Source organism: Homo sapiens, chromosome 1 (assembly GCF_000001405.40).
Source record: "Homo sapiens chromosome 1, GRCh38.p14 Primary Assembly".
NCBI classification, from domain to species: Eukaryota; Metazoa; Chordata; class Mammalia; order Primates; family Hominidae; genus Homo; species Homo sapiens.
In genome coordinates, this window is record NC_000001.11 from 147,056,094 (window position 1) to 147,299,886 (window position 243,793).

At 40.9% G+C, this 243,793-nt stretch overlaps 3 protein-coding genes, 2 non-coding genes and 7 pseudogenes across 66 annotated transcripts, besides 12 other annotated features; 6 read left to right on the forward strand and 6 right to left on the reverse strand.

Moving 5' to 3' along the window:
• The first annotated feature begins 17,131 nt into the window (after positions 1-17,131).
• Positions 17,132-17,203, forward strand: TRH-GTG1-2 (tRNA-His (anticodon GTG) 1-2). Its single transcript has one exon. It is a non-coding gene; the product is annotated as a tRNA-His (tRNA).
• Positions 20,739-20,939: a silencer, noted in NCBI's record as "peak400 fragment used in MPRA reporter construct". NCBI's record gives its function as "represses an SCP1 promoter by STARR-seq MPRAs in K562 erythroleukemia cells {active_cell/tissue: K562}" and the evidence as "EXISTENCE:reporter gene assay evidence [ECO:0000049][PMID:32103011]".
• Positions 22,430-23,136: an enhancer, noted in NCBI's record as "H3K4me1 hESC enhancer chr1:146550071-146550778 (GRCh37/hg19 assembly coordinates)". NCBI's record gives its function as "activates a minimal SCP1, AML or CMV promoter by ChIP-STARR-seq in naive H9 embryonic stem cells {active_cell/tissue: H9 hESC(naive)}" and the evidence as "EXISTENCE:reporter gene assay evidence [ECO:0000049][PMID:30033119]".
• TRE-TTC14-1 (tRNA-Glu (anticodon TTC) 14-1) lies at positions 22,537-22,608 on the forward strand (annotated as a pseudogene).
• RNU1-151P (RNA, U1 small nuclear 151, pseudogene) lies at positions 23,653-23,777 on the forward strand (annotated as a pseudogene).
• Positions 24,551-25,256: an enhancer, noted in NCBI's record as "H3K4me1 hESC enhancer chr1:146552193-146552898 (GRCh37/hg19 assembly coordinates)". NCBI's record gives its function as "activates a minimal SCP1, AML or CMV promoter by ChIP-STARR-seq in naive H9 embryonic stem cells {active_cell/tissue: H9 hESC(naive)}" and the evidence as "EXISTENCE:reporter gene assay evidence [ECO:0000049][PMID:30033119]".
• On the reverse strand, positions 25,941-27,557 carry SSBL4P (small RNA binding exonuclease protection factor La like 4, pseudogene; annotated as a pseudogene).
• On the reverse strand, positions 28,523-28,663 carry RNVU1-8 (RNA, variant U1 small nuclear 8). The gene has a single exon (NR_121645.1). It is a non-coding gene; the product is annotated as an RNA, variant U1 small nuclear 8 (small nuclear RNA).
• Positions 28,618-29,221: an enhancer, noted in NCBI's record as "NANOG-H3K27ac-H3K4me1 hESC enhancer chr1:146556258-146556861 (GRCh37/hg19 assembly coordinates)". NCBI's record gives its function as "activates a minimal SCP1, AML or CMV promoter by ChIP-STARR-seq in naive and primed H9 embryonic stem cells {active_cell/tissue: H9 hESC(naive and primed)}" and the evidence as "EXISTENCE:reporter gene assay evidence [ECO:0000049][PMID:30033119]".
• Positions 28,968-29,167: an enhancer, noted in NCBI's record as "active region_1631". NCBI's record gives its function as "activates an Ori minimal core promoter by ATAC-STARR-seq in GM12878 lymphoblastoid cells {active_cell/tissue: GM12878}" and the evidence as "EXISTENCE:reporter gene assay evidence [ECO:0000049][PMID:35858748]".
• On the reverse strand, positions 43,389-58,253 carry NBPF13P (NBPF member 13, pseudogene; annotated as a pseudogene). The gene is made up of 6 exons (NR_103466.1): positions 58,127-58,253; positions 57,349-57,519; positions 54,703-54,754; positions 53,769-53,941; positions 45,363-45,576; positions 43,389-43,800 (listed from the first exon to the last, which is right to left on the reverse strand). The product of NR_103466.1 is annotated as an NBPF member 13, pseudogene (transcript).
• A 40,759-nt stretch (positions 58,254-99,012) lies between these two features.
• On the reverse strand, positions 99,013-116,377 carry PRKAB2 (protein kinase AMP-activated non-catalytic subunit beta 2). Of its 7 annotated transcripts, XM_011509729.3 has the most exons (9): positions 116,336-116,377; positions 115,896-116,074; positions 111,674-111,840; positions 110,753-110,846; positions 110,405-110,525; positions 106,347-106,480; positions 105,619-105,687; positions 104,704-104,740; positions 99,013-103,549 (listed from the first exon to the last, which is right to left on the reverse strand). In XM_011509729.3, exons 2-9 carry the CDS (start codon positions 116,049-116,051, stop codon positions 103,530-103,532), a joined length of 798 nt encoding a protein of 265 aa, XP_011508031.1. In that variant the 5' UTR covers positions 116,052-116,074; positions 116,336-116,377; the 3' UTR covers positions 99,013-103,529. The 7 variants fall into 7 exon arrangements, 5 of the variants coding, with proteins under 5 accessions (XP_011508031.1, XP_047280500.1, NP_005390.1 ...); XM_047424544.1 differs by lacking the exon at positions 111,674-111,840; NM_005399.5 differs by lacking the exon at positions 104,704-104,740.
• Positions 105,455-106,654: an enhancer, noted in NCBI's record as "P300/CBP strongly-dependent group 1 enhancer chr1:146633127-146634326 (GRCh37/hg19 assembly coordinates)". NCBI's record gives its function as "activates an origin of replication core promoter dependent on BRD2, BRD4, P300/CBP, MED14 and CDK7 cofactors, with strong dependence on P300/CBP, by STARR-seq in HCT116 cells {active_cell/tissue: HCT116}" and the evidence as "EXISTENCE:reporter gene assay evidence [ECO:0000049][PMID:35650434]".
• Positions 116,037-116,306: a silencer, noted in NCBI's record as "silent region_1277". NCBI's record gives its function as "represses an Ori minimal core promoter by ATAC-STARR-seq in GM12878 lymphoblastoid cells {active_cell/tissue: GM12878}" and the evidence as "EXISTENCE:reporter gene assay evidence [ECO:0000049][PMID:35858748]".
• Positions 116,477-116,706: a silencer, noted in NCBI's record as "silent region_1278". NCBI's record gives its function as "represses an Ori minimal core promoter by ATAC-STARR-seq in GM12878 lymphoblastoid cells {active_cell/tissue: GM12878}" and the evidence as "EXISTENCE:reporter gene assay evidence [ECO:0000049][PMID:35858748]".
• Positions 116,654-239,669, forward strand: CHD1L (chromodomain helicase DNA binding protein 1 like). 39 transcript variants are annotated; one of them, NM_001348451.2, is made up of 24 exons: positions 116,654-117,466; positions 118,331-118,492; positions 196,530-196,642; positions 198,777-198,883; positions 199,720-199,834; positions 200,438-200,469; positions 203,744-203,825; positions 208,329-208,491; positions 209,839-209,994; positions 211,333-211,425; positions 212,689-212,785; positions 214,839-214,912; positions 216,078-216,188; positions 219,261-219,375; positions 220,011-220,164; positions 223,933-224,098; positions 228,258-228,406; positions 229,231-229,394; positions 230,205-230,407; positions 231,542-231,640; positions 235,389-235,459; positions 237,515-237,629; positions 238,316-238,424; positions 239,338-239,669. In NM_001348451.2, exons 3-24 carry the CDS (start codon positions 196,619-196,621, stop codon positions 239,414-239,416), a joined length of 2,478 nt encoding a protein of 825 aa, NP_001335380.1. In that variant the 5' UTR covers positions 116,654-117,466; positions 118,331-118,492; positions 196,530-196,618; the 3' UTR covers positions 239,417-239,669. The 39 variants fall into 39 exon arrangements, 23 of the variants coding, with proteins under 23 accessions (NP_001335380.1, NP_004275.4, NP_001335391.1 ...); NR_145686.2 differs by lacking the exons at positions 116,654-117,466; positions 118,331-118,492; positions 214,839-214,912 and adding exons at positions 186,591-186,737; positions 216,354-216,537; NR_145694.2 differs by lacking the exons at positions 116,654-117,466; positions 118,331-118,492; positions 214,839-214,912 and adding exons at positions 186,591-186,737; positions 216,354-216,537 and having other exon boundaries at positions 208,336-208,491.
• Positions 121,758-123,856, forward strand: PDIA3P1 (protein disulfide isomerase family A member 3 pseudogene 1; annotated as a pseudogene). Its single transcript, NR_002305.1, is given in 1 exon segment — positions 121,758-123,856. The product of NR_002305.1 is annotated as a protein disulfide isomerase family A member 3 pseudogene 1 (transcript).
• FMO5 (flavin containing dimethylaniline monoxygenase 5) lies at positions 128,212-171,191 on the reverse strand. Of its 16 annotated transcripts, none has more exons than NM_001144829.3 (9): positions 169,184-169,246; positions 168,802-168,973; positions 159,661-159,849; positions 157,215-157,377; positions 156,300-156,442; positions 152,759-152,958; positions 145,059-145,411; positions 134,084-134,156; positions 128,212-128,537 (listed from the first exon to the last, which is right to left on the reverse strand). In NM_001144829.3, the coding sequence occupies exons 2-9, from the start codon at positions 168,934-168,936 to the stop codon at positions 128,399-128,401; spliced, it is 1,395 nt and encodes a 464-aa protein (NP_001138301.1). In that variant the 5' UTR covers positions 168,937-168,973; positions 169,184-169,246; the 3' UTR covers positions 128,212-128,398. The 16 variants fall into 16 exon arrangements, with proteins under 16 accessions (NP_001138301.1, XP_005273004.1, XP_005273005.1 ...); XM_005272947.6 differs by lacking the exons at positions 128,212-128,537; positions 169,184-169,246 and adding exons at positions 130,168-131,152; positions 169,636-171,191; XM_005272948.6 differs by lacking the exons at positions 128,212-128,537; positions 169,184-169,246 and adding exons at positions 130,168-131,152; positions 169,481-169,535.
• CCT8P1 (chaperonin containing TCP1 subunit 8 pseudogene 1) lies at positions 147,031-148,891 on the reverse strand (annotated as a pseudogene).
• On the forward strand, positions 167,440-168,311 carry RPL7AP15 (ribosomal protein L7a pseudogene 15; annotated as a pseudogene).
• Positions 182,076-182,220: an enhancer, noted in NCBI's record as "145 bp enhancer 9 fragment used in the MPRA reporter construct; PK_construct_2155". NCBI's record gives its function as "activates an SV40 promoter by MPRA in HepG2 cells {active_cell/tissue: HepG2}" and the evidence as "EXISTENCE:reporter gene assay evidence [ECO:0000049][PMID:23512712]".
• Positions 182,142-182,155: a transcriptional cis regulatory region, noted in NCBI's record as "HNF4 motif; enhancer activity is reduced when this motif is scrambled". NCBI's record gives its function as "necessary for full MPRA enhancer 9 activity {active_cell/tissue: HepG2}" and the evidence as "EXISTENCE:site-directed mutagenesis evidence [ECO:0005528][PMID:23512712]".
• Positions 186,423-187,042: a silencer, noted in NCBI's record as "silent region_1279". NCBI's record gives its function as "represses an Ori minimal core promoter by ATAC-STARR-seq in GM12878 lymphoblastoid cells {active_cell/tissue: GM12878}" and the evidence as "EXISTENCE:reporter gene assay evidence [ECO:0000049][PMID:35858748]".
• Positions 236,665-237,862: an enhancer, noted in NCBI's record as "BRD4-independent group 4 enhancer chr1:146764440-146765639 (GRCh37/hg19 assembly coordinates)". NCBI's record gives its function as "activates an origin of replication core promoter dependent on BRD2, P300/CBP, MED14 and CDK7 cofactors, and independent of BRD4, by STARR-seq in HCT116 cells {active_cell/tissue: HCT116}" and the evidence as "EXISTENCE:reporter gene assay evidence [ECO:0000049][PMID:35650434]".

Consider the following 243,793-nt stretch of genomic DNA (forward strand, 5'->3'; position numbering starts at 1 on the left):
AAACTGTGGTCTAAGGCCAGGTGCAACAGCTCACACCTATAATCCCAGCACTTTGGGAAGCCAAGGCAGGATGATTGCTTGAGCCCAGGAGTTCAAGACCAGCCTGCGCAACACAGCGAGACCCCCACCTCTAAATAAATAAATAAATAAAACTGTGGTCTAGGTAATAAATAGAAGGAAAGAAACTAACAGAGTTGACTGTAAAATATATAAATATACATGCATCTATAGTCTGCAAATGCTTCCTATTTGCAGACTATAAATGCACTATGTGATACTTTTCTGATCTGTGCATTAATCCTTACTTGGCTTTCCTGCTCCCCGGTGCGCATAGACCAAAGCAGGCCTTGAATCTCCATTTCATCTTCTACCACTTCTTTGTTTTGATCACTTAGAAGGTCCTGCAGCATCCTTTCCTTTCGCTGTAGACGCTGGCACAGCTCCTCTGCTATCTCACTCTGCCCTGGTCCAAGTTTGCAGAGCAATGTTGCACTAAGATCCTAATGCAGAAAGGACACTGTAAGTTTCTGGAGGAAAGAACTGCCTCTACTAAATATCAAAGGGCTTATAAGAATCTATCATAGAAGAAGGAGTGTGAGATACTTGAGAATAAGTATCATGTTTTACTCATTTTTGTTTTACCAGATCTAGCACAAGCCTGGAACACAGAAGTCTCTAAATACATGTCCCAGGAATGAATACAAACAATACAGAAAACTGTCTTTAGTGGCCACTTACATACATATTGTTTTCTGAAATAAGTCTTTTTCCTATTTGTTCAGGGCATGTAACAATTAATGTTAGATGAGGATAAATGGACACTCAGTTCATTTATTTGTTTTCTCCCCAGTGTAACTTTATAGGGATAAGCATAAAATGATAAGCTGAAAGGAATACTAAACACTATGTTTGCTATCATAGTGATGGTTTCTATTTCTGTACTAACCGACGGCACACGGTGGAGGAAACGGAGGAGCTATACTGCCTAGGTTGATACTGGATCTGCTACTTATTAGCTATGTTAGCTTGGGCAAGTTACTTAGCTTTAGACATCTGTTTCCTCCTCTATAAAACAGGGATAATAGAATGTGCCCATGAACTTGTGGGGATTCAATGAGTTAATATCCATTAAGATCTTAAAACAGTACCTGACCCAGCATGAACACTGTAACTAATAAAGGTTAGCTATCATATTAAAGATGCAATTTTTAGGTCTCATTAATTCTCACATAACTTCTTTGAGAAAGTTAATTGCCAACTTAAGCTTCTAGATGTGGGGGAAAAAAAATCCCAGTGAAAGTAAATTACTTGCCCAGGCACAGAATCACTTGTACCTGGAGAATCGCTTGTACCTGGGAGGCGGAGGTTGCAGTGAGCTGAGATCACACCATTGCACTCCAGCCTGGGCAACAAGAGCGAAACTCCATCCCAAAAAATAAAATAAAATAAAAGAATATCAAGCAGCCAAAGAAGCAAGGAAACATGATACATAATGAAGAATCTAATAATCTAGTTGAAATTGACACACATGTTGGAAATAGCAGAAAAGGACATTAGAGCAGTTATAACTGTATTTTAATTAAATGGAGAGATTGAAGATTTTTTAAATATAAGATTCTGTAGATAAAAACTATGATTTACAGTCTGAAATGGAAGAAGGCACTGGATTAAACATTGCAGAAGAGAAGATTATTGAGCTAGAAGGAATAGAAGTTGAAACTAACATAAATGAAACCCACAGTAACAAATGACTGGAAAACATAAAAGGACTATCAGCATAAAAACTGTAAACACCCTAGTATAGGGCTAAATGGAATCCCTGAAGGGTGTGTAGTGGAGAAGAGAGACAAAAATATTTAAAACATACCGGATGAAAGATTAAAGAGCTTCATGGAAACCATAAACTTCAAATATTACAGAAATATGATTATTCTAAGAACAAGAAACATGAAGAAAACTTAACCAGGAACATCTTAATCAAATCCATCAAAACCAGTGATAAAGAGGAAGTTTTAAAAGTAATAAAAGGGGAAAGAACATGTTACATACAGAGGACTAAATATAAGGATGGCATAAGATTTCTCATAGGAAACTTGACAAACAAGAAGTTTGCAATAGTTTTAAAGTAATTAAAAAAAGAAAAACTGTTGCCTACAATTCTACACCTGGCCAAATTATCTTTCAAAAATAAACATGAGAAAAAATATTTTTGAAAAGAAAACAAAATTATCTCAATTTGCAGATGATGTGATCCTATATATGGAAAATCCCAAATAATACAAATGCAAACACACATACATGCACATAGACACCAGACACACACACACACACACACACACACACACACACACACTCTGCTAGAGTTAGTAAGCTAATTCAGCAAACTTTCAGCAAACAATCACTTGTGTTAGCAATGAACAATCTGAGAAGAAAATTGACACAACGATTACATTTATAATAGCACTGGTAAGAATAATATGCCTGGGAATAAATTTGTTCAAGAAGGTGCAGTACTTGTACACAGACAACTACAGAACATTGCTCATGGAGATTAAGAAGGACCTAAATAAATGGAAAGACATATTTTGTCCATGGGTTGGAAGTTGTAACATGGTTAAGATAAAAATACAACTCAAAGCCATCCACAGATTCAATACAATCCTATCAAAAAGTGGCCTTTTTTACAAGAATGGCTAAGAAGAACTTCATATTCCTAAAAAATAGTGTGTCCCCTCAAAACAAAAGCAATCTTGAAACGCAAGGAGGAACATTTTCTATTCCAAAGGTCTTTAACTGCTCTCAGCAATACTTGGTAGTCTTCAATATACAGGCTTTCACATTTTTTTTCTTTTGTTTCTAGGCAGGATCTCACTCTTTCACCCAGCCTGGAGTACAGTGGCATGATCACAGCTCACTGCAGCATGGAATTCTCAGGCCTATGACATCCTAGAGCCTCATCCACTGAGTTCCTGGGACTACAGACTCACACCACCACACCTGGATAATTTTTCTGATTTTCAGTAGAGATGAGGGCTCACTATGTTGCCTAGGCTAGTTTCAAGCATCTGAGCTCAAGCGACTCTCCTGCCACGGCCTTCCAAAGTGTTGGTATTTGAAGCTGAGCCTGGCTGGCTTTCACATGTTTTCTATGTAGTTGATATTTCTTGATACTATTGTGAGCCTGGCTGGCTTTTACATCTTTGCTATGTAGTGAAACCCTGTCTCTACCAAAAAGACAAAAAGAAAGAGAGAGAGAAAGAAAGAAAGAAAGAAAGAAAGAAAGAAAGAAAGAAAGAAAGAAAGAAAGAAAGAGAAAGAAAGAAAAGAAAATTAAAGAAGAGAAAATCTCTGAACTAAACTTATTCCTCAAACTCTGACCTTACAAATCTTATGTGCCCATCTCTTCTGCCTAGAGGAAGAGGGGGGCATGAGGCAGAAGAGAGGTGCATGTGGGATTGTTGGGCCTAGATGGATTGAATGGTTTCAATTTCTGCTTTTGTGTCTCATGAAAGCAGTTCATTTTGGTTGTCATCTTCTCCAGGTTCTGAAGACGAGGCATTGATTGGCATCAATGTTCAAGATTTAGCAAGAGTAGGTGCCTTTTTTCAGACCCAGGAGTCAAAGCCCTGTAAGCTAAAAGCACAGGGATCAGTTAATAGGATGTTGGTACTGCAGGAAGTCCTATTTCTCTCTAACATGTCACAAATGAAAACACTGTGATTTGGTGTCCAGTAGTTACTGCCTGAAGCACTTCAAACCATTGTATTAAAGCGGTTAGGATACTCCTTGCATGTACCTAATTGCCAGCATTCTAATCACAGAACCATGACCAAAAGCATCAAAAATGTGACAGGGCCTATGCCAAACTTATCAAAGTAAGACAATTGACATTTCTCTCTATCATTTAACAAAATGGTAAATGCAAAGAACAGTTTTGGAAATTTACTATGGGGATAAATAATCTCCTTTTCTTTAAACACCATACAACAAAACAAGGACAAAGTGAGAATAAACACACAGTAATTTTTTCAGCTATGTTATTTATTTATTTATTTAGAGACAAAGTTTCCCTCTGTTGTCCAGGCTGTAGTGCAGTAGCAGGATCTTGGCTCACTGCAACTTCTACCCCCACCTACCAGGTTCAAGTGATTCTCATGCTTCAGCCTCCCAAGTAGCTGGGATTACAGGTGTGCACCACCAACCCCAGCAAATTTTTGTATTTTTAGTAGAGACAGCGTTTGGTAGTGTTGGCCAGGCTGGTCTCAAAATCCTGGCTTCAGGTGATCTACCCACCTTGGCCGCCCAAAATGCTGGGATTACAGGCATGAGCCACCACACCGGGCCCTCTTTTCAGCTATTTTAAAAGAGCATAACCACATATTTCCAAGATTGGTTTCTACTGATTACTGATTAGGTCACTTTCACCACTAAAATCTTCAAACCAGTGCAATATTTGTACATGTTTTGTTTTCAAGTACACACATGAAGGCCTAACAGTGATACAAGGCTTGGGTTCAAAAATCACTAGAAAGTCTCACATCATTTTTTTCATCACCACTTAATCCAAGTGAATGTCGCTTAATTTTAATAATGGTAAAAACAACTAGATTGAGAGAAATCCCAATTCATATAATTTCCTAAAGGACAAGGCCAATCTGTCCCGAACATGGAAACTTTGTACCCATATCAGAGCTTTTCTTCATTAAAGGAAAGGATCTGCAACCAATTCAAATGATTGGTCAAAACCAACTGAAGTTACTGATTGCATTGAATGTGTACCAAACCTCAGGCCATGGGTGCCTGAGTCCTAGTGTTCCTGTGACATCCCTTTGGGGTGGTGGAACTCTACCTTTCAATGATGGGAAGTCTTGGGAAAGAGCAACTCTCCTCTCCTTGTCTAGTATAGGTAGCTTTTGTGTCAAACTCTACTCAGCAGGTGACCTATACCTGGGACCAAGGGTAAGAAGGGTTCCTTCCTCCAACATCAGTGGCAGATGCCTTTTGTTTCATGTGAGAGAAGCAACCAGGTTTTGTGCCTGTACTTTGGTGGTGGCCAATCATGACCTATATGCCTATACCACTGAGGGAAGCTCAAGAAATTCTCTTTTGCCTCCCTCTCTCTCTCTCTCTCTCTCTCTCCCCCTCTCCCTCTCCCTCTCCCTCACCCTCTCCCTCTCCCTCTCCCTCTCCCTCTCCCTCTCCCTCTCCCTCTCCCTCTTTGTACAGTCTCCCTCTGATGCTGAGCTGAGGCTGGACTACTGCCGCCATCTCGACTCACTGCAACCTCCCTGCCTGATTCTCCTGCCTCAGCCTGCCAAGTGCCTGGGATTGCAGGTGCGCACCGCCACGCCTGACTGGTTTTCGTATTTTTTGGTGGAGATGGGGTTTAGCCGTGTTGGCCGGGCTGGTCTCCAGCTCCTGACCGCGAGTGATCTGCCAGCCTCAGCCTCCCGAGTTGCCGGGATTGCAAATGGAGTCTTGCTCACTCAGTGCTCAATGTTGCCCAGGCTGGAGTGCAGTGGCGTGATCTCGGCTCGCTACAACCTCCACCTCCCAGCCGCCTGCCTTGGCCTCTCAAAGTGCCGAGATTGCAGCCTCTGCCCGGCCGCCACCCCGTCTAGGAAGTCAGGAGCGTCTCTGCCTGGCCGCCCATCGTCTGGGATGTGAGGAGCCCCTCTGCCCGGCCGCCCACTCTGGGAAGTGAGGAGCGCCTCTTCCCGGCTGTCATCCCCTCTAGGAAGTGAGGAGCGTCACTGCCCGGCCGCCCATCATCTGGGATGTGGGGAGCGCCTCTGCCCTGCCGCCCCGTCTGAGATGTGAAGAGTGCCTCTGCCTGGCTGCAACCCCATCTGGGAACTGAGGAGTGTCTCTGCCCTGCAGCCACCCCGTCTGGGAGGTGAGGAGCGTCTCTGACCGGCCGCCCCATCTGAGAAGTGAGGAGCCCCTCCGCCCGGCAGCCACCCCGTCTGAGAAGTGAGGAGCCCCTCCACCTGGCAGCTGCCCCGTCTGGGAAGTGAGGAGTGTCTCCGCCCTGCCAGCCGCCCCGTCCGGGAGGTGGGGGGCAGCCCCCGCCCGGCCAGCTGTGGCGTCTGGGAGGTGGGGGGCACCTCTGCCTGGCCGCCCCGTCTGGGAAGTGAGGAGCCCCTCTGCCCCACCGCCACCCCATCTGGGAGGTGTACCCAATAACTCATTGAGAAAGGGCCATGATGACGATGGCGGTTTTGTCGAATAGAAAAGGGGGAAATGTGGGGAAAAGAAAGAGAGATCAGATTGTCACTGTGTCTGTGTAGAAAGAAGTAGACATAGGAGACTCCATTTTGTTCTGTACTAAGAAAAATTCTTCTGCCTTGGGATCCTGTTGATCTGTGACCTTACCCCCAACCCCATGCTCTCTGAAACATGTGCTGTGTCCACTAAGGGTTAAATGGATTAAGGGAGGTGCAAGATGTGCTTTATTAAACAGATGCTTGAAGGCAGCATGCTCCTTAAGAGTCATCACCACTCCCTAATCTCAAGTACCCAGGGACACAAACACTGTGGAAGGCGGCAGGGCCCTCTGCCTAGGAAAACCAGAGACCTTTGTTCACATGTTTATCTGCTGACCTTCCCTCCACTATTGTCCTATGACCCTGCCAAATCCCCCTCTCCGAGAAACACCCAAGAATGATCAATAAATACTAAAAAAATTAAAGAAAAAAAAGAAAGAATGAACATATCCTTAACAGGGGCTTGATTAAAATAAGAAATAAAAGGATGTATCTCTATAATGAAAATAAATAAATAAATAAATAAAATAAATAAAAAGACATGACAACTAAAAACCCTCTCAATTACCTTCTCTCCTCCTTTCCCTTCCTTCCTTCCTTCGTTCTTCTCTCCCTCCCTCTTTCCATTCTTCTCCATTTACAAAAAAATAAAAAAATAAAAAATAAAAAAAATAAAAACATTATCTTCAAAAAACAAAACAAAACAAAAAAAGAAATTCTCTTTCCCTGCGACATGTTTCTTGTTAGCACTCAGGAAATGTGGGAGGAAAAAACTTGGCAAATGGGCAAAAACATGCTACATATCTGGGACTCACATAGATTCTGTCACAATAGTTCACACTTGACCTTTAAGAAATGATGAAAACTTCAGTGATTTTCTCCAATCAACATTTATGGCTGCCATATTTTTCTTCCATTATCTGGAAGGAAACTGCTTCATTTGTTTGTCCTTCTTTGGTGGGGGTTCTCATGCTTTGGACTTCAGTTGATCTAGTGGCCTTCAAACTTCACCTCTCTGGTGGGATCAAAACAAATATGATTTTGCAGACCAGACAGCTTTCTCTTGTCATTAGAGTGGAACAACTGTCTCTTTCAGCTTTCTATGTCGTAAACAACTGTAGAATCTATTTTATAAATTCTTTATCTTCTCTATTTCTAGACTAATTTCTCTTCAGGATAGTACACAAATTCTGTTAGCTGATCACTTTTTTTGAGGCTATGAGATAGAAATAATGAGCACCTTGAAGATCCCTGCAAAGGAGCATATTCATTTGGTGCTCAAGGGAAACCTGGGCCCAGACCCGTACTGAAACTCATAACTGTCACCCACAGCTCTAGTTAAATTTTTTTTTTTTTTTTTTTGAGATGGAGTCTCACTCTGTCACCCAGGCTGGAGTACAGTGGTGTGATCTAGGCTCACTGCAAGCTCCACCACCTGGGTTCACGCTAGCTCTAGTTAAATTTTTACAATGAGGCTACCTCTTCTCAATAAGCATACTAGTCTTAAAACAAGTTTGAGATAGGGACTATCTTAAAATAGGCTTCCCGGAGGCTGGAGCCAAGATAGCCAAATAGGAACAGCTCCGGTTTACAGCTCCCAGCGTGAGCGTCACAGAAGATGGGTGATTTCTGCATTTCCATCTGAGGTATTGGGTTCAACTCACTAGGGAGTGCCAGACAGTGGGTGTAGGACAGTGAGTGCAGCACACTGTGAACGAGGTGGAGCAGGGCGAGGCACTGCCTCATTTGGGAAGTGCAAGGGGTCAGGGAGATCACTTTCCTAGTCAAAGAAAGGGGTGACAGACGGCACCTGGAAAATCGGGTCACTCCCACCCTAATACTGAGCTTTTCCAATGGGCTTAAAAAATGGCACACCAGGAGATTGTATCCTGCACCTGGCTCAGAGGGTCCTACACCCACAGAGTCTCACTGATTGCTAGCACAGCAGTCTGAGATCAAACTGCAATGCAGCAACAAGGCTGGGGGAGGGGCGCCTGCCATTGCCCAGGCTTGATTAGGTAAACAAAGCAACTGGGAAGCTTGAACTGGATGGAGCCCACCACAGCTCAAGGAGGCCTGCCTGCCTCTGTAGGCTCCACCTCTGGGGGCAGGGCACAGACAAACATAAAGACAGCAGTAACTCCTGCAGACTTAAATGTCCCTGTCTGACAGCTTTGAAGAGAGTAGTGGTTCTCCCAGCACACAGCTGGAGATCTGAGAATGGGCAGACTGCCTCCTCAAGTGGGTCCCTGACCCCCGAGCAGCCTAACTGGGAGGCACCCCCCAGTAGGGGCAGACTGACACCTCACACGGCCAGGTACTCCTCTGAGAAAAAACTTCCAGAGGAATGATCAGGCAGCAGCATTTGTGGTTCACCAAGATCCACTGTTCTACAGCCACCGCTGTTCTGCAGCCACCGCTGCTGATACCCAGGCAAACAGGGTCTGGAGTGGACCTCTAGCAAACTCCAACAGACCTGCAGCTGAGGGTCATGTCTGTTAGAAGGAAAACTAACAAACGGAAAGGACATCCACACCAAAAACCCTTCTGTATGTCACCATAATCAAAGACCAAAAGTAGATAAAACCACAAAGATGGGGAAAAAACAGAACAGAAAAACTGGAAACTCTAAAAAGCAGAGTGCCTCTCCTCCTCCAAAGGAATGCACCTCCTCACCAGCAACAGAACAAAGCTGGATGGAGAATGACTTTGACGAGTCGAGAGAAGGCTCCAAATGATCAAACTACTCTGAACTACAGGAGGAAATTCAAACCAATGGCAAACAAGTTTAAAACTGTGAAAAAAAATTAGACGAATGGATAACTAGAATAACCAATGCAGATAAGTCCTTAAAGGAGCTGATGGAGCTGAAAGCCAAGGCTCCAGAACTACATGAAGAATGCAGAAGCCCCAGGAGCTAATGTGATCAACTGGAAGAAAGGGTATCAGCGACGCAAGATGAAATGAATGAAATGAAGTGAGAAGGGAAGTTTAGAGAAAAAAGAATAAAAAGAAATGAACAAAGCCTCCCAGAAATATGGGACTATGTGAAAAGACCAAATCTATGTCTGATTGGTGTACCTAAAAGTGACGGGGAGAATGGAAACATTTTGGAAAACACTCTGCAGGATATTATCCAGGAGAACTTCCCCAATCTAGCAAGGCAGGCCAACATTCAGATTCAGGAAATACAGAGAATGCCACAAAGATACTCCTCGAGAAGGGCAACTCCAAGACACATAATTGTCAGATTCACCAAAGTTGAAATGAAGGAAAAAATGTTAAGGGCAGCCAGAGAGAAAGGTCAGGTTACCCACAAAGGGAAGCCCGTCAGACTAACGGCGGATCTCTCGGGAGAAACTCTACAAGCCAAAGAGAGTGGGAGCCAATATTCAACATTCTTCAAGAAAATAATTTTCAACCCAGAATTTCATATCCAGCCAAACTAAGCTTCATAAGTGAAGGAGACATAAAATACTTTACAGACAAGCAAATGCTGAGAGATTTTGTCACCACCAGGCCTGCCCTAAAAGAGCTCCTGAAGGAAGCACTAAACATGGAAAGGAACAACCAGTACCAGCCACTGCAAAAACATGGCAAAATGTAAAGACCATCAAGGCTAGGAAGAAACTGCATCAACTAACGAGCAAAATAACGAGCTAACATCATAATCACCAGACAAAATTCACATGTAACAATATTAACTTTAAATGTAAATGGGCTAAATGCTACAATTAAAAGACACAAACTGGCAAATTGGATAAAGAGTGAAGACCCCTCAGTGTGCTGTATTCAGGAACCCCTTCTCACATGCAGAGACACACATAGGCTCAAAATAAAGGGATGGAGGAAGATCTACCAAGCAAATGGAAAACAAAAAAAGGCAGGGGTTGCAATCCTAGTCTCTGATAAAACAGACTTTAAACCAACAAAGATCAAAAGAGACAAAGAAGACCATTAAATAATGGTAAAGGGATTAATTCAACAAGAAGACCTAACTATCCTAAATATATATGCACCCAATACAGGAGCACCCAGATTCATAAAGAAAGTCCATAGTGACCTACAAAGAGACTTAGACTCCCACACAATAAAATAGGAGACTTTAACACCCCACTGTCAACATTAGACAGATCAATGAGACAGAAAGTTAACAAGGATACCCGGGAATTGAACTCAGCTCTGCACCAAGCAGACCTAATAGACATCTACAGAACTCTCCACCCCAAATCAACAGAATATACATTTTTTTAGCACCACACCACACCTATTCCAAAATTGACCACATAGTAGGAAGTAAAGCTCTCCTCAGCAAATGTAAAAGAAGAGAAATTATAACAAACTGTTTCTCAGACCACAGTGCAATCAAACTATAACTCAGGATTAAGAAACCCACTCAAAACCGCTCAACTACATGGAAACTGAACAACCTGCTCCTGAATGACTACTGGGTACTTAACAAAATGAAGGCAGAAATAAAGATGTTCTTTGAAACCAACGAGAACAAAGACACAACATACCAGAATCTCTGGGACACATTCAAAGCAGTGTGTAGAGGGAAATTTATAGCACTAAATGCCCACAAGAGAAAGCAGGAAAGATCCAAAATTGACACCCTAACATCACAATTAAAAGAACTAGAAAAGCAAGAGCAAACACATTCAAAAGCTAGCAGAAGGCAAGAAATAACTAAAATCAGAGCAGAACTGAAGGAAATTGAGACACAAAAAACCCTTCAAAAAATTAATGAATCCAGGAGCTGGTTTTTTGAAAAGATCAACAAAATCGATAGACTGCTAGCAAGACTAGTAAAGAAGAAAAGAGAGAGGAATCAAATAGATGCAATAAAAAATGATAAAGGGGATATCACCACCAATCCCACAGAAATACAAACTACCATCAGAGAATACTACAAACACCTCTATGCAAATAAACTAGAAAATCTAGAAGAAATGGATAAATTCCTCAACACATACACCCTCCCAAGACTAAACCAGGAAGAAGTTGAATCTCTGAATAGACCAATAACAGGATCTGAAATTGTGGCAATAATCAATAGCTTACCAACCAAAAAAAGTCCAGGACCAGATGGATTCACAGCCGAATTCTACCAGAGGTACAAGGAGGAACTGGTACCATTCCTTCTGAAACTATTCCAATCAACAGAAAAAGAGGGAATCCTCCCTAACTCATTTTATGAGGCCAGCATCATCCTGATACGAAGGCCTGGCAGAGACACAACAAAAATAGAGAATTTTAGACCAATATCCTTGATGAACATTGATGAAAAAATCCTCAATAAAATACTGGCAAACTGAATCCAGCAGCACATCAAAAAGCTTATCCACCATGATCAAGCGGGCTTCATCCCTGGGATGCAATGCTGGTTCAACATACGCAAATCAATAAATGTAATCCAGCATATAAACAGAGCCAAAGACAAAAACCACATGATTATCTCAATAGATGCAGAAAAAGCCTTTGACAAAATTCAACAACCCTTCATGCTAAAAACTCTCAATAAATTAGGTATTGATGGGACGTATCTCAAAATAATAAGAGCTATCTATGACAAACCCACAGCCAATATCATACTGAATGGGCAAAAACTGGAAGTATTCCCTTTGAAAACTGGCACAAGACAGGGATGTCCTCTGTCACCACTGCTATTCAACATAGTGTTGGAAGTTCTGGCCAGGGCAATTAGGCAGGAGAAGGAAATAAAGGGTATTCAATTAGGAAAAGAGGAAGTCAAATTGTCCCTGTTTGCACATGACATGATTGTATATCTAGAAAACCCCATTGTCTCAGCCCAAAATCTCCTTAAGCTGATAAGCAACTTCAGCAAAGTCTTAGGATACAAAATCAATGTACAAAAATCACAAGCATTCTTATACACCAATAACAGACAAACAGAGACCCAAATCATGAGTGAACTCCCATTCACAATTGCTTCAAAGAGAATAAAATACCTAGGAATCCAACTTACAAGGGATGTGAAGGACCTCTTCAAGGAGAACTACAAACCATTGCTCAAGGAAATAAAAGAGGATACAAACAAATGGAAGAACATTCCATGCTCATGGGTAGGAAGAATCAATATCGTGAAAATGGCCATACTGCCCAAGGTAATTTATAGATTCAATGTCATCCCCATCAAGCTACCAATGGCTTTCTTCACAGAATTGGGAAAAACTACTTTAAAGTTCACATGGAACCAAAAAAGAGCCTGCATTGCCAAGTCAATCCTAAGCAAAAAGAACAAAGCCAGAGGCGTCACGCTACCTGACTTCAAACTATACTACAAGGCTACAGTAACCAAAACAGAATGGTACTGGTACCAAAACAGACATATAGATCAATGGAACAGAACAGAGCCCTCAGAAATAATGCCGCATATCTACAACCATCTGATCTTTGACAAACCTGAGAAAAACAAGAAATGGGGAAAGGATTCCCTATTTAATAAATGGTGCTGGGAAAACTGGCTAGCCATATGTACAAAGCTGAAACTGGATCCCTTCCTTACACCTTATACAAAAGTTAACTCAAGATGGATTAAAGACTTACATGTTAGACCTAAAACCATAAAAAACCTAGAAGAAAACCTAGGCAATACCATTCAGGACATAGGCATGGGCAAGGACTTCATGTCTAAAACACCAAAAGCCATGGCAACAAAAGCCAAAATTGACAAATGGGATTTAATTAAGCTAAAGAGCTTCTGCACAGCAAAAGAAACTACCATCAGAGTGAACAGGAAACCTACAGAATGGGAGAAAATTTTTGCAAACTACTCATCTGACAAAGGGCTAATATCCAGAATCTACAATGAACTCAAACAAATTTACAAGAAAAAAACAACCCCATCAAAAAGTGGGTGAAGGATATGAACAGACACTTCTCAAAAGAAGACATTTATGCAGCCGAAAAACACATGAAAAAATGCTCATCATCACTGGCCATCAGAGAAATGCAAATCAAAATCACAATGAGATACCATCTCACACCAGTTAGGATGGCGATCATTAAAAAGTCAGGAAACAACAGGTGCTGGAGAGGAAGTGGAGAAATAGAATCACTTTTACACTGTTGATGGGACTGTAAACTAGTTCAACCATTGTGGAAGTCAGTGTGGCGATTCCTCAGGGATCTAGAACTAGAAATACCATTTGACCCAGCCATCCCATTACTGGGTATATACCCAAAGGATTATAAATCATGCTGCTATAAAGACACATGCACACGTATGTTTATTGTGGCACTATTCACAATAGCAAAGACTTGGAACCAACCCAAATGTCCAACAATGATAGACTGGATTAAGAAAGTGTGGCATATATACACCATGAAATACTATGCAGCCATAAAAAGTGAAGAGTTCATGTCCTTTGTAGGGACATGTATGAAACTGGAAACCATCATTCTCAGCAAACTATCGCAAGGACAAAAAACCAAACACCACATGTTCTCACTCATAGGTGGGAATTGAACAATGGGAACACATGGACACAGGAAGGGGAACATCACGCTTCGGGGACTGTTGTGAGGTGGGGGGAAGCAGGAGGGATAGCATTAGGAGATATATGTAATGCTAAATGACGAGTTAATGGGTGCAGCACACCAACATGGCACACATATACATATGTAACAAACCTGCACATTGTGCACATGTACCCTAAAATTTAAAATATAATAATAATAAAATTAAAAAAAATAGGCTTCCCAAGAGGCTAAGATTTGCTGCAACTCCAGTTTGTGGTCAAATGCAGACCAGCAGAGTACAGACGGCATTGTTGGCCCAGGAGAAGGCAACAATACAGGGAGATGCCACATTTTTTATCAACCTCCTAACAATTATCTCAATGAATATTCAAATTGGTGATTGAAGTACTTGTTTCTCCAAGCAGGTGATAGGCAAAATTGGAAAAGTTGCCTTGCTTGTATAAATAATTGTGTGCTCAGATTGAATTTGAGGGTATACAGGTGCAGCCTCCAGTGGAAAATATTCTAAGAACAGGATGTGGGTAGAGGATGCAATTATGGAACTTCATATCTTCACCACCTTTCTCTTCTTTCTTCCTATTTTGACTAGTCTTGTAATCCTAGCCTCATGCATCAATATACATACAACTAAGAGAGGCAATATCAATGCAAAAGACACAATATCTATACAACGAAATTAGATGGTGCCTATTGCTAAAGGTACTTTAACTTCACATCATATAGCCCAATTAGGTGAATGCCGCCCACCTACCAAAGGTATTAGTCAGCTCAGGCTGCCACAGAAAGATAACAAAGTTTTCGTGGCTTAACAATAGACATTTTCTCAAAGTTCTGGAGGCCAGAAGTTCTTCTTGAGTCTTTTGTGAGGTTGGATGTGCTAGCAGGGTTGGTTTCTGGGGAGGCCTCTCTTCCTGGCTTGCAGAAAGCCACTTTCTTGCTGTGTCCTCCCATAGTCTTTCCTCTGTGCCTGCGTGGAGAAAGAGATTCTTTGATGCCCTTCCTCCTCCTATATGGACACCATTCCCACCAGATTAGGGGCCCACTTGTATGACCTCATTAACATTAATTACCACATTAAAAACCCTATCTCAAAATACAGTCAACTTGGCGGTTAAGTTTTCAACATATGAACTCACAGGGAAACACTTCAGTCTATAACATCAAGCAATACAGATGATCCTAAGATCCTCTACCTATTAAGTCCTGTGACATTTGCCTGGTGGTGCAGCCAGAAATAAGTTGTTACCAAGGCTGCTATTATTGCTAATTCTATGATTAGGAAAGCACACCTGAACTGGTTTGCCTGCCATATAGGAAAGAGTGCAGATCAAACAGGTATGAAATAAAAATAGGGGAAAATGGTAGCAAACAAAACAGTGCTCTTAAGTGAGTCATGAATCTAGGAAGGACTGAAATCATGCAATTTCAAGGAAATCCTATTGTCTTTATTGGGAGAAATGACTTGCCAAATTTCCTAAACTAGGGAGAAAAGGGTGGTGTGGATTAAGGTCCACACCTGACAGTTCAAGATAACTTGAGTTCTTGGCTAATCAGCTATATGGGGTGAGAGACAGATCAGCAGTCAAAGAAAACTCTAAGATTTCTGGATTGAGTGTACGTAAGGATGGAGTTTCCATCAACTGAGGTGAGAAAACTGCAGGTGCTGTAGGTTGCAGGAGGAAGAAGAGAGATCAGTACCAGGCCTCAAAGCCTAGCTTGAAAGAGGTTTCCATTCCCCCATCTCCGTTTCTGCATCTCTTTGAGTCTTTTGTGAGGTTGGATGCAGAGGTGTTGGTGTTTGGCCACTTCTCCCCCTGGACATCTCTCTTCTCACCTCCTTTGACAGCCACATCTATGGTCTTGTCCTGATGACATCTCCCAGCACGATGTCGTTTTGCAAAGGTGATCTCAAAATCAGCTCTGAGCTGAAGCCAGGGTGAGGTCACCCACTCCTTGATTTGTGTGGCCTTGGTGGGCCCCAGGAGCACTTCACTACTTCTCAGGGGAGTAGGTCTTTTGTATGGAACTCTTCATCTGAGGGAAGCAGGGAGAAAATGTCCTGTGGGGAGGGAAGGGAGGGCTGTACCAGAGAGCCTAGGTGGGCAGATCTAGGCTCTCAATGCAAAGAACATTTACAACCTGAGAGGTTCTACTCAGTTACTATTGTTAATTTAGGATCTCATCAACGAAAATGGTATAGAAATTTGTTTTCTCATTGGTTACATGTGCACCTACATAATACCCTCGGTTTTGCCTCTTGGCTTAAAAGCCTACAATATTTAATAGATCTCTCTAGCCCTTTACAGAAAAATGTTTACTGAACTCTGCAGAGAACAATCCCGCATGCTTTACAGAAAGGGACACTCAGGAATCTCCTTTGCTAATTTTTTTGTGTTAGATGATTTTCCTGGCAAACAATAAATTCCCTTTCTTGGCTTGTAATGATTAATCTCTGGTTGGTTGTCACCTGCAATGAAACAATACATATGGGAACCTCAAAGTAGAAAAATCCTAGAAGAAAACCTAAGAAATACCATTCTTACTTTTTTTTTTTTTTTTGAGAGAGAGAGAGAGCGAACGGGTTCGAACCACTGACCTCCAAACTTGGAAGCAAGCACACCACCCGACTGCGACACACGAATGGACAGTCAACTGTCGCTCCCGCCTCACCATGCAGAGCACGCGCCCATCCAACACTAGGCAGAGCCACCGCCTTTTGTAGAACAATTGTGCAGGCTCCAAAGCCTCAGAAAACCGGAGAGGCGCATCTTGCTGGCTACGGTTGAAACCCGTGCATTGGGTGATTCCAAAGCTGGAAGGGCAGCGGAATGGCCTTAGCCCCGTCCTGCCCTTCGCAGGCGTCAGAGCCAGCGTCCCGGGAAACGCCCGGGTCCGCGACTTCCCAAAGGAAGCAGAACGCCCCGTGGACTCTAGTGATGGCTCTTTCCGTTCTTGGCTCCGCCTTCACCCGACTTTCTACGCCGCTTGGGCTCCCCTAGCTCAACTCGGCTTCGGTCGGTGCGGCGGGAGAGAGAAAGGGTGAAAAGCAGAAATACAGAGAGGCGGGAGAGAAGCAGAGGAGGTGCGGACCAGGACAGAGAGACCTCCTGAGAAAGGCTGGTGCAGGGAGACCGAGGCTGGTGCAGGGAGGCCCAGGCTGCAGTGGAGGAGATGAGAATTATTCTCAACCTGTATTAGGATTGGGAGGGAGGGAGGGAGGCGAAAGCAAAGCGGGCATGAAAGGGAGAAAAACGTGAACCCCCTGTGGCTGTCTGGGAACAAAGCCGCCTAATAATGGAAACCTATTGACGTCAAAACTGCTAGAGCAAGGTCAAGCATCACCGCTTGCCTTGTGGCCCGCCGTGATCGTATAGTGGTTAGTACTCTGCGTTGTGGCCGCAGCAACCTCGGTTCGAATCCGAGTCACGGCAAAGTTGCTCGTCTGGGTAGTCAGCTGATCCGTTTTGCTCCCCGCAACCAGGCGCGTCAGGGTAAGGCAGAAATGTATTCAGCTACAGTCTCTTCCAATAACTTTAGGGTTCCGTTTCAATTTCTAAATCTATGGCATATCAAATTCATCTCCTGACCAGAGCAAGCTTAGCATCTGCTAATGTCTTGATCCCCAGAAAACTTCTCTATAGTGTAAACACACTGGCAAGAGTTACTTCTCTGCTCTTCGACAGCTAGGGGCCCTGCGCCTCCCTCCATTTCTTCCCTACTCCTCTCTCCCTTGGTCTCTTTCTCTGTCCTTCTCTCTCTCCTCTGGTGCAGCTGAGAGTCCCAGAGACACCTGAAACAGAGAAGTGGGCAGGTCCAGTCTAATCTATGTCCAAGAACCCAGGTTCTGTTTTGGAAATCTACGTCGGCCCTTGCCTGACCTTGGTTAACTATCTTAAATTTTATGTGCCTCAACAATTTTCTATGGAAGGTTGGGCCACTTTGAGAACTCTGCCTTACACTGCTGTTGTCAGACATGCCTGGATTTAGTGACTATTCAATCAATAACATAATCACTAGAATTATAAAAATCATTGTCATTGTCTTCTGCCTTATTTGTGAACAATCACTCTCCTGATTGTTTTCACTTTACCTTTGCTTCTAGAACTTCATGCAGATGGAATCATGGTGCATCTACTCTGTTCTACATGCTTCTTTCTCTCTGCATAATGTCTCTGGCTCTATCCATTGCTTAGTGGAAGCAGAAGTTCATTCCTCTTTCATTGCTGAGTAGTATTCCATTACAGGGAAATAGCACAGGTTGTTTGCCATTCCCACCCCATCCCTACCCTGATAATGAGTGTTTGGGTATTGGCTATTCTGAATAAACCGGTATTGGCTATTCTGAATAAGCCTGCTTTGAACATTCTTCCCACAACAGATTTTGAGGGCATCTGTTTTCGTGTCCCTTGGGGAAAACCTAGGTGCCGAATTGCGGGTACCAAAGAGTGGGATATGTTCAAGTTCATAAAAACTGCAAAAACTTGTCCCAAAGTAGTTGTGCCATTTTACATTTCCACCAATGACGTGTGAGAGTTGTGGTTGTTCTTCATCTTCTCCAAGATTGGGTGTTTCCTCTCCTTATAAATTTAGCCATGCTACTGGGAGTTATAGTGGTGTCTCGATGTGGTTTTAATTTCAATTTTCCTGATAGCTAATCATATTGAGCGCTCTTTTATGTGCTTTGTTGACCATGTGTGTACCTTTTATTTTAAAGTATCTGTTCAAGTCTTTTACCCATCTAGCACATTTGGGTTTTTTTTTTTTTTTTTTTAATTACCAGTTAGGAAGATCTCACCACAGAGTTTGGAGGTCAGATAGGTTTTGTGACTATTTTCTCCTCATCTGAGGCTGGCTTGTTTCTTCATTTTCTTTATGGCGTCTTTTGATGAGAAGATATGGCTAATGTTCATGAAATCGAATTTATCAAGTCTTTCCCTTTTACATGTGTTCTTCGGTGCCCTGTTTAATAAATCTCATCTACCAACAAGTCACAAGTATCCTCGAAATGCTTTATACCTTTAACTTTTAAGTTTTGGTCTATAATGTTCCTTAAGTTACTTTCGAGTGTAGTGTGAGGAAGAAATAACCTTGTTGGTCTCCCTCTTCCCCCATATGAAAGTCCATTAGTTGAAACTATTTCCTTTGCCCCATTGAACTGCTTTTATTGAAAACCTATGGTCGGGCATGGTGCTTACACCTATAATCCCAGCACAGTGAGAGGCTGAGGCTGGTGAGTCACTTGAGCCCAGGAGTTGGAGATCAGTCGGGACAACATGGCGAAACCTCATGTCTACTAAAACGCGCCTGTAGTATGAGCTACCTAGGAGGCTGAGGCAGGAGGATCACTTCAGCCTGGGAAGCACAGTGAGACCCTTTCTCAGAAAACAAAACAAAATTAACAAACAAACAAAAAACCTATGGACCATATAGCTGTGGGTGAGTTTTGGGTCTCCCAAGGCAGTCTGTTGATGTATTTGTGTCTCCCAATGCCGCATGCACACGGCCTTGTCTGTAACAGCTTAGAGTGAGTCTGAAATTCAGGTTGTGCAAGTCCTCTGGTTTTGTTCTTTTTCACACAGCATAATAACCTTTGAAATAGGTCATAACTCATGTAACCATCACATAGATCAAGGTATGCTGTCACTTCATCTCTCTCATTTCAGTATGGGACACATGTCCTCGCTCACCTATGCTGATTGCCCTCCTGGGGCCAAGGATCCTCTCCTCTACCCTCTGAAGAGAATAAATCTCCAGTTGTCTGCAGGGAGGATGAACATGCAAAAAGTCCACAACACTCAGCACAGAGTCCAGATTTTGGTGGTGGGGTTGATGGGGAGGAAGCTCACATTTCAGGCCTTTCAAAATTGTAGGAAAAGTTTTCTTTATTTCTAACTGTGAAATGTACAAAGCTTTGGGTCATTCATAATTTCTTCTTCTTCTAGAAAGATCACAGGACACCTAATGTTTGTGTCCCCCCAAAATGCCTTGGTTGAAACTCTAACCTTCCTCCACCCACACCTGGAAAGTGTTAAAATTAGGAGGAGGGGCCTTTGGGAGGTAATTAGATCCAGAGAGTGGAGTCCTCCTGAGTGGGATTAGTGCCCCTATAAAAGGGACACTAGAGAGCTCTCTCCCCCTCTTTCAGCCACCCGCAGATACAATGGGAAGATGGCAGTCTATGACCAGGAAGAGGTTCCTCACCATAACCCTACCATGCTGGCACCTTGATCTTAGACTTCCAAACTCCAGAACTGTGAGAAATGTCTGCTGTGGATGAGCCACCCAGTTTATGGTACATTGTTATAGAAGCTCCAACTAAAACATAGATGGAGTCCCATGGAGGGTGTCTAATTTTTGATGCTGGTTGTTGAGTTCTTCGAGTGGGGTGTTGCAAATTAGAAACTGAGGGAGAGCTGACCTTTCCTGCATATGAAAGAAGAGAGTGGAAAGGAAGGGATACAGAATGGGGAAGAATAAGCTGGTACCAAAAAACTGATTTCAGGGTCTGGCACTTGAATGTCTGATTTTGGAGAAAGAGAAGACACTGGTAGGTGTAGCCAGAGAAGAAGACTTTCAGTAGAAACAGCAGATATTTAAAAGCCATTCGATTACGTCTTTCGCTTGTTTGTGTGTAGACCCTCTTTTCATATCTTTGTAAGTGTGGCACAGGTGAACTGGATGCATTTGTCCAATGTGTTTTTGGAATGCATGTGTAAATAAAAATGACTGTGTCATACTTCAAATATTTATCCTGGAACCTCCTAGACTCCCCTTAGGTTCTGCCAACAGGACATTGAAATAACAGGCCCGTCGTGGGGATTAATTTTCATTGTACATTATAGGAAGAGGGAGGAGGAGGAAGAATGGGACAGTCTCAACAACAGTTGCTATAGTCTTACCGAATATATGCTTCTCAACAGATCAGCCCTTAATTCAAATAAGAGCAGTTGGAACGACAAAAGGTGTTCAGTTGTACCCTTGGAATCCACAGAAATCCTGGGTAGGGAAGCTCGAGTACCACCAACTGGAAAGACAGGGATGCCTAGTAGCTGATTCGGGGCCCATTGTCGTAGGCTTTGTCCACTTTGCAAACTGGAGACAGGGACTCGACTCACCTTCTCCAGCCACTGGAGGACCGGGAGGACCTTCAGAGGAGGTGAGGTCGACTTCATGGTAACTTTAGATCCTGAAACCTCACAGGATTTTTCTTCTCTTCCCTTTGATCTCTCTTCCGCTAACCCAACGGGACAGGACTCGCCGCCTTTCTTTCCGGTCAGAAAGGAGTCCCTTCCGGACAGGACCGAAATGAGCAGCTTGTTTTCCCTACCTGTCCTTTTGGGCCTGGGCTTCTTGGGAGCTTAGGCTGACCGGAGACCTACCTCGGGGCGAGTGGGACCAGCAGGAGCCGGGAAGGGCGCGCGCACCGGGGTGGAGGTTGGGCGCCGGGGGTCGGGAACCACAGTCACACCCTCCTCTTCCCCGCGCGCCTCCCACCTGCCCCCTACGATGCCGAACGAAGTGGCCCCTAAGGCTTCTCTACAGGCCAAACCGAAAGAGGCCTGATGCTCCAGGAGGGGCGAGAGGATCCTCGGTGAGCGAACCCAGCCTTCTACCTGGCTGGCCCTGGTCAACAGGCTCAGAAGAGGCCGATTTGGAGGACAGAACAGAAGGAAAGACCTAAAGGTAGAAACTCATGATGTCGAGATGTTAAAAGCCTCAAATCCTAAGGTCCGACTGTGCCGGGGAGGGAGGGGGTCTTGAGCTGGATCGACCCCTGAGTCTTCATCTGGAGAGTCCTCTGCACAAGCTCAGAGAGCAGGACTAGGCGCACGAATTCTAGACAAGGGGCAACTTCGTCCTCACACGCCTCCCCCATCCCCGCTGGGACATTAGGCCACGACTGGGGGAAGCGGGGAGGGAGAATGTTAACCCCCTGTCATCTATCTAGTCAGCGGAGGCGAGGGATGCGGCTAAACACCTTACAATCCACCGAAGGGCCCCTCCCCCACCCCGTAATACCCATTCCGCGGAGGTGGAGAAACTCGCGTGTAGATCAATGCCCACGCACTTGGCCGATGGGAAATCACGAATTGGTGACCAGTTCGATCTTGGCCCTGAGGAAAAAACTCAAACGTCAGCGGGAACCCTTGGAGCTTTGCCCAGAGCATACGGAAGGGTGGCGTTGCAGTATAGCCTAAGATGGGAAAATGGCAGGTATTGCAGGTTGCAGGGAGACCAGCAGGGAGATCGGAGACCAGTTCAGGGCCCCGGAGCCTTCGTGGAAAGAGTTTCCCATCCAGCCCGTCTTGGTTTCCGCATATGTCTGAGTCCTTTATGATGTCGGGGATGCCAAGGTCTGAGTCTTTTATGATATTCGGGGTGCCCCGATCTCACCCTGGGAGCCTCCTCGCTCCTGCCTGCTCCTGGTTACCCAGTGCGCGGCTCTGGCCCGGTGACCCGCTACTGTCTCTCCATGCGCTGCCGCTTCACAAAGGCGCATCTCTAGGTCGGTGGTCAGGTTCTGCCCGGACGCTGCAACTGGCTCCGGGACTTGTGTCCTTGGTGAGCCTAGCGGAGTGCTGGGTGCGTCGCCTGCGTGCTCCTCTTTTGGAGAAAGGAGGGAGGGAACGGCCTTGTGAGACGACTCCAGGAGCGACCAGCGACCTCCACAAGTCCCAAGTCTTCCCAGCGCACAGGGAAACTGTCACTTACAGGGAAACTGTCGCTTCAGTGGCAAGAAGGTTGAAAAAGCCCCTCCTGTGCCTCCCTGGTGGTCTGGTGGCTAGAATTTAGCGCTTTCACCGCCGCAGCTCGGGTTGGATTACCAGTCAGGGAATTGTTTTGCACTGACTGCCTTCCCGCAGGAATCTTCCTTTACGCCGCTGTAAGCGGGCCTTCTCCAAGGGCCAGACGCAGAACAGTCTCCGCAGCGAGGTGCAAACCCTGGCGAAGGAGGGCAACTCCTGGTGGGCCACCTCTCATGACACAGCGCTCTTATTTATCTCCGTGTCTGTCATTCGCACAAGCGGCTTTAGAGAGCGACTGAGCGTCTCGCTCAGGTGTACACCGCTGTGCAGAGATGCCAGCCCTCCTGGAACTGCACCCAAGAAGCCCACCGTCTTTGCCGCCTCTGCCGTCCCGGAGGCGCCGATCGGGCTGAGCTGCGAATAACTAAGAGAGAGGCCAAGGCAAGTCGTGGCGTTTGTGCGTGCCACAAATTATCAGCTGACAGGGGACGGTCAGTGGAGCCTCCTCACCTCCGTTCGCGGGTAACGTGCTTCTTAGGCCTTCAGAAGAAGCGACTGGAGGCGATGCCCGCGAGGTTGGAAGTGGGGTGAGCGGCGGGTGAGGCCCTCCAGGACCGCTCGTTTGTAGACTGAGCGGTAAAGGGAGGCGATGTTTGCTGACCCAACAAAGACAGCACGTGGAGCAGGCACAAATGGAAAACTGTGGCCGGTGAACAGAAGGCAGGTGTGAAAATCACTAGGTCGTCAAAGCGATGGTACCGCAGTCAAATCCCGCAATGTCTGTCTACACTCTACCAAGCAATTGCGCACGTTTCCCCTTTTCCATTCAGTATTCCCAAGAGGGGTTCGGAGGAACCCCGCGTCCACTGTAAGCTCAGGGGGGAGCCGGAGCCAGGGAGGTGAAGTGCACAGACTGGACAGAGGCGGCGGGCAGAACCGCGGGGGTGAGAGGGCGCGGTGGCTGCGGAGCGGGAGCCGCTGTTGAAAGGAGGCCTGGGTTGTCCTGTGGGTGACTGTTGGTGGAATCTTTCGCGGAAAGCGTTTTGGAAGAATGGCGCGACGAGCGAGCAGAGGGGAAGGTGGTGACCCTGAGCGCTCGGCTAGGGGAGAGGAGGCTGTGCTGTTTCTCCTCTTCCCTTACCTGGCGGGGGACAGACCGTGGTCAGGAAGGGGGTTCTCCCTGGTTGAGGCTAGTCCACCGCACTCTGGCTGCGCTCACCCCTGCGATTTCCCCACACGCGGGGCCCTAGTCTGCGGTGGTGTTCGTGCTACCCCGGGGCTGGGTTCGCGCACGCTCCTGACCTGCCTTGGCTCACGGCCAACGCGGATATCGCCGCCAGAGACCCTTCGCCGCCCTCCCAGGGCTCCTGAGGGCGCTTCCTTGGTGTTCTCACTGAAGCTCTCGAACAGACAGATGTGAGCTCTCTGTCTTTTACACGCTGAATTTGGCTATTGGCAAAAAAGCCCTGACCCAGAGCTTGGGTCTCCTTCCGACCTGCACACGACTCCCCGACTCCCGCCTCCAAGCGCGGCTCTTGGCTCGCTGGCGGGCAGCGTCCACAGAGTGTGGAACCGCCGCAGCCGCAGCTCCCGCCCGCTGGCGGGCAGACACTAGCAGGAGAAAGGACACAAGGCCTGCGTGGTGGGAAAGCATGGGAGACCTCGCTTTCCCACCGGACGAGAAGGTCTCCCTGCAGTCTTTGGACACCAGATGGATGGAGGCACCCCTTCTAGGAACAAGGCGGCTGCTCCTGAGGCCTGGCTTCGCACAGTGGCTCCTGGGTCCCGCGCGCCCTCTCCCTTCCCGCGGTAGCAAGAGCTGCTTTACACATCTCAGCCGGCTTCCTCTTTCTCCCCAGCTGTCCTTGGGACAGCAAGGCCCCCAGCCCGTAGGAAAGACCTAGCCTCCTCTCCAGCACTTGTAGAGGGAGTCGGATGCACGTCTCTTAACCACAGGAAGACAGAGACCCTGAGGCGGGAGCTTCCCTTGCTGCTTCTCTTGGCACAGCGGGTCCAGGGGGCTGGTTCAGGGCCCAGGACTCCTCGCTCCTCCTGGAGGGCCTGGGTCGCGTGGCCTAGGAGCTGGCCACATGGGCATCTCCAGCACTGCTCCTCAGGGAACGGGAGGCATTATCCTGCAGGACCCACTCTTACCCATGAGAGACACCGGGAAATGCTCCTGCGGAAGCTGGAGCTCTGCGCGCTTGACCACTTCGGGGTGAAGCTTCCGTCCGCCCATCCTTCCTTCGAGGGGCCTTGGGGAGAGGAGAAATGCTCCAGGACGATGCCCTTTGCAGTGTCTCAACCGAGACCAGAGGAAAGGAGGGTGCGTCTTCCTGGAAGAAGGTGGCCGAAGGCCTGCGGTCGCCGGGAGGCTTGCGGAGCAGGAGCGCCCTCTCTCCGCCCGAGCTATCCGGTGGCTTCCTGCATCCCACCTGGCGGACTCCTCTTCCTCTCTCTCCTTCTACTCCGGCTCTTCTATCCTGGTGTTCCCTGAATGCCTATCTTCCGTCTGTGCCACGGAACTTCTCACACCCGCTACAAGTTACTCATTTCCTTGGTTGTTCTGAACTTTAAATAAGGTAATGTATGTTACCTTATGCATTTTTCACTGTTAAAAATAGACAATACTGATGATTCAGATGATGCTACTGATGAAACTAATAACAGAAGACAATTATTGAGCATTTATGGCACTCTTACATACATGGGATATTGAATATTTTATGCTAAAGAATTTGAGGAAATATTTATGCTAAAGGAATTTGAGAAAACAACAGAAGCAGGAAGGTCACTGTCACCCTCCCCCTGCGCTTCTTCCCTGAAGCCTATCATAAGACTCTCATGTGAGAGGTGCCCTCTCTGTACCCAGAGGAAAGGTGCATCCTTGAGTCTGAAGACACAGGGACACAGAGAAGAGCCTGAACACAGAGACCTGGCTACGTTATCTCCAGTTTGTTACTGTTAGATCATACATTTTTTTGTCTTATCATACTTCTCCATGAGTATGCACTCTTCATAAAACATACTGTTTAAAAAAAAACCAACAACAACTGAGATTTAGCTCTTTCCACAGGTCTTCGTTTCCTTTGAAGGCACTCCTGTCATGTAAAACTTACATTAAATAAATACATATGCTCTTCTCTTGTTAGTCTGTCATATATATTATACACTTATAAAAGTATATATATACTTATATGTAGTTTATATATATTATATATAAGTATATATATACTTTTATAAAATTGAGCTTAGACTCTATTTTACAAATATTCCATTTAATAGTGCATGAATTTAACTGAAGACAAAGAGACAGAAACAGAAATCAAGGAATTCCTGAACTCTCAATCACAGAGAGACACCTTTCTAAGGCTAAACATACACTAAATTAAGAAGACATTAAGATTTGGAGGGTTTTTTTCTCTTTTCATGTAGTATATATTTTATTAGTTTGTACTAATATATTATCATATTACAAAGGCAATTTAGTGGAAGAATCTTCCTTCTGATATTTGAATCATCTGAAAGAACACAAAAAGAACTATGCATTCAAAAAAATTCTCATTTGGATAACAAAAAAAAGACAAGTTAAACAACAAAAAAATTTTTCCTTTCTCACAGGTGGACATTGAAGTGAACCTAATTCGGTTTTCCTTTTAAAAGCCCCCCATAAACAAAAGTAGTTTAAAACCTATTTAAAATGAATAAAAGATTGGTTTACTAAACTACTCGTCTCCAGCACCATTTTCTCTTTTCTGTTGTTTGGACACAGGTTCTTCTTTGTCTGTTTCTTCTCCTGATCTTTTCATAGGTCCAGTTGCACCATTTTCATCATGTTCATCATCATTAGCAAATTTCATTTTCTTGCCCTGAAACTGTACTTTTTCTTTACCAGACCTAGGATGGGCAGCTTTATTACCCTTTCCTTTTCCTTTAAATCTGTGTCCTTTTGACTTCCATATGTTTAGGGATTCTTGTTGGTCTTCTGTTATTTTTTTCAGTGCTTCTCTTTCCACCTCTCCTTCTAGTACTTCCCAAGTCACTTCTTTGCTCTGTAATTGTAGATTACCATTATTTACATCTTTGGCTTTACCCAACGCTTCCTTGTCTTTTTCTTTAAATAGAATTATCCCCTCTTTTGCTCCTCTGATGAAGTCTATCCATTTTATTTCACCATGACTTGAGAAAAGGATGTGTAAATCTTCTCTACAGGTCTGATCATCTAAATCACCTGAAAACTTCAGCAAGCATCCAATCTTCTCTTCTAGAGATTTCATTTCAGCATCTTCTTCTAACTTTTGATTTGCTTCTTGCTCTTGTTTAGCTCTTAATTTAGCTTCCACTTTATTTTGTTTTCTTTCTTCTTCTTTCTTTTTTTTTATTAATATTATTTTTTTGGCAAAGTAATCATCTTTGAAAAGTATTAGCAGGCCTGTGTCTGTACTTCTGGCCAGGGGTCTCTACAAACTTCTTAGCAGATTCAATGCTATCAAACACAACAAAAACTGATCCCTTAAATATTTTATGCAATGTTCTTCTCATCTGAATATTTAGTACTTGATCTTTATCTTCTAATCATTCTTTTATGTCATCAAGAGTTGCATCAGTTCGGAAGCCTTTAATATAAACAGATCTGTTTCTTTACATCATTTTTATACTCATCAGTCACTTCAGGTAGGGGTTTGCTTGAAGACCTTCTGATTTTAGTTTTATCTTCACTGATTTTCATGAGTTCTGCCTTGGATTTGCTCAATGCTTCCACAATTACATTAAAGTCTGTTGTTAGATGGTTCAACCTGTTGAATTTTATCATTATCTCCAAAGATACCCAGCCTTCGTCCAGTTTTATCTGTTCCCTTAAAAACTTGTCTCCTGGCAAATTGAAGTCTCCAAAATAATACTCAATTTGATGACAGATTTTGGCCTCCAGGGCAGCCATCTTTTCATTATCATCATTTTCAGCCATTGTGGCTATCTTTAAAGTTCCAGTCCCATAGAGCCGTGCCACAGGCTCACAAACAGCAACAGCAATGACTCCTGGAGTGGTTTTCTTATTACTTTTTACAATTAAGTTGATCGAAGTGTGAGTTGACTAGGTACAATGCATCCATTTCAAGTTTGATGACAGGTCTATTATTCTAAAAGGTCCTCTTTTGCGCTTTGAAGTCAGTCCCCGCTTTCCCTGACCCCAGCAATCAATGATGTAGTTTCTGTCAGTCACTATACAGGTAAGTTTTACCTGTTCTAGAAATTCACCTTGATGGCGCCGCATAGGATGCACTCTTTTCATCACTCAGCATAATGTTTTTGAGATTATCCATGCTATCTCATGTTTTGTAATGTGTCCCATTTTATTGCTGGGTAGTTCGGGTAGTTGGAGTAGATCGCAGCGCATTCTGCTGACAGGTCAGACTGCGGTTCCGACCTGCGGGCCTCGGTGAATATGCGCAAGGGCACCTGGGCGCGGGCAGAGCCGTTCCCATCCACAAAATAAGCATGTTATGTCTACAACCGAAGGGGGTCACAGAGCCCCAAAGGCCCTGCTTTCATCGCAAAGAACTGAGCCCGTCGGCGTACAGTTTCTACCTGGCTCTATGAGGTGAGAACACATTCCCCGCCAGCACAGAAATCCTATAAACTCCTGTGGGGCAGCGGTTAGAAGCAGAGGCTGTTAAAGGTAACTCTAGAGGCTGCGGAAAAACACGAAGATTTTCACAGAGCGTGAGAACCCAGGAGACTGGAGACCACGGGCCAATCTCTGCTAAAAGCAGCCCCACGTAGAAAGGAAAGCGCTCTGGGGCCATCGCGCTAGTTAGCTTATGTTAAACAATCTCACCTCGGCTGACCTTATAATTTCTCCGGCGGCAAGGACAACAACCAACGCGTTACTTTCTATTTCATAGCCTCCTAACTACAAGGAAAAACACTTCGGATGCCGTCCAGGATATAACACGATAGACTGCATGCAGTCTATCTTTCCACACCGCAAAAAAAAAAAAAAAACGGGGGAAAAGAGCGAACGCAGTCTCCCACTACCACAAATTATGCAGTCGAGCTTCCCACATTTGGGGAAGTTGCACGAATTAGCTTCGCCCTGCGAAAACCACCTTCGTAAACACGATTTTTCTTCTGCTAGGTAAATGTGAGTCTGCACGCTTCCGCCCCGCCACAGCCTCATACGCCTCACCCTTTACACGCACGGTCACTTGCCCCGCGCACCCTCGAGGCCTCCTAGCCCTGATACACAGCTAGGACTCTCAGGTCCGACCAGCGGTCCTGGACTCCCTCCCACAGCACGGGAACTCCTTCGTGGCGAAGCCGCCGGTGACGAAGCAGCAGCCCCTGCGCTGCCTCATCTACATAGAAGTCGCCCTATCCCTGATGTCACTGACAGCGCCTTCCCCGTCCCAGTCAGCTTTTCCATCCCACCCTCCGCCACTCAGCCGAACAACATGCTGCCACAGCCTGCGGGAGAAGTGACGTTTGCCTCTCCTTCTTTTTCCTCCCTTCCGCGCCGCTGGTCTCCCCCAAGGAAGAGGGTTTTGATTTTTGTTTTGTTTTGTTTTTTGTTTTGAACCGGAGTCTCGCCCTGTCGCCCAGGCTGGAGTGCAGTAGCACGATCTCCGCTCACTACAACCTCCCTTCCCGGGTTGAGACGGTTTTTCTGCCTCAGGCTTCCGAGTAGCTGAGATTACAGCCCGGCTAATTTTTGTATTTTTAGTAGAGACGGGGTTTCACCACTTTGGCCAAGCTGATCTCGAACTCCTGACCTCAGGTGATCCGCCCGCCCCGGCCTCCGCAAGTGCTGGGATTACAGGCGTGAGCCACCACGCCCGGCCAGAAACGGGTTCTTAGCCTGTGTTGCTGAGGACCTCTTTGGCGGGCAGCTGGAGCCTGTGCACCCTTCTTCAAACAATGGCTTTTAATACACTGACTAGAACGTTTGGGATTACAAAAGAAACCAGTTCTTTTCACATCGTTATTCTTGTGATGTAGCATTCTACTTGAAATTGGAAGCCGTTCAATATCAGAGAGAAACCATATCTATGAAACTAGAGAGGTTGCTCAGATGACTGCAAACCAGCCATCCTTAGTTGTTTTACCACTAGTAGTGTTATAAAGATGGTTGTCCAATTTCGTGAATCTTGTAGGGTTTTTGCAAATACAGCAATGTACAAAAATATGCTGCCTCAGCAGAGCACACTGGACACTCAGGCATCATGCTGGAGTTTGTCATCTCTTCCACAGCCTTCTCTAGACCTTAGCACTTACCTCATGTTAGCACTTCATATTGTGCAAAGACAGAAACAAAGTCACCCAAATTTGGCAAAAAATATTTGGGGGAAATTTTATTGGAGGTGCTTAACTGATTAATTTTAATCTGTAGAATACAACCCCAAACTCTGACAATACTCCACAGATTCCAAAACTATCAGGCGAGTTTTTTCCTGCCCATTACTTTCATATAAACTGAATCATAAAGTGTGTAGTGGGTTTTGAGGGAGTGTAACCACCTGATGGGTTCACCTTGTCTGCTGCCTAGACACAGCCAATTTATCAAGACAGGGGAATTGCAATAAAGAAAGTTATTTATGCAGAGCCAACTGTGTGGGAGACCAGAGATTTATTATTACTCAGTCTTCCCAAGCATTCTGGGACAGGAGTTTTCAAGGATAATTTGGTGGGTGGGGGCCAGTGAGTTGGGAGTTCTGATTGGTCAGGTGGGAGATGAACTCATAGGGAGCTAAAGCATCCTCTTGAGCTGGGTCAGTTCCTGGGTGGGAGCCACAAGACCAGATGAGCTGGAGTAAGGTGGTATTGCATTGTGGTTTTGATTTGCATTACCCTGATTGATAGTTAGTGATGTTGAGCATGTTTTTTCACATGTTTGTTGGCCACTTGTACATATCTTCTTTTGAGAATTGTCTATTCATGTTCTTAGCCCACTTTTTGATGGAATTATTTGTGTTCTTCTTGCAGATTTGTTTGAGTTGCTTGTAGATTTCTAAAATTCAAATGCAACCAAAAAAGAGGCCACATAGCCAAAGCAAGATTAAGCAAAAACAACAAATCTGGAGGCATCACATTATCTGACTTCAAACTATATTATAAGGTCATAGTCACCAAAACAGCATGGTACTGGTATAAATATAGGCACATAGACCAATGAAACAGAATAGAGAACCCAGAAATGAAGCCAAATACTTACAGCAACTGATTATCCGCAAAGCAAACAAAAACATAAAATGGGGAAAATATACTCTATTCAACAAATAGTACTGGGAAAATTGGCAAGCCATATGTAGAAGAATGAAACTGGATTCTCATCTCTCACCTTATACAAAAATCAACTCAAGATAGTCAAAGACTTAAATCTAAGACCTGAAATTATAAAAATTATAAAATTATAAAAATTCTAGACGATAACATTGGAAAAACCCTTCTAGACATTGGCTTAGGCAAAGACTTCATGACCAAGAACCCAAAAGCAAATGCAACAAAAACGTAGATAAGTAGATGGGACTTAACTAAATTTAAAAGCTTCTACCCAGTAAAAGAAATCATCAGCAGAGTAAACAGAAACCCCACAGAGTTTGAGAAAATCTTCACAAACTCTGCATCCCACAAAGGATTGTGGAATTTGTGACATAAAAATAAAATTCTTGGCTGGGCATGGTGGCTCAGGCCTGTAGTCCCAGCAATTTGGGAGGCCAAGGTGGGCAGATCTCTTGAGACAAGAAGTTCCAGACCAGCTTGGCCAACATGGTGAAACCCTGTCTCTACCAGAAATACAAAAATTAACTGGGCATGGTGGTGCATGCCTGTAATCCCAGCTATTCAGGAGGCTGAGGCAAAAGAATCGATCAAACCCAGGAGGCAGAGGTTGCAGTGAGCTAAGAATGCGCCACTGCACTCCAGCCTGGGCGACAGAGCAAGACTCTGTCTCAAAAAAATTAAAAAATATTTAAAATAAAATTCTTGTAACCATAGCACACAGTCCAGGAGGGGAGATAGAGAGATATAATACTCTAAGGCTCTTACTCCATCTTTCTTTCTTTGTTTTTTTGAAACAGGGTCTTGCTCTGTCTCCTAGGCTGCAGCATAGTGACATGAATGTAGCTCACTGCAGCCTTGACCTCCTGGGCTCCAGTGATCCTCCCATCTCAGCCTCCCAAGTATCTGGTGGTAACACCTGGATAATTTTCAAATTTTTTGTAGTGATAGGGTCTCACCATGTTGTCCAGGCTGCTGTTGAACTCCTAGGCTCAAGCAACCCTCCTGCCTCACCTCCCAAAGTGCTGGGATTACAGGTCTGAGCCACTGTGCCCAGCCTAATTTTATATTTGAAGTGGCATAATATAACTACAAGGTAGACAGTGTTAACTAGAAAATATATAATATAATCCCTAAAGCAACCACTAAAATAACAAAACAGCAATGGGTAATAAACAAATAAGTTGAAATGGAATAATAAAAATACTAGTTTAATACAAAAGATGGCAGAAAAATAAAAAACAAAATGGACAAATTGAAAATTAAGAGGAAGGTAAAACTCAAACCTAGCCCTTTCAATAATTATATTAGATGTAAAGGGTCTAAAAACACCAATTAAAATGCAGAGATTGTCACATTGGATAAAAACAAGATTAACCATGTGCTGCTTAGAAGAAATGCACTGTATAAATGAAAATACAAATGTGTAAAAGTAAAAAGATGGAAAAAAATATACTATGCTAAACATAGTCAAAAGGAAAAAGAAACTGCTATATGAATATCAGATGAAGTAGATTTCAGAGCAAACCATATTTCCAGGGATAAATAGGGTGATTTCATAATAATAAAGGAATTAATTTGTCAAGAAGACATAATAATCACCCCCTCACCATGACAGAACTTGAAAGTACATAATGCAAAAACTAATAGAACTGAAGGAAAAATAGATAATTCACCATATTGTCAGAGTTTCCAATGCCCCTCTCTTATTAATTGATACAACAGACAGAAAATTAACAAGGTTATGGCAGACATCAAGAACACAATTAACCAACTTGACCTGAATAATGTTTGCAGAACACGGCACCCAAAAAGAACATAAGATATATTTTACTCAAATGCACATGCACCATTGACCAAGACAGACTATATTTTGGGCCACAAAACAAGGCTCAAAAGATTTAAAAGAATTCAAGTCATAAAGATGTGTTCTTTGATAACAATGGAATTTAGTTGGAAATCAACAGAAGAAAGACTTTTGCAAAATTCCAACAAATATTTGGAAAATGAGGAAAATACTTATAAATTACCCATGGATCAAAGACTAAATCAACAGCAAAATTAGAAATTTTTCTGAAAAGAATGAAAGTGAAAACACAATATATCAAAATGAGGAAGGGGGATTATAGCGTTGAAGGTCTATATTAAAAATGAAAAATAAAAAATCAGCGTATAGGGCTCCAGTGATGGAAGCCCCAAAATCTCACAAGTCACCACAAAAGAACTTACTCATGTAACCAAATACCACCTGTTCCCCCAGAACCTCTGGAAATAAAATAAAAAATAAAACAAAATAAAATTGCCAAAAAAATTTAAAAAATGCTTTCAAATCAGTGACCTCAGCTTTACTTTAAGAAACTACAAAAGAACAAATTAATTTCCAACTAGGAAGAAAGTAAATTACAAAGGTAAAAATTAAAATCAATGACATAGTTTTGGGGGTAGGGAGTATGTTGTCATTCCATAATATTAGCATATAAATTCACGGTAGTTCTTCTCTGTGGCGCCTTCTGTTAACCGAAAGGTTGCTGGTTTGAGCTCACTTAGGAACAGAACCTACTCATAACCTATAAAGACTTTTGATCAGCTTTTATGTTTCAAGCAGCCACTTCATCCTGCAGCCCTCACTTCCTCCTCATGATTTCCTCCTTTCATCACCCAGGGTGTTCATGAAACTTCTCCCAGCAAACTCGTTTTCCCAGATCTTTACATGGTGCCACTGCTCACCTTGCACTCCCTGGAATGCAAAGGGTACCTTCACTCACCGCATCGACGCTCTAGATTCCAGGGGAACTGCCAGGGTCAGAGGCTGAAGGCACAGGCACTGAATCCCTTCCTCAAGCATGTGACATCAGAAGTCACCTTCTAAGTAACCATTTGCTCTCATTCCAGATTGTTGCATCTCAATATGCAATGTTCATCACAGGATCAGAGGACACCACAACCCTTTGATTTAGGGCTGTCTTGTCCTTACCTTTTTCTTTTCAACTAAATTTAAGTACAAAAATTTTACCATTGTAAATATGTGATTCAACTGTATGGAGTTTCTCAACGTGTACCATAATCCACTTTTAGAACATGTCCTTTACCTTCCCAAATTTTTCCACTGCCACTGTAGCAAATCCTACTCCCTCCTCTAACCTCATCCAACAATTTATGTTTTCTGTCTACAAATTTATCTTTTTCATATAAATGGCATGAAACAATATGTAGTCTTTTGTGACTAACTTGTTTCACTTAGCATAATGCTTTAAGATTCATCCATACTGTAGCAGGTGTCAGATTTTTTCCTTCTTATTGCTAAATAGAATTACATTGTACAGATAATGCCACATTTTATTTATCCATCTACCACTGGTGGACATTTCAGTAGGAGCTAGTTTTTGCTATTATGAATAATACTGCCAAGAACATTTCCAAAGAAGTTTTCTGTGCACCTGTATTTTCATTTATCTTGGATAGATTTCTAGGTGTGGAATAGCTGAGTAGTATGGCAAGCTTCTGTTTAACTTTTTAAAACACTGTCAAACTGGATTCCAAAGTGGTTGTATCCTTTTACATTCTTCCCAGCAATATATGAGGGTTCCATTTTCTCCACCTTCTCAGTAACAGTTGATGTTCTCTGTATTTTTTTTAACATAGCCACATTAGTGGGTGTAAAGTGGTATCTTATTGTTGTTTTAATTTGCGTTTCCATGCAAATCAACACTACAATGCAATACCACCTTACTTCTGCAAGAGTGGCCATAATCAAAAAATCAAAAAACAATAGATGTTGGCGTGGATGCAGTGAAAAGGGAACACTTCCACACTGCTGGTGGGAATGTAAACTAGTGCAACCACTATGGAAAACAGTGTGGAGATTCCCTGAAGAGCTAATAGTAGAACTACCTTTTTTTTTTTTTTTTTTTGGAGACGGAGTTTCGCTCTGTTGTTCAAGATGGAGTGCAGTGGCGCGATCTCCGCTCACTGCAAGCTCCGCCTCCCGGGTTCACGTCATTCTCCCGCCTCAGCCTCCCGAGTAGCTGGGACTACAGGCGCCCACCACCAAGCCCGGCAAATTTTTTGTATTTTTAGTAGAGATGGGGTTTCACCATATTAGCCGGGATAGTCTCCATCTCCTGACCTCATGATCCGCCGTCTCGGCCTCCCAAAGTGCTGGGATTACAGGCGTGAGCCACCGCACGCAGCCAGAACTACCATTTGATCCAGCAATCCTACTACAGGGTGTCTACCCAGAGGAAAAGAAGTCATTCTATGAAAAAGATATTTGCTCACACGTGTTTATAGCAGCACAATTCACAATTGCAAAAATGGGGAACCAACCCAAATGCCATAAATCAACAAGTGGATAAAGAAACTGTGGTTTAAGAAAAAAAAAAATATAGATAGATAGATAGATAGATAGATAGATATATGATGGAATACTACTCAGCCATAAGAAGGAATGAATTAATGGCATTCACAGCAACCTGGAGGGGATTGGAGACTATTATTCTAAGTGAAGTAACTCAGGAATGAAAAACAAAACATCGTATGTTCTGACTCATAAGTGGGAGCTAACCTATGAGGAGGCAAAAGCATAAGGATGACACAATGGACTTTGGGGACTCAGGGGGAAAGGGTGGAAAGGGGGGAGGGATAAAAGACTAAAATTTGGATTTAGAATATACTGCTCAGGAGATAGGTGCATCAAAATCTCACCAATCAGCTGGGAACGGTGGCTCACTCCTGTAATGCCAGCACTTTGGGAGGCCAAGGCCGGCAGATCACCTGAGGTCAGGAGTTTGAGACCAGCCTGGCCAATATGGCAAAACCTTGTCTCTACTAAAAATATAAAAATTAGCCAGGCATGGTGGCACGTGCCTGTAGTCCCAGCTACTTGGGAGGCTGAGGCAGCAGAATCACTTGAACCCAGTAGGTAGAGGTTGCAGTGAGCCAAAATTGCACCACTGTAATCAAGTCAGGTCTTGAACTCCTGACCTCAGGTGATCTGTCCACCTCAGCCTCCCAAAGTGCTGGGAATACAGGTGTGAGCCACTGCCCCTGGCTGCTAGGTTGCCCAAACTGGTCTTCAACTCCTGAGCTCAGATGATCCACCCACCTCGGCCTTCCAAAGTGCTGGCATTGCAAGCATGAGTCACCGCACCTGGTCAATTGTGTTGCTTTATGTTAAGTTGAAAAACTTCTTTAGGTATTGTGAATAGAATTGTTTTTTATTACATATTTAATTACAAATATTTGCTCCTAGTCTGTGGCTTATATATTTTTCTCTAAATAGTGTCTTTTGAAGCACAGAATTTTTAAATTGTAATAAAATCCAACTAATATTTTTCTCTTATGGCTTATGTTTTTTCTGTAGTGTCTTAGGACTCTTTGCTTAACTCAAAGTCACAAAGATTTTCTCCTATGGGTTTCTCTTGAAATTATATATTTTAGGTCTATCATTTAGGTCTGTGATCCATTTTGAGTTGATTGCTGTGTATGTGTGATCTTAGGCAAAGTCCCCTGGGGGAGTTTTGTCCAGATATTGGCAAGGAACTTGGTGGTAAGTGAAGTTTAAGAGTTATCATCCCCTAGCCCAGGAAACAGATTTCATACTCCTGCACCTGTTAGTGATTGGCTAAGTGCCTTGGGAGAGATGAATGGGATGTGTGGGTCCCTTACTCCCAGATATGTCCCATTCTTTGGGACCTGGGTATAAAGTGGCTCCAGTTCCCCAAGGATAGTTCTTCTCAGAAGAATCTTTGGAAGAAAAACACAGCAGCAAAAGCAGGGAAGGATTATACAGATGGGCTAATAGGGATCTCAGGTGATCTAGGTTGAGCTCCTACAGGGTCTCCTCCTAGGGTGGATAGAAAGGAGGATGGGCATCTCAATAACTCAGTAAACACACATCTTGGGAGTCCAGAGCAGATTGGAGGCGTTGCACAGGTTTGTAAACATTTTTACAAACATGAAAACAGTGGAGTTGTGTTTATGTGTGTGTTTGTTTTGCTGTGGCTGAGATAAGGTGTCTGGATCTGAAATTTAGACATACTCCCCACAAGGGAAGGACAGGGAAACTACCTAGCCTCCTGCAACAACAAGAGAGATTCTGAGCTCGGGCAGAATCCAAAGGGTGGGCTGGCATTATCTAAGCTCAAGCCAGGGACCCTACACTTTTATGATTTGTTGGATCTCCTATTTTTTGGTTACAGCTAGACCAGCAGCCAACTGCTAACACCCTGAGTATAGAAATAGACTAAGAAACATATTATTTGGACATACCACATTATCACCCTCACTATTAGTGGTGGTCCCACTGTAAATGGGAATGTGCATCTGAAATACTTAATTAACTTGAAATGGATTAAAACTTTGTAAATAAAAAAAATAAAAATCAATGTAAATTTAAAAAAATAAAAAAGTCTCCATTATTTTAGGAGGGTTATTTACCAAGATTAAGGATATGCCCAGAAAAGAACAGAGATCCACAGGAAAAACCGTGGCCCACTTTTTACCCAAAGAGGGTCTGGGGACCTCAATATTTAGTGGGAAAATGGCAGGTAGTGGGGAAAGAGGAAGACATTTTTTAAAGGGTGTGGGTAGATACGAGGCAAGTTGTTGCATCTGGTTGCAATTCTTTTGAGTCTTTGATCAGCTGTTTACATGTGGGGGGTGGGTGTAAATACTCAATCACTTAGTATTTGTCTCGCTCAGTGAATCTGCATTTTTACATAGGATAATGTAAACATAGGACAGAGAAAGCAATTACATATGTGTTTGTCCAGGTGAGCAAGGGGATGACTGAGTGTTTTCCTTTGTCCTGTACCTATGAAGAGAAGCTATCAATTTACATTGTCAGGTTGAAATTTAACAGGACTGTTTTAGGGTAAAGATCTTGGGGCCCACAAGGAATGTCGCTGTGATCAAATTGTGAGAAAGTTATGTAGCTTTATATTTGTATTCTATTCTATTCCACTTATTATTTTTATTATTTTTATTTTACCTATTCTATTTAGGAATAAAATGGGAGGCAGGTTTGCATGACCCAGTTCCCAGCTTCACTTTTTCTTTTAGCATAGTGAGTTTGGAGTGTTGAGATTTCTTTTCCTCTCACAACTTTTTTTTTTTTTAAGATGGAGCCTCACTCTGTCACCAGACTGGGTTGCAGTGGTGTGATCTCGGCTCACTGCAACCTCTGCCTCCCAGGTTCAAGTGATTCTCCTGCCTCAGGCTCCTGAGTAGTTGGGAATACAGGCTTGGGCCACCAGGCCCAGCAAATTCTTGTATTTTTAGTAGAGACAGGTTTCACCATGTTGGCCAGGCTAGTCTCAAACTCCTTACCTCAGGTGATCCAACCCCTTCGGCCTCCCTAAATTCTGGGATTACAGGCATGAGCCACCACGCCCAGCCTCCTTTCAAAACTTCAGTGTAAGATGTGAAACATTAACATTCCTAGAAGAAATCATAGAGAAAAAGGTCTTTGACATTGGTCTTGGAAATGATTTTTTTGCATATGGCACCAAAAGTACAGGAAATAAAAGCAGAACTAGGCAAGTGGGATTGCATTAAACTAAGCTTCTAAACAGCAAAGGAAACAATAAAAAAAAAAAAAGAAAAGAAAAGGCAACCTGTGGAATGGGAGAAAATATTTGCACCCATCAATAGGGTAAGGAGTTAATATCCAAAATATATACAGAAATCACAAAATTCAATAGCCAAAACAATAAATAACCTGATTAAAATATGGGCAAAGGATCTGAATAGACATTTGTCCAAGGAACACATACAAAATAGCCAACAGGTGTATGAAAAGGTGCTCAACATCAGTAATCCTCAGGGAAACGCAGATCAAAACCACAATGAGATAGCACCTCACAGCCATCAGGGTGGTTATTATCAGAAAAACAAGTAAGTGTTAGCAAGGATGTGGAGAAACGGGAACTCTTGTATATTGTTGGTGGGAATGTAAATTGGTGCAGCCATTATAGAAAACACTGTGGAGACTCCTCAAAACATTACAAACAGAACTACCAAACAACCCAGCAATCCAACTTCTGGGTATATAATCGAAGGAAATGAAGTCAGTATCTCAAAGAGCTATTTGCACCCCCGTGTTTATCACAGCATTCTTCACAGTAGTCAAGACATGAAAACAGCCTAAGTGTCTACCGATAGTGAATGAAGGGTCACCTCAGAACTTACACCCACTAGGAGGGCATGTCGAAAGCAGGCTCACTTGGCCACTTTTACAACTTACTTCTGACCAGAAAGGCACCACCTTGGCTGCCCAGTGGATAACTGCCTGGGAGCAGGGAGACTCCCTGTCCTTGCTCACTTCCCCATTTACCTAATAAAAATATCCACTTTTTGCTCCAAAGGAGAGGTTTTGTGCTTCTCCCCCAAGCTACCTTTGGAAATAAATTCACTTTTTTTGTAGCGGGCCTCACACTTAATTGGACTCTACATGTGGTGAGCAACTGACCTGCTTTTGGTTACAGAATGAGTTTTAGAGATCTAATGTACAGCGTGAGAACTATTGTTAATGCTGTATTGTATACTTGAAGTTTGCTGAAACAGTAGATCAAAAGTGTTCTCACTACACTAAAAAAGGAACTATGTGAGAAGGTGGATATGCTAATTAGCCTGACTGTAGCCATTAGTTCATTATGTATATGTATATCAAACCATCATGTTGTAGACTTTAATAGTATAGCATTTTAATAAAAATTTTTAAAAGATTCCTTTAAACAAACATTAACAATACCATCGAAAAATATGAACTACATAGCAAAAGAGGTGAACACCTGTACACTGAAGACTATGAAATATTGCAGAGAGCAATACAAGATCTTTGGAGGCCAGGTGTGGTGGCTCAGGCCTGTAATCCCAGCACTTTAGGAGGCCAAGGTGAGTGGATCACTTGAAGTCAGGAGTTCGAGACCAGACTGGCAAATGTGGTGAAACCCATTAGTCTCCACTAAAAATGCAAAGAATTAGCCCGGAGTGCTGGTGGATGCCTGTGGTCCCAGCAACTCAGGAGTCTGAGGCAAGGGAGTCATTTTAACCTGGGAGACGGAGGTTACAATGAACAGAGATCATACCACTGCACTCCAGTGTGGATGACAGAGTAAGACTCCATTTCAAAAACAAATTTAAAAAATTAAAATAAAAAAGATCTTTGGAATATAAGTTATTTATCGTATTTTTCAAGATTCCTTTTGCTATTTGCAGATACTTGCAATTTCTTCCAAATAAAAAGTTCTGTTTTTTTAATTTCTGAAAAAACAGGCCACTGGAATTTGAATAACATTACACTGAATCTGTAGATTGTTTTGAGTTTCATTTCCATCTTAACCATGTTAAATCTTCCAACAATGGACACAGGATGTCTTTCCATTTTTTTAGTTCTTCTTTAATCTCTTTAAGCAATGTTAGGTAGTTTTCAGTGTACAAGTATTTCACCTTCTTAAATTTATTCCTAGATGTGTTATTCTTATGGGTGCTATTATAAATGAAGTATATTAATTTTCCTTCAAAATTTTTTTCATTGCTAAAGCAACTGGTTTTTGTCCATTTATCTTGTGTGCTACAAGTTTGCCGAATTAGTTTATTAACTCCCGTAGTGTGTGTGTGTGTGTGTGTGTGTGTGTGTGTGTGTGTATTATTTGGTATTTTCTCTATATAGGATCATGTCATCTACAAATTGAGATAATTTGTTTTCTTTCCAAACCATTTTTGCTCATCTTCTTTTTTTTTTTTTTGAGATGCAGTCTCACTCTGTTGTCCAGGCTGGAGGGCAGTGGCCTGATCTCAGCTCACTGCAACCTCCAACTCCCAGTTTCAAGCAATTCTTCTGCCTCAGCCTCCAGAGTTGCTGAGACTACAGGTGCCCACCACCACACCCAATTAATTTTTATATTTTTAGTAGAGACAGTGTTTCACCATATTGGCCAGGCTGGTCTCGAACTCCTGACCTCGTGATCCGCCTGCCTCGGCCTCCCAAAGTGCTGTGATTACAGCTGTGAGCCACTGTACCCAGCCTCATCTTCATTTTTGAAAAAGATTTTCAGTGGGTATAGAATTCTAGGTTGACTTTTTTTTCAGTACTTAAAAGTATTGCAAACTTCTTGTTTGTAATATTTCTGATGAGAAATCAGATGCCATCCTTACATTTAGTCCTCAGTATATAACATATTTGTTCCCCTTTTAGCCCTCTTAGGATTTTCTCTTCATTACTGGTTTTGATCAATTTGAGTATGGTGTTCCTTAGTGTAGTTTTCTTCATGTTTCTTGTCCTTAGGATACATTATGTTTCTGGGATATTTGCAGTTTATGGTGTTCATGAAGCTTAGAAAGCTTCCATCCAGTGTGTTTTAAATATTTTTCTATCCCTGTTACCCACTCCATTCCCCTCAGGGATTCCATTTACCCCTACAGTAGGGTGTTTAAGCCTCCCATTGATGGGCTTTTTATGTTTTCAATTCATTTTTCCCTGCATGTTTCATTTGTGTTAGTTTCTTCTACTACTCCTTCTAGTTCATTAATCTTTTCTTCTGCAATGTTTAATCAAGTGTATTTTTTTTAAACTTCAGACTGTAAATCGCAGTTTTCACTTATGGAATTTGATATTAAAAAATATCTCCCAATTCTTCACTTAATTAAAATTATAATAACTGCTGTAATGTCCTTGTCTGCTATTTCTAACATGTGTGTCATTTTCAACTGAATTATTTCATTCTTCGTTGTGTCTCATGTTTTCCTGTCACTTGCCTGCTTGAGATTCTGGGATTTGATGCCACACATTTGATGTCAATGCCCAAATGTGCCCAGTGGCACAACACGGCCTCAGTGTCCATGCACACCCAAACTTGTGCAGCAGGAGAGGCAGGAGAGCAGAGGCGAGTGTGCCACACATGGGGTAGGGAGTACCCCACTTGTGCTTGGGGCTTTCCTCTGCCTCATTGAAAAAATAAGTGTTCCTTTTCTTTTCCATAAGACCTGCCCTATTTCAAGCCCTGTCCCTCCAATGATAGGACAGTCCTCTCTCCAGTCTCATGCCTGCCAATGGGCGGACAATGGTTCAAAACAATTCAGGGGAGAAAGCATTGTCCTGTTAACAAATTCTGCTGAAAAAATGGACATCCATAGGCAAAAATAGAAAAAAATCCACAACCGATGTTGGCAAGGTTGCATAGAAAAAGGAATGCTTTTACACTGTTGGTGGGAGTGTAAGTCAGTCTAACCATTGGGAAAGACACTGTGGCTACTCCTCAAAGACCTACAGGCAGAAATACCATTTGACCAGTAATTCCACTACTGGGCATATACCCAAAGGAATATAAGTCATTCTGTTATAAAGATACATGCTGGCATATGTCCACTGCAGCACTATGTGTACAGGATGGAACATGAAGGCAGACTAGGAGCATGACCACTGAAGCACAGCATCACAGGGAGACGGTTAGGCCTCCAGATAACTGCGGGCGAGCCTGACTGATGTCAGGCCCTCCACAAGAGGTGGAGGAGTAGAATCTTTGCTAAACTCCCCAGGGGAAAGGGAGACTCCCTTACCCAGTCCACTAAGTAGTGGGTGTTTTTCCTTGACACTGAGGCTACCGCTAGACCACGGTCCACATGGCAATGGGCGTCTTCCCAGATGCTGGCATTACCACTAGACCAAGGAGCCCTCTGGTGGCCCTGTCCGGGCATAACAGAAGGCTGGCCCTCTTGTCTTCTGGTCACTTCTCACTGTGTCCCCTCAGCTCCTATCTCTGTATGGCCTAGTTTTTCCTAGGTTATGATTATAGAGCGAGGATTATTATAATATTGGAATAAAGAGTAATTGCTACAAACTAATGATTAATGATATTCATATATAATCATGTCTATGATCTAGATCTAGTATAACTCTTGTTGTTTTATATATTTTATTATACTGGAACAGCTCATGCCCTCAGTCTCTTGCCTCGGCACCTGGATGGCTTGCCGCCCACGAAATATAATAACTGACACAGGCAGGGGTGATTAATTGATGATAAAATGTTCAGAGGAAGATCGTTAGAATACAAGATATTTATACTTTTTCAAACCACTTTCCAAATGAATTATAAATAAGGAGTCTTTACAAGTGAAAGATCTCCTAGGCCCCTCCTTAACCAACTGACCAGTCCTGGTATCATGATACTGGTGATGGACAAACTGGACCTTCTCTGCCTGCAGATGGGCTGAGGTAGGAAACTCACCGCATTGACTCTGCAGTGTTCCCAGCAAAATGTTTAGGCTGAATTTAATCATAAGGACATTTTCAGACAAATTCAGAATGTAGACCATGATCTAGACAGCTGACCTGTCCTCTACAAACAAATCCATGTCACCACCATCAGTGACAACAATAAAAAGATGAGATGCTTTGGGTTCAAAATGACCAAAGAAGTGTAGCTACATTATCTTTTCAATCTTTTTCAACCCAAAATGTCTCTTCTCTTTTTTGTTGTGTGATTCATGGTGACGTGGACTGTGTGAAGGAGATAGGTCAGTTGTCCTGCTCAGTGTTCTACATTCTGCAGTTGTCTGGTGATTACCTCCTACGAAACTCAGGCTAAGTGCTTTCAGCAAGAACGTGGCATTGTTCTTATTCTGCACTGGCAAAGTCCCGGGTGACATGCTGTCTCCTGCCAGCGGCTCCTGACTCCTGTTCTCTACGGGATAGGAATTGAGAGGAGCAGGGCTAAGGCCTCTCAATGCTGTTTGTTCATCTGGGCATCAGTCTCCTTAGGTACTGATCATAGTTGATCACAATTGGAGGGGGAAGGGCTGTGGCTTCTCAAATCAAAGGAGGCTGGTGGGTTAAAATCATCAACAGCATTTCATGGTCTTAAGTTCACTTCTCATCAAAGGATCCCTGTGGTGTTGTGTTTGATCTTGAACTTGCTTTGCTGTTTTAGTCTTTTCCATCAAGTGAAAAAACTACTTTGATGACATCCTTTCATCCTTTTCATTCTTCCAGCAGTATTTGGTATCTTTAGGGGAGAGAGAGACAAAAATCAAATGAGAATCTTTGTCTGGTCCTGTCTGGCTGAGTCTGGAGGGACTGCTAAGTGATGATAACCCAGGGGCAAACTGAGCTCCTGCTGGGAGGACCAGCTGCAGGGTAAGCCTCAGGCTGGCTGAAGTGGCAGGTGCCATCCACAAGTGAGAAGAAAATACCCCAGAACTTCCAGTCAGCCTGGGGTGCAGAATGTAGGGACCTCATCTATGCCCTACTAGCAACTGGTAACATCAGTACCTTTCTTCCTGATTAGCTCTGTTTGGAGCAAAGTGATTGCTTTTCACATCTCCCAGTGAGGATGTGCTTAGCATCAACCATGCATGCCCAGAAACAGAGGGCTGCAGAAGGAGAGGACCCTTTGCAGAGAAACCCACCCCCTTACAACTCCATGTCCCAGTCTTTTAAGGGAGCAGTGGGAAGGCCATGGGAAGAACCCTGGATGTGAGAAGCAGCAGAGGCCTCAGACCACATCCACATCCAGTTCTGCCTTTCACAACAGAGGAGCAGTGATGCCACAGGGCTAAGATTGAACTAAGGCCACATGAGTTGCTATTGACCACCTGGGAACTACAGCCCAGCCTCAGACCCTTTCAATAGTGTTTGGAAGAAGGGAGAGAAAAGGCTCCAATCTGGACTCTCAACAGTCATGAGAGGCTGTTGGGTCACCTTGGCTAGGACAGGAATAAAGTTTTACAATGAAATATGATTTCACTGCTGCTTGTTTGGTTGGTTACAAATAAAAAATGAAAAAAAGAGAAATATAGAAGGCTGGGCAAGGTGGCTCATGTCTGTAATCCCAGCATTTTGGGAGGCTGAGACAGGTGGATCACAAGGTCAGGAGATCAAGACTATCCTGGCTAACACAGTGAAACCCCGTCTCTACAAAAAATGCAAAAATTAGCCAGGCATGGTGGCAGGCACTTGTAGTCCCAGCTACTCAGGAGGCTGAGGCAGGATAATGGCATGAACCTGGGAGGCGGAGCTTGCAGTGAGCCAAGATGGCGCCACTGCACTCCAGCCTGGGTGACAGAGCAAGACTCCGTCTCAAAAAAAAACAAAAACAAAAACAAAAAACAAAATATATATATATATATATATAAAATCATAAGTATTCTTTCCAAGGGGCTCAGGAAAGAAAGAAAAACAAGAGAGTCTACTTGCAGTTAGCAAAGAGAGAGCAGGGATTGTAACCATGGCCCAACTTATTTTCTCTAATTCCCTGAAGTTGATTCCACACCTGGTTACATCTTAAGACATTTAGAAATATTCTCAATATCTAGACAAACAAAACTTTGAAGTGAGAGGGACGCCCAAGATGGTAGCAATGGGAACAGAGCAGAGTTCAGAGAGCAAAGAGCAGATGGGAATGGAAGGTCCTGGGAGGGTGGCAGCTCATGGGACACAGAGGTAAAACCAGACAGACATGATGGCAGCTGCTGGAGAGAATGAATAGGGAAGAGAAAAGCAATGGGAGAATGAGCTGTCATCATAGACACAGGAGTGAGTGCAGCTAAGAGCCATAGATGTGATTACCTTTTTACACTAGGCTTGCAGGCCAGGGAATCTGCATGCCAGTCTCCACTTGCTGAACAGCAGTTTTCTTTTGATCATATTCGGTTTTAGGACACTTGAGGCATGAATGTGGCCAATGACTTGATGCCCATGTGTGTTGTCAGCTGAGCTTTCAAGAGCATCCCCTTCCAGCTGGGGAGGGTTCTTCATTCAAGGGAAGGCTCTAAACCCAGCTCTGAAAATGAAACCACACCCAACAGTGTTCACTGTCATCCATGATCCTACTGTGACTTTCTCTTCCTCCCAAGAGGATCATCAGAGAAGGAAAGTGGCCTTGGACAAGAAAGTCCAAGGGGTAAAGGGAAGCCAAGAAAGACATTTTGGTATTTTCTGCATTGTTGATTTTTCATGCATCACCCAATAATGACAAGATTGCCAGGAGGCAAAGGTGATCTCAATTGACAAACATATTCAAGAAACTTAGGATTAATAAACACAAATAGCTTCTAGGTAGATAAGGCAAAGGCAAGGAAGTCACACTGGATACAGGCTGTGTTTTGGGAGGGAGAAGATTCTAAAAATCAAGCAAAATCAACATTAAATGCACATATGAGAGAAAAGAATTGGGAAGACTAAACATGGGATATTGATGAAATGATCATACAGATATATATATAGCATATATACACATTTAATTAAAAATACATGCCAAATATGCATAATGTACATGACAAATGACATAAATGCATGTATTTATATATAAAAATCTATTGGAAGAAAGTATTACATAGGGATGTGGAGGATGTTGAATTAGCATTATAATCACTAACATTATAATCTGGTCCATTGAAATTGGAAAAAAATTCAGAAAAATAAGATGAATGACAAAGGGAAGACATGGTGAGAAACAAATGCCCTATTAGACAGCAGGGAGAAGTCACCAGTAAAGGAGAATGAAACAAAAGGCATTCACTCTGTCCTCTTGCCTGGAGCCTGGTTAGTGCTCTGGACTCCTGGGAAACCCAGCAGGTGAGAGTGTTGGAGCCAGGTGGGTGAGTCCTGACTGGGGGTGTGGGAATCCATGGAGAAGCAAAAGAGACATCAGTGGAAGAAATCAGTTTAAATACTTAAAGTTATCAGGGCACATGTCAGGGACTACACATCCCCCGACACTCACTGAGCATCTTCCATGTGTCCTCTCCACGACCCAGATGGTGCTCTTTATCTCACATGTCCCTCCCTCCTCCTGAGGACGCAGGTCTCCTTATTCCTCAGCTGGGGACATCACTTGACAGATGAGCAACAGGCAGCCCCAGGGGCTCCAGGAGGAGATATTGAGTGGGACGGAGAGTAAGGATGAACACGACCCAGGGTTTTAAGGAAATCTGAGCAGAAGTGGAACCCTGGGAGAAGGAAACTGAGGACATGGCCATGGACGTGAGTGGAGATGATGAACTAAATGGAGTTTCATAAAACAGACAGATTTGTACACTTTCCATGAGAAGGTTGCCCTTTCATTCTTTTATTTCAAAACAAGGGGGAAAAAAAACAGAGCAAGAAGCTGGGTATGTCAGGAGACTGACTTGTGGGCCCAGGATTTGCACTTTTACTGAATGTGCCTAATAGGTTGTTACTGAAAGTGCTTGATAGGGGAAAATTGACTTAAAAAGGGATGCTGACAAAGAGGAAGAAAACTGGCAAAAGAGACTTTCGAAGAAAACACAGGAAGAGGGGTCCCTAGAGAGTAGAGACCCTAACAGTTACTCTCCCTAAGATGAAACAGTGCATGTGAAGTCACTTCCTGTAGGGAGACCCCCTGAAACTATTGCTATGGAATAAAAGATGAAATGCTCCTGATTATTGTAAACACAACATTGCATGCAGGATTGTGTAAAGACAATGCCAGGTTGGGCGCCAGAATGAGCCAACAGCGCATGATGTGCTTCCCCCTGCAGAGACCCTATGAACGGACGTGCAGTCAGGGAGGTTTCACATCACCAAGATTCCTATCCCAGAAAAGCAGATGTTCATAGCTCTGGGAATGGAATGCAACCCTTGTGGAGAGCCTATAAATGGACACATGGGGGGTGCCTGTTCATATGGATAAGATAGGGCTATAAACACTCTCATCTTGCCACGGCTCTTCTAGGCCTCTTTAGGGTTAAGGCATACTCCCTTCTGAGGATTTCTGGTCTAACTGGTTATCTAGCTTCACGTCCTGTTTCTATGGATTGTTTGTAACCAGCTTTTGCTGCAACTGTTACTGCTGCTTAATATCTTGCTAATCATAGGTTATGGAAAGACTGTGCTTCTGTTTTAAGGCTCTGTTAGAAATTACTGATGCACACACTATACTGTAAATTCTTATCTCTGTATACTGTACTTCTGCATACAGATGTTATGTTAAAAAATTACTTCATCCACATGTGACCATCTCACTCATAATCAGATGATCCTAAATCCCTCACTAACCTACTCCCGCCCTCACTAAAGTTAATAATAAATGCTGGTATATCCCGTGCATTGGCAGCATCATGGGACCAGAAGGTGGTGACACCCCTGGATCCAGCTTTCACTACCTTGTGTGTGTCTATTATTTCTCAACCTGCCGATCTGCCTGGGAACAAAGAAAGAACCCTGTTGCATTGTGGGCTGCTGGCCAGATCCCACAATACTTCCTAAGTGCTAATTTACCAGAAAGATAACAGAATTAGATAACATCTATTCATAGATTTATTGAGCAATTTTTATTGAATTAGCCCTTTGGAAATTCTCATAATTAATGTTATCAACAATAATTGAATGTTAATATTATTTTTCAGGTCTCACAGATGACGGAACTGAGATGTAAATACCAACACCACAAATGACTTCGCCAAGGTCAATAATGAGTAAGGGTTAAACCCAGGACCTGAGAGCAGATTTGATCCTAAACCCCAGGCTCTTGCTCACCTCACTGGGTTGGAACATTGTGGATTTCTGCTTGACTCAGAGGGAGCACGAAGAGACCCCATTGCCTCCTCCCCTCACAGCACCATGACTACCAACACCTGGATTAGAGCTTCCTAGTGCCCTTTCCTTCCCTACCTTGGAAGGGCCATTGGTTCCCAGGATCACCGTTGGCTGTGAAGCTGCAGGTGGTGGAGGAAACGCCCCACCTGGCTAAGCCATAGCCACAGTCAAACCCTTGATCCAGTTGCAGTCACAGACAACTGGGCACCAGGGTTCTTGGCTCCAGCTGTGCCTGTGAAGCCTCCACCTCTGACAGGTGGTGGCTCAAGTCTCCACTCCAAGGCCCGTGAGGACAGGCCACCTGGGTGGGAGCTGAAAGGAGAAGGGGCTTCAGTAGGAACGCTCTCACTTTTCCCTTTCTTAATCATGCCCAGAACACCCATCTCTGACATCTCCGCCTCTGAGGTAAGCCACCCAGTGGCCCAGGCCACAAAGACAGACATCATGTAAATGGGGTGATGTCACCTTCCTGTCTGTGCCTGGGGATGCTGAGATGGAAGGTACCCAGGCTGGATGTCCCTGAAGTGAAAACCCCCCACTTCAGCCCAGAGGGCTTTGGATTGGCTAACAAGGCCATGCCAAATATTCTGTTATTATTAATCTCTATCCTGCAGCCTAGAAAGAATGTTCTGGAGAATCTTCAGAGCATAGGAAATGCTATTTTTCTCAACACACAGGAGTATAAGAATAGGGGAGGACTTAGAGCCTCCAGGCTTTGGGAAGGAACCATAGAAAAGGGTTTTGGGACACTGTAGACTAGCAGTCTCCAAACTTTTTGCCCCAGGGATTGGTTTTGTGGAAGACAATTTTTCCTTGGACCAGGGGTGGGGGATGTGAAAAGAGGGAAGGATCATTTCGGAATGAAACTGTTCCACCTCAGATCATCAGGCATTAATTAGATTCTCGTAAGGAGCGCGCAACCTAGATCCCGTTCATGCACAGTTCACAATAGGGTTTGTGCTTCTATGAGAATCTAATGCCACCGCTGATCTGACAGGAGGCAGAGCTCAGGCTGGAATATGCTTGCTTGCTGGCCACTCATATCCTGCTGCACAGCCTGGTGCCTAACAGACCAGGGACAGGTAGCTGACCACAGCCCCGGGGGCTTGGGGCCCCCTGCAATAGACCAAATACTCCATAAGGTGAACTTTTTAGAGTTCTGAAACATTTTGAATTTCCGTTGCCTATAATTGTTTTACCACCTGCCCACACATATACATCTTGTTGCCATATAGTGGGTGTCCGCAGTCATAAGCAATGTTGTAGAGGGACCAGTCCCTTCACCGACACTTAGGGGCCACAGGTATTACCGATCAGCATGTGTGGTTCTGTAGGGAGGCAACACCAAGCACAATCCTCATCTTACCCACTCCTCCAGTGGGGTCCGGGCAGCACCCCCTCATAAAAATTATTGCTATTTCCACAGGAAGAGGAAATCACACTCTCAGAAAGTGGACTAAGGAAAGACTTCCAGTGGCCTCACGCCAGTCCAGATCGGTCTCAGAAGAGGGACGGGGCCCGCAGGGCCTGATCCACATTGCTGCAGGGCTCCTCTCTCTCTCTCCTCCCCTCTGCACATCCTCATTCTCACCAAGGTTTCTCTAAGTTTTCCTTAAAATGCCTTCCGTGTATCTGTTCTTCATCTTCCTGAGAGCACAGTGTATCAGACTTGAAGGGGTGGCCTGCCCCTCCACACCTGTGGGCGTTTCTCATCAGGTGGGACAAGAGACTGAGAAAAGAAAAAGACACAGAGACAAAGTATAGAAAAGTGGGCCCAGGGAACCAGCGCTCAGCATACAGAGGACCCACGCCAGCACTGTTCTCTGAGTTCCCTCAGTATTTATTGATCATTATCTCTACCATCTCGGAGAGGGGGATGTGGCAAGACAATAGGGTAATAGTGGGGAGAGGGTCAGAAGGAAAATATGTAAACAAAGGTCTCTGTGTCATAAACAAAGTTAAGAAAATGTGTTGTGCCTTGATGTGCACGTATACAAACATCTCGGTGCATTAATGAGCAGTATTGCCACTAGCATGTCTCACCTCCAGCCCTAAGGCGGTTTTCTCCTATCTCTGTAAATAGATCATACAATCGGGTTTTACACCGAGACATTCCATTGCCCAGGGACGAGCAGGAGACAGATGCCTTCCTCTTATCTCAACTGCAAAGAGGCCTTCCTCTTTTACTAATCCTCCTTAGCACAGACCCTTTATGGGTGTCGGGCTGGGGGAAGATCAGGTCTTTCCCTTCCCATGAGGCCATATCTCAGGCTATCACATGGGGAGAAACCTTGGACAATACCTGGTTTTCCTAGGCAGAGGTCCCTGCGGCCTTCCGCAGTGTATTGTGTCCCTGGATACTTGAGATTAGGGAGTGGTGATAGTTTTAACAAGCATGCTGCCTTCAAGCACTTTTTTAACAAAGCACATCCTGCATAGCCCTAAATCCATTAAACCTGGAGTCAACACAGCACATGTCTCTGTGAGCACAGGGTTGGGGCTAGTGTTACAGATTAACAGCATCTCAAGGCAGAAGAATTTTTCTTAGTACAGAACAAAATGGAGACTCTTACATCTAATTCTTTCTACGTAGACACAGTAACAGTCTGAGCTCTCTTTCTTTTCCCCACAGACTCATCATTGATGCCTGGCTTCATACACCCCCACAACTGCTTTCTCTAATTCTGCCATCTTCACACTAGGAATTGTCTCAGCAATTTTATTGCCCAGAAGTCCTGTTCTTTCCACATTCTTACTCTGTTTCTGAAAACTCTCTCAGTACTGCCCACTGGGTGACTCTCCCCGCTCACCCTGCCTTTGTGCTCCTTCTAACTTCTGTCCCATGATCCTATCCAGCATCACCTCCCACCACTCCCTCATACAGTGTCTTCCCTGGAGTCAGGTTGGCCCCTCTCTGGTGCAGCCCTGCATGGGGTGCCTTCCAGCTTCTGGGTCTTTGTCCCCGAGCCCTTCACGCCACCTCATGTGGCCTCCTTAGTTGCTCAGGGCACAGTTTACTGTTCATTAAACATCACTTAGGACACTCAATGCAACTTCATGGTAGTTTATGTTGGGCAGATGGGGAAACAACTCAAAACAACAAATCTGGTTGGGGAAGCCTGGTCAAACCCAGGCTTCCCATTCTTGTCCTCTGCAAGTGCCATTTAGAATCAATGTTTGGGAATGTTTTTAACTCTAAATACTTAATTTTGTTAAGTCCTTTTATCCCTGTTTCTCAGAATACTAAGTCTTCTTAAGCTTATACTTTTAATATTCTTTGCATTTTCAGAAGGAAACAAAAAACAACTCAAACTTCTGAAATACTGTACGTATTATTAGTTGAGCAGGTGGGGAAAAGTCCTCAATAAGTGATCAAGTTATGATTTAGTTTGATTCTACTGTAACTTTCCCTGAAGCGAGAGGATAGGTGGAGCACATCGATTCTGGCACCAAGGCTAGGATCACAGCTGTGCATGGTACAGACTCTTCATAGGTTATCATCAGAACCCACACACAGGATGTCTTCTGGTGTAATTGAGACAGTGCATTCATGCATCTCAGCCTGTCTGCATGGATGAACGTGGCCTCTCCTGGCCCATGTTTCATGATGCCCTGGCAGAGCTGGCCCATATCACAGACATCTCACTTCTGAGACATGTATCTGAGCATTTCCCTTCCTCCTCATGGGAGCCTGGACCTGGTGGGGGTGTTCCTGAGGCAGAGCCCAGTAACTTTATAAGGGCTCCAAGACTGCCATGTTGAGAGCAGAAACCCAAGTGATACAAGGTAGGAACAGACTGCATCTTTCATTCCCTGAGACATTTTCCAGCAAGCACCTTCTGGAGCTGTAGGTCCCCCTGGAGGGACTGAAGGAGCCACTGGTTCTGCTCAAAGACAAAGTGCACTAAGCTATTTATCACTGGGTTATGTGCGTGAGGGGCTACAGGAGTTCTTTGTACCAGACCAGCAAATTTTCTGTTTCAGTTTGAAATAATTTCCAACAAATTTGCTACAAAGGGAAAAACCTTGAGCACTCATCCTAGCTCAGTCTCTGAGAGATCCAACCACAGAGAAATGACAGCAACTGCACCATGGAGTGGTGCCCGTGTTCTCACTGTGACTACTCGGGGCATCCTGGGCAAGTGAAGGGACCTTGCTGAGCCTCAGCATCCTCAGCTCTAACACGGAGATGCCACTGCCCACTTGGGAGTGCCCCTTGGGCACTGCATAGGTTATAGCAAGGATAGAGCTTGCTTGGCCAAGGGCAAGGTGTACAACAGGTGGAAGCGTAATGTGTATTTTACTTCATTTTATGAATTGCTGTGATCCTGCAAAAGCCTTTGCTTGTTTGAAACTGAAGGAGAAATGAAACACAGGAAAGAGGATGGTTCCAGCAGGAAGGTGCTTACTGACCAAAATAGAATGGAAGACCAAAGTTTCAGTCACTACTTTCATTACAACATATTCAGATGGGGGACATCACAGAGTTACTTGCTCTTCCTACAAGAGTCAACGGGTAAAACTCGTAACAATTCACGTGAAATTCTCAGAATAATGGTACAAAAAAACAGAATGAGTGAGAACAAAATAAAATTTTTTTTCCCTTACACACCCTATGAAACAGCCACCTCAAGGGTCACTTGCTCACAGGAGGGGTTTGCTGGAGATCATGGGGATGAGAACCACTGTGCTTTCTTCATCAGTTAGGCCAGCACCTGATCAGGGAAACTAGTTGTTGATGGTTCACATGAGAATATAGCACTGAGATGACACATGATTGAAACTACAAACCCACACATGAAAGAAACCACCGGGGCTCTACAGAGGATGCAAGCCATGGCCATACATGGAGGAAGGGACACTAACTGCCTCAGTGGAGGGAAGCCACCTCAGAGGAGGTAGTAGAGAATCTGGCTTGAAACACAGGAATCATGAAACAGCCCTCCAAAATAATGGGGGGAAAATGCCAGCATAGGTGGATGGCCAGAGAAGAGAGAAGGGCGCTGCTCAGGATATGTGATGAGAAGGGTGCTGCTCAACATAATGTCTGAAAAGAGAGATGCCCTATCTTAAGGAATGAAGTCTGTTATATAAAATTCTCCAGGTGAGCTGTTGTGGCCAAGAGTTTGCAATGATCCCTCATCATTCCCCTCTCTGGCCTGTTTTGATACCTACAGCCTGCTCTTGTGAGAAGGGGTTGGGTGACAGAGGAATCACCTGGCACAAGAGAAAGGGGTTCCACCCATCGAATGAGCATAAAACTGGATCCAAGAACCAGATTCAAAACACTCTGAATTTACAGGGCCTGGCTGCAGAGATGATCCATCTCACCTGCACAAGTTACAGGAAACAGAACATATAGAGGCCACCTAGGAGAATAGTAGAGCTTTGTGACCTTCAGGCTGGAGTACTCACAGGCTACATCGAGAGCAAAGCAGGTGAGCTGATCCTCCAATGAGTACAACGTGCTGTTGTAAGGTTGCTGGCAGTCAGACAGGTCATGGGGGAGTGAAGGAGTCAAGTAAACTTCATCCAGGGAGTCCTGTGGGACGTCCTGTTCCTCCACCTCTGGCAGATCCGGGCTCAGCCTGGTGGGTGAAGAACACAGAAGATAAACATTAGAGGGAACAGAAACTACAGTGCCCAATTGATTCTACAGAGAGTCTGACAGGAGAAGCCAGAGGAAGCAAAAAACAGTCCCCTCAGGCAGAGAATGATCCTTCTCTGTCTCCAGCAGGAGACAGAGCAGCAGGTGCTCAGTGCTCTGGGTAGGCAGTGAGCTGGAAAGGAAGGAGATGGAATGATCCCTCTACCAAAGAGCTATGACACGGCACATGCAGCAGACCCTTGTGTCTTCATAGACTGATAGAGTTACTGTGACCTCAACACCTCTTGTTCTCAAAATTTTGGCATGATATGAATTATGTGTATTCACATTCCTGCTCTCAGATATTTGCCAATATAATGGCAAAGACCCAGACATTGGATGAGCATCTCAAGTTCACTTTAAGCCAAAAAGGCAGAAAAGGAAACTGCAGAAAATGTGATTGATCAGTTCAACAAAGTCAATTGAATAAAGATTAGTACAATTTTGAAGGAATCAATAAGAGAAACAAATACAAATATAGGTGTAAAATGAAAAGAGGCAACTTTATTAATATTGTACCAATAATATTAATATTGACTAATAATCCTGCTTAATAATTATTCCACACTGATAATCTTAACATTACTAATATGGCGATTTCATAGTTGGCTGAATGAATGGACAGGTATGTTCTGTTATCCCTGTATCTGGCATCTCCAGATATCAAAAATAAATTAAATGTCTGCAATTGCTCAAAGTTACCTGGGGCATTGTGGGTCTTGGTCTTCTTCTTCTTCTTGATTTTTTTCAATGTCTGCAACAAAGTCAGACAGGGACAGACACATTAAGTCTATTCCCCTATTCATGCAACAATCCACTGTCCAATCCTAAAACAGGAACATCTGTCTCCTGAGCATGAGAAGAGGACACTGTGAGAGATATATTCCAGGAGGCCTGAGGGTCAGACATGATACAGATTCCTTGGTTTTTGTCTCTGAACCTAAGGGTGAAATGTCCCCTGTTCTGGTAGATCATTATCCCAGTATCATCTGTCCTGAGTTTGTGCAACAGTTATGCAATATTTTCCCTATCAATTCAAAGCAAACACCCAAAATAATTTCTGGAAAAAAAGACTGCAGTATTCAGTCCTGTCTCATCAAATACCCAGCTTGTTCACAAAGGCGAGGATTTTAGACACTGAAATTACAATGAGGGAGAAAATTAACAAACCCTAGAGTCAAAAATAACTCTTTGGTTCTTTAAAAAAAACATTGGTTATTCATGGCATCAAAAACGTGACAGGGCTCAGTCTTGCTTCCAAAACCAAAACAAAAGGTAACAGACAGATCAGCTAAAACAAGCAGACATTGAAGATACAAAGAATGAGGTTAGGTTAATTAAAACCAGGGTAACACCTTTGCATGAGCTGTACACAAAGATGACGTTGACCTTGAGCAGGTATTGAAGCTCAGAGACATGCCTGCAAAATGAAATCCCTGAGGAACTTTGTAGCTACCCAGAGATATGTGGCTCAAATTAAAATGTCTGATAGATTACTCCCGGCATGTGCTGCATAGTTATGTGAACGTGTCACAACTAACTTGGGTCTAATGTCTTCAGACTGAGCACAGGTTGCCACTGGCATGGTCTGAGAATAGGAATAGAGCCATGCCCACTGACCCATCCTATGTCTGGGCTTCCAACTGGAACTAGGGTTTCATTCAAACCTACAGGCGCCTATAGGTCCTGCCTGTGGCAACGACATCTCTCAGCTCAGTAAGGGCTGCTCAGTGCAGGAATATGACCCCTATCCAGAAGACCAGGTGGAGCCTTATCACCTTCATAGTAAGGAACCTACTGTCCACGTAAAGAGCCAAGCCAACATGCTATTCCTCCAATGAGTAAAAGGCACTTCTGTAGGACTGGCATGAGTCACGCAGTTCAACTGGAAGGAGTTGAATAACATCTATCCAGTGAGTCCTGCAAGACTTCAGGCCCTTCCCCTTCCAGCAGCTCACTGCTGAGCCTGGAAAAGTGGGAAAAATTAAAGAGTAAGCCAAAGAAAATCAGACACCACAGAGCCCCAGCTAGATTTCATGAGTAGCATAAGGTAGTAGTTATAAAAAGAAAAGGATACATCCATTAATGAGGTAACAAATTATTGGCTATATCTTGGGACAGAACAGGGCCAAATGGAAAAGGATGAAAGAGAAAGACAGACAGAGAGACAGAGAGAGAGACAGAAAGAGAGAGAGAGAGAAAGAGCTTAGTGAATTGTCCAGGTGACACACTGATGAGGGAGTAATAGGACACTCCGAGTTAGTGCCCTCAGGACACACAGTGTACAGTGATCATGAAAAGAATGGGCTCAATAATTTTCCATAAAATGTGCTTAAGTTTCCATGCAGTTGCCATGAGAATACAGCTTTTGAAGTATGGTCCACCTACGGTAGGTTAGTAAATGATAAGGGGAGGAAGAAATGGAAACCTAAATATCTATTGCAATGAAAACCAACAGCAATGTTAGTAGGAATAATTCAGGCTTCGTTGAAAAGATGTAATCGATATTGTCAGCCTGCTCTGTTTTCTCTGAACCAGGAGTCTCAAAGTGTCAACAGAGAAGTAGCTGTTCACAATTGCTCAAAGTTACCCGGGGCCTGGTGGGCCTTGGTCTTCTTCCTCTTCTTGGTCCTTTTTAATTCCTGCAATACATTCAGACAGGGACAGACAAAATAAGCCAATTCACCTACACCCATAACAGCCCACTGTCTAATCCCCACACAGGGATCTCAGGCTCCTCAGCATGAGAACAGGACAATGTGAGAGATATACTTCAGGAGGCCTGAAAGCTGGTCATGATATTCTTTGATTTGCATCTCAGAACCAAGGGTGAAATATCCCCATTCTGGTAGATCGTTATCCCAAAATCATTTATCCCAAGTTGTGGAAACAGTTATGCCTTATTGTTCCCATCGATTCAAAGAAAATGTCCCAGATGATTTCTAGGAGGAAAACTGCAGTATTCAGCCCTGTATCATCAAATACCCAGCTCATTCATGAATGCAAGAATTTTAGACACTGAAATTAGAATGAAGGAGGAAACCTACAAACCCTTGAGTCCAAATCATAGTTCTGTGAATTTTTTACATCTGCCTGGGTCCAATGTGTTGAGAGTGGGCTCAGGTTGCCACAGGCATGGCTGGAGACTAGGAATAGAACCATGTTCACTGGCCCATCCTATGTCTGGGCTTCCAAGTGTAGCTAGAGTTTCATTACAACCTACATGCACCTATAGGTCCTCCCTGTGGCAATGACATCTCGGGTCAGTAAGGGCCACTTGGAGCAGGAATATGACCCCTATCCAGAAGACCAGGTGGAGCCCTATCACCTTCATAGTAAGGTACTCACTGTCCCCATCAAGAGCCAAGCCAACATGCTGTTCCTCCAATGAGTAAAAGTACTTCTGTAGGGCTGGCATGAGTCAGGCAGTTCAAGATAACTGGTAGGAGTCGAATAATATCTATCCAGTGAGTCCTGCAAGACTTCAGGCTCTTCCACTTCCAACAGCTCCCTGCTGAGCTTGAAGAAGTAGGAAAAACTAAGGGTAAGTGAGGGAAAATGAGAAACCACAGAGCCCCAGCTAGATTTCATGGGGCATAAAGAAGTGGTTAAAAAAGAAAAGGGATAGATCCATTAATGAGGTAACAAATTATTGCCTTTATATTGGAATAGGCCATGGCTGGGTAGTAAATGATGAAAGAGAAATACAGACAGAAAGAAAGAGAGACAGACAAAGAGAACTTAGTGAATTGTCCAGGTGACACACTGATGAGGGAGTTAAAGGACACTCTGAGTTGGTGCCCTGAGGACACACAGCAAACAGTGAGCATGAATAGAGTGGGCTCAATAATTTTCCATAAAATGTGCTCAAGTTTCTGTGCAGTCGCCATGAGAATACAGCTTTTGAGGTATGGCCAACCTTCACTAGGTTAGAAAATGATAAGGGTAGGAAGAAATGGAAACCTAAACATTTACTGCAATGAAAAGCAACAGCAATATTAGTAGGAGTAATTCAGGCTTGGCTGACAAGAATGAAATCATTATTTTCAGCATGTTCTGTTTTCCCTGGACTTGGCATCTCCAGGTGTCAACACCAAATTAACTGCCCACAATTTCTCAGACTCACCTGGGACATGTTGCCTCTCGATCGTCCTTTTTCACTTGATCACACTGAGGTCCTGCAAATAAATTCAGATGGGGCCTCTTACATTAAGCAGTTCTTCCTTGCACACAGAAACATTCCTCTGTCCAATCCTAACACAGGGACTTCAGTCTTCTCAGTGTGAGAACAGGAGACTTTGAGAGAAATATTCCAGTAGGCCTGAGGTCAAGTCTTGAGAAAACTGGCTTGGGTTCTTTCATGAGCCTTGGGCAAAATTCCCCTGTTTTGGAATGTTATCTTCCCTATGTGCTCTGTCCTAGGTCTGTGTACACAAATGAGCAATATTTTCCCCAATAAATTGTAGGCAAATAGTTCTAACACCTCGTAGGAGAGATACTTCAATATTAAGCTTTCTCTCATCAAATACCCAGAATTTGATAGTTTATGAGATTGTGGACACTGAGATTTGTTGGATGGGTGCAATGTACCAGCTCTTGAGTCAGAATGAGTCTTGGTGCTACACAGAAGCATCAGCTATTATGGCTTTTGTGAGTGAAAAGTCAACTGTTTATCTAGAAAACATACCAGCAAGATGATGGACAGATGAGCTAAAACAAGCCAACTTAGAAGACACAGAAAATGGAGATAAATTCAGTGAAACCTGGGTCACATCTTCCACTGAGAGGTAGACAAGGGTGACACTGGCCTTGGGCAGGTAAAGAACCACACAGACATGCTTTGGGAACAAAACTCATAAGGAATTTTGTAGCTGGCAAGAGACATTTAATTCAGATGAGCTGATCTGACAGACAACTCCTGGGCATGTGCTGCACAGTTTGGTGTGAGTTTGCCACACCTGCCTTGAGTTCAATGTCGTGACAGTCAGTCCAGGTTGGCATGGGCATGGCCTGAGACTAGGAAGAGAGCAAAGCTCACTGACCCACCCCATGCCTGTGCTTCAGACTCGACTCCAGAGTGATTGAAATCTACATTGATATATAGGTTCAGCCCGCAGTGATGGCAACTCTCAGTCCAACCAGGGGCACAAGGCCCAAAGATTACGGGGTCTACCTGGGATGCTAACTGGAGCTTTATCACCTTCACAATGGAGTACTCACTACCTATGTCAAGAGCCAAGCCAACTTGCTGTTCCTCTAATGAGTGAAAGGTGCTCCTGTAAGACTGGTACAAGGCAGATATGTCAGGAGGAATTAATAGAGTCGAATAACCTTCATCCTAGGACTCCTGAGGGGCTTCCTCCTCTTCAGTCTCCTGCAGATTCCTGATGAGCCAGGCAGGACAGGGATGACAGAAGATTTAACCAACAGAGATTAGACAACAAGGCCTTTCAGCTGATCCAATGGGAAACAGAATCGAGTGGTCACAAAAAGCAAAGGCATTTTTCCTTCAAGAGAAAAAAAGCTATCCTTCTAAATGCAGGGTAGAGGGTGACTGCTCTGGGGACAGAGCAAAAATGTGCAGGTCATGCTCAGTGCATTTGCCACAGATGAGCCACTGCAGGGCACCCAGACTCTCCGTGTAAACTACCATCATGACTTGCAACACAGAGAACTAACACAGGGCTTCAACCACTTTGCATAAATTGGGTTGAATTTTACATGCAGCATTCAAGTGAACAGAGCTCTTGAGGCAGTGCAGACACACAGATCTTGTGTATTAAGGGCCCCCTTTTCCCAATATTTTGATATATATGTTTATTTTTGAATTTCTTTTCTTGTGCAAATACTAGCAAAGATACTAACAACAAATGGGCAGAAAGCATATATACATCTCTCCCTGGATTTAAACACATGGGAGAGAACAGGCAATACCAAGAAATCCCTGTTTGGTTAGTTCACCTGGCTCATCTGATTGCAGGTTCCTATCTTGAGAGGACTACAAAATTAAAACCAACACAAGTGCCATGAATAACCCACAACAGTGTTAATAAGGACAATTTGTGGTGGGGTTAATGGAAGAAATTGTTCTATTCATCATTTCCTCATTTTCCCTGGATCTGCAGTCTCCAAGCATCACTATTGAACTAATAGCTCACAATTACACAGCGTTACCTGGGAGACGCTGGCCCTTTTTCTTCCTCTTCCTCGTGATTACTTTGATTTTCTGTAAATAAATTCAGAGAAGCAGGTCACATTCAGCAAATCACACTTCACATATGACCAAATAAGTGTCCAGTCATAGCACAAGGACATAAATATTCTCAGTGCGAGAATATGGATTCTGACAGGAATGTTATAGATTAAGTCTTGTGTGAAGTAGATGAGCCTGCTTTCCAGACCCACAGGCCAAAATCTCCCTCTATGTGTAGACCGTAATGCCACATTCCCTGCCTGAGTCTATGCAAGTTAAACAAAATTTTTTCCCAAAAAATCTCCAAAACTTGGTCAAGCTACTTTCTGAGAGTGTTGCTGCAATACTGACTTATCTCACCAGATAATATGGTCATTGAATGTTTAAAGGCATCTATGCATGAGACTAGACTGTTGGATAAATTCTAACAACTCTGTCTTAAAAAATAATCTGCAATTTGGGAGGCCAAGGTGGGTGGATCACTTGAGGCCAGGAGTTCGAGACCAGCCTGGCCAACATGGTGAAACCTTGTCAGTACTAAAAATATAAAAAATAGCCAGGCATGGTGGTGTGCACCAGTGGTCCCAGCTACTCAGGAGGCTGAGGCAGGAAAATCGCTTGAACCCAGGAGGCAGAGATTGCAGTAAGCCGAGACTGTGCCACTGCACTCCAGCCTGGGTGACAGAGTGAGACTCTGTCTCAAAAAATATATATATATGTGATGCTACGAAGAAACATTGGACATTGATGGAGTGGAGAACTCAGGGCCCAACCTTGCTCTGTGGAAACATATCAGCAAGGTAAAGAATAAATGTTTCCATCCTGGTTTCAAGGTGACTGTGCAGCTAAGCAAGCTGACTTAAAGGAGATCAAGACTGAAGCTGAGAGCAGTGAAACTCGGGGAACAATATCTCCAAATACAAAGGCAAGGCTGCCAGTTTCCTTAAAAAGGCATAAAAACTCCATGGACTTTGTTCAGGGACAGATGACATAATGACAGGTGATGAGAGATATTGGATCTAAGCTAGGAGGCTTGATAGATACCTCCTGCACACCTCCTGGACAAAGGTAACTATGAGTTTGTCCCAATTGCCTGGGGTCCATGACACTGGGAACAGGGAGACAGAGGCATGATATGGGCTGAGGAGGAGAGGAAAACTCCCTAAACCTCCTGATATCTGTGTTTAGTACCCCATCCTAATTTCTAATTCAAACCAATTTGTTTGTATAGAGCTCTTTTTCAGAGTTGATCTTCCTCAGCCTAGACAGAGGTATGAGGGACAGGGAATATAGAGTCTACCTGGGAGAATGTGTAGAGCATCCTCCCATTCATCATGAGAGGATTCACTGTCTACAACCAGCCCAGAGTCAAATTTGTCTGCCTCAAATGTGATTTTGGTGTTCCTGTGTGGCTGGTTGGAGTCCTAAGTGCCGTGGCTATTTGAACAAGTGACGGCACATTCCTCCAGTGAGTCCTCAGGGACTTCCTTTTCTTCAGCCTTCTGCACCTCCCTGATGAGTCAGGTGGGATAGAGATGGCAAAATATTAAACAGAGAGGGATTGGACACCAGGGAGTCCTAGCCAGTTTTGACAGAGGCATAAGAGAATTGTCCCCAAAAGCAAAGGGGTGGCTCCCTCTAAGAGGGAACAGGCACTCCTCCTCTCTCTGCAAGAGATTGTGGATGCCATGGGAGCCAAAGAGGAAGAGAGCAGCTGGTGTTCATTGCACTGGGAAGATAGGAGCTGAAGAAGATGGAGGCTCAACTGTCTCTATGTGTGCAGATGTGACACTCAGCATGCATGGAGAACCATAACAGCTGCTACATCGTGTGCCAAAGTTGGGTTGAATTTAAATACTGTGGCCAAAGGAATACAGGCTCTTGAGCCACTGTAGGCTCCAGAAATGGTGTGCCTTCTAGGTCTTTTTTTTTTTTAATATTGTGAAATGTACAATTTTTTTCTAGGTACTTCTCTTGATGTTTATATTTTCTAGAAACTTCCTAAATAATTCCTCTGTTTGTTACCTCTTTACTATTTTTTTGAGACACATTCTCGCTCTGTTGCCCAGGCTGGTGTGCAGTGGCACAATCTTGGCTCACTGCAAACTCCACCTCCCGGATTCAAGCGATTCTCCTGCCTCAGCCTCCCAAGTAGCTGGGATTACAAGTACCCACCACCACACCTGGTTAATTTTTGTATTTTTAGTAGAGACGAAATTTTGCCATGTTGGCCAGGCTGGTCTCGAACTGCTGACCTCAGGTGATCCACCCACATTGGCCTCCCAAAGTGCTGGGATTACAGGTGTGAGCCACCATGCCTGGCCCACCTCTTTGCTATTTATCTTTCTTAACAAGAACCTGAAGACAATCATGTAGAAAGCAGCTTTGCATCTCCTCCTGGTTTTCATTACAGGAGAGAACAGTTCTCTGTGAATGCAGGAAATCCCTAGGGCTGGTGGGTTTATCGAGGGTCATGCTTACAAGGACCATGAAGACAATGGACTAGGGCTATTTCCTTGTTGGGTGAGCGCATGAAATGAGCACACTCTGCAGCTTTCTTTACCCTCCATCTGGAATCTGTGACTACCTTCAACTCACTTGTATTCTTTCTAAGACCTTTTCCATGGTTTATCCACCCACTACCTGCCTGATTATTCAGTGTTACCTGGGGGCAGGTGATTCTCATCCTTTATGAATCTCTTCATCTTTATCATTTTCATTATCACCTTCATCATTCTCTGCAAACAAATATAGAAGTGTCCATTTAGATATTCCTCACTTCACACACTGCAAGTACAGCAAGCCCTATGTGCACAGAGACATTAACATCTATGTATGGGTCAGCATTGTGCTGAAAGCTCTCATGTTTTATCTTTAACAAAATTCCCTGGTATGGTTTCCTGATCCATCAGGCAATGAATTTCTGATCTGGAGGGCCACCATCAAGCTGTGGCCAAATATTGAAAAGACCTTTTGCTCCCCGTATCACTGGAGGCTTGTCCAGCATCTTTCTGGACTTTGGCAGCTGTCTTCCCCATCCTGCCACAGATCTGATTCCCAGGCACAGGATCGGTGTCCTGTCACAACTCTCACATTTAGAATATATTTCTTTCTCTTACGGGAGGACAAACAGCCTTGTCCCACCTTTCTCCATGCATTGGGAGACTTCACAAGCCCTCCAAGTTGGCTTCTGCTGTGTTATTCAGGGACATTCTCTCCATGGGGAGTGCTCCAGTCTGAAGCACTTCCTACCACCAAATGCCCCCACATCAAGTGCCTTCTCCAACACCACACGGTGAGGGGCTTCATCTTATTTTGAAATGTAATCATAAGTGTTCCCATATTTGAATGCTGTATCTACCATTGAAGAGACATTTTGACCCCTGTAGAGATTTAGACAAAGAAATCCAGAAAGGATAAATCAATCACTCACCCAAGGTTACTAAGGACATTGCTGAAGATACAGCCTGGGAAACTTCATTCTTAATCCAGGACTCTTTTTACTCTAACAAGTTGCCTCCTGTCACAGCCTCCTTCCTATCCTTTAAAACTGAATGGATATGGCCTCTTGCTCCAAAGAACGTGACTATCAAGGAGGAGGAGACATTTGCAATACTGTGACCTCTAACCCCATGGACTTCTTGTCTCTGTTCCTACCCAGGAAATCCTGGTCATGTCATGGCCACATATGTTTAATGGAAAGAAACACCACCTATGTAACTGTCATTGTGGAGGTATGGAGGTGTAGAGTCTCTCACAAGCCTGGGGTTTTGTGTCATCAGGGCCTGTGGTCTCCTTATCTGGGCTGAGCTTGTGGACAAGGTGCTCAGCCAGCCTGCTCTCAGAGGTCCTGCCCCTGGGAGTTGTCAGAATCATCAGGAGTGAGGAGGGCCTTGAGATGCTGATTCAGTAAGAGGAAGGCATCTCTCCCTTCCCGTAACTTGTCCTGTAACTGGGCCGGCTCTCGGGCCTGGGAGTGAACAGAGACTTTATATTGCCTAAGGTGGGATAGTAGAGAAAATTTAGTAGTGGAAAGAGATGAGTGATCAGTTCTAATATCGAAACAAAGGAGCCCTCCACGCAGAAAGTCAGCACATATTAAAGGAAATGCCTGTTGCAAAGAGAAAGAAAAATGTATTTTTTTAAAAAAACAGGTCTTCCCCACTGCGATAGAGAGAGAGAGCTCCAGGAAGATTTTTCAACATTCCATTCATCTTTTTCTTCTGTAACCAAATCAGTTCCAAAAGGATTTTCCTTCAATTTCTCATTTTGCCTGTGGACATTTTCATGTTCAAATACACATCGTGCATTATTCAGTGACTGGACACAAAGCCGTGCACAGAAATGTGGCCAGGTACAACTGGAAACATGAAAGAATAAAAGAATGACAGTGTCAAGAAGGCAATAGTGGTTGAAGAAATGAGAAGCCCAAGTCAGTTAGGAGTTGATTCTGACTAAGAGTAAATGCAGTGGTGATCGCACAGCATCTTGAGTATACTGAATGCTGCTGGGTAGTTCACTTTCCTTTGGTTAATTTTGTGTTATGCAAATTTCACCTCAACAATTACTTGTTAGAAAAAGAGAAAACGAGGCTCTGAGAAATAACTGCAACCCATAAATTACTATTATTGTTCTCTGTTTTATAAATATTTGTGTGACATGTGTCTGCCATGGCAATTCCTGCCCTTCCCCTGGCTCGGCTTAGCTCTTACTTCTCCCCCGCTGAGCTGCTGCACAGAGATTCACACTCCTGCCCACCTGCCTGCCCCCAATGGGGCCCCCTCACCTGAGCTTTCCAGCTTGCCTGAGCTTCTCTGCCAGCTTCTCCTCCTTGAACTGCAGCTCATCCCTCAGCCTAGATTTTATGAGGTCTTTGCACTCTTCACACTCTGAGAAAAGACAGACACACCTGCCTCAGTGGAAGGCTGGACATGCTGTTGCAGTCACTGCCTACAGGGCAGGAGCCAGGTCCATCCCAAGGACAAAACTGTCCCCAGTACCAGGCTCTAGGCAGGGATTGCACATCTTTACTCTTCAGTCTCCTCACTTCCTGGCATCTGATACTCCCCAACTTAGAGATAGGAAAAAAGCTCAGGGGCCCACCAAGCAACTTGACAAGATGATTCACCTGGAATGAGGTAGGGTCAGAATTCACAGCCCCTGAGGTCTGACTCTGAATCATGGGACACTTTCCCAAGCCTTGCAGCCTCTCCTGCACTGGGGCATAAAGTAGTGATTTTCTGTACAGCTGGGAAGGCTTCTAGGACTATGGGACTGTGAAAGGAAAATATCTTGGGCCTCCAAAATCACTAAGGAAAACTCAAGCTGGGAACTGCTTAAGGCAAACCTGCCTCCCATTCTATTCAATCACTCCTCTGCTCACTGAGATAGATGTATATCTGATTTGACTACTTTGGAAAGGCTAATCAGATACTCAAAATAATGTAACCATTTGTGTGTCACCCATCTGTGACCTGGAAGCTCCCTCCCATGGAAGCTCCCTCTCCACTTTGAGTTTTCCTGCCTTTCCTTCAAGATTTCCTGTCTTTCCAGACTGAACCAATTTACTTCTTACATATATTGGTTGATGTCTCATGTCTCCCTAAATGTATAAAACTAAGCCGTGCCCCAACCACCTTGGGTACATGTCGTCAGGACCTCCTGAGGCTGTGTCCTTGTGCGTCCTCAACCTTGGCAAAATAAACCTTCTAAATCAACTGAGACCTGTCTCAGATTTGTTGGGTTCACATTTTGGTAACCACCACGGGGGGATTCTGAGTGGAGATGCCCCTGACCTTTGACAAATCTCCTGTCAGTGCTTGGTACCAGCATGAGCTAACTTTATGGCTCAAGCCAATAGGATAATTTGCTGAGATCTGACAGCACCCCCTCCAGAGAATCCCTGATCTCCCCAAATTTGGTTGAGATCTTAAGTTTATTTTACTGTACAACTCTTCTTTTTTTGGAGTTTTACTTGCTTTCAACAGGAAGGCAAATTTTCCTGCTTCCATGACAATGGAATGCAGGTAACTCCTTTATGAAGTTTGAGCTTGCTTCTTCCAACAGGGAAGATGAGTTGTTTTCTCTTCTTCTAGGATGGTAGAGAGCAGTCTACAGACTGAGACCAATCACTAGTTAAGAAACTAGTTTGGGATTGTATCTTGCAAATTCCTTTTAAACGACTAAAATAAGCATTTAACAACCAGCTGGTGTTAATTTCTGCTTACACTTAGAGTACTCAGAAATCATATAATTTGGATCTTCCTGCCTTTGCTTCAAGTTGTCCCGCCTTTCCAGACTGAACAAATGCACTTCTTACATATATTAATTGATGTCTCATGACCACCTTGGGCACATGTCGTCAGGACTTCCTGAGGCTGTGTCCCACGTGCGTCCTCAACCTTGGCAAAATAAACTTTCTAAATTAACTGAGACCTGTCACAGATTTTGTGTGTTCACAGGACTGATTTCTTTTTTAACTGGGAATTTTAAGCACCAATATGTGCAAGATTTTAAAAATCATATCTGGATATAATTGCATAAAATATGAGGCATAAGACCATAAGGTCATGAAGGAAATATGCCCAAATACTAATCAAGTTCCTGTTAAGTTAGAAACCGTAGAATGAAGAACTAATAGTGTTTACTCTGTGCCAACAACTGTTCCAGGAGGTTTACAAGCAATAGGTTGTATAATTCATTGTAGCAATTTACCAAGGTAGGTATTATTATAATACCCATGAACAGATGAGGAAACTAAGGCACAGAGAAGATGAGCAACTTGGATGGAGCCCAGGAAACTAGCCCAGGGTCCCTGCTTTACACACTGCTACCTCCACACAGTCTTGGGGGCTCTCTTTTTTCCTCTTTAGAAATAAGAGCCTCAGCCAGGTGTGGTGGCTCATGCCTGTAATCCCAGCACTTTGAGAGGCCGAGGCGGGCGGATCACCTGAGGTCAGAAGTCCGAGACCAGCCTGACCAACATGGAGAAACCCCATTTCTATTAAAAATACAAAAATTAGCTGGGTGTGGTGGTGCATGCCTGTAATCTCAGCTACTTGGGAGGCTGAGGCAGGAGAATCACTTGAACCCAGGAGGCAGAGGTTGTGGTGAGTCGAGATCGGGCCATTGCACTCCAGCCTGGGCAACAAGAAAGAGTGAAACTCTGTCTCAAAAAAAAAAAGAGAGAGAAATAACAACCTGTGCCCCAGGAAGCAAGACTTCCCTGTCACCAGGGTATTCCCTGCTCTTGATGCTGTCACTTATGGATACCACAATTTCTATTAGGTGCAGACTCCTCTTTAAGCTCCTTGGAGTTGGTACTGTGTGCTATCACCACGTTTCCACCAGGGTCCTCAGCATGGAACTTTGCCTATCAGGCCTCAACAGCCTGAACTGAATGGAAATTCATTAGTCCCAGATATGTAGAGCCACAGATTAGATGCTACTTGTCTGCAGGATCTTATATGGTACAGAGAGAATTCTTGTAAACATGATTTAGCCTCTTGCTGAGAAAAACAGGTGGTTCTGTTCCTATGTCAGAAATCAATAACTGGTATTTTAACTCTAGTCCCACCCCACACCAAATTGCAAACATGGAAAAGTTGCTGAATACTTTGTGCCTCTGTTTTCCATCTTTTAAAAAATGAGGTTAAAATATCCTCTTCTGTTTTCCTAGAAGCATGGAAAGGATAAAATTAATTTTGATTAAGAGAGCATTTCATCTCTCAGGGAGAAGATGGGCGATCATTCATCATTTTTGGTATAGTGAGCCTATAGAATTTACTGTACTTCTTCAGCTGGTTGGCCAGGGAGTAGGCAATAGTTTGAGTTATAAGAAATTTCTCTTTGAGGTCTCAGAACTGCTGTTTGCTCTATGCCAGCTGCGAGCGCAATTCTTGGTTGATTTCTAGGATGTTCATCTCTGCCCTCTCACTCAACAAAAGGCTGGCAGATACAGCCATGCTGACATTTATGCCAGAAGAGGTTGAGCCAGGGACTAAGGAGAAGAAACCCAAACACATAATGGGTTGAAGACTAGTGAAATCAAATAGGTTTAATCAGGACTGAGGGATGACAGTAACTGGAATTGTTACCGCTGAGAAAAACTTGATCACTCCCCACAGCACTTTAGAGTCCTTAACCACAAAAACAGAGTTTGAGATGCCAGATATCTGAGCCAAAGTCACTGCCTGTAGCTCAGGCTCTGATAAGAGTGAGGCAGCTAGTGGCCAGCGTGCCAGGTAATGGCCTGCAGTTGCAATAACAAAATTAGAAGGTGGGAGTGTCATGGAATCTTAGGAACCCTGCATTACAATTGCCCAGGGTTTGCTGAAATACAACACCTCCTGGTCTTACCTGAGGGTCACCATTGAGGGGGACCATTCGTTCAGCAGTCATTCTCAGTATTTGTGTACTTTTGTGACAATGCCACAGATCCATCTCTTTCCCAATACAACTAAGCATATCCTCATTGTTCGCTTCTTGTGTGTACAAGGCAGAAACAGTTTCCCAACAGGTTATATTTTCCTTTTTTTCTTTTTTTTATTATTATTATACTTTAAGTTTTAGGGTACATGTGCACAATGTGTAGGTTAGTTATGTATGTATACATGTGCCACGCTGGTGTGCTGCACCCGTTAACTCATCATTTAGCATTAGGTATATCTCATAATGCTATCCCTCTCCCCTCCCCCCACCCCACAACAGTCCCCAGAGTGTGATGTTCCCCTTCCTGTGTCCATGTGTTCTCATTGTTCAATTCCCACCTATGAGTGAGAATATGCAGTGTTTGGTTTTTTGTCCTTGCAATACTTTACTGAGAATGATGATTTCCAATTTCATCCATGTCCCTACAAAGGACATGAACTCATCATTTTTTATGGCTGCATAGTATTCCATGGTGTATATGTGCCACATTTTCTTAATCCAGTCTATCATTGTTGGACATTTGGGTTGGTTCCAAGTCTTTTCTATGGTGAATAGTGCCGCAATAAACATATGTGTGCATGTGTCTTTATAGAAGCATGATTTATAATCCTTTGGGTATATACCCAGTAATGGGATGGCTGGGTCAAATGGTATTTCTAGTTCTAGATCCCTGAGGAATCGCCACACTGACTTCCACAATGGTTGAACTAGTTTACAGTCCCACCAACAGTGTAAAAGTGTTCCTATTTTTCCACATCCTCTCCAGCACCTGTTGTTTCCTTTTTAATGATTGCAATTCTAAATGGTGTGAGATGATATCTCATTGCAGTTTTGATTTGCATTTCTCTGATGGCCAGTGATGGTGAGCATTTTTTCATGTGTCTTTTGGCTGCATAAATGTCTTCTTTTGAGAAGTGTCTGTTCATGTCCTTTGCCCACTTTTTGATGGGGTTGTTTGTTTTTTTCTTGTAAATTTGTTTGAGTTCATTGTAGATTCTGGATATTAGCCCTTTGTCAGATGAGTAGGTTGCAAAAATTTTCTCCCATTTTGTAGGTTTTCTGTTCACTCTGATGGTAGTTTCTTTTGCTGTGCAGAAGCTCTTTAGTTTAATTAGATCCCGTTTGTCAATTTTGGCTTTTGTTGCCGTTGCTTTTGGTGTTTTAGACATGAAATCCTTGCCCATGCCTATGTCCTGAATGGTAATTCCTAGGTTTCCTTCTAGGGTTTTTATGGTTTTAGGTCTAACATGTAAGTCTTTAATCCATCTTGAATTAATTTTTGTATAAGGTGTAAGGAAGGGATCCAGTTTCAGCTTTCTACATATGGCTAGCCAGTTTTCCCAGCACCATTTATTAAATAGGGAATCCTTTCCCCATTGCTTGTTTTTCTCAGGTTTGTCAAAGATCAGATAGTTGTAGATATGTGGCATTATTTCTGAGGGCTCTGTTCTGTTCCATTGATCTATATCTCTGTTTTGGTACCAGTACCATGCTGTTTTGGTTACTGTAGCCTTGTAGTATAGTTTGAAGTCAGGTGGCGTGATGCCTCCAGCTTTGTTCTTTTGGCTTAGGATTGACTTGGCGATGTGGGCTCTTTTTTGGTTCCATATGAACTTTAAAGTAGTTTTTTCCAATTCTGTGAAGAAAGTCATTGGTAGCTTGATGGGGATGGCATTGAATCCATAAATTACCTTGGGCAGTAAGGCCATTTTCATGATACTGATTCTTCCTACCCATGAGCATGGAATGTTCTTCCATTTCTTTGTATCCTCCTTTATTTCATTGAGCAGTGGTTTGTAGTTGTCCTTGAAGAGGTCCTTCACATCCCTTGTAAGTTGGATTCCTAGGTATTTTATTATCTTTTAGTAATTGTGAATGGGAGTTCACTAATGATTTGGCTCTCTGTTTGTCTGTTATTGGTGTATAAGAATGCTTGTGATTTTTGTACATTGATTTTGTATCCTGAGACTTTGCTGAAGTTGCTTATCAGCTTAAGGAGATTTTGGGCTGAGACAATGGGGTTTTCTAGATATACAATCATGTCATGTGCAAACAGGGACAATTTGACTTCCTCTTTTCCTAATCGAATACCCTTTATTTCCTTCTCCTGCCTAATTGCCCTGGCCAGAACTTCCAACACTGTGTTGAATAGGAGTGGTGAGAGAGGGCATCCCTATCTTGTGCCAGTTTTCAAAGGGAAAGCTTCCAGTTTTTGCCCATTCAGTATGATATTGGCTGTGGGTTTGTCATAGATAGCTCTTATTATTTTGAGATACGTCCCATCAATACCTAATTTATTGAGAGTTTTTAGCATGAAGGGTTGTTGAATTTTGTCAAAGGCCTTTTCTGCATCTATTGAGATAATCATGTGGTTTTTGTCTTTGGTTCTGTTTATATACTGGATTACATTTATTGATTTGAGTATGTTGAACTAGCCTTGCATCCCAGGGATGAAGCCCACTTGATTATGGTGGATAAGCTTTTTGATGTGCTGCTGGATTCGTTTTGCCAGTATTTTATTGAGGATTTTTGCATCAATGTTCATCAAGGATATTGGTCTAAAATTCTCTTTTTTGGTTGTGTCTCTGCCCGGCTTTGGTATCAGGATGATGCTGGCCTCATAAAATGAGTTAGGGAGGATTCCCTCTTTTTCTATTGATTGGAATAGTTTCAGAAGGAATGGTACCAGCTCCTCCTTGTACCTCTGGTAGAATTTGGCTGTGAATCCATCTGGTCCTGGACTCTTTTTGGTTGGTAAGCTATTGATTATTGCCACAGTTTCAGAGACTGTTATTGGTCTATTCAGAGATTCAACTTCTTCCTGGTTTAGTCTTGGGAGGTTGTATGTGTCGAGGAATTTATCCATTTCTTCTCGATTTTCTAGTTTATTTGCGTAGAGGTGTTTGTAGTATTCTCTGATGGTAGTTTGTATTTCTGTGGGATGGGTGGTGATATCCCCTTTATCATTTTTTATTGCATCTATTTGATTTTTCTCTCTTTTCTTCTTTATTAGTCTTGCTAGCGGTCTATCAATTTTGTTGATCCTTTCAAAAAACCAGCTCTTGGATTCATTAATTTTTTGAAGGGTTTTTTGTGTCTCAATTTCCTTCAGTTCTGCTCTGATTTTAGTTATTCAACAGGTTATATTTTCTTAATGGTAGTCATGAAGTCACCACACTTTCTCTTTCAGTTAAAACAGAGCTGAAGGCTTTTCCACAAGTGAAAGATATCAAACTGTTAGACCGCCATGATATTCTCAGCGTCGTCTGCAGCTTTTTCTTTATCCACTAAAAAGTGAATGAATAATTCATTTTTTAAAAATGTTTTCTTTCCCATCTCAGTATTCTTCTTGCTGCATCTCATTGTTAGGTTGATTTCTTTTCTCTTACTGGATGAGAATTTTGACTTTTCATTGCACTTAAGACAAGTTTGACACCACTATCTTCAAAGCTTTTCTTCTATGTGTGGGTTGATTTGTTTTCTAATGTCAGTGAGCACTACCTTTTATACTTGTCACTTATCGATGTCATTCTAGTCCCACAAGAGCTCTTTTCAAGGTATCAAGTAATATACATATATCACGTGTGACCATCTATCTTGGGAAGTTTTGTAAACCTGATACTATTTTGTTGCTTTCATTCAGTTTTCCCATATAATAAAAAGAACAGGGCCGTGAGCAGTTCTTATGGAACACTGACATATATATATTTTCTGAGTTTGTCTAACACCATTGAAGTGTGGTTGCATTCCACTAACAGAACATGGCAAGATCAAGGGGGCAAGACACGGTCAGGGGTGGTTTGTGATCCTCAGTGTTTCTGTGCAGTAGAAGGTGAGTTTTAGATGAGAGGGATGAGTAGGGGAGAGTGATCCCAAGCCACCTCCTCACTTTCTCAGCTTTTATCCCCACCTAGGTTTTGTGAGCCTGGGACTGGGGAGATAGTCCCACAGCCCAGGTCTCCTAGGTTTGGCTGCTGGACTTGTGTGATTTGAGGGTGCAATGAGCATGACCCTGGGCTACTCAGCATTCATGTGGAAGTGAAGGATGGAGGACTGGGTCAATCTCATTTGAAAGCATGCCTCTCAGCAGCCCCCACCATCCTCCAACTACACTGTGTAAGGACATTGCTTTGAAATGTATCAATGTAAATAAATTTATTTTCTGGTGTCTGTGAGACCTGACATTATATGGCAAGAAAAAAATTGTAAAATTTCTTTATTTTAAAAATGGTGAAGGTCGGGTGCAATGGCTTACGCCTGTAATCCCAGCACTTTGGGAGGCTGAGGTGGTGGATCACCTGAGGTCAGTAGTTCGAGACCAGCCTGACCAACATGGAGAAACCCTGTCTCTACTAAAAAAAAATACAAAATAAGCCGGGCATGGTGGTACATGACTGTAATCCCAGCTACTCGGGAGGATGAGGCAGGAGAATTGCTTGAACCCGGGAGGCGGAGGTTGCAGTGAGCTGAGATCACACCACTGCACTTCAGCCTAGGCAACAAGAGTGAAACTCCATCTCAAAAAAAAAAAAATGGTGAAACTGGAGGTCACAAAGTTACATGACTGACTTGAGGTCACACAGGGATGAGTTGTGAGCACTGCCAATAAAAGCAATCACAATAATTATTCAGTAGTTATTCATAGAATCCATATAATTCAGTAAATATTTATATAATTATTCAGTAATTATTCATTGACCAATTTGTACCAGGCATTTTGCTCAAAACTGTGCACATATATAGACATTGTATTTTCACCATAATCCTTAAAGTAATGTTGTTATTTATAAAAAACAGATAAGAGACCTGAAGAAGAGGGATAACAAATTATTTATTTGACCAGATTTCCATTTTTTTTTTTTTGTTTCTGTGATTCTGAAAGAATGAACAGAATGAGTCAAGGGAAGAATATTTATTATGCATCATTTTCCAAACAGAGGTGTGCCCTCCTAGAGTATTGGGACCAAAATTCAGAAGTGTCTGAAGTGTGAGACTTGGGTCTTCCCTTGACTGTGTTTAATTTACTCTTCTATTGAATACCTATGAGTCTCACTAAGATTTTTGCCTTTTTATAACCACAATATATGTTTTATGAAGGGGATTTTACTATTAGATCTATTTAGAAAGAATAAATATAAGTTATTGTTCAGGTTTTATGCACTGGACTTAGTATTTTTCAGATTTCCGTTTTGAGATTAAATTCTCATGTAAAAAGAAAAATAACTGTTATTACTTATAAAGAACAAATTAGTTATTGGTTTGAGTTTTTGAAAATGAAACACAAACTTCTGATTTTATCTTTGTTTATCCCCATCAGGCGCCACCCATTGTCTCTCAGAATGACCTGGCCTTGCTCCTGCACTTAGCCGTGCAGTGCTGAACCATCTCCATGCACTGTCCAATTCACTCAGTGATTTGGGCTCCTCCCAAGGCTCCCTGAAATGGGTACAGGTCTCAGGATGTCGGACACATTTTAGTTGCAAAAGCAACCCATACTGTAGAGTGGACAGCTGTGTTCTTACTTCCCCAAAGTTGGCAGAGATGTCCTAGGACATGAAGGAATGCTTTCCCTTTTTAGAAGATCTTTCCTTCATGTCTCAATGCCTCTGGACAACTGTCCTGAATGTGAAAGAAATTGCTAAATTTCTGATCTTTTGTTAGATAGCTAGAATAGATTTATAAGACTTCCTTACTTTCCCATGTCTGCTGAAATTTGAATTCTTAGCCATATGATTCCTTTTCTTGTAAGCTGAGCAGCTTAGGAAAGATTGGCCATGTTGCTGTGCAAAAAGAGGTAAACTTAATTTCTACTCAAAGCATGCTTGAATTTGAAACTAGGGCTTCCACTCTTCCAAAGCTGGACTGTCACTGCCTCGGGCATGTGTCCCAAAGGGCTCCTGTCTCTGCTGTACTCAGGATAAAGTTTAAGTGGAGCTCAGCAAGCCAGATCTCCTTTACTTCTAGGTTCCCCTAACAGTTTCTCCTCTGCTTTAGAGACTGCATTGAAAATATTCTTGTTCTGCTGTTGTGTTTTGGCTTTGGAATGATGTGATGCAGCTCAATGGGTCCTACCCCCAAGTTGATCAGAGTAAGAAACAGCTGGGAAAGTTGGTGCAAATACAAGTTCATTCTCCTCCTGGCACAAATTTTGATTCTATGGTCTCAGATGGGCCTGGAATGTGTTTGTTAACATTATTCGGATGTGCAGTCAGTTTGGGGACCCACTGATACCATTGACCTTACAGTTTACAGGATGATTATTTCTGTTTTGCTGATGAAAAAACCAAGGCACAGAGAGTCTGTAACTTGCCCAAGTTCCCTTTGCTGTAAGCCCTGGAGCCAGATCTCAAGTGGAGCAGCCTCTTCCCCATCCCCTTCCCACATTTTCCAATTCAGTCATGTCAGTTCTTTCCAAGTATGTGTTTCTCTTCCCTATACCTTATTTCTACAAACAACAGTAAGAACAACAACACCTTTTTGAATTTAATTTGTTTCATTCCATCACAGCATGCTGTCAGCATCATATTCTGGTCACTTACTTTTAATGCAAGATGCTTGAGATAGGCTCTCGTTCTGTCACCCAGGCTGGAGTGCAGTGCTGATTATAGCCAACTGCAACCTCAGACTCCTAGGATCAAGTGATCATCTTGCGTCAGCTTTCCAAGGAGCTGGAACTGTAGGCACACATCACCATTCCTGGCTAATTTTTTTTTTTTTATTTTTTATAGAGAGGAAATCTTGCTATGTTGCTCAGAGTGGTCTAGAACTCCTGGCCTCAAGTGATCCTTTCACCTAGGCCTCCAAAAGTGCTGGGACTACAAGAGTAAGCCACTGAGCCTGGCCCTGAGATGATTTTTTTTTTTTTTTCATGAAAATACAGGGCATGGAGGTGTGGAAAGACACCTTGCTTTATTATTGTTGTTATTATTATTTGTAAAGTATAATTCATAAATCACAAAATTCACCATTTTTAAGCATACCATTCAGTGTCTTTTACTATATTCCAAAGGTTTTGCAACCATCACCACCATCTAATTTTAGAATATTTTCATAATGCCAAAAAGCATGCCTGTACTTACTGCCAGTCACTCTCAAATTCTCCCTGTTGTGCAGTCCCTGACAACCACTAATCTACTTTATCTCCCTATGGATATACTTGTTATGGACATTTCCTATATATGGAATAATACAACGTGGCCTTTTGCACATGCATCTTTTACTTAGCACAATATTCTCAAGGTTCATTTTTGTTATAGCTTACATCAGTACTTCAATCCTTTCTATGGCCAAATAATATTCCATTATACAGTTATACCACATTTTGTTTATCTGTCCATCAACTGATGATCAGTTGGGATGTTTCCACTTTTTAACTATTATGAATAATGCTGCTGTAAATTTTTTGTACATGTTTTTGAGTGAACATCTGTTTGTAATTTGTTTGGTTATATAACTATGAGTGCAATTGCTGCATCATAAGTCACTTGTTTAAGTATTCGAGGAACTGACAGACTCTTTTCCAACCTCAGTGGCTATACCATTTTACATTTCCACTAGTAATACATGAGAATTCCATTTTCTCCATAACTTTTCAAACACATGTTGTCTTTTTTTTTTTAAGTAACACTAGTGGGTGTGAAGTGGTATCTCACTTTGGTTTAAATTTACATTTTCCTAATGATGAAAAAATTGAACATATTTGCAGGAGCTTGTGGGCCCTTCATATGTACCCTTTAGAGAAATGTCGATTGAATCCTTTTTTCTCATTGTTAAATTTGGTTGTCTTTTATTGCTGTTTTATGAATTATTTATATACTCTAGATACTAGACCCTTGTCAGATATATGACTAGCAAATAGTTCCCCATTATGTGAATCATCTTTTCACTTAAATGACAGAGTCCTTTGAAGCATGAAAGTTTTTTTATTTTAATAAAATCCATTTATTTATCTATTTTCAGGTTGCTTGTCCCTATTTAACAAATGTCTAATCCAGAGTCACAAAGATTTATACCTATGTTTTCTTCAAGACATCACTTTTGGAATGAGAACTTTCCCGGGTTTTAGTGGAGGATGGACATTGTTTATTTATGCCTCCCGTTCATTACAATATTTTTCCTGATCGGTATTCATATGCCCACTGCCCCTCCATGGAGCATCCCATGGCCTGTAACAGAGCTCTGAGGACTGGTATCCTTCCACTAATTTTGATGCTGGCGAGAGCTCTGGTCATATATTTCAGCTTGAATTTAACCCAACCCAGTTGCATCTATAGCTCAGGGCCATTAGAGTTGAAGTCAAGAGCCACTCTGAGAATGCTTGGCAGCCCGTGCTACTCTAAGACTGCAGTGGACTTTCTCAGTTCATTCCAGACAGAAGAGACCACAGGGGTTGGACCCAGTCAAGACTTTCACCTCTGGTGTTAGAAAGTAGACCTGCTTCAGGGTTTGGGGAAGGTTATTTAATACGAACTAGATCCTCTCTAATTATTTATACTGCATGTGTGACTTCTTTCTAGAAACAACGGAAGAATATGTTAGAACATTTTGTCTATTCTTTGTCAATTGTTGTTTGACTACAAATTTTAAAGTAGATAAAGGAAAGCTCAGTGTAACTATATTCTTAACACTTAATTAGGGTTCATGTCCACTGCAATGTGATCATATTTAATTCTATAAACTATCTAGTTACTTAGATATTATCTGGTTCCTGATGAGAAAATAAACTCAGACAGATTAGAAAATTTCTCTAGGTCACAAATCTAGTAAGAAGAGGAATAAGAATTAGAAGCCAGTTCCTTTTGGCCTTCAAAGCTAACCTTGTACCATTAGATCAAACTGAATGACAGTACTTTTACAGGAATTGGTCTCAGAATTTGTGGTTCTACATTGATTTTCCCAAGGAAACAGTGTGTCATTTTAATATTATTTTAAACTTTTAAATTTCAAACCTTTTTTAAAATTATACATTTTTTGTTTGTTCTGTTCCATTGATTTTGGTTTCTTCTCAATGGATCCCTATTATTTATATGCTGAATATTTGTTACCTATCTTCTGTCACTTTTCACTTTTTTTGAGTGTTTGTCATCTCTCCCTTTGCTTTATATTAACAGTTCTTCACTGAGGTGTAATTTGCATAGAGTAAAATTCAAAAAACATAAGGGCACACTTAATAAATTTTAATGTAATTATGCATTGTATAATAACACCCAGATCAAGATAGAGAACATTTTCCCCCATGTCAAAAAGTTCTGATGTGCTTTTGTCAGTCAATACTCATCCCCCAAATGAAGAATACAATCTGAATTTTGTCACTGTCTTTGTCCCTTTGTGTTGCTGGAGAGGAATACCAGAGGCTGCATAATTTATAAAGAAAAGAGGTGCATTTCACCCATAGTTCTGCAGGCTGCACAAAAAGCATGACACCAACATCTTCTCTTAATGAGGGCGTAAGACTGCTTCCACTCATGGCAGAAGGTGAAAGGGAACCAGTGTGTGCAGAGATTATATGGTGAGAGAGGAAGAAAAAGAGAGAGAGGAAAGGTGCAAGGCTCTTTTTTAATAACCAGCTCTTGCAAGAACTAAGAGAATGAGAGTTCACTCACTACCTTCTCCCAGGAAGGGGAGTAATCTATTCATGATGGATCCACTCCCATGACCCAAACACCTCCCATTAAGCCCCACCTCCAACACTGGGGATCAAATTTTAACATGAGATTTGGAGGGGACCAATATCTAAACTATAATAGCCACCATAGATGAATTTTTTTTTTATTCTTGTGCTTGATAAAAATGGAATCATTTAATATGTTCTCTTGTTTTGACTTCTCTTACTCAGGTGGTTATATATGCTACTAATTTGTTTGATTGTGCCTTTCTCTCATTTTATATTGTTTTGGCCAAGTAATATCCTATTTATTGTAGGATTATCACACAATTTGATATCATTTTTCTTTTTTCTTTTCTTTTCTTTTTTTTTTTTTTTTTTTGAGACAGAGTCTCGCCCTGTCGCCCAGGCTGGAGAACAATGGCGCGATCTCGGCTCACTGCAACCTCCGCCTCCCAGATTCAAGGGATTCTCCTGCCTCAGCCTCCCAAGTAGCTGGGATTACAGGCACGTGCCTCCACGCCCAGCTAATTTTTATATTTTTACTAGAGACGGGGTTTCACCATGTTGGCCAGGCTGGTCTCGAATTCCTAACCTCATGATCCACCCGCCTCGGCCTCCCAAAGTGCTGGGATTACAGGGGTGAGCCACCGTGCCCGGCTTGATATCATTTTTCTAATGGTAGACAGGTTTACTTGTTGACTATTATGCTTAAGTAACTATGAATATTCTCGTACAATTCTTTCTGTGAAGACACATACACATTTCTCCTGAGTATGTATAGCTAGGGATGGAATTGTTTGGTGAAAGGTTAAAAACTGACACAAAGTTTTGGGAAGTAGTTGTATTATTTTACATTTCTATGAAAAATATAAGCCATTTCCTGTTGCTGTACATTCTAACCCACTTAATATTTTCAGTCTTTTTAATTTTGGCCAATCTACCAGATGTGTAGTGATATCCTATTTTGGTTTTCACATGCCTATTGGTCATTTAGATATATTTTTATGTAAAGGGTCTTTTCAAATTTTTCTGCTCATTGATATACTGGGTTGTTTGTCATTTTCTTTGTGATCTATAGTTCTTTATATATTTTGAATGAGTCCATTTCAAATGAATGAGTCCATATATGTGTATATACACATACATATACATATACATATACATATGTTGCAAATAATTAGTCCTGGTTTACAGATAGCTTTTAACTTGTTAAACAATAACCTGTAATAAGCAGAAGCTTTTTAAAAATAAAGTACAATTTAATTTATTTCTCACTGTGATGAGTGCTACAGTATCTGGTATAAGAAATATTTTCCTATGTCAAGTTCATGAAAATATTTTCTATTTTTCTTTTACAAGACTTCTAATTTTAACTTTCACATCTTAAGTTAAATTTAATGTATTGTGGAAAGTGGTTGTTAATATTAAATTTTTAAAACAACAAATATTATTTTACTCAAGAACTTTTTTATTGAAAAGTCTTTCATTTCCTCAATTAAGGGCATTAGCGTACTTGTTTTTAAAAAATTTAAATAACTGTACATATGTGGGCATATTGTTTGAAACTGCATTCTTTTACTTTGATATATTTATGTATACTTACACCAGTAGTATAATTTTTAAGTCATTGTAGCTTTAAAATGAGTTTTAAAATATAGCAGAGTAAGTCCTCCAATTTATTGCCGCTTTAAGACTGGCTTGCCTGTTCTAGATTCTTTGATTTTTAAATACATTTTGAAATTAGCTTTTAAATTTCTCTAAAAACTACTATTAAAGTTATTAATCAGAATTATGTTGATGTAATATCCTAACAAAATGGAGTCTTCCAATCCATGAACATAATATATATATATATATATTTTAGCCTTCTTTGATTTCTCTCACCAATACCCTTTAGAGGCTTTGTATCTGCTTCAATGTATGTATTCTTAAGAATGTAATGATTTTGGATACTAATTTCTATTGTGTTTTATTGAATTTCATTTTCTAGCTGCTAATAGCTAGTAAGGAAAAAATAAGATTATGAAGTCCACTTTATAAAGGTATAATTTAGGTACAACAGTCTGCACCACTTTAAAATGTGTAATTCAATGCATGTTTACAAATGTATACACCAATGGAAATACTGCCACAATCAATATTTAGGAATTTCCCTATGCCCCAAAGTTTCTTGTACCCCTTTGAAGTTCATCAGTCTTTCAACTCTCAGCCCCAAGGAGCCACTGTCACTTTAGGTAAGTTTGCGTTTTTAACCATTTTCTATAAATGAAATTATACCTGTGTTCTTTTGTGTCTGCCTTCTTTCATGCATCATCTTAATTTTAAAATTTATCCAAATGAGTATCTGCATCAATAAATAATTCCTTGTAATTGCTGAGTAGTATTCTTTTGTGTGGCTACACCATGTTTGTTTATACATTCACTTGTTATTGGACATTTGTGTCATCCCATGTTTGAGCTATTATTAATAAAGTATAATGAGCATCCACATACAGAATATAGTGCAGACATAGTGTGTAAATTCCTAGGAATGGAATGACTGTCCAACTGATTTGTATATGTTTAACCTTATAAGAAACTGTTAGCCAGATTTTGAAAGGACCTGACCGATATGTAGTATTTTAAATGTTTTGAATTTTAGCCATTCTCATGGATACATAATGGTATCTCATCATTGTATTGATTGATCTTTCTGATGACTAAAGAGTTGAGTATCTTTTCATGTGCTAATTGACCATTCATGTATCTTCTTTTCTGAAGTATTTATTCAAGTCTTTTGAGAAACTGTTTTATAGTGCTGTTTATCTTATCAAACTGCATTTTTTATATATATATATATATATACCCCAAAAAATCCTTTGTTGGTGGTAAATATGATATCTCCTATATTGTGGCTTCTTTTTATGTTCTATTAATGTTCCATATTTTGGACATAAAGATAAATAATCTTCAAAAAGGTGATTTTACATGTACACATATAAATTCATGTCTAAGAATAATTTATTAGACATATGTAAGGATCTATTTCTGGATTCTCTCTTCTCTTCCATTGATGTATGTTCTATTTTTTTTTAACAATACACATGATCTTGATTTCCATAGCTGTATAGTAATTCTGGAAATATGTAGTGAATTCATTCACCATTGTGTTTTTATAATATTGCTCTTTTATTATTCTTGATCATTGACATTTCCATACAAATGGTAGTCAGCTTGTAAATTTCTACCAAAATGCCTGTTGGAATTTTTATTAGAATTACATTGATCTGGAGATCAGTTTGGGAAAAACTGACTTTTAAACTATAACAAGTCTTTCGATTCCTGACAAGGTTTATCTCCCCACTAATTTAGTTCTTTTATAATTTCTCAAAGCAATGTTTGGTAGTTTTTAGAGTACCAGCCTTACATAAATTTTGTTGACTTTATTTCTAAGCACATCATGTATTTAGAAGTTACTTTAAATGAAATTGTATTTTTATTTCATTTTCCGAATGCCCATTGCTGATATACAGAAATACAACATACTATATTTATATTGAACTTATGTTTGGCAATACCTTGACAAAATAGCTTAGTTTTTGTAGATTTTTGTAGATTTCTAGGATTGTTTACATACACAATCATTATCTGCGAATAAAGACAGCTTCAATTCTTTCATTTCAGTCTTTTCAATGCCTTTATTTTATTAATTTTTTTTTACTTTATTGATTTGGTTAAGATCTCTAGTATAATGCTGGATTGAAAGAGTAACAGAAGATATTCTACCTTTTTTCTCTGATTTAATAGAAAAGCATTTGACCATATGCCATTCAATATAATGTCACCTGTAGCTTTTTCGAATTTGCCCTTAGTGGGGTTGGAAGTGTTGCCTTCTGTTCTTATTATGCTGAGAGTTTTAAGGGGTTTGTATTTTTTAATCATGAAAAAGTTCTCAATTTTACCAAATACTTTTTCTGTGTATGTCAAGGTAATCATATGATTTTTCTCTTTTGTCCTGATAATATAGAGAATTATATTGGGTATTGAGATATAACTTACATGAAAGAAACTATGCATAATTAAAGTGTATCATTTTAAATGGTTGAATAGAATATACATCTGCAATCATGATAGTGGATATAGGTCGGGCACAGTGGCTTACACCTGTAATCCTGGCACTTTGGGAGGCCAAGGCAGGCAGATTGCTTCAGGTCTGGATTTTGAGACCAGCCTGGGAAACATGGTGAAACCGCATTTCTAAAAAAAAAAAAAAAAAAAAAATACAAAAACTAGCCAGCCCTGTAGTCTCAGCTACTTGGGAGGCTGAGTTGGGAGGATGGCTTGAGCCCAGGAGACAGAAATTGCAGTGAGCCAAGATTGTGCCACTGCACTCCAGTCTGGATGACAGAACCAGACCCTGTCTCAAAACAAACAAACAAACAACACAAAACAAAAAAAACCATAGAGGATAGATCTACCACTTCCAAAGTTTTCTTGTGTCCCTAGTAATTCCTTCTTCACCTTTCTCTCCCCACCTCAGGCAACCACTGGTTGTCTTTCTGTCATAGTAGATCAATTTAAATTTTCTAAAGTTTTTTATAAATAGAATCATATAGAATGTACATTTTTCTGGTTTGATTTTTTCATTCAGAATAATTATTTTGAGATGTAGACATGTTGTCAGGTGTATCAATAGATCGCTCTGCTATACTGCTGAGTAATATCCCACGTGACAGATACATCACAATTTATTTTATTCATTCACCTGTTCGTGGATTTGGATGGCTTCTGGTGTTAAGACTAAAGCTTCTATCAACAAATTTGTATGGACATATCCTTTCCTTTGATTTGGATGTAATAGCAGTATCATATTGTTGGTACAGGTTTACTATTTTAAGAAGCTGCCAAACTGCTTTATAATGTGCTTGTAAAATTTCACATTCTCATCAGCAATGCATGAAGTTTTAATTCCCATACATCTTTGCCAGTATATGGAATGGTGAATTTTTTAACTTTAGTCATTTTACTTGGTATTCAGTGGTTTAAATTTGCATTTACCTAGTTACTAACGATGTTGAATACCTTGTCATGTTGTTATGTGCCTTTCATATTTTTTTTTTGCCAAAGTATCTTTACATACCTTTTATTCATTTGAAAATTTGATTTTTTTGTCTCCTTTTTAATAATCTTTGAGAGTTCCCTTAGTGTTGTAGACAGGAGTTCTTTATCAGATATGTAATGTCCAAATATATTTTCCTTGTGTCTTGCCTTTTCATTCTCTTACCAACGCTGTTTTTTTTCTTTTTTTTCTTTTTTTGGAGACAGAGTCTCACTCTGTTGCCCAGGCTGGAGTGCAGGGGCATGATCTTGGCTCACTGAAACCTCTGCCTCCCGGGTTCAAGCGATTCTCCTGTCTCAGCCTCCCAAGTAGCTGGGATTACAGGCGCCTGCCACCATGCCTGGCTAATTTTTGTATTTTTAGTAGAGACAGTTGTTTCACCATGTTTGCCAGGCTGGCCTCAAATGCCTGACCTCATGTGATCCACCCGCCTTGGCCTCCCAAAGTGCTGGGATTACAGGTGTGGGCCACCATGTCCAGCCACAAATGTCTTTTGAAGAGCATTTTTCTAAAAGTGTTGTTGAAGTTAAATTTATTAATTTGTTCTTTTACCAGTTCTTAGGGGGAATTCTTCTAGCTTTTGCCCATTCAGTATGATGTTGGCTGTGGGTTTGTCATAGATGGCTCTTATTATGTTGAGGTATATTTCTTTGGTGTCTAGTTTGCTGAGAGTTTTAACATGAAGGAATGTTGAATTTTATCAAAAGCCTTTTCTTTATCTATTGAGATAATCACGTTGTTTTTTATTTTAGTTCCATTTATGTGATAAATCAAATTACATGTTGAACCAAGCTTGCATCCCAGGAATGAAGGCTACATGATCATGGTGGATTTGCTTTTGGATGTGCTGCTGGATTGGATTTGCTAGTATTGTGTTGAGGATTTTTGTGTTCATGTTCATCAGGCATATTGGCCTGAAGTTTTTTTTGTGTGTGTTGTGTGTCTTGGTCAATTTGGTATCAGAATGATGCTGGCCTCATAAAATGAGTTAGGTTGGGGTCCTTCCTCCTTGACTTTTTGAATAATTTCAGTAGGATTGTTATCAGCTCTTCTCTATATGTCTGGTAGAATTCAGCTATGAATCTATCTGGTCCTGGCCTTTTTCTGGTGGTAGGTTTTTTATTACTAATTCAATTTCAGAGCTCTTTATGGTCTATTCCTGGGTTTTATTTTATTTTTTCTGATTTAATCTTGGGATTATATGTTTCCATGAATTTACTCATTTATTCTAGTTTTTCTTACTGCTTTCATTGAGTTTTGTATGTATTTTCACATTTCAATTTTATTCAGTTCAGCTCTGATTTTGGTTTTCTTTTCTTCTACTAGCTTTGGGGTTGGTTTGCTTTTTTTTTTTTCCTAATTCCCCTTGGTGTAATGTCGCTTTGTTAATTTTCTTTCTTTTTTCTCTATTCTTTACAGCACAGAGTTGTTGATCCATAGTTTGTTAGTTTGAGATCTTTCTAACTTCTCCAAAAATGCCTGCTCTCACCACTGCTATTCAACATGGTATTGGAAGTCCCAGCCAGAGCAATCAGGCAAAAGAAAGAAATAAGAGGCATTGAAATACAAACAGAGGAAGCCAAACTATCTCTCTTTTCTGATGATATAATTCTATATCTAAAAAATCCCATAGTCTCTGTCCAAAGGCTCCTAGAACTGATAAACAACTCCAGTAAAGTTTCAGGATATAAAATCAATGTACAAAATTGAGTAGTATTTTTATACACCAATAACATCCAAGCTGAGGGCCAAAACAAGAATGCAGTCCCATTCACAATAGCCATGAAAAGAATAATATTTCTAAGAATATAGCTAACCAGGGAGGTGAAAGATCTCTACAACAAGAATTACAAAACATTTCTGAAAGAAATCAGAGACAAGACAAATAGAAAAACATTCCATGCTCCTAAGCAAATTAATGCAGGAACAGAAAACCAAATACCACATATTCTCACTTATAAGTGGACATGGGACTGCAGATATCTCCACTAGGTGTTCATCTCATTTCCTTTGGATATATACTCAGAAGAGGGATTGCTGGGTTATATTTTTAACTTCTTGGGAAACTGCCATACTGTTTTCCATAAGGACTGTACCAGTTTACATTTCCACCACCAGTATACAAGTGTTTCCTTTTCTACCCACCCTTGCCAACACTTCTCCCTCGTCTTTCATACCATCACCAACCTAATAAGTGTGAGGTAAAATCTCATCGTGGATTTTATTTGCATTTCCCTTATGATTAGTGATATTGAACAACTTTTCATATACATGTTGGCCATTTGTATGCCCTCTTTGGAGAAATATCTATTCAGGTCCTTTGTACATTTTTTAGTCAAGTTATTTATTTGTGATTGAATTCTATATGTTCTTTTTATTTTGGATATAAACCCTTTGACAGATATATGGCTTGCAAATATTTTCTCCAAATGAGTAGGCTGCCTTTTCATGTTGTTGATTTTTTTTTTTTTTTTTTTTTTTTTGCTGTGCAGAAGCTATTTGGTTTGATGTAGTCCCATTTGTTTATTTGTTTATTTTTGCTTTTGATGTCCTATCAAAAGAATTATTGCCAAGACCAATGTCAAGGAGCTTTTCCCCTATGTTTTCTTCTAGAAATTTTATGATTTCACATTCTACACATAAGTCTTTAATCCATTTTGAGTTGATTTTTGTGTATTTGTATGTGTCCAATTTCATTGTTTTGCATGTGGATATCCAGTTTTCCAAGCACCATTTGTTTAAGAGACTATCCTTTCCCCATTTTGTGTTCTTGGGGACATGGTCAAAAAGTAGTAGACTGTATGTACCTGGGTTTATTTCTGGGCTATCTATTCTGTTTCTGGTCTATGTGTCTGTTTTAATGCCAGTCCCATAGAGTTTTGATTACTATAGCTTTGTAATATAATTTGAAACTACATAGTATGAAAGCTTCAACTCTGCTTTTCTTTCTCAGGACTGCTGTGTCTATTCTGGGCTTTTGATGATTACATACAAATTTAGAGGTTTTCTCTATTCTGCGAAAAATGCTATTGGAATTTTGATAGGGATTGCTTTGAATTTGTAGACCACATTAGGGCAGTACAGGCATTTTAACAATATTTATTCTTCCATACCATATCTTTCCATTTATTCATATCTTCAATTTCTTTCAACAATGTTTTATAGTTTTCAGTGTGTAGGTCTTTTGCCACCTTGGTTAAACTTATTGCTGATTTTATTCTTTTTGATATTATCATAAATAGTATTTTTAGATGTTTTATTGAATAGGTCATTATTGGTATACGGAAATCCAACTGCTTTTTATTAGTTAATTTTATATCCTATGACTTTACTGAATTCATTTATTAGTTCTAACGGTTTTTTGTGGAGTCTTTAGAAGTTTCTACATATAGGATCATATTATCTGCAAATAGGAATAATTTCATTTCTTTTTTTCTGATTTGAATGCCTTTTAATTGCTTTTTCTTTCCTGGTTGCTCTTGTTAGTACTTCCAGTATCATGTTGAATAGAAATGGTGAGAGTGGGCGTCCTTGACTTGGACTGGATCTTAGAAGAAAAGCTTTCAGTTTTTCTTGATTGATTATCATGTTAGCTGTGGGCTTCTCATAAGTGGCCTTCATAATGTTGAAGAAATTTTTATCTATGCCTTATTTGTTGAGAGTTTTTATCATTAAACAATGTTGAGCTTTGTCAACTGCTTTCTCTGTATCTACTGAGGTGAACACGTGGTTTCCATCTTTCATTCTGTATCACATTGACTTGCATATATTAAACCAAACTTCAACCACAGGAATAAATCCCACTTTGTTAAGACATATACTCTTTTTGATGTGTTGTTGAATTTGGGTTCCTAGTATTTTATTAAGGATTTTTTTATCTGTGTTCATCAGCGATATTGGCCTGTAGTTTTCTTTTCTTTTGGTGTCTTTAGCTTTGGTATCAGGATGATGCTGGCCTCATAAAGTGATTTTGGAAGTATTCTCTCTATTTAGATCTTTGAGAAGAGTTTAAGAAGAACCACCAATAATTATTTTTTGAATGTTGAGTAGATTTCAGCTGTGAAGCCCTTTTGTCCTGAGTCCTGGTCCTGGCATTTCTTTTTTTTTGGGAGGTTTATAGCTATTGCTTCTATCCTTTTATTTGTTATTGGTCTGTTCAGGCTTTCTATTATTTATTGATGGAATATGGGTAGGTTGTATGTTTCTATGATTTTATCCGTTTTCTCTAGATTATCCAATTTGTTGGTATATAGTTCTTCATAATAGTTCTTTATGATTCTTTTTATTTCTGAGGCATTTGTTGAAATGCCCCCATTTTCATTTTTGAAGCTATTTATTTAACTCTTCCCTCTTTTTTTTAGTCTAGTTAAAAGTTTGTCAATTTTGTTTATTTTTTCAAAAAATTAACTCAATTTTGTCAACTTTTCTATAGTTTTTCTATTCTTTAATTGATTTTCTTCTGCTTTGATTTTTATTATTTTCTTCCTTTTGCTAATTTCATTTTGTTCTTTTCTTAGTTCCTTGAAGTGTAATGTTAGGTTATTTATTTGAGACCTTTTTTAATGTAGGCATTTATTTTTTATTATGATTTTATTTTATTTTATTTTTTGAGTCAGGGTCTCACTCTGTTGTGCAGGCTGGAGTGCAGTGGCATAATCTTGGCTCACTGCAATCTCCCCCTCTTGGGTTAAAGCAATTCTCGTGCCTCAGCCTCCCTGAGTAGCTGAAATTATAGGCACATGCTACCATGTCTGGCTAATTTTTGTATATTTTGGTAGAAACGGGCTTTCACTATGTTGTTCAGGCTGGTCTTGAACTCCTGACCTCAAGTGACGCACCCATCTCAGCCTCCCAAAGTACTGGGATTACAGGCATGAGCCATCACACCCTGCCATTGCAGGCATTTATCATTATAAACTTGTCTCTTGAGCTGCTTTTGCTGTTTTCAAAGGTTCTATTATGTTTGTTTTCTTTTTTGTTTGTCTCATGATATTTTTAAATTTCCCTTTTGATTTGTTCTTTGACCCATGAGCTGTTCAAAAGTACATGATTTAATTTCCCTGTGTATGTGAATTTTCCAATAATCCTTCTGTAGGTTTTTAGTTTTATAAAATTGTGATCAGAAGAAATATTTGATGTAATTTCAATCATCATAAGTGTGTCTATGATCTACATTTTATTATTTTTTTATTAATATACAGAAGTTGTACATATTTTGGGGATATATGTGATAATTTGATAAATATATACAATGTATAATGATCGAATCAGTGTAATTAAGATATCACCTCAAACCTTTATCTTTTCTTTGTGTTATAAATATTCCAATTCTTCTCTTCCAGCTATTTTGAAATATACAATAAATTAACTTTAACTGTGGTCTCCCTACTACACTATTGAATACTAGAATTTATTTCTTCTATCTAACTGTATTTTTGTACTCATTAACCAACTCCCATCATCTCTCCATTCTCCTTCCCAGCCTCTGGTACACACTAATTTTTATGGAATGACACATGGATCTGATTTTTTACTTATTTTTATATGCATGTGGATTATCATATTCATTTGTTTAAAAAAATCCTTGACCATTTGTTGAAAGATTATACATTTTTAATATATATTTTTCTTTTTCATGTTTGTCAAAAATCTGTTCTCTATATATGTATTATTTTCAGACTGTATATTTTGTTCCTATTTTATCAATCTATTTTATTGATTATATCCGAATACCACTCTGTTTTGATTACTATAATAGTTTTTCAAATCAGGTAGAGCTAGCCCTCCAAGTTTGTTCATTGTACAGGCATTTTGGTTAGGCTAGTTCATATTAATTTTAAAATCAGCTGATCAATTTCCACCAGAGATGCTTGCTGAGATTTTGAGTGGAATTGCATTGAATTTATAGTTCAAATTGGGGAAAACTAACATCTCAACAATATTTAGTCTCCTGACCCATGAACAAATAATGTCTCTCTAGTTTTTAGGTATTCATTATGTTCTCTGTGCAACGTTTTGTAATTTTCAATCAGATTTATCCCTATGTGTTTTATATGTTTGATACTATTGTAACTGGTATTGCTTTTTACATTTCAATTGTGCATTGGAATTACACAAAATAGAATTGATTTTTGTCTATTGATCTTGTATCCTGCTAGAAACAAATGTTTTTCAGATTCAAGTTACATTTGGCAGTGACAATATTTTTAGGGTCTTGTGTATTTACCAGGTGAAAAGAATCTTTTTTATTTCACTTGGAGCTTTATCATCAGCCCAAGGAAGAGGAACCCATATCAAGTTCTGAGGCTGGGCAGAGTTTGTACCTTGTGGACCAATGCACGTGAAATGTTCTGCATGTTTACCAATAAGTTTTCCTTAAGAGTACCTATGCAGTTGATGGGGCTTCCCATGTGCATGTCTGTCTGCAATGTTACATTTGTAAAATTTAGAAGCCAATGTTATCCCTTATTTTCAAATTTAGTATTCAATAATCTATCCCAGAGTTACGTAGTGTCAGAGACTTTGGGATGATCTTCAGTGATATATCCATCAAGTTATCATGAGTAGGTACCTGATCCTGACTAGTCTTATTTCTGATGTGATCTATTATAAAATGAGACCAGATCTTTAAAATAACTAATAATAATGGGCTTGAGAGGGTTTCTTTGTGAAATACTCAGCCTTAGGAGACAGTAGATCCTACTCCACATGCGAAGTAGGATCTACTCCCTTCAGTATGTGAGCATCAAGACCCTGATTCTGCAGTGGAGTCTGCAGTCTCCTGCTGTATCAGCCTCATTCCCTCAAGGGAGAATGAATGGCCTTCAGTTTGTTATGTCACAATTGACACGTGTAGCACATTTGAGTACCTCTTTAGTTATTGACCTAGATTTATGTCCAATCATGTCAAGCTTGCTCACCTGGGTGAATCACAAGGTCACATTCCCAGTGGGTCATTTGACTGTGTCACAAAAAAAAAAAAACCAAAAAAAAAAACCATTCATTTGTCATTACGTATCTCTCCTAAAGTTCAACTTTGATAGGCTAAAACATGGCCCACAAACAGCTTTAAGGGTGGTTTCTTAAATGTTTGTCTGTGGTTTACTAAAGTCCTATTACTCAAATGAATTTATCTTTTACTCCAGTTTTTTGTTTCTCCATGTTCTGCCTCTATGACAGAACCCAAAAGTCAGTATAAACATAAATTTATTCCCACTGATTTATAACCAATCAACAGTATGTATGTGACATACTGTACATTGGGTTGCCAGCCTTCTTCCTTCTTTTACCTGTTTCCTATTGGATGGTAAGATAATATGGGTGGGGTTTGATGGCTCAAGTTTGTAATTCCAGAACTTTGGGAGGCTGAGGTGGGAGGGTCACTGGAGTCCAGGAGTTCAAGACCAGCCTGGGCAACATAGTAAGACTTCATCTTCTTTTTTAAAAAATAAATGTTGTAATGTTATTTGCCACTTTTATTAACATCCCTGGACTACAGTTCTACCACTTGTTTAAAGCATACATTATTATTATAAGATGTGCTTAAATCTGCATATTTGTAAGCATCATTAATATTATTAATAGTTAAAATCTATAGTAGTGAATTATTTGGTTAGGTCAGAGACTAAAGTCTGAAAATTAGAAATTCACTATTTCTTTCAGGTGTATGTGTGCTGTTGTGCTAATCCCTCACCTCTGTCGGAAAAGTCATTGTGGGCCCAAGCCAGTAAGTAAACTGTCTGTGAAAGAATGAATGAAGATCCTAAAATAAATATGTGGTGCCCACTGAGTGGAAAATTTTGCAAAAGTTGTTTTTCTACAATGGTGTAATGTTTCTCTGAGCCAGCTCATCTGTTCCTTCAAAGGCCCCAAATTATTATTTTTTTTATCATCTTATGTCATTGTCATTAACTCCATTCTGCCCTTGCCTATGTCATCTACCATGCTATCTGTTTCACTGCATGGCACTAGAGACAGAGCCATTTTTCCAACTTTAAGTTTACTAAAAGACTCGCATCTCTGAAAGAAAATGGAAGTCAGTGGTTCTCTTTGATTTTGGTATTTAAAGCCATCATTAGGGTCAAGTGGAAATATGTTTTCTCCAGAAGTTATTAGGGGCTGTTCAATGCAGTAACTTTTCACTTCTTACGCTACAGTTGATCCCATCTGTGATAGTTAATACTGAGTGTCAACTTGATTGGACTGAAGGACTAAAAATATTGATCCTGGGTGTGTCTGTGTGGGTGTTGCCAAAAGAGATTAATGTTTGAGTCAGTGGGCTGGGAACGGCAGACCCACCCTTAATCTGGTGGGCACAATCTAATCAGCTTCCAGCGAACTAAAGCAGGCAGAAAAACGTGAAAAGGACAGAGACGGGCCTAGCCTCCATCTTTCTCCCATGCTGGATGCTTCCTGCCCTCAAACATTGAACCCCAAGTTCTTCAGTTTTGGGACTCGGACTGGCTCTCCTTGCTCCTCAGCTTGCAGACAACTTATTGTGGGACCTTGTGATTGTGTAAGTTAATACTTAATAAACTCCTATATATATACATATATATATAAAATAAACTATATATACACACACATATACATATATATATATATATATATATATATATACACACATATCCTATTTGTTCTGTCCCTCTAAGAGAACCCTGACTAATACAGATTTTGCTACCAGGGGTGGTTCTAGAGGAACAGAATATTAAGGATGGAGTTTTTCATTGGTTTTGGGGTTTCTGGAGTTGGCTGCTTAATATTATTGGACCCAAAATGCTAAGGACTCTACTTCTAATAGTATGGAAAACATTGATAGTCTTCTGTGCAAACAGTTTAGAGAGTTATGCAAAATAGATGCATTTGACACTCATGATTCACTGCTCATGAGAGGCAAGGAGTTTAGTGACTCTATACATAATACCTTTGACCATATGTGAAGAACTAAGGAACATAATGAAGCTGGTTAGTTGCTCATAAGTTCAGTGGACAAAGTGATGAAAGAAAAGGATGAACTCAGGGATTCTGTCTCCCAGCCTCAGAAGCAGACACTGCACCTCAAATCTGCTAACACTGCCCTGAGTGAGAGTCTTATATCCTGTAGATAAAAAGCTGAAATTGTGGAAAAACAGACACAAGCTTGCATCATGCGATTGGCTGACCTGCAATGAAAGATGAGTGCACAGCCTAGCCAGGTGTCTACCGTTAAAGTGAGGGCATTGACTGGAAAAGAATGGAACCCTGCAACTTGAAATGGGGACGCGTTACTCCTAGGGAGCACAATGCCAAGAGGAGAAAAATGTGGCCATAAGCCTCTGCCCCACACCCCAGAGCCCAAGAAACAACTGTTGGATTAGCAGGAATAAAAAGTGCTTGAAGAAGTGTTAGAGACTTACCTTTAACAGTTCTTTTTAGGACCAGGAGAGGTTAAGGAAAAAGGACCATTTCATCTACCGAAATAGTAATAATTATATTCTTCTGCACATTCAGTTTACAAAGGGTTTTACATATATTATCTCATGAATATTTATTGAGTAATTAATTTTTTGGACACCATGATAAGCACTGGAGGTACACAGGTCAGTGAATAAGATTTCCTTTAAGACCTCAAACTTGTAGAAAATAAGTGCTCAAAAATATACTTTTATCAGAATGTGGGAATTGTTCTAACCTCTGGATATTATAGCAAGGTAGGGACAGGGCACATAGGATGAGACATTTTTTCCTAATCAGAGGCTGGAACATTGAGAATTCTCAAAGGCAATCCCATTCTCATCACATTCTCATCCCATTCTCATCCACAGGAGGATGTCTCAGAGAAGAAAGGATGGCATAAGGCAGGGTCTTCTCTAAGGAAGAGTCTTTGCTACAACCTTAGAGAGTGTAGAGAATCTCCCAGAGGATTACTGGGATAATATAGGGAGCTAAAAGGAATTCAAATTGGAAAGAAAGAAGTAAAATTACTTCTGTTCATAGGTGACATAATCTGAAATGTAGAAAAACACTAAAGATTTCACAAAAAACTATTAGAACTAATAAATGACTTTAGCAAAGTAGCAGGACACAAAATAGCACACAAAAATAATTTATGTTTCTATACCCTAACAATTATCAAAGGAGAAAATTAAGAAAATAATTTTATTTACAACAGCATCAAAAAATATACATAGGAATTAGCCAAGAAAGTGAAAGACTTGTACAATGAAAACTATAAAATATTGCAGAAAAATATTAAAGAATGCATGAAAAAGTGGAAAGATGTCCCATATTCATGGATTGGAAGACTTAATATTGCTAAGATGTCAATACTACCCAAAGTGATATACAGATTCAGTGCAACCTCTAGTCCAAAATTCCAACAACTTTTTTTTTTGCAAAAATAGAAAAATCCACCTTACATTCATATGGAATCTTAAGGGGCCCTGAATAGACAAAACGATATTGAAAAAGAACAAGCTGGGTATGGTGGCTCATGTCTGTAATCCCAGCACTTTGGAAGGCTGAGGCAGGAGGACTGCTTGAGATCAAGAGTTCAAGACCAGTCTGAGCAACATAGCAAAAACTTGTCTCTACAAAAATTTTTTAAAAAGAACAAAGTTGGAAGACTCATATTTCCTGACTTCAAAATTTAATACAAAGCTCAAGTAATCAAAACAGTGTGGTACTAACACAAAGACATATAGATCAATGGAATAGAATAAAAAGCCCAGAAATAAATCCTGTATATATGATCAAATGATTTCTGACAAGGGTGCCAAGACCATTCAATGGGGAAAAGACAGTTTTTTCAACAAATGGTTCTGGGGAAGCTGGATATCTACATGCAAAAGAATGAAAGTGGACCCTTGTTAGGCTGCCCCTTTCCTGGTCCACATGGGCTAAAGAGAGCAGACAACTAACTCACTGTGTCATTTTTTGAAGCCTGAAGTTTCTGCCCTTTTCTCTTCATCTTTCAGAGTCTCCTTATGTTTATTGTATAGAAAATGTCCAGGGTTTTATTTCTACTTACTGGTAGGAATAGGGAAAAGCATGCCTATTCCATCTTCCCAGAAATGAAAGTCACTCTGCCAGCCTTTTCGTTTTTGTTAGAAAAAAGGGCTCACTCTGTCACCCAGGCTGCAGTGCACTGCATCATTGCTCACTGCAACCTCCAACTCCTGAGCTCAAGCAACAGCAATGCCCTTGCCCCAGCCTCCCGAGTAGGTAAGAATACAGGTGCGTACCACCACAGCTGGCTAATTTTTTTTTTGGAGATGGGGTCTTGCTATATTGCCCAGGCTGGTCTCAAAGTCCTGGCCTCAAGCAATCTCCCTCCCTCAACTTCCCAAAGTGCTGGGATTACAGGCATGAGCCATCATGCCTGGCCTCAGCTTTTTAATGTAAGTTCTTATTTCACCTTCACTTTTTGAAACGTATTTTCACTGGGTAAATAATTCCAGGTTGTAGGGGTTTTTTTTCTTTCAGTACTTAAAAGATGTTGCTCCACTGTGTTCTAGCTTATAATTGTTTTGATGATAAATCTGCTATCACCCTTATCTTTCTTCCTTTGTACATAACTAGTTGTTTCTCCTCTGGCTGCTTTTACAATTTTTCTAACGGGTTTTGAGAGATTTTATTATGATTTGCCTTCATTTAGTTGTTTTATTTTCTTATTTCTTGTGCTTGGGGTTAATTGAGCTACTTAGATCTGTGGCTTTATAGGTTCCATCAAATTTCGGGAAATTTGGGTCACTATTTCTACTAATATTTGTCCTATTCCTCTCGTACCTCTTTTGGGTATTCCAGTTGTCTTGGTCCATTTCTGCTTCTATAACAAAATATCACAGCCTATGCAATTTTGAAATAATAGAAATTTATTTTGTGCAGTTCTGGAGGCTGGGAAGCCCTAGATCAAGGCACCGGCACTGGTGTCTAGTGAGAGTGGCTCTTCACTTTCAAGATGGTTGCTTGTTGCTGTGTTCTTACATGGTAGAAGGCAGAGGGCAAAAAAGGCCAAAACTCTGTGTGAAGCCTCTTTTATAAATGCCTTAATCCCATTCACATGGGAGGACCCCTCAAGACCTAATCTCTTCCTAAAAGGCCCCAATTAATACCACCACAATGGAGATTAAGTTTCACCATGAATTTTGGAGGGGACACACATAGTACCAATTATTATGCCACTTGAAGTTTTTCCACAATTCACTGATGTGTTGTTCATTTTTAAGCCCTTTTTCAGTTTTATTTTGTGTAGTTTCTATTCTTACGTCTTTCAAGTATAATCTTTCTTTGCAATGTCTAATCTAATGTTCAGCCTATCCAGTTTACTTTTCTTCTCATGATTTGTAGTTTTAATCTATAAAGTTCAATTTGGGTCTTTCAGACGTGATAAAACACACTTACATATTTATATATATATATAAACATGTTTGCTTTTTTCTCCAGCTTTTGAACTTATAAACTTATTATTGTTTCAACTGTCTGCTATTTCTACCCTCATGTAACAGTTCTGAGTCAATTTCAATTGATGGATTTTTTTTTTTCTCATAATGGTTTGATTTTTCTATTTTTTTGAGTGCCTCAGTTTTTTTCCGATGTCGGATATGATAAACTTTTTCTTGTTTGGTGCTGAACATTTTTGTTTTCCTATAAATATTCTTGAGCTTTGTTCTAGGATGCAGGTAAGTTACTTGGAAACAACTTGATCCTATGGCTCTTGATTTAAGATATTAGATCAGACCATAGACATGTTGTATTCATTTCCTATCACTGCTGTTGACAAATTTCAACAAACTTAGTGACTTAAAACAACACAAATTTATTGTCTTACACTTCTGTATTTCCACATCCAAATGGGTCAGTAACGCAACAACAAAAAACCAAATACCACATGTTCTCACTCATAGGTGGGAATTGAACAATGAGAACACATGGACACAGGAAGGGGAACATCACACTCTGGGGACTGTTGTGGGGTGGGGGGAGGGGGGAGGGATAGCATTAGGAGATATACCTAATGCTAAATGACGAGTTAATGGGTGCAGCACACCAACATGGCACATGTATACATATGTAACAAACCTGCACGTTGTGCACATGTACCCTAAGACTTAAAGTATGATGATAATAAAATTAAAAAAAAAAGACTACTGAACTAAAATAAAGCCATTGTGTTTCTTCCTGGAGGCTCTGAGAGAGAATCCATTTCCTTGCTCCTAAGGCTACCACATTCCTGGGTTTATAGTTCTCTTTTCTCATCTTCAAAAGCCAGCAACAGCAAGTCAAGTTCTTTTCATGTCCTATCACTCTGACTTCCCTCTTGCACTTATTAGATTGGGCCTAACTAAATAATCCAGGGTAATATTTGCATCTCAAGGTCAGCTGATTAGCAAACTTGATTCCATCTGCAATCTTAGTTTCCCTTCAGCATGTAACCTGGGCAACTAAAGGGCTCACCTCATTTGTTTCCCATATTTTAGGGATCCAGTGCTTGGTATTTAATGTCATTTGACCCCATCAAACACCCTGTGTCTGGGCAAAGGTCAGTCCTAACTCCACGTGCAGAGTAAGCAAATGGGCCCAGGGGATAAAATGGCTAGTAATCTCAGTTCACCTTGGATAGTTCCGCTTTTCCTCCTGAACTTTAGTTCATCTAGTGCTGGTTACTATCACAATGTTCAGCTCCATCTAAAAATAAAATGCCATGCCTTGGCTCAAAATCCCCTCTGAGCTCAGACTGGCTCTTCATCTGGTAGATTTCCGGACTGTCATATTCCTTTATGTCATCCCTAGGTATTCTAACTCTAGATTGATCACTCTACCAGATGACCAACAGAACACAGCTGTGCTAATTGGGAGAGACAAAGAAACACCATCTTCAGGTTGGCACAAATGTTTCCAAACATCTATAATATTCTCAGCCTATCCTCTAACCCCCAGAAATATTTTCCAAGATCCTGTTGCATCCAACACCCATTCCACTACCCAATCGCTATATCTAACTTGTAAGTGATCCACAACTATTGTAATCAATAACAGAGATTTCCCCCCCACCCCTCAAAAAAAATAAGTTAGAGTTGTAGGTTATAGTTTAGAGTATCAGCTGGTCTGAAGTCAGAGTCCACCCCTCAACACCATCCAGGTATACAGGTCTGTAGTAATCTCCATAACTCTTTCAGGTGTTCGATATCCTTACCTGATATTCTCATCATAAGCTGTCACTAGCAAGAGGGCTTTGGAAGATGTAGTAAGTGGAAATTAGCTCAGGAGTCGTTGAGAAGTCTGTGAAACCCTACTTTGTGTTTAAAATATCGCCCGGCATACAGACCTTAAACCTTCTAACTTCTGACACAGAACTCTGCCTTTCTACTTAGGAAGTTCTTGAGAGACAGGAGCCTCCTTCAGAACACAGCTAAGTGCTGAGAGAATGCTAACTGCCAGGAGAGAACAGAGTGGTTCATCTTCAGTCAATGTACGTGCCCTGGAGCCAAGAAATGGGTTACAGAAAGGGACGTGGTACTCCAGACCTGCATATGTGATTCTGGATGAACAGTGACCACAGAGGACAGAGGAGTAGGGAGAGGAAGAGACTCATGATGTACCCAAATCACCTGTGTCATGGTTAATTGTCAAGGCAGGGGAGAAGGGGGTCTTTGGAAGAGATACTACAAAAGACTCCAAGCCAAACGAGCCAGAAATAAATGCTTTAGAAAGCACATCAGTGCAAGTTTGGGCCCCGATGAAATTCTGGTGCCATTTTGTTTTCAGTGACTGGGGTACATGATGTTTAGAAGACCATTCTTCCAGAGGCTGAGTTCATACCATATCCCACTTTTTACCTCTAGCCTGGAGGCAATCTCTGGACTTGCTATTGAGGTTTGAGGTGAACTGTTCTAGTTGATTTCTGTCACAGGTCTTCCTTTCATGTCCTGCTGTCTTGCATTTCCACTCCCTCAGTAACTCCCCTATTCTTCTCACACTCCACATTGTCAGTCCCTTTTCTTCCTTAGTTCAACTCAGTTGACTCTTTAGAGCAGCAAAAATACAACAGCTTGGTTGTTTTAGGAAAAAAAGTCCAGAGGCCAGCTATGTAGAAACCTTGTGAAATGACGGAATGGAAAACAGAAATTATATTTTAATCATGTCCCTGAACAAGGCCATCTCAGGTGAATGATCTGCTGTCAGAATAAAGTATATAATGTTTTCATATATACTGAAGCATATAATCTGACAGAGAAAGAGAAGTAGGAAGGGTCCAGGATAGCAGTCCTCAATCCTAGATGTCTATTAGCATTATCTGGGGGAACTTAAAAAATACAGATGCCTGGACCCCATACCAGAGATTTCCATTTAACTAGGGTGGAAATGGATTGACCACCAATGTTTATAGAGTCTCCATAGGTGTTATGAATGTGCAGCCAGGGATGAGAATCATTGGTCTAAGAGCTCAGCTAATCCAGTACAGGATGATAGCTAAATGTGCAGCCAGCAGAGAAAATGCTGAAAATCAAATCATGAAGTCTGCATTCCTATAATGTTGGCATAGCCTGAAACAAAAAGAAGAGAAAAAGTAGGACATCATTTGTGTCCCCTACCCCATGACTTCTTTCAAATGTGTTTTCTTGCAGTTTACATTCTTTAGGCCCTGAGACACCAAGGCAAACAGACCTTGATAATATAATCAGTCATCAATCAATAACTCAGATATTATTGCTGTATAATACTTTTATTAAAGTTTTATGGAAAAAACCCACAACATTTCTGTATGTATCATATCATATAATTTCCAGGTGTGTCAGAGTCCAGTGACAAATTACGTTTGAAGAACAGCTTTAAAATCCACTCTTGTCTGCCACTCCTTTATGAAATATTGAAAAGCAGCTCTGTACCTCAGCATTAAAGGTTACAAAAAGCACCATTAAAAAGAGGACTCACATATTTAATTCCCTTCAAAGTAGTCTTATCTCTCCTTTCTGACAGACACAGAGCTGCACTCATTCGAAATGCTGCCGTGTAATACCAACCAACATGCTCCAATGTACCAAAATTCAAACAAGTCTCATTTATGAGACCCGTGTAGTGATTAGGACTAACCAACAACAGTGAGCTTTGGCTGTCCTAAAACCACAAGCTGGGTTAGGTAAGTGTTTTGTACAGGGGAACAGAAAAGAAGTAAGATCATCAATACCTAATATATGACTTAATGTAGGTATCCCTTGACCATTTAACCTGACACCTACAAAATCCATAGTGTTTAGTATTTCACACCAATCTTACTGCAAAAGTGCTGTGCTACATACAATCAATTCAAGTTAACTCCAACTAATATTGGAACTAATAAAAAATTAATTTGTAACAAAGCTTATTCACTTCAAAGCACAACTGAGAAAAGCAAATCCAGACAAAGCCCAAACTAGAATCCTAGAGCGATTCCATTGCTAAGAATTGGACTCTACAAGTAATAGACTTGAGTTTTTCTCTTTTTTCCCTTCTTTCTTATAATTTAAATTTGGCTTTTTACTCTAAAAGTTTGGGTTCATTGCAGAAATCACAGTCCTTCCATATCCAATTGTGATTGGCACTTAAGGAGAGACAAATGCTTAGATCCAAAGAGTTTTGAAAGACCCTAATGGCTACCCCTCCCAGGTCCTGCATTCCATGGGTAACTGGAGTCAGCAGCCCCTGGTAGAAGACAGCAAGAACTGGGCTTTAAGGGGAATCACAATAATGCAGGAATACACTGTACATCTGCTATTAAGCCCATGCCCCAAATCACTAGAACGTGAGAATGTAGAAATCTCTGAGAACACAATGTATTTCAAACACACACAGAGACTATTGCATATCATTTTTAGTTGAGGTCAAAATTATTAAAGCCCTATTTCCCCAATTAAAAGCAAGGAGTTCTATTAGTATGTCTTCTTCATTTATATCCCAGATTAATATAAACCCAGTCTAGAGGTATCACTTCTTTCCAAACTTAACTTCATTTCAGCAGCATACATGGAATATTGACACTTTTCAAAGTTTTTATCCCAGACCCATTAGATCTACAAGATACTAGAAAGAATTAGAGCAAAGTGAGTGGGCCTGGGTTTGTAGGATCCTCACAAACTTCTCTTGGATTCTTCTTTTACAAAGTTTCTCTACCATACAAACATACGTTTTAAAAGCCAACACTATTGAGGTTAGGTATGCCCTTCAGGGGTGTTGCCTAGAATGGTTAAATCCCATTCAGCTTAAAGGAGGCTAATAATCATGGTGTGGAATTTCTCCATACCAGCAGCATGGCTAACGTATGTGTTTTAGGTAATGTCTGACACTCTGGTAAAGTCTGCCTGACACATGAGCTTAAAGCAGAATGGAAAGGAAAGAGGAGAGAATTGGAACAAGATGAAAAGAGAAGATGGTTATACACTGCTAATTCTGTACAGTGAGATCCAAGGACACCACCATGTGGTGTCTGATTTAATTTCTTTTTAAAAGAGATCATTTTCAGTTGTAAGTTACTCAACCCTTTATTCTATTATTACTTCTCAGCTCAGTCACTCTTCTCTTCCCCACAATTCCGAAACTATGTTGAAGTTCTTTAAAGGTCGGCCCTCCTGAAGAACTATTTTCTTATTCTGCCTACTTTGACTCTGTAAAATTCCCAAAAGCAAAATAAAGGCTAAAAAAATTTTTTTTGCCTTTACTCATTTTCAAAATCTGTCAAACTCTCCTCAGCATTAAATTAATTATCCCTTTAACTAATCAATATACAATGATAAATGAGTAGTACTTTGGGTTACTTCCTTCTCTTCCTCCCTCTCTTCCAAATAGACTGAGATAAGGCTTCTCAGAACCATGGGATGTATCAGCAGTATAGAAAAGGGACAGTGCTGAATGAGTCAGCACCCAGTGCCTCCTACCCATTCCCTTCTATACCAGCTGGTAGGCTCCCATTTCACATCTGGGCTGAGAGTTACCTCAGAACTTGGGAAACTGACACTCTCTGCACATTTCCAGAGAGAAAGATCTGAAGATCACTAGCATCAAAACCTACTGTCACAGGGGGCTGACGCATTTCACAAAAGCCTCAGGCCTGAAAGAAATCGAAGAGATCTCTTTTCCTGCCCCACTCTACTGAAACACCTGTGTGGAGTAAAAATTTTCATACATGAACACATACATATTACATTTCAATACTGTTGACAAGAAATATAACAAACTTCATGTAATAACCAAGATTTTGAATCTTCCTAAGTGGCCCACTTATTTAATGAGTATTGGATAAAAACAAAATTCTAGTACAACTGAAGGCTGTAAATCCTGAGAGTTGGTTATAATAGGATCTGGCCTGGATTTTTAAATGGCACACCATTCAAAAAGTGGTTGGGAACATAAAAGGTTCTCCACAAAAGCCTTTTGCTGCAGAAGGTGGCCTTGGATGGCTAAAGTAGTATTTACTCTTAGCAATTAACCACCAAAGCATTTAGTTATTTGCATCCCAGCAAAACAACAATCCCACACTTTACTCCATCACACCTGGAATCCAAGAGGTCTACAAGTCCAAAGACAACTGTGTTATCAGCTTTGCATGGGAAAGACAGGAGGTAGCTAAACTGACCTGTAGGTGCCCTTTCAGTGTGGCTAGGGTCATCTGAGCAGTCAGGGAGTCTCTCATTCATCAACAGTTTAGCCTCCTTTAGTGTTGATTATTTGACTTATCTGCAAAATGGAAGAGCCCCAGCTACTTGGGAAAAAATGTTTTATCTCTGAACCCCAAAAGTGGATTGAATACTTTTCAGTCCACAAATGGAATTCAGTGACCCCACTTAATCATCAAACACCTTTAAAAAGAAGAGGCAGGAGAACAAAATGATTTTGTTAACATTTGGTGCAAAGAATGATACTTTTCATGGTTGGGAATACTAGGAATACTCTCTTGCTTCTTGGCCTAACAAATCTTTAAAATGAGGAACCCCTTTAGGTGCATCAAATGAGTTAAATGAACTTGAGCAGTTTATCTAGAGCAGTGTTTAGTGTAGTGATGTGTACAGGGTTGGCCATATTAATCTAAGAATGTGGAAGGCTAGACTAGAGAAGAAAATCTCTTTGAAGAAGCATTTATCAAAAGCCTGAAATTCTCCAATGCGGTCTCTTAAGACCAATGAAAAGGCATTTTTTAATTAAAAAAAAAATGCAGGCACATAAAAATCTTTCAAGGATGAAAGACATGAAAATACTCCCGGGTTCCACTCCTGCCTTCAGAACTGTTTACTGAGAAAGAAAAGACAGAAGCAGGGCCAGGCAAAGTGGGAAAACTTTCGGGAATTTGCCAATACAGCCTGAGCCTTGGCACCAAACTAAAACAAAAATGTAGGTGTTCTGCATTCTGCCTTTCTTATAATGCTGAAACATATTTTCTTTAGAAGTTAAAACAAACACGACAAAGTGGCCTGGGCCTGTGCTGGGCTAAAAAGGAGACCTTCTGATAGCCCTAGTGTCTGGGGTGGGTCAGGTGCCACAAAACTTTTCAAAGTCACTTACCCAATAAGTTTTGTGTTAGAGAGGGGTCAGGTATGGGATCTGAAGGAGGCTATTAAAGGAAGAATGTGAAATGAGAGGAATAAGGGTTCTTGTGGGGCATCTGGTATCATATAAACAACACAGATTGTGCCACATACTCTGGGAATATAGAGAACCCATGCAAGAAAAACTGCCCTTGCAATGAGGCAGCTGTTAAGTAGGGCAGCGGTCTAGCACAAGCCCATTCCTTGGAGAGCCAAGGTAGCAGTGATAGAATCTCCACCCAACAAGGATCCTAAGAGTTTGCTGTTCTTTCATTTTAGGAAAAATCTTCCTATATAGTTATTCCTGCAGCGCCCCCAAACAGGTCTTGGTGAAAACCCACAGGCAGAAACAATACTTCTAGCTGGGGCTAGGAGGCTTCCATTTACCTTCTTCTCATATGTATATTTTTTTTTCTTAAAATAAATTCCGTGAACTCATAAAGCTCTCATCTGCAATCAAATGCAAAAGCAGAGCATCCTACTCAGAGGCTCTGAAACACACATATCAGCCTCAAAGCAAATCAGCCTTCCAGTCTCAGGTAAGACTGGTTCAGTCCAGAAATGCAAGGGAGATGCTTCTCCTGAATCCTTAGAGGCAAGAAGGGATCCCTTCAAATGGGCTTGTATAGCAGAGTAGTAACATACTTCTTCTTGTAGCGATGGGTTGCGCTAAGGACCATCACACTGTCCTGCAAGGAAAAGAAACATACGCAGCTAATTCATTACTTCAGACAGTAGGTAGCTCTTCCCAGTCATCAGTCCTTCACAGTCACTCACTTTTAACAGAGATAGTTTGATATAAGAGCAGGAGGTCAAATAAGTTTTAGTTCCAATTCTGACTCCTATCATCATTCTACTTGTGGCCTTGGGTAATCTACTTAGTGTGTCCAAGTCTTTTTATCTCATCATTACAAAAGATAACACCTACCATTAAGGTTGCTCTGATGATTACATGAGAATATCTGACACAGTTTCTGACACATAAAAGGGCTGAAGAAATAATAGTCTCCTACCTTGCTCCCTTCCCTACTTTAAATTCTAATGTTGGGCCTAAAACTAGCAAGAAAAACAAAAAAGAACAAAATATTCTGGCATCCATTTCTAGAAGAAAGTCTTAAAGACAATGAGGAAAAAAAGAAACAATCCTTCTGAAAAACTATTTCCAAGTCCCAAAGCAGGTCTAATTTTCATTTAAAACCAGGGATGACTTCCAAAAGATCTCTCTGATTTAGAGGGAACCTAGGAATCCCTCTCTATCCTTGAACAAAGTAGATGTCAAAATCCTCTTCAGAAAGACACCCAATCCAATGGATCAATTCCAAACTGCCTAAACAATATGAGAGAATCAGGAATGGGTCAGAACCAAGCTAAGCCACAATAATCAAACACCTTCACCTGAGTCAGAACCAGTAAGAAGACAGCAAGAGGTACCATTTCCCAGGCTGTGTTGTAGACTACAGATGTACCACAGGAGGAGATGGCAAGCCTAGGCAAATTAAATGACATCCAAGGAGCAGTTACAGGAGGCAAAATCCATCAGATCCCAAAGAACCCAAGCAAATCCGATTAAGAACAAGTGTATCCTTCTACCTTCCCCCGTACTGTATTATCCACCATGAATGCTTCTCGGGTTAACACTCCAGAGTCATGCTGACACAAAGCCTAAATACGACAGAAGCAAGGCAGGTAAACAATTCACTTTTACACTTCCACAGGTTTTGTGGAAATGAGGAATACCTGAGAAAAACCTACTTGGAAAGACCTGGCATAATGATAATATAGGAAAGAATATGAAGTCAGCATAGGAGGACTGGACCTCAGCAGTCCTGTCTCTGGTACTTACTGGCAATTTGACCTTCTCTGAGCCTTAGTTTCTTTATCTATAAAACAGGAGTTAAAAATACTTACAACGTTATTATAAAAATTAAATTCAATAATATATTTTTAAGTGTTATATTGTACCACATAGTTTGTTAGCTATATCAGTGATTTCCCGAATCCAGCTATATATCCAAGTAAAAGCAGCTTAAAAAAATTATAGGGCCCATCCTAGATGCACTTATTCAGAATCTCTAGGAATGGAGCTGCTGAATCTGTATTTTTACAATCTTCTCCAGGAGACTCTAATGATAATCAGCCTGGTTTGATAACTGCAGAGCTATATAACTTTATTCCAATAGCCAAACCACAAAGACATAACAAGACAGAACAGAATGGCTATTTCCAACCCAGACTCTAAAGCAGCAGAAAAACCAAGGAGGACTCTAGAGTTGACGGGACAGGGCAAATCTGGTCACATCTCTCCTTTAACTAGTGTATAGGAGAGATGCAAGCACCTGAGTATATATGAATGAGGCACCTGAAAGTAGCTCAATTCCACCTTCAAAAAATGAAAGCCTTAATATCACATTCAAGCATTCTTTGAACTGGAAGCTAAACCTGCTTTTTCTGCAGAAGAAATCCTATGCTATGAACACAAACTTAAGTAAACAGTTAGTGTAAAGATTCTAGTCACCCAAAAAATAACTGGGCAGCAAAAAAGTCCTATCAGAGGGCAATTCAGCCAGCCAGAACACAGAGACTGAGATTTTAAAACAAACAACCTAGTAGTTAAAAAAAAGAGAGTTCTTCTATAATTTGATCATTACTGCCAGCTTCAGCTTCAATGAAATAGCAGAGAAAGTAACCACTGAGAACGTATGTTACCCTTGACCTCTCATTCCAGGGAGCTCTGTGAAGAGCCAGGGCCACCACTTACCTTAATGGACAATGCATAGAGATGGTTCAGCATAACATGGTTGGGCTCAGGGAGTAAGGCTGGGTCACACTAAGAGAAAGAGAAAAAAATTACTAAAAAAATTACTAAATGAAATTAATGCACAGACAAACCAAACAGCTTACTCTTCCTCAGAGCTCTTTGAGAAATTTAAACTAGAATGCGCTATCTCTTTTCAATAATGCACCCACTCTAGTATGTATCAATAATACAATCCTATTACAGAAAATTAGAAAAATTATCAGTCCAGGGCAGAAATCTCATGCCTCAGCATCTACTAATCTTCCTTAAGAGAGCTAAAACAAAAATCTTGCCCACAACACACAAGGAAGAGTTGTGTTACAAGGCAAAAACAATCATAGTAGGAATCAAGTAGATTGAATAGAGACATGAATTATATACAAAAAAGCTTTCATAGTTCTTTTGTACACCCCCAAATGATAACTACTCCTTTATGTTGTGCTCAAAAGAAGTCCATAGCTCTGATCCTGATTTTATTAGGATGAGGAGACAACTATGAATTTTTATATCAGTACCTGAAAAAGCTGTGACTCACCACTGGAAAAAGGAAATCTGTAATGTTATTGGTATGTGTATGACTTATAATCTCAACACACCTCTGTAGTAATCCTAACCTCTAGGATTACTGAACTTTGGTCCAAATGGTCCTAGACACCCCCAGATGCCCCAGTAATACTCAGGATACTCACAGAAATATTAGTGTCTTTGTTAAGAATAACTTGAAGTAGATGAGGAGGAAGGATGGGTGGGGATTTGAATCTTTCCTCAGATCGAAACGCATACATTTCTTGACCATAAGGCCCTGGGGGTGAGCTGGAAAGGTCTGAAAGATATTTATACAAATATGAGAAAGAGTTGGAGAATTAGCAAGAATGCATGGAAAAAGCTATCAATACATGGCAGCTAACATTAAATATGGTAGAAGTCCTGGATCACAAACTTGTGACCTGTGGGATCTACAGCTGTAAGGTAACCAGAGGAAAAATCTGAGTCCCCTGGACATAAACCATGAAGCTCCTCAACATAGCAACATGATTTGGGAGACAGACAAAGATATAAAGACTCAAAGACCCAGGCTCAGGGAAGAGCTACTACATGTATCAGCTGTAGGACCTTGGAAGAATCCCTCCACAATGGTCAGTTTCTTTATAAAATAAAAATAATCTTTGCCCTATTTCATGATGTTTTTAAGGAAATCAAATTAGATAATGGATGTAAAGATGCCTTGTAACTTTCAAACAATGGGAAAAGATTAGATTTTTTCTTTTTTCCAGCCAAACAACAAGGTTATAAACTCCTAAGACTACCAATACAACAATGATTGCAACAATAAGGACAAAATGTATGTAACTGTCATTAGGGAAATGCAAATCAAAACCACAATAAGCTACCATTTCATACTCACTAGGACAGCTAAAATCAAACAGACAGACAGTAATAAGTGTCAACAAAGGAATGGAGAAATTGGAACGCTCACACTATTCCCACTGCTAGAGGGAATGTAAAGTAGTCCAGCCACTTTGGAAAACAGTTTGGCAGTTCCTCAAATAGTTAAACATAAAGTTACCACATGACCCAGCATTATACACTGGGTATATACCCAAAAGAAATGAAAACATATGTCTACACAAAAACTTGTACACCAGTGTTCATAATAGCATTATTTATAATAGCCAAAAAGTGGAAACAATCAAGATGTCTATCAACTACTGAATGGATAAACAAACAGTATGTCCACACAATGGGCTCTTATTCAGCCATAAAAAAGAGCGAAGTACTGATACATGGTTAGAACATGGATGAACCCTGAAAACATTATGCTAAGTGAAAGACGCCAGTCACAAAAGACCACATATTGTAGGATTCCACTGATATGAAATGTCCAGAACAGGCAAATCCTTAAGACAGCAAGACTTGTGGTTGCCAGGGACGGAGGGGAGGAGGGAATGGGATGTGACTGCTAATGGGTACAGGGTTTATTCTGCGGGTGATAAAAATGCTCTGGAATTAGATAGTTGTGATAATCACATAACTCTGAATATACTAAAAATTACTGAGTTGTACAATTTAAGAGTTAATTTTATGATGTATAAATTACATCTCAAAAAAATGAAAAAAAGTATGCAGACAAGAATACAATATACAAAAATGAAGAGAAATATATTATAATATATTTTATTTAAATGTTATTGTTTCTTTTTTGAGAGAGGGTCTTGCTCTGTGTCACCGAGTCTGGAGTGCAGTGGCTTGATCACGGCTCACTACAGCCTTGACCTCCTGGGCTCAAGTGATCCTCCCACCTCAGCCTTCAGAGTAGTTGGTACTAAAGGCACATGCTACCATGCCCAGCTAATTTTTTGATTTTTTTTGTAGAGACAGGGTCTCACTATGTTGCCCAGGCTGGTCTCAAACTCCTGGACTCAAGTGATCCTCCCACTTCGGCCTCCCAAAGTGCTAGGATTACAGGTGTGAGCCACCAAATTCATTGTAAGAACTAAGTTCCAGTGTTCCGTTGCACAGTAGAGTGAATATAGGTAACAATAATGTAACAAAATAAAATAGCTAGAAGAAAGGATTTTGAATGTTATCACCACGAAGAAACGACAAATGTTTGAGATGAATATGCTAATTGCCCTGACTCGATCATTACACATATAAAATGTATTGAAACATCACATTGTATCTCATAAATATGTACAATTGTTATGTGTCAATTAAAAATAAAAAATACATATAAGGCAAAAGAAAAAAGCAGAAGTAATACTCTGATATTAAATAATATCTTTAAAACATATGGAACTTGAAACCTTACAAAGTATTATGCTTTGTTATTTCGTCACATGATCCACAAAATACCCTTGGGAAGTGCACAGAATAGTTTTTATTGCCTTTTCACCAGAAAAAAATAAATACAAATTGGTTATTTGCCTAAAGTTACATACATGGATAGACAGTAAATGAGTGCAGACTAAAATCCATTATCTGTAGATTCCTAGTAAAAAATGGATTATAAGCGTTACCTCAATAGATTGGGAAATTAGGAGAAAGGGAAATATCAAAAGTATGCAAGTCTTCTCTCTATATAATTATGATACATGTCTATTTATTGGTTACTTTGCCAGAATTATATAATGCAAAAATTAGTCACAAGTATCCTCATAATCTAATTCAGCATTTTAAAACCCTTTTAAATTACTGTCCCACCAGTCAAAAATAATGCCCAATTTAACCTTCTGAGCTTATATGATGAAAACAACATTTTCAAAAGTTTCCTCAACAGATGATTACACTATTAATAATAGTCTCGCTCTGTCGCCCAGGCTGGAGTGCAGTGGCGAGATCTCAGCTCACTGCAAGCTCCGCCTCCCGGGTTCACGTCATTCTCCTGCCTCAGCCTCCCGAGTAGCTGGGACTACAGGCGCCTGCCACCACACCCAGCTAATTTTTCGTATTTTTTAGTAGAGATGAGGTTTCACCGTGTTAGCCAGGATGGTCTTGATCTCCTGACCTCGTCATCCACCCGCCTCGGTCTCCCAAAGTGCTGGGATTACAGGCCTGAGCCAGTGTGCCCAGCCAATAATTTCTTTTAAAAACAGCAAAGCCACCCTTCTCCCCTGAAATTCAAATATGTTCCACTTAAGGTATTGTGCCTCCTCAGCTGAGAATCACTGAAAGTTTAAGTCCCTGGTTTTACTGTGAAGAAACTCAGAACGAAAAAGGTTGAGAGATTTGTTCATGATGGCAAAACTAGTTAGTAGCAGAGGCAGGCTTTGAACTCACAGGAGAGAAGTGTGCTCACTGGGAATACTGTGCACAATTCTTTAGATAGTTCTTATTGTAAAGTAACAAAATGGTAACTACAAGTGTGGTTAGCAAAATATTCTCTGATACTATAGCAATTGTAAGCAGAGATGAAGGCCTTGGCTCAAATAATATTAGAGGAAATAAAAGTGTAAAGATATTTTCCGCTACCATAGACTTTTTTTTTTTTAACCAAAAATTTACAAAATTTCAATTACCTACAACAGAATTGTCAGGGGGCAGGGGGGTGGTTGTCTTGTTTTTGAGGCAGTATCTCACTCTGCTGCCCAGGCTGGAGTGAGGAGGCTCAAACATGCTTCACAGCAGCCTCGACCTCCTGGGCTCAAGCAATCCTCACGCCTCAGCCTCCCAAATTGTTGGGACCACAGGCATGTGCCATTACGCTCGGCTAATTTTTAAAAATTTTTTGTAGAGATGGGTCTTGCCATATTGCCCAGGCTGTTGGTTTTTTAAACCATTTTTTTCCCCACATTTTTTGGACCTCATAAAATCATGAAACTGCTAACTGAGGTCTCAAACTGGCAGGATTAAGATGGGGCAAACCAAACAAACTACACACATGTATCGCCTCTGCTGGGTAATATCATCAAAGGTCAGTGGAAAACTTGAAATATTACTAGAAACAGCTTTTCAAACTATAGGCTGTAGCCCATTAGTGATTATAAAAGATAACATGGAAAATAGAGTGTATCCCATGTAATAAGGTAAACATTGTATCATGAGACTTGTGTTACAATGTGTGTGTTTGTGTTTGCTGCAAATAAGAGACCTAAATGTTTACAGGAGAAAAATCTCTGTCTCTCTCTCTCCTCCCCCCAACCCCCTGCTCTCTCTCTCCCTCTATATGTATATACACACATAAACAACTTTTAGGAAGGAACTACAAGAAAGACACAGCAAGAGAGAGTAAATAATACAAAATTACCTCTACAAGATGTCTCAGAACTTTCCATAGAATCTAACTTTAAAGCATCGAACACCTCAAAATCAGATTTCTTGACATGGATCAAATTGTTAATTGTGCCAAGCTGACTGGTAACCACAGGCTGAAACAGTGAATAGAAAAAATTATTGAATCTCTCTTTCAAATCCATCTCTTCCATCCAACCTTCCTCTTTTACTAAAATTTACACGATTGTTCTCAGCACCTCCACGTTTTATCAAGAGAGAAATCCTCCAGTGTAGGGGAGCAGCTGCCCATCAGTCTTGACAGAAATGACAGCTAAAATGAGACTGCTAAGTCAATGGTTACCCTTGGAGATCAAGGCCTTACCTCTGATGGATCATGAACCCACTGTCCATCCACAAAGAACTTGTATTGGTGCTCTCCCTCAGGGAGGTCCAGGATGGCAACAAAGTCATTATGGCTACAGAAGAAAAAAGAAAGGCAAACAGGCCAAGTTCCTTTTAGAAGACTGAATCTAAAAAACAAGTGGCAATCATAGTATCATATGAATAATTTCCCAGATTCCTAAGCCATTGTATCCCCTGGTGTAAAAAACAACGTATAAACCCATTCTCCTTTTCTGTATCATCTTGGACATGTATTTACCAGCTCCTCCCAACAACGTTAGTTCTTAACCAATATCTGGAAAAGAATAATAAAAACATTAATCCCCTCAAATGGTTCACCTTAGTATAACTTACTTTGCTTCAGTAGAACAAGTTCCTCACCAGTGCAAATAAGATAGGTAGGTTTAGGATACAGAAGTGCCTCAAGGTACTCTTTCCCTGTTTTGGTGAACCTTTTCTAGAGAATGAACTACCATACAAAGGGCCATTCTGACAACCAGTTAAATCACTCATTATTGCTTTGGAAGCAACAAATAACATGACTACCTAAAAATTCAAAATGTGTTTTGCTTTAGTGCAGAAGTCAGAGCAACAAGACTCAGACAGTTACAAAAGACTTCCCACAAGCATAGACAGGACTTGTATGACATAGTCCTAAAGAATGTAGCCATAAAGCTATTATGAATCCCTCTGAGGCAATGAAATTCTAAAGGGTAAAACATCTCTGACTCACTATGAGGTTAAAAAAAAATCCCACAGATATACTAAGTGGCCGCAGAAAAGGGCATGTTCTAGAGACAGTCCTTAGTAGGTGGAGAAAAGTCCAGCTGGGTCTCTCTTCTGAGAAAAGAAATCAGGTCTCTATTCCTGGACCCTTAGATTCAACCAAGACACTTGTCACCTCTTAATCAGTGGAATCTTGGTGCTCCAATTGTTGAAGGACCCAGAGATGAAGACCTCCTTGCCTCCTTCAGACCAGCGGATAACAGTGGGCCGGGCCTGCTGTGTGGGCTTTACGGAGTCCTCCAAATCCTGCTGCCATGATACAAACTCTTTGTCCCCAGGGAGCTGTAAGAAGGAGTAGGTCATCCCTAGAATAAACTGTGACCCAAGAATTCTAAAAAGGTCACTCTCCTCCCTAGGATAGAGAAGGGTGCTAGGCTTTGGCTAAGGATATAAACCCCAAAATTAGCAACTAAATCAGAGTTTGAACAAATTATAGAAAAAGAACTCATCTAGGACCAAAAATGGTCAAATGGCCTATGCTCAAGCACTGCCTAAATCATAGCCTAACTTTTGAGTCTACCTGTGTCACTTACCCTTCCAGAGCCTTAGACTCTCCCTTAAAAAAAAAAGAAAAAAATAACTCCCTACCACTAGTTTAACTCATAGGCAGGCAATTATGATATGCTTCTGAGTCTTTCTTCAGAGGAAAAAAAAATGAAAACAAAGTATGGTTCTGTAAAAGATAATTAAGTCAGCCATATATTTTTATAGGCAAATATGAATAGCTCTCAATTACCAGTTGTAATGGAAGTCAGAGATATCAAAATTCATAAGTAATTCATAAACTGTATTTCAGCTAAGAAGTAAAAAGAAGAAACATTAAAAATTCAAAAACTAGATCACTGATTTCTTAAAACTTGAGAAGTGGCTATGAAATCTTACTTATTCCCCTATCCCAGGCTTATACTAATTATTTCAGGAGTAGGAATAAAAATTCTAGAACCTCAAGAAGCAAGAGATCAAAAATACAATTTCCTTTATCAAAAGTAGCTCTCTTATCAAATGAGGTTTATGGGATTGTAAAAACAGTAACTCCTGTTTCTTTTCATTACTATCCTTTGGACCAAGAGTTGGCAGACAGCCAGTAAGCCAGATGCTTTTATCAAGTGTTATTTGAAAACAGCTCTGCCCATTTGTTTACCTATTATTTTACTGATTGATTGATTGAGAAAGGACCTTGCTCTGTCACCCAGGCTGGAATGCAGTGAGTGGTGTAATCATAGCTCACTGCAGCCTCGAACTCCTGGGCTCAAGCCATCTTCCCACCTCAGCTTCCAGAGAAGCTGAGACTAGAGGTGTGAACCAACATACCTGCCTTGCTTACCTATATTGTCTATAGCTGCTTACAGGCTACAGTGGCAGAATTGCGTAGCTATAACAGAGACTGTATGGTCTACAAAGTCTAAACTATTTACTATCTGGCCCTTTACAGAAAGATTGCTGACCCCTATTTTAGACTGGTTTAAGTGACTTTGGTAAATAAGACTGTATAGTATTAAGCCTAAATATTACTAAATTGAATAATGTGGGTTTTTTTTTAAAAAAAGGACTAGCTTATTCATTTGGGCTTTCTTTTCAAAATGGTTGACATAGCTTCCCTCCATACATTCTCTTGATATTCCTCAAAACTACAGTATAGCATATCAGTAGCAGGATAATCCAAAGTAAATAGAGAAAGAGAATTGAAAGGACTTTCACATAAGGAATTGACTTAAGAGAAAACTACATATTCTCAGAACAATGCACTCTTGACTAACTGGCTGCGTTAGAATTACAAGAATTTGACATATGCCTAAGAATAACCCTCAGATTCGGATGTAAGATCTGGGAACCTATTTTTAAAAAGCTTTCTAGATAACACTGTGATTATGTTAAAATAAAGGAAAAAAAGCTTCCCAGATATACCGTGATTATGTTAAAATAACAAAGAAAAAACCCTCATCTTTAGAGGTACATCCTAAAATGTTACAGATAAAATAATACTTGATATAATATCTGGGAATTTGCTTCAAAATAACTAGTGGGAGAATAGTGGACTGGGGTATAGATGTTATATGTTCATTCAAGATATGATCATTGTTCAAACTGGGTGGCATGTATATAGATGTCATTATACTGTTTCCCCCTACTTTGAAAGTGTTTCAAATTTTCCAAAAACTATTTAAAGAAATCTGAGGTGATTCTAATGTGCAAACAGGATTGAGAACCACTGAACTAGTCCACTGAAAAAGGCAGGCATTCAAAGCAAAGTAGGCCCCCCTGCCACTGTTTCTGTCAGTTACTTTTATGACAGGATTTTCAGTTTAGAATTTGAAAGCTACAAACTATTAATATGCCTAGCTTTGGAGGAAAGCCCTTCCACTTATGACATGACATTTCTGTAGTAGGAATGAATGCAACTGACTAGCAGAAAGATTGTTTACTCCAAGTTACTCAGCAAAACTACCAGGAAAAGAGGCAAAACGACAATCAGAACTACAGTTTGATGTTTAAGTAAAATGTTGAGTTTAGAAGTAAAGAGGCTACATTGAGAACTATAAAATTTTAGACTTAAATGAGACCTTAGGAATTATCTGATTTTCAGACAATCTGAAAATTATATGAATAATTTTCTTAATTCACAAATGCCAAGACTGAGGTGAGAGATAAGAATAATACAAAATAGGCCCCAATTCAGACAGAGCAACCTGGCTTTTAATCAGGACACCAATTACTGCAGTCACAGTTCGACAAATACACTGTATTTAAATCCTGAGTCATCAACATAGGAAAAGGGTAAAAATATAATGAGGCGGATCACCTTTCGAAAGCTTTGAAGAAGTAAATTCAGATGGCTTGTAGATAGCCCAAATAAGAATGGAGAATTGGAGAATAAACCCCAATAAGTGCTCCTTTTAATCACTCTCACTTCTCTGTGATTATGGTTGGTTTTTTTGTTTTTTTGTTTTTTTGTTTTGAGAGTCTGTCACCCAGGCTGGAGTGCAGTGGTTTGATCTAAACTCACTGCAACCACCGCCTCCCGGGTTCAAGCGATTCTCCTGCCTCAGCCTCCCGAGTAGCTGGGACTACAGGCATGCACCAGCATGCCCGGCTACTTTTTCTGTATTTTTAGTAGAGACGGGGTTTCACCATGTTGGTCAGGCTGGTCTCGAACACCTGACCTCAAATGATCCAACCGCCTCGGCCTCCCAAAGTGCTGGGATTACAGGCGTGAGCCTCTGCGCCAGGCTGTGATGATGTTATCAATTGAGATCCAAAGAAATAAATCATGGAATCCAAATTCCATGTGCTACCAATATGGCAAACAATACTCTATTCACTCTCTAAAGCCCCAGTTCCCTGGGAAGTGATGAAATGATAGGAAACATCAAACACACCCGAATCTCCTCAAGCCCTCCATTTTTCTATCTCATCCAGTCAGTCTACCTGGAGGAATTACTTGTATTTCATGCTGACAGCTCTGAAAGCCATTAGAAACATTAGAATGGTAATCGCTGCTATCAGCTCCATCTGTCCTTTCTTACAGAGTGAAAACAAGTTGTTCTCTTCCTGAAAGTCCTTGGAATTGAGAGCAAGGTCTTCAGGGCAGCTGTGGGTTGTCGTTTTTTTAGCCACGCAACATTTTGAAGTACTACTGAGGAGTAAACAAGTCGTGGAATCATTGGCTCTTCCACCTACGGAGCAGCAGCGGGGCGTGAAAGAGGCACAGCCTCAGCCACCACAACTATAAAGTATGGGACAAAAATTAAGCAGTCAACTAAATGATGTCCTTAATTGATCCCCAAGACTAGGAGAAAGTATTCAATAAGCAAGTAGTTGCTGCTTACAGCCGTGCCAAAAGGGAAGAGGATCACAACTGTAGAGCTGCTAGAAGAGCAAAAATGATACTGATACATAGAAATTTTCAGAAAAAGAATTTCATTTAGCCACCTCAGGGCAAAGGTGAGAAACTACCACCTATGGTCAGCAACTCGTGCAACCTACCCTCTGAAGTTGTCCACCAGGGATTACAAACTACAAATTCAGCAACGCTATGGAAGAGAGCCATTCGTGCTCGGAGGATCGGGGATGGGGGGATGTCTATTGTCCCCATCCTAAAAATGTGGCCAACAGATTAGTCAGAACACCAGGAAAGCAAGAACTCCGCCTCTTTATCCTATTTTGAGGCGGCACTTCAAGAGGAATTATCATCCAACACCTCTGTCCCCGATAAATCCCTTTAATTCAAAAAACCATAGCCCGGTTCGGCGCGGTAGAAAAGAACCAAGAAAGGGAAGAGGAGCCCAGAAATCAACCCGCTGCAGTACTGACACCAACTGCGGGCATGGGACGCTTACCTTGGAGTCAGGGAGGCTGAACACGCTGGGGTCGTCCGTACTCCCCACCATGATCTTGTGCTCCTTCCCCGGGGCATGGCCGCCTGCGCCCTCGGAGCGTGCAGCCTTGGCGCCGTGGCGCTCCCCGGACACCCGGTCGCTGGTGGTGTTTCCCATGGCTGCAGCTCGTCGGGGACCACCTACCGCGGGGAACGACACCGGGCTGGGAACACCTCAGCCGCCGCGTCAGGGGCGCCCCCCGGCCCCGCCCCTGCGCCTCGGGACAGGGCAAGGGATTCCCCGCCCCAGGGAAGCCGAGCCCTGGAGCCCTCTCCCTCCTGGCCTGCGGGAACGCCTGCAAATACCCCGGTGCCCTCACTGGCCCTAGCTCAGGAAACCCGCTATCGGGACCTCCCCCGCGTCCCCGCGCTCACTGCCAGGGGCGCCCCCACTCCAGTCACCTCGGGCGATGCGCTCCCTCCTCCAAGGGCCACTGATGTGATGGCTGTTCTGCAGATCAGGCCACCAATAAAGTTATTGAAATTGAAGCCGCACCCCTCGCTGGCGACCAGCGATTCCTCCTAAAATGGCTACAAGGCCGGCGGCGCGGAGTCCGCCCAGTGCGCGTTCCCTGCGGCCTGCAGCCTCGGCGCCCGGGACCCGCCGGCCTCTCTAGCCGCCGCCGCCGCCGCCTCGATGGTGGGCAGTCGCACGCAGCCTCCAGCGCCAGGAGGGGGCGCCAGGCAGGGCCTGTCCCGCCTGGGGAGACTGCGCCCGGGATAATAGGAGCGCTTGGCCTCTGAGACTACCCGGCAGAAGGGACGTCCCCAAATGACACTCGGAGGCCGCCTCCCTGGGCTCCGGTGCTCGGTGCCGGGAGGAGCGGCACGGCTTTCTACCCCGCCTCAGGTGCGCCAGCACGTTTTCTGGGCAGCATCTGTGTGTTAGGCGACCGGAGAGGTGGGTTCCTTATAGGGAATAAGAAAACTGAAACTGACTTCCAACTGCAGGCAGAAGGAAGCAGTGGTCATTGCTGGAGGTTAAAACTGTTCTGACCGGGCGCAGTGGCTCACGCCTGTATTCCCAGCACTTTGGGAGGCTGAGGCGAGCAGATCACGAAGTCAGGAGATCAAGACCATCCTGGCCAACAAGGTGAAACCCCGGCTCTACTAAAAATACAAAAATTAGCTGGGCGTGGTGGCGCGCGCCGGAAGTCCCAGCTACTTGGGAGGATGAGGCAGAAGAATCGCTTGAACCCGGGAGGCGGAGGTTGCGGTGAGCCGAGATCGCGCCATTGCACTCCAGCCTGGCGACTCAGCGATACTCCGTCCCCCTCTCCCCGCCCCAAGAAAAATCTGTTCAGTGGGGAGCGACAAGGAAGGAGCTTTCAGCCCGACTGGGGTCGCAGGGAAGAATTCAAGATGGCGTGTTTAGGAGCTCTAGCTCCTTGACAAATTAGTAAAATGTTAGTCTTAGGAGAAGAACGAAAAGGCTCTCCTAGGCTAAGAAACAGCATACACAGTGAGAAACCTCAGAAGAAATAAAATTCAAGGAAGATAGCAACAACGAAAACATCAGAAGGAACACTAAAGGTATAAAAAGGGCAAAGACAGCCCTAGGGTTGGGAGGGATCCAGGTTTTTTATGAAAATTAGTGGAATCCCTAAGGTACTTACCTTTGTATTATAAGTATTTGCATGTCTCCTTCTAGAAACGTTTATCACTCTGTGTTACACAGACCAGCAGTGTTGGCGTCAACTGGGAGCCTGTTAGAAATGCAGAATCAGGCCCCATCCCCAGGGTTCTGAATCTGCATTTTAACAAGATCACATTAAAGTGTGTGAGAAGCAATGCTTTGACAGCTGGCAGAGAGCAGATCCAGATTTGATACCTTTTCATATTCTGCATGTACCTTATACAGAGTAGGCTTTTGCATTTGCGGAATGAAGGATACAGGAATACTGTTTACTGTAATCCATTTCTAACCAGATATGCCACTTAGGCTTAAACACGGCCAATGATGGGGAACCCCAAGTTACATAGGCCACCCTTTCTGAGTGAGCAGCTCTATTTGCTGAAACGTTCATTTTTATATTATGAAGTTGACATCCCACTTAAGTACAACAAATTCACTACTCCCCTATTCTTTGCTCTGCCTCTTATAAACTCATTCTTTGGCTCATAAACCAAAGACAGTTTACAGGAAGAAAAAAAAAAGGTACGATTTTACTGCAACTTCTTGCTCACCCCTCCAAAATCTTTATGTCTGAGTACATGCTTTTTGGTTATCCCTACTTTTCTCCCTCCACCCCTCAATTCCTTACCATAGGACACTGAAGCAAGGCCCTTGAAGATACATAATACATTAAACCTTGACTTGTGTAGTATTCAGTTTTCTGACCCCAAGGTGGTTTCACCATGCCAAATAATATGTCCTTGGTATGTATTTCCTTGCAGTAGTCAAATCAGCCTAGCAGAAACAAAGTACGTTAACCAATGGAAAACTGACGGAGAGAAATAAACTGTTTTTGCACAGCTAAATGGAAATGACTTTTGAATTATCTGCTTTGGAAGATTATCCATGACACTGTTCTGCCCTGCTCTGCTCTAACAACATTTGTAAGTCACTCAACAGTTAATAATAAAAGTCAGTTTTGAATATTGCAGGTTTTAGACACAGAACAAATGTAATGTGACACTGTAGGAAGAATGAATTCTCCTTAGTCCCAAATTCCTTTTTTTTTTCTTAGATTCGGGAATAAGTAAAGATACAAGATCCTCTTAACCAGTATCAGTATAATTGTTCCCTTTAGATTTATTGCTGTCACCCCAATGCTCTTCTTTCTTTCTAGAGGAAAGGAAAAGAAGGAGGTAATAGGAAAAGTAATGGGTTGTCCTGATGTTACTGTGTCTAGGATGTCATTGCCACTGGTCTCCTCAGATCAATCATTCTGCCTAATAAACAGAAAAATAACATGGGCAGCCTCACATGCAAGCCTTTACACACACTGCTAAAGAGACCTCGCTTCCTCTGAGAAGTGAGGATGTGAGAATGAAGGATTGATTTTACAGAACTGGATGACAGGTTAAATTGGGCATCTGGAGGTTTATATTCCCATCTCCACTCACCAAGTTTCATCCTCCATTTATGACCAAGGATAGGTATAACATCTGATCTTGATGGTTACTGTTTCAAAAAACAATCTGATCTTTTTTATAAAGTTAAACATTTACTTAATCATGCAGCATACTAATTCCCACTCCTGGGTATTTATCCGAGTGACATAAAAACAAGTTCACACAAAACCTGTAAACACATATATGTCTTTATTCATATAATAGAAAAAACACAAACCCTAAAATGGAAAAAACATAATGTCCTTCACCTGGTGATATGGTTTGGTTCTGTGTCCCCACCCAAATCTCATCTCAAATTGTAATACCCACGTGTTGAAGGAAGGACCTATAACCTTCACGTGTCAAGGGAGGGAAGTGATTGGATGATGGGGGCGGTTTCCCCCATGCTGTTCTTGTGATGGTGCATGAATTCTCACCAGAGATGATGGTTTTAAAAGTGTTTGGCAGTTCTTCCTTCATTCACACACACTCACTGTCTCTCCCCTGTGCCACATAAGATGAGCTTGCTTCCCTTCTACCATAACTGTAAGTTTCTGAAGTCCTCCCCAGCCATGCAGAACTATAAGTAAATTAAACCTCTTTTCTTTATAAATTACCTAGTCTCAGGTATGTCTTTATAGCAGTGTGAAAATAGGCTAATACATCTGGTGAATCAATAATTAAAATGTAGCATAGCTATAAATGGAATACTACTCAGTAATAAAAGAATAACTCGATACATACAATAATATTGATGAATCTCAAATGCATTATGGGAAGTAAAAGAAGCCAGGCTCCACTTATGTGACATTCTGGAAAAAGGAAGACTATACGGTCAGAAAACAGATCAGTGTTTGCCAGGACTTGGGGGTGGGGGGTGGGGAGTGATTGACTACAAAAGGGCATGAAGAAATTTTGAAGGGGAGGTATGGAACAGGTCTGTATCTTGACTGCAGTGGAGTTATTGATACTTACCAAACTGTACAATAAAAAGTAAATTTTTATTGTATGAAAATTATGCCTAAATTAAAAACTATTAATAAAATCAGCATTAGCAAAATATATGAGTTTATACACAAGAGACTACTCAACCATTGGGTAAACTAATTATTTTTAAACAAATACCATTGATTTTAATCTTTTTATAGTTTTTATACAGGCAGAGAAATAATAGTGATTCTGCTCACCTAAAGGAAGATAGACCCAATTCAAAGGTACAGAATTTTCCCCAAATAGTATCATAATTTTTCCTTTCAGATTCCAAAGGATTTGCATGTAAATTCTATCATGTGATCCTCAGAACCACCCTATGAGGGTAAGCAGAACAGATGATCCATGATATTCCATTTTATAAATGAGGTGCAGGTTAAATATTTAGCCAGTATTTCTTGATAAGTATAGTCCATTTATTTCAACAAACCTTGATTGAGGGCCCCAATACTTGTTGAGCTTTTGCTGAGCCACCCCTGCTCTAGAGGAGCACATGCTCTGGAAATCTCTAAGGAAACTACTACAACTCTAAATAGATATGGTGTATAGTGATACTGTGACTAAATATTCACTGCAAATTTCCTCTAAAATTATAGATATACATTACTGGAATAATTAGTATCTCAACATCTTCATTAACTATGAATCTACTATGTATATATCATCACCATGTGAGTATTAATTTGGTACAAATAGGCTGCCAACTCTAAAATTATTTGATGTAGGGCAAGTACTTTTATCTTTTTAGCCATAAATTTTCTCATCTGTAAAATGAGAGGAGTAGGCATGTGATCATTAAATCCTGGGTTACGGTAGGAGGCATCAATATGAAATGTTTAGCTTAATATAGATACAGATGGGTAAATATAGAAATACTTAAAAATGCATGTGGATTCATGTTTAATACATTAGTATACACACATATATTTCCAAGTTCTGTCCTCCGAAGGCCTAGAAGCAATGACAAGCAGAAGCAAGGAGCACACCCAGCATCCAGTTTTTTGTTTCTAATACTGTTCTCCAACAAAGGGAACCAGAGCCCTTGAGAAAAATGCCTAATTCTAGGACTGGGGCAGGGGATATACAAGATGAGTCTGAAACATCTTATAGTGCCAGAAAATAAACAAGTGCTTTAAAAAGACACAAAAAACTGATGGTATATCAAAGTGACATAGGAGCCAACTAAAAGAGCTCCCAATAGCTAAAGCTAGAATAATTCAAAAAATAAGTAATTCAGCATTGGATTTAACCCAAATTATAAAATAAGATCCATGAGTTCATACTGATACAAGTAAATGATTGAAGAAACAAATAATTGGGAGATAATTCTCATATTGAAAAATTCCAAAAAATTTATGTACTCTACCCTCGAGAAGATGGAACATAATTCTCCACCCCATAAGCATGAGTCAAGCCTAGTAAATGTTTTTCAAAGAGCGCAGTATGGAAAGGAGGAAGAACACTACCTCAACCAGCTGATCAAGGCTAACATCTCTAGTATGTCATTAGTGGCATGTAACCTTGATATGATATGATGAGAATAGCATTTGATCTTTGATCTGTTTCCTCCCCGAAACTCATTGCCCCAGCCTAATCATGAAGAAATATCAGACAATCTCAAATTAAGTACAAAATAACCAGTACTCTTCAGAACTATCAAGGCCACCAAAAACAAGGAAAGTATAAGAAACTGTCACAGTCTAGAAGAGCCTGGTGATGACTAAATGTAATGTGATATCCTGGATGGGATCCCAGGACAGAAAAAGAACATTAGGTTAAACTAAATCAAACTTGAGTATGAAACTTCTTTTTTTTTAAGTGCCTAAGTCCTGAATGACAACAAAAGACTGAAGAACTGACAACGATTAGAGGACACTAAGGAGACTTAACAACTAAATGCAAAATGGGACCCTGAATCTGATCCTGGAACACAAAAACTAAATTAGTAGAAAAGTGGTAAAATAGGTGGTCGCGCGCCCGACCGCCGCAGTCCCAGTCGAGCCGCGACCCTTCCGGCTGCCCCCACCCCACCTCGCCGCCATGTGCCTCCGCCGCCCAGCGCTGTTCCCGGGCGTGGCGCTGCTTCTCGCCGCGGCCCGCCTCGCGGCTGCCTCCGACGTGCTAGGACTCAGGGACGACAACTTGGAGAGTCGCATCTCCGACACGGGCTCTGCGGGCCTCATGCTCGTCGAGTTCTTCGCCCCCTGGTGTGGACACTGCAAGAGACTTGCTCCTGAGTATGAAGCTGCAGCTACCAGATTAAAAGGAATAGTCCCATTAGCAAAGGCTGATTGCACTGCCAACACTAACACCTGTAATAAATATGGAGTCAGTGGATATCCAACCCTGAATATGTTTAGAGATGGTGAAGAAGCAGGTGCTTATGATGGACCTAGGACTGCTGATGGAATTGTCAGCCACCTGAAGAAGCAGGCAGGCCCAGCTTCAGTGCCTCTCAGGACTGAGGAAGAATTTAAGAAATTCATTAGTGATAAAGATGCCTCTATAGTAGGTTTTTTCGATGATTCATTCAGTGAAGCTCACTCCGAGTTCCTAAAAGCAGCCAGCAACTTGAGGGATAACTACCGATTTGCACATACGAATGTTGAGTCTCTGGTGAACGAGTATGATGATAACGGAGATGGTATCATCTTATTTCGTCCTTCACATCTCACTAACAAGTTGGAGGACAAGACTGTGGCATATACAGTGCAAAAAATGACCAGTGGCAAAATTAAAAAGTTTATCCAGGAAAACATTTTTGGTATCTGCCCTCACATGACAGAAGACAATAAAGATTTGATACAGGGCAAGGACTTACTTATTGCTTACTATGATGTGGACTATGAAAAGAATGCTAAAGGTTCCAACTACTGGAGAAACAGGGTAATGATGGTGGCAAAGAAATTCCTGGATGCTGGGCACAAACTCAACTTTGCTGTAGCTAGCCGCAAAACCTTTAGCCATGAACTTTCTGATTTTGGCTTGGAGAGCACTGCTGGAGAGATTCCTGTTGTTGCTATCAGAACTGCTAAAGGAGAGAAGTTTGTCATGCAGGAGGATTTCTCGCGTGATGGGAATGCTCTGGAGAGGTTCCTGCAGGATTACTTTGATGGCAATCTGAAGAGATACCTGAAGTCTGAACCTATCCCAGAGAGCAATGATGGGCCTGTGAAGGTAGTGGTAGCAGAGAATTTTGATGAAATAGTGAATAATGAAAATAAAGATGTGCTGATTGAATTTTATGCCCCTTGGTGTGGTCACTGTAAGAACCTGGAGCCCAAGTATAAAGAACTTGGCGAGAAGCTCAGCAAAGACCTGAATATCGTCATAGCCAAGATGGATGCCACAGCCAATGATGTGCCTTCTCCATATGAAGTCAGAGTTTTCCTACCATATACTTCTCTCCAGCCAACAAGAAGCTAAATCCAAAGAAATATGAAGGTGGCCATGAATTAAGTGATTTTATTAGCTATCTACAACGAGAAGCTACAAACCCCCCTGTAATTCAAGAAGAAAAACCCAAGAAGAAGAAGGCACAGGAGGATCTCTAAAGCAGTAGGCAAACACCACTTTGTAAAAGGACTCTTCCACCAGAGATGGGAAAACCACTGGGGAGGACTAGGACCCATATGGGAATTATTACGTCTCAGGGCCGAGAGGACAGAATGGATATAATCTGAATCCTGTTAAATTTTCTCTAAGCCATTTCTTAGCTGCACTGTTATGGAAATACCAGGACCAGTTTATGTTTGTGGTTTTGGGAAAAATTATTGGTGTTGGGGGAAATGTTGTGGGAGTCGGGTTGAGTTGGGGGTATTTTCTAATTTTTTTGTGCATTTGGAACAGTGACAATAAATAAGACCCCTTTAAACTGTAAAAAAAAAAAAAATAGGAATGCGGTCCATGGTTTACTTAATCGTATAATATCAGTGTTCATTTTCTTATTTTGATAATTGTCATAATGTTGTGTGAAATATTCTCTTTAGGGAGCCTGGGAAAGAATATATAAGAACTCTACTATTTTTGTAACTTTTGTGGAGGACTGCAATCATTTCTAAATAAATAGTCTTAAAAATAACTAAAGTAATAAAAATAATAAAGTACATGAGGAAGTCCAGTGTCATGTTGTATAGTCAGAAGATTCTTCAAATGAGAGAATTTGCACCCAGGGAAATAGAGAAAAAAGACTCTGAAAAGAACTTTTTTTGTTTGTTTGGTTTTTGTGTTTTTTTTTGAGACAGAGTCTTGCTCTGTTGCCAGGCTGGAGTTCATTGGCGCGATCTCAGCTCACTGCAACTTCCACCTCCCAGGTTCAAGCAATTCTCCTGCCTCAGCCTCCTGAGTAGCTGGGACCACAGGTGTGTGCCACCACGCCTAGTCAATCTTTGTACTTTTTAGTAGAGATGGGGTTTCGCCATTCCGGCCAGGATGGTTTCGATCTCTTGACCTCGTGATCCACCCGCCTTGGCCTCCCAGAGTGCTGGGACTACAGGCATGAGCCACTGCGTCCGGCCTGAAAAGAGCCTTAAAATAAGTTTATTTAAAATTCTCAGAGAAAGGAAGATGCCAGTTTGAACACACCCCAGCTCCATGCCATTTCTCACCCCTACCCACCCAATTTTCACAAGTCAGAAGCTATTGGTACTAGCAGATAATAGAGTACAATAAAGGCCTAAGGATCAGTGAGCGGCCTGACAGAACAGATACAGGTCCACCTCTCCTTTTGACTAAATCAAACTTTACCATACATCAAAATTATCTAGAGGGTCAAATATGCAGATTGCTGGTCTGTGTACCCAGAGTTTCTGATTCTGTAAGTCTGGAGTGGGGCCTGAGGACTTGTGTCAAGTACAAGGCTGATGTTTCTGCCTCAAGGGCCACATTTTGAGAAACGCGGCCTAGACAAGGGTCTAGAGACGAGTATTCAAGATCCCCAGTAAACGGCATTGTGCAGAAAGGAGTTTGCTGACTCTTAGAACCGTAATAATGCTTCGCCATACCTAAAAAATAAACAATTAAAATCAACTAGGATGTGTGGGAACAAGTCTCTCATACAGAATTCCAAATAATTTATGTAGCTATTGCCCCCTCAAGGAATTAGAGCACAACTCCATGCTTGTGACTGCTTTAGCTTGCAAGTTTGGCCCATGGGTGGGATTTGGGAACTTGGATTTTGGGAGGTTTCTTACCACCTTAACTGATAAGAGTGGCTCACTTTTTTAAAACTGTTTGTACAAACAATGTGATTTATGCTGAACACTTGCTTTTCTTCTGGGAGTCTGGAATTCTGATATGTGCTAAGCAGAGGGTGCCTATGTGACTAGCCCCAACTAAAAACCTCATCACAGAGTGAAGATATGTGAAAGTCTTTCGATTGTTTCCATTTTCTTAGAGGAAAAAAAGAGAAGATGATTAGCTGACTGTGAGGAAAGGAGACAACATATTTGAGGTTTGCGGAGATAGGTTATATGCAGTAATCAACTAGAAAGGTGGGACAGAGAATTGTCTAGAAAAATGAAGTATGATTGGCAGTAGCACTGAAGGTCTACCTATGTTCAGTGGTTATGAATTTCAGAAAAGGCAAGTCACCATACTAGTATTTTTCTCTTGTCATGTTTAGCTGTTTTGATGCAGGCAGATAACCAAAATGAAGTTTAGCTAAGCAAGTATGGAGGAGAGCAACAAAGTAATTGAGAGTGCGTGGTAGGGTGTGATTATAATGTTGGGCCATGCATTTTAAATGAGGTGGGCTGGGAAATGAAGACAGCAGGTTGATGGGCAGCCCAGTGGAGTCAAAGAACTGCTGGAGTTGGAGTACCAGAGTGAATGAACTGAAAAGGTAGGAGAGAGTTTTAGAGAGTGGGATGCTTGAAATTGAGACTTTAGTGGTGTTGCGGTTATTCATGACAATGTCTTAGATATGTCCATGTGGGTATAGGTAGTTGAGATGAGGCAGATTATAAAATCACTGGAGTAAGAAGATCACATAACTAAAAGGCCAGATAGCAGAGTGTTAGAGATCTACCTCAACATTCATTCTCTCTTCCTTCTTAATAACAGAACCTTGATTTTTTTCCTGAGGTATTGCCTCTCTGTATAAAGACACATTTTGTAGTCTCCCTAGTAGCTAGATAAGTAACTAAGTTCTTCCAATAAGACTAAGTGAAAATGTTATGTGGAACTTTTGTAAAGTCTCCTTAAAAGAAAAGGGGTGTGCCATTGTTACATTTCTCCTTCCTTCTGTGTAGAATGTCCATATAATGGCTATAGCTACAGTGGGCCATCTTGGACCATGAAGTATAAGGTCCACATGCTGAAGATAGTGGAGCAAAAAGAGAAGCTGAAGAACTGTTATATCATCTCAGGACTATCTACTTCCAGACTTTTTTAATATAAGAGGAAAATAAACTTAAATCTTATTTAAGTCATTGTTATTTGAGGTTTTTCTGTTAAATGTAGCTGAAGCTAATCCTGACTAAGACATTGGATTGGTGAAAGTATTACCTACATCAGTGTTAAAACCAACTACAGGAGTAGTTTTATATTATAGCGAGGCAGAGAGCTTGGTGCTAAAATCTTTACTGAATGAAGGGGAGTCAACAATTCTGCTAATAATTTCAATCAGAAGTTATGGGTGCGTCAAAGGAGCTGGGGAATTTGGGAAAGCAAGGCAGAACAGCAGTGAAATGAGGGTCAAGGATGACATATATATACCCTACCTTCTTTCTTGTACCAAGATCTTGGCTTGTTATGTCTTATGTTTGATTGAGGAAATGAATTATAGACGAGGACATATCACTTGTGTTTTAAACCACAACTAAACATTAAAGATAACATACCAGGCCGGGCGTGGTGGCTCACACCTGTAATCCCAGCACTTTGGGAGGCCGAGGTGGGTGGATCATGAGGTCAGGAGATCGAGACCATCCTGGCTAACACGATAAAACCCCGTCTCTACTAAAAATACAAAGATTAGCCAGGCGTGGTGGCGGACACCTGTAGTCCCAGCTACATGGGATGCTGAGGCAGGAGAATGGCGTGAAGCCGGGAAGCAGAGCTTGCAGTGAGCCGAGATGGCGTCACTGCACTCCAGCCTGGGCGACAGAGCGAGACTCTGTCTCAAAAAAAAAGATAACATACTGATTCAGATCAATGACTCAGAACAGTTTTTGGAAGAACATGCTTGTCCTGCAGACATTTCAAAATGTTAATCACCCTTTAATCTCCTTTGTCACTTTTTCTAAAAGAATTATTCACTGTTTGATTTAATCCTTTAAAAGTCATCTATTTACCTCCCATATTGAATGTATTCATTTAATTAATTAATTCTTAACTTACTGAGGTCTTACTATGTTTCAGCCACTACATTAGGCACTAGGAACACACAGATTAAGTACAAAATGTATTCCTTCGAGGAGTTTACTAGTTCAAGGAGGAAACAGGTGAGAGAACCAAATATTGTTATATATTATGATAAGGCTATTCATAAAATGTAATTGAGAAGAACACTAGTTGTAATGAGAGCACAGAGGAAGGTGACCTATTTGATACTGAGGGTCAGGAAGATATTCCCTGAAGAGAAAACAGATGACCTGAATCTGGACGATGGTATAGGTGTTAGCCAGCTGGGCCAGTGGAGAATTTATCAAGAGGAAAGTACAGCACAAGAATGTGTATAAAAGCATGGAAAAACTTGGCACTCTTAGAAATTCCATTAGGCAATCTGGAGGTTGTTTAAATGCTGTATTACTCCTAACAAAAGTAACAGGCCCAGTATTAAGTAAAATAATCTTATTTATGAATGTACATGACATCAACATATCATAAATTTGCTAGTGGGGTCTGCTGGGTTAATGTGCACAGCTTCAATAAAGAACATATCTAAGTGATTTTAAGAAGTTGTGTATTTTGACTTTATATCACCATTTTACATTCTCTATAATTATAGTCTATACTTACTCAGCAAAGGAAGCAAAACTGCTGAATTAAGTTACATTATGCATTATTAAAGCAACTTAATTTGTGGAGAAATCATAGAAAAACACAGTAATTTGAATGACTTGTACTAGCCAGTATTCCTCCTCTGAGAAAATTCTGCCAGACCATAGCTCTGGGTCAAATCCTGAGCCAAAAAATAATAATAATAACTCCACATTTCTTTTTATTTTTAAATTTTATAAGAGTTTTAGATTTAAGAAAAGTTGCAAAAATAGTACAGCATTCTCATGTACCCCACATCCAATTTCCTTTATTGTTGACATTTTACATTCCTCTGGTACATTTGTCACAACTAATAAACCAATATTGATACATTATTAACCAAAATGCATACTTTATTAATATTCCCTTAATTTTTACTTAAAGTTCTTTTTCTGTTGCAGGAGTCCATCCAGGATACTACATTACATTTAGATGTTATGTCTCCTTAGGCCCCTTTATTCCGGGACAATTTCTCAGACTTTCTTTGTTGATGATCTTGACAGTTTTGAGGTAGTCAGGTATTTGTAGAATATTCTTCAACTTGGGTTTGTCTGATGTTTTTCTCATGGTTAGACTGCATTATGGTTTTTGAGAGGAATACAACAGAGAGGTAAAGTGGCCTTCTCATCACTTCATCTCAAAGGTACATACTATCAGTGTGACTTATTACTGTTAGTGTTAATCTTGATAACCTAGCCGAGATAGTGTTTATCAGATTTCTCCACTACAAAGTTATTTTCCCCCTTTCCATATGTAATTTTTGGAAGGAAGTCACTATTCAGCTCACACTAGAGAAGTAGGAAGTTCTGCTCCATATCCTTGAGGGCAGAGTTCATAAATTATTTGGAATTCTTCTTCATGGGAGATTCATCTATTCTACCCCATTTATTAATGTATTCAATTTTCTGGCACTACAAGAATATATATATATTTTTGTAATCGACTTTAAAATAATTAGGAAAATGATAGAACATTTTAATATAAGAACAAGATATGGTAAATTGATGAATATTATTAGACATTATCAGTAACAAGAGCTTTGTATCTTAAGTTGTTTTGAGTTCAATTTCTTGTTCACATCTTTTAGCTTGGTTGAGCTAAAAAATCATTAACCATTGATTTTTTTTTGTAACCTTGCATATAATATGTACAATGAGAGAATCAATTAATTTAGAATTACATACTCCTAATTTAAAAAAGAAACTGGTGTACTTATTGCTGATAACTAGGAATTATATTATCAAAGGGCTGTTAATTCAACAAATTTACATGCTAAAAGAGAAATTTATATGTTAAAAGAAATTAAAAGGAAGCAAGAGACATTCAATTTGCTTTTGATATGCAGATTTAAAAATACTAGGTCCATTTTAATAGATGATAAATCTCCAGTATCACAAGGATTAGGGAAAGCAAAAGACCTGAAAAGTAATACCAGTTCTCAGTTCTCTAACTCTCAAAAGGCATTCCACAGGTAAATTCGGTGAAAGGGCCGGCAATTGTTCAAATGTTTAAATAAGAAGAAGTTGTAGTTCTCACATTTCCAGTTCTCTTACAGGTGTGTGTATTTGGAAAGATAATACTCTCTAATGTTGGTCTTTTCCATTGTTCAGGTTTATCCTGTTGTTAAGTAATAAGCAGCAATCCAAATACAAACATATTGTACAACAGCTATTAATGAACATCACCTGAGTTCAGTGTGCCTGACAGCTGACACTTAGTTAATTTCTCCATGAAACAAGAACAGTGAAACTTCCACAGATGAGAAAACAGAATCATCAGTGGCACTGGGATGTAAACCCAAGTACCTGCTTTGCATTTCATTTGCTCTGTTTTTCAGAACTACACTTTACGACATGAGAAAAACTGGTATAAGCAGAATGTTCCTACATTTAGTTAATATCAGTTCTAATTTAATACATAAATGACTTGTTCAAATACTTACTTAGACTCCATGTAAGGGAGGAGAAAAGGGGAGAAAATTAGAGTGGGGGAAGATGAATCAAATCACATTTGTAGACCACACTACAACAATTGGAAGCTACTTATCATATTTCCTAAGATAAAGTTTTGTTGGATCCTAATATGGGAAGGATTTAAAAGAGATTTAAAAAGGTAGGACAGCTAATTTAAAATCCCAAAATTCTCAACCAAGTTGATCTCATTGGCAGATGGTAGATGATCTGAATGACTGTGAGCCTAGAAAGTTGAAAGTAATTTCTTTATTGAGAAAATAAAGACATGGTTCCTAAGGAAAAGGGCTAAAAATGACCATGTTTCAAGTACACTAGTGAATAGCAAGTGAAACAAAATGTCTTAAGCATCTATATGTCTTATCTTAGATACATACAACTATTGTAGGAACATTATTTCTCTTATCTCTCAGGAAACATATTTAGTTATAATATGAAAAAAAACTAAAATTGAGCTTCTAATAGAAAATCAAACCCTATCAGAAGAAGAGTTACGTGGAGTAAGCGATTTTATACCGATGCTGACTTACTCTCCCTACCATAAAATTTGATAAACAACAAACATTTATTAAGCACCTACCACATGTCAAGAACTCTGCTAAAGACATACAAAGATGACTAAAAGAGTACCTGAGCTCCCAGTCTAGGGATTACCACAAGGAAGAGTGACGGATCATGAGTGGAAGGGAGATGAGTTAATACAAATGGAAAACAGGTTTCATTGTAGGAAAAAGGAAAGTGAATTAATGCTTTCGAAAGAGACATTAAAGTAGATTTCTGGGCAATATGAAACTGAGAGTCAATCTCGTCAGATTCTGAAGGCATCTGTAGATAAGCTTCCCAATGAAAAACAGGGCAGTGACAATAGGACAACTAGAAGTAAGCTATAATTATAGCAAAGAAGGCAAGAGCTAGCATAAACTTGCCTATTGTCATTGTTGAAGTCATAGAACTACTCCTTTCAACTACTCTTGTCATCAGAGGCTTCCTGATGCGATCATCTGTGGTGAGGATAGCTTTTCGAGCCCCATCCCACTTTCCAGGGCCCTGTACACGATAGTGGATTGGAGTGCAGGGTCCCAGTAATAAGTGTAATGCCAGCTTGGGGTCAGTGAAGGCCAGAGACAGCAGATTGGGCCTGACCCCCACCAAATCAGCAAGCTCTTCCATGGTATCTATGTAGTCTCCCTGAATGGTATGGCGTTGGCTCTCCACATACCTAAAGTAGAAAAGACAGAAACCATGGCCTGTCAATAATTCAATCAGTCAGTCAATCAATTACTGCCTTCTGAGTGCCTGCTATTGGCTCAATATCAGACTAGGAGCTGTGGAATATAGAGAAGAAAGATAAAACATTGGTCACTGTCCTTAAGGATCTTAGGACTTACAAAAGGAGATAAGACAGATAAACATGAAGCGAGACTTCTGAGTGGTTTCAGACTGCCAAATAGAAATGTGGAGAGGGGATAGTTAAAAGAGAGCTGTAATCGTTAGGTTCTTGAAGGATGTGAAAGATACAGATAAGATGAGGGGCAGGTATAGCACATCTAGATACAAAGGACTCTGATGTTATGAGAAAGAGAAAACCCATCACAAAAATTCTCAAGTATGGCATCCTCTATTATTTGATGAGGGCAGTGGTGACAGGGTCCACAGGGCAGGACTTCCCAGGGCCAATGTTAATTTGGAATCCTGAAAGGATGAGGGAGAATGATTTATTCCACAAGAGGAAGTAGCCCTCCAAATGGAGACAAATGAAATTATTACACCAAGTGCAGATTTAAAGATTTAAAAGGGCTTTTTAAAGGGGAAAATGTGGTTGATTAACAGTGATATCTGTGTGGTGGAGTGGGATTTGGTGAGCTAATGAGTGACTTTCACTTTTTACTTTCTGTAATGAAAAGAAAGAACTGTAGGACAGAGAGGAAGAGAAAAGCCAAGTCAAGCCAATTGAGATTGAAGAATCCAAGAACAGGGACAGGAAAAAAATGATAGAAAATAAATTTGAGGTAGAACTGGTGAGATGGAATTTCAGAGGACCTGATAGAGGGTCAAGTAGGAATTTATTGAAATGGGACTAGATTTAGGAGAGAAAAAGGTAAAACAGTAAAGAATTTGAGAGCTTTCCCTTATGAACAATATGTTGGCTCAAGAGTTTGTAGACATGCATTTATTTATCCTATAATAGTAGGTCAAGATCTATACTATTCATGAGGTTGGGCGTGGTGTTTCATGCCTGTAATCCTAGCACTTTGGGAGGCCGAGGCAGGCGGATCACTTTGAGCTCAGGAGTTCGAGATCAGCCTGGGCAACATGGCGAAACCCCATCTCTACAGAAAACACAAAAATTAGCTGGGCGTTGTTAGTATGCCTGTAGTCCCAGCTACTCAGGAGGCTGAGGCGGGAGAATTGCTTGACTCCAGGAAGTGGAGGTTGCAGTGAGCCAAGATCACACCACTTCACTCCAGCCTGGGTAACAGAGTGAGACCCCATATCAAAAAAAAAAAAAAAAAAAAAAGAGCTATAGTATTCATGAAGGTTTCACAAAAGAGGTTCACTAGCTCCTGCCTTGATTATGCAGATTAAATAAACTCATATAAAACAATGTATACACATAGTCGGCCTTTAATAAAGGTTACATGTATACATATGTAAAAAACCTGCACGTTGTACACATGTACCCTAGAACTTAAATATAAAATAAATAAATAAATAAATATTTACTATTTCAGAAGTTAAAAAAAAAAAAGGTTACATTATATCCTTGGGTTACTGACTACTCAGGTTCAGGAGGTGGTTAGACAAAAATAAGTCAAAGGAAAGAGAGGAGGAAAGTTAAAATAAGATACTTTAGAGCCAGAAAAGAAAGCACTGCAAGAAGGAAGAAATGTTTAAAAGCACCAAACTCAGTAGTGAGAAGAAGGAAAATGAAGTTGGTCACAGGTGACCTTTAAGAGAGCAGTTTCCGGCCAGGTACGGTGGCTCATGCCTGTAATCCCAGCACTTTGGGAGGCTGAGGCGGGCAGATCACAAGGTCAGGAGTTTGAGACCAGCCTGGCCAACATGGAGAAATCCCATCTCTACTAAAAATACAAAAATGAGCTGGGTTTGGTGGTGTGCACCTGTAGTCCTAGCTACTCAGGAGGCTGAGGCAGGAGAATCGCTTGAACCCAGGAGGCAGAGGTTGCAGTGAGCGAAGATCGTGCCACTTACTCCAGCCTGAGTGACAGAGTGAGACTCCGTCTAAAAAAAAAAAAAGGCAGTTTAAGGAGTAAGGATGGAAGTTAACAATGCAGAAGGCTTAGGGAGGCAGCAAAAGGTGAGAATTTAGAAAATTTAGTGCAGAGGTTTGGCAGTGAAAGGAAGGAGGAAAATAGGAGAGCACCTGGAAGTTGTAACGGAATTAAATAAAAACTTACTTTCTCCTCCTCCCACACAAAGGAAAGTTATGCAAGTATCATCAGTTGAAGATAACCACCTCTTTAGGCCTGGAATGATTGTGTCTCTCAGTTTTCCACAGAAATTTAGAGACTTACCATCAATTTCCACTTTGTCCAAATAAAAAACACCCAGCGATTGAGCTTAAGTTCTGAAATTCAGACTGCTAAATGATTGTGTTCATCAAAACACTAAGCAGCTGGCTGTTACCATGTTCCCAACTCACAGTGACTATTCATACCATGAGCCACTGTGACTTGAGTGTGCTGTCACATGAGCATTGCCAGCAAAGCGGCCACTGCAGACTTGTAAATCTACCTACAGATTTGTAATTCACCCATAGCTACCTCTCATTCATTTACTGTCACTCTTCCTTCCTCTGGCAAGTCTACTAGCACTTCAAGTAATCCTCACAAAAATAATATACCTTCTGCCTTCTGATTTTATTTCCATATGCATTTTCCTATGTGACTTTTTTTAGGCATTAAACATATGATTTTAGACACCTAAAACTTTTCTCTCTTTTCTTACCCATATTTAGACTACTAGTGCTATTTCTCCATTCTATTGTCACAAATTATTTTTCCTTTTTTCTTCATAATAGAATCTAAATCCTTAAGCTAACATGAGGCAGTTAAATACAGTACAATATTTCTTTTATTAAGAAATAAGTAGAAATGTAACCATATATCTTCCTGGGAGAGTTTCTTACCTTTTGTCAATTTCCTCTTGAGCTTTAGATATTTCTGCCATCATTTCACTCTGTGAGGGCAATGTCTTTAGACCTAAAAACAAAAATTAACATTTTAACTGTAAAATTACCTCAGAAGGAACAATAATCCTATAAACAATTACTATGCTATGGAGAATTCAAAGAAATACAGGGTAAGTTTCCTGTACTCAAGGAGGTTACAATTCACTTGATCACCTTACCACCACCACAATATAATATTAACATCTGCAGCTTACTCTACTTATTCTTCTTTGTCTTTGGAAGGGATTTCCCCTACTCTGACTTCCAACCAATACCTGCCTCCTCCCTAATGTAGTCTTTCAGTTGGGAAATGAAATATGGACATGAGAAAATGGACTTAAAGGTATATGGAAAATTAGTTACAAAGTTAAAGGGCAGGGGAGTGGGAAAACACAGCTGCACCTGTATTCTTGATAACAAAGGGACCTTATATCAACAGAAAGAGAATGAAGTAAAAATAAATTTTTTGTTTTTATTATTATACCTTAAGTTTTAGGGTACATGTGCACAATGTGCAGGTTTGTTACATACGTATACATGTGCCATGCTGGTGTGCAGCACCCATTAACTCGTCATTTAGCATTAGGTATATCTCGTAATGCTATCCCTCCCCACTACCCCCACCCCACAACAGTCCCTGGAGTGTGATGTTCCCCTTCCTGTGTCCATCTGTTCTGATTGTTCAATTCCCACCTATGAGTGAGAACATGCGGTGTTTGGTTTTTTCTCCTTGTGATAGTTTGCTGAGAATGATGGTTTCCAGTTTAATCCATGTCCCTACAAAGGACATGAACTCTTCATTTTTTATGGCTGCATAATATTCCATGGTGTATATGTGCCACATTTTCTTAATCCAGTCTATCGTTGTTGGACATTTGGCTTGGTTCCAAGACTTTGCTATTGTGAATAGTGCCGCAATAAACATACGTGTGCATGTGTCTTTATAGCAGCATGATTTATAATCCTTTGGGTATATACCCAGTAATGGGATGGTTGGGTCAAATGGTACTTCCAGTTCTAGATTCCTGAGGAATCGCCACAGTGACTTCCACAATGGTTGAACTAGTTTACAGTCCCACCAACAGTGTAAAAGTGTTCCTATTTCTCCACATCCTCTCCAGCACCTGTTGTTTCCTGACTTTTTAATGATCGCCATTCTAACTGGTGTGAGATGGTATCCCATTGTGGTTTTGATTTGCATTTCTCTGATGGCCAGCGATGATGAGAATTTTTTCATGTATTTTTTGGCTGCATAAATGTCTTCTTTTGAGAAGTGTCTGTTCATATCCTTTGCCCACTTTTTGATGGGGTTGTTTGTTTTTTTCTTATAAACTTGTTTGAGTTCATTGTAGATTCTGGATATTAGCCCTTTGTCAGATGAGTAGGTTGTGAAAATTTTTTCCCATTTTCTTGGTTGCCTGTTCACTCTGATGGTAGTTTCTTTAGTCCATCTTGAATTGATTTTTGTATAAGGTGTAAGGAAGGGATCCAGTTTCAGCTTTCTACATATGGCTAGCCAGTTTTCCCAGCACCATTTATTAAATAGGGAATCCTTTCCCCATTTCTTGTTTTTGTCAGGTTTGTCAAAGATCAGATGGTTGTAGACATGCGGCATTATTTCTGAGGGCTCTGTCCTGTTCCATTGATCTATATCTCCCTTTTGGTACCAGTACCATGCTGTTTTGGTTACTGTAGCCTTGTAGTATAGTTTGAAGTCAGGTAGCGTGATGCCTCCAGCTTTGTTCTTTTGGCTTAGGATTGACTTGGTGATGCGGGCTCTTTTTTGGTTCCATATGAACTTTAAAATAGTTTTTTCCAATTCTGTGAAGAAAGTCATTGGTCACTTGATGCGGATGGCATTTAATCTATAAATTACCTTGGGCAGTATGGCCATTTTCACGATATTGATTCTTCCTACCCATGAGCATGGAATGTTCTTCCATTTCTTTGTATCCTCTTTTATTTCATTGAGCAGTGGTTTGTATTTCTCCTTGAAGAGGTCCTTCACATCCCTTGTAAGTTGGATTCCTAGGTATTTTATTCTCTTTGAAGCAATTGTGAATGGGAGTTCACTCATGATTTGGCTCTCTGTTTGTCTGTTGTTGGTGTATAAGACTGCTTGTGATTTTTGTACATTGATTTTGTATCCTGAGACTTTGCTGAAGTTGCTCATCAGCTTAAGGAGATTTTGGGCTGAGACAATGGGGTTTTCTAGATATACAATCATGTCGTCTGCAAACAGGGACAATTTGACTTCCTCTTTTCCTAATCGAATACCCTTTATTTCCTTCTCCTGCCTAATTGCCCTGGCCAGAATATCCAACACTCTGTTGAATAGGAGTGGTGAGAGAGGGCATCCCTATCTTGTGCCAGTTTTCAAAGGGAATGCTTCCAGTTTTTGCCCATTCAGTATGATATTGGCTGTGGGTTTGTCATAGGTAGCTCTTATTATTTTCAGATACATCCCATCGATACCTAATTTATTGAGAGTTTTTAGCATGAAGTGTTGTTGAATTCTGTCAAAGGCCTTTTCTGCATCTATTGAGATAATCATGTGGTTTTTGTCATTGGTTCTGTTTATATGCTGGATTACATTTATTGATTTGTGTATGTTGAACCAGCCTTGCATCCCAGGGATGAAGCCCACTTGATCATGGCAGATAAGCTTTTTGATGAGCTGCTGGATTCAGTTTGCCAGTATTTTATTGAGGATTTTTGCATCAATGTTCATCAAGGATATTGGTCTAAAATTCTTTTTTGTTGTGTCTCTGCCAGGCTTTGGTATCAGGATGATGCTGGCCTCATAAAATGAGTTAGGGAAGATTCCTTCTTTTTCTATTGATTGGAATAGTTTCAGAAGGAATGGTACCAGCTCCTCTTTGTACCTCTGGTAGAATTCGGCTGTGAATCCATCTGGTCCTGGACTCTTTTTGGTTGGTAAGCTATTGATTATTGCCACAATTTCAGAGCCTGTTATTGGTCTATTCAGAGATTCAGCTTCTTCCTGGTTTAGTCTTGGGAGGGTGTATGTGTTGAGGAATTTATCCGTTTCTTCTAGATTTTCTAGTTTATTTGTGTAGAGGTGTTTATAGTATTCTCTGATGGTAGTTTGTATTTCTGTGGGATCGGTGGTGATATCCCCTTTATCATTTTTACTGCATCTATTTGATTCTTCTCTTTTCTTCTTTATTAGTCTTGCTAGCAGTTTATCAATTTTGTTGATCCTTTCAAAAAACCAGCTCCTGGATTCATTAATTTTTTGAAGGGTTTTTTGTGACTTAATTTCCTTCAGTTCTGCTCTGATTTTAGTTATTTCTTGCCTTCTTCTAGCTTTTGAATGTGTTTGCTCTTGCTTTTCTAGTTCTTTTAATTGTGATGTTAGGGTGTCAATTTTGGATCTTTCCTGCTTTCTCTTGTGGGCATTTAGTGCTATAAATTTCCCTCTACACACTGCTTTAAATGTGTTCCAGAGATTCTGGTATGTTGTGTCTTTGTTCCCATTGGTTTCAAAGAACATCTTTATTTCTGCTTTCGTTTCGTTATGTACCCAGTAGTCATTCAGGAGCAGGTTGTTCAGTTTCCATGTAGTTGAGTGGTTTTGAGTGAGTTTTTTAGTCCTGAGTTCTAGTTTCATTGCACTGTGGTCTGAGAGACAGTTTGTTATAATTTCTGTTCTTTTACATTTGCTGAGGAGTGCTTTACTTCCAACTATGTGATCAATTTTGCAATAGGTGTGGTGTGGTGCTGAAAAAAATGTATATTCCGTTGATTTGGGGTGGAGAGTTCTGTAGATGTCTATTAGGTCTGCTTGGTGCAGAGCTGAGTTCAATTCCTGGGTATCCTTGTTAACCTTCTGTCTCGTTGATCTGTCTAATGTTGACAGTGGGGTGTTAAAGTCTCCCATTATTATTGCGTGGGAGTCTAAGTCTCTTTGTAGGTCACTAAGGACTTGCTTTATGAATCTGGGTGCTCCTGCATTGGGTGCATATATATTTAGGATAGTTAGGTCTTCTTGTTGAATTGATCCCTTTACCATTATTTAATGGCCTTCTTTGTCTCTTTAGATCTTTGCTGGTTTAAAGTCTGTTTTATCAGAGACTAGGATTGCAACCCCTGCCTTTTTTTGTTTTCGATTTGCTTGGTAGATCTTCCTCCATCCCTTTATTTTGAGCCTATGTGTGTCTCTGCACATGAGATGGGTTTCCTGAATACAGCACACTGTTGGGTCTTGACTCTTTATCCAATTTGCCAGTCTGTGTATTTTAATTGGAGCATTTAGCCCATTTACATTTAAAGTTAATATTGTTATGTGTGAATTTGGTTCTGTGATTATGATGTTAGCTGGTTATTTTGCTTGTTAGTTGATGCAGTTTCTTCCTAGCCTTGACAGTCTTTACATTTTGGCATGTTTTTGCAGTGGCTGGTACCGGTTGTTCCTTTCCATGTTTAGTGCTTCCTTCAGGAGCTCTTTTAGAGCAGGCCTGGTGGTCACAAAATCTCTCAGCATTTGCTTGTCTGTAAAGTATTTTATGTCTCCTTCACTTATGAAGCTTAGTTTGGCTGGATATGAAATTCTGGGTTGAAAATTCTTTTCTTTAAGAATGTTGAATATTGGCCCCCACTCTCTTCTGGCTTGTAGAGTTACTGCCGAGAGATCTGCTGTTAGTCTGATGGGCTTCCCTTTGTGGGTAACCCGACCTTTCTCTCTGGCTGCCCTTAACATTTTTTCCTTCATTTCAACTTTGGTGAATCTGACAATTATGTGTCTTGGAGTTGCTCTTCTTGAGGAGTATCTTTGTGGCGTTCTCTGTATTTCCTGAATCTGAATGTTGGCCTGCCTTGCTAGATTGGGGAAGTTCTCCTGGATAATATCCTGCAGAGTGTTTTCCAACTTGGTTCCATTCTCCCCGTCACTTTCAGGTTCACCAATCCGACGTAGATTTGGTCTTTTCACATAGTCCCATATTCCTTGGATGCTTTGTTCGTTTCTTTTTATTCTTTTTTCTCTAAACTTCCCTTCTCACTTCATTTCATTCCTTTCATCTTCCATCACTGATATCCTACCAAACCCAAATAATTTTTTTTTGTAGTTTTAGTAGAGACGAGGTTTCACCATATTGGTCAGGCTGGTCTCGAACTCCTGACCTCAGATGATCCACCCGTCTCTGCATCCCAAGGTGCTGGGATTACAGGCATGAGCCACCATGCCCAGCCAAAATAAATCTTAATCACATTTTATGCCTAAAGTCCTGTGGAAGATAAGCTTCATTTTCTAAACATGTTTCTTTGATAAGAGTAGGGGTTAAGGCCAAGGGGAACTCATAATACCTAATATTAACTGATAAATTTAAGTAAGATGCACAAACAGTTCCAGTTGTAGGAATTATACACCAAGGACAGGGCTAGACTAAGGCTTAATAGTATTTAAGCCAGTATGAACAATGCTAAGCTTAAACAATTAGTTGTATGCCCCTATAACTAGGGACTATGCCATGTAGAAGATTTTGGCCACATCCAGTCCTAAGGTGTCACTCCATAAAATTGTGGAATATGGAATTTCAGAATGGCAATATATTTTACCTGATACAAGCATTCTTTCTACAAGTACTCTAACCTAGTGGTTATCTCATTCCTCTTTAAACATCACTGGTGATGGGTATCTATAATAATTATATCTGAGGTGATTATATAATTATTTGACTGCTCTGGCTGCTGGAACATTATTGTTTTTATTGACCCCAAGATCTGACTCTTTGCATTTGCACCACTGGACCAAGCTCTGCTTTCTGGAGCCACAGAGTTTAATGTTAATACATGACAGCTCTTGAAACATTTGGAAATGATTGTCATAACTCCTTTAAGTCTTCTCATTATCAGGCTAAACAGTACATGTTTCCCATATAATGGTTTTCACATTCTCTGCCATCTTGGTTGCCCTTCACTAAGCATACTCTAATAACTATCCTGGTGTATCCCTCTTAAAATATGGAACTCAGAAGTTCATCACTCTCAAATAGCCTTCTGTTGTTTTCCATGTGTTTTTACATTTTAGCCATGGGAATTATTATTTATCATCATAAATCAATTAGGAAACACTGAAATGCTTCATTTAAGCTTAATCATAGGTCTCTTCGGATACTCAAAATAAGCGTTTTGAGAGTCAATTTCCAAATTACTTCTACACAACCACAAGTTTTACTTCTATTAGCTAGAAACATGAAGGAGGAGGTATATTTCTTGATTGTGGGAGACACCCAATTCATAAAAGAAAGAAAAAAACAACAAAAAACCCTATCTATTACCCTATCTGTCTATATATAGATAGATAAAGAGGTATATACATCTTAGTCTAGAGCTCATGGGGTGAAAAAATTTAAAAAAATTAAAAAATTTTAAAAAGATGTATACATCTTTTTACGTGTATACTCTGTGGTACAGTTATGTCTTAATTCATAAATTTTGTTTTTGCAGTGTTTCCTTATTTAGACACATTAGCTTTACCATATTTCTTATCTCCCTCCATGTCTTTGCTCCCTGTCTTAGTTTCCCAATTCCAATGAATGGCCTCAACACCTGAACAGATTCTTTTCTGTCTCTCTTCTCCAACATGCTTTCTGTCACCAAATTCTTCAGATTTGCCTGTGAAATTTCATTTAAGTCTGGCTCCTCCAATTCCTTTAGAGTGTCATTACCTTGGTTTAAAGCTCTCATGCTGTCTTACTGAGACTTTTACCACAGGCTCGTACTGACCTATTTCCCATTTCACTCCTCTCTAACATATCTTCTAAACTGGAGATCTGATTTGACTCCTCTTCCAGTTAAAATCCTTCAGTGGTTCTCCAACTTGTACCTTAAATGCAAACTCTTGATATTGCCTGTGAATATTTCTAGTTTCATTTTCCTTCATTCCTATAACACTTTACCAGCATTCTGAACTACTTGCAGTTCCCAGAACTCTATTTGTTCTGTCACTTTCATCTAACTTTGCATAAACAGTAGTGATTATTTCCCCTCTATGGTCAATATTTCCTTGTCCTTTTAGTAAATTCCTATGTAGTTGTAGGGAGAATTGGGTACTTATTGCCCACTGCTCTCATGGCAGCTCTTCTGCATTGCTACTGGAGCACTTGTTTAGGATATAGTTAAATATCTGCTGAATGAACAAATCATTAAGCGTCTGTTTACTTGTCTGTCTTTGATATGGTTTGGCTGTGTCCCCACCCAAATCTTATCTTGAATTTTGGGTCCCACAATCCCCATGTGTCATGGGAGGGGCCTGGTGGGAGGTGATTTAATCATGGGGTGGTTACTCTCATACTGCTCATGCTGTTCTCATGATACTGAGTGAGTTCTCACGAGATCTGATGGTTTTATACGGGGCTTTCCCTTTCACTCAGCACTCATTCTCTCTCCTGCCACCCTGTGAAGAAGTTCCTTCTGCCATGATTGTAAGTTTCCTGAGGCCTCCCCAGCCATGCAGAACTGTGAGTGAATTAAACCTCTTTCCTTTAGAAACTACTCAGCCTCAGGCAGTTCTTTATAGCAGCATGAGAATGGGCTAACACAGTCTTCCTTGCTTGGCTCTGCATTCCAGAAAGATAGGGATTTTCTGTATGGTCATATTTGCTTCTCCAGCCCCTAGCAGAAGGCCTGGTACATACTAAAAGGTCAGTATATGTTATCTGAAGAATGTTGAAGAACAGTGAGGAACTGAAGTTCAGAGATCTTCCAAGGGTTCCAAGACAAGGTGGGAAGGAAGAGAGTCTGAATTAGAGTTCTGTGGTGGTAGGCCTTCAGTCTGCTGTCAGCCTAAAGCAGGTTGTATCTGTGTAATCCTGACTTGCTCCTGCATATTTCAGTGTATAGCTAATGTTATGAGAGAAAAGAGATCTGGCTCCCATTCTGCAATTTCAGTCCAGTTCAGGCTTTTAACATAACTGGAAATTGGCTAAGGTAGCCCATAAGCTGAGATCCTCAAATAAGAAGTTTCTACATCAGAATTTAGAATTTAATTTACCTCAAGGCTAAACTGACATTTCTTAGAATAGATGTTTATTAGATACCTCTTATGTGCTAGGCAGTGGTCTAGGCTTGCAATACAAAGGCAAATAAACATGAGTCCTTTACTTAAGGAGCTATCACTATATTACAAAGGGAGGGAAGAAATATGCATAGACTTTTCCTATAGAAATAAAAAGTAAAAGGAGGGCATATCAAGAAGAAAGCACAGTGGAAGCAAAAGCACAGGGTACAAGGGTACCTGCTGTGTTTGCTGCTTAGTGGGTACGTCATCCAGTGCATCTAGAGTATTGTAGGAAGTATGGTAAAGACTAGTGAAAGATGGGCCTGAGGCCGGGTACAGTGACTCATGCCTGTAATCCCAGCACTTTGGGAGGCTGAGGCAGGCGGATCACGAGGTCAAGAGATGGAGACCATCCTGGCTAACATGGTGAAACCCCGTCTGTATTAAAAACACAAAAAAACTAGCCGGGCATGGTGGCGGGCGCCTGTAGTCCCAGCTACTGGGGAGGCTGAGGCAGTAGAATGGCCTGAACCCAGAAGGTGGAACTTGCAGTGGGCCGAGATAGCGCCACTGCACTCCAGCCTGGGCGACAGAGCGAGACTGCATCTCAAAAAAAAAAAAAAAAAAAAAAAAAGAAAGAAAGATGGGCCTGAAATTGGAGGTTGTATCCAATTTGTGGAGGAACTTTAATGCCAGCCTATGACATAATGACTTCTTGTGATCCAGAGATTTGGTGTAACTTGATATAGTTTTGAAGGAAAGAAAGTTGCTGAGTGAAAATAAAACACTTGCAAGGGCTGCAAAAGACGCAATCAAAACAGAAACTATGTTTCATTTCAGTCAAGGCAAGGAAGTAAATTCAGTGTTCTAGAAAAGAGTAGAATATTTTCTTGACAAGAGAACAATAATTCCAGAGAACAGAAGAAGAAGGAAAATGGGGCTTGGTAGGGAACAGACAAGGAAGGAGGCAGGCTTTGTTGGGCAGACATGAAAAAAATGGGAAAAACAAGCTAATCCAAAGGGTTTAAAATTGGCATAGTGAAGGGATAATTCAGGGAAGAGAAAGGCAAGAATGTGGGAGGCAGACAGATTGGCCATGGACAGAATAAAAAACCCAGAGTTCCTGTTGGAAGTCTGGTAAAGTTAGAGAATTCTGAAGATTTCTTCCTTCCAGGTGTTAGAAAAAAGCTGGAGGAATTAGCACTAGGCTTCTGCTAGCATAGGAAGCTGGGCTTTTTGTACATTTTCCCTAAGATCCCATAATCTCATAACCATAATGCAGACTCTTGCAAATACTCATTTTCTCTATTTCCTCTCAAGAATTCACTTGGTCTTGGAAAAGAGTCCCAGTTGCTTAAAGTATACTAAGATGCTGTGGCCTGTTTTAATGAACTGTTCTCCGCTTATGTAATTGACCCAATTAAAAGATCACTTTAATATGACTAGAATTAGGCCAACTTAATGGGCTATTTGCGTTTGACTACTTGTATAGTTCTCTCAGGTAGTACATAATCTGCTGGATAGGACTGGAAGTAATAGAAATTTGGGGAAATTTAGAAAGGTTGTTGAACTATCAACTGTAATACCATTGGTTCTTTTTTTCTCTGCAACTGTGAAGATTTTCACTAGTGAAAACAAAAAAGGTGTAATTCCAACAGGAACTCTGAGTAGTTTTAATTAAATGCTAGTAACAATAGCAAATTTTGTTATAACAACCATAGAATCAGTGAATTTCTTCTTTAGAAGGACCCTTAAACATCATCTTGTTTCTCTCTATCCTGAGGCTTGAATCTACTCCATACCTTCCCCCTCTCCTGCCCCGGCCCAGTGAGCATTCAGTCATTTGGCATCCTTTTCCTTTTCTGCTTAGAATTTCAGAGGCAGCTGGTTCCATCATGAAATGGCATTGGCTGATAGGAAAAAGGTTTTGGATTTTTTTCTTAATGGTAAGCTGATGTGTAACCCTCAAGATTTCACTCCTTGATTCTGGTTTGACCCTTTGAAGCTATACTGAGTAAATCTAATCCTTCTTCCATGTGCCTTCCCTTCAGATATTTGAAGGAAATTCTCATATCTCTCCTGAAGTTTATCTTCTCCAGGCTAAATCTCTCTCCGGCTTTTTCAGTTGTACTTCAGATGGCATGTTTTCAAATCCCTTAAAAAATTTTTCTCTCTCTCCTTATTAAACGCACTCCAGCTTCACTTTTAAAATGTATCATTAGGTGTGGTCTGGCCAGTTTAGAGAACAACAGTTGTAATGTTCTAGAACATTATAGTTTTTTAATGATGCTAGATTTAATTATTTCTTTGGAAGCTATATCATTCTACTGACTCATATGAAACCTATTCCCCTTTTTTTTTCATATATTCCTAGCCAAAACTGAAAGAGGGGACATAAAAGGAGAAAAGTGAGAATTTGGGGGATTGAATATCCTACAATATTGACTAGTCTGCAACCAGGTCTTAATTTTCGGCCGAAATAAAGTCATACTATTTCTATATTTTATTTTTATCTATAATGAAAGAAGATAAAACTATTTTACTTCAGAAATATATGCCAGTTGCCTAAAATCTAGATGAGTAAATTCTAATTTGGAGTACACATTGGAATTACTGGGGAATATTTTTCTCAAAGATGTTATGACTGCCCCACCCCAGACTAACTAAATAAGCATCAGCAAGGATGGTGTCAAAGCATGCATAGCTTGGAAAAATTTCCCAGGTATGATGTATGTCCATGGTTATAAATTGCTACTTTAGATTCACTCAAAAATATATTTTTCTGTACTAACTTTGTGCTAGGCACTGTTGTAATCATACATGCTATCTCTAGCTATTTAAAAACAAGTACCTAAACAGAGGTAAACATATCACCAAGTAATTAAGTAGTCTATTTGCATGGTCACTTACCTTTAAATACCTGAGTGGCCCAGCGTCCTTGGAGCTCTGAAATGGGCATAATGGCTCCTAAGGGCTGAATCAAGCCTATGATTGCAAGAGTTGGCCTTTCCAGGTTAGGAGGGAAGACCTTTTTATACAGGGATATCTTGTTTTTGACCACTTTGACGGAATCTTCCAGAAATGGAAAGTCAAAGCTATAGCCTGTGGCAAAGATAACAGCATCAATGTCATCCTCCCTGGAGCCATCCTCAAATATGGCAGCTGTCTCCGTGAATTCCTTCACATTTCCTTTCACTTTCACCAAGCCAGAAATGATACGATTTGGCAGGTCATCATTTAAGGTTGGATGCTGACTCAGAGCTCTGTGAGTCGTGACAAAGATCAAGTGGAGAAATGAGAGAAAGAGAAATCAGTACCACATAAGTAAAATTTTGCTTTGGTGGAGGTAAACAGGATGCCAATAATCTTCCCCTTGGTCTATGCATGAAGTTTGGAAAAGGTCTAATTTATACTAGGTTGGCACAGATCAAGATCAGATCTGAAGTTGGACCCTGGATGCACTGAAAGGGAGAGTGTTGGAGGAGTGAAGGAAGAGTGTTGTTTGAGGAGTGCATATATGATTTCTCAAGTAACAATAATATTCTGTGTGTGATATGATAAGGCCACAGGTCAATAGTTTGTATTCTCATACCAAGAAGTCTGACAGAACTAAGCTGTCAACATTCTGTTCAGTCTCATTTCCAGTTTCAAAGGCTCAAGAGCTAAGTTTAGGCCACTGTTTTCCAAACTGTATGATAAATTACATGTATGTAGCAATTTACAGTTTATAAGTTGCTTTTACATGCATTAACTTGACTCTCACAAAACTCTATGAAGGAAGCAGAATAGGTGTCATTATCCAGGTTTTATAAATGAGGGAATTGAGGCCTAGAAAAGTTATGTGACTTGTCCAATGATACACAGCCTAGGATTTTAGAATTTATCTCAAAGTTGTTTTCAGTGAATTATCTTGGTATACTTCGGGCTTGTTATTGTTTCCTAGGGACAGCGTAGGATACGGATACTGGAAACATTGGGTTGGTGCAAAAGTAATTGCTTATTTTTTTGCCATTACTTTTAATAATAATAAGGCTGGTTTCTAGTATCGTGGAGCTTTCTAAAAAGCAGTTCTTTTTTTTTTTTTTTTTTTTTTTGAGACAGAGTCTCTACTTCTTTTGCCGAAGCTGGAGTGCAGTGGCATGATCTTGGCTCACTGCAACCTCCACCTCCCAGGTTCAAGTGATTCTGCTGTCTCAGCCTCCCGAGTAGCTTGGACTACAGGCACCTGCCACCATGCCTGGCTAATTTTTGTATTTTTAGTAGAGACAGGGTTTCACCATGTTGGCCAAGCTGGTCTCGAACTCCTGACCTCGTGATCCTCCCACTTCAGCCTCCCAAAGTGCTGGGATTACAGGCGTGAGCCACAGCACCTGGCCTAAAAAGTAGTCTTAATGCCTGAATACTATATTAACTCATCTTCAGACAGAGCTGTCCTGGCCTCAGGAATTTTATATGTTTAAATTACCACTACTGGTTTGTTGCATTTAGTTATGCTTTGACACTAGGTCGATTGTGTTCTGCATTCCAACCTCATGATTTCATCTTTTTCTCCAAACCTACTCCTTTTCACCAGCAGTACCACCATCCATCCATATAGTTGCCCAACCCACAAAACCATGAGTTATATATCTGGTCACCAAGCCTTTTCCCTTTCTCCTCTTAACATCCCCAAGATAGTTTTATCTACTCCTTGTTATCTCAACCAGATGATACAATTGTCTTTAGGACCTCCTGTCTCATCCCACTCCCACACCATTTTCAAAATGGTCTTTCTAAAATGTAGGTATGATTATGTTACTCACTTGCCTAAATCTTTGAATGGCTTTGGACTGTCTTCATTCCATACTTTTTATTTAGTAGACCAAAGGTTTCCTTTTTTTTTTTTGACAGTAACAATATGTTTATTATAACATCCAGCCAAGAATACAAACACAAAATACCTCTTAATGTAAGGAGAATAAGAAAACATCACGCGATTCTTAGAATACTACTACAAATACAGCCTTCACCTACAGTAAAAATTAAGCCAATTTCAATCATTTTGGTCATCATCCCAGTCTTTCTTCCCACTTGGAGGCTTGGGCCCACCATCTGGTTTTGCCATGATTACCTGACCCACTCTAAGTACAGTGACTGCAGCATTAGCAGCGAGTTTGATAGACCAGTGTTTTCCCAGGTAAGTATCTAGAACACCAGCTTCCAACATGTCCGTTACAGCAGGGACTACAGCCTCAGTATCTAATCCAACATTTTTATTTCCTTCTTGAGGTACTGCATAAAGTTTAGAGATTACTTCATTGGCCTTAACTCCAGAGTTTTCTCCAGAGTATTTCTGCCAGTGCACGGGGAATAGCTTCAAACGCCTCAGCAAACTTCTTAATAGCGTACTGTTCAAGTCCAGGACATGTCTCTCCATATGATGTGATCTGTTTGGCTAATTCAATTTCTGTTGCTCCACCTCTGGGTACAAGACGTTTATCCCTTGTAAGAACTTTGAAAGTATTAACACCATCATCTACTGCCCTTTCTATGTCATCCATCAGATTGTCTGTAGAGCCCCGAAGTACTATGGTAGAAATGATGCCATCTTCCTTTTCATGCTTAAAAACCACCACCTGAGTATCTCCAACTTCTGAGAGGTAAACACTGTCTCAGTGTCCCATTTCTTCAAGGACAGGAGGTGTCAATCTAGGAAGAGCTGTAGCACCAACTGTTTTACAGAGTCTTCGGACATCCCATTTTGAGTTTAGCTTCACTAACATCATATTATATTTGTTTGCATAATGAAGAGCCATGTCTGCCACTTTGCCACCTGTTACTACAACATTTGCACCAGTATCAGCAATAGCTTTGACTTATGCATCCATGAGATTTTCTTCTCCCTTACTTAAATTCATCAATTCTTCATCAGTCTTTATCAACACTGTTCCCTTAGTTTCTGTTATCATGCCATCAAAAGGACAAGAGTACACTGCTATTTTTGCATCTTTGACAGATGTACATCACCTTCTGTTTCCTTCTTAAAAACCATGCCATGCAATACTGAAGAGGAAGTGATACCACAGCCCAGAATTTTACAAACTCTGATGTTATCAACTTTGAAATGGCCAGAATCAGGAAAAATAGATACGCATGCCTGAACAATAAGCTTGGCCAGAAATACTTCATTACCATATTGTTTACACATTACAGAGGTACGAAGTAGAGATGAGACTTCATCAACATCTCGAAGGTTTTTTGCAGAACAACGTACCAAATTAGGAAGAATCTCATGAGCTTTTCTGCAAGCTATTTCATAACCTTCTATGACCTCTGAAACTGACAGGCCAATCCTCAGAAGTTCTTCAGCTAATTCCAGGAGAGCTCCGGCAAATACCAGAACAATGTTTGTGCCATCTCCAACTTCTTGCTCTTGCATATGAGAAGCCATTACAGTCATTTTTGCAGCAGGATGCTGTACTTCTAGTTCTCTTAAAATAGTCGCTGCATCATTTGTCACAAACAACTTCTCCAAGTGGTTGATAACCATTTTTTTCATTCCATTTCGTCCATATGCTGTACGAGTGGTTTGGGCAAGCTCCTTGCAAGCTTGTATGTTTCTATACACAGCCTCTTCTAATTCTGAAAAGTGTTTCGCTCCCTCCTTGAGCATCTGGGCGAAGCCCGGAGCCTTGGGAACTTGAAGCGCCATGGCCAGCCTGCAGGAAGCCGTTCACGTGACCGCTCAGAAGACCGCGGAGGAACCAAAGGTTTTCATGCCTGATGAACCTGGAGATACATTCAGTCACTCTTCCATCTTTGCTATATAGTCCAGCCATACCAGACTACATGCAAGTCCTGGAGCATAATGTATTTTTTGCTGTTCCAAGACTTTGTCTTTATAATTAGAATGCTATACCCTTGCTCTATTTGTTTGGCTATCTCCTATTATTCAACAAAGCCTCAATTTATTTTGCAACCACCAAAAACATGCATGCTAAAATAATTAGGTGAAAGGTTTTTAGGAAACACAGTTTCCAAATGTCACCCCACTGATTAACTTCAACGGGAAAAAATATCTTTATAGTGGAGAAACTTGATGGTATCTATACCACCTTATCTAAGTGGTCAAATTTAGCATTATTACTGTGAGATAAACTGACATAATGTGGTTCTTGATGTGACCCACTAAGATCAACATGTCCTATGTAGTATATGTGTCAAAAACATTTAACCTGAATATAATAAAGGAAAAAAATTATGCAAGTCTAAATTTAGAGACTCTCTACAAAACAATGCCTTGGGTTCTTAAAAAGAAAGCCCATGTCAAAGAGAGAATTATTTCTTATATAGACCAATGGAACAGAACAGAGCCCTCAGAAATAATACCACATATCTACAACTATTTGATCTTTGACAAACCTGACAAAAACAAGAAATGGGGAAAGGATTCCCTATTTAACAAATGGTGCTGGGAAAACTGGCTAGCCATATGTACAAAGCTGAAACTTGATCCCTTCCTTACACCTTATACAAAAATTAATTCAAAATGGATTAAAGACTTAAATGTTAGACCTAAAACCATAAAAACCCTAGAAGAAAACCTAGGCAATACCATTCAGGACATAGGCATGGGCAAGGACTTCATGTCTAAAACACCAAAAGCCATGGCAACAAAAGCCAAAATTGACAAATGGGATCTAATTAAACTAAAGAGCTTCTGCACAGCAAAAGAAACTACCATCAAAGTGAACAGGCAACCTATAAAATGGGAGAAAATTTTTGCAATCTACTCATCTGACAAAGGGCTAATATCCAGAATCTACAAAGAACTCATACAAATTTACAAGAAAAAAACAAACAACCCCATCAAAAAGTGGGTGAAGGATATGAACAGACACTTCTCAAAAGAAGACATTTATGCAGCCAACAGACACATGAAAAAATGCTCATCATCACTGGCCATCAGAGAAATGCAAATCAAAACCACAATGAGTTACCATCTCACACCAGTTAGAATGGCGATCATTAAAAAGTCAGGAAACAACAGGTGCTGGAGAGGATGTGGAGAAATAGGAACACTTTTACACTGTTGGTGGGACTGTAAACTAGTTCAACCATTGTGGAAGACAGTGTGGCGATTCCTCAAAAAGAACTAGAAATACCATTTGACCCAACCATCCCATTACTGGGTATATACCCAAAGGATTATAAATCATGATGCTATAAAGACACATGCACACGTATGTTTATTGCGGCACTATTCACAATAGCAAGGACTTGGAACCAACCCAAATGTCCAACAATGATAGACTGGATTAAGAAAATGTGGCACATATACACCATGGAATACTATGCAGCCATAAAAAATGATGAGTTCATGTCCTTTGTAGAGACATGGATGAAGCTAGAAACCATCATTCTCAGCAAACTATCGCAAGGACAAAAAACCAAACACTGCATGTTCTCACTCATAGGTGGGAACTGAACAATGAGAACACTTGGACACAGGAAGGGGAACATCACACACCAGGGCCTGTTGTGGGGTGGGAAGAGTGGGGAAGCATAGCATTAGGAGATATATCTGATGTAAATGACAAGTTAATGGATGTAAATGACAAGTTAATGGGTGCAGCACACCAACATGGCACATATATACATATATAACAAACCTGCACGTTGTGCACATGTACCCTAGAACTTAAAGTATAATAAAAATATATATATATAAAAAGAGAGATTAAAGAGACATGACAACTAAATGTAATGGTGTGATTGATTACCTGACAGGATACTAGATTTAAAAAGATTTTTTTAAAGCTATAAAAAATACTATTAGGGCAACTGGGGATATTGCCAATGTATTAATGTATTTTATCAATGTTAAATTTCCCACGTGTGATAATTATATGATGGTTATGTAGGAGAATGCCCTTTTTCTTATACAATATACACTGAAGTATTTAAAGTGTCTTAATGACTGCAACGTACTCAAATGGTTTCAGAAAAAAATGTACTTGTGTATGTATGCTCTATATGTATGGACCTATCTACAGAGATGGGGAAAGGAAGCAAATATAGCAAACTTAACAGGTGAATCCAGGTGAAGGATATATGGGTGCTCATTGTACTTATTATTTTGCAACTTTTCTGTAGATCTGAACATTTTCAAAAATAAAAAGTTGGAGGGAAAATAAATTTAAAATCAGCCTCTAGAAATGTTTTCCCTCCCTGGTTCTCTGAGGACCCCATCCTTTGTACTTTCATAACACTGTATGTATTTCTTCATTATAATCTGTCCTCTTTCTTCTCATTAGAGTATTTAAGGTAAGATCTATTTTTTGAGTCTGCCATTTATTATTTCTGTTGCCCTCGGGAAAATTACTTAGTTTCTCTACATCTCAGTTTTTATATTTGTAAAATGTAGATCAAAAATTGTGGAGGCCAAAGCAACTCCATCTTAGAAGTTAATCTACCATATTGACTTCTGATCAACCCTGGTTCCGGGAATACCTCTGAGATTTCCAGTTAATCTGTTGTTTAATAGTATGTACTTACTGTAAATCCCACCCTTAGGGCAAACTCCTACCCATTCGCTCTGAAGTATGTGTGCCCCTCCCCTGTGGTATATCATCCCTGGGTCAGGAGGTAATGGTATGGGGATCTACCATCTTGTCTCACCACTGCCTGAGACAGACATGGCTTCTGTTCATAAGTCCCTATGAAATGTTTCTAAGAAACTGAATCTGTCAGCTTCTTTCTTCAGCCTCTCAGCTTCCTCAGCCTTTGGGGTAGGTTTGCATAGACCTCCTCACTGTGAAACAAAAATAGTACCAACTTATAGGGCTATTGTCAGGATTAAGTGAGATACTGCATGTAACTCATTTAGCACTGTGCTTATCTTATAGAAAGTCCTCAGAAAGGTGAGTGTTATTTCTATTACTATTACTATTATGTCTTCTCTCTGTATTTCATGCCCATGTATGATGCCTGGCTCATAACAGGTACTCAATGAGTAAATGACGCACTGTCCTCAGCTATCATTTTGTTGTTGGGTATCATGCAAAAAGAACTGATACCTGGGGGAATGAGAAAAGGGTTACTGCCAAAGAGAATTCTAGATTAAAAACCCACAGACCAATAGATCTTGGACATCTGTGGGTACAAGTTAGAAATCTGATTTCAGATTCTATGAGTCTATAGGCTTTCTTTTCTTTTCTTTTCTTTTTTTTTTTTTCTTTTTGAGACAGAGTCTGTTGCCCAGGCTGGAGTGCAGTGGTGCAATCTCAGCTCACTGCAACCTCTGCCTCCAGGGCTCAGGTGATTCTCCTGCCTCAGCCTCCTGAATAGCTGGGACTACAGACAGGTGCCACCACACCTGGCTAATTTTGTGTTTTTAGTAGAGATGGGGTTTCACCGTGTTGGCCAGGATGGTCTCAAACTCCTGAGCTCAGGTGATCCACCCGCCTCCGCCTCCCAGAGTGCTGGGATTACAGGCGTGAGCCACCATGCCCAGCCACTGTGGGTTTTCTTAATGTATGGGTAGAGGTGGCTTTACTATTAGCCAGTGTGAAGAGTCCTTATTCTTGTGCTTTGGCCACTATCCCTGCACTCCCATCCTGGGAACATACCTGTGTTTAGGCTTCAGGCCAAACATTTCATGGTCAAACCTTTGGTTTATCTTTTTTTCCAAATATTTGTTTGCTAATGATTGGCCACAGATCTTCCATATAAAATGTGTAAGTCGAGAAGAGAACAACACATCAGCAGGATATCCGTAGTCCCCTACACGATTCAGGATCCAAGCCCCTCTCCTGGTGCTGAGGAAAACCTGGGGCATGGAAGAAATTGTTTGCTTTTGTCACTCAGATTCGTAAACCTTCAAAAGCACCCCCATTTTCTTCAAGAATCATTTCAGGCCCGGCGCGGTGGCTCACGCCTGTAATCCCAGCACTTTGGGAGGCCAAGGCGGGCGGATCACGAGGTCAGGAGATCGAGACCATCCTGGCTAACACAGTGAAACCCCGTCTCTACTGAAAAACCCCGTCTCTACTAAAAATACAAAAAATTAGCCAGGCGTGGTTGCAGGTGCCTGTAGTCCCAGCTACTCGGGAGGCTGAGGCAGGAGAATGGCGTCAACCTGGGAGGCGGAGCTTGCAGTGAGCCAAGATCGCACCACTGCACTCCAGCCTGGGCAACAGAGTGAGACTCCGTCTCAAAAAAAAAAAAAAAAAGAGTTCAAACTCATTAGTCTGGCTTTTTAGCCCCTGCACAATCTTTGTGGGTTTTTATGTTTGTTTCCTGCCATTTTCCTTCCCAAACACTAAACTTAGAATTAAATTGGTGTATCTACTGTCCAAGAATATGTTTTGCTCTAATACACCGTTGTATTTCTGTTTAGTGCTATTATGCCTGCCTGAAATGCCTTCTTTCCTCTTAACTCTGCGAAGCCTGTTCATTTTTAAGACCCAGATCAAGACTGCCTCCTCCATGAAGAAACCGCTGACTATTCAGGCTGACAATTTTCTCTCCATCCTCTGAATTTCTCTAGCACTTATCACCTGTAGAACTCATTAAAAATCATGTACTGGTAAAGTTGAAAGCAGCTGGAGACCATTTAATCTAAAACCCTCATTCTTTTGCCATTGACATTGTTGGCATTATTACAAAAACCCCTGCTATTTATCATTTTTATTGATATTAAACTTTCTACACTCCTAATTTCTGTCTCTTCAAATGTGTTTTCTCAAGGATAGGAGATAAAGCCTACACATCCACAGCAGATTATCATCACTTCCATTTATTGGGATTTGTGACCTTTAAGTCATTGTGCTAGGTCCTTCATCTATATTACAACAACCTCTTGAGGAAAGTATTATTACACCCATGTTATAGATGAGGGGCATGGAAAGGATGAATAACTTGCCTGAGATCACAGAGCTAGTAAGTGGCAGAGGTGAATTTCCAACCCAGGTCTGACTAACTCCAAAGCCTGTGCTTAAGAAATGTTTGATTGATTATTTAATGGAGAAAAATAAGATTGCTAGTGGAACAACAGGAAGCTAGTCAGTCTTTCTGTGTCCTCCTCTGGCTAAAGTTCATGTTCAGAACTGATAAAGATTTGATATGCAGTTACCTGGCAAAAGAATCACTTTTCCTACACTATGAAACTCTCTGGAGATGGCTTCCAGATTTTAAGTTATATACGCACATTGCTTCATAGTCTTTTTGTCTAAAATGACCTGTCTACAGAGGGATAATTGTTTACTTCACAAATCTTATCTCGCCTAAAGTGACTGTAAGCACTCTGATAATTATGTACTTCCACAGTCACAGTTGAAAGAGCATATATGGTCTTAGAAACTGAACAATTTTGTGTGCTGGCTATATAACTTCTGCTGAGTAATGAAAACGCTCAGAGCCCTAATGAAAAGATTTCCTATTTATGAAATAGTAATAATAATAATACATATATCACAAGGCTGTTGTGATAATTAAGCAGTGTTTTTGTAAAAGGTGTGGTATATAGTAAACACTTGATAAGTGCTTAATGGCTGTCATATTTCTTATTTCAGTTTTCCATCTATACCTTGTTTTAAGCAAATAACATTTACAAATCAGATTTATAAGGAAAATTGTTTAATCAGTGTAATCTTATATGAAATTAATATTGAAAAAAAGGAATGTTTTCTCTTTACAAAAGCATCTACAAGAATTATACGAAAAACTTCCATGATATACTGAAATATATAGGTCCATTTAAAGTTTTTGATTTATAAACAAATCATCATGAATACAATTTACAAGTAAAGTAAAAAGTTAGAACTCAGCAATTGAGTTTCTTCAGCTTGGATTAGTGGTGTGACAGTATTGCCTCTGCTATGCAGACATAGTTTTCCTTTGCATTTTCCCAGGCTTTCTCACAGACACAGCCACCTTATCTGTACCCACACAGAAATGCTTTGTTATGTGGCAACCTGCAATTCCCCAGAGCAGGTAAGGCCAAGCTCCCTTAGAACTGCCCATTTGACAAGCCAATGATATTAAAGATGGCTCTCGCCATGGGTCCCCACTCCACATTTTGCACATTCCTCTACCATAACACCCACATACGTTTTAACCCTTGTTTATATAATTATTTTAATTATTTTTAATCCTTGTTTATATGATTATTTCCTGATAAATGTCTGTTGAATTAATTTATGAAGTATCATATGAAATAATTTTTGTGGTTATAGATGAGGATAGCAATGAGAAGAAGTGTTTTTCAAACAAAGTTGCTGAGTAAGAGTCATTTAACAGAATTGTAGCACTAAGCTTCTAATTAAAATAAAACAATTTAAAACATCTTTATAGAGAAGCATGGCTTAATTAAAGTTACTAAAGAACAACCAAGACATTTACCTATTGCCAATAGAGTTTGATTCAACACAGACATTAATAACAAAATACAATATTGGCATGTCTTTTTCCAGGAATTTATAGTGAAGACACTTGCTTCTCAGTTCAAAGTCTGCTATACAAAAACCAAAACAAACAAAACAAAAAGCCAAGGAGATATAATTGCTTTAGAATGAATGTTATCTGAGTTACCTAACTGTATGCAAAGGCCAGGGCAAGCTGCTTGCATGTGCTACAGTTTGGACGCTATACGGATACCCACATTGTCTTTGGGAAGATAAAATTGATACTTTTTTCCATTTGGGGAGTGTAAAGGAAAATTCAAGCACCATCCTATGAGTGAAAAGTTTCCAATGATCACGCGTGCTTTCCTTTATGTAAGAACATAGCACTTCTGCTGGCCAATTGAAGATCCTCGCTCTCAATACTGCTTTCTAACAACCTCTCCCAGCAATTACTTTGTCTTTATCAAAGCCAGAGGCACACTCTGAGAAGATGCCTGATTAGGATAATGAGCCCAGACTTTAGCTGATCCAGTTCCTTGGTGTGAGGCTAGTTGCACAATGGAACTCTAACTGGTAGCCTTAACTCCTCTATTAGCACCAATCACCATGTTGCCAACTGAGGTAATGAAACGAAGCCCTATATTTGCCACTGGCACTGAAGGGCTATGTGCAGGTATCCCTATTCTCTGTTGGGTCCACCTGCAGCTTCCTTGGAGAAACTGAAGCTAGAGTTAAGCAACGTAAATAATAATTGAGTGATTCAAACCTGCTTGGCTGTTTGGCTAATCTCTACAGCCAGATCCCCTCCAGAATTCCCAATGCCAATTATAATGACTCTCTTTCCAGTGAATCCCTCTGGGTTCTTATAGTCTCGACTGTGGAAGTACTGCCCTTTGAACTTCTCAATTCCTGCAAGAGAAGGGAAAATAATTATTGGGTAATGGTTTACATGATAGATATCATTTGTCAAGTCATTTGTTTTTTTTGCAGACTTAAGTTTAAGCATATATTCTCCAAGTGTTCTCTTTACTCAGCTACTTTCTTGCCTTTCTCAGTATTTTTGCCTATTTTCTTTTCCCATAGCCTCAGAGTAGTACCTTGTGATTTCCTTGTCATATGTACTTTGCTTAACTCAGGATGTGTTTGTATTTTGGATTTAGAGATATAAATATAAACTGCCTCAGAAAACCTCCATTCTCTTTTATCTTTTCATCCCCTTAAATACCTACTCGCATTTCACTTACAGCACATATATTCTTATATACTTTAGAGTATAGAGTGCTTTTTTTTTTAAAATGAAAATCCAGGCCAAAGACTGAAATTCTTCAAGCTTTCATTCCTTCCTTAGAAACTCAATATTTGTGTTTACTGCTGAAAAATTCCTTATTCTACCTAATGCTCCTCAAGAACTCCACATTCTTCCCTTTGATACTCCAGTCATTTGATACAATGACTAAAGTCATTGTAAAACTAAATAGACTGCAAATTTTGCTCTAATCTCCAAAATTACAAAAATGGCAGTAATACAAGTTACCCCAACATCCTTCTGGGGAACAAGAATAATTAGGATAAGTCTTACTTCATTCCAAAGTAGGAATTACTCAGACCACAATCCTCCCATTCCTCAGGGGTCAGGTCACAGGCATGGGTCAAGGGTCTTCCTTCCTGGTAAGCTGCTCACCAGGGAAGCTTTCCAGAGGTAGATGAGCATTGGTGTGATGGCCAGTGCAAACCATGACTCCATCAAAGACATTCATCTCCTTTTTCCCTTCAGATTCAGTGACCACTTCCCATTGGCCTGAAGTGGCAAAATCAGGCTGCTTCTTCACACTGCACACAGTGGTCTGAAAAGAAAAGTGATAACCACAGGGGACATCCCTGACATGACTCTCCTTGCATAGTGTTACACAAAGGGCTGATATCACAGACACTATCACATAATAGGACCCATGCAGGGATATTTGATTTTCATACTCCACAAATAAGAACTGTTTGGGGCTGTAGTCAGAATGAGAAAATTTCCACAAGACAGAAAAAAATAACATAGTGTTGGCAGGCTAATGTACCCTCCTCTTCTAGAAAAGTGCAAGTCACCAGGTCTCTTGGTCCAGGTCCTAAGGCACTGTAACACCTGAGTAAAGCCTGGGCTTCTCCTGTGCTTTTATGACACTCCATGCACTAAATGCCTATTCTTCTCCTGACCCCTATATGTCCTGAGACCTTCTGATGTCTTCTTACCCTAGGTTCTCTTCTCCTGGCTACCTTTAAATAAGTGACTGAGCTATAGGGCTCCTTTTCCTGGTAGGGTAGAAAAACACCTCAGTGGCTCTCATTTTATATAAATGAATCTCCCTTTGGCTCCCATAAATACCCATTTTACAAAGAACTATAAAGAAAGAGGCTGTGAAACAGGATAGTGTTATGATTTTTAGCTTTATAAAAAATAATAAATATGGGTTACCCTACTTAGGTTAAGGAAACACTATGTGCTTCTACGGGCCCATGACCATAATGTCTTCATGGACTAATAGAGACACCATCCCGGCCGGGTGCGGTGGCTCACGCATGTAATCCCAGCACTTTGGGAGGCTGAGCCAGGTGAATCACCCGAGGTCAGGAGTTCAAAACTCACCTGGCCAACATGGCGAAACCCCGTCTCTACTACAAATACAAAAATTAGTGGGTGTGGTGGCACATGCTTGTAATCCCAGCTACTCGGGAGGCTGAGGCGGGAGAATTGCTTGAACTTGGGAGGTGGAGGTTGCAGTGAGCCGAGATCGTGTCACTGTACTCCAGCCTGGGCAACAGAGCAAGACTCTGTCTGAAAAAAAACAAAAAACAAAAAAAAAAAGAGAGACAAACCACCCCTGCATGCACTAGCAATCCAGCACTATTTATAGTTCCTCTATCATGTTCTTTTACACAGGCTGGTGCCTCTGCCGAGATCACCCTTTTATTCCTTATTTGGTAGACTCCTACTCATCCTTCAAGACTCAGCTTTAAGAAAACTTTATCTTCTTTAAGAAAACTTCCCTGGAACCTGATATTTCATGTCCTGATGGGTTCAACATCTTTCCTCCGAGCTGCAACGTATAGATCTCTAGCATTTGTCCCCATGTAACTCTCTATTTTTATTAATTATATTTATAATAAAATTTTTCTTCATTTTTATCCCCTTAACTAGACTATAAAGTTACTGATTTTTCTTTTTTGTCTTTGCATATTCAATGCTTAGTATGGTAGCAAACTTGTTCAATAAGTATTGTTTAAATAAATGAAGAGAAGCACCACTGGAATGTAAATGACTTACTTTAGAAGTTCACTAGATGTTTTCATTTTCTTATTGTCATTAAGCAGAAAAAGGCATGACTTAGCAGGATGATCAGAAGGCAGAAGGTTTGGGCTTTTTGCCAGCTGTCAGAAATATCTGACCATAAAATTCTTTTATGGTCATGATCAGAAATTATAGAAAAGTCCTAGAATACTTTAGAGCAGGAAGGAACCACAGAAGTGATCTGGTACAATCATCTTGTTTTACAAACAAGAAAATTTTTAAAAATTGAAATTGAGGAAATTGCTTGTCTAACATCTAAGTTAGTTAGTGGTAGGGCAAGCACCAGAATTCAGGTTTTTATTCTGCAATTCCATGTTCTCCCCTCTACACCAGAGTTAACTACCCAAGAGCTATACTTTACTGGGTTTTTATGATGTTCATGTAAACAAATATATTGGAAAGTACTTCAGAAAGTACAAAAGGGCTAAGCAGTAATGGACAAGTTGTGGAACCAGAGAGTTTTAAAGTTCCCATACCTATCAGTTCCCTTCTGTAATGGGGAAAACATTTCCCTTCATCTGTTTATTGCAATCAAATAATGTGAAATGAAGGTAATGAAAACACTCTGCCAGCTGGCTTCCTGTATCTGCAGCCAAAATATATGAAAGAGAGACTGTCCCTTGAATATTTTTGAGGAGCAAAGGAGGACAAAGAATGGAGTTTTTGCCTGGGTAGGATAAATACATGTGCAAATCAAGCCAATCTTTAGAAGTAAACATTGGTAACTGAAACCACGTTATTCATTTACTTGGCAAACAACTTCAAACACAAAGATACCCACACAATTTTCTACCTTAAATCGAATATACTTTAGAAGGTCAAATTCTTTGGCATACATCCTGAAATACTCCAGGACCTGGGCATTATGCATGAAGTTGGGATAATGATCTGGGATTGGATAGTCACTGAAGCACATCATCTCTTTAGAAGTATTGATGATCACTGATTTGTAAATACTGGCCCTTCCTTCTTCAGGATTTTCCTGCAATAAATAGAAAGTATTCATAGCAACTTGAGGATCATCTTCATGTTTTATAATAGCCAATAGACATCTGAAAAAGTTTTCTGAAAGAAGTGTCAATTAAATCACACACACACCTTCCAGTATTTGTGCCCTTATGTAGTCCCTTCCCCTTGAATCTCAGTTATCTTTATGACTTGCTTTTGACCAACAGCATACAGTTGAAATGACACTGAATGGCTTCCAAGACCAAGTCATAAGTAGCCTTGCGGATTCTGCCTGGGTCTCAGAAAGCTCGCTCTGGTAGAAGCTAGCAGCCATATGAGAAATCCAACTACCATGAGACCACCATAGCTTGAGGAAGTCCAGCCTCACCACATGAAGAGAATGTCTGGGACAGAAAATATATGGCCAGTCCCCAAAAATTCTACCTATTCTATTCTATCCCAGCTGAAGTTCTAAACATGTGAACAGAAAGTTACTAACACTGAGTAATAGTCTTTTAAATGAGTAACAATGAGGCAAAATGGGAAGATACACAGGAAAGAGTGTAACAGTTTCCATATACTGGAAAGAGTATAACATCTCCAGCGTTTTCTGGAGAGCAGTGTTAAAATGTATATGAAACTCCTTGCAATTTACCTAGCCTTTTAAAAAAATATTCAGCATCGCTTAGGAAGATTTATGTTAAAGGATGTTAATACCAGCATTATTCATAATACAAAAATGAGACAAGCTAAATGCCCAAAAAAACAACTGAAATTTGAGAACCACTGCTCTAGATCCTTACTACCAAAGTATGGTCTGTAGACTAGCAGCTGGGGCTTCCCTTGAGAGATTGTGTTAGAAATGCAGACTCTCAGGCCCCACCTCAGACCTACTGAATCAGAACCTGCATCTTAGCAAAATCTTCATGTGATTCAGAATTCAGATGCTCATGCAAACTGAGATGCACTGCATTAAATGACATTAATCCTCAATTCAGTGTTCTTTCCCCTACAACAAACTTCTTTGCATCCTCAAAAACTTCCTATTGAGGCCGGGCGTGGTGGCTCATGCCTGTAATCCCAGCACTTTGGGAGGCTGAGGTGGGTAGATCATCTGAGGTCGGGAGTTCAAGACCAGCCTGACCAACATGGAGAAACCCTGTCTCTACTAAAAATACAAAATTAGCCGGGCGTGGTGGCGCATGCCTGTAATCCCAGCTAGTCGGGGGGCTGAGGCAGGAGAATCGCTTGAACCCGGGAGGCGGAGGTTGCGGTGACAGAGATAGCGCCATTGCACTCCAGCCTGGGCAACAAGAGCAAAACTCCGTCTACAAAAAAAAGAAAAAGAAAAAGAAAAAAAAACTTCCTATTAACTATCTTATAGCATTGTTGTGGTGATCACATAAAGTAATGCAATGATGCAATCTACCCAGCCTGTCACCGAGATTTCACAAATGAGGAGTTTTCAAATTTTTAGATTTTCAAAAATTGTTTTGACTATGGAAAATCACCTTAATCAATTTGGATCTCCTCCTCCCTTTTTATTCTAGAAATGAACAGATATTGAGATATTGAGTATTATGAAACATTAAATAGCCACAAAGGAGAGTGTTTGTTGTTTGTTGGCTTTGTCCACCTTTAGGATTGTTTTTCTCCCATTTTTATTGCTTAATTATTCAATCTAGGAATCCTAAATTGATCATTCCCATTTCTCTGACCTATAATCCAACATCTCATTTCTTTAACTGCTAATAACATTTTCATAAGACTCCTTTGAAGTCTCTTCTTCTAATCTAGCCTACCTGTTTCAACCAAAGTGTTCTCTCTAAGGTGTGGCTGGACTAAATCTCTGCCCTAATTAAAATTTTAGATGTTTTCCCATTTCCTGCAGAATAAAGTTCCTATTTCTCAGCTTAGGATTCAAAGACCTCCATAATGTTTTGTAGTGTATTCCTTATCTCTCCAACTAGATTGTAAGCCCCTTGAATTGTACTCATGGTTTTCCCCACAGCATCCACAATGATAAATAGCACTCAATAAATGTTTAATGGATGCATATCAAATTGTATTGAGAAAGGGATATACAGAATAAGATGTAAGTTTCACAAAATGCATAAGAAAACTAATAAAATACATCAACATTTATCTCAAAAAGACTTCAATAAGATATATGTATCTCCCAAAATTTTGTCCCAAGAAAAATTTCAAAATAATATAAAGTCAAATGCATAGATATATTTTTGTATAACTTAAATAGCAATTAATTAGTAACAATGTTAAATGTTCCCAAAATAGATGAATGGTTTAGTAAATTATAGTATCTCAACATGCAGAATTTTTTTTTTTGAGATGGAGTCTCACTCTGTCGCCAGGCTGGAGTGCAGTAGCACGATCTCAGCTCCCTGCAACCTCTGCCTCCTGGGTTCAAGCAATTTTCCTGCCTCAGCCTCCCGAGTAGCTGGGCCTACAGGCACGCGCCACTATGCCTGGCTAATTTTTTTTGTGTTTTTAGTAGAGACGGGTTTCACCATGTTAGCCAGGCTGGACTCGATCTCCTGACCTCGTGATCCGCCCGCCTCAGCCTCCCAAAGTGCTGGGATTACAGGCGTGAGCCACCGCGCCCAGCCTCAACATGCAGAATTTACCTTCCACACCACTCCATGGGTATCCTGATAAATACAAAGTAGATCCTGCCACTCCACTGCTTAATAGTTTCTCTTGATTCCATATGGAAAACAAAATTCCTTATTTTGAAATTTAGCACATTTCACAATCTAGCCCGGTTTATCTTTTAATCTTCATCCAGTGTTGTCCTTATTTAATCTCAAATTTCTAAGTTATTAAATTGTTCCTGAAACACTCTAGGCTCTTGCACAACTTTAAACCTTCGTAAATATTACTATTTCTTCATCTGGAAAATTTCCTGTCCTTCAAGAGTTACATCAAATGTCACTTCCTTCAACAAGACTTTTCTAATTTCTCCAGAGAATTAGATTCCGCTATTCATCCTCCAAGCTCCCAAAACTCTCTGTTCATATTTCTATAAAGATAACTTAAACACACTATATTATCAGGCATTTGTTTCCATGACTGTGAGAAACCCGAGAGTAGCCATATCCTTCTTTAAATCTCTATTATCAGGACCTGGTGTGTACTGGATGTGCAATAAATGCTTTGAAATGAATTAGTTAATGAATTATGGAAATTGAATTTGGAGACACCAAAAACTATGATTTTGAAGTCTGTGCAGGAACATTAAAAATGGCGTATGATATAATGAAGTACAAAGGGAACTGTAAAATTAAATTTACATTCTAATCACCAAATATGTAATATTATGTCTATCTATGGGTATATAATTATACTTGTATAATCGCTCCCTGTTAGACATGTCTCTTTTGAGTATACTTCATTTATTTGAAATAGAAAAAAATGTGAAAATACAGAAAACCAGTCGACTTATTAAGGCAGTAGGATTGCTTTCTTTTTCTTTTATTTTTGTTAAAATGTTGTTTGTACAACACCCATTCATGATGAAAACTCTCAGCAAACTAGGAATGGAGAGAAACTTCCTCAATTTGATAAAGAACATCTACAAAATACCTATAACCAACATCATACTTAACAGTGAGAAATTAGACACTTTTCCCCTAAGACTGGGAACAAGGTAAGGATGTCCTCTCTCACCACTCCTATGGAACATTGCACTAGAAGTCTTAGCTAGTACAATAATAGAAGAAAGAAAAGTAAAGGATATTCGGATTGGGAAGGAATAAAGATAACTTTTTATTTGCAGATGACCTGACCGTCTATGTAGAAAATCCCAAAGGATTAAAAAAAAAAAGTAAGAAAAAAAGAAAAAAACTCCTAGAGTCAACAAGTGAGTACAGCAGGGTTGCAGGATACATGGTTAACATACAAATGTTAATTGCTTTTTTTTTTTTTTTTGAGACAGAGTCTCGCTCTATTGCCCAGGCTAGAGTGCAGTGGCACAATCTCGGCTCACCACAACCCCTGCCTCCCGGGTGCAAGCAATTCTCCTGCCTCAGCCTCCGGAGTAACTGGGACTACAGGCGCATGCCACCCTGCCCAGCTAATTTTTTGTATTTTTAGTAGAGATGGGGTTTCACTATGTTGGCCAGGCTGGTCTCGATCTCCTGACCTCGTGATCCACCCACCTCGGCCTCCCAAAGTGCTGGGATTACAGGCATGAGCCATCGCACCCAGTCATTTGCTTTTTTATATACTAGAATGAACAACTGGAATTTGAAATTTTAAAAACTCCATCTATAGTAATACCCCTGAAATTACATACGTAGGTATAAACATAACAAAATATGTATAGGATTTATAAGCATGAATTAGAAAACACAGATGAAGAAAGTCTAAGATTTAAATAAATGGAGAGATATTCTGATTCATAGACTAGAAGATTAAATATTGTTAAGATGTCAGTTCTTTCCAACTTGACCTATAGATACAATGCAATCTCAATCAACATCCCAGCAAGCTATTTTAGAATCCAAGCTAACACATGGATTCTAAAGTTCATATGGAAAGACAGAAGGCCTAGAATAGAAGACTTTGTCCTTAATAGTGGGCTGTGCATAGTGACTTTGTTCCAAAGAGTATAGTATGGCAATGGAGAAAAAAGGAGCAACTTTACAGTGTGGCAAAAACTGACAAACGCTATTTCAAGCCAGGACATCAAGGTTAACATCAATAGTGATATTATCTAGGGTTTTTATAGTTTTAGATTTTACATTTAACTTTTTAACGCATGTTGAGTTGATTTTCATATATGGCAAAAGGAAGGGATCCAGTGTCAATCTTCTGCATATGGCTAGCAGTTATACCAGCCCCATACAATTTATCCTTGTAACAAACTTTCATATGTACCCCCGAACCTAAAATAAAAGTTGGAAAATGAAAAATAGAAAAGTGGAACAAACTTACACTTCAACAAAGATATATTGTGGCATATATTGAATGCTAATTTCTTACTTATAATAACATAAAATGAGTTTTAAGTTTCCAAAAAAAAAAAAAAACAGTGGGTATAATGTGGATAGTATGTACCCTTGATGGGAGGTGAGGAGAATGGCACCTTATAATATTCCTCCCCAAAAGTCATAACCCCAATTTAACCATGAGAAAAAAATAAGATAAATCCCAACTGAGGGATATTCTACAGCATACCTGGCCCCAAAACTATCAAGGGCATCAAAAACAAGGAAAGTCTAAGAAATTTCATAGCCAAAAAGAGCCTAAGGAGATATGACTATTAAATGTAATGCAGTATCCTGGATGGGATCCTGGAACAGCAAAAGGCCATTAGGAAAAACTGAGTAAATCTGAATAAAGTATGGACTTCAGTTAATAATAATGTATCAATATTGGTTCATTCATTATTTAAAAACGTATCATACTAATGTAAAATGGGGTAACTGGACATGAGGTGTACTGTAATTCTCTGTATTATCTTCCTAATAAATTTTGTAAGTCTAAAACTGTTCTAAAATTAAAAGCTTATTTAAACATGTTTGTACATAAGTGTATATATTTTTTAATTAAGGTAAATTAATGAATGGCAAGGTCATTTTGGAATTAAGATGTTTGCTGTATGGAGAGCAGGTGAGGCATGTTCCTAACTTCTGAATTTCATTTCATTTATTCATTCAAGAGATATTTAGAAAGTCCCTCTGTAATAAAATACTTTATGAGGTACTGATAAATGCAAGTCTGTATGTGTATTCCAAAAGTTCAACGTTTACAAAGAGTAGAGCCATCCTATCCACAGCAGGTCTGTTGGGATCACTGAGTGAAATGAATGACAGATCTCACCTCTTTGAGGTACTCCTATATTTCAACTCTTTTTCAAATCACTAACCACAACAAGTGTTATCCTGTGTCAACAACATCCTTCAAATCCTTCGAAACACCTGATTGGAACTTAGGTAAGGTTTACCACTGTGCCAATCCACTGCTTTCCAAAAGAGTGAGCACAGAGCAGTATTGGGTTAGTGAGTAGAAGAAAAAGAAGCTTCTGCTCCTGCATTTTACAATTTTCTACCATTGATGAATAAATCTTCTCTCTACAAACTCTATACACTGATTATATTTCCTACCTAGGCACAAGGCTCACACATTTGAGCAGGAAGTCTGTGTAAGAAAAGAGAGGCTAGGCACGGTGGCTCATGCCTGTAATCCCCACACCTTGGGAGGCCGAGGTGAGCAGATCACTTGAGGTGAGGAGTTCGAGAATAGCCTGGCCAACATGGTGAAACCCCATCTTTACTAAAAATACAAGAATTAGCAAGGCGTAGTAGTGCGTGTATAATTTCAGCTACTTGAGAGGCTAAGGCATGAGAATCACTTGAACCCAGGAGGCAGAGGTTGCAGTGAGCTGAGATCACGCCACTATACTCCAGCCTGGGTAACAGAGTGAGACTCTGCCTAAAAAGAAAAGAGAGAGAGAGCAGGGGATGGAAGTTGGGGAAATTGGAACTGATGGGATTGGAAGAAGTAATAAGGACAGAAGAAAGGAGAAAAATTTAAATGGGAGGAATGAGGACAGTTTGGGGCTTCTGTTCCTGTCAGATTTTCAAAATCCCATGGAATAGAAACTCTCTTTGAACTGTTGTCTGCACATTGGAATCATCTGGGGAGCTTTAAAAAATGGAGATAGTAGAATACATGCTTGGCTCTAGAAATATAACGGTGAACCACACAGGTGTGGTCTGTTGGAACAGAAGTCAGAGCGTTATGATGAAACACAGCTTATTTATTTTCAAGGAAGCAGTTTACAAAGTGTTAAAATTTTGCCAAGTGGATAATCAGAAGAAAAACCTCCACGTTAAGTCTTTAGCAGAGAATAAGTTTAAACCACATTGGAGATAAAAACCAGAAACTTGATAATCAGACAAGATGATGGATGCCCTCCCAACCTCCTCCCATCCTCAATTGATTTCATGCCTTTTCAGTAACTGCCAAAACTGGCTAAGATGCTTAGTAAAGACACCACATGTGTGAGTCCCATCCTAGGCCTACTGAATAATAACCAACATGTAACACTATGTTCCTGGCACTGTTGTAAGTGATTGGCATAATTATCCATTCACTTACTCCTGACAATAACTCTATAAAGTGGATACTATTATTATCCACTTCTTAAAGATGAAGAAACACAGGTACAGAGAAGCTTAATGATGTGCCCAAAGTCACACTGCTAGTAGGTGACAGAAATAAGGTTTGAGCCTAAGACTGCATTCTTAACCTCCATACCATATTGTGGCTGGATTTTAAGAGCAGAATTTTCTGCTGTTTACTAAAAACAACAGGCTTTTAGCCCATGTCCAAGACTGATGATGATACACGTATGCAGGTCAGCTAAGGGGATCCACTCCAGATCTGAATAAGGATGATTGTCACATAAAATTAGTCCCCAAAACAGAGTCAGGGTGCAAAAGGATTGTATTTCGGTTCAACTAAGAAATGCTATAAAGCCACTTTTATGTAGCTGGCCAACAATGTGTTAGTTTTTATGAAATATGAAACGTAAAACTTATCTAGGGCACCTCAATACTATTAAATGTTCAGAAAACTAGCTTAAAAGCAAACCCGTTCTCCTCTAGCCACCCAAGATGCCAATAGGAAAGAAGGCTAAGGGAAAGAAGGCGGCCCCCGCCCCTGCTATCAGTGAAGAAGCAGGAAGACAAAAAAGTTGTGAATCCTCTGTTTGAGAAAAAGCCTAAGAATTTTGGCATTGGACAGGACATACAGCCCCAAAGAGACCTCACCCTCTTTGTCAGATGGCCCCCCTATATCAGGTTGCAGCAGCAAAGAGCTATCCTTTTATAAGCTGCTGAAAGCACTTCCTGCCATTAACCAGTTCACCCAGGCTTCGCACTGCCAAACAGCTACTGACTGCTTACGCGGGCCCACAAGCACAGACCAGAGACAAAACAAGAGAAGAAGCAGAGACTGTTGTCCTGGACTGAGAAGAAAGCTGCTAGCAAAGGGGATACCCCCATCGAGACACCACCCGTCTTTCCAGCAGGGGTTAACACAATCACCACCTTGGTGGAGAACAAGAAGACTCAGCTGGTGGTGATTGCACACGATGCGGATCCCATCGAGCTGGTTGTCTTCCTGCCTGCCCTGTGTCCCAAAATGGGGGTCCCTTACTGCATTATCAAGGGTGAGGTAAGATTGGGATGTCTAGTCCACAGGAAGACCTGCACGACGTTGCCTTCACACAGGTTCACTAGGAAGACAAAGGAGGTGTGGCTAAGTTGGTGGCAGTTTTCAGAACCAATTACATGGACAGATATGATGAGATTCGCTGCCAATGGGGAGGCAATGTCCTGGGTCCTAAATCTGTGGGTTTGAATCACCAAAGTGGAAAAGGGAAAGGTGAAAGAAGTTGCCACTAAACTGGGTTAAATGTACACTGCTGAATTTTCTGTAAATAAAAAGAATAAAAATTCTCCTTCAAAAAATGTAAAAATAAAAGCAAACCCAGCAAATCCAATGCATGTCAGTTTGGAGATCAATAAAGGTGGCTGGTATTCTTTGGAATATAATAAGTTTAACTATCTTTTTTTAATTTTTTTCCTTGAGACGGAGTCTTGCTCTGTCACCCAGGCTGGAGTGCAGTGGGGCGATCTCGGCTCACTGCAAGCTCTGCCTCCCAAGTTCACCCCATCCTCCTGCCTTAGCCTCCCGAGTAGCTGGGACTACATGCACCCGCCACCACGCCCGGCTAATTTTTTTGCATTTTTAGTAGAGACGAGGTTTCACCGTGTTAGCCAGGATGGTCTCGATCGCCTGACCTCGTGATCCGCCCGCCTCGGCCTCCCAAAGTGCTAGGATTACAGGCGTGTGCCAACCGCGCCCGGCCACCTGACACTGTTAAGATAAACTGTCGTATGCACCTAGTTGCAGGGAGGGTTTCAAGTATTAAGGGACTAGGAGATGTATGTACCTGGAACCTCCAGAGCCCTCCGATGTCATCAGTCCTTTCAAAGCAGACAGGTTCCAAGCCTTCTTCTACGCAGCACTTGATGGAAGAGAGCCCGCTCACTCCTCCCCCAATCACAGCAATTCTTTTCTTAGTCATGGTCTCCCGAGATCTTCACCTGTTAGTGTCGCCTGTCCTAAAGAAAGGATGACAAAAGACAAAAAGCACACATCGGTTAACATTTTTCAAGGAAGACCTTGGCCGTGGCATTCGAATAAATTCTGTACAAGAGGTGTCTTGAGGAGGACAGATTCGACGGTCCTCTTCACCAGAGGAAATCTTTCTGCTGGCATGGGGGAGCCCTGCGCCTGCAAGACCCAGAGCTGAGAGTGCTCTGCTGCGGTACCGGATCTCACCGCCTTTCCTGAAGCGCTCAACAGATCCTTCAGCTGCGATCTGGAGGAGACTCAACAGGCGGCTGTTGTCAAATTACTATAAACCAACAACGGACAAACAGCGAGAGCCAACGGGGAGGGGCTGTAGCACTCCACCTCCTTTCAGGGACCACTCCCCCGCCCACTCAGCGGCACCCATTCTCCCTCCCTCGATGGGAATAAAACGTGGGCTGAAGCTGCTTTGGGCGAAAAAGTTAATCCTACAACTTCTCTATATTTCAGCTGCTGTTGCCAGCACTCTCAATTACTTTCTCTGAAACCCCTAGCCCCGTCTGTGCTCGCTTCTGCATCCACTTTTAACTTCCTGGTTTTTGCCTTAAAGTGACAAACACTTCCTAGTGAAGGGAAAACTGTCAACAACCCCAAAGCCAGTTCTACTCCAAATGCTTAAATGAACACCTACCTTTCAGGTGATCTGTTCAAACAGATTGTAGCAGGATGAGCCACAGACAAAACTCCTCAGACACCGAATTAAAGAAGGAAGAGGTTTTTATTCGGCCGGGAGCGTCGGCAGACTCGCGTCTTAAGAGCCGAGCTCCCCGAAAAAGAAATTTTTGGCCTTTTTAAAGGCTTACAACTTTAAGGGGTCCACGTGAAAGGGTCGTGATACATCAAACAAGAGTGGGAAACGTGACTGGGGGCTACAATGCTTTTTTCATACAGTGTCAGGAATTCACAGATAACACAAGTAGTTTAGGTCAGGGGTTGATGTTATTATTATTACTTTTTTTAACTCCTAGGGCCGGGTGGTGGTGCCAAGGTTGTCTGGCAATTTATCTTACTTTTTTTTTTTTCCAACTTTTTGCTTTTTCTCTCCTCCTGTCTTGTGAACGAGGCAAGGTGGTGGGAGGAGGGCAGCAGTAGTAGCAGTGGTCTCCTTCCTTAAGATGATCCTGCCCCCACTTCCGCCCCCGGCTCACCTATACCTCTCTCCTCCCCTCCTCACAATCTGGATCTAAGAATCTACACTTCTGGAAGAAATTTACTTTTAAATCCCCATGCACTGAGCTGAGTGCTGGAGTATAGTGAGGAATGTATTGTTTCCTACTCAGAGGGGCTTACAGATTAGTGGAGGAGACCAAAACATAAACAGGTAATTTTAACGAAATAAAAGTATTTTTAATAGTGCTTTCACACAGTTATATTAGTAACCAAAAATACAAAATATCCACTTCTAAAATGTAACTTTTCAAATATAAAGTCATGTAGAACCACCAATATAACAGATACAAGATTTCAGGCACTGGGTTAGAACAAGGGCCCATCCAGACAAGGGTTCTATTTGACAGATGTGAGGGGTTGTAAGAGGCATGGATTGTGGCTCATGCCTTGGATCCTTGCTCTCCTTCTACCACTCCCTGAGTCAATTTTGCTCTTCCAATCTGCACCTGCTAATCTTGGACTTTTTCATGAGAGGCAACTGATATTTTGTTTGTGCCATTGAATTTTTTGTTGTATTTATAGCAACTTAGCAGACTCTAATTAACATTAATGTGTTTTGGAACTGTCGAACTTTTTTTTTTTTGAAACAGGGTCTCACTCTGGCACTTGGGCTGGAGTGCAGTGGTGCAATCATGGCTCACTGCAGCCTCTATCTCCTGGGCTCAATCTACCCTCCCACCTCAGCCTTCTGAGTAGGGACTACAGCTGTGTGCCACCACACCTGGTAATTTTTGTATTTTTTGTAGAAATGAGGTTTCACTATGTTGCTCAAGCTGGTCTTGAACTCCTGGGCTCAAGTGATCCACCTGCCTTGGCCTCCCAAAGTGCTGGGATTACAGGCATGAGCCAACAAGGCCAGCCTGTAAAATATTTTAAAGACTAATATCTTTCACAAAAGCATTCAACTATAAATGTGAATTTATACTAAAATAGTATCTTTTAAAAATAAAATTCTGAAGACAGTGTTTCAACACAACCATTTTATATGCTAGAAGTTAACTTAAAATGAATTACTTGTAAATTGGATAATTTTGAATGCACTAGAAGAAATGCCTAAAGGAAAACATGAATACTTTTATAAACTGAGTATTAATTTCCTCCTACTGAATCAGTTTTACAAATAATGCAAGAATTACTTTTAAAATGTAGTTAACAATGTAATTTTATTTTAATGTCCCCCTACTTCAATTGTGTCTTATAATTAATTGCTTTTGAATATAGCAAATATGTTTTGTGTTGTATTAAAATTACTTATACAATGTTTTAAACCTTGACTCAAATGTTCTCTCTCTTGCCTAGCTGACAATTTGCAAGTAAGTCAATTTCTTCATTGAAAAATAACTTGATACATCCAAATTAATATACAGACTCAACTCAGTTACTCATGCTATTACTAGACAGCAATATTATGAGTGAGAAATAAGAACAACTAATTCCAAGATAACATATGAGGCTTTTGAAGGAGTGTATGTGTATGGATGCACATGCATGTGGAACTGGGTTTGCAGAGTTTCTGCAAAGGTCCAACCCAGAAAGAGCTTTCAAACAATACAGTCTCACCTCTACTCAGATGCTACCCTGTTTTCTAATTCTTTCTATTACGTTTGCATTTTGCCCATATTCATTCAGCAAACAGTCTCTTTTGGAGGCCCCCTTTGTTTTGAGATGGAGCCTCACTCTGTCGCCCAGGCTGGAGTGCAAGTGGTGCGATCTTGGCTCACTGCAAGCTCCATGGAGGCCACTTTTTTTTTTTTATCATACTTTAAGTTTTAGGGTACATGTGCACAACGTGCAGGTTAGTTACATATGCATACATGTGCCATGTTGGTGTGCAGCACCCATTAACTCATCATTTAATATTAGGTATATCTCCTAATGCTATCCCTTCCCCAGCCCCCCACCCCACAACAGGCCCCAGTGTGTCATGTTCCCCTTCCTGTCTCCATGTGTTCTCATTGTTCAATTCCCACCTATGACTGAGAACATGCGGTGTTTGGTTTTTTGTCCTTGCAACAGTTTGCTGAGAATGATGGTTTCCAGCTTTATCCATGTCCCTACAAAGGACATGAACTCATCATTTTTTATGGCTACATAGTATTCCATGGTGTATATGTGCCACATTTTCTTAATCCAGTCTATCATTGTTGGACATTTGGCTTGGTTTCAAGTCTTTGCTACTGTGAATACTACCACAATAAACTTACATGTGTATATGTCTTCATAGCAGCATGATTTATAATCCTTTGGGTATATACCCAGTAATGGGATGGTTGGGTCAAATGGTATTTCTAGTTCTAGATCCCTGAGGAATCGCCACACTGACTTCCACAATGGTTGAACTAGTTTACAGTCCCACCAACAGTGTAAAAGTGTTCCTATTTCTCCACATCCTCTCCAGCACCTGTTGTTTCCTGACTTTTTAATGATCCCCATTCTAACTGGTGTGAGATGGTATCTCATTGTGGTTTTGATTTGTATTTCTCTGGTGGCCAGTGATGATGAGCATTTTTTCATGTGTTTTTGGCTGCATAAACATCTTCTTTTGAGAAGTGTCTCTTCATTTCCTTTGCCCACTTTTTGATGGGGTTGTTTGTTTTTTTCTTGTAAATTTGTTTGAGTTCATTGTAGATTCTGGATATTAGCCCTTTGTCAGATGAGTAGATTGCAAAAATTTTCTCCCATTCGGTAGGTTGCCTGTTCACTCTGATGGTAGTTTCTTTTGCTGTGCAGAAGCTCCTTAGTGTAATTAGATCCCATTTGCCAATTTTGGCTTTTGTTGCCATTGCTTTTGGTGTTTTAGACATGAAGTCCTTGCCCATGACTATGTCCTGAATGGTATTGCCTAGGTTTTCTTCTAGGGTTTTTATGGTTTTAGGTCTAACATGTAAGTCTTTAATCCATCTTGAATTAATTTTTTATAAGGTGTAAGGAAGGGATCCAGTTTCAGCTTTCTACATACAGCTAGCCCGTTTTCCCAGCACCATTTATTAAATAGGGAATCCTTTCCCTATTTCTTGTTTTTGTGAGGTTTGTCAAAGATCAGATGGTTGTAGATATGCGGCATTATTTCTGAGGGCTCTGTTCTGTTCCATTGATCTATATCTCTGTTTTGGTACCAGTACCATGCTGTTTTGGTTACTGTAGCCTTGTAGTATAGTTTGAAGTCAGGTAGCGTGATGCCTCCGGCTTTGTTCTTTTGGCTTAGGATTGACTTGGCGATGCGGGCTCTTTTTTGGTTCCATATGAACTTTAAAGTAGTTTTTTCCAGTTCTGTGAAGAAAGTCATTGGTTGCTTGATGGGGATGGCATTTAATCTATAAATTACCTTGGGCAGTATGGCCATTTTCATGATATTGATTCTTCCTACCCATGAGCATGGAATGTTCTTCCATTTCTTTGTATCCTCTTTTATTTCATTGAGCAGTGGTTTGTAGTTCTCCTTGAGGAGGTACTTCACATCCCTTGTAAGTTGGATTCCTAGGTATTTTATTCTCTTTGAAGCAATTGTGAATGGGAGTTCACTCATGATTTGGCTCTCTGTTTGTCTGTTATTGGTGTATAAGAATGCTTGTGATTTTTGTGCATTGATTTTGTATCCTGAGACTTTGCTGAAGTTGCTCATCAGTTTAAGGAGATTTTGGGCTGAGACAATGGGGTTTTCTAGATATACAATCATGTCTTCTGCCAACAGGGACAATTTGACTTCCTCTTTTCCTAATTGAATACCCTTTATTTCCTTCTCCTGCCTCATTGCCCTGGCCAGAACTTCCAACAATATGTTGAATAGGAGTGGTGAGAGAGGGCATCCCTGTCTTGTGCCAGTTTTCAAAGGGAATGCTTCCAGTTTTTGCCCATTCAGTGCGATATTGGCTGTGGTTTTGTCATAAATAGCTCTTATTATTTTGAGATATGTCCCATCAGTACTTAATTTATTGAGAGTTTTTAGCATGAAGGGCTGTTGATGTGTCAAAGGCCTTTTCTGCATCTATTGAGATAATCATGTGGTTTTTGTCTTTGGTTCTGTTTGTATGCTGGATTACATTAATTGATTTGCATATGTTGAACCAGCCTTGCATCCCAGGGATAAAGCCCACTTGATCATGGTGGATAAGCTTTTTGATGTGCTGCTGGATTCAGTTTGCCAGTATTTTATTGAGGATTTTTGTGTCGATGTTCATGAGGGCTATTGGTCTAGAATTCTCTTTTTTTCTTGTGTCTCTGCCAGGCTTTGGGTATCAGGATGATCCTGGACTCATAAAATGAGTTAGGGAGGATTCCTTCTGTTTCTATTGATTGGAATAGTTTCAGAAGGAATGGTCCCAGCTCCTCCTTGTACCTCTGGTAGAATTCGGCTGTGAATCCATCTGGTCCTGGACTTTTTTTGGTTGGTAAGCTATTAATTATTGCCTCAATTTCAGAGCCTGTTATCGGTCTATTCAGAGATTCAACTTCTTCCCGGTTTAGTCTTGGGAGGGTGTATGTGTTGAGGAATTTATCCATTTCTTCTAGATTTTCTAGTTTATTTGTGTAGAGGTGTTTATAGTATTCTCTGATGGTAGTTTGTATTTCTGTGGGATTGGTGGTGATATCCCCTTTATCATTTTTATTGCATCTATTTGATTCTTCTCTTTTCTTCTTTATTAGTCTTGCTAGCAGTCTATCAATTTTGTTTATCTTTTCAAAAAAAAAGCTCCTGGATTCATTGATTTTTTGAAGGGTTTTTTGTGTCTCTATTTCCTTCAGTTCTGCTCTGATTTTGGTTATTTCTTGCCTTCTGCTAGCTTTTGAATGTGTTCGCTCTTGCTTCTCTAGTTCTTTTAATTGTGACGTTAGGGTGTCAATTTTAGATCTTTCCTGCTTTCTCTTGTGGGCATTTAGTGCTATAAATTTCCCTCTACACACTGCTTTCAGTGTGTCCCAGAGATTCTGGTACACTGTGTCTTTGTTCTCGTTGGTTTCAAAGAACCTCTTTATCTCTACCTTCATTTCGTTATGTACCCAGTAGTCACTCAGGAACAGGTTGTTCAGTTTCCATGTAGTGGAGCGGTTTTGAGTGAGTTCCTTAATCCTGAGTTCTAGTTTGATTGCACTGTGGTCTGAGAGACAGTTTGTTATAATTTCTGTTCTTTTACATTTGCTGAGGAGTGCTTTGCTTCCAACTATGTGATCAATTTTGGAATAGGTGTGGTGTGGTGCTGAAAAGAATGTATATTCTGTTGATTTGGGGTGGAGAGTTCTGTAGATGTGTATTAAGTCCACCTGGTGCAGAGCTGAGTTCAATTCCTGTATATCCTTGTTAATTTTGTGTCACATTGATCTGTCTAATGTTGACAGTGGGGTGTTAAAGTCTCCCATTATTATTGTGTGGGAGCTAAGTCTCTTTGTAGGTCTCTAAGGACTTGCTTTATGAATCTGGGTGCTCCTGTATCAGTGAGACTCTGTGGGTGTAGGACCCTCGGAGCCAGGCATGGGATATAATCTCCTGGTGTGCCGTTCGCTAAGACCATTGGAAAAGCGCAGTATTAGGGTGGGAGTGACCCAATTTTCCAGGTGCTGTCTGTCGCCCCTTTCTTTGACTAGCAAAGGGAATTCCCTGACCTCCTGTGCTTCCCGGGTGAGGCGATGCCTCGCCCTGCTTCAGTTCATGGTCAGTGCACTGCACCCACTGTCCTGCACCCACTTTCTGACACTCCCCAGTGAGATGAACCCAGTACCTCAGTTGGAAATGCAAAAATCACCTGTCTTCTGCTTCGCTCATGCTGGGAGCTGTAAACTAGAGCTGTTCCTATTCAGCCATCTTGGCTCCACCCCCCAGAGGCCACTTTTAAATGGCATCTTTGTAAGATAGAATAGGCTTGAATCTTGAGGGAGGGCTGCAAAGGAAAGGTGGCTGACAAGCATTGGACTGTGACATGAGTGAGAAATATACTTTTTGCTGAATTAAAATGTGGAGAGCTATTTGTTCAGTAGTAAACCTTAATAAGTCAATCCTGACTAGTCCAAGAGTCATTTCTAGCACAGTGTCTGTTGGGAAAAAGCTGAGTGTTGGGAAGAAAGCTGAGGCAGGGCTTGCATGTCTGACATAATGTCCTCTGGAATGTGTGTAGACTTGCTGGATCCTTGCTTCTAGCCCTCCAAGCTCCTAGAGCGGTTGTATTCCCATTATCTCAAGTAGCAGAACATGTTCCATATAAATGCTAAACCTCAACCTCTCCCTCTCCCTCTCCCTCTCCCCATGGTCTCCCTCTCCCTCTCTTTCCATGGTCTCCCTGTGATGCCGAGCCGAAGCTGGACTGTACTGCTGCCATCTTGGCTCACTGCAACCTCCCTGCCTGATTCTCCTGCCTCAGCCTGCCGAGTGCCTGCGATTGCAGGCACGCGCCGCCACGCCTGACTGGTTTTCGTATTTTTTTGGTGGAGATGGGGTTTCGCTGTGTTGGCCGGGCTGGTCTCCAGCTCCTAACCGTGAGTGATATGCCAGCCTCGGCCTCTGGAGGTGCCGGGATTGCAGATGGTGTCTGGTTCACTCAGTGCTCAATGGTGCCCAGGCTGGAGTGCAGTGGCGTGATCTCGGCTCGCTACAACCTCCACCTCCCAGCCGCCTGCCTTGGCCTCCCAAAGTGCCGAAAGTGCAGCCTCTGCCTGGCCGCCACCCCATCTGGGAAGTGAGGAGCATCTCTGCCTGGCCACCCATCGTCTGGGACATGAGGAGCCCCTCTGCCTGGCTGCCCAGTCTGGAAAGTGAGGAGCGCCTCTTCCCGGCCGCCATCCCATCTAGGAAGTGAGGAGCGTCTCTGCCCGGCCGCCCATCGTCTGAGATGTGGGGAGTGCCTCTGCCCCGCCGCCCCATCTGGGATGTGAGGAGCGCCTCTGCCCGGCTGCGACCCCGTCTGGGAGGTGAAGAACGTCTCTGCCCAGCCGCCCCGTCTGAGAAGTGAGGAGACCCTCCGCCTGGCAACTGCCCCATCTGAGAAGTGAGGAGCCCCTCCGCCCGGCAGCCGCCCCGTCTGGGAAGTGAGGAGCGTCTCCGCCCAGCAGCCACCCCATCCAGGAGGGAGGTGGGGATCAGCCCCTGCCAGGCCAGCCGCCCCGTCCGGGAGGGAGGTGGGGGGTCAGCCCCCCGCCCGGCCAGCCGCCCCGTCCGGGAGGGAGGTGGGGGGTCAGCCCCCCCGCCCGGCCAGCCGCCCCGTCCGGGAGGGAGGTGGGGGGGGTCAGCCCCCCGCCCGGCCAGCCGCCCCATCCGGGAGGTGAGGGGCGCCTCTGCCCGGCCGCCCCTACTGGGAAGTGAGAAGCCCCTCTGCCCGGCCACCACCCCGTCTGGGAGGTGCACCCAACATGCTCATTGAGAACAGGCCATGATGACAATGGCGGTTGTGGAATAGAAAGGGGGGAAAGGTGGGGAAAAGATTGAGAAATCGGATGGTTGCCGTGTCTGTGTAGAAAGAAGTAGACATGGGAGACTTTTCATTTTGTTCTGTACTAAGAAAAATTCTTCTGCCTTGGGATCCTGTTGATCTGTGACCTTACCCCCAACCCTGTGCTCTCTGAAACATGTGCTGTGTCCACTCAGGGTTAAATGGGTTAAGGGCGGTGCAAGATGTGCTTTGTTAAACAGAAGCTTGAAGGCAGCATGCTCGTTAAGAGTCATCACCACTCCCTAATCTCAAGTACCCAGGGACACAAACACTGCGGAAGGCGGCAGGGCCCTCTGCCTAGGAAAACCAGAGACCTTTGTTCACTTGTTTATCTGCTGACCTTCCCTCTACTATTGTCCTATGACCCTGCCAAATCCCCCTCTGCGAGAAACACCCAAGAATGATCAATAAAAAAAATAAATAAATAAATGCTAAACCGTCACAGCTGTAGATCATGAGCCTGCTCTTTTGACCCCCACATTCTCACCACCTGATTCTCTGTTGGATTACCAATAAACAGCGTGGGCTCCCAGAGCTCGGAGCCTTCGCAGCCTCCACAATTGTGATGGCCCCCTGCTCCCACTTTACTTCTCAAACTGTGGTTTTCTCAATCCTTTGACTCTACCGGACTTTGTCACCCCCAGGATCTGGTGTTGGGTCTGATCACCCCAACAGCATCCATTCTATGCCTGCTATGTGCTAGGTACTTTGTTACCCAGAGAGGAGGAAGAGAAAGTGCATATCTAAAAAAGATGAGGAGATAAATCACAGCCATCATGGTAGGCTGAAAACATCGTCCCCAAAGACATCCATGTCCTAAGCCGCAGAACCTGTGGATGTTATAACACATGTAAAGTGCCCACACGTGGCCTGGCATGTAGTTGGAGTTCAAGTATTAGTCAGCATTAATTGTAAAAAATTATTTTGTTTTCTAACTTAAAAATGTTTTTACTAATTTATTTTGAATGGACAAATAACAATTGTCTATATTTATGGAGTAATAGTGAAAAATTTGAAATGACTTCATAAACGTTCATCAAGATGGGGAAGGACTATATTACATATTATATTTAATGAGATGAATTTATACTGACATGAAAAAATTATGAAAGATTTTAACCAGCATGGCCCTTATTTCATTTGTATAGTTTCCATGGCAGAGGGTAGGAATAATTTGGGCAAGCACATTTAAAGCTTCAACTTATATACTAGGGTAAATCACATCCACTCATATTCCACTGTCCAAGGCAAATCACAGGGGTTCTTCCTATTAGGAAGCACTGCAAGTCACATGACTAAGGGCATAAATGTATAACCATCTTGTGGGGAGAAAGTGGATAGTTAGGAACAGTAATACAATCTATCAAAGCTGGTTAGAGCCCACCATGGAGTAGATATCCCACACTGTGTGTGTGTGTGTGTGTGTGTGTGTGTGTGTGTATGTGTGTGTGTATTTCTGTTTACTTTTATGACCCATATCTGTGGGCCACACATATGGGGAAAACACTATGCCTGTAGACACCCCAAGCAAATGAGATTACCATGGAACCTCAATAATGAGGGATAACTTCCAATTTCTTAATTCTCCACTGATGAGATGTGGATACTTGAGTGATCCCCAGGCTCATTCCCAAGTGAAGATTTTCAGTCCTTCGTAATACCTTGGACATTCAAATTTGTATTTAGTTTCTTGTGAAAAAATTTTCATTTAATTTTTACAACAGCATTATAGGATAGCTACTATTATCCTCATAATTCACTATGCATTATGGGCCTTTCAGAAGCACTCTGATTGTTAAAACCCTCTAATTAGGAAGCCTAATTAGACATGCCATTTTTGAGCAATTTGAGGGGATAGAGGTGGGGAACCCCCTTGCATCAAAGTTATAACTGTGCCTCAGGGATAGATACATGTGCAACAGAACCCAGAATAGGTATGCTCATTTTTCAAAACTAAAACCCAGGCTTTATAGGGTTAGGGTAAAAAAAATGGCTTTGGATTCTTGTCAATCAGAGGAAGAAGAAGGTCATAGAGAGTTCTTAGGGTCATAATTTTACATTGCCTAAAAATATTTTAGAGTAGGGTGAATCATGAGAAACATTTTGGCTTCCTATGGTATATTATTGAGACAACCTGTCCCCTACATGGAAATATTGTCACGGGATTCTTGGGGTGTTGCTTTGTGAGACAGAAACCTCTGTGGCCATTGGTACTTTTGCACAAGTTTTGCTCAAGCCTATTGGGCTTGTTTGGTCCATTCAGCCTGGCAGGCTGCACATGGCTCATGCTACCAGCCTGGATCCCATGCCAGCCAAGGGCCAGCCAGATGCAGAGCAGAGAGGGGTGTGTGAGCAAATATGAGGTCCAGCCACTATGCACAGCCAGGCATGCCAGCTGTGGCAAGGCAGGCAGCTCCAGGTGCCAGTATGGGCACTGACTCCCTGTGAGGCTCCAGCTGGACCAGGGGTGCCACAAGCAGATTTCATGGCTGGCACTGGAGAATGCAGTGGTGCCTGGAAGCTTGGAGATGCCAAGAGCTAAAGAGCCCCAAAGAGGGTGTCACAGCCCTGGCTCAGTGAGCTCCTAGGTCTGGGCTTCCCAAAGGGCTGCAGCTCCTCTCTCCTTCTCTCTTCTCTCCTTCTTGTTGCCCACAATGTGGCAAGCAATGGGCATGTTTCAGCCCTGTTTGTGTTACAACTCTTTTAGCTCCACCATTTGGCGGGTCCTGAGTTCTTGTCCTGCGTCCAAGTAGAATGATGTAAGTTGACAAGTGGAGGGTAAGCAAGGTGAAGAGAAACTTTATTGAGTGACAGAACAGCTCAGAGGAGACCCACATTGGATAGTTCCTCTCCACAGGCAGGTTGTCCCATTGAGTGTTCAGTTCTCAGCAGAGAGGAGACCCTGGAGTGGGTAGCTCCTCTCTGCAGTTGGTTGTCCCAATGTCTGCTTAGCTCTCACAGAGAGGAGACCCTGGAGTAAGCAGCTCCTCTCCACAGCTGGCAGGTCATCATTGTCAACTCAGCTCTTAGCAGAGAGTAGACCCTGGGGTGGGTAGCTCCTCTCTGCGGCTGGTTATCCCACTGTCTCAAGTCTGGCTGAGTCTGGGGCTTTTACAGGCCTCAGAGGAGAGGAAGTGTGCGCCAACTGGTCCATAGGCACCCAGATAAAACACAAGTTCTCACTCTGGTTTTTGGGACCAGCAGCCCAGCCTCCAGGCTTCAGGCCCTCCCCAGCTTGAGGGTAGGTCTTCACCGGTGACCTGCTCCCTTCCACCCAGGAGACTGCCTCCTGCTGGCATTCACAGCACCCAAACTGTTTGTGCAAAGGGGCACCTGCAGGCAAGCACAGAGGCTGAGCTGCCCCAGCACCCCCTTGGCCTCCCTCCCATGCTGGCACCCAAAGTCCTGAGGGGGCCAAAGCCATGTGTCAGTGCTGCCTGGAGTGGGTGCACACCTGGCCAGGCTGCAATAGCACCCAGCCTCAGCTCCAACCTTGCTCTGGGAATGGAGTGGGTGCTGGGAGCAGAAAGAGGCCAGGCAATGGGAGGAGACACTTCTTAGCCTGCAGGAATGGGGTGGGAGGTCTTACAGGGCCCCCAAGAGTGCAGAGATGCCCAGGTCTGCAGCTGTGGTTTGAGCAGCTATAGCTGCACCCAGGAGGGTGGGGCTCCTGCCTGCTCCAGGAACCCAAGAGCACAGGGAGGCCGAGTTGGTGGACATGACTCAGGCAGCTGCAGCTGTGCCTGAGAGGGTAGGGCTCCTGCCTGCTTTTAGCCCCAAAGAGCACAGGGATGCCCAGGTCTGCAGCTGCAGCTGGGCAGCCACAGCTGTACCTGGGGAGCAGGAAGCTCCTGCCCTGCCAACTCAGAAGGAGGCAGGGCCTCCACCTGTTCCTGGTTCCCCCAGCTCCATGGAGCTGGCAGCCCTGGTGTGCCACCCCCATTGCAAGTGGCATCATGACAGCAGCTGCTCTAGATAGGCCGTCACTGCCATCAATATGTCACAAAAGTTAAATTTCCAGTTTGGCAAACTCAAAAGCCTTCAGGGACTAGCTGGGCAGATTGCATAAACGTTACACTGCTGGTTGGAGAACATAAAGAATGAAATTCTGGGTGACCAATGTGATGGCATGGCATGACAGTCAAAAGGCATCCAGTTAAAAAGGAAAACACTGTCCTTTCAAGCAAAAAGACCGTGGGCAAATTTTGATGCCTACAATTTCTAAACTATGTTCTCAAAGATTAACTTGATAATATTACTATTTTACAACCTTACCTTTGATAGTAAAAGGGAGTGGCAATTCTCTGAGGTGACTGGGCAAGAGTCCTGTGAAACCAACTTACTTTTTTTCTATACTTCTATACTGTGGTATATTTTCCCTGGCTTTCTGGGTTCTAAATTTATTACATGTTATTTCATGACAAAGAGGTATACTGGCATCAAAAGTCAAAACACAGTTTTTCATTTCTTGCAAGAAAGAAAACCCAAGTTAAGTGTTTTTCATCCCAGCACAAAAATCTTCCACCCATGGGCACGGACCTAATTCTAACCTAAGCTCAAAGTTCCAAGTTCATTTACTCAAGAGGTCTGAATAAATGTTTACTTTGGTCACAGCTTTTATCCAATTTCCGTATCTGACTCACTAGGTGCTTCTAACTGGTGCCCTGATGTTACCTAACAGAGCAAGGATACAACAAACAGCAAACATAATTTGTTTCTTAATCTGTGCTTAATCCATGCTTGTTTTGGTAATGTCTGCACATGCTAAGTCCCACTGACAGTGTTAGTTGGTTAGCATTAATCTTATGGAGTTGCTGTTGCCAAAGGACATATCCTTTCTGTGGAGGAATAAAACAATTAACAAAAACAGCATGATTGTATAACCTGAACAATGAATGAAAAATGAGTTGAGGCTAAATTTTATTCTGGGAGTTAATCACGACTCACAGAAAACACTGGACCAGCTTCCTAAACTTTCTGTGCCTTGGTTTGCCCATCTGTGAAATGCACTCTCTGTACTTCAAAGTTATAACAATCATATGCCCTAGATTTTAAAATTGTTCCACAGGCACCTCATTCAAACATTCAACAATATTTATTGAGGGCATACTATTGTAATGCCTAACCTTGTTTTTACTAACCCTGTTTTTAGATTCTCTCTTTCCTTTAATCACCTAGCCTTGTTTCCACCTGAATTGACTGTCCCTTAGCTAAGAGAGCCAGACAGACTTCATCTTGGCTCTTTCACTGGCAGCCCCTTCCTCAAAGACATAACTTGTGCAAGCTGACTCCCAGAACATCCAAGAATTCAATTAACTGATAAAATACTGTGGCGAGCAATATCCGCAGTTCCCAGGAATTCGTCCAATTGATAACGCCCAAAGCCCCACGTCTATCAGTTTGTAAGAGTCTTAAAGCCCCTGCACCTAGAACTGTTTACTTTCTGGTAATCATTTATCCTTTTAACTTTCTGCCTACTTTACTTCTGGAAAATTGTTTTAACTAGACCCCCCCTCCCCTTTCTAAACCAAAGTATAAAAGAAAATCTAGCCCCTTCTTCAGGGCCAAGAGAACTTTGAGCGTTAGCCATCTCTCAGCCGCTGGCTAAATAAACAGACTCTTAATTCGTCTCAAAGTGTGGCGTTCTCTCTAACTCGCTCAAGTACAACACTATGTGCCCAGCACTGTTTGTACAAATCCAACACATCCCACCAGTTGCTCGGGCCACATCCCTGAACCCAACCTTTGCTTCTTCATTTCTCCCAGATGCTCAATCAGTGAATCCTATAGGCTCTATCTTTTCAATAGATCTAGTAGCAGACCACTACTCACCACTCCACTATCACCATGCTGGCCCCAAAACTATCAACTCTTGCCCAGACTACTGCAATAGTTTCCAAACTGCCTCCTTCCTTCCATCCTGATCATCTACAGATCTCTTCATACAGTATTCAGAGCAAAACTTTTCTATGTGTCACCTCACTGGCAGACCTGGAGTCTCTCAGCTACCTTTCTTAGCTGTATTTTAGGTACCAGACTTAGTATACCAACAGTCTACCTGGCTTATAGCTAGGACTCTATCATCTGGTATTCTGTTACAACAAATGTACTTTAAGTTAAAAATAATAAACAGGCTTATATTTAAGTGGCAAGTGCTTGATATGGCTGCTTTAGCAGATAAGTCTACTGGTAGAATCTAGAGGAGAGGAAATAAGTCATACATGGAGACCAAGATGCAAAAACCACTCATGAGCAGCCACATAGGACAGAGGTCCCTCTGGAGAAGCCACCAAAGGATATAAATCTCTCTTCAGGTTTGTTTTGAGAAAACACCCAAGCAGGAAAGCTGCTGTACAAAATTACTATTGCCCCATTATGCGATTGTGTTTTACTTTTGTCTTAGCATTAATCCTACCTTGTGGGGAAAAGAAAGAGAGCTCAGACTGCTACTGTGTCTGTGTAGAAAGAAGTAGAAATAAGAGACTCCATTTTGGTCTGTTCTAAGAAAAATTCTTCTGCCTTGAGATGCTGTTAATCTGTAACCCTACCCCCAACCCTGTGCTCCCTGAAACATGGGCTGTGTCCACTCAAGGTTAAATGGATTCAGGGCTGTGCAGGATGTGCTTTGTTAAACAAATGCTTGAAGGCAGCATGCTTGTTAAGAGTCCACTCCCTAATCTCAAGTACCCAGAGACACAATACACTGCGGAAGGCCGCAGGGACCTCTGCCTAGGAAAGCCAGTTATTGTCCAAGGTTTCTCCCCATGTGATAGCCTGAAATATGGCCTTGTGGGAAGGGAAAGACCTGACCGTCCCCCAGCCTGACACCCATAAAGGGTCTGTGCTGAGGAGGATTAGTAAAAGAGAAAGGAAGGCCTCTTTGCAGTTGAGATAAGAGGAAGGCATCTGTCTCCTGCTCATCCCTGGGCAATGGAATGTCTCGGTGTAAAACCCGATTGTATATTCCATTGACTGAGATAGGAGAAAACCACCTTAGGCCTGGAGGTGGGACATGTGGGCAGCAATACTGCTCTTTAAGGCATTGAGATGTTTATGTGTATGCACATCAAAAGCACAGGACTTTTTTCTTTACCTTGTTTATGATGCAGAGACATTTGTTCACATGTTTTCATGCTGACCGTCTCTCCACTATTACCCTATTGTCCTGCCACATCCCACTCTCTGAGAAATGCCCGATAATGATCAATAAATACTAAGGGAACTGAGGCTGGTGCCAGCGCAGGTCCTCTGTATGCTGAGCGCCGGTTCCCTGGGCCCACTTTTCTTTCTCTATACTTTGTCTCTGTGTCTCTTTTTTTTCTTAAGTCTCTCATTCCACCCGACGAGAAATACCCACAAGTGTGGAGGGGCAGGCCACCCCTTCACTACCTGATTTTTATTTATTGCTTGTCTCCTCCTTTTAAAATGTAAGATCCAGGAGATAAGTGGCCTCTATCTTCAGTACCATAGAGTGCTTGGCACATAGTATGTAATTCAGTCAGTGTCAGGCCTCTGAGCCCAAGCTAAGCCATCATATCCCCTGTGACCTGCACGTACACATCCAGATGGCTGGTTCCTGCCTTAACTGATGACATTCCACCACAAAAGAAGTTTAAATGGCCCGTCTTTGCCTTAAGTAATGACATTACCTTGTGAAAGTCCTTTTCCTGGTTCATCCTGGCTCAAAAAGCTCCCCTACCGAGCACCTTGTGACCTCTCACTCCTGCCCGCCACAGAACAAACCCCCTTTGACTGTAATTTTCCTTTACCTACCCAAATCTTATAAAACGACCCCACCCCTATCTCCCTTCGCTGACTCTTTTCGGACTCAGCCCACCTGCACCCAGGTGAAATAAACAGCTTTATTGCTCACACAAAGCCTGTTTGGTGGTCTCTTCACACGGACGCGCATGAAAGTCAGTATTTATGAATGACTCAAGACACAAAAATAGCTTCATAAAACAGTGCTTTGCTTGAGTTTTTATGAATAAACCAATCTGAAGTCATCCCTTTTCTAGCTCAGAACAAATTTCTCCCTTTTATTTTAGAGGAAGATGAGAATGGAGGGTACAAATTTAACATGAGTTTACTGAAGAAGGAAGCACCAAGATTAACCTAAATGAGAATACTATTCTAATGACATTAGCCAGAGAATAATATCGTTCCTGTTCCAGTACTGCCAATTACCATTACAAGTCCCAATATCTTCATTTACAATGTGGGGACAATTATAACACCTAATTATTGGTTATTGTGAAGGTTAAATAAGAAAATATACTTAAAGCCCTTAGGACACCACCCAGAACTTCATCAATAAATGCAGCTATTTTGTTATTATCATATTTATATTAGTGGTATACTACATCATAAATCCACTCAAAGCTGATGCTGAGTCACGGTGACCCCTAACTGAACACATTGCCTCAATCTGCTCCCCATAATGCACTTGAGATACCCACTGCCACAATGACGTCTTTGGTGATTTTAATTTACTACTATTCAGAGGTTCCCAATTTTGGCCTACAGGTCACAGGCAGTAAGAAAGGGATTTCAGGGACTAAATCAATTTATCACTAGGTAAACCGAACAAGAACAGTTTGATCTTATCGTGAATCACTGGAGGGCACGGAACAAGTCTTACTTCTAGAACCCCCAGGGCCCAGCGGAGTGTCTGACACATGATAGTCGATGTTGATTAAATAATAAATGAATGATGAACACATGCCACCTCCTTGACGGGCAGTTCAGGCAATCAGACGTCCTGTGCGTGATCAGACGCCTAGCGCTTCAGAAGCACGACTGGTGAGAACTGGGCAGCCCTTCCACGCTCCGCACTGCAAGAACTGCCTGTCCGGAAGGGTGACTGCACCAGCTCCGCTCCGGATATCTTGGCAGGACGCGCCCTCTGGCGGCGCCTCGCTCGTAGGTGGGCCCCAGCGCGCAGTCGCGCGCCCCCGCGCGTTGGGAAGTTGGGAGGGAGGTGCGCGCTTGGCCGCGCGGGGCGGGGCCTCTACCGGCCCGATGGAGCGCGCGGGCGCTACTAGCCGCGGGGGCCAAGCCCCTGGCTTCTTACTGCGGCTTCATACTGAGGGCCGAGCCGAGGCGGCGCGGGTGCAGGAGCAGGACTTACGGCAGTGGGGGCTGACAGGTGAGCGGGCTCCGGGCGGACTTCGGCCAGGCGGGCCAACCTATTGGGACTGCCTCTTGCGGGCCGGGGGCGCAGCGGGTGGGCCGCCCGGTGGGCAGTTTACCCGCTCGCGCCAGGGCCTTCCTTCGCTCCTGCCGTGGGCGGAGAGAAACTGCGCCCGGGCTTGGTGGCCACGGCCCCCGCCTGCGCGGCGCGCGGGGCCGGCGGACGCCAGATGAATGAGGTCGCGGGCCCGGTAGCCAGGCCTGGCCCCTGGCCTGTGGAGGGGAAACGTGGTGAGATCAGCGCCACCTGCAGGCCTCCGCTGAAGAGTTGGACGGCCTGGTGCACCAAGGATGTAGGTTTCCAGTTGCTGTTCCGGTGGGTTTGGGTCCCGGCCTGGGGAGTTTATTGGTTGCTTCTGTAAAACGATCAACTCATCTCCCAGCTTCAGCTTCTCCGTTTACTGTGCGCGCGCAGTTATTGGAGAATTCGCCACGGATTAATTCTCCGGATCGAGTTACGTGCGGTAGTGAGCGGACAAACTCAAGCAAAGCACTGTTTATGAAGCTATTTTTGTGTCTTGAGTCATTCATAAATACTGACTGAACCACGTACTATATGCCAACTTAGCTTGTCCGCTCACCACCGCACGTAACTCGATTTATTGACACTAGCCCTTACGGAGAGTCTGCAAAGCGCGAACCTTGCATGCCCCCCAGCCCTGCCGCTGCATGGCTGACCGTACTTCCTGCAGCTCCGAGACCCCGCTCTCCTCCTGGGTCTGCGCTGACTCGCCGCTGAACCGCCCCAGCCTCGTTTTCCTTACTTATAAGTTGGGAACGTAGTGTGTGCTTTGACTGTATTGACAGAATCATGCATCAGTAATAATACAGTCGTTTATTCATTACTTATTGAATGCTACTGGGAGCGTATTCTTAGGCATTGGCTACAAAGATGAGCAAAACAAATAGGGACCCTTCCTACCTAGAGTTTTAGACTAGTGAGAGTGCATTTAAAAGTATAAACTAATTTATTTAAGTGCTCAGTACCACGAAAGAGTAAGGTTTGTCATTCTAGGAATGAAACAAAAGGTGCAATTCTGTGTTCAGCTTAGAAGACTGAAAGATGAAGTTGAATGGAGAGGACGCTGACATGAAAGAGAAAGACCTCTCTCCTTGATTCCCTGAGTCTGTAAGAATGTGTGGCTGTAAGGAGTATGTATCCAGTTTTAAGTATGAGCTTGTAGACTGGTCTTTTTATGTTTGACTTTATCTTAACGAAAGTTTATGTTTGTGGGTTTGCCTATTTCCTTGCAAGTGTTGGGAATGGTTCTTTAAGAACTTGTGTGAGAGAGGGCTCAGAAAAGTGTGCCAGTTGATACTTAGCTGTGGATAATATGCCAGGAGAAACGTACATATGGGCAAGTGTTTTAGTGAAAATGAGGAGACAAGAGGTTGCAAGTTTGAGTGGATGGAATGGAGTGAGTAAATTCAGAATTAAGTAGGCAAATGTGGCAACTTGGATAAATTGGTAGTGGAGAAGGAAAATAGAAAAGCAGAGTCAAAGGAATGGCTACTGAATATTATAACTTGTAATTTCTATTTCTGTTTACCAGAATAAACTAGTGTTATGAGAAACTATTCTTCATGAGTTGGTTAAAAAAATTCTTACTACTTTTTTTTCGTTTGGTTACAGAAGTAGTACGTATTTTCAGTAAAACATTCAGGGAAATAGCCTATGCATAAAGAAAATAAATATTAATCTCCATAATCTCCTTACTGTTAACATGTTCTCTATCCTGTATAATTTCTTTTACTTTCTGGTGGAGGGGGAAGGTGAAAAATGGAGTTTCATGTACATTTTTTTGGGAAATCATAACTTTTTTTCCTTATCATTCAGTCTTCTTCAACATCATTCTTAATGGTTACAGTTTTTCAGTATATGGATGTACCATAGTTTAGACAGTCCCTCTTCTTGGTATTTAGGTTCTTTTTTTTGCTATTGTAAGTAACATAAATATCCTTGTAACCAAATATTTATTATAGGTATGGACGTTTAATTCCTGAAAGGTACCATTTCTAGAATAAAGAGTATGCAAAATTTTTGCTTATTTCTCTATACTCTCAGCAACACTGGTATTTTCTAATTTGAGAAGTTAATATGCTATCGTATTGTTTAATTTAATGTTTATTTGGTTACCAATATTGATGGACATTTGGATATTCATCTTTGGATCATGAAGTTACCTTAGGACCTTTTTGTTTCTGGAATATGCAGACCTATTACTTCTTGCTGTTTTGCTTGCTTTTTCACTACTTGTCATCTCCCTGACAGAAGGGCAAAAGAATCTACATCTGGAGGTTAAAAAGCTAAAGACTACCTTTCCCAGACCCCACTGTAGTTTGGTTGTAAACGTGACTTGGCTTTAGCCAGGCACGTGACTGGGAGATTTGGAAGGGGAAAGTGAGGGGAAGGACACAGAGGGGTTTGGATTTTCCGCTTCCCACTTAGCTACTACCTCATGGGTCTGTGGGAGGGTACAGAGCATTCATTTTGTTATCATGGATTGTGGCTGCGTTGATAGGTCCCTGGGGCTGACAGTACCGTGGCCTCCTGGTTGGTTCCTGGCTTCCAGGTCGTGGAGGTAGATACTTCCTTGGTGTGTCCATACTGTGGTGCTTGATTTAGCAGTTGTACCCAGAAGATCAGCCTAGATGTTACTCCTCCAGGCCTTTCGACAATTTTGTGGTGATCTAATTCCCTGTATTACATTCCTTTCTGCCTAACCTACCAAGGGTAATTTCTGGTTTTTGCTGTTGACTCCTAAGTGTTAAGTATTGTTATCTTTGTGGATATAATTACATATTATTTTTGAAAATTCAACTTTTTTTTTTTTTGAGATAAGGTCTCACTCTGTTGCCCAGGCTGGAGTGCAGTGGCCCATTGCAGCCTCGACCTGGGCTTCAGTGATCCTCCCACCTCAGCCTTCTGAGTAGCTGGGACTACAGGCATGAGTCACCAGTTTTAAGAAATAATACGGAAGGATCCCATGTAACCTTTACCCAGTTTCCCCTCGTGGTCATATCTTGCAATGTGGCACATTATCACATTGTGTACACTTGCAATGATGGTACACTATCACAACAGGATATTGACATTGGTACAGTCAAGATCCAGAACATTTTCCATCTCCACAAGGATCCCTCAACTTGCACTTTGATAGCTACACTCACCTCCCTTCTACCTCACCAATTCCTTAACCCCTGGCAACCACTAATCTGTTCTCCATTTCTATAATTTTGTCACTTTGAAAATGATAGGTGAGTAAAATCATACAATATGTAGCCTTTGGGGACTGGCTTTTTTTCACTCAGAGTAATTCTCTGGAGATTCATCCAGGTCGTTGCACGTATCAGTAGTTTCTTTTTATTGCTGAGTAGTACTCCACAGCACAGTATACCACAGTTTGTTTCACCACTCACCCACTGAAGGATATCTGAGTTGTTCATAGTTTGTGGCTATTGCCAAAAAAGAAAAGAAAGATATTGTAAACATTTGTATACAGATTTTGTATGAAAATAAATCTTCATTTCTCTGTAATAAATGCCTAGGAGTGCTGTGAGTGGGTCATATGGTAGTTGCATGTTTAGTTTTTAAAGAAGCTGCCAAACTGTTTCCAGAGTAGCTGTACTATTTTACATTCCCACCAGCAATGTATGACTGAGTTTGGATTCTTTGCATCCTTGCCAGCATTTGATATTGCTACTTTTTTATATTGACTATTCTAATGTATGTGAAATGCTATCTCATTGTGGCTTAGATATGAATTTCCCTATTGGCTAATGAAATATGTAACCTCTTTGATAAAATGTCTTTTTCTGTCTTTTGCCCATTTTAAAATAGGATCCTTTGTTGTTGTTGTTTTTTCACTGTTGAGTTTTGACATACTCTAGTCTTTATATAATCTAGATACTAATATTTTCTCAGATATATGTCTTACAAAAGTTTTAAATTTTGGCTAAAATTTATCAGTTTATCAATTTTTTCTCTTATGGATAGTTTTCTTGTTGTTTGGTGTCAAATATAAGAACTCATTGGCTATTCCCAGATCCTAAAGAGTTTTTTCCTAAAAGTTTTACAGCTTCTTATTTAAGTCCATGATCTACTTTGAGTTAATTTTTGTTGCACAAATTTTGATATGTTGTATTTTCATTTTTATTTAGTTCAGTGTATTTATTTCCCTGGAGACTTCCTCTTTTGATGGACTGTTTAGAAAGAAGTGTGTTGTCTAGTTTCCAAGTGTTGAGAGATTTGCCTCTAATGTTTCTGTCCATGAATTCTAATTTTATTACATTGTGGTCAGAGAACATACTCTGTACAATTTCAGTTCTTTTAAATGTGTTGGGGTTTTCTGGCCCTGCTTTAGTTTGGATATGGATTATCTGTCCCCACCAAATATCATGTTGAAATTTGATCCCCAGTGTTGGAGGTGGGGCCTAATGAAAGGTGTTTAGGTCATGGGGGCAAATCCTTCCTGAATAGATTAATGCTCTCCCTGAGCAGGGAGCAGAGAGAGTGACTGACTTCTTACTTACTAGCTTCCAGAAAGCTGGTTGTTAAAAAGAGCCTGGCATCCCCCACGCCTTTCTTCCTCTCTCACCATGTGATCTCTGTACATGCCACCCCCACTTCCCCTTCTGCCATTAGTGGAAACAGTCTGAAGCCCTCACCTGAAGCAGATGTTGGTGCCATGCTTCTTGTACAATCTGTAGAACCATGAGCCAAATAAACCTCTTTTTATTTTTAAATTATCCAACCTCGAGTATTCCATAGCAACACTAAATGGACTAAGACAGGCCCTGAATATGTTGTATGGTCCATGGCACTTGAAAACAATGTGTATTCTCCTGTCTTTGGGTATCAGCAGAGCTGCATTCCTTTCTGGAGGCTCTAGGGGAGAATATATTTCCCAGCATCCAGAGGCTGCCCACATCACTTGACTCCTGGCCCCTTTCCTCCAACTTCAAAGCCAGAAACATTGCATCTCTTTGATCCTTCTCTAGCCAGCTTCCTCTCTAACCACAGCTGTTAAAGTTTCTCCGAATGATGCATGTGATTAGATTGTATGTCCATTGCGTTATCCAGGCCCACCTGGATAATTCAGGGTACTCTTCCATCTCAAGCCCCTTAACCTTGATTATGTGTTCAGAATGCCTTTTGCCATATAAGGTCACATACTCACTGATGCCAGGATCAGGGCTTGGACATCTTTGTGAGGGCCACTATTTTGTCTACCACTTCTTCCTTTTACTTTTCACTTATTTAATTATTTTTGGGTTGAATTTCTTGTAGACAATTTATAATTGGGTTATGTTTAAAATCCACTCTGGAAGTCTTATTTTTTTTTTCTTTGAGACGGAGTTTCGCTCTTGTTGCCCAGGCTGGAGTGCAATGGCACGATCTCAGCTCACCGCAACCTCCTGCCTCCCAGGTTCAAGTGATTCTCCCACCTCAGCTTCCTGAGTAGCTGGGATTACAGGCATGAGCCACCATACCCGGCTAATTTTGTATTTTTAATAGAGACGGGGTTTCTCCATGTTGGTCAGGCTGGTCTTGAACTCCCTACCTCAGGAGATCCTCCCGCCTCAGCCTCCCAAAGTGCTGGGATTACAGGTGTGAGCCACTGTGCCCAGCCAAGTCTTTGTCTTTTAATTGGTATACTTACACCATTTATATTTCAAGTAATTATTACTATGTTTGAGCTTAACTCTGCCATCTTATTTTTATTGTTTTTAGTTTATCTCTGTTTCTTTTTCTTGCCTTCCTGTGAATTATTTGAACATTTTTTAGAATTTTATTTTTGTTTATTTACAGTGTTTTTTAGTTTATCTCTTTGTGTAGCTTTTTAGTGGTCGTTACGGGTATTGTATGTAAATGTACGTATGTGTGTATAAAATCACAGACTACTGATATTGTCATTTTACTTATTTGAGTAAAGTATGGAAACATTACTTCCCTTTATATAAACATTACTTCCCTGTATATCTATCTTCCCTTTGTATTTATAGCTTTACTTTTTGTTTATAATTGTCTTAAATATTTCCTTTAGAACCACATCAGACACTGTTATAATCTTTGCTTCAGCGGTCAAACATAATTTTAAAAACTCAAGAAAAGGAAAACCTATTGTATTTACACGTTTTTGAATGCTGCATTCTCACCTTGATGTTCCAAGGTTCCATCTTTTATCATTTCCTTTTTTTCCAAGGGCTTCCTTTAGCCATTCTTTGAGGGTAGGTTTGTTGATGATAAATTCTCTTTGTTTTCCTTCATCTGAGAATTTCCTCTTCATTCCTGAATACCATTTTTCTTGATTACAGGAGTCTGGATTGACAGTTCTTTTCTTTCGATATTTGAAACATGTTGTGGCATTTCTTTCTGGCCTTTAAGATTTCTGACAAGAAATCTGCTTGCATTTGAATAGTTTTTCCTCTTTAAGTAAGGTGTTGTTTGTTTTTTTTCTGGCTGCATTTAAGATATTTTCTTTGTCTTTTGTTTTCAGCATTTTAATAATTACATATCTTGGTGTGTATTTTTTTTTTTTTTTTTTTTGAGATAGAGTCTCTCTCTGTTGCCAGGCTGGAGCGCAGTGGCGCTATCTCAGCTCACTGCAACCTCCGCCTCCTGGGTTCAAGCAATTTTCGTGCCTCAGCCTCCCGAGTAGCTGGGACTACAGGCACCCGCCACCACGCCCAGCTAATTTTTGTATTTTTAGTAGAGATGGGGTTTCACCATGTTGGCCAGGATGGTCTCAATCTCTTGACCTCGTGATCCGCCTGCCTCGGCCTCCCAAAGTGCTGGGATTACAGGCGTGAGCCACCGCGCCCGGCAATGTTTTGTTATGTTTGCGGTTTACTCAGTTTCTTGAAACTGTAGCTCTTTAGCCAGATTTGGGAAGTTTTCAGCTATTATTTATTTAAGTACTTTTTCAGCCCTATCCTCCTTCACCTGTTTTTATTGGACAACATTGAACAAATGTTAGATCTTTTGTGGTAGTCCTGAAGGTCCCGGAGGGTCATTTGTTTTCAGTCTGCTTTCTCTCTCTTCTGATTGTAATCTCTCTATAACTTCTATTCTGTAGAGTTCACTGATTCTTTCCTCACTTCCTTCCATTCTGCTGTTGATCCCATCAACAGCATCAGTAGCCTTTTATTTTGGTTATATTATTTTTCAGTTTTTAAAATTTCCCTTTGGTCTTTATATCTTTTATTTCTTTGCTGAAATTTCTGTTTCTTACCTGAGGTTTCCTGTTTTTTTCAGTTGTTCAAGTGCATTCATAACTACTTGTTGAAGCATTTTATCATTACTGCTTTAAGGTCTTTGTCAGATAATTCTACCGTCTGTGTCATCTGGGTGTTGGCACCTATTGATTATCTTTTTTCGTTCAGTTTGAAATCTTCCCAGTTCTTGATATAATGAATGATTTTTATAAGAATTGGAGCCAGGCATTTTTTTTAAATCATGTTTAAACCTCCTGTTTGACTGTCTTTGTCTGATGCTGCTCTGGCAGGGGAAGAGGGTCTGCTGCCTTGTTAGTGCCAGGTGGGGATAGAAGTCCAGGCTCCCCCTTCAGCCTCTGTCCACATCTGGGGATTGGGAAGGGGCTCCTCCATCCTGCTGGGTGAGGGTGGGAGTTGTGGCTCCCTCCTGAGTCTCTACTGATCCTGCAGGGGAAAGCTAAGGGGTAGGGCCTCGTTATTGGTTGGTGGGGATAAAAATCCCAGCTCCCTACTTGGCCTTCTCTTATACCATCCTGGCTGGGGTGCTGGGGCACTCGTTGTAGCTGTAGGTAGAAGTCTATGCTTTCCACTTAGCCTTTGCTGGTGGGACCACAGGTTTATTCCTGTGGTGTTTACTAGAATAGAGCAGTTATTATATAAAAGTTTCCTGTCTTGCTAGGCTGCCATTTTCTAGCTGGAGCAGGCTTGTGAGGGGTGGGGGTGGTATGGTTTGGCTGTGTCCCCAACCACATCTCACCCTGAATTGTAATAATCTCCACGTGTCAAGGGTGGTGCCAGGTGGAGATAATTGAATCATGGGGTCAGTTCCCCCATATTATTCTCATGGTAGTGAATAAATCTCACAAGATCTGATGGTTTTATAAATGGGAGTTCCCTGCACAAGCTCTCTTGCCTGCTGCCATGTAAGATGTGACTTTGCCCCTCATTTGCCTTCCACCATGATTGTGAGGCCTCTCCATCCATGTGGAATTGTGAGTCAATTAAACCTCTTTCCTTTATAAATTACCCAATCTCAGGTATTATTAGCAGCATGAGAAGAGACTAATATTGGGAGGTGTTCTTATTTGTTTTGGTTTTGGTCTACATCAGTTGGTGTTTCCAGTTGGCTGATTTCTTGAACTGTCAGACTGGGATATATAAAGCAAAAATAAATTCCAGGGAACTTACTACCCTGCCTTCCGCAGGCCCAAGGTCCCTAGCCAGTCTGCTTCTTCACTACACCTTTCAGAGTTTTATGCTTGTTTTCTGTAGCATGTCTAGGGTTTTTATTTGTACTTAGCAAGAGGAATAAGGGAAAGTAAGTATACTCCCATCAGAAACAGAAATCTCTGAATTTTCTGATTATAAAATGGGGATAATACCTACTCCATAGAATCATTATAAGCATTAAATGAGATACTGTAATTTATTTATTTATTTTTATTATTATTTTTTTGAGACAGTCTCGCTCTGTTGCCAAGGCTGTAGTGCAGTGGCGCGATCTCGGCTTACTACAACCTCCGCCTCCCGGGTTCAAGCAATTCCCCCTGCCTCAGCCTCCCAAGTAGCTAGGATTACAGGTGCCCGCCACTACACCCAGCTAATTTTTGTATTATTTATTAGAGACAGGTTTTCACCATGTTGGCCAGGCTGGTCTTGATCTTCTGACCTCAGGTGATCTGCCTGCCTCAGCCTCCCAAAGTGCTGGGATTACAGGCGTGAGATACTGTAATTTATGTAAAGTGTTTACTACTACTCTGGTATTTGTAAGTGCCTAAGAAAAATAACTTATTTTTTAAATTTTGTACAATTATGTATTTTGAAGATTTTTTTAAAGGTATAAGTTAAACCAGATAGTTATGTTTTTGCTAATAGTTCTTATATAAAGTATGTTTAAGGTCTTTCACCTTCCCAAGATATGGCTATTCTTTGAAATTGGATTTTTTTCACCAAGGGAAAGAGAAAAGAGAGTAAGTTCCGTATTAATTTCACACGTTTTCTGCCATCCCTGTACACAGTTAAATACCCTTTGTGAAACATCATTTCCATTCTTAAAAACAGCGCTTCTGTGTTGAAGCATTATTCAGTGTAGTCCTAAGTTTTTTCCTTTAGCATTGATGGCATATTTAAATGGGTGCAATTAAACAAGCAGACACATGTACAATCCATGTGTTGTTGCTCTTTGTTAAGTTGCATCAGTAATGCCTCATTTCCCAGAATGGACACTGGTGTGAGTCTCAGGCAGTATAGAGGCCAGATCCCAAGTTGACTTTCTCATTTATCAAGTGAATCAGGTAACAATGACAGGCTACTTTGGGGCTTTGAATATAAAGGTGAATAAGTCTGCTCAAAAAGTAGTTTGGAAGTCAGCAGATGTTTAGATATCCATAACTCCTCAGCAAAAGATACGTCCAGTGAGGTTTAGGGTTATGTGAATTTAGGCTGTGTTCCTCATTCAAACTCTTAGAACATTGCCTCTGCATGTACTGAAATGTCTGCTCTTCGGATTTGCTGTATTTTTTGTTTCTAGGGATTCACCTACGCTCTTACCAGCTGGAGGGAGTAAACTGGCTCGCCCAGCGCTTCCATTGTCAGAATGGCTGTATCCTGGGAGATGAGATGGGCCTGGGGAAGACCTGCCAGGTGTGTTACTATGCGACGAGTACTGCTCACCGCCACTGCGATACTTCCTTATAACTCATTCTGGAGCTGAGAGCTCTGGAGCTAAAACAAAGCTCAGTTTCACAAATGTCCCTGGGATCCAGGCTAACTGGCTCTTGCACCGGGAAAGGGCCTTCCCTGTACAGTCTTCTCTGCCTCAGTCATTGCAGTTCCCCTACTGACTTTATTCAGGGCCAGCAAATGCTACTTGTCCTTTCTTTGGATGTTCACATAGCTCTGCTTTAAGCTCTCTAAAAAGATATCACCTCCAAATTTGTTTTGCTAAAATTTTGTTTAGACTTTTTGCATCTATGTTCATGAAAGACATTGGTCTGTAATTTTCTTGTAGTGTCATTATCTAATTTTAGTATTGGGGTAAAGCTGGCCTTGTAGAATGAGTTGAGAAGTATGCCCTTCTCTTCCATTTTCTGGAAGAGTTTATGTAGAATTGCTGTTAATTTCTTCCTTAAATTCTTGCTAGAATTCACTAGTAACTCCACACTTGTTTTGTAGACACATCTGGTTTATAGTAATAAAAGATAAACTTTCTCTAAATTGCATCCTCAGGGAAAGCTAGACTGAATGGTTTTAATTCAATAAGCCACTTATTAAAGAATGGTTCCTGGCACAGCTTGGGCTGAGAAGCCATAGATAATTTAAAAAGAAAATTATTTCTGTTATAAAAACTACCTACCACCCTGTAATCAAGCACTCTAACCATAACCATGAGTTGCAATGCGTGTTTTGCATGATTGAACTTTTGTTTTTGAGACAGGGTCTTGCTCTGTCACCCAGGCTGGAATGCAGTGGCATGATCTTGGCTCACTGCAACCTCTGCCTCCCAGGCTCAAGGAATCCTCAGTCTCCTGAGTAGCTGGGACTACAGGCGCATGCCACCATGCACAGCTTATTTTTAAATTTTTTTGTAGAGATGAGGTCTCACTATGTTGCCCAGGCTGGCCTTGAACTTATGGGCTCAAGTGATCCTCCTGCCTTGGCCTCCCAAAGTGCTGGGATTACAGGCGTGAGCCACTGCACCCAGCCCATGGTTGAAATTATAGTGCGTATATAGTTTGTATTTTGTTAATCTAACAGTGTCACTGTAATTTTTTACTTCGTTATATTCTTCACAGTCATTATCAACATTGCATAATATTCCATCAAGAGAATTTATAATTTACTTAAATGTTCTACAGACGAGAAATGGTGATTCCTCCCCTTTTTGTGCTGTTTAATCTTGATAGGAACATCTTTGTGCTTGTAGCTTTCTCAGGATTTTGAATTATATCCTTAGGACAGATTTTTCTCAGAAATAGCTCAGCATTTGAAGATGGAGTCTCTTGACACATTTTTGTTTTAAAATAGGTTATTTTCTCTGTATATTACAGCAACATTCAAGTCATAAGTGTGTACTAGAATCTTCTGAAGTATGCCCATTTGCCTTTACCAATATTTCCATTTTATACCCTTCCTTAAGCTTAGGATCGTGTATTGTCTGTTTTCCCCGTTAGAATGTGTCCTCCAGGAGGGCTGGGCGTTTTGTCGGTTCTGTTCACTGTTGTATAACTGGAGCATAGGACAGTGCCTAGCAAATAGAAGACACCCTGTAAATACATATGGAAGAAAGGAAGACAGTAGGGGAAGGTGGGAGGAAGTGAGGGAGGAAGGAAAGCATCCTCCCTCACTCGGGAAAGCCTGGCAGGCAGCAGAGGGCCACCATGCGATTGGCCGTTTTTACAGTCATATCTTGGCACTTCTTGCTTAATGTTTTCAGAGTATCGCAGATCTTGGCCATCAGTTGGATTTTCATTGATTTCTATTGTCTTTCCTGACTTTTTCTTTACAGTAGAGGTTCAATTACCTAAACATTGAGCCTCATTGCTTGTTAACTACTGAAGTAATTGAGTTCCATAAATTTCCGTGCAAGTATATTGAGGCTTACATGATTTCGCTCTACGAATGGATTACTCCCCTGATATGCGGAAGTTCGTACAATATTTCTTTGTAAAACAAGTCTTAAACAAGAGTGTGTGTTCCCTACAGGGTTGTGGGAACTTCATGGTTGTTTCTCATGGGGAAATGTGATCAAAACTGCCTTTCTTTTTCTGTGTTCCAGACTATTGCTCTCTTCATTTATTTGGCAGGAAGATTAAATGATGAAGGGCCATTTCTGATTCTTTGTCCCTTGTCTGTTTTGAGCAACTGGAAAGAAGAAATGCAGAGGTACAGAGTAGATGTAGCTGAAATTTTATTGTTTATCTTGATTAAGATTTTTTTTCTGGATGATGTATAAAATATGATAAAACAACCTATTGTCGTAATTAGTAAGTTTATTCCAGAAAACTTTGAGCTGATAGAGTGTAGGTAGACACTGAGGATATAATAGGGGAAGAGTAATATTATTACTATTTGGCAATTTAAAGGTCAGCAATCGTTTGTAGTAAGTATTGATGAACTTAGTAGAAGCCATTGTTTTTTGTTTGTTTGTTTTGAGACAGAGTTTTGCTCTTGTTGCCCAGGCTGAAGTGCAATGGCACGATCTTGGCTCACCACAACTTCTGCCTCCCAGGTTCAAGTGATTCTCCTGCCTCAGCCTCCCAAGTAGCTGAGATTACAGGCGTGCGTCACCACACCTGGCTAATTTTGTATTTTTAGTAGAGACCGGGTTTCTCCATGTTGGTCAGGCTGGTCTCAAACTCCCGACCTCATGTGATCTGCCCGCCTTAGCTTCCCAAAGTGCTGGGATTACAGGTGTGAGCCACCGCGCCCGGCCTATTTTTCATAGTGACGTAGGAAGTAACTCATGTGGAAGAGATCGTTTTATTTTTAGAGTCAGCACAAGACCTTTTTAGATCTGATCCCTCTACCTGTTCACATAGGAACTCGCTCTGAGGTTCAACCATTTTTTTAGATAAGATTCAGAGCCCCAAGACTCTGGTTGTAGGACCTCATGAGTTCTGTACATTGCAATCCTCCCATGAAATGTAATTTTCCAGATATGCACATCCTGTCACATGGATCTAGTATTTATGTTTATCTACTTCTTTTCTTGGATTCAGATTTGCTCCAGGTCTTTCCTGTGTAACATATGCAGGCGACAAGGAGGAAAGAGCCTGCCTTCAGCAAGACCTGAAACAGGAGTCACGTTTTCATGTGCTACTGACTACCTATGAGGTATTCATTCGTTTCTCTATAGCGAGAACTCCTAACCTGTGACCTTAGAAGTTGTAGAGTCTGCTGAAATTATATTTAAGTTTTGTTGAGAGCACACACTTTTCTGGGCAGGGAGTCTACCTTCATCAGATTCTCAAAAGAGGGCTGTAACCAAAAGAAGTGAAGGATCATTGTGCTTCAGATTAGTTCGATCTTTTCCTTTCTTGGTGGATCAAGGGGGAAGGCTTCTCAAGGAAGTGGCACTTGAGCTGCCTCTTGGTTGATGAACAGAAGTCAGGCAGGCAGGCAGGGGAAAGGGTTTTGTGGACTGAGGAATCACGTCTGTTACTGGAGGATAGGAATGGAAGACAGCTCCGGCCTTATTTTAAATCCTTGTTTTTCAGTCTAAGACAGTGTGTGCCACTGACCTTCCACTTAATCAGGCTTTTCTCTTTGTTTTTAAGATGGCGCTACTTAGAAATTATTCTCAGAACTTTTTTTTACTTAGTGAACAAATGAGACTTAGATAAATCCTATAGTTTAAGAGAGTTCACAGAAAACTAGCTTATCAATATCAGAGTTTATCAATGCCAGCCTTTATAACGTGTCTTCCTAATTTTTCAGATTTGCTTGAAAGATGCATCATTTCTAAAATCGTGAGTAGGTTGTACTATTTAAGAACTTGGGTTGAATGTATTATGAATGTCATGTCTTTCCTTCACGTTTTAGTACTTTGCCTCTCCTGGCATGTCTGGTATGTCTTCCATGAGTTCTGTTTATGGGTAGGCGGCATGGTGGGAGTCCTGTGTTTACAGTCCTCTACTCATTAGCTGTGTGTCCTTGGGTTAGTTATTTAATCTCCATGAACTTCAGCTTCTTCATCTGTAAAATGAGGATAATTGTTTCTTACCTCAAATAGCTGTTACGAAAATTAAATGAGATTAAATATACTTTGTATGGTTAATAGATATTAGGCTCTTTACATGCAACTTGCATAGACCCCTTTCAGTACTACCATTTGGAGAGTTTGCTGTAATACAGAAGGAGAACCATTTGAGCTGTTTGCTGGACATAACCTAAAATAGCAATCAGTGCCGTGGAATTAACTTTTTAGAAAGGGAGTTTTAAGTGTACCTCTAATTAGTTAACCTCATATTGGCCCATGAAATCAGAAACTCAGCAATACCACCTAATAATGGGAATGATAGGATCATGTCAAGATAACAGTTACAATGCAGATTAAATAAGGGCTAGAGTTTAGGTAAGAAAGATATGTTGACAGGGTTTCATTCTCTATAACCTCTGTAGTTATTACATGGTTAGGTGGATATTCTGTATTTTAATATTCAAAAATCTTTGTTTTCAAAGTATTTTATCAATATTTTAAATGTTATTTCTTATCCAGGTTCCTGTGAGCTGGATTTCTATTTTCATGTTATTTTGAAATACTAGAGGCTAGGTCATAGATTTCATGACTTCTATCTAGTATTTCATTTAAGTGAGCATATTATCTTATTTTTCTTAAGATATACATTCCCTCTCTTTTTATTATTAATATTCAACTTAATATTTGTTGAAAGTCAGTCACTGGAAAGACATTGTTCTGAGAGTTATTGGCAATATCAGGAAAGTAAATCATAGAGCTTCCCTAAGAAGACAAACTCCAGTGGAGGGATGAGAAGTGTACAGATATCCATAATACATAGCAATATATGGGAAGTCTCAAAAGATAATAAAATTGGGACATAAATGTTGCTGGGTACTTTACATAAATTATCCCATTTAATTTTCATGAAAACCCCACGAGGCAGCTATTATTCATTTTACGGGTGAGGAAAATAAGAGATTTGGTAACCCATCCAAGGTTACATTGCTGATGATAAATAGCAGAGCAGACATTTAAACCCAGCATTTGGTGCTGTGGAGCCTCTTTTTAAGAGAACTTCTCAAAATAGCTAGTTGTACTGGAGTTTTACATTATTCAGCAGAAATAGAATCTTTCTATTTCAGATAATCGGTTTTCAGTGCATTTTCAGGTAGATTTAAAAACCTAAGTAACAGAGGGACATTTATAATGCTGTCCTGTAGTATGAATCCCAACAACATAGATACATTCTTTCAATATATTTGGAAGGTTATATTGCTTATTGCTGTATTGTACATTCTGAGAATAGCAGGGAAGTGTAATATCATCTCTGCCCTAAAGAGATTTATTATGGAGAGTTAAGGCTGTGCATGTTACAAATATGAAAAATTTGAAATGTTTTGGACAATAGACTTGTAAAACTCTTTGGATCAAGAGGATTAGAAGTTACCTCATCCAACTTTCCATTCAGTGCTGGATTTCCCCCATCTTTTCCTCTTCAGGGGACATCATTTAGAGTATCCTTTGATAAGTGATTTGACCCACTTCCTTTCATGAGCCAAAATCCACCACTCTGTAGCCTGTTTCACTGAACAAGCATTTTTTGGACACCTAAATGTCTAGTTCTTCACAAGGGAATAGGACCTAATCTGTTTTGAAAGCTAATTCAGACAGAGCCAGGCACCATCCTAGAGAAACTTCCATACCTTATCTCATGACCACTGTGCAACTTCAACTGGACCTTTGTTTCTTGTCATCCTTAAATGCATCCTCTGCTCATGCCACCCAACCTTCTCCTTCGACTTCCTGCACTCTCTTTGGACCCTCAGTCCTCCCTCTACTCGCTTCTCTCAGTAGGTGAATGGTAATGTCATAGGGACCTCTGTTCCTCTGCCTGTCCTCTGGAGTTTCTCTGTAGCCTCAGGAAGAGGGCCTCCTCCTTGTAAGGTGAACCTCTGCTCAAGATCTTTCTCTAATTTTGGAGGAATTTTCCTTTCCATACCTACTATTTTTCCAGTGTTCTGTTTTACCTGTATATACATTTAGTTTTTTAAATATGAAAATAATGTAATGGGATTCCAGAATGTTTATAATCAAAATAAAAAGTTAAACATCTTATAATTTTCACTTTATTATCTTTTGCATGGCTTTCACATTTGTAAAAGAGGATACATGATATTTATATCTTTTTTATTATTCTATAGGCCTTTTAAATTGCAACATAATCATATTTATTATTTAAAATGCCATGTAATATTTTACTACCTATTATTGGACATTTAGGTTATTTTCCATTTTTTGCTGTTTTAAATAATACAACTTGAAACATTCCCACATATATCTTTTTCTGTATTTTGAATTTTTCTTAAATAGCTTCTCAGTAGTATCTGTCAAAGTATTTGCTTTTATGACTGAAACTTCTTGAGAAATTGCTGATGTGACACAGTATGCTACAAAATGTGCTCTGGCAACAGCCACTAATGACTTCCATGTCAACAAATTCAGTGGATATATCTTCCTGGACATCTCTGTGAGATTTGACTCTGCTCACCACTTACCCATTTTAAAGTCACACTTCTTAAGTTCCTACAACACCACTGTCTATCTTGATTTTTTTCTTCTGTTTGAACATCAGCTCTGTCTTTATGACCTTCACCAAGTCACCTAACCTTTCTGAGCTTTAGTGTCTTTATTAGTAAAATGAGCACAATTGTCTGCTTGCTATACTCTTTTAGACTAAATAACACATAAAGCCCTGAGGTTAGTGTCTGGCACAAAGTAGGAGATCATAAATGTTTCCTTTTCCTTTCTGTCTCTGGCTTCTTCCTTTCTGCATAGGTCTTTCCCATTTTGTTAAAAAAAAAAATCCCTTGGTTTTACTACCTTATCCAGATATTGTATTATGCACATGTAGCCTCTCAGGAAGGTAATTTGGTGGCATTTGTAATAGAAGGGGCTTACTGTTAAGTCTTTTTAATAACAGTCACAGTTTTGTAGTAAGACTTTTGATTGTGAAATATGTGTTTAAATTACACAAAACTGAAAGCTTGGGTTTTCTCTCACAGATTCCCTTGGAGTGTTCTTGTTGTGGATGAAGCTCACAGGTTGAAAAACCAAAGCTCCCTGCTGCATAAGACCTTGTCAGAGGTAAACTTACAGTGTAGCCTTAGTTTTTATATAACCCCTTCTTTTTAAATATACATTATATTTTAGAGTAATTTTAGATTCACAACAAAATTGAACAGAAACTACAGATGTTTCCCATGCATATGTCCCCACACATGTACAGCTGTCCCCTGTCCCCACACTTGTACAGCTTCACCCATTATCAACATACCCCACCAGAGTGGCACAGTTGTTGCAACTGATGAACCTACATTGATACATCGCTATCACTCAAAGTCCATAGTTTACATTCGGGTTCACTCTTGGTGGTGTGCATTCTGTAGGTTTGGACAAATGTACAATACCATGATATCTACTGTTATAGTATCATACAGAGTAGTTTCACTGCCCTAAAAATCCTATGTGCTCCACATATTCATCTTTTCTTCGTAACTCCCTTTAAAAAATACTAGTTTAGGCCTATATAGAGTCAATTAAATTGAAACCTTTTTTCGAGTTCGATTTCTGCAGGGCTAAATGAACATTTTATAGAAGACAGAAGAAGTACTAAATATGGCCTAACTTCTTCTTTCTTTTATATTGGAGATAGGTTTACTAATATCTGGTGAATAAGAACCCTACCCCAATAGAATGCATTTTATTTCAGATGTTTCAACTCTCTTTTGATTATCTTCAAAGGAACAATTTCTCTTAAAAAATCTTATTATAATTCTTCTTTGTGCAATAGTAGATATATCAGACATGTTGTACCCTTCCCCCCAATTTACCTGTTGAAAAAATTTGATAGTTCACCTGGGTTCATGAAGAGACCAATTACATGCTATTGAATATTACCTCCAGTTTGTCTTGTCTTTGTCCTACTTTTGAGCATAATACACTTGCTTTCATTCCTTTCTCTGGATCTCTTGCATCATTCTGGCAAAGTAGATGAGAAATACCATTGTACCCTAGATGGGCCCTTTTTTCCGAGGAGTCAGTGCGATGTGAAATACCCTTTTTATTGACCTGGTAAAGATTTGTTCATTGATGAGACCACATATGTTAATTTCTGTGATGATAATTGAAGTTTGGTCCTTGTCCTATAATAAACCAATTAATAAATTTAGAGGTCACTTGGAGGAAAGTCTTAGATATGAATTCTATTTTTACTGGTCTGAAAGTTGTAGTTTTTAGAGTCTTAATGTAGATACGATCACTGTGTATTATTAGCCCAGTCTCAAAGGTCGCTGTCCCCTGGTGGGGCCCCCTCTATCCCTGGTGTCCTTTGCTTTCTTTGTAGGGACTTTTAACAGTATCTCCTTCTGAGAGCTTGTCTTGGTCTGTTTTTCACAGACTGGGTAATTCATATGAGCAGAAATTTATTTATCACCGTTCTAGAGGCTGGGAAGTCCAAGATCAAGGTGCCAGCATTTGGCAAGAGCCTTCTTAACTGCATCCTCACATGACAGAAGGTGGACGGGCAAGAGGGAGCAGAAGAGCAAGCTATCCAAATGCTGCATGACACTTTTTTTTTTTTATATATAAAGGCCTTAATCTTATTCACGAGGGAAAAGTTCTTATGAACTAACCACCTCTTAAAGGCGCTACCTCTTAATAATATTACATTGACAACACCTGAATTTTGAAGGAAACACATTCAATCCATAGCAGTTGTCATATCCTGGCATCTAACCTTATGAAAGATGGCTTCATAAACTACTGTGCCAGTTTACTAATTTAAAACGGGAGGAGAGAAGCAGGCATAGTAAAAGAACCTGGATTTGGAGTGGGAAAGCTAAGTTCTGTTGCTGGCCCCAGAGCCTTTTCTTGTTATTCATAAGGAAACTAAGGCTCAGGGATTAAGTGAAGAAATGGTTCTGGGTCATCTAAGCATTCCTTTTTAGATGAAGCTTGGGTTGCAGATAACTAGTTGGAAAGAAAATACATGTATTTATTGGGCTGAGATGGGGAGGGGGATACTGCCGTTTTTTATTTCCCCCTAATATTGTTTTCAGTTTATAAAAGTTGGACGCAACCAGCCGGGCGCAGTGGCTCACGCCTGTAATCCCAGCACTTTGGGAGGCTGAGATGGGTGGATCACGAGGTCAGGAGATCGAGACCATCCTGGCTAATACGGTGAAACCCCGTCTCTACTAAAAAATTCAAAAAATTAGCTGGGCATGGTGGTGGGCGCCTGTAGTCCCAGCTACTTGGGAGGCTGAGGCAGGAGAATGGCGTAAACCTGAGAGATGGAGCTGGCAGTGAGCCGAGATTGCGCCACTGCACTCCAGCCTGGGCGACAGAGCGAGACTCTGTCTCAAAAAAAAAAAAAAAAATAGTTGGAAGCAACCTAAATGTAAAATATAGGGAATTGGTTGTACAATTTATGCGACATTCATGCAGTGCATTTGCAAAAGGTAAGGCTACCAAGAACAATTATGTAGAAGAATATTTAATAACATGGAAAATGTTTGCAAAGTATTTTATACACACACAAAAAAGCTTACAAAATACTATTTACAAACAGAGATGGTCTCTGAATCTTTACCCAGTTATAAATTTTGATCCCAAAATGGACCTAACTGAATCAAAATGTTAATTTGTGTCATAGGGTAAGTTACCTGTAGCGACTAGCAGCCTTGGTTTCCTTTGTGACCTCACAGCCTTCATTCACCTCAGCTCTTTACTTGGTGAACACATATTGTAAGAATGTGAACTGATGATTGGAAACATTACTTTTGACAAGTTCCCATACTTGAAATACTACAAAAACATCACCTAACAAGCAGAACAACCATGAATGGGTAGACATTGATTAGACATTTAAAAAGAAACAAATAAAAAAGGGAGATGGCAAAAAAAAAAATTGTTTACATCTGTTTTCATTGATTGTGTTATTCATTTATCATTTTTTGTATTATAAAAGCAGTGTCTTCCTATGGCCCCCCCTCCAAATCAAAATATAGAAAGACAAGAAGAAAAGGAAAACATCCCAGTAATCCTACTCCTACATTAACACTTTAATGGTTTAATGGTGTATGTGCTGCCATAATCTTTGCTGTGTGTATACATTCAAAAAGTAATGTATATATGCATATATATTATTTAAAAAGTCAAAATGTATATTAAATATCAAAATATTGTGTATATACGTGTATACATACATGTATGTAAATGTGTATATACATATGTATGTATGTGCATAGATACACTTACATACATACATATGTATATATACGTTTACATACTATGTTTTGACATTTAAAACAGGCTGTAATTACAGGCTCACACCTGTAATCCTAGCACTTTGGGAGGCCGAGGCAGGAAGATCACTTGAACCCAGGAGTTCAAAAGCAGCCTGGGCAACATAGTGAGACCTTGTCGCTATAAGAAAATTTAAGAAATTAGCTGAATGTGGTGGTGAGTGTGTGTAGCTCCAGCTACTGGGGAGGCTGAAGTGGGAAGATCACTTGAACCGGGAGGAGGAGGTTACAGTGAGCCGAGATCATGCCTCTGTACTCCAGCGTGGGTGACAGAGCAAGACCCTGTCTCAAAAAAAAAAAAAAAAAGATATACATACACAAGATGTCAAGATATGGCTTCCTCATTTTGATGTATTGTTTAATTCTACTAAATTCTTGTGAATGTCAGTTTAGAGAATATCTTTTGCTTGACCTAATATCTTTTCTTCTTTTTCCTGACCTTCTACTTCATGTCTCTCTTACTCTTGGTGTTCTTCTCTGTTGTTCAAAATTTAAGGACATTTTTTTTCCATTTGAGATTCTCTGTGATCTCCAGAGACACCAGAACCTTCCTAACCTTCTACTTCATGTCTCTCTTACTCTTGGTGTTCTTCTCTGTTGTTCGAAATTTAAGGACTTTTTTTTTCCATTTGAGATTCTCTGTGATCACCAGAAACATCCAGAAATCTTGACATCTTGCATCTTGGTGTTCTTCTTTGTTGTTGAAAATTTAAGGAAATTTTTTTTCCATTTAAGATTCTCTGTGGTGCTGTGTCCAGAAACATCCAGAAATCTTGACATCTTGCATCTGATGCACCATTAAATTTTATAAAAGGAAAGTCTCCTATTATAAATCTTACTTATTGCTTGCAGTGGTGGGGCCTGATGCTGTAGCGTTGGATTCTCAAACTGCATGAGCATGTGCATTGTGTCTCAGATACCTCAGTAGACTCCCCGACACAGGCAGTAACACATAGTTTGAATCCCCATCTAAATTCAGTAATAACAGCCATATTAAATTCTCATGCAATACTTCAGAGTTCACAAAGTGTTACTACATCCTTATATAAGTGTTTTCTTCACAGGATTATTGTCCCCTTCTTATAGTTGAAACTGAAGAGGTATTATTTCATCTGCATCAAACAGCTAGTTTGCAGCTTCAACCTGAGCCATCTGATTTCATGTCCCCTCAGTCATTTCATTAAATCATGCCTCTCTCTGTGTGGGTAAAGGTTGTGATGGGTAACTCAGCCTTGCATTCCAGTGTTATGGAATTTTTATTTTATTTATTTATGTATTTGAGTTCTCAGTAGTCTTCAGTCTCCTGTTGACCGGAACTCCCATCCAGAACAGCCTCCAAGAGCTCTACTCCCTCCTCAGTTTTGTGGAGCCTGATCTCTTTTCCAAGGAAGAGGTGGGAGATTTTATTCAACGCTACCAGGATATTGAGAAAGAATCTGAGTCAGGCAAGTTCCTTTCCTGCAAATCATCCCCAAGAAGCCTTGGCACAGAAACCATCCTCATGCATAATGGTTATAGGTAGAAAAGAAGGAGAATTGATGACCAGAGGACACCTTCCAGGGAGACAGACCGCTGATATTAGGGAGATGTTAAGTCACACATGTTGTTCCCAGTTGTCTGCTGTTCATGCCTCTCTTAATTGTTTGCTATTTGATTCTGCAGTAGGGCTTCTTTAGTTCATTTTTGGAAGAAATAGAAAGTGCCTGCTGATTTGCAGACTTTTTTTTCCAACTTGTAATTTCTATAAAGGCTTTGTTAACTTTATAAGTCACTTCCTGAGGGAGAAAAGAATGTGGGTGCTGTAGTCCCAAACTACTGTTCAGCATACTACAGCACTGGTATTTCTTTTAATGCTGCACCAAAACCAGAATTCTGGGATGGGAACCCTTCCTCATTCATACAGCCAAGAGTTGTAGTCTTCTGTTCTTGTACCTTTGCCCCTCTGTGTTGTAGGATTATCCATCTATCCCTGTGATATTATCCTGGGATGATTTTTCAAAACAGGTAGGAGGTATGCCAACTAGTGAGTTTGTATGTGTTGGGTAAGTATGAGTTTGAGGGGGCTTCTCATAGCAAAAATCTCCAGACCATAGACTGAAGATCACCTGGCGAACCTGCTCTGATTACTCCCATGTTTTGGGTTACCTGACAAAATATAAGACTTCTAGTCAAATGCATGACATACTTGTATTACATGGGACACACTTGTGTTAAAAAGTTATTCATTATTTATTTGAAATTCAAGTTTAACTGGGCATCTGTATTTCCATTTGCATATCTGGCAATCCTACAGGTAGTATAATTCTAATTTAGAATAATTTTTGAAATTCAAGACATCTGGGGAAAGAAGGGATTTTAAGTCAAAGAGCCAAATTTGAATGCTGGCCACATTCACATCCAGCTGTGTGACTTTGGATAAGTTGCCTAATTTCTGAGCCTCACTTAACTTAGCTATAAAAATGGGGACAGTATTCCTCACTTGAAATTTCTAAGCTGTTATGCTGATCAATGAGATTAAACGCAAAAATATTCTGGAAACAAAACAGCTTTGTGCAAATGAGATAAGAAGTTATTTGAGTGTTCCTCGTTCTTGGGCTAAGAACAAGTCATGATTCCAGAAAAAAGATGATCCCAATGAAGGAAGAAATACTATAAAAAAATGATCATACTGGCCTAGAATGCAAAATAAGCGTGAAATAAGAAACAAAAATAAATTTCTTTAAGTTCTCTAGGGTTCATTGCCTTGGTTCTACTTTTGTCCCACACTTCTTGTATTTTTTTTTCTTATGTAGCAAGTGAACTGCACAAACTCTTGCAGCCATTTCTGCTGAGGCGAGTGAAAGCTGAGGTAGCTACAGAGCTTCCCAAGAAGACAGAAGTAGTGATATACCATGGCATGTCAGCATTGCAGAAGAAATACTACAAGGCCATTTTGATGAAAGACCTAGGTAATCAGAGGGCACTTGTCCATTTAGAAACTAAATGAGGATGTGATTTCAGGTAGTAAAATATTTTATAATCACACTCATTTGTATGATCCCAAGAATATGGGATGGAATTTTGTATTCTGAATAATTCTGGTCGGCTACAGTGGGACTGTGGCAGAGCATCTTAAAGATAACAGCCTTGGTTGTTGCAGTTGTGAAATTTCCTTTTCTCCCCTCACTCAGTTTTTCTTAGTGCCTGTAATTAAGCAAACACTTCCAGGTGTCCCAGTCATGTCTTTCATCCTCCCACCCTGTCAGATACGGTAGTCCACCCTCATTCACAGTTTTGCTTTCCAGGGTTTCAGTTCTGCACTGAACTGCAGTCTGAAAATATTAAATGAAGATTCCAAAAATAATTCATAAATTTTAAATCAAACTCTGTTGTTAGTAGCATGATGAAATCTCACTCTGTTCCACCCAGGACATGAATCCTCCTTTTGTTCTGCGTATCCACGCCGTCAGCGTTAGTAGCCTGCTCTGTCATCAGTCCAATAGTCATGGTATCACAGTGCTTTTGTTCAACTGATCTTTATTTTACTTAAAAATGGCCCCAAAGCACAAGAGTAGTGATGCCTGCATTTTGGATATTCTAAAGAAGCCATAAAGTGCTTCCTTTAAGCAAAAAAGGTTAAAGTTCTCAATAAAAAAATGAAAAACAATTATATGCTGAGATTGGTAAGAACAAATCTTCTGTCTGTGACATTGTGAATAGAATATTGTTATAATTGTTGTATTTTATTATGAGACGTTAATATTTTACTGTGCCAAATTAAACTTTATCATAGGTATGTATGTATGGGAAAAAACACAGAATACATATAGGGTTTGGTACTATCCATGGTTTCCAATATCCACTGGGGGTTTTGGAACATATTCCCCATGGGTAAGGGGGAACTGCTGTATTTAAGAGAGTGCAAAACTTTTTTGTTGAATCAAATTCACTGGGAGGAATTGGAAGTGACAAGGGAAAGATAGTGAAATAATTTCTCAAATTGCACTTTTTTGTCCCTTGACTCCACAACAACAGTTAAAGAAAATTTAGAATTTGCAAAAGAGTAACAGAGTACTTCTGAGTTCTATTTACAGTTGAGGGTCTTTCTTAAAACAAAATGGTTGAGAAAATTTTATGTGAACATGCTGTTAATTCTCAATACAATTCAGTGAAATTTGGGAGGTTAGTATAGGTTCAAAGGATATAATTGAAATGATTAAGGTTACTTGTAAAAACTCAGGGTTTTGGTTTCTGTTTTGTTCAGTAGGCCATCTCTTTCTGTCTCTCTCTTTTTTTTTAAATTTCAGATGCATTTGAAAATGAGACGGCAAAGAAAGTTAAACTACAGAACATTTTGTCCCAGCTTCGAAAGTGTGTGGATCACCCATATTTGTTTGATGGTGAGACAGTGCCTTTTCCCCCCACATTATTCTTTGGTAATGTTTCTGTGGCCAAATCATACCAAAATTCTTCAAAATAATTGCATATACTTACTTTGTCTACTTTGTTTATTCTCAATTTCTCTGTATTGGTATTAACTCATATATTCATGTTCAGATATCTTCAGTTGTCCCGGTAATATCCCTTCTGGCTATATTTTTCTTTTTTTGTTAAATCCACGATCCAGTCCTAGATCCTGCAGACCCTGCATTGCATTTGCCATGTCTCTTTATTCTTCTATAATCTAGAAACATTCTTCAGCGTTTTTTTTCTTTCATTACATGAAGAGTCAAGACCAGTGGTTTTGTGGAATGCATGATAAGCTGGGTTCTTAAAAATCATTTCTTCTTGATTAGATTTCCCATTGTCTTGAATTGACTCAGTCAGCCTTTCCTCACCGCTACTCCAGGTTCACTAATGATCTCCCTGTTGCCCAACCAATGGTTATTTGTTAGTTCACATTTCAGTTACCCTCTCAGAAGCCTTTGGCACAGCTAATCACTTCTTTCTTGAAGCACTTTCGTCCCTCAGCTTCTGGGATATACTTTCTCTTCTCCATCTGCTCCTTCTCAGTCTCCTTTGTTGCTTCCCCTTCATCATACAGACCTCAGTAAATTTTCCCCTGGGCACCGCTTTAGCTGCATCCTAGGAATTTTGATGTGTGGTGTTTTTGTTTTTCTTCATACTGGGGCTTTTTTGATTCCCTGATTGGTAACCCTTGGAGCAAGCACTCCTGTGGCCATGGAGACTCTAGATAGGATCAGTACAGAGGGCTTGCTGCAGTCATTTTAAGGGAATCTCTGCCAAATAGTGCTAAGAACTGTTTAAAGATTGCACAAAATCTCAAGTAGGTGCATATGAGAACTTTTTTTAAGAGGAGGGGGTGTTGGGAACACATAGGTTTTGAAAGAAGTCCTCCAGGTTATTCTGACTGCCATTTTGACTTATTTTATAGAGTGAGTCTCGATTTCAGTTTTGGGTCTCCTTGACCTTTAGCATCTTCTTCTGTCTCAGTTTCCTGAAGAGTGGTTTTATTCCTTACACAGATGTTTATTAGGCTTGTTGGATGTGCTAGGCTGTGTAATTGGTGTTAAGCAGGACTGAGATCATCATGCAAACAACTACTTATATGATGAGCTTTTGGCTTCTCTTCCTGTAGCCTAGCTACTGGCTTCTGCCCTTACTGAGGGCACATTACTGGGAGTGGGTTCTTTCTTTTCTAGGTGTGGAGCCGGAGCCTTTTGAAGTTGGAGACCACCTGACTGAGGCTAGTGGGAAGCTTCACCTGCTGGATAAGCTACTAGCATTCCTGTATTCTGGGTAGGTGGTAGGTTCACATTTGCTGCTCTGAGCTAATGACTGTTAAAACCTGACTATTGAGGAACTCACTGAGTTGTTCAGGCCAATTCCAGTTTTCTTTTTTTTCTTAACACTGATTCAGGTTCTGCCTTCTCTGTGACTACACTCCCACCCCATTCTATCCCACTCCACCCCTTCCACAATCATTCTTTCGTTTCCTGAATTTGTACAGCACTTATAATCCTAATCCAGCACTTGGCAATGTGCTGCCGTAATCTGCTGTCTGATTAACTGGTGTTTATGTTTACCGTTATCATTCCAACTATATATTGTTTGGCTCTACAAGGACAGAGACAACACTGAGCATTTCTTTTATAGTTGCCTGCTAGTAACTTGGCATTGAATTGACACATAATGAAGGCTCAGTAAACATTCATTTTTGTTAACCTGTGGGGTTTGATTTAAACTTAAGGGGAACTTGAAGGACTCTTTCTCAGGGACATGAGTTGCGCATTAGAAGACGAGGTTCAGAGCCAGGCACTGTGGCTCGCGCCTGTAATCCCAATACTTTGGGAGGCTGAGGTGGGCGGATCATGAGGTCAAGAGATCGAGACCATCTTGGCCAACATGGTGAAACCCTGTCTCTACTAAAAATGCAAAAATTAGCCGGGTGTGGTGGCAGGCGCCTGTAGTCCCAGCTACTTGGGAGGCTGAGGCAGGAGAATCACTGGAACCCTAGAGGCAGAGGTTGCAGTGAGCCAAGATCATGCCACTGCACTCCAGCCTGGTGACAGAGCGAGGCTCCATCTCAAAAAAAAAAAAAAAAAAAAGACCAGGTTCAGTTAGTGTTCAACAGCCATGTGTTCAGCTTATACCTAATCCTCCTAGTCACCAGAGTTCTCTCTTTCTAGAGGAGTCTAGGAAAAGCCCAGATTCCCATGGGTTTCAAAATTATCCCTTTGGAATGACTGTCTTAGGTATGGCCTGAACTAATCTAAAACTTCAGATTTGGCAAAATTGCTCAACTTTAGGAATGTGCAAGTTAAATAATTTCATGTCTTACTGTATTTCATTGGTTCTCGTATATCTGCCATAAGTATGTTAGAGTTGGAGAAGGACCTATAAATGCCTTCTGGCCAGTTTTTTATTTCACAGACCCAGAAAGGTTATATGACTTGCCCAAGGTCACACAGCCAACAAATGGCAGAAATGAGATTAGAATTGAGGTTTTCAGGTTCATTGCTTTCTCTACCCATTTGGGGCTTGAATCTTGAAAGAGTTCCCCATAATTTTTCCTCTTACACTTGTTGCAAGCTCAGATTAAATAAGTTTTTATAATGAGAATATTGTTTTGACAGTGCTGTGCTTCTTTGTTTATGCAAATTTAAAATAACAGCCAGTAACAAGGGACTCTAGGCTTGACTTTGTTCTTGACTTACTCCATCATTTTGCCGCCTTTCTTCCCTCCTCTCGCTATACAAAAATTTTCTCGTGTTATGGAAAATGAGACATCACTTACCCCTTGCTTCTCTAAAGTAATGCTTCTCAGACTTTTCAACCCATATAGCTGTAGATGAGAGGATAGTGACTTTACACCCCCAAACAGGGCATAGTTGTAGATGACTGACCACAGGCTTTCTTCAGAGTCTCCAGTTTTTCTTTTCTTTTTTTTTGTGTGTGTATTTGAATTTTGCATTTTACTCTTCACATATCTGTATTTATTTTGCTACTAAAATGAAAGCTTATATTTCTTTCCATTGAGCAAATTGACATTCCAGAAAGAGGCACCTTGTTTATTCTAGGGCTTATATCCCCTGTTGCATTGACACGTCTCCTGGGAATAATCTCCACTCTAGTTTGAGGATGACTGCTCTGAGGGATACAGCTACCTGTGGAGGTGTATTCTCATAGAAAGCATTTGGAGGTTCTGAGGCAGTCTATAAATCATACGACACTTATATTTCTACTTTGGTATTTATTTATAAACTTTTATTGTTTGGTAAATTTTGCCTGAGGGAAATTGACCTTAAATACCACTAGACTTGGCAGTGTTTCCTTTTCTTTTTCTTGCCAGGGGCCATCGGGTTTTACTTTTCTCCCAAATGACCCAGATGTTGGATATTCTCCAAGACTATATGGATTACAGAGGTGACACCTTTTGGCCACTACATTACCTAAGGCTCTGTTAGACTTAACAGTCCAGATAGGTCCATGAAGAATAATATGGGATATGAGAATATTACAAAGGAAAGCAGGGTGAGAACATTATTCAGAACCAAAAAATCAAAAGGCGAGAGGAGAGTGATGTGTGAAGGCAAGGATGGACAGCAGAGAACAGGCACGTGGGCAGAAATAAACACCCACGTTCCCATCAGTTACATGATTTAAAATTATGGGCCGTGGAGCAAATGTTGTGGAAATGTTTTTGAAAATGTGTGATAAAGTTTCAGTGACTAGAGCTTTTAGCGTCTTGTAACATTCACCTCAACAGTTGAGCACTTACTCATGATCAGTGAAAAGGTGAATATTGAAATTATAGAGATAACAAATAAGCCAGGGGAAAAGTAAGAGCAACTTTTTCTGCATAGACAATAAAGAATGTAGGTTATTACCTGGGAAGTCTGTTTAATATGTAATAAGATTTGTGTGAGATGATGAGAAAAGGCTCTAACATGAGTTGATCTTGAGCCCAATGTTGAACAGCTCCAGACCTTACAATTTAAAAAAGTAGTTCAGACCGGGTGTCTGAGTTCCGCAGTATACCTGGTCCAGTGGACACTTGCAGAATGCCGTTGGCACATGCCACTGGCCATTGAGGGGTCCCCAGATGCATAAACAGCCTGATCCTGTAGCTCCCCTTCCCCACACGGATGCATGGAGGCAGGTGGCGAACTCTAAAGCCTCACTGAAAGGCAGATTGCTGGACTGTTAGAAGGGGCTCACTCACCTGCCTCCAAGCGCTTGTCTTCTGTTTACATAAGAATTACATCTCAGCAAAGTTGAAACTATCACACAGGATAGATGCTCAGGGTTGCTTGAGAATAGTCAAAACTGAGTATTAACTTCATAAGTGCCAAAGACTTCAACTGCATGTATTTAAAAAATCCAGAGGAGTATGTTATGGTGAGTTATTTTGTAAAATGATAATTGTCCCTGTTAATTTAAATTTTTCCCTTTGGGATTTGCTTAAAGTAGGGCTGTGCCTGTATATGGAAAGGGACAAAATTGGCCTTTGGTTTTGGGCTTAATTTTTTATTCCCCAAAGACTACTTGAAAAGGGTTAAGATTTCTGTTTTTCTTCCTCTCTGTAAAGGCTACAGCTATGAGCGTGTGGATGGTTCTGTGAGAGGAGAAGAGAGACACTTGGCCATTAAGAACTTTGGACAGCAGCCCATTTTCGTTTTTCTCCTGAGTACTAGGGCAGGTAGGCTGCAAAGGCATTGATGGAAACAGACAAATGAGGGATAATAGAGTACTATTACATCCCAACGGTTAGTACACTTTTTTCCTTAATTCTCTGAAAGGTGAGGTTACTATTGAATGTAAAACAAGGTACTGGACATCAAGCATGGTGCTGTTTTCTATCCAGCCTGTCCAAACTGTCATCTCAGCAAAGAAGTAAGGCTGAAACCTGGGGTTATTGGAAAGTAATTCTAATCTGCTTTGACCATTGACCTGGGAATGTCCTGAAAGATTTATGTGATTTTGTGGAATGTTTCATTTACATTCAGTGGAAGTAGCTCTTCTTCCCAACCGTGAATTTGGGAAATAAGGTAACAGTTTGTCTACTAGTTGTCCTTCCTCTATAAGTATTTCTGGAATAGTGCTGAAAAGCTTAACAAAAATCTAGTTGTTAAAAAATGTGATTATGTTGAAAATACCAACTTTTTAGAATTATTTATGACATCATCCATATATGATTTAAATCGTGAATATTACGACATTTGTAATGCTTTACCAGTTACAGAGTGCTTTCATTTACTGTTACATAATTTGAAATCAGCTCTTGGAGATGAAATGATTCTCTAAGTCATTGTGGTGTCTGGAAAAAAAAAAAAAAAGGCCGGCACGGTGGCCCATGCCTGTAATCCCAGCACTTTGGGAGGCTGAGGTGGGTGGATCACTGGAGGTGAGGAGTTTGAGACCAGCCTGGCCAACATGGTGAAACCCCGTCTCTACTTAAAAAAATACAAAACTTAGCTGGATGTAGTGGTGCGTGCCTGTAATCCCAACTACTACGGAGGCTGAGGCAGGAGAACCGCTGGAATCCAGGAGGCGGAGGTTGCAGTGAGCCAAGATTGCACCACTACATTCCAGCCTAAGAAATTTTTCTCAGGTCCTGGAGCAAGCTGACCTTAGTTTTCAACTCATAGGATCCTAGTTTCATTATCTTATTTTTGTAGACATAAATCTTGATGGAGTACATGCAGGAACATGAAAGAGATGTGTGTCCTCTATTAAAGACAGATTGACATTTTTCTAAAAAGAGAGTTCAGTCTTATTTAGAAAGCTTTCTAAATGCCTGCTGCTATAAGGGTATATGAAAGAAGTGTTAGATATAATTTTTGATTATAAGGAGATTATTTCACCTGTGTTTGTTTTATCTCCCTAATAAAATTAATAACATAAGATTCATTTGGCCTCACTCTTCCAAGATCATAGACTGCACATGGAGTCTCAGCCATTTTCTCATGTGATCAGTTGCCTCAGGGTTAGTCTCAGGAGAAACTGAAAGAATCAGGCAGTGCATCATCACTGCCGGGAAAACAGTTTTATTTATGCTTTAATGATTTCATCATCCTCATATTCAGAGAGCAGCATTATGTTTGAAATGTCTAAAATTAGGAAAAAAGAGATCTCTGCTTTTCAGTTAATCTCCTTGGAGGACTCAGAGTAGATCTGGGAGCTGAAGCAGTCCTGGACATTAGTCTTCTCCAAACACTGTTGTGTTTGCTGTCACAGTTTTGTTGTAGTTTTGCAGTATTTTCATTTATTTAACAGGTTTCCTTCCAAATTTCAAATATTTCTGTGATGAGTCATGTTGCCACCAGATGGCAGTGATAGCTCATGAATATGTTCCTATTCATGGATGTGGGTGTGGCTTATTTATAAAAATCTCACCCCTCGGTGAAGAGCTGCACTTAGACAACATGAATTCAAGAAGATAATTTTATGGAACACATTTTAAAATGAAATAAGCACCTGAAAAGTATTATAGTATAGTGGATAAAAGCACGGGCTCTGGACCAAGACTGCAAGGGAATGAATCCTGGCTCTTTCACCTTCTAGGCTTGCAACTTCAGAGAAGTCCCTTACCCTCCCTTTCAACATCTATAAAGTGGGGAAAATCGTAGCAACTACTCAACTTCCCGACAGGGTTGTTGTGAGGGTTAAAGGAGTTAATATAGAGAGAGTGCTTAGAATAATGCCTGGCAAGTAGTAAGCACAGCGTAAGTGTCATTATCATTATTATTAGGTATAATTTAGCATCTCTCAGTAATCGGTCATGATTACCTCCTTGTTCCAACTTCAACTTGATACGAAGACTTTAATTAGAATATTCCTGCCTGATTTGTCTGGAGATCCAGCTTATGGTCAGTAGTCCTTCTTAAAAGTTAGTCCTTAATTCAGGTTTATGGAACAAGCCCTTTCAGGCTTGCTTGTTTCAGCAACCAGCTCTAACGACCCTGGCAAGAGGGAGTCTGTTTTGTACTTGTTTTCACATTAATCAAAGAGAAGGCTGCAATGTACCTTCACGGTTCTCTTAATTAATTCCTGTAACTCAAGGTACCTCCTCAGCTCTCTTCCTGCAGCACTGAAGAAAGACCAGCAAGAGTGTTCTGAGCAAGCCTCAGAACACTCAGAGTAAATGACAAGAGTGTTCTTGTCTTGCCGTTGGTTTTGTTACTTTCTTTTTGATTAATGTGGAAACCAGTACAAAAAAGACTCACTGGAGTTTTCTCTAATCAGAGGGAGGAGGTTTCCCACTCTGCTCAGGAGTATAATATCATCCACTCTTCTCATTAACTTTTTATCAGAGATCTTGCTACCTAGTTGTAACTTGCAAGCGACATTCGGCACTCTTCTCTTGACAGTGCGCACTGCAGACCTCTCATATTTAGATCTGTTTTCTGAAAGAGCATGTGTCCTTTTCCTCAGACTACTCTAATCAAAATCTAATCAAGGTTTTTAAGCAGAAGAGATAAAGTGGCTCCATGGCACTGACTTAAGTATCCACCTTGGCCACTTGCCCCTGCTCCGCTCATTCTGTTCCATTCAGTAATAAAAATTTTCCCATCAGGCAATAAGAGGTCAGGTAGCACTTCTCACCGCTGGAACAAGGCTTTGGAGTTAGGGGTGTGGGTCCATTTGAAGGATGAAGCCAATTGTTTTGACTGATTTCAGTTTATCAGTCTGACCCACTCTAGCCTTGTGCTTATTTTCTAGCTCCTCGTCTTTGTGCTGCTGATTACATTCCTTTTTGCATTGTTTTCAGGTGGAGTTGGCATGAACTTAACAGCAGCAGATACTGTGATTTTTGTTGACAGTGACTTTAATCCTCAGAATGACTTGCAAGCAGCTGCCAGGGCTCATCGCATTGGCCAAAACAAGTAAGTGATTTTTTTCTGCTTCCTTGGCTTGCCCAGCAGCAGTTCTGGGTTGTGAAAAAGGTGAAGAATATAGTCCTGGTGACAGTCCCACACTGGGAGCTGAGAGACCACCAGGTTTTAGCTCATCTGTGCTATTGACTCCTAGGGTAGTATTGGGTGGGTCACATTATCAGTCCAGACTGACTTTATTAGAAGGAGTCAAATCAAACTGTGAAAGGATTAGAAGGAAACTTTAGAAGTCATTTAACTCATCCTTCTTGAGTTAGGGTCTGACTCAGTTAAAAAATGGGGTTATGGGGCTATGGAGCTAAGCTAAAAAAAAAAAAAAGAAAGATAGATGTTGCCCTTTGATCTGAGGATAATTTGATCTTCCAGATATTTTCCTTGGCTACAGATAAGGAATCCCAGTCATGGTTACCCCATCATTCTTTCTTTGACTGTCTGGAATGGTTCAGAGAGAATTTCAGGCGAGTTCTCTCTAACAAGTGCTCAGGACCAAATGAACCAATCTCCCTTTCATTGTACCCTGAATATGGTATTTGGTTTTGTTTGCTTTTAGATGTATTTACCTTGCATACTTTTGCCCAGCTTTGCACACCCTTATAGCACACTACCCTTGTTTGACTTATGTCCAGGTCTGTTAAAGTTATTCGGCTGATTGGTCGAGACACTGTGGAAGAAATAGTCTATAGGAAAGCAGCCTCCAAACTGCAGCTCACCAACATGATCATAGAAGGAGGCCATTTTACTCTGGGAGCCCAGAAACCCGCTGCCGATGCTGACCTCCAGGTATGATATGATATACTGTTCTTCACTTTGGAATATACCAATACCCTTTGTGGAGGAGAATGTAAATGAAAAGAACCAGCACTCACCCTCTCCCCAGCTACACATTTGTTCCTTGGCCTCCCTCACACCTGCCACAGTGCTGGCTGTGTGCAGGGTCTGTAGGAAGTAAGGATTAGTTCCAAGCCTCATCACTTCTTGGCTGTTTGGGTTTGAGCGGCTTTCTTAACTTCTTAGATCTACTCTTTTTGCATTTCTAAAAATAAAGACACCACAGGTTAGCTCAGAGGGCTGTTAAGAGAATTAGTTAAAATAAAGAACTCAATAACAATTAATTCTGTACTTCCACCTTAGTCCCAGAGCCTTTGATCAGTGACTTACATTACTTCATACTCAGAAGAGGGCGAATGAGATCAGGAATTCATAATTGTGCCTTAGAAAAAATGGGTGAAAGAACTAGAGGTAATTTATTTAAAGAAGGGAGTACTGGATGGGAGACAGACACTGGATTGGAAGATTTTAGAGCTCTCTTTTGGAAGAGGACTTAGAGTTACTCTGTAGCAGCCCTTGGGTTAAAATTAAAACTCATAATATTTCCTGGATGCTTTGTTTTTGCCCTAAGGATGAGGGGCTGGATGCAAAGAGACCAACTCCTAGGATACTAGAAAGATGCAGGTATGAAGGGAGTAATAAATGTCTGTCAAGGGCAGCATCAGTGGGAGAGTCTGGTGTGAGAAACATTGCAAAAGAAGGAAGGACAGGAGTTGGCTACTGTTTAGAGTTGGGTCTCAACAGTAGGGAGATAGAAAATTCAAAGATGGCTGTGAGGTTTTAGGCCCCTATGATGAGGAGAGAAGAAAGGAAAATAAGAAGTAGGGCAGAGTTTTAGGAAGATAAAGAGAATTTAGGCTTTAGTCAGAGTGTGCAGTAAAAATACAATATAAACAAACTATTGTTAGAGGCAGACTCAGACAAAAGGAAAGAATTTTATTTGTAAAAGTTTGCAAGATGGACTAGGATTGGAAAGGACTAGTCCATCAAAAAACATAAGTGTTTAAGAGAGAAAAAGTGACACAATATTAGAAGCAGAGTTACTAAGTTTGTAATTAGTCTGAAAAAACAGCAGTTTTCTTACATGGTTACCGTATCTGCAAAGGCCAGTGCATATCTTTACATATCAGTGTTGCAAAAGACAGGGATCCTGTTGTTTTTGTTAGGGAGTTAGTAATTACAGGAAAGGCTCAAGGTTTTATTAATTTTGGGACTAGAACTAGAAAGAGTAACACTGGGTTTGTTCTTTGTTTATCTTAGGGGGTAGGTGTGGCTTTTTTCTTTTTCTGACTTTCCTTGTGTTGCTGACTGTGTCACATGCATGCTTAATTAACCATAATGGTGCTAGGGCAGGCTGTACATTTTGTTTTCACACTAAGAGACAATTATAAATGTGAGATGAAAGCTTGAGAGAGAGGTAGAGGTACGCTGTAGATACCCTTAAATGCAGTTTTCCACAGAAAAATTATCCATAGAACCTTAAGAGAGAGAAGGTCACTGCTGGGCATAGTGAAGGGGTAAATGACAGAGCCTCACAAGGCCCGCATTCTCTTGTTAGAGGAGGAAGGATGTCATAGGTTGTTTGCACTCTCCCAGTGGAGGGAGCGCCAGGGGTCCAATGAGGGGTATCTTGTGATGTGGGCTGCTGGACACATCACTGTGAAAGATGTAGACATACCTCCACCCCATGGGGCCACAAACGAGTGGGAACATGGACTGCTGGCTGAGAGCGACTCTGTTGGACTTCTTGCCCAGCTCATGGTTATCGGAAAGTTACTTTCTGACTCTAATGTCTGATTTATCTCTTCCCCATGCAGATGCTATGAGTTATTTGTGGTTACCAAAAGCAAAGGTGATAACCCAGAGCCCTTGTCTAAAAAGAAAGCAGGGGATTTTTGTTTGTTTTTGTTTTTTGGGTTTTTTTTTTTTTTTTTTTTTGAGACAGAGTCTCGTTCTGTTGCCAGGCTGGAGTGCAGTGGCGCGATCTCAGCTCACTGCAACCTCTGCCTCCCGGGTTCAAGCAATTCTCCTGCCTCAGCCTCCTGAGTAGCTGGGACTACAGGCGCGCACCACCACGCCTAGCTAATTTTTGCATTTTTAGTAGAGACGGGGTTTCACCATGTTGGCCAGACTGGTCTTGATCTCCTGACCTTGTGATCCGTCCACCTCGGCCTCCTAAAGTGCTGGGATTACAGGCATGAGCCACTGCGCCTGGGGGTATTTTTTTTTTTTTAAATACCAAGAAACCAAAAGTAAAAGATGTGGTTCTGATTTGGTAAATCTAAGCAGTAGGTATGGAGTTCTGAAGTCCTGAAAGAAGGAAACAGGTTTTTTATCCTGCAGGGAGGACACAGTAGAAACAGGCAGGCAGATGCAGGTGTAGTGAACACTTATTGGATACTGTGTGCTGAGTGTTGTCTGAGGTGCTCTTTTCCAGTTGTTTCAGTAAATAAGAATAACAGCAGGATGAGATAGACACTATCTTTATCCCCATCTTAAGTAATTTGCCCAAGGTTATTCAGATTTAGGATTCCAATCCAAGCACTCTCTAACCTCCGAGCACATGCCCTTAATTACTGTAATATACAGCTTCTCATAAAAACACATGTAATTTTCTTAATGACTAAGACACATTGCAAGTGAGCAATAACAAGGGAGAGCCAGGAGGTGAGCATAAGTACAAGGGGGTGAAAGGGAGGGTCCCAGTATGGACCAATTCTTATCATAAATAGTTGGCTTCCTACTATTTTTGGTACCAGCTGCCAAAGCCAGTCATCCTGGTTATGTGTATGGAGGGTAAATATAATATATCTAGGTACATTCATGCTTAAGTGAGCTGTCTATTGTTTCTTCAAGCTGTTACAGAATACCTTAACATTTCCAAGTTACTCACAAAATAGACGATCTGGAGATAACCCAGTCTAAAAGGGCAAGATGAGAACAAGGGCCCAAGGTTTGAATCCACCTTGGGTCAGGATCTCAGAATTAGTGCTTACGGAGGTGCAAAGTTGGAAGTAGCAAGTGAAAGCCAGGAAAAATTATCTGTGCTTTCTGCATGGTTCCTACAGCCATAGGGAATAGGCTGAGAGTACTCCAGAGAGGGACGAGAGAAGAGAAGCAGGATAGTGCAATGCCAGAGGAACATCCAGAAAAATTCAAACTGAGAAAAGGCCTTCGGGTCTGGTGGTCAGAAGTTGTTACTGATCTTTGCCAAGGTGGTTTCGATAGACCACTGTGTTAGGAAAACAAATTGCCAAAGAAAAGGAGTCAGTTCATGATAGAGGTAAAGTTCCTAGTGTAGCCTTCCCTTTCTAAGGAGTCTGGCAGTGGAGAGGTTGGAAAGTAGCTAACAGGGTCTCTGATCTCAAGTGGCTGCTGGGAATGCTTATGAAAAAGTCAGTGAGAGGTGCTGTAGAAAATGCAGGAAGTTACTATTATTCTTCAAAAAAATTGGAGGCTTATACATTTTTTTTGTTTTGTTTTTATGCAGAATTGTCAAAGTCAATACCTCTGATAATCATTTATCACCTCTCTGCTTACCCATCATCCAACTATTAAATGGCCCTGGCTGTTACTATCTATGATGGGGAGAGCAGAAAGGCTGCCTGTTCATTAGAGAAGGACTGTGCCTGGTGTCGTTAATCCACTTAGCCAATCACTGATATCCTAATGTTTCTTTTCATGAGAATTTGCTGGACTTTTTTGTTTCCTCTATTCAAGTTGAGTGAGATACTCAAATTTGGTTTGGATAAACTGCTGGCCTCTGAGGGGAGCACCATGGATGAAATAGACCTGGAGTCCATCCTGGGAGAAACAAAAGATGGCCAGTGGGTCTCTGATGCCTTGCCTGCAGCAGAAGGAGGGAGCAGAGATCAAGAGGAAGGAAGTAAGTTGGAGGTTAGAGCAGAGCAAATGGCACAACCACCCCAAGCTAGAGCTCACGTCCCCATGGAAAGTTTTGGATGCTGCTCTCTGGGGCATCTTTTTTCTCCCTTACCCTATTGTCATTTGGGCACACTGTTTAAGACTTGCTTGATAAAAGAACGTTACCCAAACTAACTGGAAATTTGTGTGGCTCTTCCCTTGTAGCTGAACTGTGAACCAAAATCATAGTATTAATGTTTATGATAGTATCAATCTTAAGGCTTTGAATTTGTACCTTTTCTCCCTTGGTTGCAAACATCTTCTTCTTTATTAGTAAAGCCTACCATCCTTGGTATGATGCTTTGCACATAGCGATTCCTCTTCTAAACAGTAGAATTACTTGTTTTTAAAATTGCAGCTAACATTAAGCATTTATTTTGCGTTCATCAACAGTGCGGACTTTGTCATGTGCTTTTTCCATTTAATTTCTGTAATCCATGAGATGTAGGAGATGGTTTTGTCTTTCTCTTAATTTTCTTTCCTGAATTTGGTCAGCATTTGTCATTTTGTTCTTTTCTATTCTGAGCACTTAAATTTCCGATTTGAAGTAATTTTTCACATGGTAGCTTTGTAAAGGTATTCCCTGGCATCTTGTAGTTATTTTGAAATGACTTATTTTTCTGTACCAGCTGCAGCAGAGATTCAATATGGACTGGGGTGAGAGGTTTGGGAGTCTTACTAGGCTTCTTAATTCACCAGTACTTTCTTTTAATTATACACAATAGTGCTGTTTCTTCACTAGATGGTAGCTCCTTTTTATTTTGGGTAGTGGTAGTGGCATGATTTCTGGTTTTGTAGTTCTCTTTTGTTTCTATAGGACCGTGAATTTCCATCGCTCGCTTTCTCTCTGTGCCACAAACTTGTCAAAGGATGTCTTCCCACTTCTAAGTTGTCTCTCTCCCTGCCAGAAGCAATGCCTTCCCTAATTCCTGGCTGCATGTATTTTCATACCTTCCCTTCTGTTCAGTTCCTTAGTAGCCACTGCTCTGATCCACTCAGACCTATCCTCATTATTTTCCCACTTGGAATGGGACTGTCTTTTGTGGGTAACTTTTATCTGTCTGACCTTTCTGGAACCCTCCTGCCCTCTCCACTGCATAGTCTCTGCCTGACTGTCTACTCTAGTGTGGGCTTTGGAGCTGGTTTTGGGGGTTCATTTCTCTTAACTTCCATAAGTTGAAGTGTGTAATATTTTCTGACTCCTAATGTAGTAGGCATGGATTGGGGTGGTTTTGTTGTCCTTGTTGATCTGTATAGTTTTTGTGGGATAGGTGGAAAAGTTGGAATTTGGGCAGCTGGCATTGTTTTACAGGAAACTGCTTTTTGATTTTATGTTTTATCTTCGAAATTCTTTATAAAAATATCTTGTTTGTATTCTTCAAGAACTCTTTCTTGTTCTCTGCTTATTGTTTTAATTGTAACTCTGTTCTCATTTCAAGGACATACTGTCTTCTCTGGGGACATTTATTATGGCTTCTTAATATGTATTCCAGGGAGAATATTACATCTTTTTAAAAAGTATTTCTCTTCCCATTGCATTGACTTTTACTTCTACTTCTTTAAAAAAATATATATATATTTATTTATTTATTGAAATTGGCAGATAAAATTGTATTTATCATGTACAACATGATTTCTTGAAGCACATGTACATTGTGGAATCATTAAATCTAGCTAATGAACATACATCACTTCATATGGTTATATATTTGTGGTGAGAACACTTAACGTCCACTCTCCTAGTATTTCTCAGGAATACAATATGTCATCATTAGCTATAGTCACCATGGTACCTCTTTTTCTAAAAAGGAAAATTCGTTTGGGGATCTCTTGTTCTCATCGATAGTTTCCCCAACCGTCTGGTATTCCCTGGCTGTCTGATCACATGTGCTGATGAAGTGCCACAAAGCTGAGGGCAGCTCTGGCATGGGCCCTGGGGACTTATTCCTGGTTGGTGAGTCAGCTTTTACATGGAGGGCACCTTCTCTGATCCATATTTGATGTCTTTTCACTGGGCAACCCATTTTCTCCAGAGACCAATCTTCTAGTATTTTCCCTGGGAGAGGTGAGAATGGAGTTCACCTGGTTGCTGAAACTGAAAAGGCGGGGTGAGTCAAGGGCTCATGGCACTCCTGCTCTTTGGGGTGCAGATCTTCTCTCAATTCCCCGCTTTGCAGTACTCTGTACTTGTAAGTCCTAAGCTCTTGGGGGATTGAGAGGGTCTCTAGACTCCTAATGAGCCCTTGGCTAGGCACCTGTGTTTTGTTTCCATGTCTCTTCTTAATCTGTCATTATCCCTCCAGCAACTTTGCATTTTCCAAAAGGTTCTTGAACTTTTTCATCCACCATTGCCTCATAGATCTTTTTTAAAATTCCTTTAACTGTCACTTTGTGGTTTCAAGTGAGAGAAGAAATAGATGCATGTGATCATATTTTTAAGTTATAATTGATTATATTAAGTAGCAACACACTCAGTTCTGTACTGATCTAGATAATTTCAGCTTATTTTCCTAACGTTTACTAGAACAAAATAAAGTCACACTCTTTTCCAGAAAGATAATTATATTTCTCAGTCAATCCAACTGCCTAAAATAATTTTACTTTATTTAGACAGTCCAACTGCCAGAAAAAATCCCCAGTTGTATTACACTTTGGAATTTTCTCTTCGATGAATGGATATAGGTCCGCTCTGTGGTAAATGATTCTCCTGGTAGGATAGAGACGCGGGTCTAGGCTTGTGATGGCAGAGTGAAGATAGGAAGTATGATTACAAAGAATATAAGTGGATAGGAAAGACTAGTAACTAACGTGGCCCCAATCAGAATTAAATAAAAAACAGGGTTGCTTTATCTTAAATGCCAACATTTTTTTAAAAAGCATGGTTGGAAGTTGAGAATTGCATGCAGTATGAAGCTACATATGTTGATCATATTTGACACTTCTCAGCTCTATTTTTTTCTACTTGTTGATAGAGTGCCTCATTGAAAGCCCCCTGCTGATTTAATTAGCAAATGCCAATTAGAATTACAGCTGGTTAGATTTGGGTACAAGTGTGAAGCAATTGATCTCTTGAGAATGAAAATGTTTTGCTTTCATACTCTCTAGGGAAAACATACTTATAATGGATTTCACAAATATTGTGAAAATATATTATTTGGTAACATGTGCTACTAAATATGCTTCCCGATTCAATCATTATCTTACCTATCTGTGGTTGCTAGTCTTGGCTGGTCCTGACTTTTCTTAATCACTTGATTCATGATCTTGGCAGATCACTCAACCTCATTGAGCCTTTTTGTTCTCATCTGTAAAATGGTCCTATTAATGCCTACTTTACTCTTTTACACAGTTGGAAAAATCAGACACGATTATAGTTGTGAAAGTGATCTGACAGCATGAAGTGCTATTCAAGATGACACTATTGTCTTCATTGTTATTATTACCACAGTTATTATTTGCTAGCCTGTTAATCTCTCCACCCTTCTAGAGACCCAATTATATACTGAAAAGAGCACACTGGCCTTAGAATCAGAAAATCCTGCCTCTTCCAGTGAGAATTACAGAGTCCCTTAATTTCTGCCTAAGCCTCAGTTTTCCCTTTCAAAAGTAGGATTAGTTATACCAGGATTGTGGTGAGGATCATGACGAAGACGCTTGATGAGATCTGTAAAGAATATTGTAAATCCAAGGGATTATTTTTGTGATTCTTCATTTTCTCATAGATTTGCCAAGCTGAATATTAAAAGTGTGTTTGGAATAAAAAAGTACGGATTTTATTAGATGATCTTAATGTCAGTGAGATTTGCGCTGAGGGATAGTTGGGAATAAATGAATGAGGAATGAATGGAAGAATCCAGCAGAGATTCACAAACCATCTAGGGATGAACCAAAGGGTTTTAAGCCATGCTCTCCCCTTGGAAAAGTAAACACATGGGATCCCCATGTAGAACCCACATTCTTCAGTGTCAGTGGGATGGGAAATGAAATACCTTCCTTCATATGGACTTAGCCCATTTAGAATATAGGCTGTTCTCCTGTCCACTTTTGTTATTGATTTGAATAGCATTAATCTATTTTTCCTTGGTATCTAACATTTCTCTCTTTGTGTTTTATGTTGTTAGAAAATCATATGTACTTATTTGAAGGTAAAGATTATTCTAAAGAGCCCAGTAAGGAAGACAGAAAATCATTTGAACAACTGGTAAACCTTCAGAAAACCCTTTTGGAGAAAGCTAGTCAAGAGGGCCGATCACTCCGAAATAAAGGCAGTGTAAGAACTGTTAATTTATTTAAAAGTTGTTCTTCCAAACTCTCATTCTAAAACAAACAAAAAAATGATGCTGGCATCGTTTTGTTCTCTTAGGATGATTTGTCAAGAAATAAGTATGTGTTTGCTGAAATGTTATTATAATTAACTATACCCTAGTATAAAAACTATGTAAAAAAGTCAGCATGAAAAACATAAAGGAGAGAATATATTGTACGATGTCATGTAGGTGAAAGCAGCCTTGTCCATCCAAGTCACCCCTAAAGGCATTCCTATATTATACCAAAATACCATATCCTGCTGTTGGTAATGATGACCCTATGACAAGAAGAGAGGATGGCAATCATAAATGATATATGTAGTGTTCACAGTGTTTGGCAGTTAACGTGGTCATTAAATGCTAGCTATCACTAAGATAATCATGATGTTGAAATACAATCTTAAAAAAGTTACATAATACATTGCAGAAAGAGTTCCATTAAAAATGGCTGAAGTGGCATCCTGCAGGGTATGCTTTTAGTCAAGGAAAAAAGTTACTTTTCTGAAGTAACTTATTCCTAATGAAATGAATCAAAATGACTGTTTCAACCATGCCAATGCTAGGGCTGAGTTTACAGCATGGTATCCTGGTCACTGTGCCTGTGAAGTGTGTAGTATGAACAGTGCCTCCAAGTGCTTTGCCTCCAGTTCCCACCATGCAGGGTGTGTGGAGATGCAGTGTTCTGTGGAATATTAAGCATGTTGCTTCCGTACAGTGTGTGTTAGGGATAATGAAATTCGGGGAGGAATCTTCTTGACCCTGGTGATGGATCTTGTTCTTCCTCTAGGTTCTCATCCCAGGCCTTGTGGAGGGATCTACCAAAAGGAAGCGGGTTCTGAGTCCAGAAGAGCTGGAGGACAGACAGAAGAAAAGACAAGAAGCAGCTGCCAAGAGAAGGAGACTCATAGAGGAGAAGAAGAGGCAAAAGGAAGAGGCTGAACATAAGAAAAAGTATGTCTGCGTTAACCAAGCTGGCGGCCACAGTTGAAGGAGTCACTATTGTATAGTGAGACCACAGTTGAATATCACTTTAAAAATACAGAAAATTCATTTTAAGTTGGTTCCTATTGGTAACAGAATACTTTCTGAAAACATTTCCTCTAGGTAAGTGAAAAGTCTCAGTGTATAAGGCAGGGAAGATGCATTCCATTAAAACCAGAATTGTTTTCTTTTTTCTTTTGAGATGGGTTCTTGCTCTGTTACCCAGGCTGGAGTACAGTGGTATGGGCACAGCTCATTCAGCCTCAACTTCCCATGCTCAGTGATCTACCCACTATAACCTCCCTAGTAGCTGGGAACACAGGTGTGTGCCACCATGCCTGGCTAATTTTTTTTATTATTTGTAGAGACAGAGTTTCACGGTGTTGCCTAGGCTGGTCTCAAGATCCTAGGCCCAAGCTGTCTTTCTGCCTTGACCTCCAAAGTGCTGGGATTACAGGCGTGAGCTACCATGCCCGGCCAAAACCAGAAGATTTTAAGATTTTATTGTAGCTATCTGACAAAGAATAATTTACTTCAACAATCTCTTTTAGTCTTAAAAACAGGAACATTCAGGGAGTGCTCATTATTGAATTGTAGTCAGGAAGCAGTTAGCCTAATCAGTAAGACTTGTTTACAAATAAGTAGAAAACTTCAATCAGGGTGAGTTTCTAATTGCATTTCTACTTGGCAGATATTGTTTGTGAACAGCAGTATAAAATGTGCTCCAAGGGAAATTGTGATTGTCTGGGTTAATTTCCTTTTGTCTCTGGCCTGCTAAAGGATGGCCTGGTGGGAATCCAACAATTACCAGTCCTTCTGCCTGCCCTCTGAGGAGAGCGAGCCAGAGGACCTTGAGAATGGGGAAGAGAGCTCTGCTGAGCTGGATTACCAAGACCCAGATGCTACTTCCCTCAAGTACGTTAGTGGTGATGTCACCCACCCTCAGGCTGGGGCCGAGGATGCTCTCATTGTGCACTGCGTAGGTACGAGAAGTGGTATGGGCTGGGGATGGGGGCCTCAGTCCTTATGGTGCCAAGAACTGGGGAGGATGGGGCACTGGGACTGGGGTGGTGGTCCCAGTGTAGTATTGTACAGTCAAAAAAGTGTGAATTTTAGAGTCAGGAGATATTCCAGAATCATTTCACTCTTGGCTTTCTCATTTACCTGGTTTAGTTACCCAACCTTTCAACTTCAACTTCCTTATCCATATGATGGGACAATATCTGTCTTATCCTCTGCACAAGGTTTTTAAGAGGGTGAAATGAAGCAACATTGATAAGACAAACAAATCCTTTGAGAAAAAGCAAAACTTCAAGCTTGTTCCCTTGCTTGACCTTTGTACTTTTTACTTCATCTGCCTAAAACCCTTTCTTCCCAAATAACCACATCAAGTGTTGTTCAAATGTCTGTTTCTCAGAGAGGTCTTCTGTGATTACCTCATATAAAACAGGCCCCATCCCCCCTGTTATTCTCTGTCCCTTCTCCCATATTTTCCTTTATCACACCTGTCCCACCTGACACATTACCTATGTATTTGTTTATTTGACTGTTGCTTTGCATTAAAAAATACACTTATGGCAGCAGGGGTTTTTTCTTGTTCGCTGCTGTGACTGTGGTGCCTAGAACGATGCCTTACGTGTAATACATGCTACCAAACGTTTGTAGTGTGAATGAATGACTATAAATGCTAAGATACTAAGCAGCTTTGTTAGTACCAGCTTGAATAAGTCACTTAACCTTTCCTGTGTACTGTTTCATAACCTTGCCTATGTGCTGTTGCATAACCTATTGCTTCTACTCACTCTGTAATGTTCCATCTACTCTCCGTCCTTCCGCAGTCATTTGCCAGGAATCACAGATGCACCACAGAGATTTTGCTCATTGAGAACCCTAATTTTTGAGATGCTTTCCTGTTATCATGGCCCCAGCTATATCTTCCAGAAAACATAAACATATTTGGGAAGTCCAACCTGTGATATTCCTAGGAGATAAGATATTTTGTTTCTTCCCTTTGAAAAATCATTCTTCCACAAGTCCCTTTTGTGTGCCTTTGTTTTTCTAAATTGTGCACTGGACTTCACCTCCTATAGATGAAAATTTTCTCTTTCTTCAAACAGATGACTCTGGCCACTGGGGCAGAGGTGGTTTATTTACAGCTCTGGAAAAGCGATCCGCTGAGCCAAGAAAAATATATGAGCTGGCTGGGAAAATGAAAGGTAAGAAGCAAAGCAGAGGGAAAGGTTAAGGGTGGAATAAGAGAGAAGAGGACACCTAAGACTGTATCGTGAGGGTTACACAGCACTAGATAAGGAATTAGAATAACCAGTTGGGGACTGAATTCTGTCATAAATTAGCTACTTGTTCTGTGACTTCAAGGCATTCCTTTACCTTTTCTGTACCTGTTTCCTCATCTGTGATTTGTGAATAATACTTGTTCTGCCTACTTCATAGAACTGTAGTAAGCATAATAAATGTGTGTATTCTGAAAAATGTTGATCCCTGCATACATGTTAAAGTATTGGAATGGGCTGGACACAGTGGCCCATGCCTGTAATCCCAGACTTTGGGAGGCTGAGGCAGGAGGATTGCTTGAGGCCAGGAGTTTGAGACCAGCTTGGGCAACATAGTGAGATCCTGTCTCTACCAAAAATTTAAAAATTGGCTGGATGTGGTGGTGCATGCCCGTAGTTCCAGCTACTCAGGAGGCTGAGGTGGGAGGATCACTTGAGTCTAAGAGGTTGAGGTTGCAGTGAGCTGTGATTACACCACTGTACTACAGCCTGAGTGAGAGTGAGACCCTGTTTCAATAAAAAAAAAAAAAAAAAAAAAGAAAAAGAGAACTATTGGAATAAACATGAAGGAATATGTCATGAAAATATCAAAGATCTATGGGAAGCCGGGCGTGGTGGCTCACAGCTGTGATCCCAGCAATTTGGAAGGCCGAGACGAGGCAAGGAATTCAAAACCAGCCTCACCAATATGGCAAAGCCCTGTCTCTACAAAAAAATACAAAATTAGCCAGGCATGGTGGCACATGCCTGTAATCCCAGCTACTCAGGAGGCTGAGGCAGAAGAATCACTTGAACCTGGGAGGTGGAGGTTGCAATGAGCTGAGATCATGCCATTGCACTTCAGCCTGGGTGACTGAGCAAGACTGTCTCAAGAAAAAGACCTATGGGAGAGAAATTGGACATACCATTAAAATGCTGACAAGAACTCGGGTTTGGTGCTGAGTGGAATGAAGATGTGTTAAGAGGTCAGCACAACCTTGGGTATAACACTCCCTGGAGACAGAAATAAAGCTGTTGGGTGCCAGGGGAACTTAGAAGCCTGAACAATATTGTCCTTTGGCACAGAGAAGGGAAAAAGGCACCTCCTTTTACATCCAGAAATAACAAAGTGGCAAGAATAAAATTATTATTGTGGTGATTTTCTGGAGATTGAAGGACCTTGTCTGATAGAGAAGGGCCCTCCAGATTCCTTAGATATTGTTTTTTCCTAATTCTGCCCAGTTCTCTATGGTGGAAAGGGATATAAGAACTTAGAATGACTACTTTTTCTAGTAAAACAAGTTACTGAAAGAAGGGTTTAATGTGTGTTGAAATAGTCAATCCAGATCTAGATGCTGATTGGGCAGTTGGCAAAGCAAAACCCAGGGAAGGTCAGAGCTGGAGGTGCAGATTGAGGAGTCCCTGTTTGGAGTCTGTGTTTAAAATCATGTGGGAGAGAGGATGGAGAAATGAGAGGCAGAGAACAGACCTGGAAAACACCTCTACTTAGGACTTGAGGCAAGAAGATGGAATTTCTGACAGAAGGAATTGTCAGACAATTAGGGAACCTTGTGCGGTATTTTGAGGTACAAGGGAGGAAAGTATGTCAAGAAGGCAAAGAAGTTCATGGTATTAGACACTGAAGTGAGGATGAATTGGGAAAAGGCCATGGATTTTGACCCAAGGTTGCTCACCTTGGAGCACTTTGAGGAGAGTGGGAAGCTCAGACTTAAGGCCTGAGGGCTCAGGAAGGAAATGGAGATGAGAGTGTGCAGTTTTCTCTGAAGGAGGATTGAAGCAGGTTGCAGCAAAGTAGGTGAAACTGTGGATTCCAATTCCCAGGGAAGGCTTCATGGAGGTCCTGGGCCTGGAAAGGTGGGTTGAATTTGAATAGGTGGAGAGAAATGGCAAGAGGATCCCCAACTGCTCATTACAACACTTACTATTCCTTGTCTGTGGGTATTGAAGGACCCAGGCAGTTAGCCTGTTCCTTTGTGTGGAGGATGGCGTACAGGCCATGCAGGCCAGAGTGGAGGGTTTAGGCAGAAGAATAGAGGAGAGTTTCGTTTTCATCAGCGGCTTGGGCCACATCATAGAAGACGTCACATGATTTGTCCAGGGAGATGCCATTCTGCGCAGAACCTTATCTAATGGAATGGGTAATAGCTGGTCGTTTTGGGGGATTTGATCAAAAGGATGGCATAGCACAACCAGTATTTTAGAATGACTGAACAAAAAGTTCAAACTGGTATCAACCTAACCAATAGACAGGGTCTGTAAAATAAAAGGAACAAAGGTTTTTTGTTGTTTTGTTTTTGTTTTTGAGATGGAGTCTCATTGTCTGGAGTGCAGTGGCCCGATCTTGGCTCACTGCAATATCCACCTCCCAGGCTCAGGAAATCCTCCTGCCTCAGCCTCCCAAGTAGCTTTGTACCACAGGCGCACACCACCATGCCCGGCCACTCTTTTGAATTTTTGGTAGAGACAGGGTTTTGCCATGTTGCCCAGGCTGGCCTCAAACTCCTGAGCTCAAGTGGTCCACCTCCCTCAGCTTCTCCAAGTGCAAGGATTACACACATAAGCCACTGCACCCAGCCTGAGGTTTTTAAGGAGAAATGAGGAAGATTACATACTTTTTTTGAATCAGTTATCCTTGGCTACAAGGATTAGTAAGGGTGGCACCACGCCGAGGTTGGGCAGGCAGTTGATGAGCAGATGTCTTTGCAGAAGTATATTTTTATGTAAGCTTGCCAGGGCCCTTGTGCAAGGTCATGGGTTTTGTAAAATCTGTTGTGATAGTTCTTGTTATCAGACGTTTATGCATTAGAACCTTCCCTTCATGGCCTTCCCTGGCTCTATTTGTCAGAGTTTTGTTTTATTTTTTGAGATAGGGTCTCACCCTGTCACCCAGGCTGGAGTGCACTGGCGTGATCATAGCTCACCACAGCCTCGAACTCCTTTGCTCAAGAGATCCTCCCACCTCAGCCTCCCAAGTAGCTAAGACTACAGGTTCACAACACCAAACCTAACTTTTTCTTATTTTTTGTAGAGACTGGGTCTTGCGCCTTGTTGCCCAGGTTAGTCTGGAACTCTGGCTTCCAGCAATCCTCCCACCTCAGCCTCCCAAAGCACTGGGATTATAGTCATGAGTCACTGTGCTCGGCCATATATGTCAGTTTTTAACACAAGCATCTCTATTTTGATTCTAACCGCTTTCACATCAGCTTATGTAAAGCCATAGAATTAAATTAGCACATTTTTCTTCACTATCAGTTTTACTTGATTTGGATGGGGTAGGAAAATATATTATACAAACAGGTAGAGATAAAGTAGAATGTAATAATTTGAATGATTTAGGACAAGCACAAAACTACCAAAGGAATTTCAAGCTCATAGTGCTCCCTCCCCAAAGCCCCCCAGCTACCTCTGGGTTTTGTATTCACTTTCTGATGTCTACAGGGGTACTTTGTTGTTAATGTTTGAGGAGCATTAAATTAGGAGATCATAAAAATTCAGGAGTGAAGCAGGTGAGTACCCAGCTAAGAGGTTGACTGAGGCCAGGAAAGTGAGAAAGGGCTGTGTAGGAAGGTGGGTCCTGAAACCCAACTGAATTTGAAGAAGGCGAGATACGAGGAGGATTCATTCATTAGTGAACTTGGTGTTCTTTATGTTGCTCCTTTCTGTTTTACCTCAGACCTGAGTTTGGGAGGTGTCCTTTTATTTCCTGTTGATGATAAAGAATCAAGAAACAAAGGGCAAGATTTGGTAAGTAAAACCCATCTCTTCTCAGAACTACAAGTGGACTCACATCAACTTCTCTTGAAGTGTCCCCTGCCCCAATTGGCCTCTCTGCTAGTGTATTAGTTTGTTAGGGCTGCCATAACAAAAAGACACAGACTAGGTAGCTTAAACAACAGAAATGTATTTCCTTATAGTTCTGGAGGCCGAAAGTCCAAGATCAAGGTATCGGCAGGTTTGGTTTCTCCCGAGGATTCTCTCCTTGGCTTGCAGATGGCGGTCATCTTGCTGTGCATGCACAACCCTGGTGTCTGTGTGTCCAGATTTCCTTTCTTATAAGGATAGCACTCAGAATGGATCAGGCCCCACCCTAAACCCTTGTTTTAACTTCATTGCCCCTTTAAAGACTCTGTCTCTAAATACAGTAAACATGAGGTACGGGGGGTTGGGGCTTCAATATATGAATTTGGGGGGACACAGTTCAGCCTATAACAAGCAGATTGGGCCATAGTCTCCACTGTACTTCCCCTGTCCCCAGGCTTCCATCCATCTGTCCCCGGAGCACCGTCCAGATAGCAGATCCCATCTTAAGTACGAGGATTTCTATTTGTCTTTTTATCCTCAGTACCCTACATAGTACTAGCTCATAAGAAATGCTCCATAAACATTTACTGCATGAGTAAGAAGGCATGACTCAGAACTCTGACGGTTTCATTTCTTACTATGTGAAAATTTCTATGAAAGATTGTGTTTTCTAGTCAGCCATAATAAAGCAGGAGAGAGGAACTAACACATATGTCCTCTGCCCACATCAGAATCCTTTTGCATCTTAGGCATCTTGGGATGCCTGTAGTGAGTTTGATTTACCCCACCTACCTGGCTTTCTCCAAGGCCTGGGTTCATGTTCAGATTTTAAGCCAGAATTAAGAAATTTCAAAATCAGGCCAAAAGAGAGGCTCATCCTTTTGAGGTTGCTGTCTATGTGACTGTGTTAGGCTGTTTTTGCACTGTGATAAAAGAATTCCCTGAGACTGGGTAATTTACAAAGAAAAGAGATTTATTTGCTCATGCTTCTGCATGCTGTACAGGAAGCCTGATACTGACATCTGCTCCTGCTGGGGGCTTCAGGAAGCTCACAGTCATGGTGGAAGGCAAAGGGGAAGCTAGTGTATCACACATGGCAAGAGCAGGAACAAGAGAGAGTGGGGGAAGGTGCCACACTGCTTTAAATAACTAGATGTCATGTGAACTACCAGAGCAAGAACTCATCACCAAGGGTATGGCATTAAGCCATCCATGAGGGATCCACCCCATGATCCAATACCTCCCACTAGGCCCCACCTCCAACACTGGGGATTACATCCTAACATGAGATTTGGAGGGGGACACACATCCAAACTACACAGTGACTAACAGCAAAGTGGTTTCTGTTGAGTCATTCCTTCAGTAATTTCTAAAATGCTAAAAAAGGAGAAAAGTAAAGTGTCTGTGCATGAGAAACTCAGAATCCAGTGATTCAGGAAAACTGTTTACAGGGAGTAGAGCACCATGTCTATGATATGACTGTGGTGATGTCATCCCGGAAGCTCCCTTGACACTCTCCAGCTCGCCCACTTAGGTTAGGATGGTTGAGAGATACTTGGCATTTTGTCCTCATGGGAATTGTTCGAACAGAGATGGAATGACTGCTTGTCCTGGGGGTTGTGGAGCTGACTCAGGCATCAAAGGGCTGGGATACAGGAGCCTCTAAGATCTTTTCCATGCCTACAATTCAGAAAAATTCTCTTTTTTTTTTTAACCCTTGAGAGCTTTTGGAAAGTATATGTTTTGGACTCATTCTCTGGTTTTAAAGTATTTTAAAAAGAAGAAGAAAACCCTGTATAAAGTGACCACAAAGTAAGAATTATGACGGGATATGAAGTCATACATATAGTAGGACATTGCTGTTCAGGCATAGCATCCGAAAGAGACAGAGCCAAGCCCAAGTGACCCATCAAGGGCTGTGCCGCCTCCATGGGCGGTCACTTGGTTGAGTGTGGCTGTTTCATGTTGGGTTGGTCATCTAATGGTGGTTCTTTCCAGTTGGCCTTGATTGTGGCTCAGCATCGTGATCGTTCCAATGTCCTGTCTGGCATTAAGATGGCAGCCCTAGAAGAGGGCCTGAAGAAGATATTTTTAGCAGCAAAAAAGAAGAAAGGTAAGCTCTTCCACCTGTGCTCAAGAGTAGATGAATTTGTTTCTAGGCATGTGATACGACTTTTGAAGGGAGGTAAGAAATGTCAAGATCCCACTTAATATGCACGGTAAAGGCAAACCACAGAAGTGATCACCCCACCGTCTTGTAGTCATATAGCCCCTTGTCCTTTCCAAAACACTTTTAATACCGGTTATCTCTGTAGGCCGTCTCCATCCCCCGGGTATTTTTATCGTGATTTTACAGATGAGGTGGCAGAGGACTAGACATGAAGCAACTTGGTCATATGTAGTTGGTAAATGCTGTTTATTTAATCTCCTCTTGGAGAGTCACAGTTCCCAATAACAGACAGTTCTTCGACAAAAATTGAGTTTAGTTTTGTTTCGAAACCTAGTGTGTCTCAGAGCTTATTGAATTGATTGGCTTGTTAGAGAATCTTTGCTTATTTTAATTTTGCCTCCACCAATCATAATCTATTTCCAATTGTATGTATTTCCAGAACTTGTAGGTCCTTGTGTTCAACAGAATAATTTAATTTTTCTTACTACAATTCTTCCCCCGGAATATTTTTGACATTATAATTATGGGCTTTGAGGGAGATAGTCAATAATAATTTTCTCCCATGTGTATTTTATACCCATCAATCAATTTTTGATGAGTGAAGACATGTGTTCTTCTCTTCATAATAGCAAGTGTTCATCTTCCACGTATTGGACATGCCACGAAAGGTTTTAACTGGTATGGTACTGAGCGACTTATTCGGAAACATCTGGCTGCAAGAGGCATCCCAACTTACATGTATCCTTTTGTGATCTTCATTGTGTGTTCTCCCAACCCAAGAGGGAAAATGTGTTCATTTTCTGGTGTCAGTTCTTAATCCAAGACCAAGTTTCTTCCTGCCACAGTCTTTACTTTCCCCCTCTTCAGTGAGACAAAGAAAGAAGCACTTTCTAACTTGTGTGTATCAAATATGTACACCCAACAGGATCAACACATCCAAGCATTTCTGGATGCCAGCAGATAAATTAAAAGATACATGAAGGGGAGAATTAATTGAGCAATTGTTAATTTGGTAACATATTGAGTCTGTCACATCACTTCTCTAGAGATCCTTCAGGTCTGTGGAACAAGGCTTAATTCTAAGAACTTCACACTGTTCATTTTAATGAACAGTTAAGCAAACAAATAAGTGAACTATTTTATTCCTGAACCTTTTTGATGTATTGTTAAAAAGCAGTATGAAATTTATTTTAACCATGAAGTCATGATCTACTTTAGCTAGACTAGCGTTTTCTTCTAATGACCTCCTTGCTCTATAAGTTAGCATATTTTGAACTATTATATTGAGTCCCAAAATTACTAGAGAAAGCAGAATTGACCCCAAGTGCTATAATCACACAGAAACTCCATCTTTTTACATATTTGACTGAAATTCACTCAGTGATGGTCTTCAAGATATTTAAATCACTGTAAAAACTTAGAGAAGCCAGCTTTTATGTGCTTGCACAATTCGAGCAGTATCTAAAGAGTTTTAGTACTCTGAAAACAACAGCAGCAATAAGTACTAATATTGAAAGTGTTTATGATATCGTGAGAGAATTAAAGCATACTACTTCTAGAACAGTTATTTCAATAATTACTAGAGAACTAGTCGTTTTGGTAAAGTTGGTTTAAAGTGATGACATGTATCTTCCTTGACCATCCTTATCAGATATTATTTTCCTAGAAGCAAGTCTGCTGTCCTTCATTCACAGTCTTCATCTTCCTCCTCAAGACAGCTGGTGCCTTAAGAATTGGCCCAGCCTCAGATCCTGTCTTTAGCAACCAGCTAATATTTACCCAGAGGTACTGCAATAGAGTATTTCAAAATGGAATCAGGATCTGGTGGGCCTCAGAAATTGTCTCTTTTCTGAGTTTCAGTTTGGTTCTCCTGGATGTTTTGCTCTGTTTTGGTACCTGTAATATAGGGAAACACAACTTTTTTTGGGAAAGCCCTTTGACCCCAGCTTGCTAGTTGCATAATAATAAATTTTCTGTTCCTAATGGTTTTATTGCTTTCTTTCCCTTACATCTAGTTTTCTTCTCCTCTACCAGACTGATTACTTTATAGAGGGAAAGCCTGTATGGATTAAGGAGACATGAAAGGTCATAAAACAGGGTGGCTCTGGGAGAAGGAAGCACCTTCAGCCAGTTCATGCCTTCAAAAAGAAAGGACCCAGGAAGAGACACTGAGAAGTGAGATTCTTTATCCAGACAAATAGTGTACCTCCTCTCCTTTTTGCACTGCACAACATCAAGATCTGGAAAAAAATACATTGATCTAGAGTTTGTCAAATGTGACTTCAGAAAAACCACAGGATCTTTTTTCTTCTAGCCACCAAATCCAATTCAGCTTCAAGGAATAAGGGAATTGTGAAAAGGGCGCAATCCCATCACAGCATGACTGATGATATTGGGGAGGGTAGGAGACCGAGAACCAACAGAGAAGGAGTCATGGAGGGAAGACTGTAAGTCGTGGCTTTCCACACCTGTGTGTGTCTCAGTCTTGGCTGAGTATTCTCACCCAGCATAATTTCTGCTGACTTGAGGCCATCAACACCTAGAGTGCTATGGAGGCCTCATGAGAAGTCTCAGTCCTGGGCTTTGATGTGGGGAACTCTGGCTATTGGACTCAGAGCCAGGACCATGGTCTTCTAAGGAAGGTGGTACCTGTGTTTTACTGTTCTGAGTCTCTTCTCACATATTCACCCTTCATTAATATAGCATCATGCTGAAGACCTATTTCATCAAAAATTCAGCATTCCTTAAATTTTTTTTCCCAAAACTTGCATCGATTTTAACTGCCTCCTATCCACTACTCTTCCCACCACCCTTAACATGTAGGTTATTATACCAACTTTAACTTACTGATTTGTATCTTAAGTCTTGCCTACAACTGGAAGCAAAATTAGAACTCCACAAAGGGAGAATGTAGTGAAACCTAACCTAATGCACGAGTAAGCTGCTGTGCCTTTCAGAAGCAGTCAGGGTGCAAACAGGTGGAGTATTAGGAAATACAAAGAAAACTTGACTGGGCACCATGCAAAAGCTGTAGATCCTCTTGGAAAGCTGTGCTCATTTCTGAGGGCAGAACACATAGGGCTAGCTGGGGATGTTTTTGAACATCCAAGAGAAGCATCACAGCAGGCAACTTGCTTCTAAAGGGAACGTCGCTGACCTTTCAGGGACAGTTGTCTTTTGTGGGGAGAAAGCCTTTTTTCCCCCTATTCTGTCAACCATGGTCCAGTGTGGGATTTTTCTCTGGATGTAGTCCCTGAACCATGAACCTTGGTCTTGTAAGCTGGACATAAAGAGTACAGATGAAGATCAGAAAACACATGTAGCACATTCTCCCTTAAATGTGGGGTCACTTCTCAGTGGCAATGCCCTGATTTGCTTGCGCACCTCTCTTAACTCTTGAGTCGAAAACACTGCCCTACTACGTATTCAGAAATCTGCCCTAACTTTTATAGTCCCTTCGTTCTTTCTATCAAAGAGGTATCATTCTCTGGGAAAGTAGAATGAGACAGGCTATTCTATTTACCCCAAGGGATTGTTCTCTTTCTTCCACACCATATCTTTGATGCTATCTCGCTGTCCCCTCTGAGGATGGAGCCAGGAGGATGATACCAGATTTTATTCACTGATGAGCTCTTGTAGACTAAACATCAGCTTTTGTGCATCCTAACCATCAGCATAAAAATCCCACTTATTGAGACCATGAGGACCTTAAGTCTATGGAAATTTTTCTAAGTATAGGCTCATATTTTCTTGACTTTTAATACATTTTTCTTACAACAAGCCTACAACTTCTTTTATTTTTTTGCCCCATAAAACTATACTAAGTTAATTAACCCTTTAAAAATATAGCTTGAGTCAGCCATTTTTGAGCCCTAAACTATTTCTACATCTGTATTTTCTGTTTTCCCGTCTACTGACTGAAGTACAGTTGTCCCTCAGTATCCATGGCAGATTGGCTCCAGGACCTCCCATGGATACCAAGATCTGGGGATGCTCAAATCCGAAAGACAAAATGGCATAGTATGTGCATATAACCTCACATCCTCCTGTATACTTTAAATCACCTCTGGATTACTTATAATACCTAGTAAGATGTAAATGCTATGTAAATAGTTGTCATACTGTATTTAGAAAATAATGACATGGAAAACAGTCTGTACATGTTCAGCACAGATGTAATTTTTAAAAAATATTTTTCATCCACAGTTGGCTTAATCCATAGATGTAGATGCCACAGATACAGAGGTCTGACTGTGTAAACTCATCTAGCATTACTTAACTTTTCACCACAATCTGCCTTCTTGTTTCCAAAAGACATCTGCAGTTTCACACTTGGGCTCATGCTGGTGTGTCTCCTTATGCTGGTACCTCTTCCTCGACTGCCTTACTCCTCTATTTTCCCAGCATCCATCATCTCCTATCAAATCTAGTCTTTAAGAACCCAGAAAAAGGCATTTTCTGCATTCCCACTAAAATGTAATCTCTCAGGGCTACCAATGACAGCTGGGTTTATAGCACTTACTTTGTTGTGCTCCCTATTGTTCTCATCAGTGTATTCACTTAACCCTTGCCTAGACAGCGAGGTCTTTGAGAAAAAAGGGCGGATTCAAGCTATATTTTTAAAGGGTTAATTAACTTAATAGAATGTAGTTTTTATGGGGCAAAAAAAAAGTTGTAGGCTTGTTATAAGGTAAAGAAAAATGTATTAAAAGTCAAGAAAATATGAGCCTATACTTATAGAGAAATTTCAAATCCATTAGCTGACACTCAAATCTTTGTTGAGTTGAAATCGTATGGAAATAACTGGCTATCAATTTGGGGACTATAATAAACTAATCTTAATTATAGTTTAAATCTTAATATAAAACGAGAATACGGAAAGAAACGTCATTTTTGTGGTGTCAGACTAACAGTTTCCCCCTTTTATTTATTTATTTTTTTTGAGACAGAGTCTCTGTCACCAGGCTGGAGCGCAGTGGCACAATCTCGGCTCACTGCAACCTCTGCCTCCCAGGTTCAAGCAATTGTCCTGCCTCAGCCTCCCAAGTAGCTGGGACTACAGGTCTGTGCCATCACCCCCAGCTAATTTTTGTATTTTTAGTACAGACAGGGTTTTACCATGTTGGCCAGGATAGTCTTGATCTCTTAACCTCGTGATCCACCTGCCTTGTCCTCCCAAAGTGCTGGGATTACAGATATGAGCCACCGTGCCTGCTCCCGCTTTTTTTTTTTTTTTTTTTTTTGAGATAGAGTCTCACTCAGGCTGGAATGAAATAAAGAGGAATGAATTTCTTGAGACAAATGAAAATGAACACACACTAAAACCCATGCAATACAGCAAAAGCAGTTCTTAGTGGGACGTTTATAGCAGTAAGTGCCTACATCACAAAAGGAGGAAGATCTTCAGCAATGTAATATTGTATTATACCTCAAGGAACTAGAAAAAAGAACAAACTAAACACAAAATTAGTAGAAGGAAGGAAATAATAAAGATCAGAGCAGAAATAAATGGAACAGAGACTTAAAAAATTACAAAAGATTGGCCAAGTGCGGTGGCTCATGCCTGCAATCCCAGCACTTTGGGAGGCCGAGGCGGGCGGATCACCAGGTCAGGAGATTGAGACCATCCTGACTAACATGGTGAAACCCCGTCTCTACTAAAAATACAAAAAATTAGCCAGGCGTGGTGGCAGGCGCCTGTAGTCCCAGCTACTCAGGAGGCTGAGGCAGGAGAATGGCGTGAACCCAGGAGGCGGAGCTTGCAGTGGGCCGAGATTGCACCACTGCACTCCAGCCTGGGCGACAGAGCGAGACTCCATCTCGAAAAATAAAATAAAATAAAATTATGGAAGATCAACAAGATAAAGAGTTGGTTTTTGAAAAGATAAATCTTTAGCTGGACTAAGAAAAAAGTAGACTCCAAATCAGAGACGAAGGAGACATTGCAACTGATTCTACAAAAATATAAGGGATCAGGCTGGGTGTGGTGGCTCATGCCTATAGGCACTTTGGGAGGCTGAATCAGGCAGATCGCTTGAGGTCAGGAGTTCAAGAGCAGCTTGGCCAACATGCTGAAACCCCATCTCTACGAAAAATAGAGGTGGGCA

Excerpts from the sequence above, each read along its gene's own strand:
- CHD1L (NM_004284.6), top strand. The coding sequence starts at position 186,611 with ATGGAGCGCGCGGGCGCTACTAGCCGCGGGGGCCAAGCCCCTGGCTTC. Across the intron at positions 186,738-196,529 it reads ACGGCAGTGGGGGCTGACAG|GGATTCACCTACGCTCTTAC; the intron begins GTGAGCGGGCTC and ends TTTTGTTTCTAG. Across the intron at positions 209,995-211,332 it reads CATTTTGATGAAAGACCTAG|ATGCATTTGAAAATGAGACG; the intron begins GTAATCAGAGGG and ends TTTAAATTTCAG.
- PRKAB2 (NM_005399.5), bottom strand. The coding sequence starts at position 116,051 with ATGGGAAACACCACCAGCGACCGGGTGTCCGGGGAGCGCCACGGCGCC. Across the intron at positions 111,841-115,895 it reads TCAGCCTCCCTGACTCCAAG|CTCCCTGGGGACAAAGAGTT; the intron begins GTAAGCGTCCCA and ends TCCTTCTTACAG. Across the intron at positions 110,526-110,752 it reads GGGTTCATGATCCATCAGAG|CCTGTGGTTACCAGTCAGCT; the intron begins GTAAGGCCTTGA and ends TCACTGTTTCAG.
- FMO5 (XM_005272947.6), bottom strand. The coding sequence starts at position 168,936 with ATGACTAAGAAAAGAATTGCTGTGATTGGGGGAGGAGTGAGCGGGCTC. Across the intron at positions 156,443-157,214 it reads ACCTCTGGAAAGCTTCCCTG|GAATTGAGAAGTTCAAAGGG; the intron begins GTGAGCAGCTTA and ends CTTCTCTTGCAG. Across the intron at positions 145,412-152,758 it reads GGCCTGAAGCCTAAACACAG|AGCTCTGAGTCAGCATCCAA; the intron begins GTATGTTCCCAG and ends CACGACTCACAG.